This window comes from Alosa sapidissima, chromosome 12, assembly GCF_018492685.1.
Source record: "Alosa sapidissima isolate fAloSap1 chromosome 12, fAloSap1.pri, whole genome shotgun sequence".
Classification (NCBI taxonomy): domain Eukaryota; kingdom Metazoa; phylum Chordata; class Actinopteri; order Clupeiformes; family Clupeidae; genus Alosa; species Alosa sapidissima.
In genome coordinates this window covers 9,718,063-9,942,496 of record NC_055968.1, presented here as the reverse complement: position 1 = coordinate 9,942,496, position 224,434 = coordinate 9,718,063, and the positions used below count along the sequence as shown (strand labels likewise).

The window sequence follows — 224,434 nt, the reverse complement described above, 5'->3', positions numbered from 1 at the left end:
GTGTTGTGCTATAGTCCTTGCTGTAGCCTATTGTAAATAATAATATGTTAGCTTATGCCATAATATGTTAGTTTATGCCATAATGTTATTGTTTATGCTCGGATAGATACGGAACATGGTAGTCCTGTAGTTTTTATTATAGGCTAATATTCCACTATTCCACAAGGATAGGTTGATAAGTTAACAAAAACAGGAAGGAAGAAATAAAGCATTTGAAATGTATCCCACAATTCCACTAAGAGGCATATTGAACTACTGTATTGTTTACATGTTTTTTTCTGCATGGGTCAGCTATCATGTTGTTTTGGTGATTTTGCTCCTTTACTACACCCACTTCTGAGCAAACAAGCCATATAGGTTGATCATGTAGCCTATACTGCTGTCATAGCCTACTGTTCTTTCTTCCATAAAATAACTTTAATTCATATGGTTAACTCTATTATCCTTTCTACTTGTCCCTATAGTCATAGTTAATTTCGGGCTCATCATTTTCAGCGGGGGACTGGCTGATCTGCTGCTCAGGCTACTTTTGTTTTTAGGCCTATAGGCTACTGCATACACAGATCAAGCTTGAGTTTTGTTATCAATATTTGCAAAGTCTATGAATAGCCATATTGGATGATACCAAAATGATAATATTTTAATTAATTTAATATGTTACTTGCGAATAGGTTGACAACGCTACAACGTCCAGTAGGTTATTAGCCCAATTACGTCGTTATAATCATGGCTATCTCTCTTTACCAGTTGCCACTTATGTCTGTCCTCTTCAAAAAAAATTGGAAGCATGGCACATTTGCCAGTATTTCCCACCAATACTTTTCGTCTTTTTATGGCCTTTTCAGTCCCTCATGGCATCTTTCTACCATCCATCCTCCCTGACGCTTATCACTGCGGTAGGGCCGGCCCGGCTGGTATCTGACAAAACTTTTTAGGAAAGACGGGCCAACCAATTAACTCTTCTTGGGAGGGGAGAACAACCCATGCAGAGGCTGCGGTGTTAGGCATAGAATGCGAACGTGTGTAGCCAACTTTAAGAGAAGATAGATTAACGTGACAAATGCCAATATTTTCCCTCGACCGGCCCAAAAGTGAAGCGGCCCACCGGGGATTCTCCCGATTACCCACTCCGGGCCTGCCGCTGGCTGCTCTTATCGCGTATGTTTGGCTCTGTGTACAGCCTTATAGGCTATAGCCCATGTGATTGTGAAACAATGTAAGTTGTTGAGTAATTCTAAGTTGATTCAATTAAACAGTCAAAACATTGGTGGTCAGGGTGCGTGGATTATTTACTATTAAGTTCATTGAAGTTTGCGTAGCCCATTTATGATCCATCGGGGTGTTTCATGTAAATATTGTAAACATATTATGTTTCATGTAAGCAAACATAGACCTATGGCACCACCCGTGTGCAAGGGATTTTCTCTTTATAATAGGCATATACTGTTGCTATTAATGACAGGATCAGCATTTAAACTTTGCCCCCCTCCAAAAAAAAAATATAGGCTATTGCCCGTACCTGCCTCGACTCGCCCGGAGACCGTGGTATAACTCGCACACTGGTTTAAATCAGGGGACTGAGATGGCAATGGCCGAAGCTTGATTTTGCATTCAGTAAACCATATTTGTTTATTTTGCATTCAGTAAACCATATTTGTATCTGGACGTTTGTTGTGGTTCATTGACCTGATGAATGATCCAATCATGTCCAACGTTTTGTATCTTGGCAGAGATTGACAGATTTCCTTTAAAAATGTTTTTCATGTTGTTCGTGATACCATGCACCTAAATTAGATTCCCAAGGCCTTTGGAATAAAAACAGCCCCACAACCATATTTGTTTATTTTGCATTCAGTAAACCATATTTGTTTTCAAGTAGCAGGGAATTCAAGCCAAACCGTTGCAACTCTGCCATCAATCATTATGTTAAGCCCACCAAACGACTCTATACACGATTTCAATGCCTGATTAAGTTTCGATTTCTGGAGCTCACAAGCCAACGGAGAGTTGCTAGACTAGGGGCGCGTCTAGATTTCTAGGCTAGTACCATTCAGTTACTCCTGCCGTTAGTAATTAGTAATTAAATGACTGGACAGGTGTTTACCTAGCATGCCCTCTAAATAAGCTATTAGCAGTGAGGTCACTTTTGAAGATTGTCTGGGAAACTTGGTGGCCCCAAGATGACACCTTTGTCTGTAACTCTCCAATAGTGGTTCTTATGGAATTTTTTGCCTATCTTACCATCCTCCATACTGTACGTGGGGGCGAGATAACCATGGGTCTTTGTCCAAGCATGTTTGTTACATTTCCAGTTGATTAGAACCTTTTAATCATTGTTTTAACTGTAAATATAGGCCTTTTCAACAAAGTACCTCGTTTTTATAGACATTCACTGACTTACAAATGTCAACACACTTTCTTTTTATTTAAATTTAGTGTATTCTCTTGTCTTTCTGATGTTGAAAAATGATAAGAGGATTTAGCCTCTGTGTCACTTTATTCATACCTTAGTGAAAAATAAAGAACTACCTCTGAAACTTCACAGACACTCTGATTAACTTAACAAAGTTGAAATTAGATAGGGAAATGCTTCTGTTAGGTTTTGTATGTAAGATTTTCTAGGGGTGCCAATAATTGTGAGCAACGTGTTTTTGTTAAAAATATTTATTTCTTTATGAGATTTTCTTTTTTCTCAGAATAAATGTTCTTCCCTTCAAGGGTGGATTTTTCCTTGTTGTTTTCATTGTGAGAGTACAATGAATCATCAAACTGAATGAATCATCGAATCATCAAATTATTTTTTATGCCTGTTATTAGTCAACATTACCAAAGGTGCCAAAGTAGTACTTTCTCACAGATTCTGAAAGCAACTACCGGTATATACAGAACATGTTGTCAGGCCTTGTACACATCACAAACATCAAATGTCTCTTCCAAAAAACATTCACTGAAGACATTTCTCCCTCGCTGTCATCAGTATCCTCCACTGAAAGTGTAGCCATCTTCAAATTTGTATTCGCACCAACTTCACCACCACTACTGCAATGGCAGTAGGTGGTGCATGGTAGTCCATCTGACTGACAGCAGCAAGAGGCCCTGGAGCATGCTGGCAAAGCAACAAGCTGTAGAACTGTTTTGGGTGCAATGTCAGTGTTGCCATGAACAGGCACAGGAATTCCATCCTCTATTTTCCAGCCAAACAGGGATACATAATCAGTACACAGGTGTTGGCAGCATCTCTCTATAGAAAGACTTGCAGCTATGCATACTTGATGTGTTCCGCTGCATATTCTGGAAGACTTTTATTTTAGGAGGATCTCTTTTCTTGGTGAATGTATCTCAAGTTACTGAGGCTTTCAACAAACCCATTCCTGCCTTCATGCTCATCAGCTTCTATATCTGTAAAATTCTTCAAATCAAGATTCCTCTTGAGCATCAAATTGATTGCTGAGGTTTTCCCTTTACCATATGGATATGACACACTGTCACAACCGTGTGTATGTGTACTCCTAGTGTGCTCATTGCTCTAGGGTGTGTGTTTGTATTTGAATGGGTGTACACTGTGTGTGTGGGTGTGTTGTACACTACCCCCAAATGGGTAAAATGCAGAGCACAAATTCCTTGTATCGGTGGGGTCAGCCCTATGTTCCCACATTTCTATGGTTAGGGTTAGGCCTGAGGTGTGGGTTAGGGTTAGGGGACATAGGGCTGTGGGAACATAGGCATGCTTCCGTACTGGTATATCTAAGTATACTTGGCCAATAAACCTGATATGGGGCAGCTGTGGCCTACTGGTTAGGGCTTCGGGCTTGAAACCAAAGGGTTGCCGGTTCGATCCCCGACTAGTAGGAGAAATGTTGGGGGGGAAGTGGTTGAAGAGCACTGCTCTCCAATGCCCACAACCACGGTTGAAGTGCCCTTGAGCAAGGCACCTGACCCCTCACTGCTCCCTGAGCGCCACTGTAGCAAGTCAACTCACTGCTCTGGGTTAGCGTACTTCACCTCATGTGTGCTCATTGTGTGCTTCATCTCACTCTGTATTCACTAATTCACAGATGGGATAAATGCAGAGACCAAATTCCTTGTATATGCAAGTATACTTGGGCTATAAACCTGATTTACATTTGTTGTTATATTTGTTGTTGTAATTCCAAATGATACGTGTCATTCCTTGCAATACTGGAAGAAATAATTTTCTTAATTCTACCCTCTCCTCCTGTAATCAACTTTGCAGTTTTCTCTGTAATTAAGGGGGCAAATTCAAGGACTATTATAGTTAATGTGCTGACTAACTGGCAAGTACCTCCTAACTCAGACTAGTTTGTATCAATCCTGGACTGTGGTGTCTGTTTTTAAAGCATTAAAAAAATGTTAGGATGACAAATATTGTTGTCTGTAATTCTGGGGGGAAATCCAAGGACAGTTATAATTAATGTGCTAACTACCTGGGAAGTACCCCACAACATTGCTGTCTGAAATTCAGCGACTGATTCAAGGGAAATAAAGCTAACGTGCTAACTAACCGGCAAATTGATGAACTAGGGTACATCAGACTATAATATTCATATTAAAATGAATTACTATTGAATGATTGTATTCCTGTATGTATTAACCCTCTATACCCCAATAGAATGTTACAACAATGCCTCTGATTCCTGGAAGTTCCAGGAAAAAAAGGCAATTTCAGTAATATTTTAAATAATGCAAAATAACTTAAAAAGTAAGGCAAAGTGTCAAATGCAAGTTACATTCATATTAAAGGTCAGAAACTGCTTTTTAAAATGATATATAATTCATTGCCAATTATGTATGCACAATTTCCATAGACTGCCATTGATCTGAATGAAATGATAGAAATTGTGATATGATGACAACTAAAAGACTAAAAGAGAAGCTTTTCAATCTTAAAATATCATCTAAAAATATATGATAGACCAACTTAAAGGAGAATTCCAGTGTGATATTGACCTAAATTGACCTAAAGGGATCAGATTCCAAAAATAATTCAGTGGAAATGCATGGATTCCAGTTGCTGCTACTGGAAGAAACTGGAATCCATGCATTTCCACTGAATTATTTTTGGAATCTGATCCCTTATCATACCTGTTCATTCTTACTCGTTGCTCGACTTATCGTGACTAAATTCAAGATGGCTGCAAACGCTAAACTTCGTGAAGATACTGTCTGTATAAATCGTCTTGTAAGTAAACTACCAGTGCTTTTTCAAAGTTCTCAATGTCTCGTTTTAAATGTCAGGGCCCTCGGAAGTCTACCAATGAAGTGTGGAGATACATTGAGCCTCGTAAATGGGTGTAAAACAGTGATTTATTTGCATGGCTAGCCCGATGCCGAAGCACCACTATTGAAAAAGCTGTTGGTAGCATCGGCTAACTAGCGCCAGATTTTGGAGTGCAGGGGACAAGCCGAGATGGGCTATGAGACATAAGTTCACACTTGGTATCATGTTTCAATACACTTTAGGTCAATATCACACCGGAATTCTCCTTTAACTATTACATTGCAAAAAATATGAAACTGTTGAGTAGTTCAGGGGTTAATATTTTTTTATCTAGTCTGCAAAGAGCAGCAGATGGAATTTTGTCATTTTCATTTAGCGACTACCATTTCAGAACATTACAGCAGTTAGAATAGGCCATTATTAGTGATGAGACCATTACGTTGATACAACACAATAAAATAATAGTAATATAAATACTACTACTACTACTGCTACTACTACTACTACTACTAATAATAATAATAATAATAATAAAGGTATTGTTATTATAAAAAACAGCAAGAAAGAACTTCCGACTAAAACCTTATTATGTATTTATATATATATTTTTATTATTATAACAACAGTATTATATTAATTAGACCGAAGCAACACAAACCTAACAGATTACATTTCATTGACTATTCAATAAACTATAACATACCATGAAATTCATGAAAACATGGTGGCATTTTGCACAATGGCGCAGAACAGGTTGAGCAGCCAAAAGAAGTTTCAATGCACCGCCCACTATTGGTGCGGCGCCCTGCTCTAATGCAGCTTACACATCCCTTTTTCCTCCCCTCAAAGCGCACAAGTGAGTGGCCTTCTTTTAAATTCCTACTCACTACAAAGTCGATACCCAGGGTATTGATGCCCTGGACACCCCGCTTCCTGCCAAAAAAATCATCACATAGGGCATGCACGATTTTAAGTTTGAAGGCTTTCAGAAGAAAGCTGAGCTGAAGCTGCCACACAATATATGCATTTATAATTGCTATGTCAAACAGTCCCCAGAACAGGTACTTCCACCATTTCTTTCCAGTTCGCCCAACATTGTAATAGCTTCGAAACTGGTCTAGATGGTCAACCCCTCCCATTTTCCTGTTGTAATCAAGGACCGCTTCTGGGCAAGAGATTAGATTAGCATTAAACTTGGATCTTCGCTTCATTTGGTCTCTGCCTGCATGATTGCTTGAAACTATATACACATCCCTTTTGTCCATCCACCTCAATACCATCATCCCATCCCTTCCCACTTTTCTGCTCTCCCCTATCATTAATTTTGGTTCCGTGATTTGCGTTGGAAAGCCTTTGGAGGTCTTTCTGATGGTGCCACAATAGTAGGTGTTATGATCAAGCAAGTCTCTCACCAAGGGAATGGAAGAAAAAAAATCATCTGCATAGACATGATAGTGCTTGTCCAAATATCCTCTAAGCAGATGCATAACTACTCGGTAGGCCAAACCTTTTCCCTGTACATCATCTTTTCCCGTGTAAACATTGAAGGCGAGACAATAACCTGTCAAAAGAGTCACAAAGGCACCATAACTTTATGCCCCATTTCACTGGTTTTTCCGGCATATATTGTTTCCAACGCAGTCTCCCATCAAATTTAATCATCGCTTCGTCCACAGACAGTGCAGACCAGGGCACAAGCAGTTTTGGGAAATTTTCTTGTAGCACTAAATGGCCTAACTTTTGCCAGCTTATCTGTATCCTCTCCTTGTGAACTGCACTGAAAAAATTGGCAAATTAATTCAAAACGGTTGTGAGATATCCGGTCAGCGATATATGGCACTCGGACACATGGATCAGAGTTCCAGAAGTCGGTGAGGCAGGGTAAACGATGGATACCCATGAGGATATTGAAACCAATGAAGGCCCTCATCTCCTCCTCTGTTGTATCGTACCACGTGGCGGGGGGGTTGCTGGATGCAGCATACATATTTGTAAACTGCACTAGATTTGAGATGAATAACACCGCAACCATCTGCCACAAGATATCCAGCACGTTGGTCAAGATACATCTGGGGCCAGGATCAACCATACAAGGCTGGATGGAGGGAACTGGGATAGAGTCAGACCATGGTGGATCGTCGTGTGTTTGTACCCTTCCTCTCTGTCTCTTTCTCCCACTGTTTCTCACTCCCAAGCTTCCTCCTCTTCTTCCTCTCCCTCCTCCTCCTCTTCCTCCTCTCCCTCGACCTCTTCTATACTCTGCCCTGGCTCTCACTCTGGTCTCCACTTCTTCCTCCACTGCTTCACCTGCCTCCTCCGCCTCTTCTCTCTCCATCATCACCTCTTCCTCCTCTCGCATAGCCTCTCCTACTTCATTGTCCTCCTCACCTTGAGAGCTGTGATCTGACACATCCGACAGATTGATCTGACAATGAAAGTTGCACACCAAAAGTCTGTTCGGATTTAATATTAGCCCTATCTACAGTCTGTAATAATAATAATAATAATAATCTATCTATCTATCTATTTATCCATCCATCCAGCTCTCGCAACAAAATCTAGGTCAAAGGTGAACACCCCTGACGTAACCAATTGACATCCATTCAGAAGTTTTGTTGTCACTCGATATGGATTAGCCTACTCTGATGACTGCCATAGTGAGCTAGCTAACAACGTATGGAAGTAATGCCAAATCTATGCCAATGTCTTGTATGGATCTAGCAGATTAGAAGACAGGAATGAAGAAATTTCATGTTTTCTGAATTTTTCGGCAAAAAGGTAAAAGACATCCCAGCGCCGCACTGCACTTGTTGAAGTGCTACCTACACTAACTAGTGTTAGTGTTCAACCAAAGATCCTTGATTACTAGCAAGATAGAGCAACGTAATTCGTTACTATGGGAGCAAAATGGGACAGTTCCGGTCTGCATAAGTGGGAGTGTCACCTTACGTCACTAAATAAACTTTTTCTCTTAATAAGCAATAAGAACAGATAAACATAATTGTGTTCACAATATCATTGTCTATAATCATGTATGATACCAATGAATCATTCTTTAGGACATGATATAAATAATTGAATTAGTCATGTGTACTGAGCTAGCTAGCTACACAAGTGACTAGTAGTTGAAGGACTTCGTTTAAACTTAATATACTGTTCCAAATTCGCTTGAGTATAAACTATCCACTTTAACTAATGTCAGTAATGTTATTCAGCTAGTTGTCATTTCAAAGAAATTACACTTCTCCGTTTAAAATGTTACCTTAGCTAAGAGGCTAGCTAGCATGCTAACAACTGGACAGTAACTGGCAGCAGCATGGTCTGATATTAAGTTATTTTATTACAAATCCGAACACTAAAAAATTACACTTTTAGGCTTGAAATGATCCCAAACAGTTACAGATTATGACAAAATGTTCCAAAAAACCCTCAACAAATCCAGAAAGACATAATGACCAATTTATTGGTAAAATTCCACAAGTCTCCATTGACATTAGTGCAGCGAGGGTTTACTCTGGTCTGCATAAAGGGGGATATCCCCCCCTTCCCCTTGCAATAATCGAACGCGGAAATTGTCGAACGTTTGTGCCTCTCGCTCCGCTTTAACCCTCTCTGGTTCAACGTTAGTGAAAGTTAGCGCTAAACTTAGCAATCAACTTAGCGATCACGGACATATTTTGTTTACGGTCATATTCTTTTATTGCCAACATTACATTTACAACTTACATCAGTGTCATTGCCATCCAATATGAGAAGATCTTCTTCCAGCACCTGAGATGGATCAGTGCACATCAAAACCGTCTCGGCCAGACTAAACCTGCGGTGTTTCGGTGCAGAAGACATTATCTCTTTGCCTGTTACTCTGTCTCGTGATTTCGGAGGCTATAATGTTTAAAATTGCAGGTCCTGACGGCGGGAAAAGAAGTAAATTGTAACAAATCCTATGATTGATGTGACACAGTGACATGAGTGACGATTTGGCAGATAGCATAGGCTACTGTAACTTTGAGACTTGAGTCCTCATTCATATCGGCTGAACTGCTGCGGCCGCACGATATACAGATAGGCACATCTCGTAGCATAAAAGATCAACATATATCAAAGCCTACAAGCAGATTTTTTTTGTTTTGATGGCTGGGGAAAAGAGTAAAATGTTACAAATCCTACGACTGCTGTGCCAAATTGATCATGGCAAGATGAGTGACGTTTGTTAGATATCTTGGACATATGCCCTCATTCATATCAACTGAACCACAGCGGCCACGGAGCAGAAACAGGCACATATCGTAAAAAAACGCAAATATCTATAAATAAATCAATACAAACATATGTGTTTGATTATGACAATACATCGAAGGGGATCTAAAATATTGATCTGTAGTGTACATAAGCTGTAGAAATTAAGTGATCGCCTGTATTCATCCATGAAAAAACAACAGGTTAAGCTACATGGAAGTGCCATAATTTATTACCAAACATGACACGATTTAGAGGTATAAGCTATTATGCGACAAAAAGGAACCTAATTTGACCTTTAAAGGTCACTTTGCAAAAGGTATTTTGTTCTCTGGAGGGACCTAAACTATTTTTTTACTTATGCCCACATTCCACAAAGTTCTACCTGACTAGTACCATAGTTGACACACGTGTCAGTCCGTGTCATGTTTCATTTTGAGTAAGTTGAGTGTTCAACATCAGTGTTCAATATGGATTTAATTTCAATTATAGGCATAATAATATTTAAAAATAATCAGTTGGGGGGGGCACACTGGTCTGTTTGGGCGGGCCTGGCCCCTTAAGGCCCGCCCTTGACGCCGACGCTGTCTACTACTTGACCCTGTAGTCATAGCTAATTTCAGGCGGGGATCTGCTCCTCAGGCTACTTTTCTTTTTTTATCATCATTTCTTTTTCATACACATATCAAGCTTGAGTTTTGTTATCAATATTTGCATAATATTTTCAAAATCTTTGAATTGCTTTATTGGATGATACAAAAAGGCTAATATTTTAATTAATATGTTGCTTGAGAATAGGTTGATAACGCTACAAAGGCCAATATTAGTCTAATTACGCTGCTAATAATCATTGTATAGGCTATCTCTCTTTACCAGTTGCCACTTATGTTTGTCCTCTTAAAAAAAATCTGGAAGCTTGGCACATTTGGCAGAATTTTCTCCAATGTTTTTCTTGTTTTTTTACCTGGCCCTTTTAGTCCCTCCTGGCCTCTTTCTACCATCCATCCTCCCTGACGCTTATCGCTACGGTAGGGTTGGCCCGGCTATGGTATCTGAGAAAACTGTTTTGGAAAAGACGGGCTATATGGACCCAACCAACTCTTCTTGGGAGGGGAGAACTCCCTCACATGGTAGGCTACAATCCATGCAGAGGCTGCGGCATAGAATGTGGAATGTGTGTAGCCTACTTTAAAAGAAGATAGACTAACGTGGCAATTGTCAATATTTTTCCCTCAACTGGCCCAAAAGTAAAGCAGCCCACCGGAATTCTCCTGATTCTCCCGATTACCCATTCCGAGCCTGCCTCCTGTCCAACGATCTTGCAGAGTCCAGTTACAGCTCATGGAGTTTCCTGTGTGTACTGGTCAACAAGCCGGATGGGTCATACAGGTTTTGTACCGACTATCGGCGGCTTAATGCCGTAACCAATACTGATTTGTATCCTCTACCGAGGATTGATGAATGTGTTGATTGTGTTGGGGCTGCCACGTTTGTGGCTGCTTTTGTAACCCCGGATTAATTTTTACAGTATAAAGTTATATGTGGCAGTTGTGGCCTACTGGTTAGGGCTTCGGGCTTGGAACCGAAGGGTTTCCGGTTGGATCCCCGACCAGTGGGAATGGCTGAAGTGCCCTTGACCAAGGCACCTAACCCCTCACTTCTCCCCGAGCACCGCTGTAGCAAGGCAGCTCACTGCTCCGGGTTAGTGTGTGCTTCACCTCACTGTGTGCTCTGTGTGTATTCACTAATTCACGGATGGGATAAATGCACAGACCAAATTCCTTGAATACGCAAGTATACTTGGCCTAGAAACCTGATTTACATTTACAGTTATGCCCTTTGGGGTCCAAAATGCCCCAGCCACTTTTCAACAGCTTGTCAGTCGTGATCCACTGAATGAGCTCTTGTGAGGCCTATTTGGATGATGTGGTCCTCTATAGTTGTTCTTGGCCCGAACATCTAGACCTTTTGCGGGAACTCATTACACGTCTTTAGAAGGCAAATCTTACCATCAACCTCTCCAAATGTGAGTTTGGAAAGGCCTGAGTCACTTACCTTGGGAAAGTGGTTGGAGGTGGACGGGTACATCCAGTGAATGCCAAAGTGGAGGCTGTCTGCATTTTTCCGGTGCCCGCAACACAACGGGAATTGCAACGTTTCTAAGGTACGGCGGGTTATTATATAATAAATAATTTCAAATCGGGTTTTAATGATATGGAAACATGAAATTAAAGGAAATTATTTGTAAACTCTATAGTAGGCTATGTTTTCATTAAAAAATAAGCTACCCACAATGCATGTGATTTCCTGCGGGCACCCAGAATATCAGGCGTGTTAGTTTCGTGGAAGTGTAGGCTAGGTAGAAGGCTACGCAAACATGGAAAACTGGCTAAAAACAGGGACACTGTCCAAAAGGCCTAATTAAGGCGATCGAAGAGGAGAAGCGAGAGAAACAGAGGAGACAGGTAACGATGGAATGGGGGGCAGAATGATGAGAGTGGAGGTGGAGCGCAGGGGGCTAAAAGAAAGGACAAGACAGAAAAGACTGCAAGAAGAAAACAAAAGTATGATGAGGCGTATGCCTAGGCTTCATGTTAATTGGGAGACAGACTGCTAATGTTCTCCACACTGTTTTTTTAGCGTGTGAGCTCATAGACCAGTTGCACATTTTGATTTTGTTATTTGTTATCAAGTAGGGCGGCTAATTAAACATGATGCCTGGAATGAATCAATAGAATGTGTTATTCTTTTATGTGTCGGACGGTGGGGGTACGTACGCGAGATGAGTCAGGATGTAGAAGGTGGTCTGCAGGAAAAATAGTTTGGGAAACGCTGCCTTAGCCCAAAAGTAGCTTTTCAGTGGACTCCTGCCTGTCAGCATACCTTTGATGCTATCAAAGCTTTGTTGGCAGACTGCTCGCTCCTAATTTTGAGAAGCCATTCAGCTTATGGCCTCCTTACACAACTTTGACAAGATTTAGGAAAGATTCTTGTAAGATAGTCTTTTGAGTAAAGCTTAAATGGGGGACATTAGTTAAAAGACTACAATCTTGCAAGAATCCTTTCCAAATCTTGTCAAAGTTGTTTGGTGTAAGGTGGCCAGTAGCTAGTGACGTTGGGGCAGGAGCTGTTATGCAGGTGGGGGAAGATGGGGTAGACTACCCACTCCTACTGTTCAGCATTTTGAGTTTGTTTATACTGACCATAATCCTCTGGTTTTCCTTGATAGGAATTATGCAGTGGTCTTTAATTTTACAACCTTTCAACCTTATTAAACATGTATGTGTCTTGGACAATGTTGTCGCAGATACCTTGTCTAGAGCATTATGGTTTTCCTTCATGAGAATTATGCAGTGGTCTTTAATTTTACAACATTTCAACCTTATTAAACATGTATGTGTCTCGGACAATGTTGTCGCAGATACCTTGTCTAGAGCATTATGGTTTTCCTTCATGAGAATTATGCAGTGGTCTTTAATTTTACAACATTTCAACCTTATTAAACATGTATGTGTCTCGGACAATGTTGTCGCAGATACCTTGTCCAGAGCATTATGGTTTTCCTTCATGAGAATTATGCAGTGGTCTTTAATTTTACAACATTTCAACCGTATTAAACATGTATGTGTCTCGGACAATGTTGTCGCAGATACCTTGTCCAGAGCATTATGGTTTTCCTTCATGAGAATTATGCAGTGGTCTTTCATTTTACAACATTTCAACCTTATTAAACATGTATGTGTCTCGGACAATGTTGTCGCAGATACCTTGTCCAGAGCATTATGGTTTTCCTTCATGAGAATTATGCAGTGGTCTTTAATTTTACAACATTTCAACCTTATTAAACATGTATGTGTCTCGGACAATGTTGTCGCAGATACCTTGTCCAGAGCATTATGGTTTTCCTTCATGAGAATTATGCAGTGGTCTTTAATTTTACAACATTTCAACCGTATTAAACATGTATGTGTCTCAGACAATGTTGTCGCAGATACCTTGTCCAGAGCATTATGGTTTTCCTTCATGAGAATTATGCAGTGGTCTTTAATTTTACAACATTTCAACCGTATTAAACATGTATGTGTCTCAGACAATGTTGTCGCAGATACCTTGTCCAGAGCCATGTAAGTCTGTATTTTTTCCCTCTCCTCCTCTTCCTCTTTCCCTTTATGTACCTGGGGCCCAGGTTGCATGGGAATGAATGGAGTGGATACGGGATGAGTTGGACTCTTGAGAGAGTCTCATCTGGGGAAAGTGTTGGTGTTACATCCCCCTGCGCCCCATCAGCCAGTGGTGGCAGTGACGTGGTTTTTTGTTTGTGTGTGTGTGCGCGTGTGTTGGGGAGTTGACAGTAGATAGGCCTCGTTAGGTTTCACCTGGCGGCAGGTGATGTGGGAATAAAAGTGGCCTGGGGCTCCTCCTTCGTTCTCTCTCATGTCCAGCCTCATTTTTGCCTTTTTCTCACTGAACTACACACGCACCCAGCTCACACACACCTTTCCATTATCTTTTCCCACTAGACAAGATATAGCCTACTTCTTAATTTGGTGTCATCAAATATAGAGGCATACAATTAAATGGTAGCTTAGTGGAGTTTCCATTCAATGTGCACGTCTGCGCAAGTGATACTGCTGATTTTGATTACATTTATAATGAGTAGGCCTATAAGCTACTATATGGTAGGCTATATAAGATTATAGTGTTACATAAAGGCAATCACAAAGAAAATAGGTAGGCTTTCTGCATGACTCATTCCTAATGAATTGTCTTTAATAAATACAACACATTGGGCTTGGCAAGAAATTTGGCAATGCTACTTTCCCACAGGTGATGCCCCCTTCCCCCAACACACACACACACTCCACACCATTACACCATACTCCCCAAACACACACACAATACAACTTTTTAATTACTACTTTTAATTAATTCTAAAGTTGATCTGGCTCTAATTTCATTACTTATGATTAATATTATGATTACATGACAATAAACTACTTGAACTTAATTGCCAAGCAAAACCTATAGAAATCCCTGAACAAATTCACACCTTGAACCTTTGTTTACATGGTGTTACAAGACTCAATATATGGCATGAGCATATAAATGGTCACATACAGTCTATATTACTAGCCTGGTCACACCCTTTCAGGGAGATACAATTCGGGAACACTAGTGTTTCCCCAGGTAGACAGACTACCTGCCCAACCAGCATCGAAAGGGGATGAGGCTATAGATTCGAAACCGAAATGGGCTATAGACCCTCCTGTGGGCTAAAGAGTGTCAACCTCGCATTGTTTGTGGTCGTCCCCTCCAAACACTTTGGAGCTACAGTTTGTCCTCTAACCCTTCACTGTAGTATGTCGCCATCTAGCTAATCAGCGCTATTCCTTCCTACTATTAATATGGTGAGTAATTAATTGTTTCTGTATGCTTCAGCAGGTTGTATGGTGTCGCCATCCTTTGCTTAATGCTGTTTTGCCTCTGTTTGTCTTTCTTCATTGATTTGTTTCATAGTCTAGGCCTACTATTGATTTTGGGCTTCTCAGAGCAATTGTGTTTGTCTGTTATCTATTTGAATTTGTTGTTTTGATGGCCATCCACTCCCTTATTGTGTGAATATGTCTTGTATGTTTTTGATTTAGTCTCTATTTGTATTCATTGTGGTAACGGGAAAATCAGTCAGCTTTATAAGGGTCAGCCTTTGCGTCATCCGGGCCTACTGGTGTGATTACTGTTGTTGTCTGTACTTTTCGTTGCCTGTTGTGGTTTGTTTTGCAGGAGTAGGGGGTGCTGCAGGGGAGGCTGGTCACCTGGTGTTAGTGGGAGTCTCCAGTTTGTAGTGCATGTGTGGGTTCATGTGTGTGTGTTTCCAGTACTGTTCACCTGTGTGGGTTGCGGTGGTTGCTGTTTCCTATATCCACGTGTAATCCTGACATCCCTCTCTTTAGGATAACCTGCCTCCCTATGGTAAGCCCCCCCTTCCTCCTGTCTAATTAATTAATTGTCTTGTCTCATGTTTTGTTACATTCCCACCCTATGGGGCACAAAGTTGTACATTTTAATAATAAATTAATATTTTCTTAGTCTTGTGTTACAGCTCTTTCCTTCCGGTCTAAGTTTCTCTTAATTTGTTCCCCATCCTCTGTGCTTAAATAAAAACATTTCATTTTGTGGAATTCTGTCTCTGTCTCATGCCTGAACCTGTGAGCCTGTCGAGTCTTTTGATTAACAGAAACCTATTCCCTGGTTTTGATACAAGGGCGGCGTAGTCAGCTAATAAATTAAACTTCTTGCCAGTTCTTGGCAACGCCACACAAAGTTAACAGTATGTTTATGACCGTCACCATGCTAGTGTTGTAAACTATCGCTAGTGACCAGACTCTATTCACTTTGTGAATGAGTCTTGCTTGCCAGGCTACTATATTACAGCACACATATACCTAACACAAGATCTCAAACGCATATGGGCCGCTGATTGCATTTATATCCTTGGAAGAATAAGGTTTATTAAGGATGATTAAGGTTTATCACCACAATCCAGGTTTATCACAAATATAACAATACAATAGTTATAATTAACAGTAAACAGTTATAGAAAGTTGGTGAGGCTACATTAAGGATAGTAATACTAACAATAATGCCAATACAATATCAACGATCAATAATGAAAATAAACAGATACCATATACCATTACTCATAAGAACCACTTAATTAAGTGCAAGCTGAACAAATAATGTCTTTAGACCCCTCTTGAAAGACCCAAAACTACCACAGGAATGCAGAGCACTGAGCAACTCTTTCCACCAATGAAGGGAGAGAGTACCACTGAGGGGAAGAGTGTCTTGAATTTGAAGTGTTTATGGCAGGTCGACACAACAGACGCTCACCAGAAAATCACAGTGGGCAATTGGGGATGTAAAGCTGGATCATAGAATTGAAATAGCAGGGAGCAGATCCAGTAAGTGTCCTTGGCTATAGGCCAAAGTGATTGTGTGAGCATTTTATCCTGCCACTAAGAGTTTCTCTTAAAACCTATTCACAAAGCTGCTGAAACCAATTTTTAGTAAGGAAAAATGAAAACTTGGTTGCCATGGTTGACACCATTACTCATGCAGAAGCTTGATTGGAGTGACCATCATAATTGGCTGATGATTATAACGTGAGAATGATGCCAAAACCCTCCCATATGAAGATGAGTGACAGATCTTTGCTGGTGAGAATGTGTGTGCTACACAGGTACTGCGAAGGACGGGAGATAAATGGACCAATCCCACTGTTGCTGCCTGGCCGCCGTTTACCAGAAACAGGTCTGTAGACCCCGGGGAACCAGGAGCATGTTGATGATTTTGACATTCAATCCCCTGTTCCCCCTGAACGTGCCTGCTCTGCTGCATTATCAAACTCTGACCCCCTGAATGTACCCACCCTGGGACATCACAAACCCCTGAGCCTCATGAACGTGCCCGCCCTGGGATATAACCAGACTCCCTTTTCGTTAAGCCTGTGCAGCACCCGGGCCCTGGACGATCACCCCCTGTACACCGTGAATATGGCCACCCTCCTGCAACACCAAACCCTGACCACCCTGAACGTGCCCACCCTGTTGCAACACCAAACCCTGACCACCCTGAACGTGCCCACCCTGCTGTAACACCAAACCCTGACTAACCTGAACATGCCCACCCTGCTGTAACACCAAACCCTGACCACCCTGAACGTGCCCACCCTGTTGTAACACCAAACCCTGACCACCCTGAACGTGCCCACCCTGCTGTAACACCAAACCCTGACCCCCCTGGGCCATCACCAGCCCCTGGGCTCCCTGCACCAGGCCTCCCCCCTGCAGCAGCATCCCTTCTGTGGCTGTCTGACTCCCGTTGACCAGGATCATTCCCTGACCCAGACCCACTTGGGGCCTCTCAGTCAGCAGCACTGTGCTCTGGACCTGCTGCGGCTCCACCATGTAGTACAGGGGCTGCTGCTGCTGCACCAGCACAGTCTGGGTCGGCACGGCAATGGCTTCACACAATTGAATCCTGGGAAGAGTAGAGGAGTTGCTGATGGTACTACAGATCTCTGTGGTTTCAGTGTGGACAGGAGGAGGAGGAGGAGGAGCCTCGGAAACCATCACAGTGCTGACAGACATAGAACTTTCTCGCTCTGTTTTTGCTTGCAGCGACATCTCAATTTGTTCCAGAATCAGTTTTGGTGGCTTGCAGATCTGGGCCAGGCTGGAGAACTCTGACTCCAGATCATCCAGGAACTGAAGGTCATCATCAGACCCCAGGAGGCTGCAGCAGCCCACAGAGCCAGCAGGTGATCCCTGCCCCTCGTAGCCATAATCCAGCAACGTGTCCTTCTGAGGAACCTGCACAGCTGTGTATGCTGACTTCTGTAACACAAACACACACACACACAGATACATTTGTCATGTGTTTCATTTACATAAGAAAGACAAAATAAAAAAGATCTCCTGACCACAGGCTTATTTCAAATAAGCATTAGGCAAATCAGGTATGCTTACTGGTAACCATACCTGAAAATTTCAAGAGTTTTGGAGTTACGGTTTAGGCTGCAGTATGACTTTTACAGAATTACGGTACAGAAACAATAGGGGTCCTGCAGCTATGCTGCTCGGACCCCTAATAATAATAATCCTTTCAAAAACAATAGGGCTTCGCACCTCTCCGTCGGTGCTCGGGCCGTAATTATGTGATCTAATCCAATTTCAGGATCCTTGTTTCTCTTTGAACAACTTTGAACAACAATTTTCAAGATTTGAAATCCGATAGCCGAGATCCGGTAACCGAAATCCAATCACGTTTTTTTGAACAATTGGGCCCAAACAATCGAAACATATGTAAACTAAAAAGCTATGCTACCTCATGTTCATTTTGCTCGGACCCCGTTAAATCACCGCTTGCAGTTATATTTATTATTATTCCGTCATGGAAGTCTATGGCAGCCCATAGAACCGTCTGGTAAAAAGTTGTAAAATTTGGCACACAAATTAGGCACAGTCCCATGATTAATTTCACCAAGTTTCAAGTTGGCACCTCGAGCACTCTAGCGCCACCAACAGGCCAAAGTTGGACGTGCGTTCATACAAGTAACTTTTGACCCGTTGGCTCTATTGTCAAATATGAGGTATCGTTAGAATCCTTGGACCAAGCCGAGTTCAACGCCATGATGGATTTTCCGCCATATTGGATTTAATCAAAAACACCTAAAAGTTTTCACAGGTCACAAAGTTTGTCCGATTGACACCAAACTTGACACGCATAATCTTAAGTTTGATTTGCTAAATGCAAATCATGAAATACAATGAATACATGAAAGACATATCTTCTGATCCTAAAATAATAAGCTTTATAATAATAATAATAATAAGCTTTATTTGTATAGCACCTTTCATACACAGAATGCAGCTCAAAGTGCTTTACATTTGAAGCATGTAACACAATAATAGTCAGTCAGTCATTATCAATCACTTTTCTTCATTGCTGTGGCCGTTTATGATCCAATCGGCAACATATCAAAAATATAGAGAAATATAGCTGCAAGCAGCAATGAGGGGGCCAAGCAGTTGAGCAGAAGTTGGGATTGGACTGGACTGGACTTGACTGTGTTGTGTTACATTGGAATGGATTGGACTTGATTGGATTGGATTGGATTGGACTGGACTGGATTCAAATGTCACCGAATTTATTGTGTGTCCTCAAGATGTACTCCTAAGACCACATACCAAGTTTGGTTTAAATCGGTGAAAGTGTTGATAATTATAGCACCCCTAGTGGTCAAAGGTCACCAAAATAATTGTGCAGTCTTAATATGGGGTCATGACTCCACATACCAAGTTTAGTTTCAATCGGTGAAAGTGTTAATAAATATAGTACCCCTAGTGGTCAAAGCATATCAAATTAATTGTGCATCCTCAGGATGTAATCCCAAGTCCACATACTATAAGTTTGGTTGCGATAGGTGAAAGTGCTAATCATACCACCCCTAGTGGTCAAACGTCATCAAATGTATTGTGGGTCCTTGTGGATGTGTTCACGAATCAACGTACCAAGTTTGGTGTCAATACGAGAAATTCTTCTTAATTATAGCACCCCTAGTGGTCAAAGTACACCAAATGTATTGTGCGTCCTCAGGATCGGGTCCCGAGTCCATATACCAAGTTTGGTTTTGATACGTAAAGGCATTACTGAAATATGAGCTAATTTCCTGTATCTCTAGCGCCCCCCTAGTGGTTGAAGGTCACCAAATGTATTGTGTGTCCTCAGGATCGGGTCCCAAGTCCATATACCAAGTTTGGTTTCCATATGTGAATGCATTGCTGAGATATGAGCCTACTTCATGTGATTATAGCGCCCCCCTAGTGGTCAAAAGACTCCAAATTTATTGTGTGTCCTCAGGATGGGGTCTCAAGTCCATGTACGAAGTTTGGTTTAGATATGTGTAAGCATTGCTGAGATATGAGCCTACTTCCTGTGATTATAGCACCACACAGTGGTCAAAATTTACCAAATTTCGTGAGCCTCCTCCTAATTGGGTCCTGAGCCCATGTAACAAGTTTTGTTTTGATACGTGAAAGCATTGCTGAGATATCCCTTCACTTCCTGTTTGGTGGCTTCGCCGCCAATTTTGATTGGCTGTTACGGGCGAACGGTTTTAGGTTTGAAGACAAAAAGGGATACATTTTTTGAGGCTTGGACTGAAGATTATGTGTGTCAAGTTTGGTGTCAATCGGACAAACTTTGTGACCTGTGAAAACTTTTAGGTGTTTTTGATTAAATCCAATATGGCGGCCAGATCAATTACGTTGACATCACAAATTCACATCTGTCGGACTTACGACCTCCCATAGTATTAACAATCACCATTTGTAAGTTTTAATTCCAAACACAACACCCGTTACAGGCCAAAAGGTAAATTTGCTAATTATAGCGCCACCTATAGGTCAAAAGTCATTATATTTATTGAGCCTCCTCCTTATTTGGTCTTTGCTGAGATATCACTTCACTTCCTGTTTGGTGGCTTCGCCGCCAATTATGATTGGCTGTTACGGGCGAACGGTTTTAGATTTGAAGACAAAAAGGGATAACTTTTTTGAGGCTTGGACTTAAGATTATGTGTGTCAAGTTTGGTGTCAATCGGACAAACTTTGTGACTTGTGAAAACTTTTAGGTGTTTTTGATTAAATCCAATATGGCGGAAAATCCATCATGGCGGAAAATGACGTCATAGGGTGCGTTGAACTCGGCTTGGTCCAAGGATTCTAACGATACCTCATATGTGACAATAGAGCCAACGGGTCAAAAGTTACTTGTATGAACGCACGTCCAACTTTGGCCTGTTGGTGGCGCTAGGGTGCTCGAGGTGCCAACTTGAAACTTGGTGAAATTAATCATGGGTGTGCCTAATTTGTGTGCCAAATTTTACAACTTTTTACCAGACGGTTCTATGGGCTGCCATAGACTTCCATGACGGAATAATAATAAATATAACTGCAAGCGGTGATTTAACGGGGTCCGAGCAAAATGAACATGAGGTAGCATAGCTTTTTAGTTTACATATGTTTTGATTGTTTGGGCCCAATTGTTAAAAAAAAACGTGATTGGATTTTGGTTACCGGATTTCGGCTATCGGATTTCAAATCTTGAAAATTGTTGTTCAAAGTTGTTCAAAGAGAAACAAGGATCCTGAAATTGGATTAGATCACATAATTAGGGCCCGAGCACCGACGGAGAGGTGCGAAGCCCTATTGTTTTTGAAAGGATTATTATTATTAGGGGTCCGAGCAGCATAGCTGCAGGACCCCTATTGTTTCTGTACCGTTCATTTTTTGCCAAAATTCTGTAAAAGTCATACTGCAGCCTAAACCGTAACTCCAAAACTCTTGAAATTTTCAGGTATGGTTACCAGTACCCCCCTCTACCCATAACCCAAAATTTGGGGTACTGCACCCAAAGGTGGCGCTCTTGTCAAAAACGCTTATTTCTCCTTACCAGATTGACCTAGACTCAAAATTCTTATTAATCATATTAATCTCTAAATTCAGATGCATCTTTTTCACCCTGGTCTTATGCTCTAAAAATGTTTACTTTTGCCACAATTTCAGAGAAAAGCCAAACATCATAAAAAGTTTCACAGGCTTCAAAAATGATCAAATCTTCACCAAAATTCTCACAGACAATGTTTAGACAAAGCCTCACAAAAGTTATTAAAATAATTTGGATATGTTGTTCCATTTCAGAGATATAGGCCAATAAAGTTCAACCACTCAGCCCATTTATCCTATATCACCTATATTCCTATACAGTGGGTCCCAGTTAAAAATTGACACTTCATTCACGATCAAGGTGATTCACGCAGCTGGGTGAAATGTAAGTACAACTGCTGCTGCTTGGGGGCAGCATAGTCTGCTGTGGCGTTCCACGGTCGAACCGGACGGCACATTCGACAGCAAGGGCTGTGATTGGCCGAGTTTTCAGCGTTTCTCTGTGTTTTTAGCAGCCCCTGCAACATGCTAGTCCACTGTAGCCTAAGCTTTGTACATAATGTTTAACATAGTTTTGGATTCAGTGGCAAGATTTCTTGATTGTACAGTGCCTGTCTCTCAGTAATGTTTTAAAATGAGAGCTTCGTCAGCTGGCAGTAGGCTACTTTGTCGGTAGTCATGAGAAGTTCGCTTGCTAACAGAACATAAATATGCTGCCCAGAAACCTTGTGAATAGTTCAAATACTACACTAACGAGGTTGAAAGATAGCCTTTGCCTACAGCATCTCCTTAACAGTGATGTTAACAAAATGACAGCATTCATATGACAAAGGAAAACGAATTCGGTCACTCAAGACTGTGCCACAGCAACCAGTGTAGGCTACATTCCTACCCAATAGGCTACTCGAAGCAGATAGCGTTGTCTGACGGTCGAGTGGGTTAATGCACGTATATCCAGAACAGGTCTGCAACTTTCAGGCAGTTCTGAGTTCGAATCTAGGCAGGAGCAGAGCCATATAAAGGCCTAGGCCTATTGTTATCATTTTTTGCAAGGTGTTGCTCCTGGCAATACTTGTTTATAAGACGTTTGGTGATTAATTGATAGCTGTTTTTGGGACACGTTAAACGTTCTTTATAATGAGCGCATACGGGGAGTAAAACGACTGTTACGCGCTGTTACAACTGTAGGCTACAATGATTGCAATACAAAAATATGCGTGTGTTAGTTTAGTTAGTTTTGTGATTTTTTGCACTTTTGCCTCATGTGTTTTCAGGTTTGAGGGCTTTTTTGGCAAGATTGACCTTGGTAGACTCTGCATATGTTATTTCTCCGTATGGAAAATAAAGTCAATTTTCGACACACGTCTGTTATTAGTTCAATAAGAAGTGTTGCTTGTTAAAACATGTGACTAGTGAAACTCAAATGATTTTAGAAATATTTAGCCAAAGCCAAAAAGTGTTAGAGAGAAGGAGAGACGCCGGTGCAGCTCAGATGTCTTCTTAATTTTCTTTATTCTTTAGTAAAAGGTGCAGAACATTATTAAACTTTAAAGACAGAATACGCACGCAGGCACAACTAGGCTACTTGTTTCCTTTTACTCGGCTATCTATATATGGTTATCAGCACACAATGTTGGGCTAGGCCTAATTCACTAGTTATGGATATCACAAGTTTAAACAATGAAAACAGAAAGGATGGAGACAGCAAAGCTAGAGGAGTTATTCCAGATGGGCAAGAACAAGGTAGGCAATTGGTGTGCTTGTCAGAACGTTAGATTACAGATGTTTAAAGCCAGACGTCACGGTACGCTAGAACAAAACTAAAGGTAACTTTAGCTATAGGGCTGTATCAATTTGTCCAAATTAATAGGTCATCGTAGACGTTGTTGTTGTATTATTGCATGTGGATATTGTTATGCTATGTAGCCTACTTTTTTTGCAATGCACGGACCTAAAACCGGGAAACGGACAAATATTGTACACGCGTGAATTTGTTTTTGCGGGGGTGGGGGTGGGTGGGTGTACGTACCATATCTCTCTCTCTCTCTCTCTCTCTCTCTCTCTCTCTCTCTCTCACACACACACACACACACACACACACAGTACCTTTCTTAGCCACAGATAATTTTAGTGGTGATATGTGTTATGGACATTGTTATGCACATTATTGACTGCAGTTTATTCTCATCAATGTCAGTCCATGAATGCATATTGATCAGTTGTTAACTAATACTGTAGGCCTAGAAGTTGCATTTGAAAATGTTACTGTTGTAGGCTGTTTGTTTTTTATTTCAGCCACACTGTTTTAAAGTGGTTAGGACCATTACACACCAATTTTGAATAAGCCATACTGCAATACCGATTTCATGGTTGCACCATGCACATGTTCGCCGATTATGTGGCCCTCAGTAACCTATAAATTCAATGATGTGGCGCTCTATGAAAATGAGTTTGACACCCCTGCTGTCCTGGCCTGGCCTGGTTGCACCGGATTGTGGCCAAACGACAGAAGCGCGGAGAACCCTCCTTTGTCTACCAAAAAGTGTTACTTTGTGCCCCGCGCTTCCCCACTGCTTGTGAAAGAAGGGGGTGGGGGAGGGGGGCTTAACGTGAAAAAGCTTAATGTCCCAAAACGGCAAAGTCATAATGGTAGGCTACAGGAAGTGGGGGGAGGGTATGGGATGACCAGAGCCGTCTTCGCTGTGCTATTCAGAAAGCATCTTATTGTCTTTCCAGGCGCACACAGCTCGTTATAGCCTATCGAGTGCCTTAGCAGATAGGCTCTGCTCTTGGGTTTGGCCTCACAGCGAACTCAACCCTCTTGTTGCTTGCAGTTTGTTAAATAAAGCGATGCAGATTACATCATTTATTTCTGATTAATTGCGTCTTTTTTGCAACATCTGCTTGTTAGGCTGGGCTACTGTCAATGTCCTGTACAGGTATATGTTCAACAATTGCTGGTGTAGGCCTACAGGCTATAATCAATTAGGGACTGTTCGTTATTTATTTAAGGGGCTACCGGAGGAGTTTTGGGAGGTTAGTCAAAAAAGACGTGACCCTCCCTCGCCAGCAAGACATTTTTCTATGACACTCCAAAGTGATTGAGAAAAAACGCATGACCCTCCCCAGTCCCAACAATTTAGGCTATTGATGCCTTCTGTCTACTGGGTCAATGGGAGCTTGCATGCTACGACTCCTTCCTTGAAATGCCTTGAAAAGGCTGTCGTTTGCACAATTTCACAAATAATCACTGGGACCGAAACAAACCTGTCAACTTTTCCCGGGTTTATCGCGTATTTTAACTTTTTCCTCGCTGTCTTAAGAGGAGCTGCAGGGCCGTCGCAAGGGGGTGCGAGGCCCTGTACGAACTTGACAGATGCATGAACTTACGTGCATGAAATCATGCGATAGCTTACTTTACACATAGCCAAGGCTACCGTCGGTGCATTTTAATAGTAGCCTAGTCTAATAAGCTACACCAGCTTGTCTTTAAGAGGGGAAATTGTATAGCCTATAACATTAGCTGAGTATTTGGCCATATGGTGTTTATCATAGGCTACATCATGAAACCAAATAGTGTAACAAAGGCGAACACTTTAAAAGGGGAAATTAATTGGGCATGAATCATTGTGCTGAACGGTATTTGTCAATGCAGAAACACACGACATTCAAACTGTTGATAAGATGTGCACTATGGAAATTGGTCTGTAGGCTAACAATGTACTTGTACAGGTAAATGTTCAACAATTGCTGTACAGGCTATAATCAATTAGCTAAATCATTTGTCAAGCTGTTTAAATTCGTGCTACATTCAAACGCAAAAGGTGCTTTGATATATTTTTCGTTTGAACGGCGGCAAGCAGGCATGCTGCGGTTGCAATGAATGAGGATAATTGGTTTTATCTGCGGATTTATTTTTTGCATTAATTTGAATATGACTCGCTCCAGTCTCAACAGCACTTTCCACACGCATCGAAGTTCTAACACATATCCCCTCTCGCTTTCTCTTTCTCCATCCCTGCACACGGTGCTTTCTTAAAGGAGCTGCACCATCTTACAACAATTGCATCTACATTTTCATATTAGAATGTTTTGTCAAGTGTAAGCTTAAACTACCGTGATCAATTTAAGTTCCCGTGCCCCCGCTGAAAGTCTCATGCGCTTATCGTTACACTATCAAATCTATAAGTAACCGTGACAAATAGGGTATAAGATATATAAACTCACGCTATTGTATTATCATATATGTTTGTTAATGGCTCAGCTTTCTCTGATTGTTCTACTGACTTGGAAAATGCATCATGGAAGCAGTAAGTCAAGTCGTATCAAAAATAGTAGTGGCAGAACTCCAAAGTGACACCTTGTGGTTGTTTGTGTCAACTGCAATTTGTGCCATTTCTGCTGAGAAAATGGGGTGCGTGATTCCTGAAGGAACCCGTCCAAACTTAACGGGGACCCACTGTATGAGTAATTTTTTTTCTTGGATAACAACCATACAACCATCATTAGGTGGATACCATTAACAGTGCACATTTTCAGATCTGTACTCTTTTTTATAAAGCCCTTAATTCTATTGTCAAATGTATGCTAGGAATTTTCTTGATGTTGTGTGTTTGCCGACACACATTTTCACCATGTGAATGTGACTACCCAATATGTAGGATTGTCAGTGGCTCAGTGGGATAATGCCTAGTGCTGGTGTTTGTTAGGTTGAGAGTTCAAATCCTGGTAGAGCTTTAGGCTCAACCTGCATATGCTATTGGTTATTGAAGATTCACACCATTGAACAGCACCTGAATGACATCAGGCAATCAACATACACAGTCATTAGTTGCCAAGAATCAGAATGCCGAGACACTCTGACATTTAGGGGAACTTCTTTGTTTACTATTTTTCCTTCATCATTAAGTCTATCATATTTATATTTCATCCATTAGTGTTCTTCTCTACAAATGTCTAATTGCCCCAGAATTTCAAAAAGTGTTCAGGTGTACTTTCAGGAAAGCCCTTCATTTTATTGTCAAATGTATGCTTGGAGTTTTTCTTGTGTGTTTATCAACACACATTTTCACCATGTGAAAGTGACTGCCCAATGTGTATCATTGTCAGTGGCTCAGTGGGATAATGCCTTGTACTGGTGTTTCTTAGGTTGAGAGTTCAAATCCCTATTACAGCTTTAGGAGCAATGTGCACATCCTATTGGTCATTTAAGATTCACACCATTGAACAGCACCTGAATGACATCAGCCAATCAACATTCACACTCATCAGTTGCCAAGAATCAGAATGCCGGGACTCTCTATTACATTTAGGGGAACTTCTTTGTTTACTATTTTTCCTTCATCATTACGTCTATCATATTTATATTTCATCCATTAGTGTTCTTCTCTACAAATGTCTAATTGCCCCAGAATTTCAACAAGTTTTCAGGTGTACTCTTTCAGGAAAGCCCTTTATTTTATTGTCAAATATATGCTTGGAGTTTTTCTTGATGTTGTGTGTTTACCAAAACACATATTCACCATGTGAATGTGACTGCCCAGTATGTAGGACTGTCAGTGGCTCAGTGGGATAATGCCTTGTACTGTTGTTTCTTAGGTTGAGAGTTCGAATCCCTGCTGGTTATTTAATATTCACATTGAACAGCACCTGAATGACATCAGGCAATCAACATTCACACTCATCAATTTCCAAGAATCAGAATGGCAAGACACTCAATGGCATAAAGGGGAACTTCTTTGTTTACTATTTTTTCTTCATCATTAAGTCTATCTTTTATATGTCATCCATTAGTGTTCTTCTTTACAAATGTCTAATTGCCCCAGAATTTCAAAAAGTTTTCAGGTGTACTCTTTCAGGAAAGCCCTTCATTTTATTGTCAAATGTATGCTTGGAGTTTTTCTTGTGTGTTTACCAACACACATTTTCACCATGTGAATGTGACTGCCCATTATTTAGGATTGTCAGTGGTCCAGTGGGATAATGCCTAGTGCTGGTGTTTGTTAGGTTGAGGGTTCAAATCTCCGGTAGTGCTTTAGGCTCTAGCTCAAATACTATTGGTTATTGAAGATTCACACCATTGAACAGCACCTGAATGACATCAGGCAATCAACATACACAGTCATTAGTTGCCAAGAATCAGAATGCTGAGACACTCTGACATTTAGGGGAACTTCTTTGTTTACCATTTTTCCTTCATCATTAAGTCTATCATATTTATATTTCATCCATTAGTGTTCTTCTCTACAAATGTCTAATTGCCCCAGAATTTCAACAAGTTTTCAGGTGTACTCTTTCAGGAAAGCCCTTCATTTTATTGTCAAATGTATGCTTGGAGTTTTTCTTGTGTGTTTACCAACACACATTTTCCCCATGTGAATGTGACTGCCCAATTTGTATGATTGTCAGTGGCTCAGTGAGATAATGCCTTGTACTGGTGATCCTTACAGTGGGTCCCCGTTAAGTTTGGACGGGTTCCTTCATGAATCACGCACCCCATTTTCTCAGCAGAAATGGCACAAACTGCAGTTGACACAAACAACCACAAGGTGTCACTTGGGTGCCACTACTATTTTTTGATGCGACTGACTTACTGCTTCCATGACGCAGCGGGGGCACGGGAACTTAAATTGATCACGGTAGTTTAAGCTTACACTTGACAAAACATTCTAATATGAAAATGTAGATGCAATTGTAAAATGGTGCAGCTCCTTTAAGAAAGCACCGTGTGCAGGGATGGAGAGAGAGAAAGCGAGAGGGGATAGGCCTACAGTATGTGTGTTAGAACTTAGCGTGTGGAAAAAGTACGTGCTGTTGAGACTGGAGCGAGTCATATTCAAAATAATGCAGAAAAAGCAATTATCCTCATTCACTGCAACCAAAGCATGCCTGCTTGCCGACGTTCAAACGAAAAATATATTAAAACACCTTTTGCGTTTGAATGTAGCACGAAAAAATGTTTAAACAGCTGGACAAATGATTTAGCTAATTGATTATATAACCTGTACACCAGCAATTGTTGAACATTTACCTGTACAAGTACATTGACAGTAGCCCAGCCTAACAGCATGTTGTAGGCCTACTGTAGAAATTTCACTTAAATTGCAACCGCAACATGCCTGCTTGCCAACGTTCAAACGACAACGAAAAAGATAATAAAACAACAAGAGGGTTGAGTCTGAATGACACTGAGTTTTTAGACACTGAGTTTTTGTAGTTAATAAATATTTTCGTATAAAAAAATGGTCATTCTTCAATCTCCTTCACTGACGCCTATGGAAAAGGCTTAACGTCCCAAAACAACGATCAATGATCATCAAATTTCTCTCTCACATTGCTCCTCATAACCATCTATAAAAAAGTGTTTTTTCTTTTCTTTTTGAGCTATGTGTAAAGTAAGCTATCGCATGATTTCATGCACGTAAGTGAAAAGGGCCTTGCATCTGTCAAGTTCGCACAGGGCCTCGCATCCCCTTGCGACGGCCCTGCAGCTCCTCCTAAGACAGCGAGGAAAAAGTTAAAATACGCGATAAACCCGGGAAAAGTTGACAGGTTTGTTTCGGTCCCGGTGATTATTTGTGAAATTGTGCAAACGACAGCCTTTTCAAGGCATTTCAAGGAAGGAGTCGTAGCATGCAAGCTCCCAAATTGACCCAGTAGCCTAAGGCATCAATAAATTGTTGGGACTGGGGAGGGTCATGCGTTTTTTCTCAATCACTTTGGAGGGTCATAGAAAAAATTCTTGCTGGCGAGGGAGGGTCACGTCTTTTTTGACTAACGCTCCCAAAACTCCTCCGGTAGCCCCTTAATTAAATAAATAACGAACAGTACCTAATTGATTAATATAGGCCTACACCAGCAATTGTTGAACATTGACCTGTACATGACATTGACAGTAGCCCAGCCTAACAAGCAAATGTTGCAAAATACATCAAAAGACGCAATTAATCGGAAATAAATAATGTAATCTGCATCGCTTTATTTAACAAACTGCAAGCAACAAGAGCATTGAGTTCGCTGTAAGGCCAAACCCAAGAGCAAAGCCTATCTGTTAAGGCAGTCGATAGGCTATATAACGAGCTGTGTGCCTGGAAAGACGATAGATGACGGCTCTGGTCATCCCATACCCTCCCCCCACTTCCTGTAGCCTACCATTATGAAGGCCTGTAGCCTAAAACGACTCGTTGCCGTTTTGTGACATTAAGCTTTTTCACGTTAAGCCCCCCTCCCCCATCCCCTTCTTTCACAAGCAGTGGGGGAGCGCGGGGCACAAAGTAACACTTTTTGGTAGACAAAGGAGGGTTCTCCGCGCTTCTGTCGTTTGGCCACAATCCGTTGCAACCAGGCCAGGACAGATATTTTAGAGAGGAGAGACGCCGGTGCAGCTCAGATGTCTTCTTAATTTTCTTTATTCTTTAGTAAAAGGTGCAGAACATTATTAAACTTTGACTAACATTTCGATGTGTCGATGTTTTTGACTAACGAACATCGAAACGTTAGTCAAAGTTTAATAATGTTCTGCACCTTTTACTAAAGAATAAAGAAAATTAAGAAGACATCTGAGCTGCACCGGCGTCTCTCCTTCTCTAACACTTTTTGGCTTTGGCTAAATATTTCTAAAATCATTTGAGTTTCACTAGTCACATGTTTTAACAAGCAACACTTGTTATTGAACTAATAACAGACGTGTGTCGAAAATTGACTTTATTTTCCATACGGAGAAATAACATATGCAGAGTCTACCAAGGTCAATCTTGCCAAAAAAGCCCTCAAACCTGAAAACACATGAGGCAAAAGCGCAAAACATCACAAAACTAACTAAACTAACACGCTCATATTTTTGTATTGCAATCATTGTAGCCTACAGTTGTAACAGCGCGTAACAGTCGTTTTACTCCCTGGAGGCGCTCATTATAAAGAACGTTTAACGTGTCCCAAAAACAGCTATCAATTAATCACCAAACGTCTTATAAACAAGTATTGCCAGGAGCAACACCTTGCAAAAAAAGATAACAATAGGCCTAGGCCTTTATATGGCTCTGCTCCTGCCTAGATTCGAACTCAGAACTGCCTGAAAGTTGCAGACCTGTTCTGGAAATACGTGCATTAACGATTAACCCACTCGACCGTCAGACAACGCTATCTGCTTCGAGTAGGCCTATTGGGTAGGACTGTAGCCTACACTGGTTGCTGTGACACAGTCTTGAGTGACCGAATTCGTTTTTCTTTGTCATATGAATGCTGTCATTTTGTTAACATTACTGTTAAGGAGATGCTGTAGGCAAAGTCTATATTTCAACCTCGTTAGTGTAGTAAAAAAAATCAGAACTATTCACAAGGTTTCTGGGCAGCATATTTATGTTCTGTTAGCAAGCGAACTTCTCATGACTACCGACAAAGTAGCCTACTGCCAGCTGACGAAGCTCTCATTTTAAAACATTACTGAGAGACAGACACTGTACAATCAAGAAATCTTGCCACTGAATCCAAAACTATGTTTAACATTATGTACAAGGCTTAGGCTACAGTGGACTAGCATGTTGCAGGGGCTGCTAAAAACACAGAGAAACGCACTGAAAACTCGGCCAATCACAGCCCTTGCTGTCGAATGCGCCGTCTGGTTCGACCGTGGAACTCCACAGCGGACTATGCTGCCCCCAAGCGGCTGCAGTTGTACTTACATTTCACCATTCACCATGATCCTGAATGAAGTGTCAATTTTTAACTGGGACCCACTGTAGGTTGAGGTTCAAATCCCACTTGAAGCATTAGTGTTCGAATGCTGTTGGGTTGTGGAGGTTAGCATATTAGAATAGAATGCTGTTGGGCTCTGGAGGTTAGCACACTATAACATTACAGCTACTTGTCAATGTGGACTTGTAGTGCAAGGCAAGTATAACTGTATAATTATAGGCTGTTTATCTTATTTACTCCGACACAGCTGTAGCCTATAATTATTTGTTATTCTTATAATATTTGTCATTTCTTATACATATTTAGTTGGCTCTTCCACTTGACAGAACAACTCTATATCGGTTAAGGATGTCACGCATGAAACAATGCTGCAGAAACACGAAAATACGACTTTGAGTTTAGTAGGCTATCATTTTCAGTTCCTGTTTATCTATTGCACAATGGGTAATAATTTAAAGGAATCATGTTGCAGTCTTGTAAATAGTGACCCTGCAAGATCCCTAGTCATTGCAAAATCATAGTCTGTGACTTAAAACTCTACTACTTGTCTTTAGATGTGAGAGGGTCTGAGACTGTAGTCTTTCGAAAATCTTTTCCAAATCTTTGCAAATCTTTCCAAAGTATATCAGTGTAAGGAGGGCTTGAGGTGAAAGTGCTGTGGAGAAATTGCAGGATTGTTTGGCTCTGCCACCTAACCACACCCAGTTTACCTGCTGGGAAACCCTGTAGCTCCGGAGCAGGGGCTCAGACCAGGATAAATTGTTTGCTCGCCCTCAGTTCACTCTTTTGTTCATCTCAACCCAGCACTCCAGTGTGTCCTGCTCTGTGTGTGTCTTTGAGTTAACGTAAGTCATCCCTTTAATGACCCTCACTATGACTTTTGTGATGTTTATCAGTTTGTAGAGTAGCTCTGCCATCATGTGTAAAGTTAAGGTCTTTGTTTGTTGGTTTGGTGTGTTGGAGTCCCATGTGAGAGATGATTAGGTGATGTTGGTTGACTTGGGATGTCACGTATTGTTTAGTTGTACCTTATATAGCCATATGATTTCAGTTTATTGTTCAAATGTCAATTGGTTTGTTTGTGAGTTGGGATCTGTACTGATTTACCCCATTTCACTGATTACTCCATTTTCTGTTTGTTTCCTCTTTGATGCAGCACACATACAAGTAAAGAACAAAAGAACAGATGAATTGAAACTCAAATAAAGTTCACTTGTGTTGCACCGAAACCTGCCGTCTCCGTGTCATCACTCCATACCATTGAGCCTTCTGACCGAGGCTCTGCCTGCTCGCCACACACTCACTCTACCTCGACCCACATCGCCCCCTACAGTTCCTTCAGTTGGGTTGTGGAGGTTAGCATACTAGAATAGAATACTGTTAAGAATACTGTTGGGTTGTGGAGGTTAGAACACTATAACGTTACAGCTACTTGTCAGGACTTGTCGTGGCAAGTATAACTGCATAATTATAGGCTGTTCATCTTATTGACTCCAACACAGAACCCACCCCCACCCTCCTTCACCTACCACCACAAATACAGTTCCATTCTGTGGGAAACACTGCCTTCCATTATCAGACCCTTCATCTTATCCATGACAAATGCATAGTCCTGTAGAATAGAGTATTGTTAGAATACTATTGAGTTGTGGAGATTAGCACACTAGAATACTACTGTTAGAATACTGTTGGGTTGTGGAGGTTAGCACACTAGAATAGGGTATTGTTAGAATACTATTAGGTTGTGGAGGTTAGCACACTATAATGTTACAGCACAGGGTAATCCTCATTTTATGCATCAAATTTATTCCAATCCAACTCAGAAGTTTTGAACAACACAAAGTGAAGGTTTTATCCAGATCAAGAATTATGTGATCTAATCCAATTTCAGGATCCTTGTTTCCCTTTGAACAACCCATTTTCAAGATTTGATCCAATCCGATAGCCGAAATCCGGTAACTGAAATCCGATAACCGAAATCCGATCACGTTTCTTTTGAACAATTGGGCCCAAACAATCAAAGCATATGTAAAACTAAAAAGCTATGCTACCTCATGTTCGTTTTTCTCGGACCCCGTAAATCACTGCTTGCGGTTATATTTATTAGGGCCCGAGCACCGAAGGGCGCAAGGCTCTATTGTTTTTGTAAGTATTATTATTATTATTATTAGGGCCCGAGCACCGAAGGGCGTAAGGCCCTATTGTTTTTGTAAGGATTATTATTATTATTATTATCGAGTATTATTATTGTTATTCTACTTTTTTGCTTTCCTGTTTTTGAGGTGGTTAACATGGTCAAAAACTCTTGAAATTTGGCACACACGTCAGGTGTCACACATCGCAGTTAGGTACAAGAGCTTGACCCCGGGCATGGCCCAGGGACTCGCTAGCGCCCCCTTAGGTGACTGATCCCGTTGTTGGCAAATATTTTGAGGTGGTTAACATAATCGAAAAGTCTTGAAATTTGGCACACACATCAGGTGTCGCACAAAGCAGCTAGGTAAAAAAGCTTGGCCCCGGGTATGGCCCAGAGACTCACTAGCGCCCCCTTACGCCCCCTTAGATGACTGATCCCGTGGTGGGCATATACTTTCAGCTACACACACCAAATTTGGTAGGTGTCTGTATCTCCCCAAGATGAACGACTTTCGTATGTACAATGCATTAGCCACGCCCAACAGGAAGTGAGGTATTTGGGATTTTGTGCAGACTAATATGTGATGAAATATGTGATGAATCATGATGCCAAAAGAGGTTCTTCCCATGGGTGAAAACGCATGAAATTTGACACACACATTAAGTGATACAGTGAATAGACAGGGATACAAGCTTGGCACCGGGCATTGCCCAGGAACTCCATAGCGCCCCCTTATGTCACTGTGACTTGTGGTTGGCATATAGTTTTAGATACACACACCAAATTTGGTGGGTGTATGTAACTCCCAAAAACAAACCACTTTTGTATTAACATGCCATCTGAAACTTAAAAATATTGGATATCATTATTGAAATGATATTCACATGTGTAATTCACATGCCTAATATAGCGCCGCCATCTGGCCAAAAAGTGTATCAGAAATGTTCTTTGCTTAAAATGAATAATCTGAAATTTCTCAGGTTAATATATGTTATGATTATGATGACACACAATGGGCCTGCCTTGCATTGCGCCCCTACCTGGCTAATCAAGTAAATGTGCCAGAAAATAACATGCAAAAAAAAATAGCACACACATCAAATATGTACATTTTACAAATGCACCACGTCGGTGCTTTGTTGGATCCTGAAATGTCACGGGTTGCGGCCCGCAGGTGCTCGGGCCCGCCATTGCCGCTTGCGGCTATATTCTATTCTTGGTTTTGATCAGGATAAAACCTCTGTGTTGTTCAAAACTTTTGAGTTGGATTGGAATAAATTTGATCCATAAAATTAGGATTACCCTGTGCTGTAACGTTATAGTGTGCTAACCTCCACAACCCAACAGTATTATAACAGTATTCTATTCTAGTATGCTAACCTCCACAACCAAACTGAAGGAACTGTAGGGGGCGATGTGGGTTGAGGTAGAGTGAGTGTGTGGCGAGCAGGCAGAGCCTCGGTCAGAAGGCTAAATGGTATGGAGTGATGACACGGAGATGGCAGGTTTCGGTGCAACACAAGTGAACTTTATTTGAGTTTCAATTCATCTGTTCTTTTGTTCTTTACTTGTATGTGTGCTGCATCAAAGAGGAAACAAACAGAAAATGGAGTAATCAGTGAAATGGGGTAAATCAGTACAGATCCCAACTCACAACAATAAACTGAAATCATATGGCTATATAAGGTACAACTAAACAATACTTGACATCCCAAGTAAACCAACATCATCTAATCATCTCTCACATGCATCTCTCACATGGGACTCCAACACACCAAACCAACAAACAAAGACCTTAACTTTACACATGATGGCAGAGCTACTCTACAAACTGATAAACATCACAAAAGTCATAGTGAGGGTCATTAAAGTGATGACTTACGTTAACTCAAAGACGCACACAAAGAAGGACACACTGGAGTGCTGGGTTGAGATGAACAAAAGAGTGAACTGAGGGCGAGCAAACAATTTATCCTGGTATGAGCCCCTGCTCCGGAGCTACAGGGTTTCCCAGCAGGTAAACTGGGTGTGGTTAGGTGGCAGAGCCAAACAATCCTGCAATTTCTCCACAGCACTTTCACCTCAAGGACTTTGTGCAGATTTAAGTGTACATTCGAAAATGAGAAAAAATGTAATAATAATAATTATATATATATAATATCTCTACAAACCAATAGTATTCTAACAATACTTGATTCTACAGGACTATTTATTTGTCGTGGATAAGATGAAGGGTTTGACGAGGGAAGGCAGTGTTTCCCAGATAATTAAATTGTATTTGTGGTGGTAGGTGAAGGGGTGGGTGGGTTCTGTGTTGGAGTCAATAAGATAAACAGCCTATAATTATACAGTTATACTTGCCTTGCACTACAAGTCCATATTGACAAGTAGCTGTAATGTTCTAGTGTGCTAACCTCCACAACCCAACAGCATTCGAACACTAATGCTTCAAGTGGGATTTGAACTCTCAACCTAAGGATCACCAGTACAAGGCATTATCCCACTGAGCATAGTTACAGGGTGAATTACAGGGGGTACTGGAGGGTACTATACCCCCCAATGAAGACCCAGTACCCCCCACCCATACAGAAAAATCAAGGGAAAAATATATTCACATATATGCAGCTACATCCAGCTTATATTTAAATAGATGGCTACAATATATTTAATATATATATAGTACAAGAATGTATATGTGGGACCCAGCAATGTAACATATATGTGGATATCGTACATGAACATATATGGTGAATATATTCAATTAACTTATTTGCACACAGGCAGTGATAGGTGGGGTTTACAAAAAACCTTCAACTTCAAAATACGTCACTACCAATGTCCTCTAAGGTCGTTGGAATAACGGTTAAAATGTTTGCAGCTTTTTCACTACATAAGCATAACTAACAGCTACTACTAGTACAAATGTAAAACGTTTGCTCTGGTTAAGTAGATTGGCGGGGAGTATGAGGGCAAAACCAGTATTTTGCTGACTGACTGCATTAGTAGACCTAACGTTAATGAGAAAGACTTTTTCAACGGCTCTGGATGGGACAACATCTTGCTAGAAACAAACATTATGTGGTGGAGGGGAGGAAGGCTCTTGGCCGGTTTTCGAGGCCATGGTGGTCAAAATTGCTTTCATATAACATTTGCAGAAGTTAATGTCCGAATTAACAATGGTATTATTTGTGGAAGCTGGAAGGTAACCTTTGCTACTTTCTGTAACATTAACGTTAGCATAAATTAGCCAGCGCTAGCTTTATTATTTTACACCTGAAAGGGGTTTGAAAAATAAATTCACTGAGAAACGTTTGGACAATTAATGAAAACGACTTGTAATGACCATATTTCGTAGTATATTTGCCTCTGGCATGTAGATTGATAGCTAGGCATAAATAGAAGCTAACTTATGATTTGTCATGCAAGACAGAAAATGTAACGGTTAACATTACTAGAGCTAGCCTAAGGTGTAGACATTCTATTCACTGTGGTTTAGCTAGCTAGCTGCTATTGTTGCATCATGGACAACACTTAGAGCTAACATTAGCTTTTAAAAATATCTTTTTTAGATAGGATGTAATGTGGTATGTGCTGGAGAGTATTAGAGTGGACGTGAATGGAAATGATATTGCAAGTAATGTGTTTTGTTTTTGTGCACTATCAAACTACTTTGTCATGCTTTGTGCACTGACATTCTTGCAAAACCATTCATACCCATGCTAAATTATGGAAATGTAAAAGTTGAATTGTATTGAAAAGGACCATGTATGGTCATGTAGTATATTTGAGCACTGAAACCCCTTTTTTTTTACATTTTAGAGAGGGAGGCAACACTCGAAAGCTACATCAAGGACACCGGAGGAAGGACCAGAAGACCTGAGACCAAGACGACCCAAGCCCAACCCGTAGTATGCTTCACTGACAAATGTTGATGTTGATGCTTCATCATCACATAGACCAAAGGTAATAAAAAATTAATGTTTACTTATGAATATATCTTTTTTGTTAAAGGTCTATTTTCGAATGCAGAACATAACCTTTTGTTTCTGAGAATTTATACATTTGTTTGAGTAGTTTTGATCTTTTGAATAACAAGAAATTAGCTTCAAGCTACTGGGGACACAAAGTGAACTGAAATACCTTTCCAACCATGTCTTTCTATGATGGTTGGTACAGCTTCCCTACAGTCTCAGATAGCAATCTCAGATGGGAGACACTTCATGAGTGGGAATATCCCAGGACATTACATATTACGCGAGTATACCCTTTACCAACGCCACTCTCATTCATGCTGTATATTCTGTTCACTTGCAGGTTTCAGAGAAGGCTGGTAGAGCTCTCTATGAGTGTGAGCTGTGGTGGGAGATAACCCAGAACTGACAACCACCTAAAGAAGAGGTGGCAATAATGGCTCTCCAAGAGGAGGTTGTGAGTCTGAAGGCTTTTATTCAACAAGGTTTGTGTTTTCATACAGATGTGAACTTTTACATTAAAATGTACATGTTTAACTTTAATGAAATAGCAGCTTCTTGGTTGTACAAGTTTAGTAAAAATTTGAGGATGAAACTAACTTTTTCTTTCAGTGTGTATCTGTGTGCTTCTCTCTTCTGTGTATATGATATATTAGTTGTGTTGTCTCATTTAAAAGTGTTGTGTGGCTGTCGGTGTGGACTGCTTCACATTTTCGCCTCACCATCATAGATCTTTTCTGTGTTAGTAAACTGTAACTATTTCAGGTCCTAATTGATTGTGCTATTTTTTAGGAGGCACTTAGAGGGAATGCCTGGACCCTGAGAGGACTAAGACGATAATTGGTGAGTTTATTTTATTTGTATGTCTTTCTCTCCAACTCACTTTGTATTTATCTCCAATTATTGTGATAACACAACAGTGTTTCTGCAATTTAGCATCTGTATTTGTGTCACTAATATTTTGCATGTTCTATTTGTATATGTTCTGTCTTATTCAGGGGCCACCAGAGGCCACCCTGAAGCAGTTCCCAGGCCAGACACTCACTCCAGATTGCTGGGCCAGGCAATAAATGCCAAAGTGACAGAACTGAGGTTCCATAACAAAAACAAAGATTTCCAATAAAATAGAATAAAAGATAACAGAAGTGTTGTGTGTTTCTTCCTCTTTATACTGATACTATGGTTGATTTTGAGTAAACACAATAGTGAAATATTTATTGATCAATGCGGAAAATATCAAACCATAGTAGAATATGAACTATATTAGAGAAATATATGTCTGAAATATATAGATCATGTGATCAGAATCGTCATCAAGGGTCATGTGATCATGCTTCTTAGTGTCATATATTTAAATATATTTATTTATATGCATAAAATATAAGAAAGTGGCCAATATTGAATATTTACTTATATTTTGAAATATATTGATACATACATGGAAATATATGTATTTAACATAGATGTAAATATATTTATTTAACATAGATGTGCTTATACTGGAATATGTTCAAGCTGCATATATGTTAGTGTTGCACGGTGTATTGATACTAAAAAGGTATCACGATGCCTTCACGCAAAAAACGATACGATTTCCAACGTTTTTAGAATCGATACTTTATTAAAATAATAACGTTCTGCGTCTGTGTGAACTGCTGGGTGGAACAGCAGTGCTCAGTATGACTGGATTATGGATCCATTTAATGCAGCATGTTGGTATTTCATTGAATATATTGTACAATGCTGTAAAATATTGGCCTATGCTTCCTAATATGTTGCTGGAAAACAGAAATATGTGTGTTTAATTTACAATGGCACATTATGTATTTATTTATTATTATATCTGCAGCACCAGCTGATTTTAACTCTGTTGAAGAGGATATATTTAGAACTTGCCATTATTTCAATACATTTGACAATTTTAAGCTTGACCTACCACTTTCTTAGAGCGATGAGGGGCAGGTGGGGCTCGAAAAGGCCCCCTTGATCAAAGTGGGGAATGAAAGAAAAAGTTTGAGAACCACTGCCTTAAACTAAGCATTTACATGAAGCACAGTAGCCTATGCCGATTGAAACACATTCCGATCAGGTAGGTGCTACCAGGCTCATATAGGCTATCACTTTTAATTGCAAACAGAAAATGTCTAGCCAACTTAATATCATGACTATTGCTAATATAGTGCCAAATGTGGAGTTTGTGGACTAGCCATAGGCTTATATTTGAATGGAGCTGATCATTATGAGAGTTGTGTAGATGCTCTTAAAGTGACAGCGCACCATTTATAAATGAGTTAAAATGCATCAAATTAGTAGTATTTCTTAAGAAATATTTTAAACTAACAGTTCTGCTTTGGGCACCAAAATAGCCAGCAGCGGCACTGCACACACACAGTTCAAACACATACTCTTCTTGACAATAGAACAGCCTAAATGTGGCATGCAACAGCATTTTCTGTTTTGGTAAATGCATTACTCCTCTCTGCACTGCAACTGTTAAAAGATGTAAATGTTAATAGAGACTTTGGTTTTAATATTTTTTTTTGCTGTATTTTATTTACATCTATTCGAATGAAGGAGTATACACACCAAAAGGTTAAGATTGAAACTAATAAAACCAAGTTTTAAAAAAGCGTATTCAGGTTGTGTATAGCTAGTGTGTTTTTGTAAAGTAACTAAGTAAAGTAATTAGTAAAGTAACTAATTACTTTTGAAAATAAGTAATCAGTAAAGTAACTAGATTACTTTCTTGGATAAGTAATCAGTAATCAGTAACTAATTACTTTTTCCAAGTAACTTGACCAACACTGTCAGGTACACAGAGGTCCTTTGTAAAATATGTTTCAAAGTCATTTATAAGCAGTAGCCTAGGCTGCGCATGGCTAAACACCTCGCAGACATATCCCAACATTTTTAAAGAGTTCAAAGAACGACAGGTCAACGAATATGCTATAGAAAACACGACTACATGGTTAGTGCCAAGTTCTTCTCTTCTGTTTTAGTCTAGCCTATGTGAAACGAGTAGGCCTATGGTTCTCTGGGATAAAGCGAACCTTCCTTCATCAATGAATTTTGACGAGACATAACGAGGTAATCATGTTGACGAGACATAACGAGCTGTAGCCTAATCATAGGGTGCTAACGTGATGAAAGCGCAATGTTCACGCCAGAATATCATTACCATAACTTGTAAACAATCTATTTCATGTTCGGTCAGTACTGGTAATATTTGTCCTGGCATGTAGACTGCAATTTGTTCAATAATTATTGCCCAGATGTTGAATAGGCTACCCGAAATGCGCTAATTAAAGCCCACAGCATATTACCACCAAAGCGTGAGTCCTAATAATAATAGCGGCTTATTGTTACGTGGTAGCAAATCATGTTATCAAAGAAATTGACGTAATGTAGGAATGCACACAGAGATATATTGCAACAGGTAATGGTGTAGGCCTATCTGACGAAGACCTGAGTGGTTGGAACGTCGTACTTTTTTTTTTTAACACATTTTTTCCCGTTGCAACTGTCAAAGAAATCCCATGAACACGGGAAGGCCTAGGGTAGCCTATACTGTACATGGCCTAAAGATTAGGCCCCCCTGCATAGCATTCAGTGATTTGCATGCAGTAGTTTCAACACTGACCTTGATCTAGCCTAGTTGACTATTTAAAGCTACTTTATTGCCAAAACACAACACAATGTAAATTAACTATAACAAACAATAAAGGACTTAATCACACAAAGTAGGCCTACTATTTTACTGACTATAAAAAAAAATAATTATGTAGGAAGTTTAGAACCCAGAATTGAACTGCACACTACAAAAGTGCACCGAATTCAACACAAATGACCCAATACACTTGGAGCAGGTAGGAGTCCTTTTTTTCCCCAGATATCTTAGGATTTCGCCGTAGTATCGTTTCAGTATCGAGCATCGTGATATTTATGGCAGGTATCATATCGAAGTCATAATTTTGGTATCGTGACAACACTAATATATGTGATATATTATTTTTCTGTATGGGCAAAGAGACAGAAATATCAGTTTTGAGGGGGTCAGATATTTTTTCTAATATTGTGAAAAATATCATTACAGTTACAATACAAGTCAACTCCTGTTTTCACTGTAGGAACATTTTTATGTAAAGCGATTTCAGAAACCCCTATTGTGGACCGTACCATTTTTAACCACCGTGGCGCTAGAAGCAACTGAGCAAGTGTTAACATTGAATGACAAAACGCTAGGTAAATTCCTCCATTAGGCTAAATTCGGTTTGCTGCTGACGTGCATGGGTAAATGTAAGTTGCTAACTGACGTCTAGCTTGTTGAAAATGTGTTATTTTACAACCTTCATTTATAAACATGTTTGTTCTTTCATAGCTCATGTCACCTCTTCATACATTGAATTACTGGCTACTTACCTGCTACTTACTTACCCACTGAGGCTAGTAAAGTGTACCGTGGTTAGTTACCAAGGTTAATTAGCAAGGTAATTCTCTATTTAAATAAACTTTTACTGTACATTGTGGTGAGGTAAAATCGATTGCCATTTCCAAGGAGATGAACTCCATAGCCTAGGTATCCATTCTCATTATATCTTGAATAAATTATTGTGCCCTTTTGAAATTAGTTTGGCACAGATCCTGTGTTTTTATATTACCGGTATGCACAAGAGGGTCTGATGTAGCTAAGCCTACATCAGTGAAACCTGTGGAAACATAAAAAGACCCAAGTAGCCTAGGCTAAATATGTGCTAGTATTTGAATTTGTTTTTAATTGGTTGGTATTGTTTTTACATTCTATTATTTCCTATTTTTAGTTTGATAAATGTAGTTTCATCTGAGAACCCTGATACTATCTTAATGAAACTATTTTTTATCTACAAACAATTACATTAAAAGTGTAGGTGCAGTTAGGTTTTATACACTGTTCGTGTCATATGTGTTAAGGACCAGCAGACAGGAGAGGCACAGAATGAAAGCCGTGAGCAGGCCGCAGGGAGACGACAAGATGAGGGCAGAGGGCAGAGTTGATCAAAACAGTTCTCTTTTGGATATACAGTATAAAAACGATGAGATATTCTGTAGCCTACTGATTATCAGTTTGTTGCATGTTTAGACCTTGTATGTGTGTTGCACAACACATGTTGCACTTGGCGATCACGGTGGGGATTAATATGGTAATGGACCATTATGGTCAGAAGAAGTGAAGGAGCAGTACCCCCCAATTATGGTGGGATAATTCGCACTCTGCCACTGAGCCACTGTCAATCATACATGTTGGCCAGTCACATTCACATGGTGAAAATGTGTGTTGGTAAACACACAAGAAAAACTCCAACCATACATTTGACAATAAAATGAAGGGCTTTCCTGAAAGAGTACACCTGAAATCTTTTTGAAATTCTGGGGCAATTAGACATTTGTAGAGAAGAACACTAATGGATGAAATATAAATATGATAGACTTAATGATGAAGGAAAAATAGTAAACAAAGAAGTTCCCCTAAATGTCAGAGTGTCTCGGCATTCTGATTCTTGGCAACTAATGACTGTGTATGTTGATTGCCTGATGTCATTCAGGTGCTGTTCAATGGTGTGAATCTTCAATAACCAACAGTATTCAAGCTAGAGCCTAAAGCACTACCGGGGATTCGAACTCTCAACCTAACAAACACCAGCACTAGGCATTATCCCACTGAGCCACTGACAATCCTACATATTTGGCAGTCACATTCACATGGTGAAAATGTGTGTTGGCAAACACACAACATCAAGAAAATTCCTAGCATACATTTGACAATAGAATTAAGAGCTATATAAAAAAGAGTACAGATCTGAAAATGTGCACTGTTAATGGTATCCACATAATGATGGTTGTATTGTTGTTCTCCAAGGAAAAAAATGTACTCATATAGGAATATAGGTGATATAGGAGAAATGGGCTGAGTGGTCAAACTTTATTGGTCTATATCTCTGAAATGGAACAACATATCCAAATTCTTTTGATAACTTTTGTGAGGCTTTGTCTAAACATTGTCTGTGAGAATTTTGGTGAAGATTTGATAATTTTTGAAGCCTGTGAAACTTTTTATGATGTTTGGCTTTTCTCTGAAATTGTGGCAAAAGTAAACATTTTTAGAGCATAGGACCAGGGTGAAAAAGATGCATCTGAATGTAGAGATTAATATGATGAAAGAATTTTGAGTCTAGGTCAATCTGTTAAGGAGAAATAAGCATTTTTGACAAGAGCGCCACCTTTGGGTGCAGTACCCCAAATTTTGGGTTATGGGTAGTGGGGGGTACTGGTAACAATACTTGAAAATGTGAAGTTTCTAGGATTTACGGTTTATAGGAATATAGGTGATCTAGGAAAAATGGCCTAAGTGGTCTAACTTTATTGGCCTATATCTCTGAAATGGAACAAAATATAAAAATTCTGAGCGATAACTTTTGTGAGGCTTGGTCTAAACATTGTCTGTGAGAATTTTGGTGAAGATTTGATTATTTTTGAAGAGTGTGAAACTTTTTATGTTTGGCTTTTCCATGAAATTGTGTCAAAAGTAAACATTTTTAGACCATAAGACCAGGGCCAAAAATATGCATCTGAGTTTAGAGATTAATATTATGAAAGAATTTTGAATCTAGGTCAATCTGGTAAGGAGAAATTAGCATAATTAACTTTTTTTTCCAATAGCGCCACCTTTGGGTGCAGTACCCCAGATTTTGGGTTATGGGCAGAGGGGGGTACTGGTTAACCTGGCAATAGCCAGATGAATTTCGCTCCGCCTAGCTCCACTCATCCATCTGGAACCGATCCATTGAAGTGTTGCTTCAGAAGGCTGGGCCTAATCAAAAAATGCTTGCATATGATTGAATAAGCCACTTGTCCGTCATCTATTGACGTGCTACTTCAACCACTCACATCGAAGCCAACCCGTGACGCTAATAACAGACTCACAGTCGCTTCTACGCTATGTCACATCTATGAAACTCCCGCCCTGCGTCCTGATTGGCTAAACCATAAAGTTGGTTGGAGAAATCACTCTCAATGGAAGAGGTCCCAGATGGATGTGAGTGAAGCTAGGCGGAGCTAAGCGGAACGACATTCATCTGGCTAGGGTCAGGTTAGGTACTGGTAACCATACCTGAAAATTTGAAGAGTTTTGGAGTTACGGTTTAGGCTGCAGTATGACTTTTACAGAATTTTGGCCAAAAATGAACGGTACAGAAACAATAGGGGTCCTGCAGCTACGCTGCTCGGACCCCTAATAATAGGAAAACGTAGAAACACAATGGGTGCCTTCGCAGCTTCACTGCTTGGCCCCCAATAACATGTCATAAGACTGGCAGCCTTAACCCTTTACCCCCCACAAGCACGCCACATGGCAACTGTGGCAAGGAAAAACTCCCATATTCCAGGAAGAAACCTTGAGCAGAACCTGACTTAATAGAGGGAGCCCATCTGCTTCTGGCTGGCTGCGCCCTCCAATGGCAGCAGATGTAAAATAATCTGAAAAAGTAGTCTACAGGATAGGATGAGTTAACTAAAAGCTTTCCTTATACAGGAATGTTTTCAGATCTTTTTTAAAAATATTTACTGAACTCGCCTGCTTGATGTACAGTGGCAGGGTGTTCCATAGTTTTGGTGCATAATGGATAAAAGCAGCTTCTCCACTTTGCTTGTGGAGCACTTTGGGTACGATTAAAAGATTAGAATTGGATGATCTAAGTTTCCTTTGTGGTTGATAAGATATTAAAAGCTCAGAGATATATGAAGGTGCTATGCCATTCAGAGCTTTGTAAGTAATTAACATAACCTTAAAATCAATTCTATAGGAAATAGGGAGCCAGTGCAGTTCAGCCAACACAGAGGTGATGTGTTCTCTCTAGGGATGCACGATATATCGGCGGCCGATATATTATTAGCAGATAAATGAAAAAATGAAAATATTATTATCGGTCCGATAACAGAATTCTGGCCGATAATTTCCGCCGATATTTTTTAAAGTCCTAATTTAGGCCTATGTAAGGTCCGTCTGGCTACACTGAGCTACTTGAGCTTGGTTGGCTATACTTTTTCCTCAATATAATGTCAGCGGTGTGAATGTATTTCACCACTCTAACAAAATCTGTGGATATGCGTTCATTTGGGAATCTGTGCATCTCAAAATCCTCTCGTGAATGATTCGCCATTTAACCTTACCAGAGCGGAGCTCAGCCCTATCTAGAGCCGTCTTGTGCTGGTGTGTTTGCACTTTACTGCGCTGGTTGGGGAAACAAATAAACAAACTCGTTATGGGACGAGTACATAAGTAGGCCTAGTTCTAAGGTATGTTTTAGTATTATATTTGCATTACTTTAGCTTGGGTTTTGTATTATTACCTAGAAATATGCTAACCATTCGTGCTTCAGTTCCAGACAGGTCATCATAATAAGTTATTAAAACCTTCGGGGCTAACGCCTTTCATTTCTGCTGCAGCAGGTTCTGCGCAACAGAGTAGACGGACATAAGATACAGTATGAGGAGTTGCAGCTTTATTCAGTTACCCGCAGTTGAAACTAAACCTAAGTTTCCCTCACAAACTCTGATTTGGTCGCTATACTGAAGCTTATTCCAAGCTGAGCCGTTTATGAGCGTTTAGTCCTAAATGAAAACGATTCAAACTCTCTAGCCACTCACTCGCAATTTACTGACGTCAGGTTTACTTAAAGGAGCCACACATACTGTAGGGCTAGGCTACTGATATGTTGTTGACTGCCGTACTATTGATGACTATTATGAGTTCTGTCCATCATTTGGTGGTAGGTAAAATTACTGCAATAAAATTATGCTTATTAAATGCTTGCCCCAAATCACTTTTTACATTTTTTTTTCAAGAGTAATATTATCGGTTATCGTATCGGTATCGGCCACACCAAACCAATAAATATCGGTTATCGTTATCGGCCCTAAAATTCCATATCGGTGCATCTCTAGTTCTCTCTTCTTGGTCTTAGTTAAAAGTCTAGCTGCAGAGTTCTGTATGAGTGCCAATTTCTTTAGATGTTTTTTGGGAAGACCAGTGAAAAGTGCATTGCAGTAGTCTAACCTGCTAGTGATAAAGGCATGAATTAGTTTTTCTGCATCTTGTTGAGTTAAAAAGGGCCGCACTTTGGCAATGTTTCTCAGGTGGAAATAGGCTATCTGAGTAGCTTTACTGATATGGGGCTTAAAACTTAACTCTGCATCTAAGATGACACCGAGGCTTGTTACTTTTGGTTTGACCTGGTGCGGCAAGTTCCCCAGATTACTAAGAACAATGTCTCGCTTTAGTTTTGGTCCAACCAAAAGTACCTCTGTTTTGTCATCATTTAGTTTCAACATTTTTTTGCTCATCCACTGATTAATGGAGGTTAGGCATGCAGTGAGGGAGAAAAGGCCATCTGGGTTAGTTGGCTCCAAAGAAATATACAATTGGGTATCATCTGCGTAGCTGTGGAAGTTTACATTATGCTGACTTATGATGTTTCCCAATGGAAGCATATATTGGGAAAATAGCAGAGGACCAAGGCAGCTCCACTGGGTCACACCAAAAGGCAAGTCATGTTTTTCAGACACATGATCTCCTAGACTGATATAAAAATCTCTGCCAGTAATGTAGGTTTGAAACCAGTTTAGAGCATTATCAGAGAGACCCACCCACTTCGCAAGGCGGTGAATTAGGATGCTATGATCAATGGTGTCAAATGCCGCACTCAAATCCAGAAGAATAAGGATTGAGACTTTGTTTGAGTCAGTAGCCAGTCTAAGATCATTGACTATTTTTACTAGAGCCGTTTCTGTGCTGTGATTTTTCAAGAATACTGTTTTCGTTGAGGAAGGTATTTAACTGATTACAAACGACTTTTTCAAGTACTTTGCTCAGGAACGGTAGATTTGATATAGGCCTGTAGTTGCTCAGATTGGTATGGTCAAGATTCGACTTTTTAAGTAAAGGTTTCACAACAGCGGTTTTAAAAGCAGTTGGAAATATACCTGTATCATTTATTACCTTGAGAATAAAGGGAGCTAAGCTATCATATACATTTTTGAGGAATCTAATAGGGATTGGATCCAAAACACATGTTGAGGAGCCGGTTTGAGTTATAATTTTACCAAGCTCAGATTGAGTAATAGTGCTAAAGAACCTTAATTTTGGGGGGCTGTTTTTGGGTGTACTATCAGACATATTACTTGTGTTACCAATAGCCTCCCTTATAGAAATTACTTTGTTTTTGAAGAAGTCTGCAAATTCTTCGCATCTTAGAGAGGATGCCTGACTGAGTGTATCAAAAGGTGTTTGATGCAATAGCCTATCAATGGTGGAGAACAACACCCTAGAGTTTCCACTGTTTTCAGCAATTACCTTAGAGAAGTGATTCCTTCTCTCATTCCGAATAGCTCTAATATAATTTGCTATTTTTTCTTTTAGAATCGCACGGTGAACCTGTAACTTAGTTTTACTCATCCCATGTTCTCTCAGCTTTTCTACATGATCTTTTTAGATCATGGATATTTTCGTTCATACAAGGTGTCAGTTTGCTACGGGGCCTTTTTTTAGTCTTTAAGGGTGCCACTCTGTCAAGCAGAGCGTCTAATTCACGATTGAGAGCCTCTACCATTTGATCAATGGGATGATGTAAAATATCTAAATTTATGGAGTCTATAAGAGCTATGAACTGCTATTCTGCTCTAATGTCCAAGAGTCGCGATTTGATTGCAATTTCGGGATGAATTTTTGGAGTATGTAGTACTATATTAAAAGATACACAATAATGATCAGACATACAGTAATATATATTATTTACTGATAAGTCTGACTTCTATCCCTCTAGAAATGACTAGATCGAGGGTGTTGCCAAGGTTGTGGGTGGGTCCTGTAACATGCTGCTTTAGCTCTAAACTGTCCAAAACATTAAGGAACTTACTGGCTTTAGCATTAGTTGTCTTATTGACATGAATATTAAAGTCGCCATTTACAATTATCCCATCATAGCTAGTGATGATGAGCGACATAAGTTCAGAAAACTGGTCGAGAAAGCCAGTCCATAGTTTAGGAGGGCGGTATAAGGTTAATAGAAGTACAGCTGGGTCAGCCTTCAGAGTGAGGGCAATATACTCAAAAGTTAGCAAATTCGCCAAAGTTGACTCTAGTGCAGCTATATTTGTTTGAGAGAATGGAGGCAATTCCACCACCTCGTTTGCCCTGTCTAATTGAGTGGAAGAAATTATAATTTGGGGGACAGGTTTCAACAAGAACAGCTTCGCTGTCTGAAGTCAGCCAGGTTTCAACAAGAAACAGAAAATCCAATGTTTTTTCACTAATAAAATCATTGATTGCAAAGGTTTTGGTAGTAAGTGCACCTATATTTAGTAAGCCCATGTTAGCTGAAAATGCCTCTGGCTTTTGAGGAATATGCTGAGGTATGGAAAGAATATTTGTTAGGTTTCTAGTTTTAAATTTATCTTTTCTTTTTACCAGGGCTCCGAACCGGTTCAAGGAACGAAAACCGAAAACGAACGTAATTTTACGTAATTTTACGAGGAGCGGAAATGGAAACAAAAACAAAATGGTCTTCAACTGTTCCGGAACAGAAACGTTATTCTGAAATCCACAAAACTGGTTAATAACGTTTTTTTTTTCGTTCTCTATATATTTTATAAAATTTCACAAAAGCATATCATAAGTGTTCTACTCGTTTCATTGTAGGCGAACAGCCTAATAATTTGATTTCTGCAGTTTGAAAAAAAACCCCCGAATAAATGGACATTTGGTCCAAATGTGTATATTTTGTCTTGCTGTTGTAATGTAACCTATCCGTCTGCCACTTCGGATCTTAGGCCAGCTCGTAGCGTAGGCTACTGAAACTGATTTGGAAATTGTTTGTAGCCTATGCGTAATAGCCTATTTTGCCTGTCCACACCTTGTCGTTTTAAAGTCGGGATTTGAAATGTTTGCGCAATTATAGCCTATTCTATGTAGAAGAGTTAAAAATTTGAAAATTTTGAGATAGGAAATTTGAGATAGGCCTTGTCAGCAACAGACAGGTTCGTTTATAAACAGGGTTGGAATTATAGCGCAAGCCTTTGAAGATCTCCATATGGAATATCCATACTGCCGGAACTTTAAGAATGAACGGTATTTTGCGTTCCAAACCGGTTCAGGACCGATATGTTGGTGGCGGAACACATGCAAGAATGAAAACGTTAAACATAGGCCTACCTAAACCGTTTGGAACGGAACGTTTGAAAAATATTTTCGTTTTCAAGCCCTGCTTTTTACTATATGTTGGGTAGAAATCAATGTTGGAATAGAACTATAAGTCATGCTATTGCATGAAGCAGCTTGATCTATGGTAGTAGTATTGTATGTTACCCTGCAGAAAACATTTTCAGACCCATCCACATTTATAATGCCATTCGAATCAATACCTGGGGGGCGTGAATCTGTAATATTTTCTACAGAATGATAATGAAATGAATTGTTTAATTTAACACGGTGGAGAAGGACGCATTTGGCGCTTTAGTGCTGTAGCCTCGCAAAAATAGAATTTGCTAGTCGTAACAATAATAATTCATTAGGACTATTTTCTGCTAGGCTAAAACATTAGGCTACATCTTTTACGTTCAATGTAGGCTATTCTGCGAGACATGTAAAAAAACAATTCACACATTCACGTTCATCAGGAATTATTTGAACAAGAGGGTAGTCTCACATAGACTAATAAGTATTTTATTTTTGCACTGTTTGGCTGACAGCCTCTAAAGTAGGCTACCCTATATATGCATTTAGCCTAACTCCGCCCTCCTACGTACTTCCGCCAGAGACTTTCTAATGAGGAGACACAGCACTCAAAAAATCCTCAATCGAAATGCATGGGGCTACTTTGTAACGCCAATATGGCCGGTGTCTACACATATCACACCCCTTCCTTGGCAAAACGTCGACATGTGAATACATTTAGCGTTGTTCCAAAAAGCGTTGCAATATGACCGCCGAGTGGAGGGACTTGCCTAAAAGGACTTTGCTTCCGCTCAATTTTAATTTCCCTTCAGTACGTCGCCTGGGTCTGCGGTATTTTCACAGGTTTTCTCCAGCAAAAATCTGCAGGTCCAATCAGCGAACAAAGGAGTAGCTGAGAACGATGATGTTTAGGTCGTGCACTAGTTTGAGCCAGACATACGTCACGACCAAACGTTAGCTTGGTTATGGCAGATCCAGAGTGGCTCTGAGCAGATCCAATAGTTTTTTTTTTTTTTTAAGTATATTTTTTGGGCTTTTTTTGCCTTTATTTGGACAGGACAGTAGAGAGTGACAGGAAGCAAGTGGGAGAGAGAGATGGGGTGGGATTGGGAAATGACCGCAGGTCGGATTCGAACCTGGGTCCCCGTGAGCACTCGGACCTGTATATGGTACGGGTGCTGCAGCCTGCTGCGCCACAGCGCCCCCCCCCAGATCCAATAGTTTTAAACTTCAACAGAGTACTCGCCTTGAAGAAGGTTAACGCTTGGCAATGGAAAGTGGCCAGACTCTCTGTACAAATGAAATGTACGTACGTGAGTCTGGATATTTCCTGGCTACATATGCATCAGTTCTAGGCTCAATTTCATTTCCATGGAAAGTTTTTTTTTATGTTTAAGCCTGTTATCCTACAGCAGGAATTAGTGCCTGGTATGTGGGGGCGTGGCATCACGATGGTACCCAAAGCCACTTACAAAAAGGGAATAATCAAGGCACAGTGCCACCAGGACATACAGTATTAGTGCAGCAACTTGCCTACTACCTACTTACAGAAGTACTACATACACACATAACGAGGGGTGAGAACCAGAGGGGCGTAGGTGATATGATCAGCTCTTTTACTGTCAAAACGACAGAATTATTTTAAAAAATGAGTTATTAGTGAAATAATAACTAAGAGAAATAAGAGTTATTAGTGAAAAGGACTGAACACACTGAACCAGTTGGTGAAATGTTGTTGAAAGTTGTTGAAATGTCACTTAAGCCCCTCTGGTTCTTAGGCCTCGTACACTTGTGGACTGTGGCAACCACCTGGCACTGCCATTCTCTGCCTCTCACCTGGGCGAAGTACTCCATCAGAAAATCATCAGGTAGAGCAATATCTTCATAGAGGTCTGCCAAGCCTGCCTGCCTGCTCTCCTGCCGGGTGACGGCGCGGTATGTTGAGCCTCTCTGGTGAGCACTGAGCGTGTTAGCCTGGCCTATGACTGCATACTCCGCCATGCTCCTCATGTCCATCTCCACATGTTGGCTTGGCTGAAACTGGCTCATCTGCATCATCTGGCTGTAGGTGCTGCTGGACATTTGAGTGGTTTGCTGCTCCACTGCAGAACTGAGGGCCACAGGTGCTGCTGCCTTTATCATAGTAACTGGCAGCAGGTAGGTAGGGACCCCCTAAAAGCAAAGAGACAAACAAAACAAATATACTGTATTGCACTCTTGACTTCTTAAAATATATTTACAGTAGTTTCCTGTGCACCACCACAGTGTGTTATGCAAATTAAAAAGAAACTGCATCCGTGTATTAGCCACAGTGCCCAACAGCTCAGTGAATCACAATCAGATTTTATATCAGAATCAGAATCATACAGAAGAATGAAGAAAATAAATGTATTCCCATGTATAGCCCACCCTTGTGTAGTTACCCCATAGCTGAAGAAATTTGCAAAATCAATGTGTAAACCTCAGTTAAAGGAACCATATGTAAGAAAAATATTTTAATTAATCATAAAATGGCCCTGATATGTCACTAGACATTAAGAAATCATGTTCATTTCAAATACTTATATCACTGACAACAGTAGTCCGGCCAGGATATTGTCATTTAAAAAGTGAAGTTGCAGCCCTCAACTGATGTTGATGTTGTGTTTTGTCATGTCATGTTGTGTTTTGGCCTGATGCGCCACCCTCCACCTATCTACTAATCACGAAGTCAGTAGTGTTTCGCCATCAGGTTTGGCAACCTCGAGTCAGGGGGAGGGGGAGGGGATACACCGCTCTTCAGTATTTTGAAAGTGATTGCAGTACCAGTTTTGGCCACAATCTTACATATGGTTCCTTTAATACTTGGGAAATTATGGTAAGCAATATGGTATGAGTGAGAGTGGGGTTGGTAAAGGATATCCCCACGGCTGTGATTTGGCCATACCGTAGGTCTCCTCAAAAAATACAGTAACTAGTGTGAATTTTTGGTGTCTGGCGGTGCCAAACAATGAACATTGTCACTGTAACAAAGTTGGGTGAGAGGCTATTTGTGCACATTCATTAGTACATTCGGCTGTCTTCATGTTATGTTAATCTACTCCATTAACCCTTTTATTCTCATTTGATCTGTTTAATGGAACATTATAAAATTGCAACCTGCTCTCTCGTTCTCGATAAATGGAACATTAAATGTCAGACAATTCATGTGTAATGTATTAACCGTGGAGTGATAACTAAATAAAGTAAAGAAATCTAGGATATCAGCACTCTGGGAATGCAGCTTGTCCAATTAGAAATGAATAAATTGTTCAACTGGACCTAACTGTTGGGGATACATAGATGCATTACCTTGTCTTCACCCTTGCCCTCAGTGTGATATGGCATCAGGTACTCTTTAACATCAAAAGGCAAGTCCATGAAACGGTCAGTCATGCCGGCTACAGATCCACACTGGCAGAACAGCAGCAGTAGGGGGACCACTTAACACACACACAACACCACAACAGCACACGGAAACAGAGAGGACAAAGAGATTTAAAATTTAGTTTGAATACAGTACCGTAATTTTCAGGGTATTCGCCGCAGGACAGTTTTATGCAAGTTAAAAACAAAACCATATTAATACCATATTAACTGCCCCCATGCATTAACCTCATAGCTGAAGAAATTTAGCAAAATCAATGTATAAACCTCGGCTAATAGTTGAGAAATTACGGTAGTAATTTCAAGATTTGCCTAACCATCAGGTTTTGAGTGTCAGAGATATTTTGAGTTTAGAGGTGGCTGAGAAACTTCACTGTCAAACTGCAGCTCCCATGTGCCTAAGTAAAAAAAAAGTGCGTAACTAAGCGCTTTTCAGCCTGCACAAATTCTCCCCTTCACTTAAAGTGTAATTCCAGCGAAAAATTAACACAAGGGTGTTTTTCTGCATTAAAGAACATCAAATAAGCTGTGGAGACAGTCTTTTTCGTTGATCAACCACTACAGAGCTTGGCCTGGTATATGCTAGCCCCAAATCGCAAACAGTGGAGTAGCTATGAGCAGTAAGCTAAACGCTTCCCAAATAGCATTTTTTTAACTAGTAATATTGTTCAAAATGACACCAAACCTCGTCAGTAGCTTGCTTAGGGTCTCTACACATAAAACTAAACACCAACAACCTAGTTAACGAACGCAGTGTTTATTACAGAAGACTTAAAAACATGTGCGCTATTTTAAAAACTTTATCTTGGATTCATCTGCTGAATTTCTCTACATTCAGTGATGTAAGTTATGAACCCATTTTCTACAAGCTACATGTCTTCCTAACATTCCGACATTGACATTGCATTTTCCAACGAAACAAACAAAGAGAAAAAATAACTTTGTTTGTGATCTGTCACCAGGGCCCAGTTCCCCGAAAGCATCTTAAAGGAGAATTCCGGTGTGATATTGACCTAAAGTGTATTGAAACATGATACCGAGTGTGAACGTATGTCTCATAGCCCATCTCGGCTTGTCCCCTGCACTCCAAAATCTGGCGCTAGTTAGCCGATGCTACCAACAGCTTTTTCAATAGTGGTGCTTCGGCATCAGGCTAGCCATGCAAATAAATCACTGTTTTACACCCATTTACGAGGCTCAATGTATCTCCACACTTCATTTGTAGACTTCCGAGGGCCCTGACATTTAAAACGAGACATTGAGAACTTTGGAAAAGCACTGGTAGTTTATTTACAAGACGATTTATACAGACAGTATCTTCACGAAGTTTAGCGTTTGCAGCCATCTTGAATTTAGTCGAGCGACGAGTAAGAATGAACAGGTATGATAAGGGATCAGATTCCAAAAATAATTCAGTGGAAATGCATGGATTCCAGTTAGCAGCAACCATTGTGACTACCATGTGACCTACTATGTGACCATTGTGACCACCATTATGAATTCAGGGGTTGTTTAAGTTCTGATTTCAGTGGACAATTCGGTTTTAACATTTCAATAGTAAATCACCCACACCACCCTAACATATGAAGTATCCTTTTACAGTTATTGCACACCTGAAATCTCTCCATGATCTGACAAAAAAGGTAATGTACAGTCCTGCTCAGTCAAGCATGCCACAACATTTTCAGCGTTATTATACGGCAGTAGCCTACGGAGGAGAAAAGGCCTGTGAGCTAAAGCAATTGTTTTTCAGTCCTTGAACAATCATGCAAGAACCGTATTTGACGAACATAGAATGGCCACAGAACATTTGCAAAGATATGCTTCCATTGGCTACACCAGACAAGCAAGTTTTTTCCCCTTTACTGTGTATGCGTGCGAGCAGCATGTATTCGCTCCACTTCCGTTGTTGTTTAAAGATTGAATAGGGAAACGGATTGGAGCCAAAGGCTAAAATTTAACGCAGCTACAATTTGTAAGATATCACCAATATAAATGTAATGTTACAGATGTATGGCTACATACATTCTTAAAATGGTTCTAGTCTAGACTTAAATATATATTGAAAACTTCACAATGGAGCGTGTTTTTAGAGCGTGATCTGACTGATTGTTTTTTTTTAGAAGGTGCGCTGGGGGCGCCTCATAGCCGTTCCGCGGGCAACCTGGTGCCCGCGGGCACCGTGTTGGAGACCACTGGGCTAGGCTACAGTATGTGCTGACACACCATTGTGCTGAAGGCCTTTTGCTATTCAGTTCACCATGCTTACGTTTTCAAAATCAAAGACTGGTTTGTGTTCTTTCTGGATTTAAATGACATTCAGAAGGTGAATTAGAAAGTCCACGTTCCACATTTTCATATTTACCTAAATTAACAAGGTGGTGGATCAGTCTGATTCTATTTTAAATAAATCACACCTCTTTCATAAGGCCGCCTTGATTTCGAACTTATGCTCTGTGGGTGTGACAGATGCAGGAATGGGAGAATGTGCGTACCTAAAAAAAGTGCGTAACTGAAGCGCATAAAAAGGGCTTATGCGTGATTTACGAACAAATGGGAGAGTTAGCCCCACTGTGCATAGCTAGAGCTCTAACTTTGTGTGGGTTTGTCATAGATATATTAACTAGATGTCGCCTTTGGCTTCTCAACATGCATCTGCAGCCACCATCTTTCATCTGACGGAAGTAGGCTACTTCTATGAATAGCTTTATAGGCCAAAACTCCTGCAGCTTGTCAGTACACTCTATTCTTTTGAGGGTAAGTGTCCCCTGTTCAAATATGGTGGCTGCGTTGACATATTCTGCCTCATAGGCTTTAGCACGCAAGCCGACATCTACCGATATCTTTATGGGTTTGTGCTAAAGGACTGCTACTTGGGTGGAGTGATTTGCGCGCAGCACCTGAAAAGCCCCATTGTTACTTTTGCAAATCCAGTGCTTCAGCTGAATGAGAATTCCAAGTATGTATATGCTTAGCATCAGTCCTAGTGCTACTGGACCTTAGTGCAGCATTTGACACTGTTGATCACAATATTTTACTACACAGACTAGAACACTGGGTTGGATTTACAGGCATAGTTATCAGCTGACTAAAATCATATCTACAAGAAAGGAGCTTCTTTGTTGCCATCGGAAACTGTACCTCAACACCAACGTCCTTGACCTGTGGTGTTCCCCAGGGGTCGATCTTGGGGCCACTATTATTCAACCTCTATATGCTCCCACTTGGACAAATCATTCAAAATAATTTGATTTCATATCATAGCTATGCAGATGACACACAAATTTACTTAGCTCTATCACCAAACGACTATGGTCCTCTTGAATCTATGTGTCAGTGTATAGAACAAATCAACACCTGGATGTCTCAAAATTTTCTTCAGCTGAACAAAGAAAAAACTGAAGTAATTATATTTGGTAAAAATGAGGAAAGACTTAGGGTTGCCACTCTCCTTGACACAAAAGGGTTGAAGGCAAAGGATACTGTTAAAAATCTTGGTGTATTAATTGACAGTGATCTAAATTTCAACAGCCACATGAAAGCGATAACTAAATCAGCTTTTTACCACCTCAAAAATATTGCCAAACTCAGAGGGCTGATGTCAAAACATGACTTAGAAAAACTCATTCATGCATTTATCTCCAGCAGGGTTGATTACTGCAATGGACTGTTCACAGGCCTTCCTAAAAAGACTATTAAACAGCTTCAGGTGATACAAAATGCAGCAGCTAGGACTCTAACAAAAACTAAAAGAACTGACCACATTACTCCAATTCTTAAGTCCTTGCACTGGCTTCCAGTAAGTCACAGAATTGACTTTAAAGCACTATTGCTTGTTTATAAATCAGTAAATGGAGCAGGACCTAAATACTTGTCAGACATGCTTCAGCAGTACACACCTTCTCGTCCTCTCAGGTCCCAGGTGAAAAACCTGCTAGTAAAACCTACAGTTAGAACTAAATATGGTGAAGCAGCTTTTAGCTGCTATGCGGCTCAGCTGTGGAACCAACTTTCGGATGACATTAAAAAGGCCCCAACTGTAGCCAGTTTTAAATCTAGACTTAAGACCAAACTGTTCTCAGATGCTTTCTGCTAACTGTGCCGAGTTACAAATTCTGAATCTGCCTTGATAATTATTCTACTTTGTCTTTTATTACTTTTTTTTACTACTTTTGCCTTTGTTTTTGCTTACTAATTATTCTTTATTTTTAAATGATTTTACCTTGTGTTTTATGTTTTCTTTTTATTATGATCTTTACCTTTTAACTATTCTTTGACTATATTGCCCTTCTATGCTTTTATTTGTTATTATTGTTTGGTTTTGTTTATGTAAAGCACATTGAATGACCTCTGTGTATGAAATGTGCTATATAAATAAACTTGACTTGACTTGACTTGACTTAGAAAATTGCTGTGTCTCATTTTACATAAGTATTTGTACACAGGGCTGTAGTGGAGGCTAAAGAGTTTCTTGAATTTCCCCTGGGGATCAATAAACTATCTATTTATCTATCTATGCAAGTAAACACAGTTTTTTCACCTCTGAAATTTCAGAAATATAGTTTATCCACCTCTTATTACAGTTTATCCGTCTCTCAAAAGAGTTTATTCACCAGTTGCAACTTTTCAACAACATTCAAAATTCCCAATGTATTATCCACATCCACAATATGTACACTCATAAACAATCTAGGAACCATTTAATACCACTGGTATTGTTAGAAACATTGGAAAATAACCTCCACCATCATCAAACATGTTCTCAATGCTTAAAAAAAAAAAAAAGTCTGATACGGGGCAGTCTACCTTACCATGATCACAGAATTCATAGTTTACCCACCTGTAACTTTTGGGAGCTATAGGCTAGTTGGTTCCAACCACCTCAGTGAGCTCGCTGGGCTGACGGTGGGTGCGTCAGACTTTACAGAGTTACTGCATGCACAGACGAGAAGGGTACGTACAGTGTATACGGAAAGTTTTCACAGTCTATGTTCACAGCATGTTACAGCCTATGGTCACAGCATGAGACAGCCTAAAGGATTAAATTATTTTTCCCCTCAAAATTGTACACATAATACCCCATAATGACAACTTTAAAAAAAGTTTGTTTGAGATTTTTGCAAATTTATTAAAAATAAAAAAACAAAGAAATCACTTGTACATAAGTATTCACAGCCTTTGTGATCAAGCAAATTAATCTACAAAATTGAGCTCCAGTGCATTCTGTTTCCACTGATCACCCGTGAGATGTTTCTACAGCTTAATTGGAGTCCACCTGTGGTAAATTCAGTTGAGGTCCCACAGTGTATGTCAGACCACAAAATTGTCTGTAGACCTCCAAGACAGGATTGTCTCGAGGAACAGATCTGGGGAAGAGTACAGAAAAATGTCTGCTGCTTTAAAGGTCCCAATGAGCACAGTGGCTTCCATCATCCATAAATGGAAGAAGTTTGGTACCACCAGGACTCTTCCAAGACCTAGCCGTCCCTCTAAACTGAGTGATCGGAGGAGAAGGGCTTTAGTTAAGCTTCCAGAAGGACGACCATCGCTGCAGCACTCCACCAATCAGGCCTCTATGGTAGAGTTACAAGATGGAAGCCACTCCTTAGTAAAAGGCACATGGCAGCCTGCCTGGAGATGGCCAAAAGGCACCTGAAAGACTCTCAGACCATGAGATACAAAATTCTCTGGTCTGATGAGACAGAGATCGAACTCTTTGGCGACAATGCCAAGTGTTAGGTTTGGAGGACACCAGGCACCGCTCATCACCTGGCCAATACCATCCCTACAGTGAAGCATGGTGGTGGCAGCATCAAGCTGTGGGAATGTTTTTCAGCGGCAGGAACTGGGAGACAAGTCAGGATTGAGGGAAAGATGAATGCAGCAAGGTACAGAGACATCCTGGAAGAAAACCTGCTCCACAGCACTCTTGACATCAGACTGGGGCGACGGTTCATCTTTCAACAGGACAACGACCCTAACCACACAGCCAAGATATCGAAGGAGTGGCTTCAGGCCAACTCCTGTCCTAGAGTGAATGTCCTAGAGTGGCCCAGCCAGAACCCAGACTTCCAATTGAACATCTCTGGAGGGATCTGAAAATGGCAGTGCACTGACGCTCCCCATCCAACCTGATGGAGTTCGAGAGGTTCTGCAAAGAGGAATGGGCGAAACTGGCCAAAGATAGGTGTGCCAGGCTTATGGCTTCATATTCCAAAAGACTTGAGGCTGAAATTGCACTGCCAAAGGTGCCACAAAGTATTGAGCAAAGGCTGTGAATACTTTGGTATGCAGTACATATTATATTTTCGTTTTTTATTTCTAATAAATTTGCAAACATTTTAAAAAAAATTGAAGAAAGAAATTAATTGAATCCCTTTTGGAATAAGGCTGTAAAAAAATAACAAAATGTGGAAAAAGTGAAGCGGTGTGAATACTTTCTGTATGCACTGTATCATCATCTACAGTAACTCTGGGGTAGACGGCGAATAAGCTAATTTCCCAAAATGTTGGCGTGTTCCTTTAACATGTATCTCTGTGTCTCTGTGTTGACTCACCCAATACGACGGACAGTCCTGCCAACAGAAGGCCAAAAAGTGGGGCTCCAAAACTGACAGAACTGAGGGAGGAACCATCTGCACCCACATATCCTCTGAGACTGCAGCCATATCCATCTGTGCAAGTACAGACCTCCAGCTCCAGCGTCTGCTTGTCTGGGCAGGACAGACCCTGAGCATCGGTTACCTCCACTGTGATTGTGTAGACTCCTGGCCACAAGGGCTCCACCGAATGCAGGGCCACTGCTGTGCCTGCCAAATGCCAGGAAATACACAGACATGTCTACAGGTTGGCCATTTTATCACATTTTAAATGCCTAAAAGTAAAGTTTTATTCCCACATGTTCTTCAAATATGTCTTACGGAGGATTAGTAGCTTGCGGAATGTCTGAAATGAGTTGAAATAATTAAATAGCCTATTTTGAGTTCATAGAAAGGCTTACAGATGCAACCCAATTCAGAAGTGGGCATATAGATTACAGTAATAAGGATAATTGAATGTTTAAGTAGCCCCCATTGACTGATTTAGTGTATGCCTAATCCTGTGAACATTTCAGATGCAACACCATTGGCAAACGCACATGGCAGCAGGTGAAAATGAAACACAAAAACATTATTCAGAATAGTAGGTTTATATAGTTATAGCTTGCATTAATATTTCTTAATTATGAAAACATGTAGGCCTAGCTTATAGCCTTCACTTGGCCTCTGTTTTACAGCTAACAAGAAAAAAGTGTCTTTGAACACTGCTGTAGGAGGAAAGGCACCAGAGTGTTTTACAGTAGCAGAGGAGTTGGCCATTGCAAATAATAGTGGAAGGCCGATTATGGAGGGGGTTGAGGGAGGCATTCGGTCGGATTCTGGTGCTGTGGAAATGTGTAGCCTTTATGTGCAGGGTACAGTAATATAACATTCAATTCAACAAGTTTGTTAAAATGGTGATTTTTATTTATTAGGCCTACTGTAGGCTATGTCCGATTTATTTTAGGCTATTCTTGCTCAGATGTTCAGCATACTGTAGGCCTATGTCCGATTTATTTTTGGACATACAGTATTCTTGCATCACCGATGGAATACATGAATGTCCACGTACGGGCATTGCTATGAGACCTTTTCCTAGATCATCTGACAAAGATAACGAATTCCCTCGACAATTCCCCTGACAATCTATATCTTCATAGAGAATATCGTCCGGGTAGGCTATATATATTTTCTGGCGGTCTCTAAAACCCCTCGCCCTGCGAAGAGAGTCCCTCACGATTTGTGCTCCAATGTCGTATGGATCATCCAGGTACGCCGACATGTCTCGGGAGAAATTGTTAGTGGAGGGGTGGTACTTATAAAGGGTGTGGTTAACGGAAACCTCGGGTTAACCAAGAACATAACCTGGTCGGAGCAGGTTTGAGATGCAGCGTAAATTGCCATGGCAGCATACCTCGGTTAAAACCTATCCACCTTTCGTAGTACGGGTTAATTGCGAAGTTACGCCACACGTGATCAAGTTACTCTCGAAGTTACCCAGATAAGCCAGTAACCCCGCTTCGTAGTACAGGCCCCTGAAGTCCTAGGCTAGACGCTGGAAATCCAATTCGCAGAACTCACGGTGGACCTCTGATAGCGACGGTTCCTCCACCCAAATACCACTTACACAAGTTGTAGTGGCAAGAAACCTTGAACTCTGCTCATTAAGTGGGACCTATTTGCCAAAGGCATATTGAGTCAAAAGAAACGTCAAGAGGTGTGGGCTTGTCTTGGTACTTTACTCAGTACTTTATTATTAGAAATTAAGACTCATTGCCTGGCCAACATTGACTTTGTCCCACCTCTGGTAGCCTCTAAAACCTCTGCCTGACCTGCTATGATTTCTCATGACATAATTTGCTTTCGCAGGAAAAGTGTCAACACCACAGATATGCTTTATCAAGATGTAGGCTCCTAAAGGATTTGAAATGCCCCTCACCATTGAGCTTCTCCGTCTCCCATGGTCCTGTGGTCTGCTCTGAAATGATGGAGAAGTGAAATGGTTCTCCATTGGGGCTGAAATCTTCATCAATGGCAGACATGTACACAACTTTAGAATCTGTGCAGATATTCTGGTATGTGCTCGTCAGTTTCGGGCAGTTGTCATTTGAATCCTGTACATTAATGGCAATGGTTCCAGTGGCTGTTCTTCCTGATCCATCTGTGTGAAACATTAACAGTTAGTCATGAAATTGACAGTTGACAAACTCAATAAGCCCATTTCACAGTGTCCAGGTGATGGCCTTGTTGATGTTAATATTACCTTAATTGGCAAGGTAAAACCTATTCCTGTTTCTGTCTTTCCTGTGGACTGCGCTGTTCCAGAGTGAGTTAGTTTACACAGTGGCAACATCTTGTGAAATGGGCTTTTAAAATGAAATTTTACGTGCGTGCAGACATTTGAATAGGCCTAATGTCGGGCAGTAAACGGGTTCGGGCTCGGGCTGATTTCTGTGGGGCTCGGGTCTTGTCGGGCCTAACTTTTAAGGGCCGATTACAGCTCTGCCACTGACCAACTGTGGGTGGAGATCTTTAGATTCAGCAAGTCATTGTTTGAAGAATTATGCCGAATGATAGACCCGGCTGTTGCCCGAGTACTCGTGGTCGGACGCCTATCCCAACAAACAAGCCATCACATCTATCCATAAATTGCAGGAACGTCTGTCTGTCTGTCTGTTGTTCGTCCGTTCGATTTCAAACTTGGCAGGTGTCTTGCTACTGGCATGAGTAAGTGCAGTGCATAGTTTGACATTGTTTGGATAAGAAAAGCAAAACATCGTTATATATATCGGTAAAAGAAGAAAACGTTGGCTTTCTCCGCTCTACCATAGCCACCCCTCTCACACAGCACTGCACAGAGAGAGGATAAGCGGAGATTTGGCAGCACTAAATCACGGTTAAAATGCAAGATGTTTGATTATCACGTCTGACCTCAACAATAAAGACTCCCTGTATGTTTGCTTGCATAAAATGATTACGCGGATTTGCAACAACATGCCAACAAACACGGGTAGGTAGTGGCAATTCAAAATTACATAAAAAGTATGTGCAATAAACTGACGCTTTGAATACCCCAGGCTACATTGGACGTGAGAATTTGAATAAACAAACTACAATTCCGACTGCAAGGTCCCAACAAGCGATAGGCTAATGGTCCCGAATTTAACGTTTCAGAAGACATGCCACATAGCTAAACAACAAGTGGCAGACAGAGCAACTTATGCTACCAAACACTGCTTTTTCGTTGCAAATGTCAAACGATCACAAAATGGCTTGTCTTCACTATCAGGAAAGTTATTCAATAAGCTATAGGCCAAGCCTTAACTCAAAACATTTGTTATGCCATTCTGATCAGAAATGTCACATGCAGTCATGCCTAAATTCTGCTTACTGCACATTAATTATAGGCTAATATATTATGATATTCAGTATTCATTATTGAATGCTTAGCTGGAATGATGTTTTTCCCTATCATCCTATAAATCTGCGGGCGTGTAATAGGCTAATTGGGCTACAGTTTTTCTACAGGAATGGCATGTTTGAACGGGCACTGCACTAGTTGTATAAACTTGCGACGTGTGCCGAATACAGAGTTGTTGGTAACAATTTTAGCGTTAGCAAAACAACTGTGCACCGATGTGTGTATTCAGTTTGTTTTATTCTACGGAAACAAGAAAGAGAGCACATCAAGTTGCCTAATGTTAGGGAAGCTCCAGAGATTGCTGAGATTCTCTGAAGGTTATGTCACACAATGCGAATAAACCGTTTCCATCAACTTTATTCGCATTATACCTTATGCGCATCGATAGTTAATCCACCCCCCTCTAGCGAATCAAATATAGATGCTCATTAGGATTTTTCATGCGCATTTCAAATGTTTCCATCTGGGATTTCTTATTCGAATAGATTAAATGCGCATTAGGAAGTTGGATGGAAACATGCTAACAGTCAAAGGTTTTATTTCATTAAAAGAAAGAACAAATATGTATCTTTATCTGGTATAAATCCCATTAGGATCGTCAAATGCCCACATGGTCATTTGGGGGTCCAAATATGGAGTTCCAAAAGAGTCACATCTGCCAGAGAGGGTTTTTGGACCCCCATGAAACCCACACCAGTGGTACCATAACCTTCAAATTAATTTTGGCAAGAGCAAGGCTCCCACATATAATAAATAATCCTGTTTAGAATAAATATGATCATTAATTGTGGTGCTAGGGCCACCCAAAAAGTGAAAAATCACACATGCTGTTAACATTTTTTAGGACTTTGGTGACCCACCTCTCACCCAAACAGTAAGGAATGTTGATTCTGCCTCCAGAATTGTGTAGTATAGGCTACAATGAACTACCACACCAGTTTCCAGCCTTCTACCACTATTAGAACACGTTATGGGCTTCCAAAAATGCCAAAAGATGAAATGTGAAATTCCAATGTGTCAATTAGGGCCGTGGCACCCGAAATTCAAACGGACGCCACGGGCGAACCGTTTGAGATATTGACCTGAAACTTCAGATTCCCTAGTTTGGTAACATAAGGCATATTTTCACAGCTTTTCAGCTAAATCTGAGAGGTACCATGTACATGATACCCCGGTATTGGCTGTTTTCACATGGAATGACCCAAAAGGAAGTCACCTTGGACTAGACAGAGGACCTCAGCATAGTATGTGCCATTCTTTAGGAATGGAGATTCTCGATCTGGCATCTTGTTCAGTCTGATCTCTGCAGTGTCTTCATCAATAGTCAACCAGTTATCAGGGTCAAATCCTTCAGCATACCTACACATTTAGTCAATTAACAGAGAAAAAGAACACTGTACAGTTAAGAAAGTGACACTGTGAAACATAGAATTAATTTTAAAATTCTGCCTTTTGTCTACAAAGCTTTAAATGGCTTAGCACCCCAATATCTCTGTGATCTTTTAAATCCCTACTGTCCTCCTAGACTTCTTCTATAATCTTCCCAGTGTCTTATTTGTGTTCCTTTTGCTTTCCTTCAATCTAAAGGTGATAGAGCTTTCTCTGTCTATGCTGCCTAGCTCTGGAATAGCCTTCCTGATGATGTCAAATCCTGCCACACTATCAGTAGCTTTAAATCCAACCTAAAGATCTACCTCTTCTCCCTAGCTTTTAACACTTCCTGACCCCTTCACCTCTCCCCCAAATTATTACTATATATTTTTTTTTAATGTTCATTAATATTATTACAAGGGCCATCTGTTGTTATCTTTGAGTTTTTAAGTTTGTTATTTTCCTTACTTAGCCTATTCATATTTTATTATTATCATTATTATTCATTTTATTTATTATAATTATTGTTATTATTACCTATAGACCCCTTCGCAACGGTGGTGAAAACATAAACATTCGGGTGGGCGTGACGTCACTGGAGGCAGAAACAATCGTTTGGATAGTGAGGCGGCTATTTGAATAGTAGGGGAGAGCCGGGACAGTTGAAACACTTTTTAATTAAACATAATTTACAAAGTGATCGTACCACACTGAAAGCTAATATTTGGTCACTAGTAACCTACATATGTACTCTGTCAAATACAGATGCATTTTCAGCTTTGAACAAAAACCGTTCAGGAATTATTACAACAAAAGTGGGACGTGCGTGTTTCATTCGTCCCTCCTGGTCGGGACAGTTGAAACAACATAAGGGGACGAATGAAACATACAGTTTAAGCCATATATATTTTACTACATATCATGAATGTTACTCCCAAAAGGTTTTATTTTAGATAGTTGCAGAGCTATACGTCTTTGTGCATGTCTGTTAACAATGCCATCATCATGAAGCGTGTATGAAGCGTTTTTTGAAATATCATGCCCTGTGGATGATTCTGCCATGTTTATAGCTAGAACGGTAAGCTTTCCCATTTATATAATGTTTATATTGTTGAAAATGTCGTTTCACTAGGTTTTTACGTGGGTTAGGCCAATGCACATCCAAATAAGTAGGCTTAATGACCCACCGGCCGTCAGTCTCCATAGGATAACATGGGAAAACTCAACCCCCCTACCTGGTGGGCCCAAATGTATTTTCATCTTCCTAAAACTGTTTTCCTATGTCTTACCTCCATAAATAATTGTTTAAACACAGCTATTTGTGCATTTAATTAAAATACATGGAGTTACAGCCTGGTCGGGACGATTGAAACACGTGTTTCAATCGTCCCGACACAGACATATGTCACTATAGCTTGTTTTGCTTTCCATGTAAACAAGCATGCGATATGAAAGTCTGGGATTGTGGAGAACACTAAATGGTCTACTGAATAAGCATTAAGTCAAACCTTTAAATGAAAAACACTCATTGATAATCGAAAAAATGTAACCGCTAATGAAGTTTACTTTTGCGCATCAAAACTCGTTTATCGCCAGTAACTCCGTGATAAAATGACATAGCAGGAAGCTATTTGGCTGATAGAGGGAGGTTAACATGCTCTATGTTTTGACCGAAGGACGTCGGTCTATCATCATTAGCCTACACTCGGAGAAAACTGGATTGTTTCATTCGTCCCGTGTCAGCCCCCTTATCAGAAAGTCCTATTGGATTTTGTTTTTTTCCATTACAATCCTATTGGATAGTGGAAATCCTAAAGGATTTATTGTCATACCAACAGGATTCCAATAGAGTGTGCATTGTGATTGTTAAAGTCCCATTGGATTCTAAAGGACTGGAGGGTGGTTCTATGGGATTTGGACTTTCCAATAGGATTTTCATCATGACTTTCCAATAGGATTTTTTTCCCCCCAATGGGTTTATTTGTTTGGCTTATACAGGATTTTAGCCTCTTTAGCTTACTTTGAACTATTATAACTCTTAAAACCTTTTATTGAAACAACTGATCATGGCTATATGATGCAAAGATGAACTGAAAGTACAAGTCTTCATTAATCAGACTTTATTTATCATTTGTGAAGACATACAACAAAAGCCATTGGCCTATACAGCAGCAAGAGAGAGGGAAAAAGGTACACATGAAAGGGGAGTTCATTGCAAAAGATTAATCTATTTCAATGCCATTTGGCTGAAGTGATGCATACATCATTTTCTCAAATTTCATAAATACGACCTTTCTGACTATGTCACTGTATTTCACTGCAACTTTAGCGGGGGTTGCACTAATCAATTTCAAATGCCCCACAGTCTCTGATGCAAAAATTGCATTTTCAGAATGAAAAAGTTGAATAACCAACACAGGCACATTACTTTCTAAGCTGATGATAGATAGTATTTTCCCAATGCTTCCGTTTTTCAGTTCAACTGTATAGCTATTGTGTCTTTGCATGGTTCCATATTTTTCTGTTGTGAAAACTTTGCCGTTCATCACTGCACGATGGTAGTACTGCGCAACAGTTGTGCCTTGAGGTCCCCATATAGGAGCTAGCAAAAACTGCTCCACATTATCAATTTCTTTGTGGTGTGGACATCCAAGTAGTACTATATTTTGTAACTTTAGAGCTTTTGATCTTAAAGGATATCCAGCTATCCAATCATGTACCATCTTATCAATTATATGTGTTAGATTGCTATCACTTTTTGAATTGTCCAATAGAATGGGTAAGGACTGTATCAGAGAAAATCGAAATGCTATCTGCTGCGGTATTGATTGCGTGCCATGGCACAAACGTGTTAGTTTTTGGTTGTGGCCTTCGAAAACAAAGGCTGAATTACACCACAAGGGCACATGTAATTTAACTGAAAATTCAAGGTGGGTCAATTGATGTATGTTGTATGACATGTGGGAGATTCCATATAATTGTTTGACTTGGTTAACAAATTTTTCTATATTCTGGGATGCACAGGCCAAGTCTATTTCTGATACTGTATCTTTAAGAAGGAGGAATATGGAATTGACAAGCCATGACCAATGTTTTAAATATTTGTTGGGCAAGATTAAATTCAAAACAGGCAAACTGTAAAAAAGCAACCAGCTACGGCATTCAGCCGCCTTCCATTTTTGTGCACTCTCCACAGTGCGTGGCACTCTGGGGACATCAGATGGTGGTGTCAGGGATAGCAATTTTTTGTCAATTTTGTTTTTAGCTGTTCCAATGTACCAAGGGCTCTCATGATATTTACTATTAAACCAAAGATCTAAAAAATGTTTAGTGACTCCAAGTAGTACAGCATGCATATAGTCAACGGGAAAACTTTTAACCATGTCAAAGCCAAATCCAGAGCTATGGAGTAATATTAAGGGGGAAACCATTTTAACACCAAGGACATGCTCAACATTGTTCTCAACAGCTTCTTCTCCACAATTAATGATTTGCTCATGAGTTCTTAACTGAGCTGGAACATTGTCATAGACGTGTGTGAATCCACGACCTTTGGCTACAACTAATCCCTCATTAAGACAGCATCCACAGCCATAGGATCCATTGAATTGGTGGATGCCTTGGAGCATACATTTTGCCACTGCATCACATGTACAGGCAATAGGGAAAACCCTTGAAATGTGTCTCAACCCAGTGTGTGGATGCTTCCAGGTTATACCATTTGTATTTGTTGTTTTTATGTCCTGCACAAATTGGTGGAGAAATGTCGACATATTTGGCTTCCCTCGCCCAAACCAAACACCAGCAAGCAGTACATTTTTATACCGGACTTCAGCAGGCAGCTCATTAATCACACAACGAATCGGCCATAGGGAGTTAAATGAAGAATTAAAAATGGGCACACCATCACAGTTCCACAACAAAGAAATGTCCCCGGGTCTGTAATTGGTCTCTCTGAGGATATTGCCTGGTGGTACACAATCGCTAAGACGTTCTCTTTGGAGGATGTCCCTGATTTGGTTTTCTATAGAGAGACTAATGAAGAAATCCCCCTCTTTGACATTGTCCTTGTTTGTGTCATCACCACAGTGTTCACAAAGTGACGTTTCTTTAGCTAAATTTGCACCACAACATTTGCTAAATAAATGGACTCGTATGTCGTCTGATGGGTCTTGAATAAATTTCTTGAATATGTGTAGAGAGTGTGGCAAGATATTGATGGGTGGTAAAATAACATTTAACAATTTTAGTAGATCTTCGATGGCTTTAGATGGCAAACTGTGTCTCAGGGCAAAGGCCAGGATTAAAACTATGCACTGTGCCAATGTTACCTCTGAACCAGGGTGTAATGGGGAATCCATTGGAGATTTGTGTGGGTCTGTGTCTACATTGGGCATATTGAGATCTGGGTTTAGAGATCTAGTTTGAAAATGAATGTCTGAATAATCATCCGAATTTTCTTGGGCTATATCTCCGTCTTCATCAGCTGTGTTGACATTAGCCTCAGTTGATTGGTTGGTCCGCCATTTACTGGTCTTTGGCACCTCACTTAAATAGTCAGGATCTAAAAATCTAAATATAAGGTTGTTGCATTGGTCAATTATAACTTTTTGTGACAAAAATACAGCAGGGCATAGACCTACACAATTACCTATAGGATAGTAATATAATATAGTAAATCCTATAGGATTCTTGTTCCAAAATCTGATAGAAATCCTACAGGATTTCCTCTATTGGAATCCTAAAGGACTTTCTGATAAGGGCCAGCGCCCGCCCATGCCACAAGGCAAAGATGTATTGCAAACGTGCTAATTACCAACCATTTCGTTTGAAAATTCTAAAACAACGTTTTTTAATACTTCAAAATAACATTTGATAAATTAACCTCACATTTTTCAGTAGCCATAGGTGTCTAGATTTGAACAAAATCTAGTTTGTTTCTTACCGGGGCTTTTACTGCCTGAAATATCCAATTTTGTTTACCACGCTCGGAGTTAGTGCTGGGCCTTACACAGTAGTAGCCTAGTAGCTAGTAATCAAGGATTTGGTTTAGCTCTTCGAGTCACAGTAAATCTTTGGTAGGCTACATAGCTTATTTAGATACACTTATGGTGTGGGCGCTTGCGTTTTTTTTCTTTATGAATAAGTGACATAGGCTACATGTAAAGAGGTTGGAAATACAGGAAGATTGGTAGGCTAATATGTGAGGTTCCGATACAAGGCTTGGGTTATCGTGAGTCACACGAACAACTACGTTCTCCCTGGAAACTGTAGCCTAGGCCTACTCATTTCAAATTTAACCAATGACTTTTTCGGTTCTGGCACCCGACAGCACAGCAAGATGAGACCATGATAACCTTTAGCCTCCCGAATATGACTGTCCGTTTAGCTTCCCAGCTGAGGTGATGGTTTGTTTTGCCTCCAGTGAACGTAATGACGTAGGCTCAGAAGGTACCTATTGGGCAATTTCACGGAAAATGGACTTTTTGTCACATCCATAACGCCAGTGAAATGCCTTGGCATTTGTATGATGTGAATGATAACATTTATTTTTTGTACATTTTTTCTCATGTATATTCTTCAGCCAAAAACAGCAAATGCTCAAATTTCATGTAATCATTCACATCATACCATACCATCACATTTTATTGGCGTTATGGATGTTACAAAAAACATAATTTTCCATGGAATTGCCCTATTATTATTATTATTATTATTACTATTTTTTTTTTTTTTTATGCAAAACACTTTGGCGCAATGCTGTTGCTTTTAAATTTGCTATACAAATAAATTGACTTGACTTGACTTGACACTTACTTAACATCATCTAGGTCTTCTCCAGTATCACCATCCACAGCTGGGTACACAGCTATGACTGAGTGAAGTTCAATCTCTTCTGGGTTTTCTGACAGTGGCACGTGTTTTACCTCCGGTTCAAAACTAGGTCCATCAGGCATGTTGTTGACCGCAATTGAAATAGGATAACTTTTACCAGGCTTTTTCCCTGGTTTGGATGGCTTGGGCCCTGGTTTCCCTCCAGGTTTGGTACCTGGCTTCCCTCCAGGTTTGGTACCTGGCTGCCCTCCTGGTTTGGTACCTGGCTTAACAGGTTTACCAGTATCAGGGGAGACATCAACTTTTGGATTTCCACCGCCGCCGCCTCCTCCGCCACCCCCCCCTTCACCTCCGCCACCACCCCCTCCACCTCCGCCACCGCCCCCACCACCCCCTCCACCTCCTCCACCACCCCCTCCACCTCCTCCACCACCTCCGCCACCACCACCACCAAGACCAGGCTTTGCATCTAAGTCCTGATCTGGCCACTCCAATCCAAGAGCCAAGGCTGTGCCATTGACAAATGGAGCGACATTCTCCATCTCCAACTGAAGGTTCAGCTTTTTGGTCTTCTCATAGTCCACATGCTTAACACAAAGTCAAACGTGACATATTGAGAATGTGGGAATAAGGTGAAAAAGATCTGATAATTATAAACATGCAGGTAGCCTACTGAAGTCAACTAAAACAGATGTGTAGAGAACCACTGTAAACCTACCTTAATCAGCTTCAGGATACCTTCATTGGTCTTGGGATCTGTGTGGATTGTGAAGAGATCTTCTTCATTCCCAGAAACAATATTAAAAACAACCAGCCAGTTATCACTGTCCTTTAAATCCACATCGAGAGCTTTGATTCTCATCACCACCACGTCCACAGCTCCTTCGTCCACATTGCCAGCGTACTGGAGAGAGGGGCAATATTGCATGTCTTTAAGCATTTGTCCACAGAGTAATAATATGAAGTGTTGATCAGGACATGTTGTAGCTATCTATGCCTAAATTCTGAACACCTGTGGGGTACCGCCATAAAGGTAAAAAAATATCAGCTCATAAATCTCCCACCTGTATAAGATTTGACTGAAAGTTCGTTTGAAATATCATAGCAGTCATAAACCAACTGTTAAAAGTTGATGATTTTGCCAACAGTGACAGTCTGTTTGTTTTATACACATATTATATGTTCTAATACCCCCGCACCCAATTAAATAGTGTCAGAGATATGCGAGTTCCCACTTCAGTTTCTATATACGGTAGCTATCTCTATTACAGGCCAAAGGGTAACTTTGTCTAATTTTACCACACCTCCTCCTTCTCGAGAGTAGGGACGTTGTCGTTGATATCTTGTACAGTAATCTTCACTGTTCCAACTGCAGTAATTCCATTTGTAGCCCCATCCAAATCCACTCCTTGGACAATCAGTTCATAGAAATCCTGGGTCTAGTGAAGAGAATGTTGGTAACACAATGTTTTTAGCATGTTTTTTTTTAGATAAACTACACAAGAGTTGTCTTGATCAACTACACAAGAGTTTTAATCAACTACACAAGAGTTGTCTTGACTGAAGACTCTGTTTTGACGAGGCTGAAGTTAGCACCACTTTCAGATCGCGGGGGAGTTAATTTTCAATTCCACCTTAAATATTGCAATTTTCTACCACAAGGGGGCAGGGTTGACCGCAAATCCGCGATAACACAGGCATTGTTCACAGACGTTCAAAAGCCTGTATATCTTTTTTCTGTTGACTCCATTGCCGAATGTTTTGATAAATGTTGCCTTTTGTGTTCTATTAAATAATTTGGTAATTTAGAGGGGGGGTGGTATGTAGAGGGTGGCAGATTATGTAGTTTTTTCTTTATTTTCTGTCCTGATTCTTTTGATACATGTTGTGTTATGTTTTCTATTAAATCATTTTGTACATATTGCAGTGTGTGTGTGTGTGGGGGGGGGGGGGGGACTGGTTATGGAGTTGGTAGCAGATTATGTATTTTTTCTTTAGTTTCTGTGCTGGATCTTTTGATACATGTTGTGTTATGTTTTCTATGAAATAATTTTGTTCATTTTGCACTGGGCGGGGGGGGGGGGGGGGGGGGGGGGTTATGTAGTTGGTAGCAGATTTTGAAGTTTTTCTACAGTAAATGTATTCCCTACGGCCTACATGTCATTTTGCATCGGATTTTTCAACACATTCTAAAACCACACTCTCTCCTCATTCCAATGACACCCCACTTGTGAAATTCTATCGTGGAAAATTGCCTTTTTAGCCCTTTGAAAATATAGTATGTATTTGTGAAATTGCAGAATTTCAGCACTTGAACAGCGACAGACATCCCATAATGCATTTTGCAACGGATGTTTCACCACATTCTGAAACTACACCCTCTCCTCTTTCCAATGACACCCCCTATGTGAAATTCTATCGTGAAAAATGGCCCCTGAAAATAAAAATGTATTTGGGAAATTGAAGATTTTCAGCACTAGATTTGGTCTAGACTTCCCATAATGCATTTGTCATGGGAAATTTATTTTGGCCTATTTTTCTGATTACCGGTACTCTATTGGTCTGCATAGTTTTACAGTGAATCCTAAGTAAAGGTTTGAAAGGAACTTCAGCTTCCGACTTTCTCTTGGGAAGCTGTTAGGTCTATCATCTCTAATAGACCATGTCATTGCCTCACACAAGTGGGGGCAGAATTGGAAATGTGTCATAAATCATGTTTATCTCGTAATTACGAGATAATTATCTCGTAATTATGAGATAATATGTCATAATTATGAGATACTATATCATAATTATGAGATAATTATCTCATAATTATGAGATAGGCTACTATCTCGTAATTATGAGATAATTATCTCATAATTACGGGATATCCTGATTTTTTTTTTTTTGTGATGTGAATGCAATGCGCCACCTAGCTGTGCCGAGAGAGAATCGGAATCAAGCGTAGATCTGTAAATAAATAAACCGTTAACCTCAATTGAAATTGAGATGTTTTTTTCCCCCCCATTGCCTGTATAATTAGTTTTTTTCCCCTGTGAATATAGTTATACCTCGTTACCCCAACTTCATTATTTAACTACTTTTCTTTCCCCCGTGAATATAGTTATACCTCGTTACCCCAACTTCATTATTTAATTACTTTTCTTAAAATATCCTAGTTTTTCGTGGATAAATGTTACTTCATATGAATTCACTTGCCACATTCCAAAGTAGGCCTACTGACAATCCATCAAAACGTTGCTGAAATATTCATATATATCAGATGCTTTCATTGACAACAGACTCTTTTGGGGCTTCTCCCTTGACTGTTCACCTCCATGTCCACCCACGATTGCCTCCGAGCTTTTCCTGATTGTATGGTAATTTCTCTACTGCGCAACAGAAAGTTGTGTGACATCATCGTTAGCCTATTTTTACAAAAACAGCTGCTACGGAGCCATAATGTGAGATAAAAGGTATGGAGCCATTCATACACTTGAAACCAAAAGTTTACATACCTTTAGCCTACACATGCTAAAGTTGACTAAAAAGAGGAATAAAAAATCATCTTTTGGAAATTGATCTTAATGCCTTAATTGAAAAAATTAGGAAAAATCCAACCTTTAAGGACACCAATTTTCTTTGTGAATGAATAATGTATCGTAAATAAATAAAGGTACAGGTGTAAAAATACAGGTGCTCATAAGTATACCCCTATGTTAAATTCCCATAGAGGCAGGCAGATTTTTATTTTTAAAGGCCAGTTATTTCATGGATCCAGGATACTATGCATCCTGATGAAGTTCCCTTGGCTTTTGGTATTAAAATAGCCACATATCATCACATACCCTTCACCATACCTAGAGATTGGCATGGTTTTATTTCAGTTAGCCTATTAGCTGGTTTGATTTGCATGCAGAATCTCCCATAGGGGGTACACTTTCCCGATATTCGCTTACCCCCTTGCTCTGAACCAGCCTAGCCAGCCAGTATGACACAGAGCGCATGGTAGGCCTAGGTTATTTTCACTTTCTAGAGTGCACATTCATTATGTGAAAGATGCTTCATACCAAAGCAGCGATCAAACATTATCAAATTTATTTATTTTAACACTCCAATTAGAAAATCAAAACCAAAATCATGTAAGTAAAGACTATGTTAACAGCTTAATTCTCAATACCAATTTCCAGGTTTTGCCTGAAATTGCGCAGCGCCTGCTTCAGAGGCCACTGTTCCCACCTAGTTTGGCCTATAATCAAATGCTTGACCTCTTTGGAAAGCTAAGACAATGTAGTTTCTTGTAACAATCAGAAGAACTGTGTGTACTGACACAGAGTTACAGAGGCTAGAATATTGGGTTTTTTTTTTCTTTCTGCCGGATAACAAGCATCTCTGACTGACCACATTTCAGCCCTCTGTGTCACTTGATATGACTCAGAAACACAACTGAGACCTAGCACCAGGTCTTGTGAAGCTGTGTTCAAAAGTAGATCAATACAGAATGGAAATGGGAGTACTTTAGACCATTATTTGCCAAGGTATGCTCATGCATTTTGTAAAATGCCCTATGGAAACTCCCCATAGGACTTTTGGTTATCCAAAATGCATACTGACAATCAAATGAAAGGTAACACTTTGAAGTTTCATGCTTGCATTTGAATTATACTTCAGGTGTTCTGATGACTACAGTAAATATGGAATAATTACACAAAAAATATAAATCCTTGCCATTTCTATTTCAAATCAATTGGTGTGTATAAGATGGACTATACATCTGCACAACTAATATTTGATAAAATAACATGATTATTAAATTTCTATGGATTCCTATGAATATTTCATAACCCAATATGCGATATCTAGCATATTGCTAAGTGTTGTTATCTCATTGGCGCCGGTATAAGGAAAATGCGATATCGGTTTGTAAAATGTATGCCATCCTTGTGTAACCCAGACTAAAAGGTACAGAGGCACGGATTCACAAGGGGGTTGAGGATTTGATGTGATGTGAGGATGTGATTTTGACTTGATACATTTGCCTAAATAAAAGGCTTTAAATTGGAAGTATTTTAGCTTTGGTTCCCTTTTGACGCTCCAAGGTAGGGAGGATCTTGCCTCAGGGCTGAGGTCAGGGATCTTGAGCTTAAAAAGGTTGGTGACCACTGCGCTAGAGGAAAGCGAGATGGCCATCCACATTCACCCCAGAAAAAGTCATATAACCATTCCAATGACTCCAAAGCTGTTAAGTTAAGGTAAATTAAGCCAATTGAGCCAAAGAAAAACCTTGCTGAGCCAGCCTCACCTCCCGGTCCAGAGTTGGCTCATTCACAAACAGTTGTCCTGTGTCCCTGTCAATGGAGAACAGCATTCCAGAACCTGGAGGCTCTTGCTTAATGATGCTGTAGGCGATTTTTGAATTAACCGTCCCTTTCTGGTCTTCGTCGTGGGCGGTCACGTTCATTATAACAGTTCCTAGTGAAACACAACCGAGTCAACTGAGAAAATGCATCTTGAAACAGAGACTGCTAGCACACAGATTGTTAGAAGAGGACCATTCTGTCAAGTGGAACAGAATGAATTTTACAACAAAAATGTTACATTTTTACATAAACTGTACACATAAAATGGTTTACCATAAAATGGTTAAAGGTGCTATATATTTGAATTTTCCATTAAGAGATTCGAATGTTGACTCAAAATAGCAACTGAATGTTAAGAAATTTCCATTTTGATGTGATGTCATATGCGCCTACGCCCTGTTTTATCCAGGTAGTCAATAAAGCTAGCAGGAGTGCCATATTAGGAATAATGCAGCGTTCCAAAAAACTAAGATTCTACATATTACATCTTTTAGACCAGAGTAGATACTCAAGAGTAGTTGTTTTCAGATAGACCAGACCGTTTCCTTACCGACTGTGCTGCATTCTCTGACAGTGCTGATATGGATGTCGAACTTTGGAGGGTTGTCATTTTGATCAACAACAAAGACAGTAAGCTCAATGGCTTCCTCTGCCTCAGTACCGTCAAGGAACATGGCAATTCCAGTCAACTGTTTGAGGAAACACAGTGTTTCTTGATGATTTTTGTTGATGATTGTTGGTTGCTTTATATCTGTAAAACTCACACAAAATATAAGAACCTTTGTAATCTAAGTTGGAAGGGTTGTCTAGTAGTCCACACAAATGTACACACCATCTCACTCACATTACTCCAATTTGTGCCTCAAGGGGGCAGTAAAGAACTAAAATGTAAATGAAAATGGGTGGGGACCTGTAACCACATGCAGAGTATTGCTGGGTGTTTCTGCAAATAGGGTGTGGAGTAGCAAGCTCATTTGAAAGTGCTTCAGGCTATTACACTGTGTTGTTTTCAAGACTTGGAGAGACACTCACATTATACTGATGGATTTCCTCTCTGTCCAAGATTTTAGTGACCTTGACATAGCCAGTGTCAGGGTCAATGATAAAGCGATTGACAGGATGCTCGTTTGCTCCTGGTCCTATCAGGCTGTATTTCACTTTTTGAACCTCGTCAAAGTCTGAGCGAATCTAATTAATAAAAAAAAAAACAACAGTAAGAATTTAAAGATGCAGGGCTTAGTCGTAATCAATTACACTTCTGTCAAATTAAGGACAACCCATATCTCTCAAGATGTCAGTGTGCGTGTGTGGCATGGACAGAGCCATAAAACTAAGTAAATAAGTTGTTGTTGCCCTTGTGTGAAGCAAGTGGTGTATTTGATTAGATGATGAGCTTAAAGGGAAACTTGGCAGGATTTCCCCCTCTGCTGGAGAAATTGTGAATTATGCTATTTCAAACTGTGGAAAAAGGTAACGATAAAAAGGTAATGATAAAGCACATGGATTTGTTTACAAGCTAGCAAAACGGTTAGCATAAGTTCGGCAGACAATGTGGATGTTACAAGGTAAGAAACACGATATTTAAAACGAGTTTCTTGTTTCTCACTTCTCTTTCCGGGACGGTAGTCTCAATGTTGTAAGGTTGGTTTTCCGCCTGGGGACGCTAGGGGCAGCGGGAAAAGTCACCATTTTCACCGGAACAGGTCATTTAACTATTCACCCCTTGCAGACACGTGACTTAAGTCACGTGACGGCTCCATGCTGGACGGCAAAAAGATGGGAGATGGACGGCAAATTACATTATGTCATAAAGATTATGATAAACTGAACTCCATTACTATAACATCTTTGTAGTTCAATGTATTGCTGTTTGGGGTCTGATAGTCAAAGAAGATGCCAGTGGTGTTGTTAGATGAAATGGGTCATGATCGCAAATGTAAAGTTATTAAAACTGGTGGTAACAGCAAGGGGAGATAACGTTACGTTAGGCTACTGTAATTAACATTATGGTAAATGAACACCCATAAGTATTTCTGGACTAAAATCGATTCAAAGCGATTTGGTTACTTTATTTGTCTTGCTTTTATCAGTTGTAACATAGTCAAAACGTTAAGAATGTCATATCAGAACATGAAATAATAACTAGCTGCCACACTTAGAAGCTAGCTATTCTAGCTAACGTTTATCGTAGCTCATAGTGCTAGGGCTAATGTAACTCGTCAGTTTGTACGTTGCCCAGCGAATAAACTTACTTCTTACATGTCTTAAGTTAAACAATTGAAAGAAATAGGACATTTAAAAAAAAACTTGAACGGTATTATCTGTTTACATTCAGATCTTGCCAAAGACTTTGCCTAAGTGCTATCTGCCATCCTGTTCAGAGTATATGGTTGCTATAGCAACCGCTGCTGTGCTTCATACACTGAGGAGATAAGCATGCAATTGTGGTTGAAATACTCCCGAAACACAAAGAAAACAAACCAAAATATATCTATGCAAGAACATGGGATGTTGTTGTATTCCAAACAATAAGCCAACAGTCGTGGAAGGGCATTACTACGGTTAAATCTCACTATAATCTCCTAGCTGTGCGATATGTCCCATTACAACCCATTGATTTGATTCGTGTTCTTGCCGTCCACTAGGCTATTTTGCTGTGGCGCGAACAAAACGTGACGTCACTTGCAAGGGGTCAATCCAAATGATTTCTAAACGGGTTTATTATGTTGAAATAGTTGCCAAGTTCCCCTTTAAATGTCAGGAACCTTTCAACAGTTAAAAGGACTGCGGATTTTAGTGATTACTGACTGAACAACATACAGTTTAATGAGCAGCAGGACTAGAGGCAAGTTTCATCTCTTCAAATGAATCATGCTAGCTATTTTTGCATTCACAGTCACCACAGAAACCTGTTGAGCCTGTAGGCCTATTTCATATTTGCATAAGCTGAAGAACAACATACGTTTATTGCCATGGGGTCTGTTGAAAGATAATATCATCACCAGTGATAGATGTAGTCGTCGTCAGAAGTAGTCAGACAAGTGCCACAGGTTGTGGAGGACTCAGGTTGTGAGTATATCACATGAAACCAACCTTTGCAATGTACTCTCGTTCGGTGTAGTCAACATTCTCCTCCAGTTTTGCAGGTGGTAGGATCCATTCTCGCTTGCACCGTCTGTGGCTATTTGCTTCAACTGACTTCATACAGACCTTCAAGGATACAATCCATATTAGTTAAATCTAAATGGAGCTGCAATATTATCGACGCAAGAAAACGTTTAGATGTGATCTATCTATCTATCTATCTATCCTATGTGGTCTCCTGCTTTTTCAATTACATGTTTATTTCAGGAACCTTCATAGGCCTTGATTTATATTTCTCAAGGACCTATGGGTACCTTGATTGTTTCTTTTTCCCCTCTCTGATACTGTAATCTTCCCACATTGTAACATGTCAAGAAAGTTGTGCCATCAATAGCCTTGAGCATTTTGTTGTGGGTAAATCCGTCAACACAACTGTGAGCACACTACAGCAGTCCAAGAATTTGCAATATATGGGAGAGGAACCGTCATCAATCATTAATTAGGCTTGACTTGTTACCTGGGATGACATACATTCGTTAAACTCAACCCCAGTCCTAAGGGGTTTGAAATATATACATAAAGTTCTATGTATAAAAACAAACATAGTTTTTACTTAACTTCAGCCAGTGCTCTTGTGTTTTAAATATCATTATGTGGTAAAAACTATGAGGCAAAAAGTATCGCACAAGCAAGCCGACCGTATGGCAGAGTACAAAGCTTTTTTCACGACGCCTGACACAGGTTACAAACACAGAAGCTAGCGAGCATGAGAGCACCACACATTTTGGCTCAAGGGCCACATTGGGTTTTGAAAATGGGCTGGCAGGCCCCCCTCCAAAAAAAAAACAAAACACTGTTTTATATAATTTAATTGAAAATAATAACAAAGTAATTTTGTTTTAAAGGGGTGATAACTGGTTGAACAGAGCATTGTACCTTGTTCTGTGATGTTAACACAGAAGGTATGCAAGTAAGTCCAATAAATGGTCAGATGTCATTTCACAAGCCCAGTTACAACCCTATTTTGGCAGATTTAGCACCCCCTCGTTGTTTTCTGGACATTCTCATTAATAATGAATTGCCTTGCAGCCAATGACTACTCACTTTGCAACATTGCTATCTTGAAATGTATCTTCTTAGATTCCAAAATTAATCTTTACTCACTGAAACAGTGTCACCACATGGTTGTTCTTGCTCTACATTGTTAGTAGGGTAGACTGAGTACAGTTGAGACACTTTTTGCTCACACAAAATCAAACAAAAACTAGATACTGAAAAGAAGTGATTTTCCACATGACATTCCACATTACATTTCCTTAGCTTGTAGACTAAAATACTATCAAACAGTAATACCCGTAAGTAGTTTATATTTTCCACAATTAGCTCATAAACATAAGGTGCATTTTTGTCACCCATATGGAGTACAGTTGAGACAGTAGGGGAGAGTGGGGGCGGTTGCAACACTTTTTATTCAGTTTCACAGTGACAGTTTGTATTAGAAAGACAAACAAATTATTTATTAAACCCATATATGTCACCTAACTGCCCACAAGACATTGCATAGCGTTCTCCCACGCAGGGCTGGACTGAGTGGCGGGCGACGCGCGCCGACGTTATGTGGCTACCTCGTGGTCATTGCCGAGGACGGCAATGGCTTGTTGGGGGAGCTGTGTAACGTCGGCGCACAAGACATTGCATAGCGTTCTCCCACGCAGGGCATGCTGGGATGTGGGAGCGAACATTTGGGGTTTATGTCTTTATTTCTCCTAAGTTATAAGTGTAAAGTTAGCGTCTTTATTGTGACATGTATGTGTAGCGTGTGTGTGTACTTGACCTGCCCCGTGTGTATTGTGTTCTGTGTCTGTGTCTCGGCTCTCGTTCTCAGCTAATAAACTTTTTGATTGGACGACTGTGTGAGTCACTATCAAATCGTTACAATAATATGGAAGTTAATTGTACTTAAATGGACCCTGAAGTATTATGGGGTCACTCATTTGTCACAGCTATTATCTTAGACCAGACAGAGTCCATTGACTTAACACCATGTGGGGACAGTTGCAACATTACGTTACCTGTGTCGTTCAAATTTTCCATGATCAAAGGGGACACTAATACGCATGTGCATAGCAAATATAACAACTTGGGCTTGCTGCACAAAGGCGTCTCAACTGTACACATGTCCCAACTGTACTCAGTCTACCTTATCCAGTTGTTTTGTAGGAATAGTACACTTGTATGACTTATCCATTTCCTTTCTAAAATATTTAGCAAACTCCATCCCCATCAACGCACTTACAATGGCCAATCTTTGAAATTTAACGGTGTCGGGTGGATTTGGACATGCCTCAGACTCATGTGTCCGAGTGTGTCAAAAGTGTCCGAGTTTTGGCCGCCTGACTACAATGGACACGCGCGACGCCAACACAATCCAAATAAAACATTCACAATCGTGAAAGCAAGAAGACAACAAGCTAAATTACTATTACATCCGCTTAGCATCATTAGCATGCTGCACATATTTGTTTAAAACTCTTGCATTCAAGTTGACTGATCATCTCAATACCAATGTTTCCCAAAAGTGGCTGTACCAAGGAGAAACAAGTAGCCTATTACCTTGAAACTTAAACACACATGGGGAAACTGAACAGTCCAATCAGTAAACTATGACAAGCTAGCCAACTATGCTACTTTGTTGACAATATTTCCAGGCTTCAACCAGACAGTTGAGATAAAGAGAGTTGTGCTGTCATAAATATCAGACATTCAGTATTCTCTCTTTTTATATCAGGATATAAAATAATACAGATATATTATATATTATATTGTAATCCTCTGGTGTTCAAGGCTATTGAAATGTTATTTAAAAAATGCGTTTAGGAAAATAGCTCTATTTGATTATCATAAAAATGTGTTTTCTATACAGAGATCGGTAAATATCGGTATCGGCCATAACAGCAATATTAATATCGGTTATCAGTATCGGTCACAATTTTCACATCGGTGCACTACTGCTCATATTATTCATGTGGATTTGTTTTTTCCATCATAATTTTTATGCTGTGTATTTTTTACTTTTTATGCTGTAATGTATGTTGTGTGTGATGTCTTTCAGCTACTGAGAACTTGAATTTCCCCTTAAAATAATAATAAAGTATAAAAAGTATTAAAAGACAATAAAGTATCTATCTATCTGTCAAGGCAAGGGAAACAAATTATTGAAGATTTTTTATCAAATTATTGACCACTTTTTATATTTTTGTCCATTTTCCAAATCACAGTGAGTGCAGCCTATCAAAATGCCTGTTCAAGTTCAACTTAATGGAAATTGAGAGAGAAGCCGAAATTGAGAGAGAAATTATCATTCTTATGTAGCATGCTGGTGCATTGCCATTGTAAACATTCTCTTAAGAAGATTAAAAATCAGTATACTGTAAAGCTCTTTATTGGCTAAATTTTAGTGCCCCCTGTCCCTTGGTGCTCTACGCACAGTGTGTGATGCGCGTGGTGGTAGCGGCGGCACTGAGTGTGTGTGTGTGTGTGTGTGTTTATACTCACCACAGATATGGCCAGTAGAAGCAGGGCACAAACTTTTGAAATGCTCATCCTCACTAGGTCTTCGCTAGGTCTCCTGATGCACACACACTCATACACATACATACACCAAAACACACTCTTGCCCACCCTGTTTCTTCAGTCTTCACACTCTGTCACTACTTGAGACCTTGTCGCGTGTGACTCAGAGTTGCCTGTGCTGCTCCTCCCACTTCATTATGGGTATTGGGTTTGGCAGACGCTTGTCCAAAGTGACTTACAAGTAAAACAATACAATAGTTAAATTAACAGTGAACAGTGTTTCAGAAAGTTGCTAAGACTACATTAAGAATAGCAATAATAAACAATAATGTCAATGCAATCAATAGCTTAATGAAAATAAACAAATACTATAATATACTATAATATACAAACTCATTTCACCAACAAGGAACCACTGAGGAAAAGAGTCTTGAATTTCACCTAGCGTTAATGGCTGGTCGACACAACAATACTTTCCTGCGATCTTTCAGTGCCTACTTTCCTGTCCACATCAATCACTCTTTTCCTTGGTGTCATTTTTCAGAAATACATAGCCTAAGACCTATAAATCAGGTTCTGATGACTGCATACATCAATGCTTCAAGAGTGTATTTATTTGGTTGGTAAGTAATGATGCAAAAATGGGCTAATAATTCTTTGGGTCCAACAGCTTTCAGAGCCGCTTGTTTTTCTCCATAGACAGAAAAATAAATGTTTTCTTTTCCGATTTTGTTTTACCCTTACTAAAACAGAGGTGATGGTGACAAGATTTACAAGTTTTTAAAACTGGCTGGCTGTGCTAGTAAAAGTTTTTGATGAAAAAGCTGTTGGGTCCGTCACCTGCCAATTGGAAGATACTGTGCAGACAGTAAGAGCTCCCACCTCAATACACACATACTGTAGGCATAGACCAACCAAACGTCATACCACCCGCCTTACATGTATCAGAATAATTGCCTTTTTATAAGCAGCCAACATATAGGCCTACCTACATGAACTTACACGTATCCAACATGTGCCCAGAATTGGTGCAACATGTAGCCTAGGTCTACTTATTCAGTTGGAACATGATGGATACCCCCCCAAAAACTGTAGCCTACAATGTTGAAACTTCATTAAATTAACATTTATTAGCCTATTTGTGTCATTATTAGTGACAAGCTATTGCTATTTTTGCTTAAAACTAGTATGCGTAATAACCATCTGCAAAACAGGACTATAACCAATTGTCTGCGAGATATCAGAAATGCCATAGCTGGCCTTACCACATTTTCTCTTTTTTACATCAATATGTTATGGAAGCATATGAGCCCACTTCAAATCATCTCCAAATATGTGATTATGTATCCTAGGCTAAGTTTAACAATGTCTTCTGGACAAATGTATCCCTCAGACTGCAATTTAAATACATTAAATACATATAAATAAATTTTATAGGCTGACACCAGACATAATTTCACTGCATTTCTTACTTCCAGTAACTATATGCATGTGACAATAAACTTCCTTGTATCCTTGTAAATAGATTTTGCTGTGCCGTAGCCTACTGTAAAAGTAGGCCTACAGCCATTTCTTAGAGTGGCTTGAGATTAACATAGCCTAAATACTGTAATGTTGCCACTAATAAAGATACGTTTATTAAGTAGGCTAACAAATGAAAAGTGTTTTGAGCTGAAATGGCATGAAGGCTAGACTATTTTTTGTGGACCGCCTGGACCTTTGAGCAAAACATCAGCAGATGGAGAAGCCCTCAGTGTCTAGCAATGCAGAGTGCTCGGGGGAACCTGCTTATCCAACTGTGGGTCGCCAGTCGAACTGAATTCGCATTTATTTCAATTTGGCTATAGGGCTATAGGCTACGATTGAAGTTCCTATGGTTCACAACTACTCGCAATATGCTATCGACACTAGTTTGTAGCCCTATTGGTCATGTTAAGCGTTACTTGAAATGTGAAACTAAAATCTAAGATAGTAGAAAATTATGTTTAAAGACAAACAAACAGACAAAATGCACCAAAAATAAAATCTCCGGAGAGGTAGACTACACATTTGTGTTGCATGATAAAGCAATGAACGTGCTGGTAGGCGTTTGACATGACGTTTGATGGATCCACCGGTTGGTAGGAAGGGAGGTTTTTGGCATCATTCTGACACGCTTTGCTCTTGTTTCTGTGCATGTGAAACAGCAGCAGATTCCACCCGCTGTCTCGCTGTCAAGAACCTGTCAAGAACCACAGGAATACATGAACAGTGTTTGTAAGGCTATGTCTTTAGGCTACGAAACCAAACTTGTGTGCACGCACAGAGGTGAAAGCGGTTAAAAGTGCTGTACCCACATAGCAGTGGCGGAACAAGTCAGAGCCGGGCCGGGGGCGGGGCACATGACCGGGCCCTTTATTAAACTCATCATAACATAATTTTACAACATAGGCTACACATGCCCGCAACAGCGGGTCTTATAAGCGTCAGCGCCACGGAGAGCAACTATGTAATTTTGAAGTCCATCGAACGTACATGAAGTGTAACCAAGAGAACAACAACAAAAACATTAGGCTACGTGACCCCTAATAATAAAACAACAATAATACGCAGCACTATTTGAAGGGCATACAGTACGACGAGCCTTGCGCTCCGCGAACTCGTCCACGATGCTCTGTGTATGTCCATTTTCTTTGCTCTCTCATTCTCTATGGTGGTTTTTAATGATCTTTAACTTGGAGAATGAGCGCTCAGAGGTTGCAACAGTGACAGGAAGAGTCAAAAATAAAATTAGGGCGGTGCAAATCACTGAATGCAGAAGTTACTGCTGGGTGGTTGCATTGGCGGAGCGAGGGGGTGGTTTCGGCTCAAGCCCCGAATCTCTTTTCAAAAGCCCCGGATCTTTTTTTGTATGTGTTTTCAATTTCCATAGATTCTAATTTCTAATTTAACTTCCCCTCGGTTTCTCTGTAAATGTTACAAAATGTAGCCTACTATTACTGAGCAAATATATCCCTTAGGCTACTTTCAAAGCCCAATATTGACAGATAATCTGATTTTCCACACGATGAGTTTAGGCAATGCCAGATCCGAGATGCGGTTTACGTCATAAACCTGGCAGGAAAGTTCAGAGCAGCGCAGCCAGTTTAAACAGCAAGCCGGTAAGAAAAACTATTGTCAAGACATTATGCAATTAGGCTACTGTACCCCGGAATACAAAAATAAACTTCAGAAAGACAGAACGTTTGTTGTACTGTATTCTGTAGTCTCAATGACCGAATCAGTAGATATACCTGTTGTCAGTTGAGTTCGTTCAATTTATTGTAGGCTAGTAGTACACTCAGGAAAAAAAGGTTCAATTTGGCACCAAAAAGGGTTCTTCAGTGTGATGCCATAGAGGAACCTTTTTGTGAAGCTTGAAGAACCCTTTTTTAATGGTTCTTTTAAGAACCATTTTATATAAAGGTTCTTTAATGAACCTCTAAATGTGCTTTGAAGAACCATCATTACTTTGGTGAAAATGGTTTTTCAAGGCCTTATTTTGGGTTCCACAAAGAACCTTTTAGACAAAGGGTTCTGTAAAGAACCTTTTTGAAAACGGTTCTTTGAAGACTAGGGGTGTGACTTTTGAAACCGACGTCTCGAATCAGTGTCGAGGCTTCGAAGCACAAGTGTTTCGAAACACTTCGAAACCTTCGGTGCATTTCACCGGTGTCGGCAGGCGTGCCCGCGCGTTCAATTAACAGTGTAGCTTTTTCTTAAGCAATAACCATGATGGTGTAGTGGTAGTGAGGGTGTTTTTTGCACGATAGCCCAGGCTGCTCAAATGTGGTTCGATCCCCGTTTGATTTGTAAGGTATTGTTTCAGATCGTATCTGTTTATGTTTTCTTACTTCACCATTAATCATACAATTTCAACTAAACTCTCAGAATGGTCAAAAATCGAGAGGTTTTATGAGAAGAAAGTGATTTAGAGAACACATAGTGGCAACAATAAGACTCCCTTTATTGTGACTTCATGTGGTCTCCCATCCAGTAATTGACCAAGGGCATGCTGCTTAGCTTTTGACAAAGACTGAACACAGGTAACACAGCAAGCCACGAACTTTAAAGACTGCATCTCTAATACGAAGCATTTGACAGATTTGTTTCACCCTAAACAGCTCTGAGGTGTCAGAATTGTTTCAAAGCTTCGGAACAATTCGGCACAATTGCTTCGAACGTTTCAGTGTTTCATAAAGCCTCGCTTTGCCCATCCCTATTGAAGACCCATATAGATCTTTGAAGAACCTTATGATATGGTTCTTCAAGGCACCTTTCAGGGTTCCGTGAATAACCTTTCAGAAAAAGGGTTCTTTGAAGAACTTTTCATTAAAAGGTTCTTTATAGACCCTTATGGTTCTCTATAGAACCTTATTTTAAAGATTCTTCACTCATGACTGGTTCTTTAATGTATTATTGGTTCTTTGAATGGTTCTTTGAAAAGTGATTTTAAGCACATCAATAAAAACAAAGAAAATACCATTTTAACTTTTTAATTAATACTTGTAGAAAAGCAATGAGCATGCTTTACAAACTTAACAATAAAGACATAGCATTTGAACAAAAACATATTTTACAGGCCTGAGACGGTGCAGCAACAACCTTATCTGATTTGACACGGAATGACCCAGGGGGTAAAGAGTTCAGTGTGTGTAAGTGCAGTATGGCAAGTCCATGTACAGTAATGTAGTTTAAAGAGTTATGTGTGCTCAGGATGTGAATGGCTTGAGGAAAGAAACTCCTTCTCGGTCTTTCTGTTTTAGACATTTGGGAACAGACGTCAGACGTTTGCTTTACCTCAATGGTTTAAACAGTCCATGGTCAGGGTGTGAAATGTCCTTTAAAATATTTTGGGCCTCTGTCCATCCTCTTCTGGTATAGATGTCCTGCAGGGTAGGGTGAATCTGATGGTGTCTGTAAAAGAGAAAGAAATCATATACAGTATTACAATTGGCCCCGTCCATGAATATAATTAATACAAACAACTCAAACTGCTCATCTTGTATGACAAATAAAAGCAAACCCATACTAGCAAGTCAGATGCAATAGTTAGAAGTAACACAGATGTGTACTATATACACTATAATTATACAGTTTGGAATCACTTAGAAATGTCCGGTGCTTTTCTTTTGTTAAAGAGGAAAGAGGACATTTCAAAGTGACCCTACACTTTTGAGCAGTAGTATATCTGCGTGATATCATACCTAAACGCAACACTGTCTGCAGCAGCTCCTGCCTTCGTGCGTACACCACCTTTCTGATGCCTAACATATGTAGCAGGTAGACCTTCTCTGCTTGCTATTTCCCCATAGCACCTGCAAGTACTAATGAAGGGGGCGGGGCATAGGCATTTAATCAATCTGGCACCAGTGGAGTGCTACTTAAGAGGGGCAGTAGCCAGTAGTAATGTAGACTCCACTGGTGTAACCCCTGTCAGGTATGCTGTCGCCCCATAAACATTTGTGGTTTTATGTTATGTATATTGTGGTGTTTTCATTGTTTAATATTCTGTGTTCTGTTCTTTTAGGCAGCACAGTCATGCTGATGGGGAACATGGGTCGTGCTGCTGTCTTGTCTTGGTTTTGCTTTGGTTATTTTATGTTTGGTTTTTGTGTTGCCTGTCTTGTCCTTCTGTTTAACTTTTATGTTTTTAGTAGGGAGGTGGCTCTGAGGGGGGGCTAGTCTAAGCATACGTGTGGTGTGGTTTTGTGTATTGCTTATCGCTTTGCGGTGTGCCTTTGCTGTGTAACAGGTGAGCTTTTCTTTATGCTTGCATGTAAAATATTTGTGTGGACGTCCATAACTGCCACCCTCAGATCTCCACTTCCCAACCTTTTGTCTTAATAAATATTGTTTTTCTGGAATTCATGTCTCCACCGTGTAGTTATGAACCTGAAAGCGGTACAAGCTCTTAAAGATTCCCTGACGCATTAGGCTTTAGGGTGGCGTAGTCAGGCTACTGTGATTGGCCCCTTGGCCCTTCCTATGTATCACCTTGTTACACATAGATAATCTCCCATCTGACCTGCAATAGCAGCCTTTGGCTCCACACTGAGACTGTTGGATGGCACCAAAAAAAAATAAAACCGCAATTGCCATACATCTTGTCATTGTTGAGTGTGATAAAAAAAAAAAAAAGAGCATTAAAAAATAAGTAAGGTAAGTCAATCAGGTGTACAAACAAATATTATAATTCCATTGTGAAGGCACCCTTGCCACCATCATCTACTGTATGCTAATTCCTGATATCAGTTTATTTGTGAGGGCTCTGTTAATAAAAGATTGAATTTATACATTTGAAATAATGATTGATTAGTTTGGCAGATATTCACAACACTGCTCACATTGCCACCAACACAATGGTAAACATGGCTATATTGCAAAATCAAGACTATTTTCAGTAGCTGCAATAATCATGATTAATTTCTGTATTAATGCATTACATTGCACATATGTCAAACAAATTAGAGCATTCATAACATAGTCATACCCTCACCATGATACAAATAAATACATTCAAAACACACAAACACTTACGCCACGTTGAGAGCACCAGCCATGGCTTCTAGACGTCATCAATTAGCAGGTAGTGCAATCAGGACAGACTGACTTTGCCCCGGATGGTTGATGGAGCCCACTACACAATCATATCAACAGACACATAAAAAGAGGGGATAAACTAGTCACAGTTAAAGACACAAATATATGCACACATATCATAATGCTATATGTGATTCTACTTGTGCGTTTTCTATAGGTGTATGTGTGCAGGGTCGGTCCTACGCTTTTCTTGGCAGGGGAGCAACATCAAGCACACGCATTTTGAACAGAGGGAGACTTAGATTAATAACTTGCAAAACACACAGAACATAAAAAGACCATCACTGAAGCACTACTACACTCATATGCATCTTAAATAAACACATAGTTCATCGTAATTCAGGTACATCAAACAAGGGGCAAATAAGGGCTATGAAATAAATAACATGTAGCCATAGCCAAACACTATACTGCCCTTCACAACCTTCACAAGTGCATCATACCCCAATTCCCCAAATGCATAATTGCCCTCTTTCACATCCATTATATGACAAGTCTGTTAATGACAATGGCTATACTAAACTGCAGTTCCTTAAATCAGGGTGCAGGATAACTTACATATCTATTACTACATTCATTTGTTTTACTGGTCCTCTTTCCATTTATATCAACACTACATGCATATTAAATGTAAATAATGTTATCTACCTAGCTAGCAGCTAGGCCACTAACAACTCTCATCTGCAGGGATGCAAACAGAGGTATGGTGAAAAAGGAGTGAGATTATCGAAGCCCACGCCCCCACAGGAAATCATATAAAATCATATAATTACATTTTGCCACCACCTCTGCAGGGGCGGACTCAGAGGGGTGGCTCCAGGTGGCACAGGCCACCCTTGAGATTCGATTGGCCACCCCCAAATCTTAGTCTACAATTGGCCATTAACATGGTCTAAGGCAGGACCTTTCTTGATGCACTTGCAGCAGTTTGAAGTATCAGACGTCAGAAATGTACTGTAAGTGGCAAACACGCTTGCCTTTATTGGCCTACAGACTACTGCTTGTGCTAACACGCAAAGATATCTATTTACCTATTGCATCTGCCAGTGCCTATTTATCTAATCACACACTTAAGTCGCCGACATTTGATAGGTCATTAAGTGTTAACTGTAGGCTAGGCCTATACTGTAAAAGTGTTTAATGGTAATAATGTCCTAATGTAATGTTAAGAAAACTTTTCATTTATGGTTCATCAAGCTTAGGCCTACTCATTAAACACTCGTCGCATCTAGGCTACAGGTAGCGATATTCTGATGACATGTATGACCATTCAACCAGTCAAGCATTTGTTGTAAAATATTGAAATTATTGGAAGTTTACATAGCTTAGGCTAAACTGTATGCTTATTTCGTCCCCAATACCTGTTTTATTGGTTTTGTGGTTGCCCTGCAACAAGTTACCCCACGTGAAAATGTAATTAATAATTTGCCCACAATTGTTGTGATCATAATATTGAGATTTAGGAAGATGAAATTGCTCACATACACAATACACTCCTTCATACCACCCTCAAGTTTCTTGAGAACTTAAAGAAAATCTTATTTAAAGAAAATAAACAAATAGACAAAAAGGCAGGTCAAATTATTTTAACAGCTACAAAAATAGATGCACATAGATATAAGTTATTGTGGGGGGAAAATGTATTGGATGAGTATATTTGTATATCTTCATTTAATAGAATAGAATAAAATGGATTATATTTTTTAATGTCCCCATGATGGAATTTGTTTTAGCACAGCATAGCCCAGGGACAGACAACTTAGATAATTAACTTTAATATGTTTGTATTATTTTATTCAAATACAAAGACATTTTATGTGAGAGTAAGATATTTGTGGGTTTTTTTTCTTTCAATTTATGAGTATGGCGTTTGTGTCTGGTTTCCCTAATGTATTTGTGCTAATTTCACATCTTGAGCCTGTTTCTGTTTATCTGGTTGTTTTGCCTCATGCCACCCTTGAATTAATCAGTGCCTCACCAGTGCCACCCTTGTTAAAAATCGCCACTGCACCTCTGCCATCCAGGGCTCACCCTATTCACACAAAAATGTTCTTTATATAAAAATACACTGTCCCAGTTCCTTCCCTTATTCTGTCTGCTGGGGCCTGACTTTGGCTGGTAGCTGGCTTGTCTTGACAGAGGAGCTGGGCCACACTGGGTAGATATGATGGTAGCCACTCTCTCTGTGTGTATAGCACTCTGGAAGTGATTCAACAGAGCATGCACTCCCTTGTTAGCATAATTAATCTCTTTCATGCAGAAAGTACATTTGGCATGTCCCTTTTTTTTCAATTTTTTTAAAAAAGTCTGACATTTTGAATTTGTGTTTGGCTGTCTTGACCTCAATCTCCGTTTCAACCTGTAACCAAGACCAGTTCCAATTTGTTTTACAACCCTCATCCACTTTCTTAACTGTTAGTGCCTCACTCTCATCAAATTCTCTCATTCTGTAAATGAAAAGTTGCATATTAGCCATAGTGTTACCCTAGACCTGACAGTATCATAACAGAGTGCAAAATAGTTCACTTCACTTTGCCCCCTTTCTCAATGCGCCCCAAAATAACGTTATTCTGCACGAAAATGTACAGTTAAAATGTATCAACAGTAGTGCGGTCTGTCTGTTAGGATAAGCCCACACATCAGTTTCTCGCCCTTATGTGGTAGGTGTCATTGAAAATAAGTCAGTTCGTCACTTGTCACTTCGGCTTGCATTTACGAAAAAGCCTAGACCAGCGGCTCATTAGGCTACTAGACGTCAACAAGCTGCTAGCCTAAACAAGTACTGTACGTTACCATTAGGCTACACGTTGGAAAGAGGGTAGAGTTGGATATAACGTTAGGCTGCTACTAAAATATTACAGGACAAAATACTGCTAGTCTGTCCGGAACTGAACTAAACTGACTGACGCAACAAACAAGGTTAAAAAACTGTATTTTTGCTAGTCATGTAAAATGTAGCGCTAGTGTGCTACTTAAGCAATATAGCACGAGTGAGAGTGGGGTTGGTTGGTCATGGATATTCCCACGGGTGTTGTTCGGCCGTAGCCACAAGGCCGGAGGCCGAGTGGCGCAGGCAACAACAGGTAAATTATTATACAACAATTCTACAACAAACTAAATAATCTGAAAACACCCCATTATTGTTTAAAAATGTTAATTTCGACATCGTTCTTACGCATCAAAAAATAGTTCCCTTTTCAATAGACAGCATCTTGGTTGCTAGGTAACCAACATTCCAGATCCCTCGTTACGGGTCTTGGTGGTTTACATGTCTTCTTGAAAGAAAATTTTGAAAGTCGGGCTGAAATCACATTCATATCTAGGTTTGCTGAATGCATGTTACAAGGACAATGGGCCATGTCATGTAAGGGACATGGAATTGCAAAAAAACGGAAACATTGTCTACATTGCAGAACCACTCAACTTTACTAATTTATGGTGAATAAATGTTATATTACTGTGCACAGCCTGATGTGACGATGCTAGCACGTTAGCAGCGGTTAGCTAATTATGCTAACGTTAGTCTCCTCCAAGTGACAATCATATTATACACAATGCTGGCAATGCTAAGAACAATTAGCATCCTTGTTTATCTTACTTACATTGAGTTGACTGTGTGGCTTAATCCACAGATGTGGTGAAGCACTGTTTCGTTATGGTTTGCTAAGGAGTAACCCATTGCTTGAAATAGTGGAGAGCTGGGATGAGAAAATTGTGTCAAATCTTCGCATTTTATCGCGGAGTGATTTATTATTAGCTGTGCAAGGTCTGAGTTGAAATGTCCAGGGATATTCCAACTCATGGAACGTCTCTCGGCCAATCAGAAACAAATAAATAGTTCCATAGAACCCAATTGTTGTATAACTAGCACTAACCTGGCATAGTTATTGTAAAGACTGTAATGACACATTAGGACAACCTAAACATTACACAATGCAAATGGTAGAAATTATGTGATTAGAAGACATCAAATATGGTTAACCTTACCTTTCTTGCAAAAAAGACCAGGCGCGACACAAAATTACTGGATCCCGGACTGATAGCTAACGTTGTAACGTGACTAAAACCGGGCTGAAAAAAAGGCCTTCAATCACGCCAGCTTACTTTTGTGTGTGCGTGTGAATGTATGTGCGTGGGTGCGTGTATGCAAAGAAAAGAGACGAAAGTTCGGCAATTTCTTATCAGTTCGTAATCAGTGTATTGAGCAAGGAAAAAGCAGAAAGGTTCTGTTGGTAATTTCAAGTTTCCTTCAAACAAAAAGCTTCAACCAGAAAGAATAAAGGGCGCAGCCAGAGCCCACAGCACACATCTCCACCAACGGTGAATGCAACAGAAATAAAATAAACAATGTTAATTTAGAGCCTTGCACTAAATGTTCGTTAATATTGGTAATACCCAACACTTCAGCAACAGAAAACAGAATAAGTTTCAGTCAAAAGTCGACGAAACAAGGAAAAGGAAATTTCACTGCATTCATGTGTCAACCAGCAAGCGCGCAGCAGCGCATAGACTTTTAGGCTTTCAAAGTCAGTCACAAATACGAAGAAATGGTGAAAGGGGAAAATTGAGAAAAAGGAAAAAGGTTTAGAAACGGAAAATAGAGTTGTGGTTGGCCGGGGGGAGGAAGTTAGGGATTTGGAGGTGGTTGCGTTTTAGGTGAAACAGGGAGACCGGGTTTTCAATGAACATTTCATTGAACAGGCATTTTTGGTCATGACAAGGGCAAACTTTCAAACCCGCCAGTTCCTGCGCTGTCTGTTCCTCTCTGGAAGTGATAGATTCCATACAGCTCCGTCAAAACAACGTTGGACTCCTCTTTTGAGAAGTGTCAGGCAACGCGGTCCGGGTAAATCCATTAGGGGATCTTCAGACGTGAAGACGGGGCTATTTTTAAGACGTGCAATCACTCCAAAAACTTTTAAATAACGAAAACATCTCCCGTGTATCATCCACCGCCATTGACTTCTCTCTCTCCACTACCGCTTGGCCATTCATAAAAATACTTCCCTGTGCGCGTCACTGCACAGGTAACCAGAGAGAGGCGGGCACCAGAAGCGCACAGTTCTGGGAGATGTATGCATAAGTGACGGCAGGCACGGAGAACAAGGGGAAGGGGTTTTAATTCTTATTGGTTTTAATGGGTTTTTAAATGTTTTTAATTGTTAATTTATAAAATACTGTTTTAATAAAAAAAAGTGCAGAGAAAAAGTAGTTCTGCTACACTAGCGCGACTGATGGGTTTGTAGTCGTTGGAATTACGATCTTTTACAATGTTGTAATTCAATAGTTACGAAACAAACTGCAAATGTCTTTACATGAAAAATTGTCTTTAAAATCGACAAACATCATATGGGTAATTCAAGGCACAAGTCAACCGGGACCAGAAAATAATTTCTTTTTCGCCATAGACTGCGTTCAAATTTTTTTGAAAGATAGGTCCCATGAAGGCAAACGGAAGGGGCGGGACTTCACCACTCTATAGCCATGCAGGCTAACATAAAAATGTGAGAAAATCCCGCCAGTGTCTAACTCTAATTCTAATGACAGCCGCGAGTGGCAGCCAGTGACAGCTATAACGCTCTATTTCTGTTTCCATGCGAACGAACACCGTGTCATGCGGAAGTTAATCTAAACTGGGTTGGAAAAACGATAGACGCCGTGGGGAGTTTATTGTGGCGTTATTGTGGCGTTCTATACATTATCCCTTACTCAGAGCCATATATGGCTCTGCCCTTACTTAGCGGTTGATGCTAGAATGGATCAGCAGGACGGACAGGGGCGGTCGTTCCGAACGTTCGATGCAGATGCCGATTGTTGCGTTGTTAAGCAACCGATGACGCTCCAGCTTCGCCTCAGCTGACGTTCTAGTCGTAGCTGTCACTTCAGTTTTTAAAACACTAGCGCGGCAAATCAGCAAAATGACGACTTTTGAAAATCTCTCCGACTTAAATACTTTCGTACAGGGAGTGGAGGACGAGTCGAGATCAAAGTTCATAACCCTTTCTGTTGACTGTAACTTCAATAACAAAGGTAAAGCTACATAGTTTGTTTGAGAAACGATGTACAAGTAGGCTACGGGTTTTTAATAACACCGCCGGTGCTTGTCAACACAGAATGGGCACCTTCGCACGTCAGCCGTGTATACTGTGAGTGGACAGGGGGATCGGGTATGCCAGCCATTCCTTACACCGGAATCCCATTCATGTTTGTTGGGTCGAAAAGGCTGGTCTGTCATCAAGGCAAAGACCTCGCTATTGCCCAAAAGAAGAAATATTCAGAGGAGAAGACTAGAAAGACGGTAAGTGCCAAGTCACTCGTGAAGAGACGACACGCACGAGAGCTACTTCGACCCGCTAAAAGTCGTCTGTCAGGCCGATCTGTCGCCTCCATAGACTGTATATATAGAACTGGACAGTGTGCCGTCTGTTAAGAGTGATGCGAGCGTTAGTCCAGAGCCCCCTGGTGGCTGGCTGCAGTACAATGTGTAACTCCGCCCATCCCCATGTATTTCAATGGCCAAGTAGCCAACTTTCCGTGTCACTTTTCTCACCTAAAACTATTTTTGTATCAACAACTTTTTATTCGAAAAAATAGTTTTCAAGATGCTTCAATACACACAATTTTTCTTTTCTCGCTGAAATTATTTTTTTTAATGTTATATTAACAAATCTAAAAAGGGCGTGTTTACACCCATGATTGACAGCTGGCTGGCTGCAGACACGACGCTTTGTCCATTATGTTTTACCAAAGATTCTATAGTTAACTAAGATGAATCATAAGACGATTCATCAATGGAACGAAATGGCACTAGTTCCGGACTCCTAAATAGGCGTGTCAAAACATAAACTTTTCTCTGAATAAGCAATAATAACATATACATATAATTTTGTATACTATTTTACAGTCATTGTTTGTGTGTGATGCCAATGAAACACTCTTTCGGACACGCAATGAATAATTTCATTTTGCCCCGTTAACCGAGCTAGCTAGCTAGCTAGCTAACGTTAGCATAGTAAACGGAAAGTGAATGGGAATGTTCGCTAGCTAGCTAGCAGCTAAGAACTTTGGTTAAACTTATATATTGTTGCAAACAAACCTGAAATAACATATGTTCAGCAACTTTGTGGTAGTCTACTAGTTCTAGCAAAAAATATGTTAGGTTAGTTTATCAACCATCTCTGAGTCTAGAGCCTCTGAGAACAGGTGGCTGTGCACCAGGGGCCTCATTACAGAAATAATCCTAACTGCTCATCCTAATTTAAGTTAGGAAACCAAAGATAGGAAAAATCCTAACTTCCTATTACAGAAGCAGTGCCTAACCTAATGTCCGTTTCCTATCTTATCTGTGGCTTCCTATCTTATCTTTATTTAGGAAAATCCTAAATGTTCTATCAATCTGATTTTTCGACGGCTATCAACAGTTTATGTCTTTTTCTGCACTTGGAATGTGCACGACACTGATAGAACGCATAACTGTAACGACAAATGAGCTTAAAAGTTAATGTTAAAGCCTAACGAAAGCCTAAACGAAACAGCAAGCTACGGTCATGGCAGGTCCAGCTGATAAGAAGAGGAGGGCTTTTAATTTCAGCCAAGACGAGTTGGAGGCATTAGTTCAGGCGGTGGAAGACAGGAAACATTTATTGTTCGGTAAATTTTCAATGACCGTAACGTCGCAGTCTAAAGATAGACACTGGAAAGAGGTGGCGGACTCTGTCTCAGCGGTTTGTGGGATGCTGAGGACGGTGGAGAGTACAAAGAAAAAGTGGTCCTCTCTAGCAAGTGATGCTAAGATCAGGGGGGTCTTACAAAGGAGGGACCAAGCAAAGACGGGGGCTGGTTTGCCCGAAGTGAAGCCCCTAACCTCACAGGAGGAGAAGATCCTGGCCGTCATGGGTCAATTTACACCAAAGGTAAGTTGATTTCAGCACTAGCTTCCATCGCAAATTAGCCAGCTGCTAGCTTGGCAATCGCAACTAATGTTATTAAAGTTTGTCTTCAGTAAGACATATCATGTCTAAACGACAAGAACGCTAGCGCTAAGTTTAGGTTGGGCATATACCTAAAGAGTGGACCTCATAATTGGTATGAACTAATGTCAACTAGTGTCAGTGTGTCTACATTTTGGGGGCGGTGTAGCAGGCTACAGACGTCAGCTAGCTAGTGCTACGATGTAACGTTAACGATGATAATCTAAAATGTAGCAGCGTAACGGCTACCTGGAGGAGTGGCTACATAGTAACCCTAGAATAGGGCCAACAGAAGCTACATGTTACTTGTGTCGAACCAGACAAAATACAGTCTATGTAGGCCTAGAGCTATGTAGACAGCAAAAGAAAAGCCAACGCTGACAACTCCCTAACGTGAAATCATTTGTGTATCATAGGCATTGCAACCGGCACGGAGGTGGGACTGGATGAGCTGTGTGAGCAGAGAAGTGGCTAGGTGTGTCAGTCGACATCGTCTGACCCTGAATCGAGAAGGGTCATATTAACGCTGATGGATTCAGAGTGTGACACTATGAATCTGCCACCAGCAATTGTCATCCCATCACCTGGTAAGTCAAATTCAACGTTGATGGTAATTTAAAATAAATAGGCTATGAGGTGCATTTTTACAATGATGCTGTCTCAACTGTATGCTACTCCATATGAACAGTTAAGGTATGTACTGTAATGTCCCGTTTAGTCTATGCTGTTCAAGGAAAGGTGCCTAGATTCTGAATCTAAGATTCACAGTTTTTAATTCTTCCCTACAGCTAAAAAGAAGAAGCACATAGGCCTACAAGAGGAGCTTCTGGAGTTGGAGAAGGAGAAGCTGCTGGTAATGAGAGAAAAAGTAAATATTGATAAGGAGAGACTGCAATTGGAAAAAGAAAAATTCGAATTTATGAAGGAGTATTTAAAAAATCGAGGGAACAACATTGTCGATCTCTCTGAACTATAAAAAAAAATGCACACTTATTTAAATGTATTTATTTAATATTGTCATATATAAATATTTTAAATCAAACTGCAATGTTTTGTCTTTAATTATCTTGTAAAATAATGTGCAATTAAGTTGTTTCTGGCAGTTCTGTAGGCCTATGCCATCATGGCCTTCCTCCACATCTTCAACCGGGATGTTTTCAGGGTCCGGGAGATTAGCCATCCTGCATATGTTGTGCAGCACAGCAGTGGCCTTCACAAACATCACCACTCTCTCAGGGGAATACTGAAGATATCCCCCACTCTTATCATGGCATCTCCATCTACAACAACATAAATTAACCAGCACTGCACCAATTAACCAGTTAGTTTGTATTGCCATCATGGTAACAGGCTTTAATTTTTGGTATGATGTTATAGTCCATATTAATATTAAATCATATTAAACTTATACATTTGCTACATTGCTTTTGAAGTGTATGGTTTAACACTAGCTTCTTCTTCAGGGTTACTACACACTCCTTATCTACACTATTGAATGCATCAAAGCAGTATGTCTCACCTTCCTTTCCATATACCATAAAGCCTCTCCTGACGGCTACGGCACCTTTTGTGTGCCACATTATACTTCCTCTCGGCCTCTGTCTGCTCATTCATGACTGGTGTCATTAGGTAGGGTTTCAAGGGGTATCCCGAGTCTCCCAAAAGCCATCCACTTGCCCTGCCCTCACCCAGGTAAGCATTGATATCACTGTAAATGGGCACATTTCATATTTTAAATAGTATTTGAGTGAAGCCTATAATGAAGTCTGTAAAACAAAAATTTATGTTAGTGTCAAGGACCTACCTGGTGTTGAATATGAATGAATCGTGGATGGATCCAGGCCACTTTGCCAACAAATGCCGTATAACCATATTTTGGTCCCCTATGGCCTGAACGTTAATGGCATGGTATCCTTTACAGCACACGTATGCCGGCTCACTTGGGCCACTTGGAGCTTTGATTGGAAAAAGTGACCCATCAATAAGCCCAACTACCCCTGGCATTCCACTCAGTTGTAAAAACTCCTCCTTTATCCGCAGAAGCTCTTCTCCACGCGGAAACTGAATATAATTTGGTGCCAGATTGCAGATGGCTTTGGTGACTTCCATGAGGTTGCGTGAAATACACGGCTGTGACACTGAAGACAGGCTTGCAACCTCAGTCTGGAAGTCACCCTTGGCAAAAAAACGCAGAGCATTTGTTACCTGCACAAGCACTGGCATGTCTCCTTGTAGGCCTCTCCAGAACTGGACGTAGTTCTTCCACCAAATTCAAAATTAAATGTCTTGGCAGACGATAAAATGAAATTAAAACACGGTCTGGAAAATGTAACACATCATTATGCGGTCTAAGTAGCCTTTCTGCCATTACATTTCTGTTAATGTGTTCATCTTCATTGTCAAAGATACCTACAAGCAGTGCTGCTGCCATATTTTTTTCAGTTAGTGACAGTTATTTTGATTTAGGACAGGGTGAATGGCAACCTAATTTAGGCATCCTAAGTTAGGAATTTCCTAACTTAGGATGATTCTGTAATGGCTAAATTCCTATCTTAAGATAAGATAGGACCTCATCCTAAGTTAAGTTAGGAAACCTGCTTCTGTAATACCAAAACCCCTAAATGCCTTCCTAACTTAAGTTAGGATAGGATTTCAGAGTTAGGACGTTTCTGTAATGAGGCCCCAGAGCTTTGAGGAGACAGTGACAGATCACGAACAAAGCTATTTTTGTCTTTATTTGTTTCGTTGGAAAATACAATTTCAATGTCGGAATGTTAGGGAGACATGTGGCTTCTAGAAAATGGGTTCAAAACTTACATCGCTGAATGTAGGGCTAAGGGATTGGTCATATTCCGTGAAAATGTTCATTTCTGCCATAGGAATACATAGACACTGGACCTACCGCTAGACTCCTAAATGGGCGTGACTGCTTCGAACCCCACGTCACAACGTGCCAGAATTTACCCTCTTATGAATCGTCTCGCTTTATCAACCGTCTCTGGTTTTACCGTCTAGGCTGCAGACACTACCACGTCATCGCTCACTTATTTTAACAACACCTGATTTCGACACATAATCTAACCTAAATAAGTGTTGCTGTTATTATCATTAGGCTATATCTTATCACAGTCTGACTAAATACATATTGATAGTCATACATTGTGTAGTTGTTTGTAAGAGACATCGTTGTGAGTTGTTACAGATTCTTTGTGAAAAAAGATATGTGCTGTTCTTTCGTAGATGCTAAGTATATTAGCTCATAGCATGCTACATCATGCTAGCATTAGCCAGTTGATAGGTAAAGTAAAGGGCTCTGCTATATTGATCCAAAGTGACGTTAGCCATAGTCACCATCATTTACAGTCCTACTTGTTTAAAATGGTTTAACGTAACCAGTGATCATCGTTGCAACCTCATTTGAATACACTTTGTCACTGGAGAAGGCGATGTTAAGTTTCATTAATGTTAACTCCTGCTTAGTTTTGCGAATGGCAATAAACGCCACCTAGCCTGCTAGGTCGACAACCTCGGTATGCCCATTTATGAATCAGCCCGACAAATAACTTTACTTGTGTTTTAGTGAACACATTATTGGAACGTAGCTTAACGTGAGGAGGGATTCAAAGTTACAAATGGCCAATTTGCTTAGTATGCTCAGAACAGCGGTATCTGAAAATGCGTTAAGGTATCGTTGTTACCTGCGATTGCACTGCTGGAGAAGCATTTTGCATTCGTATGATTTGATCAGGTCTTGCCAGTGATGTGTAAATCCTCCCGTAGACGTAGGCCTACATCATTTCAAAATAATACGTCTAAATTGAAAACTGTGACAACTCATTGATAGGCTCTCTCAATGTCTGTAATCGTATGCCTCTACCACAGGCTTGCAAGTCTTTCACCAGAGAGGGTGCTCCATTATAAATGAAAAATGTAATACTGCAGCCTTCATGTCAGCTGTAAAAATATGAGAACATGGACCTACTACATACTCTGTAAACATTTTACACATAATCAGGAAGCTACTTTTCTGTTCAGTGTGTGATGTGTTTAAAGTGGTACTACGTTTAAAGAAACATTTTTATTCTTTGTTTCAAGTGCATAAGAAAATACCACATTATGATGATGATGGTTATGGTTACCATTAACAAATACAAAACAATATACTTAAAACAGGGATCAATCAATAGTATCACGAGTATCTCAACTCTTGTAACGAACATTTGAAATTTACTTTGGAATATGATAAACATTCAGGTATACAAAGAAGGTACGACTCTGAAAACCGATCTGTTTCTCAAGCCTACGGATCGCAATACTATTTTGCATGGGGATAGTTTTCATCATAGGCCGCTGGTCAAAAGTCTTCCGATCAGTCAGTTCCACCGTGTGCGCAGAATATGCAGCGATAATACTTTGCGCATGGCTGCAGACTTGACTAAAAGATTCCTCAATAGAGGTTATAAACAGGACTGGGTTGATTCGGCCAAAATACGTTTTGATCACACAACACAAGAGGAGTGTCTTCGATCAAAAAAGCGCACCAAAGATCCAAGTCCCATATGTTGCATAAAATATTCTCCGCTTGTGTCAGAATTCAGAAAAGCTGTCTACAAACACTGGCATATTATTGATTCGGACCCTAAACTTATGAGTTTTTCCAGAAAAACCTAAGCTGGTTTTTAAGCGTGCTCCTAAATTAAGAGACCGCCTAGTCAAAAATGATACGTCCGCAACCCACGACGTCCTTTCTGAGTATGTCTGATGGTAACTATAAATGTCCCAGATAGCAGACGGGCATTGAAACTATGTAGAATCAACATTACATTGTCAACCATAAATCATTGAATCAATGTCGGATTTCGATGTTGATTTAACATCAGTTTGCACCCTCAGTTAATATTGAAACAATGTTGATTTATTAACTATAGACCAGCGGAATTTCAATTGTATTTCAATTAAAATAAATATTGAAACAATGTTGAAATTACAACCAAACTAAAGATCAATGCGATTTCAATGGTATTTCAATTCATATTAAACCGCAGTAAACCACTATAAATCTGGCAAAATATTGGGAAATTCATACCCTGCTTTATCTACAGCCAGGATATATTTGGCTAGGCCTAGGTATGTCTGGTTTAGGCTACACAAGCTTGCATAAATAACCATTGACAACTTGTTATCAGTTTGAAAAGCAAGTGCATTTATTCACTCTTCTTCATTTATAAATTCCCGTGTGCTGTGCTTCCCTGCCATCTATTCAGTAGGCCTACGGTTGCAGTCAGCCTGACCATCCAGTTGAGTGAAGCAGCACCTAACAGAAATAGAAGAAAGATATACAGTGTTAGATAAATATGTTAAACTGAAGGCTACTTACAAGTGAAACTTTAGAATAATCATATTCCGTCTATGTACATCGTAGCCTAACTTACAAACTCATTCATGCTTGAGCAGGGTCGGACTGGGAACAAAATTCGGCCCTGGCAATTTTCTCCTGGACCGGCCCACTACTGGACCGACGACCCCCCCCCCAACCACACACAAGCCCACCGATACCAAAATCCCCCCCTGATTCCCCCCCATAAATAACAAACACACAGTATCATGCTGTAGCAACACTTCATAAACTGAACCCAAACATTTAGATTTGGACCTATAGGTTATTATATAATCAGTATCGTAATTTCTGTCAACTATGACGATCTCCATGCATGTTCAGTAGCCTATATTTTTCATTTAGTCAAGCAGTGACATGTGGTTTAATCAGTGTTGGGCAAGTTACTTCAAAATCGTAATATATTATGTATTACTTATTCAAAGTAATTCATTACATTATAATATTACTGTCTCTGAATTGTAAGGCATTACACTACTATTGTATTACTTTCAAGTTACTTTTACCAAAATATCTGGAAATATGGATTTGGAATTCTAAATGCAGTTTATCATGCTCAATGCAGCTCATTGCACTTCTAATGGAGGGTGGTGGTACAACATAATGACTGAGCTAGGCTTAATGCTACAGTAGAATGCAATAGGTGCAGTGATGGCTCATGATGCAATACAAGGAACAATCATAGCCAGAATTTTGTTAAAAGAAGACAAAAGGTCAAAGTCTGGTCAATTGTGATAGAAATGCTGTAACTTTAGGCTTAGGCCTACTCATTAAAATCAACAGAGAGCCCACTACCTGTATATTGTAACCCAAAACTTAAAGACATGTCAAGATAGGCTACACAGTGCAGCTACTGGCCATTTTTGTGCCCTAACTGGTGAAATACAGTATTAACCTAAGTATGTCATTATATGGCCAACTATAAAGATGTAATCTGCCTGTTCCCAGGGATGGGTAGTATTTCTGAAACATGTAATATGTGTTTCAAATGCAAAATAGTAATTTTGTAATTTTAAAAATACTGCAAAATACAATATGTGAAAAACACAAAAAAGTAGATACTACAGACAGGTGTAATGAATAATTGGTAATTAGGCAACAATGGTTTATGTTTATCGCAATAAGCTAATGTGAGAACAGCTGTGTTCAACAACACTTACAGCTTTTCAGTGACGGCTATTGCTGAAGCATCAGCTCTGGTCTGAAGCACTGGTGTGAAGTGGTACGCAAGTAAAGATGAGCAAGTTGACCTGTGCAAGTTCACATAAGGACACTGACAAAGGCAACCATGTCCCATTGTATCCATGCCAATCTTTAACAGAAAAATGTCAGATATCTCGACCACAATGACATCAATATATGGTAAGGTGTTGAGTGTGTTTGAATTCCCTCCCGCGATCGTAACACACACTGAACCTGACATGAAGAGGCCAAAATGATTGACCCGTCACCCCCCAATCCAAATGGATGCAACTGCATTTATAGGCTAAGCCTAGGTCTACATGACGGGCCGCAAATAGGCTAAATAACTTAAAAAAAAAAAATCCCGGAGGTCACGGCCCACCGGTTGTACAGATTACCAGTCCGAGCCTGTGCTTGAGTCAATTTAGGCTAGCTAGCTGGTAAGTAATGGTTCACGTTAGCCAGCAGCACATCATCTTAAGCCTATCATTTTGACAGTAAAAGTTTAAACTCAACAAACATTTTATGTAAATCATATGAATATAATAAACTCTAACTTACTGACAACTAACGTTAAGGAAGGCCTAATTATAAATCAGACTGCCGAGTAACGTTAACGTTAACATAACATTATGATGAACTGCTAACGTTAACGTAAAACATTAATTTGACCAGCAACGATAACGTAGCTAGCCTAAGTTGACTCAAGCATGAATGAGTTTGTAAGTTAGACAGTAGGCTACGATGTACATAGACTGTAAACATGCCCGAATTTAAAGGGAAACTTGGCAGGATTTCCCCCTCTGCTGGAGAAATTGTGCATTATGCTATTTCAAACTGTGGAAAAAGGTAACGATAAAGCACATGGATTTGTTTACAAGCTAGCAAAGCGGTTAGCATAAGTTCGGCAGACAATGTGGATGTTACAAGGTAAGAAACACGATTTAAAACGAGTTTCTTGTTTCTCACTTCTCTTTCCGGGACGGTAGTCTCAGTGTTGCAAGGTTGGTTTTCCGCCTGGGGACGCTAGGGGCAGCGGGAAAAGTCACAATTTTCACCAGAACAGGTCATTTAACCATCCAAATGATTTCTAAACGGGTTTATTACGTTGAAATAGTTGCCAAGTTCCCCTTTAATGTAATACAATTTCACATTGAAACATTATCGTTAGATAAATAAATGCTTGCTTACCATTCGCCCATGTCTCACTTTAACGTTCTGAAGCGAAAACGAGGCTAACGGAACGAACGAACACAACGAAATTTCGCGTCGCTCTCATTGAGGTTGAATGGAGACGAAATTCGCCCTAGTTGGGCGAAATGAAAGCGAATCGCCGAGGCAGGCGAAACAAAGTTGGCCAAAGATTAACTTTATTTAAATGAGGACCATTCGAGAACCAATCAGGTCCGCGTCTTTGTGTTTGGAGGCGGGAGTTACAAAAAAGTCTGACCAAGATGGCGGAGACTACCTGAGCTGTAACACAAACATTTGTATGTGATTAAAATGTTTCTACATGAACATTGGCACTTGTATCAACACGAATCGTGGTTTATATGCCACACGAACTTAGTCAGAGCACATACACCACTAAATAGACCACTATATATGTTAGTTTAAGCACTCGATCTTTTTAGCTAGCTGACAGGCGAAATGCTAGTATTGCATTGTAAACCTAGCTAGACAGCTAGGCTACATGCTGCAACACAGGTATGAAATATATTATGTCTTATTGACCTTGTTGTTTCTATGAACATGAATTGTTGTTTATAGGCAACATAGTCTTAGTCGAGTCATAAAGACCCCTGGATATCTTCATTGTTAAGTTTGAATTAGCTGATTAGCCTAATTAGCTCGCTTGCCACCACTGGCTAGACACTGCAGTCAAAAGGTTAGCGGTTTCGCCGTCACGCCCCCGAAAATCGCGAGGTGTTTCGCTGTGTGGAAACACACCGTAAGGTTGTAATCGCTGTTGCACTACATTCTGTTACACTGTAAGCTACCACGCACTGTATCGTTACAGTAACGTGAACAGTTACAATTTGTCGAAGAGAAAAATGGCTTGGACTTGTTGTCTTGCCTTGACTCCTTATCAGCATTTACGATGATGGATGTTGAAAAGTGGGCTGATGAGGGGAATCGGATCCCAAGATCAGTGCTTTTAAAAGGATATAGCAATTGGATAGAGGGCTACATCACCGATATTCAAGGTAAGTGAATGATTGGTGTGCTATCAGCTAACGTCAACATTTAGCAACGTGAACGCTAACATTAACTTCGTAATTGATGTTATTTTGATTTTCTATGTTATAGGGTACATTACGTTACTAAAGTAGCCTATTGTAAAGGCACTAAATACTATGTTTTATATAAGGCAAAATGACATTCTGCGTTGAAGTATTTGTGACAAGGTTACTATAGCTAAGCCAAGCTTTTTTTCAGTCAGGAGAGACGAGGCAGGCAGTGTTGTGAGGGCCAAGTCATTTCGTTCAATGAGAAAAAACGAACCCCCATACAATATACAGGTATTTGGGTAGAAGACAAATAAGTGTTCAAGTTCACGTTCATGTAATCAGTGATCAATGCATCATGGAGAATCATTAGGGTAGCCTAATGTTAATATTATCCAAGAGTTTCAAAGGATTACCAGTCTAGTTGTAAAGATATCATAATAATTATTTTGGTAGCCTAGCTTCAAGGCATAGTCTAACCACAGCTCTGGACTATTTGATTAAATTGAATAGTTTTACTTGTAATTATGGTTGGCAGAGTCTTTAATTGTAATGTTGTTTAACTTGTTTCTTTTCTGCTCCTGTAGATTGATTTTCCATCTGAAGGTCCATTTATTGGACAGTCAGTGTGTAACTGCAAAGCTGGCCAGGGACACTGTAACCATCAAGTTGGACTGCTGTACACACTGGCACATCTTCTAAAGCTACAGTGCAAATCTGTCCCCCCTACAATTAGTAAAACCTCACTCCCACAGAAATGGCATGTTCCTCCACGCACATTTGGCCTGACCCCAAAAGCAATTAACACTATGAAAATATCCAAATTAAAGCCACCCACAGTTTGCCCACCCCCAAAGAAATACAAAAGATGTGATGGTATCCTACCCAATCTATATTGCCCAGTTCCAGTCCCCCTACCAAGTGACCAGTTTGCCAAAGACCTTAAAAGCAACTTAGCTGCCATTGGAAGCAACAGCCAAATGTATAGCCTACTGTTAGCCGCTGAAAGACATCCAGTGGATAAGGTTGCCACAGAACTTGGAGACGTACCCCTTGGTTCAGTCCTGTCATACCAAGCCCTTGCCTGTCCCACCTCCACTACCAATGTCCATCACCCACCCTTTCCTCTGCCGCCACAGTCATGTCACTACGTCACTGCTCTCACTGAAAATGAGAGCAGATTCTACAGTGGAATGACTGTCACACTCTCTGATGCAGAGACTCTTGAGATGGAGACAAGGGGACAGAGCACAAATAACACCTGGCACCGCGTCCGATCTCAGCGTCTCACATCCTCCATATTTAAGAGGATTGTGTCGAGGGTTGCCGACTTCGACACCTTAGCGGCACACCTGAACAAGCAGAAGAGGGCGGTGCAGACGCAAGCTATGAAAAGGGGATTGGAGTTGGAGCCTGTGGCTGCGGCGCTATACGAAAAGGTCACAGGTAATATGACATTACCTTGTGGCTTTGTCCTAAATCCACATGCCCCCCATTTAGGTGCCTCACCAGATCGCAAGGTGGTCGACAGGTCTGGGCTCCTTCAGGGGCTTCTGGAGATAAAGTGTCCAGATGTGGATAGTTTTGTTGAGTGTAGATACCTATGCTCAGGATCAGAAGGTTTTACCCTTAAACACAACCATGAATACTACCATCAGGTAATGGGACAAATGGGCATCACTGGGATGACCTGGTGTGATTTTTTTTGTCTATTGCACCAAAGACTACCACCTGGAGAGAATCCATTTTGATGCAGGCAAATGGGAGCAGATGAAGACAAAGTTGGACATTTTTTTCTTTGAGCATTTTCTGCATGCCCTGTGTAAATAAAAGCTTCTACGTTTGTGTTAACCCCAAAACAAATAGTTGACAATGTTTTAAAATGGTTAATACACTGTTTATTAGTGTAATTGTTCAGTACACAAATTATTTTAGTTATATGTTCATATTTTATGATAGAAAATTCAGTATTGAGATACATTCAGTGTTGAGACACATTCTAGTGTAAAAATACACATTCTAGTATGAAAAGATCCAGTATGAAAACATCCAGTATGAACAAATCTTCCAGTGTGTAAAGAGACATTCCAGCATGAAAAAACATTTCACTATGAGAACTCTTCATTTAACCCTCTATTCAATCTATCAATCAATCGGTCATTTTTCTAATGTGGGTGAGTGTGTGTGTATGTGCGTGCGTGCAAGATGTCTGACAGGGTGTTGTAAATGCATGTTAAACAGGATTAAAAGATAGGTCCCTGAAAGTTAGTAAGTAGAGCACAAACAGTCCATAACTGGTTAACTGAACCACACAGTGAAAGGGGCATGACGCCATCAAATATATGATACTCTTTAATACGCCTGATTGCCCTCTCTACGTGAATCCTCAAGCGGGCAATCTCTTGTGTGTGTGTAATATCTTCTTTGGAGAACTGCCCACTTGGCCCCAAGAATGTTGGAATTATAAGTTTTACATTTATGACAGCAAGGAGGTCTTTGATAAGAAATCCCTTATCTGCCATGACTTCGTCTCCTGGCTGTAAGAGGTTGAGAATGCCAGACTCTTTGGTGATTTCTTTATCTGAGATGGAACCTGCATATAGATTGCTGACTAGGCTAATAGTACCAAAAGGAGTAATGCCAATCAATGACTTTAGTGTTGTGGTACCCTTGTAATGGGAGTATGTGACCGAATTCAGAACCTTTGAGCTTGCCGTTTGAATATGGATCTCGGTACAGTCTAGCACTACCCGTGTGTTGGGGAATGTCCTTTTAAAGGATGGTGGCATCATTTCATTAATAGCCTCTCTACTTGGCCATATTGGCAGTGTGCTTAGCATGAAGAACAAGTAGTTCCCCCATGTTATGCAGGTCCTACTGACTGTCGTTGGTGATACGCTAAACCGCACAGCTAAATCAACAGCAAAAAAACCTTGCCGCACATGACAAAGGAAAAGAAAAAACTGGTCAAAGAGACATAGGTGCTGGGCATGGAACCCCGGTTTCACAATGTGGTCTTCATTGTGATTTAACCTTTGCATTTGACTCCATCTAATCATTGATTCAATACATTGAACAAGAAAGGGTTAATATACAAAATTGACCAAGGGATATCACTGGGCACCCTCCTAAATCTTAAAGAGATACCCCTGGTCTACAAGATTCTGCAAAAAATAAAACTTTAACCGACAAAACCAGGTCTGACCCCATGGCTGCCGGACTAACAGGACAGTCCTCCACTGCAATCCTGCTCCTCATTGCCTTGATCAATCAAACACCAATATTTAACTGAGAACTTGCAAAATAGATTTTATCTGAAAATTTACAGACAGGTTTAGACCTAAGCCCTGGTGTCACATCTACAACCCCCACCCCCACAACCACAATTTTGAAAGAAAATGCTGAATGTTAGGAATGAGTACCTCTTCCCTAAAATGCTGTCACATGAGAACATTTGTTTACTGTAAAAAATGTGTGGGTCATCCTACCCGTCCTCAACTTACCCCATTCTCATTTTTTATTATTTTTTTTATTGTGGTGGTGCATCGCTTCATAGGCTTGGTATGGAAAAAAACTGAACTGAAAATCGTGTTTAGGCATGTGGAGTAATTACAGTAAATTATGGCAGTTTGATAGATATTATGGTTATGGGATTTGGCAGACGCTTAGTTAAATTAACAGTGAACAGTTTTAAAAAGTTGGCAAGACTTCATTAAAGAGAATAGCAATAATAAACAATAATGTTGATGCAATCAATAGCCTAATGAAAATAAACAATGAAAATAAACAAATACTATGACATACTTTAATATAATATACAAACCATAAATCATAAGAAATGTTTAATTAACAGTGCACGATAAACAGATATGCCTTTAGGCCCCTCTTAAAAAACCCAAAACTATCACAGGAGCGGAGAGCACTGGGCAACTCATTCCACCAACAATGTAACATAAAATTTACATTTAATGGAGTTTTAGCAAGCCAGAAAAACCTTGTTTCATACAGAACTAAGTTACTCACCAGCGTCAAACTTTACCACCGCCGTGTCGATGCTCGTCAGTAAAGAAATTCGGCTCTGATGTATGTGGCAAGTGATAGCACACTCATGTCAGCGTCTATTTGCGAAGCGGCTAATTGCTAAGCAAACCCCATAAAAAACCCTGAGCAAAATTTACATATTGAGCCTTTGTTTAAAAGACGTTACAAGAGTCAATATATGACATGAGCATATCAATGGTCACATACAGTCTATACTACAGCACACATATACCTACCACATTAAACCAAGGAGAATATCTCACACTAAACTCATATGCCCCGCTGACAATCAGCATTTATAATGATCTTTTTTAAAAATACATTTTTTGGGGGCTTTTATGCCTTTAATCTGACAGGATGGTGGAGAGTGACAGGAAGCGGGTGGGATAGATATGGGAACAGGAAATGACCCGGGCTGGATTTGAACCCAAGATGGTATGGGCGAGAGACCAAATATGATACAGGGGCTGTAACCAGTTGCGCCACAGTTCCCTTCGCATAATAGTAATTTATTATTATTATTATTATAACCTTTATTTAACCAGGTTAGTCTTATTGAGATATAACATCTCTTTTTCACGAGCAGCACTAAAGAAGATTTGCTCCCAGGGTCCCTCAGAGTTGAGAAGTGTAGTGATAAATGAACTTGTTAATATAATAAATGTGTGTCTTTGTAAACCCCTTTAGGGCTGGTTTAAGTACTGTGGTGAAAGATCCTTTGACGCTCTTATTCACACTCCTTCCCAGGAGTTCTGAATGAGCTTGGAGCAGCACCCTCCTCACATGCCTCCAACTCCCACTCCTTCCCTGAGGGGTAAAACCTGAAGCTTTTGATGCAGTGCCCTCTGTCGCACTAACACCAGCACTGCATGGAGCTATTCATGAGGGTGGCTCATCTCCCTGCAGAGTTGGACATTGAGGGTAAGGTCTGGGCTTCTGCAAAAAAACGCTGTTTTTGTTGCATCGGGGAGAGGGGATCCAGGGCTAAATGGTCTTCCGTCCATCAGAAACATGCCCGGAGACCCAGGTCTGCACTAGTCCATCTCCTTAATGGACCAATCCCACAGTGTCTGCCTGGCCGCCGTTTACCAGAAACAGGCCTGTAGACCCCGGGGAACCAGGAGCATGTTGATGATTTTGAAATTGAATCCCCTGTTCCCCCTGAATGTGCCCGCCCTGCTGCATTATCAAACTCTGACCCCCCTGAATGTACCCACCCTGGGACATCACAAACCCCTGAGCCTCCTGAACGTGCCCGCCCTGGGGTATAAGCAGACTCCCTTTTCGTTTAGTCTGCGCAGCACCCGAGCCCTGGACGATCACCCCCTGTACTCCCTGAATATGGCCACCCTGCTGTAACACCAAACCCTGCCCACCCTGCTGTAACACCAAACCTTGACCACCCTGAATATGGCCACCCTCCTGCAACACCAAACCCTGACCACCCTGAACGTGCCCACCCTGCTGTAACACCAATCCCTGACCCCCCTGAATATGGCCACCCTCCTGCAACACCAAACCCTGACCACCCTGCTGTAACACCAAACCCTGACCACCCTGCTGTAACACCAAACCCTGACCCCCCTGAATATGGCCACCCTCCTGCAACACCAAACCCTGACCACCCTGCTGTAACACCAAACCCTGACCACCCTGCTGTAACACCAAACCCTGACCACCCTGAATATGGCCACCCTCCTGCAACACCAAACCTTGACCACCCTGAATATTGCCACCCTCCTGCAACACCAAACCCTGACCACCCTGAACGTGCCCACCCTGCTGTAACACCAAACCTTGACCACCCTGAATATGGCCACCCTCCTGCAACACCAAACCCTGACCACCCTGCTGTAACACCAAACCCTGACCACCCTGCTGTAACACCAAACCTTGACCACCCTGAATATGGCCACCCTCCTGCAACACCAAACCCTGACCACCCTGCTGTAACACCAAACCTTGACCACCCTGAATATGGCCACCCTCCTGCAACACCAAACCCTGACCACCCTGAACGTGCCCACCCTGCTGTAACACCAAACCTTGACCACCCTGAATATGGCCACCCTCCTGCAACACCAAACCCTGACCACCCTGAACGTGCCCACCCTGCTGTAACACCAATCCCTGACCCCCCTGGGCCATCACCAGCCCCTGGGCTCCCTGCACCAGGCCTCCCCCCTGCAGCAGCGTCCCCTCTGTGACTGTCTGACTCCCGTTGACCAGGATCATTCCCCGACCCAGACCCACTTGGGGCCTCTCAGTCAGCAGCACTGTGCTCTGGACCTGCTGCGGCTCCACCATGTAGTACAGGGGCTGCTGCTGCTGCACCAGCACAGTCTGGGTCGGCACGGCAACGGTCTCGCGTAGGTGCATGCTGGGAAGTGGGGGTGGAATGTGTTTCTCCACGAAGCTGATGCTCCTCTGTTGTTTAACGTTGGTTGCCATGGTGACACTGTTGTCCACCTCTGTCGTGGGAGGTGTGATCTCTTGGGTCACTTTTGGGCTTGTTTCTCTGGAGTATCCACAGATCTCGGCGAGGTAGGTGAACTTTGAACCCAGGTCGTCGAGGAACTGGAGGTCGTCGTCAGCCCCGAGGAGGCTGCAGCTACCCACAGAGCCAGTGGGAGATCCATGTCCCTCATAGCAGTACTCCAGCAAAGTGTCCTTCTGATAAGAACCCACCGCTGTAAACTCGGCTTTCTGTTAAACAAAAAGAACATGTTATCGCAGTGTTACTGAATCCTCAAGAGACACAATGTTATGCCCCTCTGGGTTTGCAGTGGCAGTGCAACAGCCTTTGGGTGGTGCATGGGCAGAATCAGCTTCAATTGTCCACACCTGAGAAGCATAAAAAGGCCATGTCTTTGCCTTCATAAAAGGCTTCAGTTTGACAAGTATGCTTTGGGCTTGTTTTTGCATGAAGTCACTTGGAAATAGTTGTAGTCGCGGGTTGCAAGTTTTTGGACGTGTTTTTTGGTGCGGTCGCTTCTTTTGGGCTTGCTCTTGCTAATGAAAGGGGGATGCAGGGTGCACATGTAGGACAGTCCATCTCTGACTAAATAAGACAACAGCCAATCAGATTGCATACGTAATGCTTGTTTTTTTTTTTTTTTGCTTTGGTCATGGGTCGCTTGTTTTAGGCTTGCTTCAGAGACCTCGTTGCTTGTTTTTCGTCATGTGACCTGGCAACACTGAAATGCTTACAATAATATTCTCTATTTGTGATAAACTGTGTAGTCTATTTCCATTTTATGTTGCGGCTTCTGAGCTGACCGTAACACTCATGAAATCTCTCTCTCTCTCGCTCTCACACACACACACCTGTGAGAAGTAGTTGTCCAGAAGTGAGTCTGGTAGTGCTGTGAATGTGAGCTGGTCCTCCTCTCTCATCTCCCTCATCTCCTGCAAATATGACAGCACCTCCCCATGGGCACTGTAGTCCATGTCCACCATGTCTTGCTGATCATAGTGATTGTAGACGCTCTCCTGCATCTGCACCGGGCTGCTCGTCACAGTTGGCATGTTTCTGAAGACTGAAACATCTTTGGAGATCTGTACCGGAATACTCGCCAGAGGAACCTCCTGCTCAAAGAACGGAACCAGAGAGACAGAGACACAAAATTGTGAATGGTTCAGTTGACTTTTCTGACACAATAGAACCTGATACTAAAAGATACTAGGACTAGGACATTTAGGGTGTTTTCACAAATAGTCCCTTTTAAAAGAACCAAACTCAGTCCACTAATAGGGGACCAGAAAGTGGACTAAATCAAAAGGGACTTATTTTGTATTCACATTGTGAGTTCATTTGGCAGAGGACTTGGATCTCTTTCTGGTGCACTTCAGCTCTGATGGGGCTTCAGTTTCCTTCCTGTTCACACTATACCTTCTCTGGGGGTCTCAGACTTTAGGCTGTTGCTTTGGGTTATGGGCTATGTAGTTGCTCATTTCCATCATCATTCATTATCAGGTTGAAATAATTATCATAACCCATAATTGGTGTGGTGATTTGATTAATGTGGTCTGAAATAGTGCTGCCGCGATTAGTCGACTTAGTCGACCTAATCGACCATGAAAATTAGTCGACGGCAATTTCTTTAGTCGAAGAGTCGTTTTACTATTGACCGCCTATTTATTTTGGTCTCAAATGGCTCTATTTATTTTGGCTCTGTAATGTTATATTAATTAACTCTATGTTATTAACTCTTGAAACGTACAATGACTGTCTTTGGATGTCAAACAGGCTAAGACTTTGGCAGTCATGTTTTAAACCCCGCTATGCACTGCACTCAAACTGTACGCCAGCAGCAAAGCTGCGTGCCTGCCTGCTTTCAGCCCAATTCATTATTAGGCAGAGCTAAGTAGGGGGTGCTAAGCTAGTAGGTTACGCTAGTCCAGACTCTGACTAATATAGTATTGTGGAAATTGAAATAAATGGAGTGTCTCACGTTGACAACGCAACGGCGTGTCATTACTGTAATTCATTCATACCAAAAAACGTTACAACGAACATGCCGCCGCCCGTGATATCAACAATCAAGGTGCGCGTCATTTCCCATGGTCAATAAGTCACGAGGCATATTCTGGGGCAGCCGTGGCCTACTGGTTAGCACTTCGGACTTGTAACCGGAGGGTTGCCGGTTCGAACCCCGACCAGTAGGCACGGCTGAAGTGCCCTTGAGCAAGGCACTTAACCCCTCACTGCTCCCCGAGCGCCGCTGTTGTTGCAGGCAGCTCACTGCGCCGGGATTAGTGTGTGCTTCACCTCACTGTGTGTTCACCTGTGTGCTGAGTGTGTTTCACTAATTCACGGAGTTCAAGCCAACTGATAAAGTGAGGTAACCTATGTGGTAAGACACGCAAAGTGCCTGTAGCCTACTTGCTTTGAACATGCTGATGCAAAGTCCTCAACTCCTGTCGCCTTTCAAAGTCCAGCGTTTCTCAAACTATGGGCCGCGCGGACCAGCACCGGCCGTAACGTGGACACTGCTGGTCCAGAGCCGCGGAGTGAAATTATTCCCGGGGCTTCATCTGATAATTTGCTGCGCAATTGATCAAGGAACCGCGGACCGACAGAAAAAGAAAACAAACGTTTCTGCAATCAGTAGGAAATACTTGCTAATTTGGTATCATCAAACATAGAGGCATACAATTAAATGGTGGTGAGCGTTCATTCAATGCGCGAGAGAAACTGAAACCACTTGATAACGTTGGTAGCAAAGCTCCAATTCAACCTATTGGAAGGCTATTATGAAACTACATTTAATAGAACAATGTGGATTTATGCAACTTCCATAAAAACAGAGCACATAGTATAATACACTATCTAGAGTATTGTATAGTCAAATTTGAATAAATGTGGCCAAAAGCTTGTGGCATAATTAAATATGTCAATATTCTTTCCATTTGCCTACCAGTGTATGATGCTTGCATGAGGGAAACATCCCAAAACGATGACACCCATATAATTGCTGTTGTTTTGATAAGTATTTATCATGCAACCATGCAAGCAATGAAACTATTGTAATTATATTTTACATTAGTAAAGCAGTCCTCTGATGTGCATGTTTTCACAAAGTTTTTGTGAACAATGTTAGCACTTTAAACACTGGCTGCTTTGAAGTGCACGTATAACAATATAGCATAACAATAATAATTGTGATGTGATATAAGGATAATTTGATGGGGGGTGGGTTCATGTAGGTGGGCCCTATGACCCCAAAGTATGCCATGACCGGGCCTCAGGTCAAAGAAGTTGTCTATGTCCATGGCAACACTGGCATACAAATAAAGTCTATTAAAGGTCTGACATTAGATCTGAAGGTAGCATTTTAAATGGGTGTTTTTTTTAATACATAATGTTTTTTAACAGTTTACTTACAGTAATACAGCTTCTAACAAAAGTGATATATATATATATATATATTATGTTTTCCCTTTAGTTGAGTTCAAAATAAAACGGACACAACAAAATAACAAACACTTGATTTTTAAATTTGATTTGATTTTTAAAAAAAATTAGTCGAAAGATTAGTCGTTAGAAAATAAGTCGTTAGTGGCAGCACTAGTCTGAAATACTTACTTATATATATTGTGATATATTTCCAGAATTAATTCTGATCTGAAGTTATTTCAAATATCCTCTTGAACTCAGTGGTAGGCCTGCCTCACCTGGTTACTGTTGCTATGTCCAACTTTAGCTCACGTTCAAAATGACAAGTGAACAGCAGCCCGTTAACTGCGCTGCCCAATGTCTCGTAGCCTATGTTTCCACGTGCAAGAAGACTTCGACAGATAATAGCTTAGCAGATCATGAAAAATGGTGAGCAATGTAATTAAAAATTCACTAATTTCTATATTGATAATTAGGCTACGAATAGCTTGGATGAAAGGATATTCAGCCTACTGTAATGTTAATGTTAGAAGTACACACCATGGCCTATCGTGAGCCTAATAATAATAAACAACATGCCTTCTCTTTTGGCAATGGCAAGTCAAGTAGGACAAAATAGGCTAGCCTACAATGCAAAATGTGAAAGAGAACCCAGGGCGATAGTTGTTCACAATGCACAGATTGTGAACCGTGCCGCGGACTTCAAAGCAAACCTTGCCGAGACTACCTCCCGAAGGGGTCTCAGTTCGGTTTGCGGTAGAGGGGTCCCAGTTCGGTTGGAGTGTTCACATATGCATACAAAATACTGAGTCATCGATCTGAGTTAATTTAGAAGCCTGAAAGGGACAAAGTGTGTCTGCATTGGAGGACTTATGTGAATGTGCCATTGCCATCTAGTGATGTGCCATCTCCACTGTTTTCTCTCTCCAGTCAGACTGTGTGTGTAACATTTTTTAGTATGTAATTACCCTGTCCTCTCCCTTTCCCTCCGTGTGGTACGATATGAGATGAGTCTTGGCATCGAAGGGCAGCTCAGTGAAGCCTGTGGCTCCAGCGCAGGTACAGTACAGAGCCAATAGTGGGATCACTAATAGTACACACACACAGACACACACACACACACACACACACACACAGGTATTAGGTGGCAGCCAAATGTAGATATGCACAAATAACTGTATCACATTAACATTTTACCATCTCTAAAAACTGGGGAAAAAACAGGTTTACTACAATGTGTCGAGTCCCCCATCCACATGTGTTTCAAAGACAACATTTTCTATGTCTATGCAGTTTTTCTCTTAAACTATCTTTCCATGTATTTGATTTGAGCAGTTAGTTTTTACCCAATGCTGATATCGACACATTATTTACTTTCCTCCAGGAATTCAACCCCCCACCCCCTTTGTCAGTTTGTCTCTGTTCATTCTGTCTGAGGCCTTTCTTTTAGTAAGTAAGTAAGTACATTTGTAAGTTTGTAGCTGTAGAATCACAATAAAGTGTGTTTTTCTAAACTTCTAAAATTTCATGTAACTTAAGTTTACAACTAAAGTTTCTTGTTAAATTTAAAGATTCTACCATTCATGTCCTTTTTTTGCTGTTGGTTGTACTAATAGATTTAACATGTTTATCAGTGAACTGATAATTTCCTCAGATGGAGAAACATCAGCATGATGAAGATGACACTGTAACTTACTTGTCAGACACTGAGACATTTTTTTCAACAATGACAGCATAATTTGTGTCTCACACAGACACAGACACACCAACATGAGGTGATGTTTACTCACACAGTAGTGTAAGGACGCCAAAGAGTAGTGCTCCCATTGCAGCTCCCCCCAGTTGGGATGACTTTCTGATGGACGCCCCTCCTAACTGCTCCTGCTTAATTCTTGGATTACAGGAAGTCACACCTCCTTCGCAGGTGCACACCTCCAAGTGGAGGACTTGTGTTTTAGGACAGGCCAATCCCTGTTGGTCTCGTATCTCGAATTTGACGTCATAGTACCCAGGCCAAATGCCATCTTCACCCCAGAGAGATATTGAATCATCTACACACACGACCACACAGAAACCACAAATGATTACATCACCCTATATTTCATACTAATATTTCACACATCTCACTGGTTTTAGAAAACATCTACTGTACACTTTTGTCCATTAACACCCACCCAAAGTCATCACAATCACTAGACAAAAAGTTTCAAAAGATGAAACCCCCATGTACACACACATAATACATAAAACTAAACTGGACTGGGAGCCATCACAAAAACAAAATCTGTGCTAAACAATTGCTTATGTAACTTATATTTGTGCCATTATGATAGAGCACGCCCTTACTCACTTCCAGTCCTCTCAAGCCTCCATTGCACCCCCACGCCCTTATCCAGCAACGTGAACGTCAACGGAGGGCCGTAAGGGTGTCCATCCAGATCCTCTGCTGTCACGTTCACCACCTTCACAATAACATTTCAGTTACTATCAAATAGTTAAAGGCACCCTTAAGGAGGTTCCAAGATTTGCTCTCGGGGTCCCCCTCTGGTTGAGAAGCACAATAATAAACAAACTAAATATGCGTCTTTTGCAACAAATTATGAACATAACTCTGATATAATATCGAGGGAATGCACCAGCAGCAGTCTGTATAAAAAGAATCAGCAGCGGAACCCAGGGAAGGACCGGAGCATACAAATAGCTTTTACAGACTTTAATGGTGCAAATGACTAACATTTCGACGCACAGCATCTTCCTTTGAGTGAAATGGGTAAGTGGTTGCCAGAGAGGACTGAGGAGGCTCACTGAACAAGTGGCATTGTTTAATTGTTTCATATATTTTAAATCTTAATGATAATACCTCCTGTGTCAAAACTAGACCCTTTCAATCTGTTTCTTTCTGGTTGAAATGTTTAAAACCAACATAGATATTTTAAAAAGAAAATGCCTTAGGAACACACATGGTCCTGATGTGCAGTTTGGCGCCTTGCATGACCGCTTCTGTCATCTGTGTATCTGAGTGTGTGTATGTGAGGCATTAATTGTAAAGCGCTTTGAGTGCTCAGAGTAGTGGGAAATGCTGAATAAATGCAGTCAATTTACCACTTTGACTGTCAACATCAGATTAAGGCACTTTCTTATTAAAGGTGCTCTAAGCGATGTTAGGCGGTTTCTAAGCTAAAACATTTTTTGTCACATACAGCAAACATCAACTCACCAACCGCTAGCTGCCTGTCCCCTGAATACACTGTAAAAACAAGCAGTCTCTGTGAACAGCCCAGGCTCCAAAAGCGCCAACAAAAACAGCCTAGTCCAGCCTGGACCATAAAACATAACTGTTCCAGCCAATAACCGACAGGAGAGTTTCAGTTGCAGTTCTCACGCACACACAGACAAAAAAAACAGGGAAGTATCCCACTGTGGTGGACAGGAGTGTAGGCGGGCCCTTACCTTGGTGTCACTGCACAGGAACTGCACGTTGCTCTTGAGTCTGGGGCAGTTGTCATTTACGTCCTCCACATGCACTTCAATGGTACCAGTGGCTGTCTGGGTTGGCATTTCTGGAAAGTACAAAAGAAAAAGAGAAAGAGAAAGTACAAAAGAGACAAAAGAAACATTCATGTGAGACACACACTAACACTTAATAACAACAATAGCATGGGCAGCATACAGTAGTCCAAGTTTGCATTCAGAAATGTAGGCACAGAGATGAGCTCAAATTTAGTGCTGTAGTGTTACAATCATGTTACAAGCTGTAGTGGCACCTCTGGTAAAGATGAGTAAAAAGTATTTATTGTCTTTTTATCTCTATTACACATGATAAAACAATGAGTTAATCCGTCCAGTTAGTCAGATACTGTAACACAATTTCCTTATTTTCCGTATGTTTTTAATGACTTCTTTTAGAAATCTGCGTATAGACCTGCTACGTTTATATACATGTTTTTCTTTTTTTAATGAACTCTAGTACAACATGAAGACAAGCAGCTCTGGAAACCAGCGAGGCACTGGCTAGCTAACTGAGCCAATGAGGTAGGCCTTTATACCCACCATTTGTCAAGCAAAGAATCTTGGCTATGTAGACCCCATTCACCACATGTGGAGACTCCCGGTCTGGAGTCTTAATGAGGGTGACCTCAGCTGTCTCCTCATCAATGGAGAACCAGTTTCCCGGGTCGTAACCTTTTGCATATCTGTCACAGGAGAAAAATTCAAGCGAAATTCATCTCACATCAGCCTGTAACTTTCAAGCAAGAGCAATTGAATTGGACTTATGAAGACTGGGCTAATGGCGTGGACTCTGTCCCATATTAACAGGATCGGGTGGAATCGTTAGGTTGGCCGAATTCACCTTTCTGAAGATGACGTACTGTATACGGTCAATATAAAACAGGGTGTTAAGATGAAAACAGCGTGGGGAAGCTCCTGACCTGACATTCGTGGCATGCTCTCCTGTATCTCCATCCGAGGCAGGAAAAGTGGCAACGATCTTGGGGCTGGGGAGCTTTTTGTTGCCCTCTGGTAAGGAAATGGGCTTGGTGCTTGGTCGGTAGACTGGCCCATCGGGTTTGTTTTTCACATTGATCTTCACTGGGTATTGTTTATACTTTGAAATATTGATCCAAGACGGCAATTGTCTTCCAGGCTTTCCAGGGGCCCCTGGAACCCCTCCAGGTCTTCCTCCTCCTCCGCCACCACCACCAGGCCCTCCAGGTACACCACCAGGCCCTCCTGGACTTCCTCCTCCACCTGTGCCACCAGGCCCCCCTCCTCCACCTGTGCCACCAGGCCCTCCACCTCCACCTGTGCCACCAGGCCCTCCACCTCCACCTGTGCCACCAGGCCCCCCTCCTCCACCTGTGCCACCAGGCCCTCCACCTCCACCTGTGCCACCAGGCCCCCCTGCTCCACCTGTGCCACCAGGCCCCCCTCCTCCACCTGTGCCACCAGGCCCTCCACCTCCACCTGTGCCCCAAGGCCCTCCTCCTGCACCACCACCTCCTCCACCTCCTGCTCCACCACCACCTCCTCCTCCACCTCCTCCTCCTCCACCACCACCTCCTCCTCCACCACCTCCTCCTTGAGCATTAATTGGTATCCTGGCTCCTTCGCGTGCTTTATTCACCACCACAAGCCCCAGGTTCATGTTTGGTACTTCCTCAAAGTCAACAGGCTGCAAGATTGAAATCCTCACATCAGAGTCACCAATCACACAGTCATCTTGAAGAACAGTATGTGGGGTATTATCATCTTCTTCACCTACATTTCTCTACCTCAAAATGTTGCAAGAAGATGGTTCCCCTCTATTACAGAAGGAAACTGCAACTGCAAGACCAACATACCTTGTTGAGCATCAGCACACCCTCGTTGGTCCTGGGATTGGTGTGAATGCTGAAGTAATCGTCCTCATTTCCAGACACAATGTAAAACTCAGCATTCCAATTATCTGAGGCTACCAGGTCATCGTCAAAGGATTTAATGAGCATTACCTCAACGCCGTCCACATTTTCATCAATACTTACTGAAAACTAAAATAACAAGAGATGCAAGAAAGGAAAATAATAAATATTCTGTCCATGTTTACTAAAATGCATTATTTTCCAGCTAAGGAAGTTCTTCTATTCACTCTTATTTGAGTATGTGCTTAATATCTTAATATCTGAACACCTGTTCTGATTATTTATTCTGTATTCTATTTTCTACATGTAACAGGAAAAATAGTTGTTTAAGGTGTTTCTATACACTTGTATGTATTAAAAATTAAGTTTTAGGCAATCTATTAACAACAATGTAATTTATGTTTTAAGAATTAATACATTGTTGTGTTTTCATTAGCTTAGAATGAGCCATACAGAGTCAGTACCCCTCCATGGAGTCTGCCAACTTGCTCCAAAGATAAAACTAAGACATTTCTGACTTGGTGGCCACCATTTCTCCCACATGCAGTTGGCTGCAGTTCAACATTCTCACCACCAGGTGTTTGTACATACTGTAGCTTTACGTAAGCTGTCTGATGAGAGCGCTCTCACCTCATCCTTTTCTAGTGTGGGGACGTTGTCATTGACATCCAGAATGTGGACCCTTATGGTGGCTGTTCCTGACAGACCGCCTGGCTCACCTCCCATGTCTGTAGCCTGCACAGTGAGGACGTAGGAACTGACTGTCTGTGGAGAAGAGAGAGTAGGCATTCTAGAAAATACTTTGGTAATCCACATAGTGTATGTATCCAGGTTCATGTTAAATTTTGCCTGGATTCTATGTTTTTTTTTTTTTTTGTCCTGTTCCAAGGGGCTTTACAAACAAACTATGATAGAATCCTAATTAGAATCTAGTTAAAGATGACATAGAATGGATAAACATGTATTTTACGTTATTCTCTGATGTTAATATAGAAGGTATGCAACTTTGGTCTGTTGAAAACCCGGTCCCATTTACAGCCTTATAATAAAGTTGGGGAATATAATGGCCCATTTTAGCAGATATCTACACCCCCTTATGCTTATCTTGCACCCACATAAACTCACCTTATCCATGAAACCCTACTTCTGTCTGGTATTCACCTTCTATCCATTCTGTTTACATAATAATACTTTGTGCAGTCTCAGCAGGCTAACTATTCTTCAACTTATATTTCTTTCAAAATGTAGATAATTCTGCACTCAATATGGATATTTTATATATGTATGTTTTTTAGTTCACATTAGCTTTGTGGCCAATCACCGAACCTCTGCTATCAAAGCCAAAGTAAAAATGGTTTTCCATTCTGTCACCTTGAAAAAAATGAGAAGGAACAACACTATCCCTCTGTCTTCCTTTCAACAGAATTAAAATTGTGTTGGAATGATCAATTGTGGCGTTCTCAGTATAAAGCACAACCACACACACACACACAAACACAAACACAGACAGAGAGTACCTCTCTGTCAAGTTCAGATTTGACGTAAATCTTGCCACTGGTTTTGTCTGCATGGAAATGGATTCCGCCATCGTCTGGTTCCTGCTTCACCACACTGTAGGCAATAGAGGTGTGGGGTGTTCCTGGCTCATCCCCATCTGTTGCGTGCATTTGTGTCACAAATGATCCTACAGTGAGGAATAAACCATGCAAAACATGAGCGTGAGAAAACCAGGGAGCTACAGAACTCAGAAAGAAAGCTCACAACTTTCTTTTTCAAGCACAACCCATAGAGTGGCTTGATTTGTTTTACGCTGAGTCTACTCTGATAAAATATATATATATTAACAAATCCAAACAACAAAATAGATTAAAGCAATACCAAAGAACTTTCCCTCTGTCGCACACACGCTATTTATTTATCCAGCACTTTGCAAATAACGATGTCCACAGACAAGGTAGAATATTTTGCATGACTTATAAAAGTACGATGTATTGCGACATCAGATGCAAGTCAAATTTGTAGTTTCTTATGTCTCATTCCATCGAACTACAGATCCGCTATCCGATCTGGCAAACTTACATAGTGCAGTTATAGCCGATAGAGGGCCGCGAAGGGAATGCAGAATTGCCGTTCACCCTGTTACGAGTTGATGAACCACTGAAACGATTTTGGAAACATTATTTTAAGGTACAAAAAAACTCTTTGGTGTTGCTTTAAGAAATAAATCAATAATCATTCAAAGTAAATACTTCTATAATAGAGTGAATTCTTAAAGACTGGAATTGTGTATGTGAGAAAGCTTTAACAGTACTGTTGTGTACCAGTAATAGAGAACAGTTAGATTTAAACATCTAGAGAACAGTAGGCCTATCCATTTGGTAGGAGGTCCAGGCCCAAACCAACAATTCCAGAGACAGTTTTTACCCACAAGCCATCAGGCTACAGAACTGATGGCTACACTAACCCTTTCACAAACATACATCATACAATGTTCTGTGTTTCTAACTAGCCAGCAAATAAATGGGCAAACTGAAACGGCTTCAAACAAGGATTCTTTTTACTTGCAGAAATCACGCGTGAAACAGGCATAGCATCTCTCATAACACTCCCTCATGTCATTCACGTCTAACGTAACCCGCTCCATTATGGGTAATGTAGTATTACTGTGTAACTCAAATACAACTTCAAACGTAAAGTGTTCAACAACAATAAACATTAAGTTGCAACATACCAACATGCTACTAACACAATGACATACATCTATGGCTAGAGCAGTGTTTTTCAACCTTTTTTGAGTACATTTTTACATTTAAAAAATCCCGCGGCACGCCACCAAGCAAAAATATAGCCTAACAAAATTACACACTGTAGCCTAATACAGCAAAATTTAGTCTCTCCATTTGTTTATAGTTCAGTTCAGAGTCTACATTTTTTCCCTTTTCAAGTAGGCTAGGCCTTTTTATCTATCGCTGTTTTACATCTTTTCACCCATAGATATTAGAAAATTAGATGCCGCATTAGTGGCATCGTGAAGGCTACGTGAATGCGGCCGTCATATTGCTGGTGGCAAACACCTATGGGCAACACTTGTCGACAATCAGAGACACTGTCTGATTTCCAATCAAAAACACCTGTTTCTCCATTGGCCTCCAGTGATTGTTTTCCCCAATGCCATATCATAATCGCCACTTCTCATGCCCATCACTTAATTAACAAGGTCTTTATTGAGCTACATAGTGCCACCCACTGACATGAAAGAGTATTTATTTATTTAGCAAGTCACTACATTGCAGGCACAGATGCTCAACAATGGCATAGCCTAGCCTAGCCTACTATTTGCAACAACACACAATAATACATGTTTCTGGACTGATTAAGTGAAATTGGACAATTTCCCTGTGGTTGAAAATCACTGGGCTAGAGCCCTAACTCACCTCTTTTACAGTTTATGCTGTTTTTATTTTTACATTGTTTATCACTTTATTTTGCCCCCTGTATTATATCCGTATCTCTTCTTTTCACTTCAGACTTTCAATAGCCTTTCATTTGTAATTCATTTGCATTATTATTATCAAGTATATGAGAGTGTTTGGAGTGTAGTGATGGTTAAGGAGGTGACTCACCTACTGGGCTATCCTCATAGATGTTGACAGGTTGCAGTGGTTCAAATACTGGAGCGTTGTCATTCTTGTCCAGCACCTTTACTGTTACGGCAATGGGGGCCTCAGCCAGAGAATCATTCTTTTTGAAGGCTGCATAACCAGTCATCTGTACCACACACACACACACCAACAAACCAACAAAGTAAGAAGCATGTAATTTATAATCCTGTTCAGGAGTACCATGGACCTTGCAAAACAAGTTTATTTATTTTTTTCTCGTACCAACAGTAGGCTACTCAGTGACTTTGAAGAATAGAGATCTATGTGAAAAATGACCAAACTTGACTTTGGGTGGGCAAGACACAATGCTTGGGAGGGCTCAGCGCACCCTGGCCCCTGCCTAGAGCCATCCCTGTTGGGTCGACACACATAGCAATAAATCATTATATGGACACTCCAAAATGGCACGTTGACAAGATATAACCTCATTAGGGTAGAGAACATGACGGCCGGCAGCGAGTGAGATATGTGGGTCCGACTCTCGTGGGGAGAAAATGTTCTTACACTCTTAATCAACTTTTTTGTGATGGAATAACTACTCTTTATTTGATATAGTTGACGTTAAAACGCTGCCCGCCCTTTGGGACTTTTAGGCAAAACTCTAGCGAGTTAACCTAAACAAACAAACATTTCCACCTGTTCGTGTATGTCGCCTAAGACCCGCTCCAAACCAGGGATGGAGAAAATCCAAGCAACGTTAGACACGCTGGTGGCATCTAACGCCAATCTCACCAGTAAATTGGATAAACTAGACGCTCTTTCTAAAAAGATGGACAAATTAAACGCGTCTGTGGACTCGATCGGTGCGCGGCTGGACTCAACTGAGGCCAACTTGTTTGAGCAAACCAACAAAGTGGCAGCGCAAGAGTTGACAATTAAAGCCCTGGAACATAAACTAGAGGAAGCTATGAACGCAATTGATAACCTTGAAAATCGATCCAGGAGAAGAAACCTCCGTTTGCTGCACCTGCCGGAAAACAGTGAGGCAGGCTATAGTATGGAGGCCTACCTGGCGAAGACCCTCTCTGCTCTTCTTTCCATTCCATTGGAAAGGCACGACATTGAAATCGCTCACAGAATCGGTCCATTTGTCGTGAATTCCAGGCCCCGTACCGTCTAGCCTATTTATATCTCTATTTTCCTTTTTCTTTTACTTCGTGGCCTGGGCATTTGGGACTTAAAAATAGAGCTTATTGTTTACTGCTGTTCAAAGACTCTTAATAATTTTTTGTTTATGGAACCCAGTGTTGTGAAGCCCTATGGAAATGAATGGTAGGCCTAGACTAAACCTACGGATGGCTTGCTTGTCTGTTTATCTGTTTTGTTTTGCCCTTGTATCTTGGCTAAGGTCTTGGCGAACGGGGGGTTCGCTTGCTGCTGTGCGGGATGTGTGTTGTGTGTGTGTGTGTGTGGCTACGTTTCTGGCTGGGGGAGTTTGTGTGTGTGGGGTCGTCTGGTGTGTCTGTGTTTGCTACGTTGGTGTGTGTGTGTGCATGTGTTTGTTGGGGGTGGGGGGACGGATCTTGCGCTACCTGCTCATTTTTCCCATGTTACTCACAGCTCATTATTTGTCTTTGGTACCATGATATAAATGACTAAACTTGTGGCCTGAATTTGCCCTTTAAACACATACGTTTTCTGGAGGTACTTAGAAGGGAGGGAGTGGACATAGCCATGGTCAGCGAATCCCACCTGCTTCAGAAGGATGTCCATAAACTGCAGAATAAACATTACTGTGTAAAGGCAAACTCTTCAGCCCTTAATAAAACTAAAGGAGTATTAATTGTTGTCCGCCGCAACTTTCAGTTCACCAACTTAGGTGTGGGTAGTGACTTAGATGGCGAAAACCATTATAGAAAATAAGAAAATTGCCTTCTTGTCCGTTTACGCCCCTAACAGTTCTGAATTCTATACACGATTGTCTAACACCATGCATGATCTGCCAGATTACCGGTTAATTATTGGAGCAGACTTTAACGCAGTCTGGGACCACTCCATAGACAGGACGACTGTAGTTGAGGGCAGGGATCAGAGATCAGCGTCTGGTGCATTAAGAAAATGGGCTCAGGATTTTTCGGTAATTGATATATGGCGTGCTACCAATCATAATCGACAAGACTTCTCGTTCTTTTCAGCAAGACATCAATCATTTTCTAGAATAGACTTCATTTTTACATCCAAGGATCTCTTTGAAAAGGTAAGTACGGACATGCTCTCCCTGGCCTTTTCAGACCATAAGGCTGTCATTTGTAAAGCTAACCTTTCTGTATCGCATGACCGCGCTCCACGCTGGCGTCTTAACACCTCTTTATTGCGCAATGAGAGCTTTGTGAATCAACTTGATTCTGGCCTAACAGAATTCATATCATTTAACGAGCATTCAGTCGTATATTAGAAGTAATTGTGTATCGTTTGCGTCCAACTTAAACAAGACTCGTCAACGCAGGGTTCTTGAATTCGAACGCGAGCTTGGGCAATTGGAATGTGCCATGCACAACAACGTTTCCCCAGATTCAATCACCCAACGTAAAAAAATAAAAGACGAGTTGAATTCATTATTCCGACAGCGTGCTGAATTTCTTATCCACCGCACACGTCAAAACCATTACTTGCCACTCAAAGCCGCTCACTTGCCATAAGCCTGCGTGCCAGTGAAAACTTTGCGCATATACCTGCCATTAAAACATCAGATTTTTTAAGGATTTAAAGCTTACAAAATTATTGCCCCATGAGGCAGCATCCCTAGATAATTCTTTTACAATAACCGAATTGGAGATGGCTTTACGTAGCCTTAACAAAGGGAAATCGCCTGGGTTTGACGGAATTCCTCCTGAACTGTATTTGCAATTTTGGTCACAGCTTGGCCCTCTGTTGCTGAACATGTTCAACCATGCCATTTCAATTGGCTCTTTTTCGAGAGATGTTAACACCGCTACGATTACTTTACTTCATAAAAAAGGAAAAGACCCAAATGAATGTGCAAATTATCGTCCTTTATCTCTTTTGAATGCGGACATAAAGCTCTTCGCTAAAGTGCTCACATTAAGGCTTGAGCCCCTTATGAATAAGCTCATCCACCCTGACCAAACTGGTTTCGTAAAATCTCGCCTATCTTCAGACAATGTTCGCAGACTACTGCATATAGTAGAAGCTTCTGCTGAGGTTCAAACTCCTTGTGCTGTGTTATCTCTGGATGCGGAGAAAGCTTTTGATCGCCTTGAATGGCATTACTTATGGGCTGTTCTTCACCATAAGGGGTTTGGTACGAATTTCATCAACATGATAAAAACACTTTATGCTTCTCCTTCTGCCATGGTAATGACGGGCAATATTTGTTCGTTGTTATTTCCTGTGGGCCGTAGCTCCAGACAAGGCTGCGTTCTTTCTCCATTTTTGTTCATTCTATCTCTGGAACCCTTGGCCCAGACGGTGCGTCAGTCAACCCACACTCCTATTACGGTTCATGGAACGGATCATTTCATCTCTCTTTATTGTGATGACATTTTACTAGATCTTGGGGATGCAATTAATTCCACTCCACATATTTTGTCCATATTTAATATATTCGGGAGTATATCGGGGTACAATATAAATTGGTCCAAGTCGGCTCTCCTTCCTCTCAACGATACTATGAGGCAAGCTTCTTTACCAAGCGATATTCCAGTGGTTGATCATTTTAAATACCTAGGCTTATCAATTTTTCCCTCGATTCAATCAACCGTCTCTTTTAATTTCAACTGGACTCTCAGGCAGGTGGAATCTGATTTGGAGCGCTGGTCATCCATTCCCAATTCTTTTCGAGCAAGAGCTGCCATCATCAAGATGAACATCTTACCACGGGTCAATTTCTGTAGTTCAATGTTGCCCTTAGCACCCCCTGCTGGACATTGGGAGAAACTTCATAAATTAGTGTCTAGGTATGTCTAGAAAGGGAAACGCCCACGGATCAAAATGTCCATTTTGCAGAGGCAAAAACTATCGGGAGGTCTTGGGTTCCCAAACTTCCAGTTTTATTTCTGGTCCTTAACACTTCGTCCTCTTCATACCTGGTTAAACCCGGATGCACAAGTAGCTTGGCGTTCTTTAGAAGAAAACCTAGTAAGACCACATAGGCTTCAGGATTTAATCTACTCTAACATCCCTCTTAAAACCTGTAAATCCAAATTTGGTTCATTAATCTCACATCTTCTTTCCACATGGAGAAACATGGAACCACAATCTGAAAATCTTTCAAAATTCCATCCTCACCTTCCTTTATTTAATAATTATGCCCTTCGCTTGGGTGGTCATCAGATTTCCTTCCATCAGTGGAGCGATAAAGGGATCAATACCCTTTCCGACATTACATCAGGTAATGTACTCAGATCTTTTCAAGACCTGAAGTCACATTACAACTTACCTGGTACCTCTTTTTTCTTCTACCTGCAACTCCGCAGTGCCTTACGGGCATATGGAGTCCCTTGGGGAGAACATTTGGAACCTCATCCAATTCATAGAATTTGTGGTATTGCATCTACCCGAGGCTTGGTCTCCTCTCTTTACACATACATCACCAAACATGCAGAAAAAACGCTGCAGGTTGATAGTCACTGGAGCCAAGATCTCTCAATTGCACCTCAACACAATCAATTGGTCTACAGTCTGGTCAAGGATAGTCCTATCATCGCGTAATCCCAACCATCAGATTATTCATTATAATTTCATACACAGACTCTACTGCACTCCCCGTAAATTATTTTTAATGAAATTAAACCTATCTCCCAACTGCCAGCTATGTTCTTCAGGTACAACAGGAACTTTTGTTCATATGGTCTGGGACTGCCCTGGTGTGAGAGATTTTTGGAGTATGGTCTCCAGTAAGATGTCCATAGTACTTGAGCGTACCATCCCTTGTTCCCCAACTATCTTATTGCTTAGTGATTTTACTGGTCTAGACCTGTCTTTGATGCACCAACGCTGGTTCCTGGTAGGCCTAACTGCTGCCAAGAAGCTTATAGCTCAGAGATGGAAAGCACCTCATGATGATTTGGCATACTAATTTTGTCAACTTTGTTGAGCTGTATCAGATAACCGAATCTCTTTCTTTTTGGGCGGGGGCGGGAGGAGCAAGACCTGGGGATGGGGGGAGTGAATGTGGTTGAATGCTGTATGTTGTTTTATTTGATGTGTGTTGTCTTATTTGTTGTCTTAGATGTATTTCAGTTTTTGTATGTGTTTGTTGTATGAAGCAAAATACAATAAAAAATTGATCACAAAAAAAAGATATAACCTCATTCACATGTCTACCATCCAGTTAAGACAATGAGGATGCGACATACTGGTATACACACACTTGATGGTCTTTTGGGCCCCCACCGTCAACTTCAAGGCAGCGCTGCCTCCGTCGACTGAAGGCACCTAACCCTAACCCTTGCCTAACCATAGCGCCTTCCAGGCAGCACTGCCTTGAAGTCGACGGTGGGGGCCCAAAAGACCATATAACTATTACACACATCATATTTTAATATAAATCACAAAAAAACAAGACGAATTGTCCAATTCCTTATTTAAACCATTGGGATGTAGCCTAATGTATTATGGTAAAAAATGGTTGAAATAAAGGTTTATTACAGAGGTCTCTCTATATCAAGAAAATATGCCCTTATCTTACAAAATTATGTGCTCATTTTACTAAATTGTGCTCTAATTCTAAAAACAAGTCTTTCACCAACACCTCTAAAGTGACATAGACCAGAAAAAAACAGAAAAACTCCTCTGTCTGATTATATAGCCAGTTCCTTGGAGTTAGATGCATTTGCACAAGGGATGATGATTTCCACACAAACTCTTTGATGTGTTTTTGAAGAGGGGTCCATGAGAGGTCTAAGATCAGGTATTTGCAAAGACCCATGGGAAGTATAGACCCTCTCCAACTATGCAACCAATCATGTCTGTAGGACTGCAACGATTAACCGATTAGTTGTTAACTATTAAATGAATTGCCAACTATTTTGATAATTGATTAATCAGTTTGTGTCATTCTTTAAGGAAAATACATAAAAATTCTCTGACTGAAGCTTCTAACTTGAATATTTTTAGCTTTACTTTCTCCTCTATTACAGTGACCTAAATAACTTTGGTGTGTAGACAAAACAAGACATTTTAAGACATAATCTTGAGCTTTGGAAAACCATTTTCACTATTCTCTGGCATTTTATCAATCAAACAACTAAGAAAATAATCGTCAGATTAATCGACTATGAAAATAATCGTTAGTTTCAGCCCTTCATGTCTGTACCCAAAGCATTTCTTGTAGCATGGAAAACAACACTGAGCTAAGGGTAACTCAAGGGTAAACAAGAAGAGAAAAAATATGTTCTCTTTCAAACATTCATTTCGGTATCTCACAATGGGAACGCCTCTTGTGTGCCAATCAACGGAAGCCACAATAGCATCACGTCTGCCAATGGCAGACCCAGTCGGGATAACCCTATAAATCCCGCACCAGACTTGTATCCAACATTCTTGTTCTCTTCCCGTGAACAACGCGAAGCTCAACTGCGCAGCTCATGGCACCGACAGGCTACTACACCAGCTTCTGGGCTGCATCGACTCTTGTTCACAGCGAACCGCAAGGCCCTCCCGCTGAACGTCCAGCAGCGCCGGAATTCTGAGGCAACGGTGCTACGAGCTGACCGCGGTATCACTTCTAAAGTTGACTGACTCGTGGTTATCAAATTGTCAATCGAAGGCCAATTGATTCACAAACTGTATATATATATCTCCACTTTTAGTAGAGGCAAGCTCTTTCCCCCTTCAGCGGTCACTCGCGAAGTGGTTTCATTCCTTCCGATGGAAAAGCCATCTACCTCGAAGGCTTTAACCGGGGTCGACTGGGGAGACATGGGGCCTCATTTATAAAAGGGTTGCGTAGAAACCATCCTTCATTTGATCTAAGATCATTTCTGAAATGATCGTATGTGTAATTCAGAGAAAACAAACGTACGCACAAAAAAACGTGCATACGCCACCCTTCCAGATGTGCCCATTATAAATCACAAATGAATGTCAACTTGTGCGCAGCCAGATAGTTTTAGGTCTCCGCCTTGTAAACACCCCCTCATCAATATCATTAGCATATGTTTTAATGAAATCAATGGCCTAAAAGCTGTAGCTTATGTAAAATTATATATTGAAAACATTGTATAGGCCTAGCCTATGCCATCTGATGTTAACTAGCCTATATGCGTCAGTTCGAATAGCTTACCTAATTATGTTTTTTCCAGCAAAGCTTTCTGGAAAGAGATCGTATGCATCCATGTCCATTGTCCTCTGCTCGCTTTCATTCCTTTTGCTTGCAGTAATGTGAATAATCAACATTTCGTATGTTTAGGCCTACTTTGTAGAAAAAAAAATGGGTAGGCCTAGCTTATGAAGGAAAGACCTCTAGGCCTATATAATCCTGTACGTTATGGTACAGTAGGCTACTGTATGTTTCCAATAAGACCCAGGGTAATATGCTGATTTAACCTACAAAACAGAGGACTAAATTATAAGCGTGATATGTCATGTAGGCTTAACGTTTCTTTTAGGGTAGGCTATGTTTTTTCTGAAAAAGTAGCCTAGTTCGCCGGTCATTTTTCATTCATTCTGCATATATTTGCTATCATTTTCTTTCAATAATGTCCAATGGCTTAAACATTGTCCTTTATTGTTTGCTTTAGGCTTACCTTTATATTTTATCTGAAGCACTTCCCTGAAGCAAGCCATCGTCCCATCATGTTTCAAAGCTGCCACCATCATACCTGTGCCGAAGAAAACTGCTCCATCCTGCTTCAATGACTACCGCCCTGTGGCACTGACACCCATCATCATGAAGTGCTTTGAGCGGCTTGTCATGTCACATATCAAAGCCATTCTCCCCCCCACCCTGGACCCCTTCCAGTTTGCATACCGAGCCAAGCGGTCTACAGAGGATGCAATCTGCTCTGCCCTCCACCCAGCCCTCACCCACCTGGAAAAAAGAGACTCATATGTGAGATTGCTGTTTATAGACTTCAGTTCTGCATTCAACACCATAATACCACAACAACTCATCTGCAAACTTGACAAACTGGGACTCAGTACCTACCTCTGCAACTGGCTACTGGACTTCCTCTGTCAGAGGCCCCAAGTAGTACGTGTTGGCAACAATACCTCAAGCAGCATCACACTGAGCACAGGGGCCCCCCAAGGCTGCGTGCTCAGTCCGCTGCTCTTCACCCTGCTGACGCATGACTGCACTGCAACCTACAGCAACAATCACATAGTGAAATTTGCTGACGACACAACTCTGGTGGGTCTCATCACCAAGGGCGACGAGACTCAATACAGGTTGGAGGTCGACCATCTGACCACGTGGTGCAGGGACAACAACCTCCTGCTGAACGTCAGCAAGACCAAAGAGATTGTTGTTGACTTCCGGAGAGGTCACACCCAACACCTGCCACTGACCATCGACGGTGCTGTGGTGGAGAGAGCGAGCAGCACCAAATTCCTGGGGGTGCACATCAGTGAAGACCTCTCCTGGACCACCAACACTGCATCACTGGCGAAGAGAGCTCAGCGCCGCCTGTACTTCCTGCGGAAACTCAGGCGAGCAAGTGCTCCACCAGCCATCATGACCACATTCTACCGAGGCACCATCGAGAGCATCCTCTCCAGCTGTATCGCTGTGTGGGGCGGAAGCTGCACTGAATACAACAGGAAAGCCCTGCAGCGCATAGTGAACACAGCTGGAAGGATTATTGGTGCTTCACTCCCCTCCCTGAAGGACATTTACCTCACCCGCAAGGCGACCAAAATTGTGAGTGATGCAAGTCACCCCGCTCACAATCTGTTTGATCTACTGCCCTCTGGGAAGAGGTACAGAAGCCTGCGCTCCCGCACTACCAGACTCACCAACAGCTTCATACACCAAGCCGTAAGGATGCTGAACTCTCTCCCTCCTCTCCCCCCTCCACCCTCAGCTACATAACATCCTGGACATTGGACCCAAAATGGCCGCCTGCACTACTCCACTTGCACACTTGCACACTTTACAACTGGTGTTGTTGTCCTGAAAACACAACACTTCTGCTGCTCTTACATAACTTGCACCACTATGCCACTTTCTTCTTACTTAGGTCAAACAGAACTACCCAAGCCTTTTATTGGCCTGAATTTGCACTAGTATTTTTATTGACTGTCTATGCACAATTTCAACCACATTTTGCTGCTCTTATTTTTTCATTATTATATGTGCCCTCTTATTTACTTACTTTTTTGTTTACTTGAATGTTATGTTTGTCTGTGGACCTAAATTGGTAAAATATGTCTTGTCTTCACCGTGGGATAGTGAGAAACGTAATTTCGATCTCTTTGTATGTCTGGAACATGTGAAGAAATTGACAATAAAGCTGACTTTGACTTTGACTTTATCCTACATTATTCAACTCACGTATTTTCATCTGATCTTGGGCACTGCCAGTCAAAAAAAGCAAACAGGTGCGCGCACCTCTTTACGCAACTCCGACGCAACACTAAATATGACGATGCCCTGCTTTCAGAGGATAACTTTCGTCCCTTGGTTGTGTAGGCTATATATGATATAAAATATCTATAGCCTACATTGTATAGCTTACAGTCAAATATTACCTTTCTGTTACGAAGCTGGGAATAGGCCTATGAGCGCAAATTAGGATGTAGTGGAGGCTAAACGCGAGTAAACGCAGTTTATCCACCTTTCAGAAATGGAGTTTAGGCCTACCCACCTCTTATTAGAGTTTATCCACCTCTCAAAAAAGTTTATTCACTTTTAACATTCAAAACTGTATGATCAAATACTATCCTATATTCCCAATACTGTACAATAACCTCCAACATTATCAAACTGTTCGAATGCCTTTTTAAAAAATCCGATACCGCATGGCGCAGTCCACCTCACCGAGATTGCAGAATTCATAGTTCACCCACCTCTTATTTTAGCACTACATCCCTGGAAACAAATGTACTTTTCCTCTCCTAAACGAGGGCAATTGGACATTTTATGGTAAATATTAGATTGGTGAGAACACTAAATATACTAGATCACCTGTAAGAATGTTTCAATCATTCTATCGTAGGGCTTGGTGTTTTTTTTTTTTAGATATTATTAAATAAGTAGGCCTAAGCTATAGGTTTTTTCACTTTCTTAAGTGGGCTATAGTTCTCATTAGCAGTTTTATGCTAAACCATGAAACATTAAGCTGTGTCCAAAAACGTCTTTAAAAATCTTCTGATATTGATCATGCATATGGCAAAGAAAGACATGAGATCGTTGGTCTTGGAATTTTGATCGCACTTAGACCTCAGATTACTTGCAGTACCCCGGCATTACCACAAGGAAATGGTCGTACGTCAAGTTTGAACCTGACGTGGAGATAAGCACTTTTCCACGTCAAAGACGGTTTTTATAAATCTGAGCGTTGGCATGGATTTGAGCGTACGCACGGTCTAAGATCAAATCTGTGCGTAAGAACGCTTTATAAATGGGTCATTCCGTGTGAAATCACCCAATTTCAGCGCAATTTGGCAGGTGACCCTCTCCGAAAAAATCTGAAAAAAAGGTGTTTGTAGACCAAATCCATGCATAGATCTTAAATAGTATATCTGTATAACTAATCGTTGCAAAACTACAGCCCTTTGAAACTTCAAGTCATTTTAAGCATTGTGGTGAACAATCCTTTTTGTTCAACTTCCAGCATTATTGACTCTTTTGGTATTTCACATACATTAGTGAAACTATGTGAATAGAAGTACATTTTCCTGTTGAATTAATAAATTCCAATCGGATCAGACGTATCTTGTGTACTTTCCCCTCTGGAAAGCTCTGAAAATGGCTATAAATTCATAATGTGAAAAGACATCATCACCTTTGAGGGCTTCTCACAAATTCATCATATTCATATATTGTTTACTTGAATGTTATGTTTGTCTGTGGACCTAATTGGTAAAATATGTCTTGTCTCCACCGTGGGATAGTAGGAAACGCAATTTCGATCTCTTTGTATGTCTTGACATGTGAAGAAATTGACAATAAAGCAGACTTTGACTTTGACTTATTCTTCCATTGACTTCCATTGTATTAAAAGAGCACCACATGTGGTGCAAAGTGGTACTGCAGATCCAATACAAATTCAGTGGATTTATAGACAATATTTTTAAAAAATCTTCTCAATGAAGAAACTCAGCAACAAGCCCAAATTTTGGGCAGATGATCCTCGCATACAGAATGATATATGGTAAAATTTAAAAAAATCCAGTTAACTGTCCACGTGGTGAAATGAGAAGATGAAAACGGGCTTTTTGAAAATCAAGCCCAATTTAATAAAAATGCTCTGACAATATGATAATGTTAACAACCAAAATGAATGCATGGACATGACCTTATAATCCATACATGAGTGGGAAAAAAATCTGATGAATTTGTGTCACATACTTTTTGAATGACAAGCCCTCAAAGGTGGTGATGTTTTTTCACATAATGAATTTATAGCCATTTTCAGAGCTTACAAGATACACCTGATTTGATTGGATTGTTTAATTCAACAGGAAAATGTACTTCTATTCACATAGTTTCACTAATGTGTGTGAAATACCAAAAGAGCCAATAATGTTGGAAGTTGAACAAAAAGGATTGTTCACCACGATGCTTAAAATGACTTGAAACTTCAAAGGGCTGTAGTTTTGGAACCATTAGTGATACAGATATACGCATAGGTTTGGTCTACAAACACCTGTGATTTTTTTTCAGATTTTTTGGGAGAGGGTGACCTGCCAGCCACTGGGTGATTTGACACGGAATGACCCAAATGAGGCCCATGGTCTCGAATGAGACTAGGGTTGGGCACCGAAACACGGTTCTAATATGGCACCGGTGCCGACGCAAACGGTAGTAACTGCATCGAATAACAACGTGGATTTCGTGCCTCATTTCGGTGCTTAAATAGCGTTTTATTTTTTTTATACATCACTGCATGTCATGTGCCATCTCTAACGTCTTGCTCTGATAGCAACACATCCAGATACAGTTAGCTAACATAAACACTGGATGTATGAGGGTGCACCACACCACATAGGCCAGTGGACAGTGTTTGACAGCTTGCGTGAGCCCAAGTAGCTTGCTTTAAAGCGATATCGCGAGCTCCTGTCAAAATCTAGCAGTGGGCCTAACTACACACAAGCAAAAGGCTATGAAACAACATCAACAGTAGCCTATAGGTTACACAATATTCTTGCTAATGTGCTAACTGGCATTTATTTGAAATGTTATCAGCAAAGTTGTAAGGTGAAAACTTTATTTCACGGTGTGTTCTAAACAACATAATGGCATGATATTAATCTTTCATGTGCATGAGGCCCATATAGCATCACAATGAATATTAAGATCAGGTTAAAAGTTAGCTGGCAAAAACATAAATATGTAGGTTACATACCTGATGTCACTGAGCTGTCAAAGAGGCTATGAAACCATCTCCATATGTTATCGCTAATTAAACTCAGCTGACTGGTGTTAGCGCATAGCCATGCTGTTAAAATGCCTACTAGGCTAGCGCTGGGAATCTAAACACTTCAACAACGTCATGTAGCCTAACATGTTCAAAACTATTGCGTGTTATGGGTTAAGACATGAAATTTCTTGAAGCATTTGGGAACACACTGAATTAACTGGAAAGTAGAGTCCCTGTTAGATAACCTTGCTTGCAAATGCCGTCAGGGCCATAGACAGTAAAGGTCAGGGCTCTCAAGTTTTGAAGTTCTTCTTCTTCTTTGAATTTTAACGGCAGCTTGCATCCAACTAGTTGCATGACTGCCATCTACAGGACTTTTAATTCATTACACTATATTCTGATAAATAAACCAGTATCCATTAAAAACGTAAAGAAAATTCTTTTCCCCCTCCCACTTGACCCTATTTCTAAAATACCTTTTAGAGATAGATCTTCTACTCCAATCTCTCAAAATTAATAAATGCTCTTGATAATTGTCTTGTACATGACACTGAAATACATGCACCAAATCCATCTCAGGATTTTCAGACTTAAACTTTGGGCTAGTCCACACGTACGAAACCGATCTTTTTTTCCTCCGTCTTCCCTGAAACCGCATCAAGAATATTTGCGTCCAAACGGATCCATCTCAACACGACTCAACACGTTACTTCATACCCCAGGCCTATAGGTGGCACTGTTTCTTTACAGAAATTGACCAAATTTTGTGCTTTACAAACAGACAGAATAGGCTATGACGAAATGGCTAGTGTGAGGACACCAGAATTGTTTGTGTGGACTGATGGTGAACTGTCAACTGTAGTCAACTGTAAAATTAATAAACTTTATTTTACGGTTTGTGAAGGGTGCAATCCCGTCCTTTATTTGGCTAACGCAGGTAGGCCTACTAATCACCTTTACTTTCTTTGGTTGTAGGATAGTCCGTGATTCACATTAGTTTTGGCTATCACCGCAATTAGGCTACTAAACGCAAGGCTTACCCAAGTTCTAGGCTATTCTGTCGCCACATTTATAATATTGCTATAAAACCTTCGTTAGTAACAGTCAATACGTTTGCCTGCATCAAATCAAATCGCGCATTTGCATTCAGTGTGTTACCAGCTTAACGTGAGTTCTAAGCGTCTTTGTATGCTTATATCTGATTTCACTCGACTGTGAATGCATGTATATATGTTGTAAGACATGTAAAATAAATGAATGACACTGGCACTACGAACAAATTAATGTAGCCTAAACTTACACCGCACTTTCCTAATAACTTAAGTTCTCTCGCGTCACTGACAGTAGCTAGAATGCATTAAAAAACACCGGGGAAAAACAGTGTTCAGTCCACCAAGTCATAAGCTATCGGCGCTGCGCAGCACCAGTTGTGATATTTATCTTACGGAGTGTAATCGTAGGTAATGTCATGTATGAAAACTAGTATTGTTAGGCAATACTATAAGTGCAAGTCCAGGGCAGCTGAGGTGTGGCGATGACATCATCGATACGCAAGCAGGATGTGCGGTTTCGCTGTCTAAACGAATTCAAACGGGCTACGGTTTCAGATTTCTCCACTCTGGGACCAGGTTTCAGAAAAGTGCGGTTTTGGGCAGTGCGTTTACAGGATTCGTTTGGACGCTCGGCCAAGACGAAGCAAAACCTCTGCGTTTAACCTAAAAAGCGTCTCCGTGTGGACGGGCCCTTAAGCAGCTCTAAATCTTTCTAGTTGCCATAATGGAATTGAAGGCCACATTACTCCTGAACAGAAGCTCTTATCTAGAATAGACAGTTCTTGTGCCACAGTCTCCCCTGTCCATCCAAAACATGACAGATTTGCCACTTCTCTCTCGCAGCTTGGTTGAATAGCAACTTTAACTGGGTGATCACACCCTTGACCCATTAAATTGACCCAGTAGTTTGCCTGAAGCCGTTTTCTTCGCAAGTATAATGGCATCTCTCCTGTTTCTATCTGTAAAGAACACACTGGTGAAGAGCGCACGGCTCCTGTACAAATTCTTAGCACTTTTGCTTACATCTAGTCCAGCTAAAACTGACTTGGCTGCAGATCCATATGCCAGACACCCATAATCAATTCTAGCTCTAATTAAATAAATATAAATCTGTTTCAGAGAAGCTATGTCTGCCCCCCCAGTCCATTCCACTAAGACACCTCATTAAATTCATAACTCTTTTACACTTGTCAATAACCTTAGAAACATGCTCCCTCCATGTAAGTCTAGAGTCAAAAAAGACACCAGGAAATGTAAAACTTTCAACCCTTTTCAAGTCCCTGCCATACATCTTTAGTTTAAGACTTTCATCAATTTTCTTTCTAGCAAAAAACATCATTTTAGTCTTCTCGATAGAGAATCTAAAACCCCACCTCTTTCCCCACTAGGGTTAAAGTTTCCTGTATTTTCTTCAGAGTGTACTGCACATGTTTCCCCCTTCTCCATAAGCTACCATCATCTGCATAATGACCTTCCAATACCTGGATCAACATTAGAAAAAATATCATTAATCATTATATTAAATAACAATGGACTTGACGCTTCCTTGAGGAGTTCCATTTTCAACTACCCACCTTCTGGACATATCTTTTCCTATTTTTACCTGAATACTTCTATTACTCCAAAAATCCATAACCCAGTTAAACATGTTTCCACCAATACCTAAAAGTTTTGAAGTTTGCAAGGAGTGAGACATTAGGCGAGTTCGACTTGCGGCAGATCTGTGCAGATCTGACTAGATGTGATGCATGCTGGGTTGAACACAATGCATACTGGGATGGACGCAATGCTTGCTGGTCTGAAATTCTGTCCGACTTCTGTCAGCCGGGGAGGGACTTACCACCGTGACACCATGTCACATGGCCTTAAAATATCGCGGGAGTCTTAGCCTGCAGACAGATCTTGCAGTTGCCTTCCACGAGCTGCACGAGCTGAAACACGCCCTCATGACGTCAGTTCAAAGACGTGATGGGGCCATTTGGGAGGAATGTCCTGATGACGATTATGACGGGAGGCTCATGCTGCTTCCTTATGTTGGAATATGCGAAAATAAACAGAAATCGAAGGGATACCTTCTTATATGTGATTTCTGCAACAATGGTAGGCTAGCCTACTGAAAACGTTTGGATATTCTGTTATTTTCTGCTGTTGGCTAAATAGATAGACACACATATAGGGGAAACACTTGATATTGAATTTATGTGCTACAATGCAGGCCTGTTAACTGTATGACAGCAGTGGTTTATTTAAACTACATCATAAGAATTTATTTCGTCAGTCATCATGCTCATTTTAATGAGTAAGAATGAAAGTTCTGCTGTGTTTATTGCAAACAAAATTCCGCGATATCTCCCGCGATGTCTCCCGCGAGTCACGTCAGGCAGACTGTAGCCTGCCTGTCCGGGATGAGCTGCCCTCTGTTGTAGCTCCTCCCGGCTAGCCTCTGAAGATCACGTTTATGTAGAAAGCCAGACCAAGTCAGACTCAGCCGAAGTCGAACTCGCCTTTTGTTTCTCAGAGGGGAGGGGGCGTGGCATTGGCACAGTGTCACGCCCCCTCCCCCCTGATCGAAGTACATGAAAGTCCTACGTCTGCTTGAACTACTCGTGGCGCCACACCCCCTCCCCCCGATCAACAGACCCACCCTCCCCATGTCCCATCAGAGAGCACAAATTCCATTATTTCAAACACACTGTTTATTTATTCTAGAACCCTATAGTAAATAATAATAAATAATAATAACATAAATTATAATAATAATTTCACCCAAATGGGCCCTTTGAACAACAGTGGCTCATTCTGCTCTAAATAAACAAATGAGAAAAAGCACATTTAGCCCCAAAATGGTCTCTTGAACAGTGGTGGTCCTGTCCGTGTGTGTGTGTGTGTGTGTGTGTGTGTTTGTTTGTGAGTGATGTTGTGTGTTGTAAGTCTTTGTGGCAGATTTTGATGCCTTGATGACTGATACTGGGGGCTCCCATTTAAAGCACTGTGGTTCAATGTCAGCCATTTTCACAGTCATGAGGCCATCCTTAAAAATATTCTTGTTTGCAGTAACAGCCAAAAAAATAAAAATCGGTAGGTAGGTCAATATTTTTTTTTCAAGATTCAAAGTAAAAAAAAAGTACAATTTTGGTCATGGTGATTACGTAGGTATGAATTTAAACAAATGTGCATATTGTGACGTAACTGACTGGGTCCTCAACCCGTGCCTTCAGGCGCAACCTCAATCTGATGCAAATGTAAACCAGCCTTTCTCAAACTTCTTTGACCTGAGGCCCAGACATCACCCTACACGTACCCAACACCCCCAAATTGTCATTATCATTATCACAATCATTATTATGCCTATATTGTTATACATGCACTTTCACTTAAATGTTTTGTGACATGCACATCAGAGGACTGCTTTACTAATGTAAGATATAGGGCTGTATTTTGGGCACCTGCGCATGGCGTAAAGTTCGTTTTTCACCCGCGCAAAGTTGAATTCGGTATTTTGCACGTTTATTTTTTAAACATCGCGCCCAGGGGTGTGGCAATTAACAACCTAGGGAGGAGCCTGGCGCGTTGTCTAAAAATTGCTATCATACACCACCTAAACCTGGTCAGAAGTCAATGGCGAGTTGTTCATATGCTATTTTAAGAGCGCATGTCAACAGTCATATTGGCAGGTGCACGCACCATCCTTCTAACATTCATGAACGCACACCAGTGCACGTCCATGCAAAGCATTACAAATTGCACGATTTTTTCCAACCTATGTTTTTGGTGGTAACCCATTGTCAGTCAATAGTGAAAGTAACTGCATATAACTGTCTTGTCGTTGACTGACTCCTTGGTGAAGTTAGTTTCACTTTGCCAATGAGTTCAAATAATAAACGAGTGCATGCATGAAGGCTATGCTAGGTTTTAGTAAAGCATGGTTTGAGAATGACTATTACATACGGTCTCGCAAGCAGCCTCCTTCAAATGCGCCGTTGAATGCCAAAATACCGATGCATTTATTTGACATATCGCGCTTTGCACCGTTAAAGGGAATGACAGATGTCATTCTCATTGGTTTGAAATGATGTTACGCCCCAAACACACCCATATGACTGATTAAAAAACCTAGGAACACCTTGTTGCGCCATGCGCTCCACTTTTGATAATGAAACCCCTCTTAATGTGAACTGGACATCCTACTAAATTTGAATAGACCTTTGACCAGTGACTTAGAATGTCATCATAGGGCCCATTATTAGTTGCATTGCTTTTGCTGCATGATGCTTGCATAAGAAAAGAAATACTTCTCAAAACAGCAACAATTATATGGGTGCTATTGTTTTGGGATGTTTCCCTCATGCAAGCATCATACATTGGTAGGAAATGGAGAAAAAAAATACATGTTTTTTAATGAAGTTTAATTTGAATGCCTGAATGTAAGGATTCAGGAAACACAATAGCAGCCTTTTTGGCGAGCAGATAGGCGTAAATCACTGAGCTGTTGATCTTTAACAGATAGAAAGAAGGCTACAATAGCTTTTGGCCACATTATATTCAAATTTGACTATACAATACTCAGTGCTATACAGTGTATTATACAGTCTCTGCTCTGTTTCTATGGAAGTTCCACAAATCAACGTTGTTCTATTAAGTGTCGTTAAACAATTAAATAGCATTCAACAGGTTGAAGCGGAGCTTTGATACCAACGTTATCGATTAGTTTCAGTTTCTCTCGCGCAGATGCCTGCATTGAATGAACGCTCATACCACCACTTTATTGTATGGCTCCATGTTTAATGACATCGATAGCAGAAACGTTTGTTCTCTTTTTTTGTTGGTCCGCGGTATCTTGATCAACTGCGCAGCAAATTATCAGACGAAGCACCGGGCCTAATTTCACTCCACGACTCCGCGGACCAGCAGTCTCCACGTTGCGGACCCACATCAAAACAAAACTATTTCCTGATTGGTTGAGAAATCCTATTTTCTGATTGGCCGATAGGTTAGTAACTGAACAGCAGCTCTCTGAGCTGAATGAGCGCAAAGACAGCAACGTTGTGTGACACGTTTGTAAAATATAGCCCTTAGAAATTTGAAGTGAGAAATGCCATGTGTGGCGTGTGAGCGTGTGAAGTCATTGAATGTTTTAACATAGGCTACCTTATGGCAAACCGCCTACACTGGGTAAACTTGAAAGCAGAGCTTACCATTGTGTGTGTGCATGCATGGCAAGCTGTTTTAACATTTAAATGTATTATTCGTAGGAGCAATGAGATATTGATAGTAAATTGAATATAACAGTTCAATTTCATGTTCAAATTTGTCTTATCAATAATAAAAAAAAGCAATTCATGCTTTAGACCATTTTAATTTAAAACATTGTAAAAACAAAGTACCGGTTCGGGCACCGTTTCGGCACCGGCACCATTTTAAAAGTATCGATTTAGTACCGGTATCGTATAAACGATAACCAACCCTAAACGAGACCGACCCCCCCCCCCCCCCTTGTTCGGTCAAGATTTCCTGGCAGGAGAGAGGAGTAAAATGAACATTGACGACGACGAGGACGATAGCGCATCGGAACTTCTAGCTCTCCAGGCTTCATCGGATGAGGAGGATGCCTCCCGGCCACACAGCCTCAGGCCGCCCTGGGTCCGACTGGAGAGGCTCCAACAGGGGGGACTCCTACCCCTCCATCCGTTAACCTGTATGAGGTGTACAAGCGGGCAGCTGACCGGCTGGGTATCCCCTGGCCGGCGTCTCAGGATACAGACGGGGCGACTAGGGACATCTATGACGGTAAACGTCTCCCTGTCCATCAGGCCCCCACTAAGCAGTTCCTCCCCATGGTTCCTGCTTGCCTTAAGAATATGAAACTGTATTGGGACAAGCCGTTCTCCCACCGAGTGCCCGTCATGGGTTACTCCGGTTTGGACATGCACAACATGGAGGAGCTCGGACTGGCAGGACGACCGCCTGTCGAACCCTCCGTGGCATACCACCTCCACCCGAACTAGAGACCCGCTATGGCGTCCGCTACCCCATCTCTACCCAGTAAGATGGAGCGCTTCACAGCGTCAGATGGTGAGGGCATTGAACGTGACTACGTTGCTGATGGCCTATCAAGCAGAAATATTGGAGGAGATGGGGTGCCAGCTCGATGGCGGTGCACCAAGCCCAGGCTTATGGGAGGAGATATGCCACCTGACCGATCTCTCTCTTCGCACATGCCGCGTGGCCGCACCATGGGGCTGAATTTGTCCAGTCTATCGGACAGGGACAAGACGGCTATTTTGGATGCACCTGTTGACCCTAAAGGTCTGTTTGACCCTGCGCTTGCGACAATGCAAGAACAATGTGATGACAAAAAGGGCTCGGGCTATGTCTGCCACATAAAGTAGTGCCCCACGCACCCCCACCAAGGCGTTCGACACTGGTGAATTCTCAGCCAAGCTACAGAGGACCACGGCCGCAGCCAGCCAACTCAAGCGTCCAGGGAAATGAGCAACACCCGCCGCCTAAGGCCACTAATCCCAGGCCTTGGCCGAAGCAGTCTTTCGCTGCAGTAGCAGTGAGAAGCAACACCCAGGAAGGCAAGAGAAAGCGGCAGACCTGGGAACGGTGGTCTGATGCTCAAGAGACATGGACAGCACCTCAAGGTCCCTGTTTCCAAGTCTCTGGGGATAATCGAAGCTGGCCCCTCCCCTCCGAGGGTCCTAGGTCAGTTCCACGACATGTTCATGTTCATGCCCACAAAGGTTATGGAGCGGTCACACATGTTCCCCCTGTGTCCTCTAACATGCCACAGTTTTCCTCCTCGGAGGTGAGGGATGTTCAATAGAATATTGGGCAACAGGTCGTGCGTGCACCTTTTCACAGTCTGCACTACACCATACCTTTTTCAATAAAGTTTATGAAGCAAAAGAAAAAGACAAAAAACATTAAACATTTTCATTCTTGTCTGATCTCGGCACAGAGCGAAAGTGGCCCGGGCGGATTGCACAATTCCCTCTTTCTCCACCGGAGGACACTCGTACCCTTCCAGTGGAGAACAGAGATGTTTGTTCAGTGGGCCCTCTCACCAACCTAAACTACTGGCGCGAGTGCAACTCCCACCCGTGGGTTTTGCTCACAGTGAAGCGGGGCTATCGCTTACAATTTCGAACGGAACCACCTCCTTTCAATCAAATTGTGCTGTCAGAGGCAAATGGCGACTCATCTCGCTTTCCGGAGGAGGAAATATCCTCTCTGCTACACATGACCGCAATACAGTTAGTGCCAAAGGAAAAAAATCAGCAGCTTTTACTCCCTGTACTTTGTAATTCCAAAGAAAGGCGGAGGCCTCCGTCCTATTCTAGATTTACGACAATTGAACAAGCATCTACGCAAATATCCATTCAAAATGCTGTCTCACAAGACACTCGTGCAGTCTATTCGTCCAAACGACTGTTCGCGATTTGACAGACGCTTACTACCACATACGGATCTTCCCGCCCCACAGGAAGTATCTGAGATTTGCATTCCGCAAAAAAGTTTACCATTTGGCCTTTCACTTGAGCCGAGGCTTTTTTCGAAGTGTGCAGAGGCAGCTCTTTACCCTCTCCGGGAAAGGGGAATTAGAATTCTTACTTTTCTGGAAGATTAGCTTTTTCTGGACGATTAGGTTTTTCCTGTGCGCAAGCAGCGCACAGGAAGCGGCGCACAACATGGCTGCGCTGACAGCGCACCTGACAGCATTGGGGTTTTCCATAAACAAACAAAAGAGCAGCCTGGAGCCTGCCCAGCACGTAAAGTTTCTGGGGCTCCAACTCAACTCAGTCTCTTATCAAGCCATGTTGTCTCCGGACCGGGTCACTGCGTTCCACCAGTGCCTCGCTTTATTTCAGAGAGGCAGCCGCTTGCGTTACCACACATGCTTGCGTCTGTTGGGTCTGATTGCCTCAACTATCGCAGTAGTTCCCCTGGGACTATTACAGATGAGAGCTTTTCAGCGCTAGGTGTCCGCCCTACAGTTATGCCCAAAGTGACATCTCAATCGCCTTGTTCTAATCGACGCGGCGCGCGTAAAGTCACTCAGGTGTTGGAGGGATGCGTCCCTTTTTGCACAGGGCACACCCCTGGGAACGACAGCGGCCAGGAAAGTAATTTCCACAGATGTGTCCTTAGCGGGCTGAGGAGCGACGCATAAGGCAGATGGCCTCCTCACCTTCAGGATGCTCACATAAATTACTTAGAGCTAATGGCAGTCCAGCTTGCTCTAAAACACTTCCTCCCACTCACTCGAGGTCAGCATGTCCTATTGTCCGAGTGAGATCAGACAACACTACAACAGTGGCTTACATAAATCAGCAAGGGGGAACTCGCTATCTATGCTCACACAGGCTAGCCCACAAGTTACTGACGTGGAGTGCCTCACTGTTCCTGTCATTACGCGCAACACATATTCCGGGAACGCTGAACTCGGGAGCGGATCTACTCTCCCGGGGAATCCTCTCTACGGAGAGTGGACACTCCACCCCCAGATCTCTGCCATAGATCTCTTCACATCGCGAGAAAACTGTCTATTGTTCTTTTCCCTCACGGACGACAACGCACCGTTGAGTGTGCATACATTAGCATACCAGTGGCCAAACGTGCTGCTTTATGCGTTTCCACCAATAAGCCTGATAATTCCAATGCTGAGCAGAGTGAGGGAGAAGGGTCTGAGCATGATACTTATAGCACCACGATGGCCCAGCAGACAGTGGATAAAGGAGATAACTCTCCTGTTATTCGACCAGCCATGGCCCCTACCGTTGCGCAGGGACTTGTTATCTCAAGCGCGCGGACATATTTACCACCCTCGCCCCGAGATGGTGGCACTTTGGACTTGGCCTGTGAGAGGCAAGTTGGTTGGTCTTCCGCTGAATGTTGTTGTGAGTGTTCGAGCAGTGGTGTGACCCACACATATATTACCGTTTCAGTGCTCTGTGGTACAGATACTGTGTTTCTTACAGGATTTGTTGGATAAAGGTAAAGCTTGCTCCACGATTAAAGTTTGTTGGCGTCGGCAGCTCCCCTGTGGGTCAGCACCCCCTGATAAGTCGCTTCATGAAGGGTGTGCGACGCTTAAGGCCATGATTACGTCATGGGATCTGGCCATGGCGCTGGAAGTATTGGCCCAGAAGTCTTTTGAACCCTTGGACAGGGCCGACGCACTTTTTGTGCCGAATCGCCGATGTAGGCTAATTATCATTTAGGCTATATTTATTTTATTTATTTTTTTCTGACAGCACCTGCTGACAGCAGCCCACTGGTTAATTTTCCATACCGACATTGACATCGTCCAATCAAGTCTCTTACTTTTTTTTGTGGCCGCGCCGGTCTTTATAGAGTTCATTTGCCATAGGCCTACTAACGCAAAATTGACATAAACAAGATGCAAGATGATTTAGGTTGCCCACACACACACACCAACCTCAAGTTTCTTGAGAACTTTAATTACCCAAGTTGAACACATGGAACCAGTTATGTGGTTGCCCTGCATCAAGTTGCCCCATGTACTTTAGTATCGGCGATAGGGTGCACACACACACCAACCTCAAGTTTCTTGAGAACTTCAATCATTAGTTTCTTGACAGCCTCCAGCTGGTCTGAGAACGCATTCAACCAGAGGTATATCTACATCCTGGGTCTTTTTCAAAGGCATCTCAGTGAAAGACTTGTGTCGGCAGCCTGCTGGATCACTCCCTTAATGTTAACACATTTTTTCCGCTTGGATGTTACTGCTCCTTCGGTAGCGCATACAGTTCTAATTGTGACCTCTGAGCCTGAGGACCCATGCCGGTAGTACCATATCGGTGGGTTCGCTGAGGGCAGTTCCGCATTCGGGAGTTGTAAACATCACTTTCCCATTGTGAGATATTGAAACGAATGTTTGAAAGAGAACTTTAGGTTACTTAACGTAACCCCGGTTCTCTGATAACATGAGTGAGGTATCTCACTGACCTCCCCTCATTTTGCGGGGGGATTCTGTGCCATTGACCTGATCAAACCTCTAACCGACCGTATTGTCATTTCATACTCATTGACTAAACTGGATGGTAGACATGTGAATGATCTCATTAACATGTCCTTTTGCAGCGCCACTCAATAAAATCAATTGTTCATCCAATATCAGTTAAAAATGTCAGTGCTAATGTGCATGGCAAGTAACAGCACACTCATGTTGGCACTTACATGAGGAGCACTAAGGCACCTTAATGGCATGCACTACCTTTACTTCACGTGGACTGAAACCTCTGTACTGCACTGCATTCTTTGCAGATTTTTCTGTACAGCCCTGCTACACATACAGACATGACGTAACAGACATGTCTGGCCAGCTTTTTTGTCTGTCTGTGTCCGAGTCCTCTTCTTAACTCATACTTTGACTGCAGCACCAGAAAAGACCAATTAGGACTAAAAGCAAGGCTCAGCTCAATTTTTTGTATACACACTCACTGTGACAGTGAACTTTGTTTTTAAATTTGCCCTGATGTACTCACGTTGTATTCCGCCTGCACTTCGCGGTCCAGAATCCCCGTGATCTTGACCAGGCCATCATTGGTGACCATAAATAGGTTTATTGGGTTCTGATCAGCGCCAGGCCCTTTCAGGTAGTAGTATACAGGGAGGCCGTCGTCTCGGTCTGATCGGATCTGTTTGGATAACCAACCAACAACATTATGCAACCAGGACTGTGCTGTCTTAAATGTTAGCACATGGGGCCTAAACTATATTACCTTACATATTATGTTAGCACATAAACTAAAAGGTCCTACATATTATATTAGCACATGATTACAGAATGTCCATGACATACCATTTTATCACCATTTTATGATGATGCTTTTGGATTATTCCTATTCTTTCAATTTCTTACTTTGGCCACAAATGGCAAGTCTCTGTGATCCTCATTCTCAGTCAGAGTCTTAGGTGCGATGACCCACTCTCTCTTATGCCTCCTTTGTTTGTAGTGTGGTCTATGTCCTTTCCCTTCAGACAAAACCTGCACACACACACACACACACACACACACTGACATGTGAGACCAACACAGCATACAGTTACAGTAACACAATACGCCAGCAGAAGACAGAAGGAAATGGTGAAGGAGCAGATAAATTAAGAAAATACAGAATTATTTCCTAAAACCCTTAATAAACACTTCAGCATCAGTGGTGTAGTTGAACCTGAAGCTATAAATGTCAACAATGCATTACATTTGAGCTTTGGTGTCCCGTACTGCAAATCAAGAGGCTTTCAGTTCGAGGGTTGTTGTCTCTTACTCATTATCTGTTCTGAGTGATAACACAAAGCATCCATCTGTCCTGCTTTGAACTTACCAGCCATTTCCCTGAACAGGTGTGGTATAGGCCTACAGTACTCCCCGTTTATCAGATATAGATCCCTTGACAGGTCCCTCATATAGTGAGAATGCATTTGAGTAGTTTACAATACTGTTGTAGTAACAGCTTGTTATGACCTAGGGGTAAGGCCACAACAAAAGAGGGAGTCGAGAGGTTGGATCTTTAACTAAAATGTGGATGTATTAACCAAATTAACCAAATAACAAACAAACAAACTGTGTGAGGTGGGTCAAAGTCAGTCATACAAGTAAAGTAATGCATGGATGTTGTGTGTTTGTAATGTGTCTGAGTGCAGTGTTGCATGTCCAAAACCCAAAGTAAGAATGGCCCTCCTGAAGGGGAGAGGCAGCAGCCCTTATAACTGGACACCTGCCCTCAGGTGCAGCTTATCAGCTCATCAGCTCTTGAAGCACCTGAAGACAAGCAGACAAAACAAGTAGAGGGCCTAGTGGCCCGTCACACAGCTTAAATGCTATTCTATTGCTGTAACTAGCTCTATAGCTTAAATGTTTAATGCCCTTACAAGCCCGACCGTTCTAATTTCGTTAAAATTTTAACGATGACCAATCATCTAATATCTCAGCTGTCCAATGACTGATTTTATTTCTGAAATCTTCCCCGTAATGCTGACAACATAAGCTTCAATTTGATATGTTTGGTTAAGGGGTTCATGGCGCGAAATGTTTTGGATACTTGAAGGATGAGTCGTGAAAAAAACTTTTCACTTCAGTCGTACATTTTAACATGGACCGCCAGATGCCACCTGCACTTCGTTGGAGTTTACCTCGACTGGAAACCACATAGCTGGAGAAACTGAGGTAATCTATATTTTTCATCGTTTCTAGTTATGGTTAATCTTCATTTGTAGTCATAAAATCATGTTATTTGACAGTAATATGCTTTCTCATCAGCGTCAACATTATGGCATAGGGGGGGCTAAGTGCATCGTCATGTAACTTTAGCTAGCTGCATTACTCTGAACTGCTTGCAGTATTCTCGTTTGCTTTTGATATCAGTTATTTTCATTTGAAAACCTGTTAGTATATATAACCTGTAAGTTTGTTTTCTAGTACCAATTTGCTTGTTAGGTAAGCATTATATTGGCAAGTCAGTATAGCATACCAAAGCTGAATAAATCAATGGGCGCCGCGTTTCTAAGTTGCGTTCTCTTACGTGAAATAAGTTGAGCGATATTTTTACTCCTCTCAATATGTAGTTGTAGAAAACAAGATGTGAAATCACGGATTCTGTCAGAAATGTAGTGCTAATTAAGTGTGCTTGCAAAGCAGCACACTTATTGTTCTTCTTAAGTTTTATTATTATTATTTTTCCCGTCTCCCTAATTTTTTGTCAGCCCTAGCGCCTAGGCCCTTTGAGACAGAGACACCGTTCCAACTTTAAAACGTCCGGTCAGTACCGGTGTAAGTTGGTCGCGAAGATGACGTCAGGTGGGCGTGCCGTTCGTCCGCCATATTGGATTGAACAGAAAGCGAAACTAAATTTTCACAGGTCACAACTTTGGTCCGAACGCCACGAAACTTGACGTACATTATCCTTGGACCAAGCCTCACACATGTTAGCGGAAGGATTTTTGATTTTCGAAAGCGTTTGCCCGTCACAGCCAAACGAAATCGGCGGCGAAGCTCCGAAACAGGAAGTCGTCCATATCTCAGGAACACTGTCACATATCGATACCAAATTTTGTATATGAACTGGGGACTCCAGTGTGAGGGTGCATAGGCAAAAAAAAAGAAATATTCCAAAAGTTTCCATCATTTGGCAAACCACCCACAGGTTTTTGGTAACTCACACCATTCACCTTTTCACCATTCACCTTCTATCACAATGCCTTCCATGTATGCACAATGTCTCCAGGCAACCTTGCCCAATCATGAAATCCTTGCTCTGCCATGGGATAGTATGGACTTACGAACTGAAATAGCAAGGAGAACAGTAGCTATATATAGCTTACATAATAGAGTTGTTTTCACATTGACGGTATTCAAATTAAATTTTTCATTATTGTTACATATCATGATGGGAGAGTATTATTAAAAATGTTACAAGTATGCAAATGCATATGTTTACGGGCATTTAGGTTTTACTGTGTTGTTTTGTTGTAAAGACATGCAAGGCATTCTGGGCCATGTAATGAACAGTGGTCGGCAGCACTCCATAGGCTACGTATTAATATGAATAGGTGTTTCTGTAAACCTAGGGACAATAAACAGCTATCTCTGTTACAAAAACGAGCTGGTAATCGCTCATTGAAGAGGGAACTATGATAAAAATATTGTTTTCCTAAAAGCATGGTGTTGACAAAAGAATAAGCAGGAAATGCCACGTTCATCTTAAATAGCCTATAGCCTCTGAACGCTAGGTGGCAACGTTGTATTACATTTCACTAAATGCGGTGGAATTAGTGTGAGATTCACAAGGAAGGAAGGTGCAAATATTATGTAATTTATCATGGGAAATTATTGGAAATGTTATTTCTTGTTTATTCTAATTGCAAACCACACACATCCATTCGTAATCACACATGTACACATTTAATACTGGAAGACTGTCATTTTGTTTATTTGATGTTGCTTAGCAACGGGGACAGACTTCAGAGCAAAGATTCTAGAACAGAGCTTCAGAGAGACACGTTTTAAGTTCGTGGCCAAGTAGGCTACCTAGAATATCGGTTTCCATGTGTATGTGCTGGATGTGCTTCCTTTATGAAAGTAAGTGTTTTATACAGTTAACGTTACAGACATAATGAGTCATGTTGTAGTGGTCCACATAAATATGCCCCTTCTGTTATTAGAATGCTAAGCGGAGATTTTAACATCATTCATTTCTTGTGTGGCTAGAAGCTAGCTAGGTCATAGGGAGGAGATGTTGCTGTAACGTTATGAGATTTATGTTGCTTAGCGTAATGCCATGGTCATTTGAAATTAGATGCTTGTACTCGTAACTTCGTCACTCGTAACTTTGGGACTCCTATTTTTTTTTACTAAGAGTAATTCAGGAAGCATTTTAGCCCTAAAAGTAGCGCCTGAGTCTGTGACAGCTTAAGCGAGGACTCCTAATAAGACCGATTCACAAACAATGTTTTGTGGTGGCATTTCACGTCGCGATGTTTTGAAATGCGTCTAACAATCACGAGGGAACAATTTTGCATTGTAGGCATAACTAAGGGATGCAGTAACACCACCAACAACAACCAAAACTAGCCTACTCATTGTTTACATGTACATTAAATGTAACGTTTCATTGTGAATCAAATTAAAAGATTCTCCTCTTTGCAAACGTTGGCATAGGCATATGGTGACAGATTAATTTAATAATGTTGCTGCGTGAATCACGGTAAGCGCGAATGAAGTGGCCACTTCTTAATAGGAGTCACTGTATGGAAATAGGCTAAGTAAAATAGAGATGTTTAAAATAAGATAAAGTTAGGATATGCCCGCTTGACAACGGCAGAGATAACTGGCCTTTGGCCATAGCAACCATCCATTTAGAACAACTGGCCTTCATAGCAACCAAGGATCTTAGCTGTGATTCATGTAGCTACAGTATGCATGCAATGTGATGCAAAGTATAGAAAGGTGATGAAATATACAGAGACAGGTCAAGAAATATAGTGCAATGTAGACAGTAGTATACAGTTGATTTACAGAAGGTGGTTTAGAGTAATATGAATTAAATATAAATATGTGCAGTGTATTAGCAGTTATCTCATACAATAAGTAGAATAATGTATGTAGTAGTAACATTATAATAGTAGAAATAATAATATAGATATATGCAGTGTATTAACAGAATATAATAAAACTGAATAAATATGGATATTCAATATGACAAATATACAACAGATATGTACATAACATACAGCTATGTGCAGTGTGGAAACAGTGTCATTGTAGTGCAGAAACAACATTATAAGAGTAGTAAGAATAAGTCTATGTGCAGGATGAATAGTATAAAGATCAGTAGAATAACTAGTATAGTTAATGTAAATTAATTTTATTTAATCGTAAAAGTAAATTGCATTCAATTAAATTGCAATTAAAAATCTTTCCAGTAGGCTTTATATGGGGGTTTTTTCCTGCCATTAATAAAATTAAAATGAAAACAGTGAAATTAAAATGAAAAACTCGTTTTGCCATTTAATTTTCAAAGTGTCAGTGCAATTATCCTGCCAAATTTAAAAATAAAATGAAATATATACATTTGGCTTTTAATTTTCCTGATAAACACGATACATTTGTGACAAAAATAAAAATAAATTGAAAACGTCTATTTGTCATTTCATTTTCATTACCATCCTGGTATATTACTGCCAAAAATGAAAATGCAAACTTCACTTTGACTTTGCCTTTTCCTGACAATGCGCACAATGTATGCCAAAATGATAAATAAAATGAAAACTGACACCTGCTTGCGATTTATTTTCCATTTCTCGATTTTCATTTTCATTTTCATTTTCAAGTTCACAACATGCAAATGAGCTGCATTGTTAATGAGATGTATGTGGGTGGTGCTCTGGTGACGACAAATTAAATGCGCCTACCATGATCATGATTTTTTCATTTTAATTTCACTGTTTTCATTTTACTTTTATTAATGGCAGGAAAAACCCCCCATAGGCTTTAATGTCACGCAAAAAGTACAACCAAAGCTGAGCTTGATCAACTAGAACGTCTAAAGAACCAGAACTTGAGTGTAGTTTTTTGCTGGGTCCCAGGCCATGTTGGTCTGAGGGGAAATGAGAAAGCGGACAGTGCTGCTAAGCAAGCCCTCAATGAAGAAGTCACAGAATGTCAAATCCCTGCCCCAGACCTTAAACCTATACTGAACTCTTACATCTCAGATAAGTGGCAATCTGAATGGGATTAATGTACCAACAACAAGCAAGGAATGTGAATTTTAGCACATTTTCATGATCCACTGGGTCGTTATGGGCCACACAAAATACGGTGTTGCTAAAATTACTCCTATTGTGGCTATCAGAGACATGCATTCATTAGTATCCAGCTACATTCAATGAGTTAAGTAAAATACATTCACACACAAAAAAAACCCATCACTAATGTTGTGGACATTCCTTTATTCTGAGATACATCAATAGGCTCTCAAAACAATCCCAAACAGACATAAGGTCTTTATAGAGCAAATCCATATAGATTATTTGTCAAATAAACCAGTAAAACAGAATTAGGGGATGGAATATATAACATTCACACTCATAGCTCATATTTCTAAAATAAATCAGTGAAAAAGTATCCTGACAAACAAGCAGCATTTTAATGCCTTAGTCATATTTCATAATTTCACATTTTTCTCTAGGTTACCTGATAGCCCAGTTTGAGAGGTGCAAGACGTGTGACATTATTTATTTTTGCAGCCAATCACTGCTGTTGTTTTATTTTATTGATTTGATTTTAGTCATAGAAGCTAAATTCAAAGGCAGGCCACAGGTAAAAGCCAACGAACCGCATTCACCCTGCAAGGCAATAGTTGAATAGAGCTTTTGGTAGGCAATTGCCACTGCTCCAACACTGAAAGGCACTGTTAGAATGCTTGGATCAAGCCAGGTTCAGCGTATAGCGTATGTCACTGTCTGCTCACGTTGGTGACCGGACCAGGGCAAGCACACTTTCGCAGTTCCCGCCGGAAATGCAGTCTAGTTAACGTATTGCCTCTCCTCGGGTTGTTACCTCGCTAGGCAGTTTGTAGTGAACTGTTTTACCTTGCTAACTTATAAATGACAAACATCAGACGTGCTTGTCTCAACATTTTCTAAGATGGCATGACTTGATATTCTACTCTTCTCAATATGTAGTTTTATAGAAAACATGATGTGAAATCACATATGTCAGAAATGTCATTATTGCATTTAAGCAGTTAGTTACTAGGTGAAATGTCTATCTTAATGCCAGCCAGGTTTAGGGTAGCTAAACCCATGTGTAATAAAATCACTTTTCATACTTCTAAATATTTTTGAGTTACTCAAAAATGCAGGGGCATGGGACGAAGAGACCCCAGAAGAGTTTCACAGTTTTCTGGGATTGGACATTGACATGGGACTTCACTTCCCTCCCTAATATCCATTGCTACTGGGGAACCAAGTCTCTGAAGGGATCAGGGAGCGTTGACCAAATGAGAAATACATATTGTGTACACTTTTTCTCCATTGACATTGCTGTTTCAGTAGTTTCTTATTATTTCAAGTTTGGCAATGCAGAATCTGGTGTTGAACCTAGGTTTGGTAGCTACAGCCAGAAAGACTTTGGCGAAAATCTATCACAACAGCTGGCAGGCATTTCCGTCAACATTTAAGCCTCGCCTTCAGCTGCTCCAACTACTACTCTGTCGTCTTTTCATCAAGTACATATTCCTGTACAGCAGGAGCCAAAGAAAAATTGTTGGCTTTGTTATAAAAACAATACATAATGACACTAAAGTAGCTTGTATGGCCTGGAGTTTAGCGGTAGGTGACTGCTTTTTTGGTAAACAAAATTGCTGTCAGATTTGGCATTCTACAGAAGGGGATGCGTTTCGTTATGAGTCATAGGTCTTCGGTTTTTAACCTTCAGGTTCCCCACCCCACCTTTCCCTATCCTCTGTGTGTGTGTGTGTGTGTGTGTGTATGTGTATATATATATATATATATATATATATATATATATATATATATATATATATATATATATATATATATATATGTGTATATGTATGTGTGTGTGTGTTTATTCTCAACAGGCTTGTTCTATGTAATCCACTTACTCAAATGTTTAGACACATTGATTTTTGAGTGATGTTGAAGTTGATTGTATTCCTAGCTTTTCATAAATAATACATTTTATAGATGTATATCATTTTCATATTACACTAATTTATATAAGGAAGTTGTATCTGTTGAATCAAATGTATTCTATGTCTCTATTCAGAATTGATCTTCAATAAATATACAGTATACTTCCTGTATTACTGGTAAGGTACATGTTTTTCTTTTATATATCATTATTGTTGACTGTAGCATTTGCTTATATACAAATAAATGGTTTATTCTTATGGACCAAATAAATCTAAACCACTGTGTCTGACTTCATTATTAGTTTTTATGCATACTTTTATGTTTTTGGTGAGAAAGAGAATGTGAATTCTGTCAACATTCTAAATCCCGTTTCCTGCATTTTTTTTACACTTATCACTTAATTTATCATAACTTTTGAAAGGTTAATGATATTCCAATTCAGTCTTTTTTGTTAAATAGCCCACAACTTGCTGAACATGTCATACACTATATTTTTCTCTCTCGTATAGAAATAAGATGAAAATTCAATTTTATGCGAATGAAATTAAATTTTAACGAATTTCGGTATACATTTGGAGAGGATTTTCAAAGACTGTTCATTACTATATCAACATTACCATATGTATTTTACATCATTTGATAGAACTGACCCTTCTGATTACAATGGTATGTATATCCCATTGATGGTATGTATAATACTCAAGAAATAAGGTTTTTTGTGTAAGGTCATCCAGCACCAAAAATGGAATGTTCGGCACGGGCACGAAAGGGTTATTATGGTAATAGTTTAAAATGTTTTTTTCTATTGCTGTAAGTCGCTTTGGATAAAGGTGTCTGCCACATGAATAGATGTAAATGTAAATGCTTAGTGGAATAACAATGTCTCACTCACAGTTAGTTCATATAAAGGCCTTCCTGTAGGCTATAGGCCTATTTCATATTTCCCACACTTTTCTCTCTCGCAGCAGACTATTTCCTATATGGTTATTGAGTGTTGTTCAGGCTACTCGTGTCTTCAGAACTTAATCTGACAGACAGCAGCTCAAGTTTTGGAGGTACCAGGAAGCAGGTGCATTGTACCGCAGCCCGTCTAGAGCCTGTTCACTTCCTATTAAGTCCATAGACTAGATTAAGCCCCATTGTACTGAATTTGGTTGTAGTTTGTCATTGATTGTGGTTGAAAAATCACAGATCTTACTGTAGTTTTTGCAAGTTCAATATGGATTATAGGTCAAAAGTTGAATTAACTAGTACTTATAATATCCTTTCGATTTCTTACAGGTTGGGTCATCGTTGCCCATAACATGCTAGCATTCTGCTAATGAATGATGTTACTGACATTTTTGAAAGGCTTTTTAGAACAAATAAGCGACTTTAAAAAATATATAGGTTGATCTTTGACTTGTCTGTTAATAGTGGTTTCCGCTGAAAAATGTATTCCCTTTCACTATAATCTTAAAAGGGTGTTTTCTCAAAATAAGGTTTCTGTACACTGTGGAGGAGAAATATCCACTTCAGTAACACATACATACATAAACATAAACATACATATTCATTACATATTTCTTCATATCTATATTTTGTGTTTGATTAGTGGGGAGTTATGTTGATATATTTTCAATAGCCTGATATTTTCTACATTTTATACCAAAATATCTGACTATAAATAGTATTTTCTAATGTATAGATGGATGATAATGGATAATGGATTTTGAACATCTGTAAGAAGAGTCCATCTTGGCACCCTGATTGACGTGACTGAATCCCAGCTGGAAGCCTGCCAAGAGGGGAAACACTGTTGCACTGCACACCCTGCATGCAGTGAAGACATTCTGACCAGGTGAAAGCAAAAAATCTTTACTCCTTTATGCGGGAAAAAGAATCAAAGTAAAGCTAATTTATTAGATAAATTAGAAATTAAAAGCTGCACATTAATGAGAGTATTGAAGTTTGTGTCATTAAGTGTTTTGACAAGTAACGTACCTATATCAATGATTGATGAGCTCTAGATGTTATTTGATATAAGAAGTTTTCTGGAAAAAAGTAAAAGGTCAAAGTGTACACATATTTTGGCTAATTGGATAGATTCGTGAACGAATTAAAAGAAGTAATCGATTAACTACGGACAAGCTTGGGGGATTAAATCTTTTCTTTTTCTGTACTGCCATTACATGTTAAGTTGTGTAAGTTTTATTAAATGAATGCTGTGCGTGTGCCAATGAGAAAATAGGAGTTGCTACAGTCATTATTTTGCTGAGTGAACTGGTTGTTTCTCAACGGTCTTTGTTTAGTTTAATGGCCTAGGACTAAACTTAGTGCTACAGTGATACGGAAAGGAGACGAAATCACCAGAGTGGGGTGTTTTGGTTGTGCAGTATTTGAAAAGTGGGATAGGGTTTCCACCTATGTTTTTTTGTTGACTTGGTCAACTGGGAATTTAACGAAAGATCGTTAAAAGTGTGAGTGAGACATTAATTTGTATCATTGTCCAGCCGTTTTGGGAGAAAAGAAACAGTCTGAGTTAAGTGGAACTGACACTGGTGAAATTTATTGTTGTGGCATCATGCTGTGAGTAAAATAACTTAGCAAGTGTCAGTTTACGGAGCGAGAGAGATAGAGAGAGAGTGTTTCCTTTTCCCTGGCGGGAGCGTGTGTGTGTGGGTGTGAGTGTGAGTGTGAAAAAAAAAAATAAGAGATAGACAACTTGTGAACAATTGAGAGGCGAACAAATTACTAACCAAATTTTCAAAGTGCAAAGTTGTCACTATATCACTACCACATCACGGGAAAATATAAAAAAATATATTTAAAAGTATCACGTCACTGCATGAAACACATAGTACAATTTAATATTTAATGATTTGATATTAGCACAATCCAGATATGGTTCTTGGTAGGAAAACTAAGTTACAGGCCTTAGCTGAGATACAAGACTATGTGTCAGATTGGATGGCAGTGAAATTACAATTGGGCAAATTTGAGAAAAAATGACAAAAAAAAATAGAGAAGTTGGAATTAGAGATCCGAGACAGGATTTGCAGACATGAGACTGAGAGACGTGATTTGGAGGAACAACTCATGGAAGCGGATGTGTTGCCAGAACAGAGTGGAATGAGGCGAAGAGGAGTAGTCTCAGAGGCCCACTCAACGGGGAGGAGCCGACTCCTCCCATACACACCGGCACCTAGTGGGGGCGGGGGTCGCAACCATGGTCGCAACAGACAACCAAGCACCTGCCTCAATCCGACTCTGCCTGACTTGGACTCAACAGCGCCATATGCCATGGTGGAGACATCTACAAGTGCAGTGGACATTGATAAAGACAGCTTCATTGGACAGAATGCTGCTGTTATGGGGACCCCACATGGGCCAAGAAACAGCACCCCACCTGACCAACAGCCAGCAGGTGACACAAAACTAATCATTCTGGCCCCATCAACAGCCACTGCTTTCTACAATCCACAAAGACAAGGAACAACGTCTGCAACCAACCATCATCAAACTGCTCCACTCCAGTATGGCTATCCACAGCCACTAGCCATAGCTTCAGTACCTCCTCCTCCCCCATTGTTGTTACCAATGCCACTGGCTACAAGCCCTTACCCACCTCACCCACCTGTCAACTCTTTCCCTACCCCACCACCACCACCACCCCCACCCCCACCTGTCAACTCTTTACCTCAACCACCCCCACCTCCCTCACCCCCACCTGCACCAGGGAATGATGGGGCATCTACATCCAATGCTGCCCAGGGAGCGACTGCTCCGGTAACAAGGCCAAAGACAAAGAAAACCAGGCCAGCGATGGAGGACTGGGATGCCTGGGATGAGTCAGCTGACGAGGCACTCATATGCCCTGTGCGCACAGTAGCCACCACTGACGGTGTGTCTGTGCTTTACCAACCAGCTAAAACTGACAACACCCTCTATGCTACTGCCTTGCTTGAAGAACACATCAAAATTGAATTCTTGATTGATACTGGTGCTGAACTTACAGTCTTTTCATCGGACCTATTGAAGAAACACGAAATACCTCTGTCAGGCATCATCAATACAGCTGGTGGACCAACCGGAAAAAAAATCAGTCTGAAGCAGACAGCCCCAGTCACCATAGCCATTGGAGAAGGAGATGGAGAAGTCTTGTGGAACCTGAGAAGGCTAAAAAGAGAGGATCTCGTGGAACATCCTGCATGGGCTAAGGGAAGGAATGACTGTGGACTGTTGGAAATGGAACCTGTCAGACTGACTGGAAAACCACCTCCATGTGTGAAACAATGTCCCATCAAGAACGGACAGATTGTGGCAGAATTGTTGGATGCAATGCAGCTGCCAAAGGAACTGGCAGTGATCAAAGTAAAGGCACATACAAGGCAAGACACCATTGAAGCAAGAGGCAATGCAATGGCGGATGCGGTGTCAAGAACAGCCGCAAGAAAAAGAGAGGGAGGAGATAACGAAACAACTAACGAGAATGGACACGGAAATGGAAACACGGACAGATCTAACGGTAACAGGAACATTTTTGAAAATGACAACGAGAAATGCATGATGAGAGTGACAAAGAAGGTCAAAGAAACATCTGAAGAGGGAAAACGGGAAAGTTTGGCCAACATCATAGACATGCAGAACAGCTCGAGCCGAGAAGAAAAATGGACTTGGATTGAAAATGCGGCGAAGCTCCATGATGACAACTTGTGGAGGTTTGGAACACGAACTGTGGCTCCAGAAAGTCTTCTACCATATCTGACGGCGCAAATTAATTCGCTTGGACACGTGGGAGTGGAGAAGATGAGGAACAGATTCATACCGGTCTGGTGGTCACCGAAGTTCACAGCAACGGCCACAGACATCGTCAAGTGGTGTGTCACCTGTCGGCAAAACAATCACGACAAGAAGGTTAAGTTGCCAATGCTGAAGACACCAGCTCCACCAGGACTATTCAGAGTTCTCCAGATAGATTACATCACTCTTCCCAAGTGCAAAGGCTACCGAGATGTTCTGGTTGTCCTGTGCAAGTTCTCCAGGTGGATTGAGGCATTCCCTGCACAATCTGGAACTGCACTACACACTGCCAAAGTCCTTGTGAAAGACATCATTCCCCGATGTGGATTGCCATAACATAGTCGGCAGTGAAGGTCCAGGGTGAGAGAAAAGTGGATACGTGCGAGCCATTGCAAACTAATAGAACCGCCTGAAACATGACGCGCTTGGGTAGGGTACGAATTCTATCTGAGTTTCCGCCGATCTTCTTTTAGGGGTGAGGTGTGAACTAGAGGGGGGAAGATTCACGGGAGACTTTCATTTTGACGGGGAATTTATTACGTCAGGAGAAATGAAAGGTTAGGGATCCGAGAGTAGAATCTTTCTTTGAGAACCCGAGCATGCTCAGAGTGCTGTGGTAGTGGACTCTTCTTGACACAAACTCATGTTATGAAAAATGATAGACTTAGATAAGTCTTAATTGATTTTGATATGTGTGATTACTGATATATGAAATGTTTAATCTGAGGATACAATTACAATTGCCGATTTTTGAGAATGATTACAGTTAAGCTAGATCAAGAGGGGGGAGTAATCCTGTAGTCCTGGTTCTAAAGGTGGGTTTCTGGGGACACCCGTAAGGGAGCTGAACACGCAGCAACGGGTTAACCGGGGACTCACTGGGGGACCAGGATTGGGAGGATGCTACACCCCTATAATAGATTATTATATATATACTGTTGTTTTCATGACTATCCTTCAACTGATACTGCTCTTTCTTTTCACTCCACATGTACCTATGAGGTTGCCGGGAGCCACAGACAACATCTGGGACAGAGACTTTGCCTTTGAACTGAACTGTTGCTGGCCGGTTTCCTGAACTTCCAAAAGACTTTGTTTTCCTTTTCTTTTAACTCTTAGAATGTGAGATAATCATCAGCAACATAATCAGTTTTTAAGTTTTCTTTCAAGGTGCCTGCACTTCTTTTCTTTTCCTTAAAGTGCCTGAGAGGTAATGCTTGGTTTGTTATCTGTTCTTTAGACCACATCAGACTCCTGTTTATTTGTTTTGTATGATCTATAAAAATCTGTGTTTTTGATTGATCAAGAGGGGGGACTGTAGAATTCTGGGGTATTCTTACTGTATTCTGATGTGTTCATATGTTACATCTGTGTGTAGTATACAACAGGGAGAGGTCCATATTATTGTACATAACTGTGCCTTAGGCCTGTGTACCAGCAGGAAGGTCATACAGGCCGATGTTTAGGAACATCCGAGGAACATCGGTGATAACATGGGCCGAGGGAGACAGCATGTCTGCCTATTCGGGCTAGTATCTCCATCTGGCCAGGGCCGGGTTTTGTACACTGGTTGGCACCTGCCACGTTGGCATGATTGACGTTTGTATGTTTTAGTATAACAGGCTTTGTCTTAGGTTTTGACAGGGAGACGGATCGAGGAAGCAACCCAAGGAGCATCTTCTGTCGGAAGGCTCAGCAGCCGCTTCTAATAACAACCACAACTGTTAGACTCTGCACAGTTTTACTGTTTGAGACTTAGCCTGTGTTCTGTTATTCATTGTTGTACCATCTACAATAAATCATCATCTAATCGCCGATCCTGATCCAGCCGTCAAAGCTTTATTGACCATCTTCAATACAGACATTAGAACTAAAACACAATGCAACAACCAGAGAATCCAACAGGATGGTAGAGAAACATAACCACAGTCCCTTATTTAATTTTGTCTATCTGTATAGTCTCAACATAATGAAACAATACATTTTTAACCTGGCTTCATCCAATTTTCCAATTGTGTGATTTGTAATATGCAAATTATGGTACATTTTATGAATAAATGCCTAATTTGCATATATAAACATAAAATCTCAAACACTTGTAATGCATTTTTTCTTTGGTATAATGCCACTAATCAACTGGAGAAGTTTAATAGTGATAGCTATTAATTGAAAATGTTCCCCTATTCTACTCAATTTAGAGTGCATGTTGGGCACAACTTTGGCCTTTAGTCTGTAAAAACAATATGCACTCCACTTGTTTGTGCTGACTTTGTAAAGTGACCTTGAGTCTGAGAAAGGCGCTATATAAATAAAACGTATTATTATTATTATTATTATTATTATTATTATTATTATCTATGGCAGTAGACTTTAGTGTATGATTCAGGAGGGTATTAGGACCAATAAAAACTGAGACATTTCATTAGGATGGACTTCAAATTCGTCAAATGAAATCAGCCCATTTCAGAACCATGTTTTAGTACTTTTAGCAATATTTGATATTTAGCTTAAAAACAAAATGTTGGCATCTTAGCCAAAAACACAACAGATGATGAGGTGTCATGCAGGTCAGACATCAAAAACCAATGGCGAGTGACCTTAACCGTGACATTAGACTTCAGCATTGTTACCTGTCCAGGCCCAATAAGCCATGTTGAAGACGCTATGTACAGAATGACAGAGGCACAGACACAAATGACACTCCAGAGAACAAAAATACACAGACACAGAGCAAAGTGGATAAAGAAGGCATTGTGAGAAATAAATGAAAATGAAAATGAAAATTAAGAATTATACTACCAACCATTATTCTACCAAATCAAATTGCCCATTAGAGTTGAGAGAGCTCAAGAGTCTGTGTATTCCCCTGTGTGTGTATTCACACCAAGTTGGCCTACCATAACTTCACAACTCTGCACAGTATTCCATTAACTGCATGACAGTAGGCTATTCACATTTTTCTGTAAAGTAAACACCTAATTAAAATCGACTTAAAATCAACTATACTCATGCACACCTTTTGTTTGAGCAGGAGAGAGAATGACAGCGCACACACAGTGTTACCATCACACCAGATGGGTGTGCGTACCATAAATTCCTGCAGGCGCCCGTCTCTGGATAGAGAAACAGTGACAGGCACGTACACCCCAATAGCCAATTTGGATACAAGAGATAACAAAATCAAAAAGTTCCAACATGGTCAACAGATAGAGGCTAGACACCAGGAGAAATTATCCGTGTTCATCAGTGTTTACTAAATCTACTCTAAACAAACACTGGAGGCTAGGGAAACCACTTGTATGTGTTCCTCAGTAGGAGGAATGAGGTGAATTTACCAAGAACTCTCTTATTTACTGCAGTTCAAGATAAATTCTTGTGAATTCACTCTTGGGAGTTCCAGGTAAATTTACAAATGATTGGTCTAATGCTATGATTATAGTGGTTAGGGTTAGAGCTATTATGTTTATTGGTGTTCCTCAACTTGTTCTAACATAAAGTTGAATATCTTCCAACACAGTCAGGTATATCCAAAGTCTGGCCCGGATGCAGTGTTTTGATTTGGTACAATTTACAGTATATGTCTAGTAGTAATCTAGTAGTACAGTCTAGTAATTATGGGATTTAAATACATGAGTTACTGTATCAATCTGAGGTAAATGAATTTAATGTAGAACTAGTGGATCATACTGTAGCTGATGCAGATGAGTTATTTTGCAAGCAAATTCACAGCTTAAATTTACTATTTAAGATTATTTGCTGTGTATCTTAAGCACATTGCGTTGCCTCTGTGTATAAAATGAGCAATATAAATAAACTTGCCGTGCCTTGCCTAATCCAACACCCATTAAAAAAAAGATTGGATGCCTCTATTCTACCAGGATACACGTGCCTATAGGCCATTTTTAGGCACAGCTACTCACCAAAAAAGCTAGTCCAGACAGTACGAGTAGACTCCTCATGGCCTCTCCAGGGTGTTGAGCAGGAAGCCCAGAGTAGTGGCAGATGAGATGGGTGAGATATTTCTTTTCAGACAAGTCCCTCGTCATGGATCAGAGTCTCTCTTTCTTGTTTTCTTTATATATTCACGTATGATGTATACATAGCCATCACATTGTCTGTAGAGTCAGATTTCTCCAAACAACTGTTTTCTGTTGCACTTCTGCCGTTTACCTCCTGAGCACTGTATCCTCTGAAATGTGATGAGCCTGTTTTTCCAGGTCTTCTGTCCTCCCACCTCTATCTTTCTGTCTGACTCCGTGTCAATCTGACTCCTTCCTTTTATCTCCCAGTGCTGCGATAGCAACACTCTACTTGCCCCTCCCCCTTAACAGGGCTGGCCACATACTATCATTTACATCCATTTATATTTATTCATTTAACAGACACTTTTATCCAATGTGACTTACAAAAAAAGAGTAACATTCAAGCTACAATACTGACCAGATACTGTAATGGAATGGAATCATGTGACAAACCTATATACAAGGATGGCATGGCGGTGGTGATAGTTATGTCCACACACAAGTGTTCTTTGTAGTGCATTGAGTTATTGTTCAGTGATGCACTGAGCTGTTGCATTGAGTTGTTCTATTGTGTTGAAAGCATCATGTAAACCCTTAAGGCAGTGCTAGCGTTGAACAAGCTGAGTGTTGAACTTGGTTCAACCTTCAAAGCGCAACATGAGCATATTCATAGTCAGTTTAGGCTAACCGTTTGTGTTACTTAGGAACGAGATAGAACGTATTATATTCTGAGCGTTGCGTTACGCTTACCTCTGGCCAATGTGATCCCCGCCTAAAGGTATACCGTCACACAGTGGTGATAGGAATGTTAGAAAATAAATGTAAGGAATATCTGGGTTCATTGAATTCAATATAGAACTTTAGGACTTTGTTACGGAATTGTCACAGAACGGAATCTACTGTATGTTGGAATGTTCAAAAACCCACACCTTTAACCCTTAAAGGTGTACAGGAATGTGGAAAATGAACATTATAAAGACTATCTGGGTTCACTGAATTCAACATAAAATTTTACAACCTTGAATTGTTGTGGAACAGAATCTTATGAGAATGTTCAAAAACCCACACCTTTAAGGGTTAAGCCTGACTGATGAATGATTGACTACTTGGGTCTGTTGGTGAGGAGATCAAAATTAAAATGGTAGATGAGTTAACGCTACCGCCTGCGTCTGTGTGATCCTTATTGAATATAGATAGATAGATAGATAGATAGATAGATACTTTATTGATCCCCAGGGGAAATTCAAGGTCTCAGCAGCATACATACAACACATTCTTTAACAGCAGAAAGAGTAATTAAAGTATATAATATAAAAACACAACTAAGCAGTAAGGACAGTAGAAGATAAAGAATATGCTATGTGAAAAGCGAAGGTCTCGCTTTCACGGGTCCCACCGTTAGTAAGCCTTAATTCCCTACACGTAGCTCCCACATAGCATTTACACTGATAAACGCATACAGTTCCCGACGTGCATCACCTACACGACCCGCGGCCTCCATCTGAAACAACAGCGAAATCATACAAATACCTTTATTAATGTAAAAAATAAAATCACAAAACTACAGATTTGTGCATGTATGCACACAAAAGAAGAGGTAGCCTAAACTATTGAAGCATCCTCAGAATTAGGGATGTTAACCGGTAGCCGTTTAACCGGTGGTTGACCGGTTAAAATTTTCTGCCGCCGGTAAAAAACAAAAACAAAAAAAAAACACTATTTTTAAAGCTCCCGAATGCCAGCCAGCGTCTGTTATTACACTGCGCACACACGTGTTATTGGTGTTGTATTGTATGGGGCGATATGATCACTCAATATCTAAAAATGATAAATGTGAGCATGAGCCGTCCCACGGCGGAATTTATTAAGCGCAACCACAGCACAGAGCCATGGCTCTGCCGCAGCATAGCTCATGTAGCCATTCCGAAAACAGTTTATACCTGTTACTATAGTGACTATTTGTACGCCTTACCGTGCTTTCTATTTGTCTCGTAAATCCGCCGCCCGAGTTAGAAACTGTAAATTACCCAGCTTTCTTGCGGCATTTTGGGCAGGCACGCCCACTTTACCTCGGAGTACTTGAGGGTACCCCAAGGTGGACGTATGACCTTACAACAAACATGGCTGCGCCCATAGTTGAGATGAGATGACATGTATTTTTTTGCATATGTACTGTGTTGGTCATGTTAATATTGATGTAATGCTCTGACACACTAGATTACATTGCTGCTTCAATCCGGTCGCCAATTCATGCATTGCACGGTTTTGCTGTGCCTGCAATACAATGTAACAATTTGTTTTCCAGCCGTTTAGCTAGAGGCTAAATGTAGCACAAAACAATAACAATGACTAGCCTCCTGCTAATGCCCCTTGTGGCTCGAGAGAAACGCGTTCCTATAGCCACTCATTCGTACATGTTGTACGAGTGGGTGTACGATGATTTACAAGACAAATAGAAAGCACCATTACATGACAGGTCCTGTCTGCGCAGCTAAAAACAAAATCGCCACTATTAACCTAAATAAGGCTTATGTGAAGCATGTTACCCATTATGTAAACAGTTAGAACATATAGGCCTAAAAACTTTTATTGTTATAAAAAAATGAAACTACACAAATTGTTACAAATACAGACAAATGGATAAAATTTACCTTTGATGGGCTATTTGGCGCCAGCTTAGAATGTTTACTTAGAACGTAGCCTATTCAAAAAGCACAAAGCGGACGTGAGGTAACTCACCCATTCTCACAATCATTTTGACCTGAGAAGTTAAGTGTTGCGTGTAGCATATTGCAATCCTGACTGCAATATTGTGACAAACTTCACTGCTTGTTAGTGTTAGTGGCTGCGTGTTGACTATGGCATGATGATAATTGTAACAATGTAATGGCAAACGAAGACACGAAAGACTAACTTAGCATACGCCTACTTGTTGTGTTTTATTATTCATCTGTACTTAAATGGCATGACGACAGCTTCCTAGGAACTTATTGCAAAGGATTTTGTGCAGCACGCTACAGACAAAGATGGTTGATTACGAAGATACTTCATGAGAGGCCATTTCCTGTCCCTGGAAATGTATGCAAATAGGGTAGCAGTACACGCCCCCGCACATTTATGCAGTGATCGGCTCTCTTTTTAACATTGAGGTCTATGGCAGAATCCAAGAATTTCCCAGAATTTGTCAAAGCCTTATTTTTCTGAGCAATGGATGCACATTTCGGACACGGTATCATGATCTCCAAACCCTCCTCCCTATTTCAGTAGAATGTCGTGATAGTATGACCCTCCAGTCGGGAAAAAAATCAACATTAATGAAGGTGTACACCAAGTTTATTTTGTACTCCGGCTTGTCTGGCGTGGAACCGAGGCGTTCAAACGTAAGTCATACGTCAGTGACACGCCCCTGTGCAGGCGGGAACTGAACCAGAGCCCGTCTCTGACTGAACTCCACTTTGCCCTTATAGACATGAACTAGGACGACCCATCTTGCTACGCATTCATTATATTTGCTACAGAGGCTGTTTTTTTTAAAAAAGTTTTTTTACGAAGACGTTGGTTAATATATTTTCCTGTAACACCACCAAATGTAGCGTTCTCTGTTTGTGACTTTGTAACGTGAGCTTTTTATAGCCCGAGCTCGGTGCCGCGTTGCATGGAAGGTCAATGTTGTGCGTAATGTGTGCCTGTGCGTGGGTGCGCAGGGAAAGCAATTATTTTTCTCCCCAAAACAAAACCCTTATTCCTCCACAAGTAGTGGACAATGATTGGGGAAAATGTATAATACAAAGGGCACGAACTAACATTGTGTGACGGGAGCCTAACCATTCTAAAATGGGGGGATAATCACGGGCAGAGAAAGACGCCCGACAGGACACGGGTATCATAAATGGCAGTTATAGAATTTTCGGTGACCGACTTTTAATGAGGCTCAGTGGCCGGTTAAGATTTTTTTTTTAATTTCGCCATCCCTACTCAGAATATACTCGAAATATTTCTAAGTATGAAAAGTCATTTTATTACACATGGGTTTAGCTACCCTAAATCTGATTTCCTGGTTGGCCCATTACCATATCAATCCCCACCGTGATTGCCAAGTGCAACATGTGTTGTGCAACACACATACAAGGTCTAAACATGCGACAAACTGATAATCAGTAGGCTACAGAATATCTCATCGTTTTTATACTGGATATCCAAAAGAGAACTGTTTTGATCAACTCTGCCCTCTGCCCTCATCTTGTCGTCTCCCTGCGGCCTGCTCACGGCTTTTGTCCTGTGCCTCTCCTGTCTGCTGGTCCTTAACACATGACACGAACAGTGTATAAAACCTAACTGCACCTACACTTTTAATGTAATTGTTTGTAGATAAAAAATAGTTTCATTAAGATAGTATCAGGGTTCTCAGATGAAACTACATTTCAAACTAAAAATAGGAAATAATAGAATGTAAAAACAATACCAAACCAATTAAAAACAAATTCAAATACTAGCACATATTTACCCTAGGCTACTTGGGTCTTTTAATGTTTCCACAGGTTTCACTGATGTAGGCTTAGCTACATCAGACCCTCTTGTGCATACCGGTAATATAAAAACAAAGGATCTGTGCCAAACTAATTTCAAAAGGGCACAATAATTTATTCAAGATATAATGAGAATGGATACCTAGGCTATGGAGTTCATCTCCTTGGAAATGACAATCGATTTTACCTCACCACAATGTAAAAGTTTATTTAAATAGAGAATTACATTGCTAACTAACCTTGGTAACTAACCAAGGTACACTTTACTAGCCTCAGTGGGTAAGTTAAGTAGCAGGTAAGTAGCCAGTAATTCAATGTATGAAGAGGTGACATGAGCTATGAAAGAAGAACAAACACGTTTATAAAATATAGCTGCAAGCAGCAATGAGCAGAATAGGCCGGAGTAGCCACGGCGACAAGATAGAACTCAGCAGACACCCGCGATCAACACTTTCAACAAATGTCACATCAAAACATAGCTGATTTTGTAGGGCTGAAACAGGGCTGAGTATTGCCACCGCCTCCGCCAGCCAGCCCCCCCCCCACCTAATCACCCCTGCCCTTCCCTACCCATCCCGTCCCGCCCCTGCGCGCACGCATTAGAATTAACTGGATGGAACATGTTGTCATCAGTTTCACATCAAAAAATAAAAGATTGATAGAACACATCAGCAACTACACATCAAAATGCAATATTGCTAATTGCAGCACCCCCTACAGGTCAAAGGTCACCAAATTTTTTGAGCATCCTCCTAATGGGGCCATGAATCTATATACTAAGTTTGGTTATGATACATGACAGGGTTGCTGAGATATGAGCTCACTTCCTGTTTGGCAGCTTCGCCACCAATTTCAATTGGCTGTTACAGCCGAATGCTTCTGTCAGTTGTTCCAGAAAGCAATGCACTGATAAGGCATGGTCTGAAGATGGTCTCTGCCAATTTTGGTGAGGATCCGCTGAAATTTGTGACCTACGAAAACTTGTACGTGTTTTTGATTAAATCCAATATGGCGGCCGAATCAATTACGATGACATCACAAGTTGGCTTGGGTCGGCCTAAGGACTACCAACAGTATTACCAGACACCACTAGTGCGTTTTAATTCTAAGCAAAACAGCAGCTACAGGCCAAAAGGCATGTTTCTTAATTACAGCGCCCCCTAGAGGTCAAAGGTCACCAGATTTCTTGAGCGTCCCCCTGATTGTGTCCTGAGTCCATGCACCAAGTTTGGCTTTTATACATGCAAGGGTTGCTGAGATATGAGCTCACTTCCTGTTTGGCGGCTTCGCCGCATATTTCGATTGGCTGTTACGGACGACCGGTTTTAGTTCCGAAGACGAAAAGGAGTATCTTTTGTGAGGCTTGGTCTGAAGATCATGTGTGTCAGATTTGGTGTCGATCGGACAAAATTTGTGACCTGTGAAAACTTTTTAGTGTTTTTGATTAAATCCAAAATGGCGGAAAATCCATCATGGCGGAAATTGACGTCATAGGGGGGACTCGGATTGGCCCAAGGATTCCAACGATACCTCATTTTTGACAATTGGGCCTACGGGTCAAAAGTTTCGTGTGTGAACGCATGTCCAACTTTGGCCTGTTGGTGGCGCTAGAGCGCTCGAGGTGCCGGCATGAAACTTGGTGACATTAATCATGGGACTGTCCCTAATCAGTGTGCCAAATTTCACAACTTTTCACCAGACGGTTCTATGGGCTGCCATTGACTTCAATGACGGAAGCGTAATAATAATAAATATAACCGCAAGCGGTGATTTACGGGGTCCGAGCAAAACGAACATGAGGTAGCATAGCTTTTTAGTTTTACATATGCTTTGATTGTTTGGGCCCAATTGTTCAAAAGAAACGTGATTGGATTTCGGTTATCGGATTTCAGTTACCGGATTTCGGCTATCAGATTGGATCAAATCTTGAAAACTGCTTGTTCAAAGGGAAACAAGGATCCTGAAAATGGATTAGATCACAATCTATTCTTGGTTTTGATCTGGATAAAACCTTCACTTTGTGTTGTTCAAAACTTTTGAGTTGGATTGGAATAAATTTGATGCATAAAATTAGGATTACCCTGTGCTGTAACGTTATAGTGTGCTAACCTCCACAACCTAATAGTATTCTAACAATACCCTATTCTAGTGTGCTAACCTCCACAACCCAACAGTATTCTAACAGTAGTATTCTAGTGCGCTAATCTCCACAACTCAATAGTATTCTAACAATACTCTATTCTACAGGACTGCATTTGTCATGGATAAGATGAAGCGTCTGTTAATGGAAGGCAGTGTTTCCCACAGAATGGAATTGTATTTGTGGTGGTAGGTGAAGGGGGGTGGGGGTGGGTTCTGTGTTGGAGTCAATAAGATGAACAGCCTATAATTATGCAGTTATACTTGCCTTGCACGACAAGTCCTGACAAGTAGCTGTAACGTTATAGTGTGCTAACCTCCACAACCCAACAGTATTCTTAACAGTATTCTATTCTAGTATGCTAACCTCCACAACCCAGCTGAAGGAACTGTAAGGGGCGATGTGGGTGTGTGGCGAGCAGGCAGAGCCTCGGTCAGAAGGCTCAATGGTATGAAGTGATGACACGGAGATGGCAGGTTTCGGTGCAACACAAGTGAACTTTATTTGAGTTTCAATTCATCTGTTCTTTTGTTCTTTACTTGTATGTGTGCTGCATCAAAGAGGAAACAAACAGAAAATGGAGTAATCAGTGAAATGGGGTAAATCAGTACAGATCCCAACTCACAAACAAACCAATTGACATTTGAACAATAAACTGAAATCATATGGCTATATAAGGTACAACTAAACAATACTTGACATCCCAAGTCAACCAACATCACCTAATCATCTCTCACATGGGACTCCAACACATCAAACCAACAAACAAAGACCTTAACTTTACACATGATGGCAGAGCTACTCTACAAACTGATAAACATCACAAAAGTCATAGTGAGGGTCATTAAAGTGATGACTTACGTTAACTCAAAGACGCACACAAAGCAGGACACACTGGAGTGCTGGGTTGAGATGAACAAAATAGTGAACTGAGGGCGAGCAAACAATTTATCCTGGTCTGAGCCCCTGCTCCGGAGCTACAGGGTTTCCCAGCAGGTAAACTGGGTGTGGTTAGGTGGCAGAGCCAAACAATCATGCAATTTCTCCACAGCACGTTCACCTCAAGCCCTCCTTACACTGACAGACTTTGGAAAGATTTGCAAAGATTTGGAAAAGATTTTTGAAAGACTAGAGTCTCAGACCCTCTCACATCTAAAGACAAGTAGTAGAGTTTTAAGTCACAGACTATGATTTTGCAATGACTAGGGATCTTGCAGGGTCACTATTTACAAGACTGCAACACGATTCCTTTAAATCATTACCCATCGTGCAATAGATAAACTGGAACTGAAAATGATAGCCTACTAAACTCAAAGTCATATTTTCGTGTTTCTGCAGCATTGTTTCATGCATGACATCCTTATGACATATAGAGTTGTTCTGTCAAGTGGAAGAGCCGACTAAATATGTATAAGAAATGACAAATATTATAAGAATAACAAATAATTATAGGCTACAGCTGTGTCGGAGTCAATAAGATAAACAGCCTATAATCATACAGTTATACTTGCCTTGCATTACAAGTCCATATTGACAAGTAGCTATAATGTTATAGTGTGCTAACCTGCACAACCATACAGAATTCTATTGTAGTATGCTAACATCCACAACCCAACAGTATTCTAACACTATTGCTTCAAGTGGGATTTGAACTCTCAACCTGAGGATCACCAGTACAAGGCATTATCCCACTGAGCCACTGTCAATCCTACATGTTGGCCAGTCACATTCACATGGTGAAAATGTGTATTGGTAAACACACAACAAGAAAAACTCTAAGCATGGAGGGGAAATTAGACATTTGTAGAGATGAACACTAATAGATGAAATATAAATTTGATAGACTTAATGATGAAGGAAAAATAGTAAACAAAGAAGTTCCCCTGAATGTCATAGAGTGTCTCGGCATTCTGATTCTGATGAGTGTGAATGTTGATTGGCTGATGTCATTCAGGTGCTGTTCAATGGTGTGAATCTTAAATGACCAATAGCATGTGCAGCTTGATCCTAAAGTTCTAACAGGGATTTGAACACTCAACCTAAGAAACACCAGTACAAGGCATTATCCCACTGAGCCACTAACAATCATACACATTGGGTAGTCACATTCACATGGTGAAAATGTGTGTTGGTAAACACACAAGAAAAACTCCAAGCATACATTTGACAATAAAATAAAGGGCTTTCCTGAAAGAGTACACCTGAAATCTTTTTGAAATTCTGGGGCAATTAGACATTTGTAGAGAAGAACACTAATGGATGAAATATAAATATGATAGACTTAATGATGAAGGAAAAATAGTAAACAAAGAAGTTCCCCTAAATGTCAGAGTGTCTCGGCATTCTGATTCTTGGCAACTAATGACTGTGTATGTTGATTGCCTAATGTCATTCAGGTGCTGTTCAATGGTGTGAATCTTCAATAACCAATAGTATTCGAGCTAGAGCCTAAAGCACTACCGGGGATTCGAACTCTCAACCTAACAAACAACAGCACTAGACATTATCCCACTGAGCCACTGACAATCCTACACATTTGGCACATTCACATGGTGAAAATGTGTGTTGGCAAACACACAACATCAAGAAAATTCCTAGCATGCATTTGACAATAGAATTAAGGGCTTTATAAAAAAGAGTACAGATCTGAAAATGTGCACTGTTAATGGTATCCACATAATTATGGTTGTATGGTTGTTCTCCACGAAAAAAAATTACTCATATAGGAATATAGGTGATATAGGAGAAATGGGCTGAGTGGTCAAACTTTATTGGTCTATATCTCTGAAATGGAACAACCTATCCAAATTCTTTTGATAACTTTTGTGAGGCTTTGTCTAAACATTGTCTGTGAGAATTTTGGTGAAGATTGGATAATTTTTGAAGCCTGTGAAACTTTTTATGATGTTTAGCTTTTCTCTGAAATTGTGGCAAAAGTAAACATTTTTAGAGCATAAGACCAGGGTGAAAAAGATGCATCTGAGTTTAGAGATTAATATTATGAAAGCTACTGTACGCTGCTCGGACCCCTAATAATAATAAAACTTAAGAAGAACAATAAGTGTGCTGCTTTGCAGCAAGCACACTTAATAAGAAAACATAGAAACACAATGGGTGCCTTCACAGCTTCGCTGCTTGGCCCCCAATGAAGGTTGTAAAATAACACATTTTCAACAAGCTAGACGTCAGTTAGCAACTTACATTTACCCATGCACGTCAGCAGCAAACCGAATTTAGCCTACTGGAGGAATTTACCTAGCGTTTTGTCATTCAATGTTGACACTTGCTCAGTTGCTTCTAGCGCCGGTGATTAAAAATGGTACGGTCCACAATAGGGGTTTCTGAAATCGCTTTACATAAAAATGTTCCTACAGTGAAAACAGGAGTTGACTTGTATTGTAACCTTAATGATATTTTTCACAATATTAGAAAAATGATCTGACCCCCCCAAAACTGATATTTCTGTCTCTTTGGGGGTAATGTAATTCGAACTATGATTTCACATCTTATTTTCTACAACTAGATATTGAGAGGAGTAAAAATATTGCTCAACTTATTTCATGTCAGAACGTAACAACTTGAAACGCAGCGCCCATTGATTTATTCAGCTTTGGTTTGCTATACTGTCTTGCCAATATAATGCTTACCTAACAAGCAAATTGGTACTAGAAAACAAACTTACCTACAGGTTATATACTAACAGGTTTTTAAATGAAACTGTCAAATTAAAATAACTGACATCAAAAGCAAACGAGAATATTGCAAGCAGTTCAGAATTAACATTATACAGCTAGCTAAAGTTACGTGATGATGCACTAGCTCCCCCGCTAAGCCATAATGTTGACGCTGATGAGAAAGCATATTACTGTCAAATAACAGGATTTAAGGATTTCAAATTAAGATAAACCATAACTAGAACTGATGTAAAAACAATATTACCTCAGTTTATCCAGCTGTGTGGTTTCCAGTCGAGGTAAATTCCAACTTGGTGGCATCCGGCTGTCCACTTCAAATGCACCGACTCAAGTGAAAATATTTTTCAAGACTCATCTTCAGGTATCCAAAACATTTCGCGCCATAAACCCCTTAACCAATCATATCAAATTGAAGCTTATGTTGTCAGCATTACGGGGAAGATTTCAGAAATAAAATCAGTCATTGGACAGCTAAGATATTAGAAGATTGGTCATCTTTACTTTTGTAACGAAATTTAGAACGGTCGGGCTCGTAAGGGTTAAAGGACCAGTATGTAGGAAATAATGGAAAATAAACTGTAACCATTCCAAAAATGATCACCATATGTTGTCAGAGAGTAAGGAAACACGATGAATTGAAGTAATGGCTTATTTGACAACATTACTCTAACCTGTAAACCGCCGTAAAACCAATGAAAAAAAATGAGTTACGGGGCGGAATATCTTGGAATTTTCGTTTATGTTTTGAACGATTCATTCTATTCATTCTGGGCTAGCGCGTCCTCCTATTTGGGTTGCCAAATTAGCAAAGGCCAACTGTCAACAGCTGTCAGTTGTAGCCATGAACGCCTACGAGAGCCTGGCAGGCCATCCTATATCATTGAAATGTATAGTCTGGAATCGAACCATTTACCTCGCTTAATCCAAGGGGCGGGCAGAGAATTGTCTTTCAAACTGCCTAGGCATGCAATAGGCCAGCGCTACGACCATATCCGTATCCGGTCGGCAAAACGGCAAATACATCCTTCTTCAAAAGGAATTACTTAAGTGCATTGTGTTGCTCAACTTTCAAAGAAAAGCACAAGTCCAACTCCTCCAAAGTTGACGCCAACGCCGATTCAAACAACCGCTCTTCGTTAGCCATAGCCACCTTCCTTGTTGTTCACCGTCACAGGATTGTCGTTATCCTGTTAAGCCCGCCTTAAGACTCTCTAACAAAATAGAGCGCTGTGATTGGATGAAGTCCACGGCGTCAGCCAATAGAAATCCCTATGGTTTGATACTAGACGTACAGGCTGAGCAAATTAATTTGCCGCCGCTAGGGTGCGTCTAGATTTCTAGGCTACCTACAAGAGGCAGGCAAATTTCCAAAATTAAAACAAGAAACAAATTAAGTGGACATCGGAGGAGCTTCCTGAGATGATGACGTCTTCGTGAAACGAAGAATATCAAGTCTGACGCAGAGCTGGCCATATTTCTCCACAGGTAGACTTCATCTGCATCGCTAACTTCAGCTAAATATGTTACGTTGGTTAGAGAGGTATTTTTTGTTTCCACTGTTTCCGTAATGTGTAGCTGGGTCATGGTTGGAGAAACGTTAAAGCAGCTGCAGGTCAACTAACGTGAGCTAAGTCTTCATTACATCTGGCAACCCAGAAGAGGCTCGCGTCTGGTAGTCTTGAGAACGTTCACCAGTGTTTTGATTTTGGCCTACAGAACGTTCGGTAACAATCCTACAAATCGCACCTTTAAGGTACTGTCTGTATAAATCGTCTTGTAAATAAACTACCAGTGCTTTCACAAAGTTCTCCATGTCTCGTTTTAAATGTTAAGGCCCTCGGAAGTCTACCAATCAAGTATGGAGCTACTTTGAGCCTCGTAAATGGTGTAAAACAGTGATTTATATAGTGCCCGAGGCACCACAACGAAACACTGTTGGTAGCATTGGCTAACTAGCGCCAGATTTCTGAGTGCAGGGGACAAGCCAAGGTGAGCTATGAGACATACGTTCACACTCGGTATCATGTTTCAACACACTTTAGGTCAAAATCACACCGGAATTATCTTTTAATTCTATTTTTAGGATCTTTCTGACAAAGCAAAAATTATTTTAAAAATGATGATAGTGAATGATTAATTTTGAGTATATCTAATGTTGATTTTTTGTTATAAAACGTCTCTTCACTCTGTGTTAGATATGTCCCTTGTCCATTATGCATGTCACTATAAAACTCAACCAGGCTTTTTTGTTTTTGGTGTGAAGCACTCTGAACATCACACTTACTGGACTACATTCATATTTGGCCAGGTCAGTTGTCATTTTTGCATCAGCCTTGCTTTTAAGTGTAATAAGGCCAGTGGGCAATGCTATCCTTTCTGGTCTCTACATATGGGAGTGACTCCCTCTTATTTGTTGGTGCCAGTGAAGAGCTCCATTTGCTCCTCTACACAGTTCAGATAATATAACTTGCCATCATGCTACTCATGGGTGTGACTGTGGTATTGCTTCCTTTATTTCCTTGTAGCAACACATGTTGTAAACATATTGAATAACCTCTGTTATTCAATATAACCTTGGATATCATGCAATACATTTTAGGGATAATATAATGGACAGGTACAGCTTGTTAGTTTCCGTTGAACCTGCCGCTATTGTTGGTATTGTACAACCCCAAATCAGAAAAAGTTGGGACGTTGTGTAAAATACGAATAAAAACAGAATGTAATAATCTGCAAATCTCTTAAAGTCAGATTTAATTGCAAAAAGGACACAGACAACATATCAAATGTTAAAAATGACAAATTTGACTATTTATTATATTATGGAAAATATATGTTCATTTTGAATTTGACCATGCTGGTATCAAATTCAATACCAGCATGATACAGGTTTAAAAAAAGGTTGGGACGGGGGTAACAAAATGCTGGAAAAGTTGTGTAGTAATAAAGAAAACAAAAGGAGGAATGTTTCACAACTAATTAAGGTAATTGGCAACACAATTGGGTATGAAAAAGAGCATCCCAGAGAGCCAGGGTCTCTTAGAAGTAAAGATGGGTATTCATCACTCTATGTAAACCTGTGTGCACAAATGATGAAACACTGCCATTTTAATGCTTCTTAACATGAAATTGTGAAGCATTTGGGAAGCTCATCATCCACAGGACATAATATAATTAAAACATTTATAGAAATCTTTGCAAATAGGGGATAGAGCTGAAAAAAAATGTTTTTCAAAAATTGTGTTTTTTATAGTCTAGTGGTTATCACGTTCGCCTAACACGCGAAAGGTCCCCAGTTCGAAACTGGGTGGAAACAAATTCTTGAGGCAGCCGTGACCTACTGGTTAGCACTTTGGACCTGTAACCGGAGGGTTGCCGGTTCGAACCTCGACCAGTAGGCACGGCTGAAGTGCCCTTGAGCAAGGCACCTAACCCTCACTGCTCCCCGAGCGCTGAAGGCAGCTCACTGCGCCGGGATTAGTGTGTGCTTCACCTCTGTGTGTGTACTGTGTACACTGTGTGTGTTTCACTAATTCACGGATTGGGATAAATGCAGAGACCAAATTTCCCTCACGGGATCAAAAAAGTATATATACTATACTATACTATACTATACACATACTGTACTCAAGGGCGTAGGTTTGGTCTCAGCTTTGGTGGGGACACATCGCCAACTCCTGTTGTCACGATATCAACATTATTGTTTCAATACCAATAGCAAGTGAAAAATCTCGATTTTCGATACTTTAACAATTTTTTTACAATTTTTAAAAAAAATATTTGGTTTGGGGGCCCCCACCACCTTTGACGCCATCAGTAGCCTAATATTGAATATTGTGTGATCATTTACATCAGTGGCAATCATAGAATTTGATTGACCCTCCACACACACACAGAAAGTGATGGTTTAGGTCACTTACAGTCATAGGTTTTCATATTTTGGAATTCATATTTCAGTTTTTTGTTTAGTAATTTGAATACATCATATTGATATTTAAATTGTAACTTTTCTTAATATCATCACATGTGGTCTGTAAGTCTAATTGAGTGCCTGTCACTTTAAGAGGAACATCTCACGGTTTTAGGCTAGTGGAAAATAGTTTCGCATAGTGCAAGGATATGTGGATTCAATTCATCATGTTTGCTGTGTCATTAGATAAAATTAATGTTCAAATAAACTAACAAGTCAAAGAAAATCTTTCTGGGATGAGATCATAGAACAGTGGTCCCCAAACTTTTTCTTCCGAGGGCCAGCTTACTATGCCTGGCTGTAAGAGAGGGCCAGAGACTCGGAGTTTATCACTAACCATAAATAGCTTAGTGCTGTGAACAACAGCAGTCTACCTTAGTTGAATATTCCATTACATTTAATCTATAGGCTATTGCAATTTAATACCATTGTTAGCTGTGTTTATATTGCCGTCATGCCATATCAGTGTAAAATGTAACTCAAATTAAATAATACTAATAAAAAGACTTTTGCATTCCCAAAAGTATTAGCAGGTAGTCCCAAAAGTATATTTAATTAAAAATGTGTGAACTCTGAATTTTATGAAGTGCTGAAGTGGTCTGAAATGACCACCATTCTAACTTTCACTCACCTGAACTTGTGAACATTGTATGAACATTTGAACCAATAAAAATAATTATCCCAGAAAGTCCCAGAAAAATGACTTGAATATAAGTTAGTTAGTTATTAACAATTCATTGATAAACTTTTCAAATACTTTGAGCACTGATGCAGTCAGCATAGGCCTCTTACATTGTTTGCAGATAGGCCTACACTTCATTCCGTTTTTGATGGCAAACGCGAAACAGCGCCAAAACAACCACCAGTGGACAAAAATAGTATTACATGTGTACTCGCCATAGAGAATGAATGGGGGAAATTGCGGAGGTTATAGTTTGACGATGTCGTACTCCTGTGCGGGCCGGTTGCTATATACCACGGACATGTTTTGGGGGGCCACCCAAAATGAGGTGGCGGGCCGTGTCCGGCCCGCGGGCCGTAGTTTGGGGACCACTGTCATAGAAGATAAGTGTCTCGCAATGTTAATTTCTATGAGTATGGAAATGTAGGCTACCATAGTTTATGTTTTATTTCCAGTGTTGGGAGTAATGCGTTACAAAAGTAATGTAATTACTGTAATATATTGCTGTTTGCGGTAACGCGGTAATGTAAGGCATTACAAAAAAAATGGGTAATATTTTACTCGGTACAAACTTCAGTAACACACGTTACAATGCATTTTAACCAAAAATTAAGCAGTGTTTTGTTTTGATACATATTCGCAAACACCACCGCGAGAACAACAGAGGAGAAAAAATCCGCGCAAAATAGTAGAACGTTATCTCCTGATACTGGTTGAAGATGACTGTGGCTGCAGCGGACTCTATTTGCGGGATGGACATAAGCCTACGCTCAGAGACAAGGATATGAAGAACATAATAGTTAGTGCACTTTGTGCGAAACCGAAAGATCTCACTATGCCTCGCGAAATAGCACAAGTCATTTAATGAAACATCTAAAGTGGTGCCACGCTAATCTTTTTGATTCTTGATTAAACACAAACTTCTAGGGCATGTCAGCTTTGAGCTGTGAACTTGAATTCACAATTGAACTTAAAGAGAATAAAGGGATAGAAATGCAGAAAAAAGATTGTGTAGCCTGTGCCGCTCCCACCACGCGCATCACACACTTTGCGTAGGGCATCAAAGGACAGAGGGGGCACCCACATGTAACCAATGAATAGTAGCTTTACTGCAAACTGCATTTCACTCTTCATCAATAGCGTTTACAATGTCACAATGCACTAACACCATGGTACATGCAAGTTTGATACTTTTTGGGTTCTCTCAATCTCCACCACATAGTGCTAGCCTGGCTAGCGCCACCACTTCTCAATGAGAGTGGTCTGGGAACCAAACATTAATTTTCTCGTATTTGAAAAAAATGCCCAGATCCGTTTATTGGGTGCCACGGATGTCTATCAAATGCGTCTGTGCATAGCTCATCATTGTCTTGCTTTCCCCCTTGTTCTGTGATTGGTCCCCTATCTCAGGCGAAAATTTGCTCCATGGTCTCCAGGCTGCCTTAGCAGCGTGAATCAAATCGCGCGAAGGCAGCATGGGAACACCCAGGCTAACGTTGTGCTAGAATGGAATTGGTGGGTCTTCAATAATTCGTTTTCCAAGCATTTACATGAAACACATGATATGCCGAGTTGACAAAAAAATAATCCATTCAGATAGCTAGGTGGATACCAGGCTCATAATTCACTTTTATTTGCAAAACGAAATGTGAAGCAACATGTTATTGCATACTTTCCAAAGCAATGAAGGCTGCTTAAAACAACTTAACATTGTGCATATTATTGTTAATATTGTGCTATCAATGTAACTCAACAAACAAGGCTTGTAAACAAGAGCTGGCAAAAAGGCATTATGAGAACGTAAAGATCAATGCTCTTAAAGTGACAGTGCACCATTTATAAGAAAATAGCATGAATGTTTAAAAACACACAGTAATGGTCTGTAAATAATATACCTTTTATTTTACTTTAGGTTTTTGAGTTGTCATTTAAATGTCACTCACTCAAAACCACTCACTTAGGGCACCAAAATGGTCAGTAGGCCACCATTTTGACATGTCTTTATTAAAGGAACCGTATGTAAGAAATGTATTTCAATGAATCATAAATGGCCCTGATATGTCACTAGACATTAGGAAATCATGTTATTTCAAATACTTATATCACTGACAACAGTAGTCTGGCCAAGATATTGTCATTTAAAAAGTGTCATTTAAAAAGTTGCAGCCCTCAACTGATATTGATGTTGTCATGTTGTGTTTTGGCCTGATGCGCCACCCTCCACCTATCACTAATCACAAAGTCAGTAGTGTTTCGGCATCCGTGTTGCCAGCTCTGCCAGTCAGAGGGGAGGGGAAGGGGATACATCGCTCTACAGTAGTTTGAAAGGGATTGCAGTACCAGTTTTGGCCACAATCTTACATACAGTTTCTTTAAGCTTTGATTTACAATATAGTATGCTCTCTATTGATTTTAATGAGCAGGCTTAGGCCTTAGAGTTACAGTATTTATATCACAATTTACCAGACTTTGACCTTTTGTCGGTTTTTAACAAAATTCTGACTATGATTGAGCGTAATAAACTGCATTTCGAATGGCAAATCCATATTTTCAGATATTTTGGTGAAAGTAACTTAAAAGTAATGCAATAGTAGTGTAATGCCTTACAATTCAGAGACAGTAATATTATAATGTAACAAATTACTTTGAAATGACAGTAATAAGTAATGCTTAATACATTTCGATTTTGCAGTAACTTGCCCAACACTGTTTATTTCTTTGCATTGTGCAGGCTACATTCACAAATACATTAGCCTACATAAACAGAATATAGGAACAGGAAAATGTCTCGGATCCATTGACCATTGTTTGTTGCAGAGGAGGCTTCTATAAGACTACAGGTGAAGCAGTGCTTCACCAAAAAAAAGTAACAAACAAAACACAAAAAAAAAAAAATATATATATAGCTGCAAGCAGCAATGAGGGGGCCAAGCAGATAGGCCGGAGTAACCATGGCAACGAAATGCTGTTAGCTCAATGCTGCAATCAGACGTATGGCCATAAGCTGTCAAAGCAAGTTTCACGTCTAGCACGTCAAAAGTTACAAGGCAAAATGCATTTTCGCTAATTGCAGTGACCCTAGCGGTCAAAGGTCACAAAATTTCTTCGGCATTCACCTGATGGGGTCATGAGTCCATGTACCAAGTTTGGTTTTTATACATGCAACGATTGCTGAGATATGAGCTCACTTCCTGTTTAGGCTTCGCCACAAATTTTGATTGGATGTGACGGGCGAACGCTTCTATCAATTGTTACAGAAATAAATGAAGTGACAAGGCATGGTCTGAAGATGGTCTGTGCCAATTTTGGTGAAGATCAGATGAAAATGTGACCTGTGCGAAATTGTTGGTGTTTTTGATCAAATCAAATATGGCGGCCGAATAAATTATATTGATGTGACAAGTTGCCCTCAGTTGACCTAAGGACCTTTCACAGTATACCAGACACCACTAGTACAATTTAATTCTAAGCACAGCAGCAGCTACAGGCCAAAAGGCATGTTTGTGAATTACAGCGCCCCCTAGAGGAAGCAAATTTTGATTGGCTTTTACGGGCGAACGGTAATACTTCCGAAGACAAAAAGTGATAACTTTTGTGAGGCTTGGTCTGAAGATGATCTGTGTCAAATTTGGTGGGAATCAGAGAAAGTATGTGACCCCTGATACATTTTACAGTGTTTTTGATGAAATCCAAAATGGCGGAAAATCCATCATGGCAGAAAATGACGTCATAGGGTGCGTTGAACTCGGCTTGGTCCAAGGATTCCACAATACCTGACTTTTGAAGGATTCCAACAATACCTGACTTTTTTCAACTTTGGCCTGTTGGTGGCGCTAGAGGGTTCGAGTTGCCGACATGAAACTTGGTGACATGAATCATGGGACCGTCCCCAATCAGTGTGCCAAATTTCCCAACTTTTTACCATACGGTTCTATGGGCTGCCATAGACTCCCATTGCATATAATAATAATAATAATAGGAAAACGTAGAAACACAATGAGGTCCTCGCAGCTTCGCTGCTTGGCCCCCAATAATCCCAATTTTACTCCTTTGAAACCGAAATACAGTCACTAACACGAGCTGTTTTCCTGCTAGCAGTCTCAGTCAGCTAACGCAACTTACAGGATTCTTTAGTTTTTTTAAATGGGGACCTATGAGTGAATGCAGAGGGGAGACCAAGAGACTTCCTGTGAAATTAACACAGTTCATGGGTGCTACGGTAAGGATAAACTTGTTCCATGTAGGCTAACGTTATGCATTAGAAAGTGCAGCTTCTCAACGTAGCCGTCCTGTAAGTTCACTGATGTGTTATGATAACATTAGCCTGCCTATGTTATGGATGTGTTATAACGTCTTGGCTTCTAGATTGAGGCTACATTTATACGGTGACAATGAAAAGAGAAGACGCAGAAGTAGCGTCTCGTCTTAATTTTTTTATTCGCGTTTAGACGAGCATTCTCAGGGGGAAATCTTTGTTTATATGAAGACGCAAGAGTATGTGATATTCGATTGGATATGCATTCCAGACCGCTGGGTGGTGGTGTGATAGAACCCCGGTACGTCACGCGCAGACATTCTAATTTAACAGTTTAGCCAGAGAGGTAATCAAGGATCTTTGGTTTAGCCGTTTAGACGGAGACGCAACCCGGGTCGTCTTCAAAACTCTACACTTTGGAAGGAGTCTTCAGATTTTTGCGTCTTCAAGCCCCGATGCCGGGGTCGCCGTGTAAACGAACGGCACTTAATGATAAAATATTTTGTCGTCTTCCTTCGCAATCGTTCTCGTATAAACGGCCCCTAATTCTAGAATAGCGTATTAATAATGGGATGGCGCATCCTCCTATTTGGGTTGCCAAATTAGCAAAGGACAACTGTCAGCAGCTGTCAGTTGTAGGCATAAACGAGTAACCTACGAGAGGCAGGCAAATTTCCAAAATTAAAACAAGAAACAAATTAAGTGGACATCGGAGGAGCTTCTTGAGATGGCGACATCTTCGTCAAACGAGAATATCAAGTCTGAGACAGAGCTGGCCATATCTCCACAACAGGTAGCCTAGGCTAAACTTCATCTGCATCGCTAACTTCAGCTAAATATGTTACGTTGGTTAGGTATTTTTTGTTTTCACTGTTTCCGTAATGTGTAGCTGGGTCATGGTTGGAGAAACGTTAAAGCAGCTGCAGGTCAACTAACGTTAGCTAAGTTTTCATCTGGCAACCCAGAAGAGGCTCGTCTGGTAGTCTTGAGAACGTTCACCAGTGTTTTTATTTTGGCCTACAGAACGTTCGGTAACAATCCTACAAATCGCACCTTTAATACACTGCAAAAACTGCTTATCTAATACAGTCTAACCAAGTGTTATTCATCTTATATCAAGATCAGATCAATGCTCTTTTTTGGGGGCATGACCATAGACCATAGTCTTTGCAAGCAATATGTCTAACACAAATATGCAAACTTATAATAATAATAATACATAAACCTTCTTTACTGCCTTGTCCAGTCTGAGGCCTACTACACCCCATTTGTGGCCTGTACTTGGAGATTGTGGTAAACAGGTCTTGATTTCTCAACAAATTACTCTGAGCTCTCTGACTGATCAAACAACATAGCTTTTGTTTATGCCATTGCAGACAGTTCAATGTCATCATGTGTCTCATACATTCAACCGGTGTTGGCTGGTGTGTTAGGCGGATTGTTCGTTTCCAGGGGGGGGGGGGGGGGGTAACTTTTATTCTGTGCTTTATGCAAATGTCCTGCAGCACACCCTTATTCAACATGACTCCTAACCTTAGTTGAACGATTACAGAAGCTAGGTTTAGCTGTGACAATATCCTGGGTAATATCCTAACAGTTAATGCTATTTTCCCCAGTAAAATCCGCATTTGAAAGCCTGGTCACCAGTTGCCAGTTTGTATGGCTAGTTACTTTGTCTATTAGACTCTGCATAATGAAAAAGCTTCGAATGTTTCTTCTTTGGTGGCATAGCTGATCTACAAAGCACCAAATGGGGCAAAATGTGCATGCTAAAGGGCAAAGGGAATATTAAAAATCTTTCACACTGGTCTTTTTGGGTTATGTATTGGTAGACATCCCTGATAACTTATACCGACACACCCCTGTTTCAGCCAATCAAATGACAGTGTTTCTTTTACTGTCGTCCTGGCCGTCGGAATAGCACAAAGGACTTCGTTAAAATATTGGTGGGGACATTTTTGTCATCTCAAAATACTGATTAGGACTAGTCCCTAGCGTCCCACCCTAAACTACGCCCATGACTGTACTTGCACGAAAGGCTCTCAATGTGGCTTTTTTCCGGTGTGGCGTTAACTGTGTTGTAAAGGCATCTATGGTTATTCTGCTCCTTACATCTTCACTCCGACACTGAATGTGTTGTTTGTCCAATAATATCAATTTTAACACTTGCATAAATCCTTCTTTATCGTAATGTGTTAATTCACTAGATGCAACACCCAACCGATTCCATGTAGACACTAATTACATTAACAATAGCGGCAGGTTCAAATACACCTGGCTCCACCGGAAAAAAAGTGGCCGCATTGTGAGCCTTTCGTGCAGGTAGCCTATTGTTGATGGGACCATCAATGTTGTTACATCATACTTCACTTCTCTTTCACATGGACATGGTTGAAATGGTAACAACAAAAACACACAACTTGGTAAAACAGGTTTTGCTCTTTCCAGGTAATATTTGGCTTGAATAGGAACAACCCCCATGGCCACACACACACACACACACACACACACAAACATACACACACAGCCTTGTACAGACTAGCGTGTTGGCATTTCTGAAGAAAACAACACAAAACCTGAGAAAGCCCTATGTTGCCTTTTGAGGTTTAAAGAGACAAACGCTGTCTTATCAGTGGCTCACCATCTTTGTCATGAGCATGCTTTAGTAACTTCCATTGTTGGCAACCATTCTAAAAGAATAAATATATTTCTTAGCAGAAGGATGATTATGATGGTGGGCAGCCGTGGCCCACTGGTTAGCACTCTGGACTTGTAACCGGAGGGTTGCCGGTTCGAGCCCCGACCAGTGGGCCACAGCTGAAGTGCCCTTGAGCAAGGCACCTAACCCCTCACTGCTCCCTGAGCGCCGCTGTGGTTGCAGGCAGCTCACTGCGCCGGGATTAGTGTGTGCTTCACCTCTCTGTGTGCTGTATTTCACTAATTCACAGATTGGGTTAAATGCAGAGACCAAATTTCCCTCACGGGATCAAAAGAGTATATATACTATACTACTATACTATCTACAAATAAATTGTTAAATGTCTTGTTACTGTGCCTTTATTTTATGAAATCTTGTCAGGAATATGTCCTAACCATTTTAGAAAAGCAATAAGCCACATTTGGATACGTTAAAACAATTGGAACTCCCTCCCGAACACATCAAGCAGTCAAGCACCTTACCATCCTTCAAACAGGCCCTCAAAACTCACCTCCTTGAACTTGCTTTTTCCTGGTGACAGACTTCCCCAGTTTTCCCCTCCTTTTCATTAGCCACCTTTGTCTGTTATGTAACCTTAAAAAATATGAATCTTTGAGTGTCAACAAAAGCGCTATAAAAAATAAATGTATTATTATTATTATTATTATTATTATTATTAATAAACATACACAACGAAACTGAATCTATTTTCACAACCTTTCGTGTTTCACAACATCGGTTTGCCTGAAGAAAGAATGAGATCTAGCTGGCCACAGTGTCAAATAAGATGAAAATGCCTTCCAGTAATTAATAAAAGATTACAGGCTCTGCCTTTGCATTTGATGAAAATACATTTTAAGTCAATCTTATTTTAAAATACTTAAGGTGCACTTTAAGTGCACATTGGAAAAATGTTTCACTATGCGGATTCCGGACAATGCAACATAAAAAATGAATGTGGCAGCTCTTTCAAAGGCATGAAGGGGTCATATAGGTTCATCATGAATGGTGTCATGTGTCATCTGGTTCTGAGGAAAAGCCTCAAAGGCAAACTCCCTTCTCTATAAACCACACCTTCATAACACTTACAAAGGCAAACATAGGCTGCTTTAGTTGGTTAATGTTTTGAGCCTAATTAAAGGCTTAAAAAACTATTTGTTTTGATGTAGCAAAGTTGCCCCCAAAGGCTTTCTTAGATGTGTTTCAGTTGTAATACTTGATCTTACTCAAAACTGCACAATAGACCATAGGTTGTTGTTATTTTCCCTTTAAATATGAAAATGAAACCAACAAATTCCAACAAACACAGAACAAAATTGGACACTGAACAAAAAAACATTTTATTTCAATCCACTGGATGACATGTGACTACATAAGTAATTTTAAATTCCAGGACCAAGAAAACTGGCATCAGATGAAAACAATACCTTTGAAGACAAAATTACATTTTACATTGAAATACTTAATAGTGCATAACAAAAAACGAATGGAAAAAAAGATTGCGGTGACAGTGGAATTAAGTCGGAACCAAAGTAAACATAGAATACCCATATATATGTATGTATTCTATGTATTCTATATATATGGCAAACCATAAACCAACAAAAGCCCTTAATTGAACATACACAAAAATCTTGACCTTTGCAAACACATTCCTGCAAACTCCTATGGTGCACCCAAACAAGGCGAGAAGGAAGTTTACAGGTAAAACAGGCCTGTAAGAAAAACTTAGTCTGAGCAGGTGGCTGTGTACAGGTATGTGTGTGTGTGTGTGTGTTTGTTTGATTGTGTGTGGATAGATGAGTCACTACACTTCTGCAGCCCTCTGGGCCTAAACAGACCGAAACAGTAGGCGTAAGGTCTCAGATACATTTGTCCCATTTATAAACTCATCTATATTCTATAATAATAAGGGATGTGGCTATGCAATGCAATGTTTTGTTAATTTCATTGCCATTTAAAAAAATTGTTTTGCCACAAAGGTGCATTTTACATTCATATAAAATTACTTTGTATAAAAATGTATGTTATACACTGATATTGCATCAAAAATTGGCTTACTGAATTTCAAAAATTCAATTGTTGCCAGAGATTTTTATGAAAAATCTTTCGCAGCTTATAGCTGTGGTTTTCTGCTACTCTGATCAGTGACCACTTTCCTCTCCTGAACGATCACTTTGCGTGAAGGCTGCAGTGAAGATGCTCCGTGTGAACCTGCAGTCTCGTTCACTGACGTTGTGCTTGTGGTCACTACATTGCGCAAGCCCTTGCTGACCCCTGACCCTTGACCTGATTGTTCAACGAATATTACCTCAGAGCCCCCCATGCTCCCTCTAGGGAGAGTTGATCCTCCTTGGAGGATTTGCGCTCTCTGTAAAATCTGCCCTCCCTGTAAGATCTGCCCCCCTTGTTGCCCCCCCGCTGCCCCATCCAGCAGCACCATTTGGGAGCCGGAGAGACTGGATGTTTGCAGGAGGCCAGAGGTCAGTGCAGTGCCCCCTGCTCCTCCGCTTCGCTCCAGCAGCACCAGGTTCTCTCCTCGTCCCAGGTCAGTCTGCACATTGCCCGAGCCCTGGAAGATCACACCCTGACCACCCTGAACATGGCCTCCCTGCTGAAGCACGAAACCCTGACCACCCTGAACGTGCCCACCCTGCTGCAACACCAAACCCTGACCCCCCTGAACGTGCCCACCCTGCTGTAACACCAATCCCTGACCCCCCTGAACGTGCCCGTCCTGCTGTAACACCAATCCCTGACCCCCCTGGGCCATCACCAGCCCCTGGGCTCCCTGCACCAGGCCTCCCCCCTGCAGCAGCATCCCCTCTGTGGCTGTCTGACTCCCGTTGACCAGGATCATTCCCCGACCCAGACCCACTTGGGGCCTCTCAGTCAGCAGCACTGTGCTCTGGACCTGCTGCGGCTCCACCATGTAGTACAGGGGCTGCTGCTGCTGCACCAGCACAGTCTGGGTCGGCACGGCAACAGTCTCGCGTAGGTGCATGCTGGGAAGTGGGGCAGGAAGCTGCTGCTGCACGCTGGTGACGGTCCTCTCCACCCGGGTGGACGATGCCATGTCGTTCCTAACCTCCATGTTGACAGAGCCAAAGTCAACCTCTGATGAGATGGCGGCAGACTGCGGTGGAGGAGCGGAGATGGCTGTCACAGTCTTGGCCTTGGAGCCTCCGCAGACAGAGGCCAGGGTGTTGAATTTTGGCCCCAGGTCATTGAGGAAGGCGAGGTCGTTGTCGGATTCGAGGAGGCTGCAGCAGCCCACGGAGCCAGCCGGAGATCCCTGCCCCTCATAGTCGTACACCAACAGATTGTCCTTCTGAGCGCCACCCAGTGCCACACATTCTGATTTCTGCAATATACACAAGTAAGCAGACATTCATTTATTAACAACATCAGTAGCAAGTGAAGTACACAAAGTTCCTCATTAGAGATGTTGAATAGTCTGTATGATTGGATATAGTCCAGCAGCATCTTGCACAAAATAAAGTATTAAAATAAAAGAATTTTGGTATGAAAGCAAGCCACCATAGCCTAGAAATCTACACGCATCCTAGTGGCAGCAAATGTATTTGCAGCCAGGGTAGTCTAAGGGCCTGTCCACACGTAGACGCTTTTTAGGTTAAACGCAGAGGTTTTGCTTCGTCTTGGCCGAGCGTCCAAACAAATCCTGTAAACGCACTGCCCGAAACCGCATTTTTCTGAAACCTGGTCCCAGAGTGGAAAAATCTGAAACCGTAGCCCGTTTGAATTCGTTTAGACAGCGAAACCGCACATCCTGCTTGCGTATCGATGATGTCATCGCCACACATCAGCTGCCCTGGACTTGCACTTATAGTATTGCCTAACAATACTAGTTTTCATACATTACCTACGATTACACTCCGTAAGATAAAGATCACTGGTGCTGCGCAGCGCCGATAGCTTATGACTTGGTGGACTGAACACTGTTTTTCCCGGTGTTTTTTTTATGCATTCTAGCTACTGTCAGTGACGCGAGAGAACTTAAGTTATTAGGAAAGTGCGGTGTAAGTTTAGGCTACATTAATTTGTTCGTAGTGCCAGTGTCATTCATTTATTTTACATGTCTTACAACATATATACATGCATTCACAGTCGAGTGAAATCAGATATAAGCATACAAAGACGCTTAGGACTCACGTTAAGCCGGTGGTAGCACACTGAATGCAAATGCGCGATTTGGTGCAGGCAAACGTATTGACTGTTACTAACGAAGGTTTTATAGCAATATTATAAATGTGGCGACAGAATAGCCTAGAACTTGGGTAAGCCTTGCGTTTAGTAGCCTAATTGCGGTGATAGCCAAAACTAATGTGAATCACGGACTATCCTACAACCAAAGAAAGTAAAGGTGATTAAGAGGCCTACCTGCGCCAAATAAAGGACGCACCCTTCACAAACCGTAAACAAACTGTACCCTTCTGCACCCTTCACAAACCGTAAAATAAAGTTTATTAGTTTTACAGTTGACAGTTCACCATCAGTCTACACAAACAATTCTGGTTTCCTTGCACTAGCCATTTCGGGCATTATCGGACAGCTATTTTCCTATTCAAGTGAATGGGGAGGCATACAGGAAGGGGCGGGATATGTGTAGACTAGTGCCATATTGGCGTTACAAACTAACCCCGTGCATTTCTGTGGAGGATTATTTGTGCTGTGTCTCCTCAGTAGAACGTTTCTGTTAGCAGTCACAGTTTAGCAATTGAGATGGGCAGGCATAGGCAAACCTGGATGCCTAAAGAAAACAGGCTGTGCTTGTGTCTTCACTAGCTTCACCTCTTCACTAGCTGTCCAAATTACACAGAAATTTGCTCCAACTTCTAGAATTCAAGCTATATATCCATAGGATGTCTACTAGCTACACATTATGCAACTGGGCCAAACAGAGTGATCACACAGTGGCACTCGTATGAATGTACACACATTAATTCACATACTGCAACACTCTACATCCACACACACACACACACACACACATGCGCACACACACACACACACTACACTGAGTAGCAACTAACAATGTTTAGAGGTGATTTTATATACAAAAATATATTTTTTCCATTGTTCCTGTGAATGCTTTGGAATTGCAACATATCATTTCTTATGTCAATAAAGCATATTGAATTGAAGTGGAAAAGGGAAGCAAAGAAGTAGAGAACGAGAGAGAAAGGAAGAGAGAGAGAGAGATGGCATATCCAATAATCCAGCAAAGACAGTTGCAGTATTTGTGCTGGCAGAAACCAGTGGCAACAAGCCTTTGAAGCTTTTCCCTGATGACTCAAATATTGGAATGGATTAATATATGCAAATATTCCATGGGTGCATAATAAACAAAGGTGTGTCTGTAGCCAAAACTAATGTGAATCACGGACTATCCTACAACCAAAGAAAGTAAAGGTGATTAAGAGGCCTACCCGTGCCAAATAAAGGACGGGACTGCACCCTTCACAAACCGTAAAATAAAGTTTATTAGTTTTACAGTTGACAGTTCACCATCAGTCTACACAAACAATTCTGGTTTCCTTGCACTAGCCATTTCGTCATAGCCTATTGTGTCTGTTTGTAAAGCACAAACTTTGGTCAATTTCTGTAAAGAAACAGTGCCACCTATAGGCCTGGGGTATGAAGTAACGTGTTAAGTCGTGTTGAGATGGATCCGTTTGGACGCAAATATTCTTGATACGGTTCCAGGGAAGACGGAGGAAAAAAAGATCGGTTTGGTACGTGTGGACTAGGCCTAAAATACAACTCATGGAGTTGTATCTTATAGTGCTCTGACTTTAGACGGCATTGTTGGTGGCCTTATCTACGGCTAAACGCCTAAGCGATAGTGGCAGCAAATGCAATTTGCAGCCAGGGTAGTCTAACATCTCTCATTTTGCTTGCGAGCTGGAAAAATTACTGTAAACTTCGATCAGGCCAATCACATTGTGTATAGAGTCGGTGGGCGGGCTTAACATAATGATGGCAGAGTTGCGACGGTTTCGCATGAATTCCCTGCTACTTGAAAACAAAGAAGATGGATGCTCCTACTGTGTGATCTTCTAAATGTGTAAGTGATATTCACACCGTATCCATGAATCCAGCCTGTATGCAATTTTTCCCAGGTGACATGAGGGTTGTATTAAAACCCAACCTTTCGCCTCCCTGGAGTAGGAGCGGCTGAATGCGCTCCGTCAGGTCAGAGCACTGCGCTTGTACAGTATGTGGACAAAACAGCGGAGTTAAGGAAAACAAAACAGCCGTTTTGTTTCATCAAAGTCACATCTGGGTAGACCACTCACTAAGCAGCGGCTATCACAATAAATTGTGGTGGCTATTAGCCTGGCCTATACCACCAAGGGGTTACAACCCCCAGCTGTTTTACGAGCTCATTCCACCCGAGGAATGTCGACTTTGTGGGCTTTATTTCAGGGCTTCCCCATAAAGTCACAATATCCCATAGTGAGATACCAAAAGAATGCTTGAAAGAGAACTTAAGGTTACGCATGAGTAAGGTATCTCACCAGACCACCCTCCTTGCCGGTGACAAGAAGAGGTTGGTTAGCTAGACTGAAGTAATGATGTTGCGCCATGGATAATAAAGAAGAAGGAAGTACCTCCCCCGCTTTGCATATGTCAGTCGTCCTACCGTAATGAAATATGGTTTCTAGGGAATCCGCAAAGGGCCGTTTAACCACATATCAAACTTGTTTTAATAATATGCCCAGACAACACTTCTCAGAACCATTGCCAAGCAACATGGTGCAACAAGTTCCCAGCTTAGAACAGAGAGAATAGACTGACAAAAAAACAATGGACAGAGACATACAGAAAAGAATGCGAGACAGGCGATTGCACTGTAGACAAGAATGCAAGACAGGCGATTAAAAAACAAGACACCACAGGAATAAGAGAAGATGTGGCCGGGTGCCCACCTGGGTGTAGTAGTCCGCCAAGAAGGCATCAGGGAGTGCCAGCTGGTCGTAGGCACCACCTCCCTCTCGGTACTCTGACATGAAGCCGCTTGCCTGGCCTCCTCCAGCCATGCGGCTCATCGTCTGGTCCATGTAGTTCATCTCCATGTTAGACTCGTGGAAGCCGCCGCCCATGGTGGACCTGGAGTTAAAGAGGGCAGCCGTGACACCACCGAGAGCAGGGCCGGCTGTGGCTACGCCCCCTTTGCTGACCGCCTGCATCATGCCGCCCCCATCCACCGCCGGAACTGCCATGAGGGGAACCTCCTGAGAGAGGAACGAAGGACAGAATGAGAGAAAAGAACAAAAGACAAAAAAAAAAAATTGACCATGGGTAAATGACATTATGTTAAGACATTCAAGGACAAAGTACAGGCAAAGTCCTTTAAGGCAAGTCCCCCCACTCTGCGCCCATCTTGGTAACGCACTTTGGGCAGTTATCGGGCAGCTATTTTCCTATTCAAGTGAATGGGGAGGCATACAGGAAGGGGCGGGATATGTGTAGACTAGTGCCATATTGGCGTTACAAACTAACCCCGTTCATTTCTGTGGAGGATTATTTGTGCTGTGTCTCCTCATTAGAACGTTTCTGTTAGCAGTCACAGTTTAGCAATTGAGATGGGCAGGCATAGGCAAACCTGGATGCCTAAAGAAAACAGGCTGTGCTTGTGTCTTCACTAGCTTCACCTCTTCACTAGCTGTCCAAATTACACAGAAATTTGCTCCAACTTCTAGAATTCAAGCTATATATCCATAGGATGTCTACTAGCTACACATTATGCAACTGGGCCAAACAGAGTGATCACACAGTGGCACTCGTATGAATGTGCACACATTAATTCACATACTGCAACACTCTACATCCACACACACACACACACACATGCACACACACACACACACACACACACACACACACACACTACACTGAGTAGCAACTAACAATGTTTAGAGGTGATTTTATATACAAAAATATATTTTTTCCATTGTTCCTGTGAATGCTTTGGAATTGCATATCATTTCTTATGTCAATAAAGCATATTGAATTGAAGTGGAAAAGGGAAGCAAAGAAGTAGAGAACGAGAGAGAAAGGAAGAGAGAGAGAGAGATGGCATATCCAATAATCCAGCAAAGACAGTTGCAGTATTTGTGCTGGCAGAAACCAGTGGCAACAAGCCTTTGAAGCTTTTCCCTGATGACTCAAATATTGGAATGGATTAATATATGCAAATATTCCATGGGTGCATAATAAACAAAGGTGTGTCTGTGATGAGACACAAACCAAATCATAGGTTGAAACACGTGTATGAAACGTATTAAATATGCAAACACAGATCCGGCATAAACACTGACACCCCCCCAGGGTCGGACTGGGAACAAAATTCGGCCCTGGCAATTTTCTCCTGGACCGGCCCACTACTGGACCGACGACCCCCCCCCCCCCACACACACACACACAAGCCCACCGATACCAAAATCCCCCCCTGATTCCCCCCCCATAAATAACAAACACACAGTATCATGCTGTAGCAACACTTCATAAACTGAACCCAAACATTTAGATTTTGACCTATAGGTTATTATATAATCAGTATCGTAATTTCTGTCAACTATGACAATCTCCATGCATGTTCAGTAGCCTAAATTTTTCCTTTAGTCAAGCAGTGACATGTGGTTTAATCAGTGTTGGGCAAGTTACTTCAAAATTGTAATATATTATGTACTTATTACTGTCATTTCAAAGTAATTCATTACATTATAATATTACTGTCTCTGAATTGTAAGGCATTACACTACTATTGTATTACTTTTAAGTTACTTTTACCAAAATATCTGGAAATATGGATTTGGAATTCTAAATGCAGTTTATTATGCTCAATGCAGCTCATTGCACTTCTAATGGAGGGTGATGTGGTACAACATAATGACATGATGAGCTAGGCTTAAGGCTACAGTAGAATGCAATAGGTGCAGTGATGGGGCAGGGGGGCGCGATCGTAACACACACTGAACCTGTCATGAAGAGGCCAAAATGATTGACCTGTCATCCCCCAATCCAAATGGATGCAACTGCATTTATAGGCTAAACCTAGGTCTACATGACGGGCCGCAAATAGGCTAAATAACTTTAAAAAAAAAAAATCCCGGAGGTCACCGGCCCACATGTGGACCGGCCCTGTACAGATTAGGCTACCAGTCCGAGCCTGCACCCCCCCTCAAAAAAGAAATCTCCCGTTTTTGGAAAGCTAAATGTTGACAGGTATGGTCGCCAGCCGATTTTATCGGGGCTTCAGTCCGGGGTAAATTGAGCTCAGCCCAGCCAGCCAAAACATTTTTATTTAACTTTTTTATTTCGTTGTGCATTCTATCCCTCGTAGCCTGTTAGAACCGGGCGGGGCTGGGCTGGGGGTGGGTGGAGAGCGGCAGAGGGTCGCTTCGCGGTCTGGTCTGAGATCAGTGGATCTGTGCTCTCAACTACTGCTGTCAACTCACTGGGTGGTTCAGCGTCATAGGTTGCAGTCATGGGCGTAGATTTAGGGTGGGACGCTAAGGACTAGTCCTAATCAAAATTTTAAGATGACAAAATTGTCCCCACCAATATTTTAGCGAACTTATTTGTACTGCTGATCATTCCGACAGCCAGCACGACAATACAAGAAACGTCAGGGTTATCTGACACGCAGGCTACACGCATGGAGAATGCCAATGCACAGGCTACTTTGCAGTGGCAGTCAAGCGAGCAGTTGTGTCAACGACAACGGTAAGTTACCAGGGCTGTCTGCCAATACATACCCCATAAAAGGCCAAAGTAAAACATTTTGATATTGAATTTGACCGACAGAGCTTTCAATTCGGCAGCCGTGGCCTAGGCTATACTGGTTAGCGCTTTGGACTTGTAACCGGAGGGTTGCCGATTCGAACCCCGACCCCTCATTGCTACCCAAGCGCTGCTGTTGTTGCAGGCAGCTCACTGCGCCGGGATTAGTGTGTGCTTCACCTCACTGTGTGCTGAGTGTTTCACTAATTCACGGATTGGGATAAATGCAGAGATTAAAATATACTTATACTTACAATTAACCACATTATAATCAATAGGCCAAAATCATAATTGTGTATCTGTGCCGAATTTCGTAATTCAAGTCCAGTGTAGAACTGAATAAGAAAATCATAAGGCTGTATAACTTGAACTTCCAGTTATGTGAGAAACTTGACTTGCCTTAATATCTCCAACCTCAAGTATGCAGCTAATAAGGAAATATAATTGTTATTTAATTAAACAAGGTGAACTTCTCCCACTGTGCACACACTCAACACCTTACCATCTATGTCATTGTGGTTCACTGAGATATCTGACATTTTTTCTGTTAATTGGCTTGGATACAAAAGGACATTGTTGCCTTTGTCGGTGTCCTTATGTGAACTTGCACAGGTAACCTTGCTCATCTTTACTTGCGTACGACTTCACACCAGTGCTTCAGGGCAGCCGTGGCCTACTGGTTAGCGCTTCGGACTTGTGACCGGAGGGTTGCCGGTTCAAACCCCGATCAGTAGGCGCGGCTGAAGTGCCCTTGAGCAAGGCACCTAATCCCTCACTGCTCCCTGAGCGCCGCTGTTGTTGCAGGCAGCTTACTGTGCCGTGATTAGTGGGTACCTCACTGTGTGTTCACTGTGTGCTGAGTGTGTTTCACTAATTCACAGATTGGGATAAATGCAGAGACCAAATTTCCCTCACGGGATCAAAAGAGTATTTATACTTATACTTATACTTCAGACCAGAGCTGATGCTTAAGCAAAGGCCGTCACTGAAAAGCTGTGAATGTCGTTGAACACAGCTGTTCTCACATTAGCTGATTGCGATAAACATTAACCATTGTTGCCTAATTACCAATTATTCATCAAGTAGTAACTTTTTTTAGTGTTTTTCACATAGTATTTTGCAGTATTTTTAAAATACAAAAATACACACCAATAAAGTATTTTGATACAAAATACAGAGCCATTTCCTTCAACCCAATAAAATAAAAATTACAAAATACTATTTTGTATTTGAAATACATATTACATGTGTCAGAAATCTTGACATGTCTAAGTTTTGGGTTGCAATATACAGGTAGTGGGCTCTCTGTTAATTTTAATGAGTAGGCCTAAGCCTAAAGTTACAGCATTTCTATCACAATTGACCAGACTTTGACCTTTGGTCTGCTTTTAACAAAATTCTGGCTATGATTGTTCCTTGTATTGCATCATGAGCCATCACTGTGCCTATTGCATTCTAGCTCAGTCATTATGTTATACCACATCACCCTCCATTAGAAGTGCAATGAGCTGCATTGAGCATAATAAACTGCATTTAGAATTCCAAATTCATATTTCTAGATATTTTGGTGAAAGTAACTCAAAAGTAATACAATAGTAGTGTAATGCCTTACAATTCAGATACATATTATAATGTAACAAATTATTTTGAAATGACAGTAATGAGTAATACATAATACGATTTTGAAGTAACTTGCCCAACACTGATGACAACCATCACTTTCTATGTATGTCTGTGTTTGTGTGTGTGTGTGTGTGTGTGTGTGTGTGTGTGTGTGTGTGTGGAGGGTCAATCAAATTCTATGATTGCCACTGATGTGAATGATCTCACAAATCACACAAACCAAATCAAGTTTTAAAAAAATCGCAAAAGTATCGAAATTGAGATTCTTCACTTAGTATTGGTATTGAAACACTAATGTTGGTATTGTGACAACAGGAGTTGGGGATGTGTCCCCACCAAAGCTGAGACCAAACCTACGCCCTTGGTTGCAGTACATAAGAAGACGTGACATGGCCAGCAAAAAAAAATTTGAAACTGTTTGGCTTTTTCAAACGAAAGGCAAAGGGTAAGAATTCATGTTTGCATACTGAAATATAGCCTAACTGAAATATAGCCTAAGCTTAGTCCTGTCCGACCAGCTCTTAGTGTTGGTGTTGTTTGTTTACCTATCCTATCGCTAGCTGGCTAGCAAGCTATCATTAGTAACATGGAGGTATTATATATAACTGGAGAGAGTGACTAAGTCCCGCCCTCCATACAAATGAATGGTGTAGGCTAGGCTAGTAAATCCGGCCAATTCATAGTCAACGCCATCTTGAACACTGGGGTTCGGATCAGAGAAAGTCTAATAAGGGGAGAACTGCCACTCTCGGAAAACTTCCGGTTTCTGAACTGGTTGCAGTTCCTGCTGTGGTTCCACATGAGGGCGCTCGTCCACGGGTGCAGAATGCATGGAGGTCTATGGAGCTGTACCCCTCAAAATCCACTTTTCTCGGGATATATTTTTTTTTCAAGTAATTTGAGTATTGTATTCGAAAGGGGAGGCAAAGAAAATACACTTGGTTGAGTATTATATTTTTTAAAGTCACTTAATTGTTCTAAAAAGCCTTTAAAATGTGTCAATGACGTCATTCATTAGCACAATGCTAGCGTGTTATGTGCAACAACGACCCAACCTGTAAGAAATCAAAAGGACATAAGTACTCGTTCATTAAACTTTTGACCTATAACCCATGTTGAAGTTATACAAACTACAATCAAATCTGAGATTTGTGAACGACAATCAGGTGAAAGAGACAAATTTAGCCGTCTAGCTCCATTGACTCCCATTCATTCTGCACTCATGGCGATCGCCCCCAGTGAAACTCTGGTGGAACTGCATCCAAAATTCGGTACAATGGGACTTAATACGGAGTGGCAAGGCTCTCCGTAGACGGGCTCTGGTTCGGATCCAGCGCCAGTCGGCTCTGAGCATGCGCCAAGTTACAAAGCTGGAAATGACGCATGGACCAACGTCGATTTTTATTGGATATTCTGTAAAAAGAGAGTCGTCCTCCAGTAAGAGGGTGGCGATAATGCACATAAAGTCCTTGCCTCATAACAAGAATTAAAAGTTGCTCGGGAACGCGCATGGAGTCCGAGTGAAGTCGCCCTGAAGCGCAACTTAATTTCATTGGATAACAGTGGCTCTAACTAAGAGCGGTCTGCCTGCTGTCCTGCTACAAATATGCATTCGAACATGACGTGAAATATCCGTAGTCGAACTATAAATAAACTATTCGGTTAGTGCCAAGTGTAGCACATTTTTACAGTCTATGATTGGTTTGTTTTTTATTTTATTTTTTGTTTGCCATCTCATAGCGGGTGCTCTAAATGTATTCTAGCGTTGGCCCATGACCAAATCAAGCCAATAATAGCCAGTAGCCACAATAATGACTGGAGCCAGAGCCCTCAATAGCCACCCTGTTTTGAAAATAATATTGAAGATATTCAATATTATTAAAAATAGTATTGAAGATAACGCACAGAACGGTCAGCCTGAGCGGACAATTACGTCCCCAACTCATCTAAAATGTGGTGTCTTTACTTTGAGTTGTACACCGCAGATGGTGAAGACAAGTAACCGTTAAAGAGAATGTTGTCTGCGGACTCAGCAAAAAAACGCATCCACGACATCCAATCTTCGCGCTCACCTGTGGAGTTACCATCCAAATGAGGCAGCGATGTCAGAGGCACAGTAGACGGCCAGAGCATCGCCAGGCGTCCAACATCGTATGATGGCATACTTTCCGTAAATCCTAAATTATGTCCGGCGTCTGCTATTTACTTAGGCTGCGCAATTAAGCACAGGTATTTATTTGAGGTAGGCTTATTCGAGGCAGACCTTTTCTACGTTATTGTGAGACATGCGTTTTGTTTGGAGCGGCATACCAGGCTATTAAACGCAGACGATTTTCGGTTTTGGTATGAGATTTAATTTACTTTTTGACTTTTATTATATAGTTAAATGTTGAGACTGATGGGCATTTAGATCTAGAGGGTATTGATCAGGGAGGATGATCACTGTTTCGTGTAGTTGAAAAAGTGTTGGAATTTCCAGCTGTTTATTGCGAGACAAGGCAATTTCCTTCATTCATTGAATGTGCGCTGTGCTCTAATGGAAACCTTATTGCATAGCGAAGTAGCCTAAATTGAGGTTTTTTTTTAAATTATGCATGGTTTACTTTTTTATTAAATTCGTAGGCTGGAATGCCTCGCGGCAATAATTGTGTTTAAATGTAGTAGCCTAGTGCTTCAGCCTCTGGCGAGCTCCAAAGGGGGCGGCTATAGGTTGAGAGCAACGTGTTGGAGACCCATGGTGTAACGAGACAAGGTCTTTATGCCGCTGTTGTGTAATTTATTGTCTTTAATCATGTTTAGGCTATGTTTGTTCGGGACAAACAACAACGAAACAAGATCAATACAATTTTCTTTATTTGTCATATGATGGATAAACAACCACAATATGCACGTCTTCTCATAGGCTCCTCAAGAAATACGCACTGAATAACGTTTGGCTGTAGCCGCCGGATAGGTACCCGCCCACCAACATGTACGCGCATAGATTTTCGTGCATGGAGCTGGTTCCAAATTAGAGTGCGGATCGGGCCACAAATTTCTGTCTGAACCCGGCCCGCGTCCGACAGAGTTGGGTCCGAACCCGACCCGAACCGGACAGGCATTTTCATTTTTATGTCCGAACCCGACCTGAGCCCGACGCAGATGATGCCTCATTTATTCCCATGCTAGTGATTAAACGTTCACGTTAGCCCATTAAACAGAACACACATAGCCTAGAAATCTAGACGCGCCCCTAGCGGCAGCGAATTACATTTGCTGCCAGGGCTAGTCTAGCAACTCTCCGTTGGCTTGTGAGCTCCAGAAATCGAAACTTAACCTTCGGCAGGGGAGTTTTGAACATTCTAACAGAAGATTCTGTTCCACAACAAGATCAATCACAGGCGGTAGCACCATTATACTGTCCTGGAATGACTCATAAGGATGTTGAGACTTGTCTGTTCAATCACATTAATGAGGAATGGTTACCTTGTCCTCCCCCTGCCCTTCCGTGTGGTAAGAGATCAGGTGCTCCTTTGCACCGAAGGGAATTTCGGCAAAACCTGCTCCACCCATGCCTGCTGCACCACACTGGCAGAACAGCAACAACAGTGGAATGACTGTTGAGAGAGAGAGAGAGAGAGAGAGAGAGAGAGACACACACGCTTAATGCTTGCACAGTGTGGTTGATTGTATAACTACATTTTTTCTACATCATTGGTCTGACAACAGTTAATGCAATAAGAGGAATCCAGAAGAACAAGGGATGACGAATGGAATAAGGGGAGAAAAGAGAGACAGAGTGAAATAAGGATGAGAGGAAAGGGGGCCTTGAGGGTTGGAATAAAGAATAAGTGAACAAGAGTGTGTGTGTGTGTGTGTGTGTGAGAGAGAGAGATATGCAAATGTGGTGTGTGTATGTCTGTGTGTGTGTGAAAGAGAGAGAAAGTGAGAGACAGAAAAAGAGAGAGAGTGTGTGTGAGAGATACAGAGAATAAGTGAGTGAAAGAGAAAGAGAGAGAAAGACTCACGCAGGAGGAGGAGTGCGCCCAGGAAGCCCAGGCCGATGGCCGCAGGGCCGAGGCTAGCCCCAGGCTTCCCGTCAGGCCCCACCCCACGCCGGCTGCAGGTGCCCGTGTCGTCGCACGTGCACACCTCCACCTTTAGCTCCTGCAGGTCTGGGCAGGCCTGGCCCTGCTGATCCTGGATCTTCAAGGTCACCTTGTTCTGTCCTGGCCATAGAGGCTCATGGGTACGCAAGAGGGCCGTGGTATCTGTACGCAAAAGCAACCAAAAAAAAGACTAAGTACTTATAGAAATACACCAGGAAATTAGGGGTTAGACTAGTAAGCCTATAGCTAGCCTGGGTTATTGTATAGCATCGGAAAAAGAAGGGTATATTATCATCTTATCTAACTTCGGGATAGACAGCAAATAAGCTTGTTTCCCAAGTTTGTATGTTCCTTTAAATCCCATGTGTGGGATTGTGTTGTGCGTCACTTGTCCTGCCCGGGACTTTTTCACTTTACCACATGGGTATCTGGGCATTTACGACCACATTTTCTCCACAATTATTCCTTTGTGTTATCGATAACAGGGCCCCTTTACGAAAATAATAATAATAATTTTGCTTCAATTAGTTTACACAAGGGTGTTCTGTGAGTGTTAAAGGAAGTCTTGACCTTCTAGAGCAGTGTTTTTTAACTGGTGGGTCGGGACCCAAAAGTGGGTTGCGGAACCATTCTGGGTGGGTCGCAAAACTTGTGGGTAAAAACAAAATATAATCTCCATTAAAAGATTCTATGATTCTATGGCTCCAATTATTTTGATGACAACAAGGGACAGAAACCCCAGAGTGTGGCATACAATGAATTGCTGGCACATGAGAGCATGAAGTGAATCTGAGGAAGACTGCAAGGTCGAAGCGTCATCTCCCAAATAATGAGAAAAAAAACTCAAAAAAGAGTACCAAGGAGTGTGCAAACTTTTTTCTTAAAAAACTTGACTTTTTTGTTCAGCACCTGGGATGTTCAGCACCTGGGATGTGCAAGTCAACTTGTACATGAGAGCATGAAACCATCAAAACGAACTACTTTGAAAGTGACACAGGAGTTGAGGACTTTGCAAATGTGCCTAACATCAGCATGTTCCAAACAAGTACATGCACTCCACGCGTCCCACCTCGCGGCTCACTATACTGTCACTATATGTCAACATAACTAACATATGGGTCGCAACTTAATGACCATGGGAAATCGAGGGATTGAAAATGTTCTCTTTTATTGTGTGGTGAGAACAGGCTACAATGCCCTGCAGGTGAATGAGCCAGTTCAGCAACTGTATTACTGTAATTACAGCCAAAATGATTGTGGTTCAAGTTACACCCATTTGTATCACCTTGTTTATTAAACTGTGTGTCTTTGCTTGTGTCTCCAGTTACTTAGTACATTATGAGTAATGATGATAGTGACAAGCTGACATTTATATGAAAATGTTTTTTCCACTACACATTTCCCTGTTGCATTTGCCTCGGTGAAAGGCCTATTTAATCTGTTTTGCTGTGCCAAACTTTCTTCGTCTTCGTCTTTTATTGCAACGTAAAAAAGAAAGAAAAATCCCTCCAGAATACTGTAGTAGATCAATAACAACATGCTCCCGTCATTTTGGTGTGCTTAATTGTTTCTGACATTGTACCAGTATGCATTGACAATCTTATTAACCCTTTAGAGACATTTTTATTTACACAAATGTAAATGTCTATTTGTGTTATACATGCACTGCTGGGGGAGGCGGCTAAACGACTGACCGTTGAAATGCTCCACACTCCACTTGCCCTTGGTGCCCTCAGGGATGAGAGTGAACTTGAAAGGGGCGCCGTTGGGCTTGATGTCGGGGTCCACAGCTGTGATGTAGATCACCTCCTCCGCCGTGCACATGGGGACCAGGCGGGAGGTCAGTTCCGGGCAATGGTCATTGAAGTCCTCCACTTGGATGGCGATGGTGCCTGTGGCCGTCTTGGCGGGCATGTCTGCAGACAGGGAGGATAGGGAGAGGGGAGTGAAGACTAGTGCAGCTAAACAGTTCTGTTTGTCCCACGCTGTTCCTTGTTAATGTGTAGATGTATGTGTATACATACTTTCATCTAATTACATTTATTTAATTAGCATACACTTATATCCAAAGCGACTTGGATATGTCATTAATATCACAATATATGACATTTATATTACAATATATTCCCTGGAGCAACTTGAGGTTAAATGTCTTGTTAGGCTTCACAGGCTACTGCATGCTAGTCCAGCTCCTTAACCGCTGCACTACTGCATGCTAGCCCAGCTCCTTAACCACTAGGACACGCCCGTTTGTTTGTAATCATTGCAGTGCAGCACTTTGGTAAGCGTATAAGCTGTGTATAAATGTGCTCTAGAAATCCATTTTACTTACTTGCTTACTAAACAACAGTTTACACTTGAAATACAGAGAGGTAGCAAAAGGCACCCAAACTTCAACTCCTATAAGCTACTCTATTTATTATTTCTGTATCTGATTAATTTATTTTCAGAGGGACAACTACGTTCCAATGCCTAATTGGACAGTGAATATTATAATCTTATTCAAAGGAGTTCCTATGAAAGGTGTTCAGACTCCTGTGAATGGACTATATGCCACAGAATTCACTGATTCTGCCAGCACATTTATTTCCAGTGGAGCGTCAGCATTAGGATCTTCTGTTATATTCTGCTACTTTCGTGTTCACTTCTATACTAAACATCCTCTTTATGCCCAACATGTCTTTATTCAACCTCGACACACGTGTACATCTTTGAGAATTTTACTGTAACATGCTCATTCACTAGGTGTAACACCCTGGTGGTGCTGGCTGAAAAGCCTCCCAGGAAGTGTGTGCCATATAGTTGCAGATTGGGTTCACATGTGCCTTTGCCTTCCTCAAACAAAAACATGCTACTCCCTCTAGTGGCACAAAAAGTTCATTCCACCTACATTTGGCAGTTGTGCTTGGGCTGCTTGTTCTCAAGTGAGTATAAAAAAGATATGCTGCTATTGCCCCCTCTAGTGGCAAAAATACTTCTTTTCACCCACTGAGTGTTACACAGTTGTAAATGAGGTTATTTACAACTTGCAATCCTTGAGCCAGACCTCATAATTTTGGTCAATCATTCAAGGGGAATAAGTCTCATAGTGATTTTTGACAAGGTATACCACCCTAGAATTAGAAAATATGTGATATCATTGCATTTGGGGTAGCTTTTTGTGTTTTATCAGCTGGTTTATGTCCATGGAGGAATATCTTACAGGTGAATGGGCAATAACTTTTAACTAATAGACATTTCCACAGCTGATTATGTACATTAAGTCAATATTTTGTTGTATTGCAATTTTTCTGAAATTGTATGTATAAGTATGTAAAATATATATGCAATAATTTGCATACATTGTATGTACAGAAACCTTAACACTGGATAAAGTCTGGCTCAAAGTTTTTCTTTTTGTTTTTCATTTTGGACATATAAGAGTGGGTATTTTGGAAAGATAAAAATACTGCCAATAGCCACTAAAGAAAATCTATTATTGCCATATTCACAACCAGATATACTCCTATATACTGGAGGATTTTATAGAAGAGGTTGTTCATATATGATTTGTGACCTATAGTATTTAAAGTAAATAAATGTTATAAAGTAGGCCTATATCATGGGTTTTCAGCAAATGTATGAAGACATTCTCAGTATTTCATGAATTCCAGGAATAACATTTCACTCAAATATGTCACCAGAACAAAAAGGAGAATTTTGAACCTGACTTTATCCAATGTTAGGATTTCTGTACTTAAAATGTATGCAAATTATTGCATGTTTCATCGGATAATGGCTCATTTACATATGTATAGGCTACATAATATTTCAGAAAACTTTCAATACAAAAAAATATTGAAATATTGACATAATGTAAATAATCAGCTGCGGAAGTTTTGTGGGGATATATAGGTTGATAACACACAAGAAGCTACCATTTTCTAACTGTAGGGTGGAATAGCTTGCCATAAATCACTATGAGACATATTCCCCTCAGAAGGTACCGACTACTGGAGGCAGTAAGGAATTATGTGCTTGGCATTCCAGGCAGTCCTGGTTCTGCTTTATCTGACTTCTGGCAGCTGTATTCCTGAACTGTGGCTCTGCCTGATCTCTTTACGCTCACCTCAGTCATTAAGGCTGGCTCCCAGACTCAGAGCATGTTTCATGTAGGCTGTACTCTCTGATATATCCAATTAGTTTACCCTGATAAAACGGCACACTGAGCATTTAAAGCATGAACGCAATGTGATGGATACATTACAATACAGACACACACTCACACACACACACACACACACAATGTATAACTATTGACATAAGAAGTCTATTATATGACATGTCATAAAACAGTGAAACTGGAGGAAGCACTCTGACACAGTGTGTGTGTGTGTGTGGACAGTATGTATGTGAGGAACATACCTTGGGTCAGACAGAGGACCTCTGCCAGGTATGTGCCGTTCTTCAGATACGGCGACTCTCTGTCTGGCAACTTGTTGAGCCTGATCTCCGCTGTTTCAGGGTCGATGGTGAACCAGTTATCAGGGTCATTTCCTTTCAAATACCTAAGGTGGACAGACAGCATGCCAATTAGAGAACCAAACTCAACTAAACCGCTGACTGAAAGTTACACTCTTATGACAATGCTGTCATTAACACTGATGTGGAGTTCTGAAGAATTCTGAAGGGCTATTTCCTCTGAGTCGACTCCCTTGAACATGTTGAAGCATTTGCAAAAATGCTACTGATGGCGGAACAGAATCTGATGTGTTTTAGATTATTTAAAGATAAAATCATGCAATTTTTCACATTGACCTTCGTCTCTCGAGGCCACGAGTACTGTCGATAAAAAAAAAACGAAAAACAATCAGTTTTACCTTGCTCGAGTTGCTGCAGCCAACAGCTAAAGCAGTCAGGCAGCTACAATGCTACGCTCTGGGGGCATGAACATGGGGGCTCAAGAACATGCCACCAAATTGTAGCACCGTAGCTGTCTGGAAGCTCTAACGCTGCAGCAGCAAGAGGTTTTTTTTCTTCGTTTTGACAGTACTCGATGACCTTGAGAAATGAAGATCTATGTGAAAAATCGCCGGATTTCTCCTTTAAGGCCCATGGCACAGGGCAAAGATAGCCTTCCTCCCATAGGACTCATAAACAGACAGGAGTAGACTTAATCCAGACTCTCTCCCTTGTGCTGATGGTGGTCATTAAGGGGACTATTTTAATGAGGAATTTGGCCTTCAAGGGTAATACCAAGTGATAGCAAATCTATGTTGGACCACACACATAAACAAAACACACAGGCATTCACACACACTGACCTGACATTCTGCGCTGGCAGTCCCGTGTCTTCATCCACAGCAGTGTATGTGGCAATTACATCCTGGATGCTGACCGTCGTGTCATCCTCTGAGATGGGGATGGCCTTAATCTTGGGGTCAAACTTGGGCCCCTCAGGTTGGTTCAGCACGTTGATCTTCAGAGGGTAGGTTTTGCCAGTCCAGGACACTGGAGTCCAAGTGGTGGAAGTTGAACCTCCAGCTCCACCGCCCGTACCAGTTCCAGTCCCACCTCCACCTCCTCCTGTTCCACCTCCAGTCCCACCTCCACCTCCTCCTGTTCCACCTCCAGTCCCACCTCCACCTCCTCCTGTTCCACCTCCAGTCCCACCTCCACCTCCTCCTGTTCCACCTCCACCTCCTCCTGCTCCACCTCCTCCACCTCCAGCACCTCCTCCGCCGCCTCCTGCTCCTCCACCTCCGAGGTTGATGGTTTCTATACTTCCTCCACTCACACTCACATGGTACGGTTCTATGTTCCTCACCCCGACTCCCAGTTTCAGGTCTTTCACATCCTCAAAGTTGACTTCCTACACACACAACATGGTGGAAGACACTCAATCAGGCACTATTGTAAAGGTGATGACACACCGGGCAACCTTTTGAGCAGTGTTTCCCTGGAGAATGGGAGAAATGTTCAGCAGGCAACTTGTTGCAGTCATCCAAACAGAACATACAGTAGGATGTGGAAACCAGTCCTGTTTTTGACTGGCAACTCTGTTCAAAACAATGGCCTGTGTAACACGACTTCAAGCACTCATAGTGAAATGTGCTTGTTGCTCATATTTACATTTGTTATGTATTTATTTAGCACATGTGCTTATCTATATCAGTGCAGCACAGACAGACATTTGCATTAGAATGAGTTTTTCCCAGCCATCAAACTGCTCTACCCCTTGACCTACAGGAAACAGACAAGGAAGGGGTTTGGTCTCACATGATGACTTGCAAGAAACGAGTAGAGCATGGTTAGGTGCTGTGTATAAAGTGTGTGTGTGTGAGTGTGTGTGTGTGTGTGTGTGTGTGTGTGTAGGTGCTATGGTAAGGTTCAGTGGTAGCGTAGTGGATAAGGAGCTGGGCTAGATACCACCTTTGAGCAAGACACGATAATTATAATATGTAAGTCGCTTTGGATAAAAGCATTTCCCAAATGAATAAGTAAGACTCACTTTATCGAGCATCAGAATGCCCTCGTTTGTGTGAGGGTCCTTTACCAAGCTGAAGTAGCCTGCCTCATTTCCTGTGACGATGACATACTCAAATTCCCGATTTACAGCGTCAACGTCCAGGTCCTTAGCCTTGATCCTCATAACCTCCACATTCTTGGTGTTCTCTTCAATATTGCCCTCATACTGCAGAACACACACACGGTCAGTACTATATGGACACTCTTCACAGTTAGAGACACCATGCAGCTAATATATATATATATACACACACACAACATATATTGACCAAATACATATGGAAGGCCTTTTTAACTACAAATGGGATCAATTATTTAATCCCACACAGTTCACAAATGACATGAGCATACCTTGGGTCAATTTATTTTATGAAACTAAGTTTATTAGGATAAACCCCTTGAGATGGGCCATCTCATTTTTGAGGGTGTCCTCTGTACACACACACAATGAAAAACGATACAGTATACAAGACAAGTCACAGATACACTCAATATACATATTGAGACAGTGAAATATGCAAATGATTTTATGAAAGATGCAAATATTATAGCTGGGTTCCCCTTGACTTCACTGGCTAAAGTGCTTCCTATACCCATTACTGAGACACCTATGATAAAAGTCAATTTGAATTTGAATAACAGTGACAGAGTCGCTCAATATTGCTCCAAAATAAACATATTATGCCAGCATATGACATGAATACTCCAATTATTCTCTCTCAACAAGTTGTCTCTCTCTCTGTCCCTCTCTCTCTCTCTCTCTTTCTGTGACAATATAAACAATTATGTTAACACACGTTGAGTGTGCAGTGTCTTCTGTGTGCAGTGTCATGATCTGCTTAGAGAGTGAAAGTATGGCAGAAACCCAAGTTGCCGTACTGCAATGGGACACTCTGTAACCCAAAGCCCCCACCCCCCACCATCCACACTCAGGAGAGTACCTGATACAGCTAAGCAGCTGATCAATTGAAAACTGAGATCAGCTGATCTAATTAGTTGCTTTGCCGCTTTGTGAACAAAATAAAAAATGCGAGCCATTTTGAGCCTTACCATAATAACAAATGCGAGCCATTTTGAGCCTTACTTTCAGTATACTACATAATATAGCTTAGCACAGGTAGTTTTTGAATTATTGAATACTTGTATTCTTGAATAAATAAATAACAAAATAAGTAATAAAAAATATATTTCCTCCACGCCTCTGCATTTTGGCCTGTGGTTTGTTTTTCTTTACCTCGTCTAGTTCCAGGGTTGGCACATTGTCATTTACGTCGACGAGATTCACTGTGACCATCCCCGTGCCAGTGTTTCCTCCAGGGGCTCCGTAGAGATCAGCGCCCTCTATAGTCAGAACGTAGGAAGCGATCAGCTGAGAGGGGAAAAAGAGGAAAGCATTGGTACCGGCCTCACTGAGCAAAGGCTGTTATGCAAAGGCTCTATGTTTGCATGTGTGCCTTCTGGGAAAAAAAACAAAGAAAGGATTTGCTGTTTGCTCCTGCACTAACAATGTACTGAATGACAACACGAGCCAATTTGTGACTCTGTGAAGCCATATTTATATATGCCATATATTTCCTGTGTGTGTGTGTGTGTGTGTGTGTGTGTGTGTGTGTGTGTGTGTGTAGGAGGGGGGTGTAGGCCAACCTCTCTGTCCAGATCAGGCTCTTTGACACGCAGCTCTCCATCGGAAGTGATCGAGAACATCATTTTTTTCCCCGCAGGCTCCTGCTTGGTTAGGGTGTACTTGATCCTAGAGTTGAGGTTGTTCGGCTCGTCTTTGTCTTCAGCCCTAATCTGCATGATGGACATACCTGTGGTGGGAGCAGGACGAGCAGGGTGTCACAAACACTAACATAACTGACCTTACTGACCCATAATTTCTCCATGATTGACCTATAATTTCCACAATTCATCTAATGAATCCTTTAAATTAATCATTGCAGGCGTGGCTTCAGCAGGGGAGTCTTGAACATTCTAAAATAATATTCTGTTCCGCAACAATGTAAGGTTCTAAAATTCCATGTTAAATTCAATGAACCCAGCGCCGTCTAGATTCATTTGAAATTAATTTGGTTCTGTCTATGTAGTTCTTGCCACAGGGTGTTGAGGCTTAAACCCAAAAGAGCAAAACTTAGATTGACCAGGAAAAATCAAGCCTCTACAAAAGAGGGTAGCTTCAGCAGTTTCATCATGTAAGAAGGGTGACTCTACAAAAGAGAGAAGCTTCAGCAGTTTCATCATGTAAGAAGGGTGACTCTACAAAAGTGAGCAGACCCAGTGGACACACCACACCGCAGAAACACATACACACGCACGGACACACACACACACACATAAACAACCCCCCCCCCCCCCCCCCCAGTATAGTAAATATAGTATAGCATAGTGAATAACTGTGGTGAAAGGGTGCTGCTCACCTCTGGGACTGAGCTCCTCCACTGAGGCAGGCGGAATGGAGGAAAACACAGGGCCATTGTCATTGATATCCTTCACCTTAATCTTGAGCTTGAGGTCGCTCTCTGCGATTGAGCCATCCGTAAAGTAAGCTATTCCAGTGAGCTAGAGGACCAAGCATAAGAAGGTTTACTGTCTGATCGTTGTGTAAAGACATATACAGTACAAAGCAAAGTGTGTTCACAAGAAACACAGCATATTGTTTTACTATGCCATACTGTCCTTGCATAAGACAGTACAGGACAGAGGGTTTTTTAGATTTGGTCATTTAGGCCCCGTTCACACAAGAACTTCAAAAAGTTCCGCATCACATGGCATCGTTTTTTTTGGCAGAAATTACCACGTTCACATGAAAACTCTAAAATTAGTGAAAACACTATAGGCAGTGTAGAGGTTTCACACAAATTTATGAAGAATATACACAACAACATCCGGAGCATTTTTGAGACAAGCATTATTCCTACGTAAATTAAATTAAATTCAAGAACAAAGACGATTTTACACTCACATTGTACTCGTGGATGTCCTCCCGGTCCAGTATGCGGGTGACCCTGACCTTTCCAGTGGTCTTATCCACCACAAACACATTGACAGGGTCCTGGTCAGCCCCAATACCCTTCAGGCTATAGACGACCGGCTTGTTGAATACACCTTCCTGATCTGAGCGGATCTGATATAACAAAGAAAGAAACAAACAATCCATTAATAAAACAAACACACACAAAAACAAGGAAGCAAAAACAAACTATCTTCGTGACACATTTTATTTCTATGTTTTTTTTTCTCAATGGAGTGGCAAATCATTCAAACAGTAATTACATTGGTTACATGTTTATACTGACATAGTTGTTTGTGTCTGTTATTACCAACACATAATTTAAACTTGGGTTTATAGTGTATTTAACTAGGGGAATGTGAATATATTGATCAGTATGTGTGCGTGTGTGTGTGTGTGTGTTTGTGTGTGTGTGTGTGTGTGTGTGTGTGTATGTGTGTGTGTGTGTGTGTGTGTGTGGGGGGGGGGGGGGGGGGGGGGGGTTGCAAGAGTGAACAGTATGTGTGTGTGTGTGCCTGCAGAGAGAAAAAGACAGAGATAGACACACCTTGGAGATGTAGTCATCTTTGGTGTAGTCCTGGCCTTCAGTCAGCACCTTTGGGGGAATAATCCATTCAGCCACAACCACCTGTTTCAGACCACATACACAAAGGCACACATTAAACAAATACATACAGTTCACACTAAGTCTAAGACAACATTCTCACACTCGCTTTACAAACACAATTCACAGTATCCAGGGCAAACTCATAATAGGAGACTGGAGAGAATATTGACATATTTGCGGTGAGAATTTACTGACATTTCTGTATTATGATATACCACACACACAGAGACGTTACAACTACACTGGTCTCGGTCTCACTGCCTTGATAAAACATATTATAGCAACCTGACTAACATCAATGACAGACTACACACTACAAGCGCTATGTGAAGCTTACAGTAAACATAACGGTAATTCTATTGTCATTTGTGTTACATGTTTATTGTAATCAGGGATTAGAAACGGTTCAATGAATGAAAACGGGACGGACAACATGTTTGGATGGACGTATCTGAAAACTGGAACAAACCAATTTCATTTGTTCCAGAGTGAAAGCTATTTTCAATTTTAGATAACCGGTTAACTACGGTATTGATCGTTCCAATTAACCTTTCTGTGAATATTATGCAAAAGTCCAAAGGCTTGGAAAGTCACCTGCCCACACAACGTTCCCCAGACCCCTTATAGGATTAATACAGGACACATTTAATGAATTGTTGTCTCCCCTGTATAATAAGATAAGCCTACTAGGAGTTGATAAAATGCATTTTATCCGGTTACCAGTAAGAGGAGGAACACTGGAATGGGAATGGAAAAATAATGTTTTTGCTCAGAACGAACCAAAATGAAAATCATTTGGTTTTCAGTCCCGAATTGTAAATCTATTATTAAATAAGTGTACACTGTACAGGATTTCAGATTATTCTTTATACATCAGCACATCTACCTAAATCTCTTCCAAGCAAAAATACAGACATAGGCTATACATATGCACATGCAAACACAAGTGCAGTGACACACAACAACTGTGATTCAACCCAAGTGCTGTGACAAACAAAAGATGCTTTTAACATTTTTTAAATATTTGGACAACATATTTTAACATTATCAGCAATGTTAAAGTCTCCAATGGCCCTTGTGAAATATAATCGATATATGTAATTCTTTATGTACTATAATTGATATATGTAAGTCTTTATGTACTATAATTCTATAATTTATATATGTAAGTCTTTATGCACTATTACCTTCTTTTTTATTCTTTACTTTTTAAACTATTCTTTGACTATTGCCCTTCTATGATTTTATTAGCTATTACTGTTTGCTTTTGTTCATGTAAAGCACATTGAATGACCTCTGTGTATGAAATGCACTATATAAATAAACTTGACTTGACTAAGTAGCTTCAGATAAAAGTGTCTGCTAAATTAATAATTAAATGAATGTCATCGAAACATTCATTGATTGAATCCTTGACAGATTGGTCCAATCTTAAGTTGCTTAACCAAATCCTGGGCGAAGAACCAAGTTCAAGCATCAGGTTTTGCTCATACTAAATGGGTCTAACAACAATAGTGGACTCCAGAAAGAATGCCTATTGGTACCTGTTAGATGATTCCAGGTAGTTTCTCCATAGCCAAACAAAACAACTAAACGTCAGAACTTGTCCTCCATACTCTAATGACTCATTTGTTATACAACCTGCTATTGTTTCGTGAAACTGTGCTTAGGGTTTTGTATAAGGCCATGCAAGTAACACAAGGTGAATTATACTGTATATCTGTACACATTAATATACAATGTGTATAGTGCCATAACTAAGTTGCTGGGATAGTGTTCGGTAATATCTGTGCCGAGTATAACTGTGCCTGAAGTCAAAAGGTCAAAATGGGATACACCCCCGAAAGTGGAGAATGACCTAGCTAAGACCCTGTGGGACTTCAAGATAAAGACTGACAAGTTGGTAATGGCTAACAGCAGAAAATAATAGTGCAAGACAGACAAGAGAAGAAGGCTGTGGTGATCGATGTGGCAATACCAAATGACAGCACCATCAGACAGAAGGAACACAAGAAACTTGAGAAAATACCAAGGACTGAAAGAAGAGCTGGACAAGATGTGGAATGTGAATGTAGCTGGCTGTGACCCCCAAAACTGAGTGCCTCCAGCAGATTCCAGAAACAACATCTGAGATCTCGATCCAGAAGAGTGCAGTCCAAAGAACAGCTAAGATACGGCATAGAACCCTAAAGCTCCCAGGCCTCTGAGCTTAGAGGACCAAACTTGGAGGAAGAACGACCGCCCACAATATATAATTTGCTCATATAATTTATAAGCACGTTTTGAATGTGTAAAGGTTTTAAGTGTCTTAAGGACTAGACTTATTATGCATTAGAACGTTTCAATATTTAAATAAGCTCTCTCTCCCTCATCCACTATCTCTCATACACACACACACACACACACAAGAGAGAGACCCTTGCCACAGAGAAGTCAGCCTATTTCCCACAGAAGTTAACAAAGGCATCTCACACACCCTCACTCTTCCACTTAGGACAGGCTACACCTGGTTGTCATAGCAACTGAGTGCACAAAACAAACAGGCTCTGTGTAGTCAGATCACCTGGATTAGAGAGACATCCCTCCTACACCGGTGGAACTGGCCTTACCGGTGCGTGTCCGGCTCTGCTGACCTCTCCCGCACCCACCGAAAAAGTTAATCAATCTGTATTTTTCCACCAAAACGCTATTAGGCCTACTGCAATCCGCATAGCGTAGGCCTAATTAGTGTCGTAAAACAGAATAGCCTCTTTCCGCTCATTCTTCCTATCCTAGATAGCTTACAGACCTATTCTGCACCAACAAAGATTCCCCGTTGATAGATAGCCTTCAGGCACGTCTCCTATGCTACTTTTGGACTGTGTTTAGACTAGCCTGTAAGTCAACTGCTAGTTTGACATAACAATACAGCGAAGGCAGGAAGCATATCTGAAATATAGGCATTTTAAAAGACCATATCAGTAACATTAGCCCATAGGCTAGCTTACTTACCGACAAGGTGAAAAATAGAATAAACACGGTGACGGGTGCTGATGCCCGTGCCATTGCCACGGGAAATTTATTTTCTGAAATCATATACCAGTTCCTGTGGCTGTTCTTCACTCTTAGTCCGTTTCATGTAAACTGACGAGACGAGATGTTCACACAAAATTAAAGGATGCTGTAAAAGGTGTGTGCACAAAAGGCGTCTGCAACAGCGTACACACCCCTACAGGGTTTGGCGGAATTTGCGTCACTGAAAGTTGGTGAACCAGGTGAGTGTAGCCTACTACGTGTGTATGTGTGTGTGTGTGTGTGTGAGAGTGAGAGAGAGAGAGAGAGAGAGAGAGAGAGGGAATGTGTGTGTGTGTGTGTGTGTAAAAGAGAGAGACGTCACTGAATGCCATAAGGCAAGGGGCAGTTGTTAAATAAATAAATAAATAAATACATACATACTACTTCTGTATCTATATCATAGAGAGAGAGAGAGAGATACTATAGTGAGTCTGAAGATGACTCTGTATCAAAACAGTGAAACTGGATGAAGCAATACCTTGACACACCCTAGCTGCATTGGTACTGTTGTGTGTATATGTGGGCATGTGTGTGTGTGTGTGTGTGTGTGTGTGTGTGTGTGTAAATGCAAACATGCTTGTGAGTGTTTTTTTGAAAACTAGGTGTGGCATAGCAAATCAGATTGGCATGGAAACACTCACTCTGCAAACTTTAAAGCAACACAATGTGTTTTTTTTTTACCTTAAAAACTTCAAAACACATTTTGACAATGCACTGTGTCGTTGCTGATGCACACTCAGATTAACTAGTTTTGATGAACAGATGATTAACTGTTTTGATTAACTAGTGATTAATTTGACTAGTTATTTTCAAAGCCAATTTGGTGATAATTTTTAAATAAAATTAAAATCAATTTATTGTTATTTAAAGTGCAGCATCATCATCGACACAGGTCTCGTTACACTCAAACACTTGTGGGCAACCATGGCTTACTGGTTAGCGCTTCAGACTTCGAGCCCCGACCAGTAAGCACGGCTGAAGTGCCCTTGAGCAAGGCACCGAACCCCTCACTGCTCCCTGAGTGCCGCTGTTGTGTGCAGGCAGCTCACTGCGCCAGGATAAGTGTGTGCTTCACCTCACTGTGTGTTCACTGTGTGCTGAGCGTGTTTCACTAATTCACGGATTGGGATAAATGCAGAGACCAAAATTCCCTCACGGGATCAAAACAGTATATGAATTAAACTTACAGTATACACAATTATTGGCACCCAGATTACTTTTTAATAATCTGGCACACAAATTATTGGCACACAGATTAGCAGAGGTGCCAATAATTCTGGAGTGTATTGTATTACATTGCTGAACTTCCCTCACATAGCCACATAACCACAAGCTCCTTCAGGTAGCCTGCATCTCTGGTTTTTCAGACTTTCTGATTTGATCCAATTTTTTTTTATGTTTATAGTTTCACTGAGTGCCTTTGAGTAGATAGCTGTAATAATGGTCCTGAACAACAGTATTGTATTACATTGCTGAACTTCCCTCACATAGCCACATAACCACAAGCTCCTTCAGGTAGCCTGCATCTCTGGTTTCTCAGACTTCCTGATTTGATCCAATTTCTTTTTATGTTTATAGTTTCACTGAATGCCTTTGAGTACATAGCTGTAATAATGGTCCTGAACAACATTAGCATTACACGTGGTGTGACCATGAGACCTGTTGGGTTTTGATGCTTGACAAAGTTTTGTTGTGTGAAAAACGTCCTTGTCTGTGTGACTAAACGCTACAATACACTATGCAGCAGTGGTGCTTAAGATCATGTTGGCTTCTGTTGCATGCCATTCTCTAGGCCTGACAACAGGGTGGAGCAGGCTTGTGCTCGGTTATATAAGTTATTTTAGATAGTTAATTTGAAGGGTCCAGATGCAAAAGCCTCTAAATGCCACCTATGTCAAAAATGAGATAAAGATGGTGAGGGGATGCTCTTCACACATAGTATACGCTAATCAAATAATTTAACTTCTAAACCCACTAAATACTACTATCTTCCTGGTCTGAAATATCGATTTATAGGCAAAAACCTATAGGAGCCTGAATTTAAATGCTCATTTAAAAGAAAAGTGGTCAGACGGATTTAGAGGGTTTTGCATCTGAACTCTTCATTTGTTTCCTTGTTATTGTGTGTTAGACAGACAGAACAGACAGATAGACAAGATAATGATAGAGAAGGGGGTTTAAGAAGTATGCACTGTGCTTGTTGGATAATTGTTGTTGTAAAAATAGAAGCAGGTAGGCTACACATGTCACTGAGGCCTGGGTAGAAGGGTCCAGTTCTCTACCAAACCCTGGACACAATCAACTGATTCAGAGTGAATCAGACTCTACACATCAACAGACACAAAGATAGACTTGAGAAAGTCAGATCACTCATCACTTCAAATTGGAGTGAATTAAAACATGGTCTCCTCTCACACATGGCATCTTTTAAAGCAACACCAAAGCACTTTTCCTCTGTTGCACGCATGCTATTTGTTTATCCAGCACTGGCTTTGGAAATAACAGTGTCCACAGACAAGGTAGAGAATGTTGCATGATTTTATGAAAGTACTATACGACATCAGAAGCAAGTCAAATTTGTAGTTTCTTATGTTTCATTCCATCAAACTACAGATCCGCTACCCGATCTGGAAAACTTGCATAGTGCGGTTATAGCCGATAGAGGGGTGATGAACCACTGAAGTTGATGAACCACTGAAACGATTTTGGAAACAACAAGGTACAAAAAACTCTTTGGTGTTGCTTTAAGTATGGGCGGAATAAAATGGCCTCTGACCTGGTTTTGAATTTAAAAAAAGGAAATGTGTTATTATGCATGCATAAACTTCCATTTTTGTGCACATGTATGCACATGTTTATGTTAACCGGTGGCTGCCATTAATTTCCTTTGCCTTTGGACAGCCTATGTAGACATGGGGTGTGGCATGAAGCTGAGGTGTGTCCTGGAGCGACTGAGGGTGAGAAAAAAAGAGAAAGAGAAAAAGTGAGGGAGGGAGGGTGAGAAACAGAGGGAGAGAGAGAAAGATGGCTGTGGAGCTCTTTGCGAGGGATAGACTGAAAGAATGCAAGTGTGGGCTAGAAAAGAGGAAAGCAAGCATGAGTCACGCCCTGCCTGCCACGCCCGCCCCACCTTCCCCTCCCTCCCCTCGGACTTTTCCCGTCTTCTTGGCTACGTTCCGCACAGCAGCATGTCTGACCTTGTCCTGGCAGAGGAGATACAGGGAGGGGTGAACACAGTGATGACATACTGAGGAATAAATAACCAGAAGGTAAAATAGAGGATGTTTTAAACGTACATGGAAAAAAAAAAGAATAAAAAATAAAGCCGTGACAGCCCCCCCCCCCCCCCCCCCCAAAATAATACTTTCTTAAAAAAGAACATAGTTTACTTCTTCATGTTAGACTTTATATTCCTCACTGAAAAAGACCAGAGGTGATCAGGGAGGTGCTGGGATAGCCAACTGGTCTGGTGGAAGACCAACGGTATTTATATTGAAGTATAAATCCTGTTTTATCACATACTCCTCCACTTCTACTAAGCCTTTTATGTTTACGGTAATACAGTAGTCTTTGCACAAAGGAGAAACCTGAACATAGGGTGTTTAGATGACATGGGCTGCTGTAAAAGGTTGTTATATAAAAATGAAATCTATGATGTCTGAGGATCACAACCTGGGTGGACAACCCGGTCAACAAGCTGCTGGAAACTTGCAATTAGGGTCAAAACAATGCTACCTCAAATTCTGCTTTAACTCCCCGGAATCACCCAATCATGCTAAAAAGGTTTAATTATATCCATGAATCCTGGGCCATATCTCCCTGATACTTTATGCTAGAAACAAACTGAGCACACCTTTCAAAAGAGTGGAAGATAGGCTTTCATCTGAAGCCTTGATTGTACATGTAATTAGAATGTAAGAGTTAACAATGCCTCTTAATTCATAGGTATACAAAGATATTTATAAATATTTAAAGAACATTCCATTATATTCGGTAGCATTCTTTTCCCTTTGTTGTTAAAATAAACAAAATACCATGTGAAGTTAACTTTTACAGATGAAATAATATTTTGATCATTTTACTAACCAGACTTCAGACCCATTAACACATTTAGAGGGAATTCAATTTCAAGCCTATGATTGCCTATCAAGTCAAACAAGATCCAAGAAAGGTTTACTGTTAATCTGTTAACTGATGTGAATTGTAGTACAGCTCTGTTTCTATACAGTAGGCCTACATAGTTTGCATATTTATGCAAGATCTGTTATTTGTATTATAATGTCTAGTATTTCTAATATTCTTTCACAAGTGGGATAGCTTTATTTATTCTATCGAAATTAAAAAAAAGGATTTCAGGATTTGGGGTTAGGCGGGTTATTCTGGAGTTCAATCCAGGTGTTTGGAGTGTAAGATAGACAACTAAATGTTGAAAGACTAAAACACACAGGAGTCATGTGTGGAGTAGTTTTTTAAAAAAAAATACTGATTAAAACAATTACATTAAGCAGCAATTTGTAAAACAAAACAAAAAACAATTAATGAAACAGGCAAACAGATTACAATTCAGGGTGATAACTAATTTCTGTAATAATGTTTTTACCATTTGTTTAGCTGTTTTCAGAGTCACTGCTGCTGTTGCTGCTCTCTAGTGTTTCAGCAGATAGATAGATAGATAGATAGATCCCCAGGGGAAATTCAAGGTCTCAGTAGCATACAGACATCACACACACATTCACTAACAGCAGAAAAAAGAAATTAATGGTATATAATATAAAAAAACAACTAAGCAATAAGGACAGTAGAAGATAAAGAATATACTAAAATACAAATTATACTTAATAACAGTTAATCTAAATCAATTCTAAAAACAGTGATTTATCAACAGGCGCTTGCAATGACTGAGGCAGGGACTGAGCCTGTGATTCTCTGTGCATAGAAAGGTAAGGTGCTCTGTGTGAGTGAGTGTCATGGTGATGGTGCAAATGAATAAGTCCAACAGTGCAACAGTGCAAGAATAAAGTCTAGAGACCAGCATAAAATAAGTATGGACATATCAGCGAGTATAGGCAAGGCAATATAAAAAACTATAGAAAAAACTATATCTATCTATCTATCTATATTAGGACTTGAGAAATGAAGTGATGTCTTGATGTCTTTCACAGTGTTGGAACTTGTCCGAGGCGTAGACTCAAGTTAAAGATGTGCTTCAGTGGCTTCCCCAGTTCAGCAGCACAGGCCTTGAGTAGCCTTGGACACAGTCTGTCAGGCCTTCTTGGGGTTTCTTTAGTTGAACTCTTACTTGATCTGGTGTGATGATGGGGGGTGTGGGGAGGGGGAGGGGTGCATCTGGGATCTGTGTGCGATTGCTGTTGACTGAAGTCATTGTCACCTCATTGTTCGTGATCGCTATGTGGGGGAGGGGTGCAATATCCAGTGATGGTGGGGGTACGATAGCCTGTGATGTGGAGGTGAGTGTTGCACTGGTATTGAGGGGGTGTGGGGGTGCATGGGGGCTGGGGAATGACCACCTCCTTGATGTCCCTGTCAAGGATGCCAGAGTCGTGGACACCTCAACAGGCACAGGCAAGGAGGCGTCAGATGGGGGCAGGGTGTGAGGTGATGGTGGCTTAGGTTGTTGGGTGTCACTGGGATGCAGAGCTGGAGAGACTGGGAGGTGGGGGTAGGGCAGGCACGCAAACAAGAGCAATGTCTGAGTCAGCAGGGGGTGGTGGACAGACCACTGCCATTGTAGCTGGAGCAGGGCAGTCAAACCTGTTGTAGAAGTGGTTCAGCTGGTTCACCCTGTCCAGGTCCCCCTCAACAGAGCTGTTGCTCTTCTTCAGGCCCCTGGCAAAGGCATCCTATGTAGCATGGAATTGCCCTCTTTGCACAGGAGCAGCTCTTCTGACAACCCTTAACACAACCACATGATATTGCCATGGCCATTGACACAGGCCAGGCAGGCTGTGTAGATGGAATTGAAAATGCTTGGCCCTCATCCAGAGACCATCCAAAATTTCTGATTTTTTATTATACATATTTTTTATTACACATATAAATACAACCCCCAAACAGAAAAAGTTGGGACGTTGTGCAAAATGCAAATAAAAACTAAATGTGATAATATACAAGTCTCGTAAACCCATATTTAGCAGCAAAAAGGACACACACAACATAATGTTGAAAATGAAAATTTGGACTATTTCATGGAAAATATATGTTCATTTTGATGCCAGCAACATGTTTCAAAAAAAGTTGGGACGGGAGCATGTTTATCACTGTACTGCTTCACCTCTTCATCTAACAAAATTCTGTAAATGTTTAGGAACTGAGGAGACTATTTGCTAGAGTTTTGAGAATGAACTCTAGCAAATAGTCATTACTACACGATTTCAGTTGCTCAACAGTATGGGGTATTCTTAGTCATGCTTTCCATTCCATTATGCACCTAATTTGACAAATCTGAACTGCAGACAGGCCATTTTAGCACCTGGACTCTTTCTAAATACTATTTAAATATGTGCAGAATTCATTTGGCCATTGTTTTCCTGAAATATTCAAGATCTTCTCTAGAATAGATATGGCAGTATATGTTGCTCAAAACCTGTATACATCTTTCAGAATTGATTGTGCTTTGCCAAATGTGCAAGATGCCCATGCTGTAGGCACTAATGCTCCTCCACACAGTCATAGATGTTGGGTTTCGAACTGAGCACTAAAACAAGTTGGATAGGTTGGATACATGGATAGGCCCTCTCCTCTTTAGCCCAGATGAGTCCATGATTTCCAAAAACAATGGCAAATGTTGATTGGTCTAACCACAGGACCTTTTTCCATGTTACCTCAGTTCATTTTAAACAAGCTTTTGGTTGTTAGAATTTTACAATGACAGGTGTAGAAACAGGTCTGGTGTTGATGCAGTGCCATCTGAGGTCCAGAAGACCACGACCATCCAATGTGTTTTTCAGCTCCTTCCCTTGTCCTGTAGATGATGGACCCCCCAAATACTTCACAATTTCATCTTAAGAAGCATTAAAATGGCATTGTTTCATCATTTGTGTGATGAATACCCGTACATCTTTACTTCTAAGAGACCCTGCTGGGATGCTCTTTTTCATACCCAATCATGTTGCCAGTTACCCTAATTAGTTTTCTTTATCATTACACACCTTTTCCAGCATTTCGTTATCCCTGTCCCAACTTTTTTTGAAACATGTTGCTGGTATCAAATTCAAAATTAAAATATATATTTCATGAAATAGTCAAATTTGTCATTTTCAACATTTGATATGCTGTCTGTGTCCTTTTTTCAAGTAAATATGAGTTTAAGAGATGTGCAGATTATTACATTCTGTTTTTATTCACATTTTACACAACATCAAGGTTTTCTGTTTTGGGTTGTAATTGTTTTATAATGAAAATTGAAAAGCACTTAGGCTACCATGAAATTTCTCAACCTTGATTTCGCCAGCTTCTCGATATTTTATCGCTGCCGATGTCTTTGCAGTCCACAGCAGCAATAAGTGGTTATTTATTGCCTTCTAGTGGTGAAATGAAAATCCAAGTAGCCTAGCCTATTTTACATGGGATTTTCAACAATACAGGAAGTAGCGTTAACATAATCGTGCACCACTGCAGAAAAAGACCTTGTGTTTTTGACGTGTTTGTGGACTAAGTTTGTGCATAGTAAAAGTGCAAGAATACAAAGACAGAACCGACTGATATCTTATTTATGGACTGTTTTACAAGATCACCTTTTCGGTAAGTAGTATACTAAAACTATTTGATCAATCAAAACTATTTTCTTTGCAGCAGGCTAAGCTAGAACTAGTGCTAGTGGAGAAACATGGATAATTAGCAACAGAAGTTCAAAGTCTTTCAATGTAACGTTACATAATCACAACTATATTTCATACTGCTTGTACAATCAAGATATCGTTTGAAAGCTGTATTCCCGTTGTGTTGGTAGGGCTGTAGATTTCACAACTAAAATGATATATAGCAGAGATATGAAAGCAGTTATGGATGATGGCATTTGATCGCGGCTGCTAGCTGCCATAGGGAACTGCAAAGAGCTTCAAAAGCGTATTTTTTTGCGGGGGGACATGCATACTTTGAACACATCCTACAAGTTTCCAGCAGCTTGTTGACCGGGTTGTCCACCTAGGTTGTGATCCTCAGACATCATAGATTTCATTTTTATATGACAACCTTTTACAGCAGCCCATGTCTGATTTCGTAAAAAACGGGTGTTTTGCCCCCTGGGTAACATGGTCATTTTCATTTGGCTTAGACTAAATTCAGATTGCACCATTATGCAAGTGGTTTGTGCTAAGCAGTTTCCATACAGGCACACGCTGACAAACACATGGACTCACTCTCACATATATATCCAAATACACACCCAAACCACACACACACACACACACATACACAGTTTGTCTTCCCCACAATTTTGGATTTTGGAGAGAACCACGAAGGAAGGCTAGACACACTAAATAACTGTGTTGCTTCGTTGCTTCTCATGCTGAGAGTCATGCCAGGTTGGAGACAAAGATGAGTGTTTTAGGTGTTACAGGTGTGTTGGATACCTCGCCCAGACACGCCCTGTGTTCTGTCCCTTTGCTAAGGGATAAAAACAATCATGACTCATCCTGACAGTCCTTGGCGTTGATGTTTCTGCACCG

General features: G+C 41.0%; 4 protein-coding genes and 3 long non-coding RNA genes across 9 annotated transcripts; 4 read left to right on the top strand and 3 right to left on the bottom strand.

The window, feature by feature from the left end:
- Nucleotides 1-15,972: 15,972 nt before the first annotated feature.
- LOC121677898 (desmoglein-2-like) lies at nucleotides 15,973-165,325 on the bottom strand. The gene is made up of 19 exons (XM_042057026.1): nucleotides 164,981-165,325; nucleotides 148,984-149,109; nucleotides 148,607-148,759; nucleotides 124,514-124,658; nucleotides 122,408-122,574; nucleotides 121,521-121,655; nucleotides 120,834-121,019; nucleotides 119,922-120,664; nucleotides 119,542-119,684; nucleotides 118,942-119,051; nucleotides 117,842-117,953; nucleotides 117,282-117,542; nucleotides 116,460-116,578; nucleotides 112,920-113,180; nucleotides 111,363-112,298; nucleotides 111,119-111,263; nucleotides 110,853-111,034; nucleotides 17,055-17,190; nucleotides 15,973-16,701 (listed from the first exon to the last, which is right to left on the bottom strand). Exons 1-19 carry the CDS (start codon nucleotides 165,104-165,106, stop codon nucleotides 16,583-16,585), a joined length of 4,305 nt encoding a protein of 1,434 aa, XP_041912960.1. The 5' UTR covers nucleotides 165,107-165,325; the 3' UTR covers nucleotides 15,973-16,582.
- On the top strand, nucleotides 17,994-38,397 carry LOC121677674. Of its 2 annotated transcripts, XR_006021063.1 has the most exons (5): nucleotides 17,994-18,005; nucleotides 37,195-37,276; nucleotides 37,628-37,769; nucleotides 38,077-38,127; nucleotides 38,293-38,397. It is a non-coding gene; the product is annotated as an uncharacterized LOC121677674 (long non-coding RNA). The 2 variants fall into 2 exon arrangements; XR_006021062.1 differs by lacking the exon at nucleotides 17,994-18,005 and having other exon boundaries at nucleotides 36,672-37,276.
- Nucleotides 86,656-93,542, bottom strand: LOC121677680. Of its 2 annotated transcripts, XR_006021071.1 has the most exons (3): nucleotides 92,764-93,542; nucleotides 88,714-88,813; nucleotides 86,656-87,090 (listed from the first exon to the last, which is right to left on the bottom strand). It is a non-coding gene; the product is annotated as an uncharacterized LOC121677680 (long non-coding RNA). The 2 variants fall into 2 exon arrangements; XR_006021070.1 differs by lacking the exons at nucleotides 88,714-88,813; nucleotides 92,764-93,542 and adding an exon at nucleotides 87,381-87,688.
- On the top strand, nucleotides 95,997-97,333 carry LOC121677670 (nuclear apoptosis-inducing factor 1-like). Its single transcript, XM_042056567.1, has 2 exons — nucleotides 95,997-96,689; nucleotides 97,163-97,333. The coding sequence occupies exons 1-2, from the start codon at nucleotides 96,324-96,326 to the stop codon at nucleotides 97,268-97,270; spliced, it is 474 nt and encodes a 157-aa protein (XP_041912501.1). The 5' UTR covers nucleotides 95,997-96,323; the 3' UTR covers nucleotides 97,271-97,333.
- Nucleotides 105,204-107,400, top strand: LOC121677667. Its single transcript, XM_042056564.1, has 3 exons — nucleotides 105,204-105,530; nucleotides 105,763-105,845; nucleotides 106,139-107,400. The coding sequence occupies exons 1-3, from the start codon at nucleotides 105,425-105,427 to the stop codon at nucleotides 107,300-107,302; spliced, it is 1,353 nt and encodes a 450-aa protein (XP_041912498.1). The 5' UTR covers nucleotides 105,204-105,424; the 3' UTR covers nucleotides 107,303-107,400.
- Nucleotides 165,326-182,724: 17,399 nt separating the features above from the next.
- Nucleotides 182,725-206,193, top strand: LOC121677683. Its single transcript, XR_006021074.1, has 3 exons — nucleotides 182,725-182,803; nucleotides 191,833-191,835; nucleotides 206,183-206,193. It is a non-coding gene; the product is annotated as an uncharacterized LOC121677683 (long non-coding RNA).
- dsg2.1 (desmoglein 2, tandem duplicate 1) lies at nucleotides 188,362-215,892 on the bottom strand. The gene is made up of 14 exons (XM_042056557.1): nucleotides 215,685-215,892; nucleotides 212,634-212,714; nucleotides 212,039-212,200; nucleotides 211,494-211,635; nucleotides 210,721-210,887; nucleotides 210,311-210,445; nucleotides 209,060-209,242; nucleotides 207,873-208,420; nucleotides 206,974-207,116; nucleotides 204,264-204,485; nucleotides 202,489-202,731; nucleotides 201,947-202,077; nucleotides 194,002-194,307; nucleotides 188,362-190,412 (listed from the first exon to the last, which is right to left on the bottom strand). The coding sequence occupies exons 1-14, from the start codon at nucleotides 215,766-215,768 to the stop codon at nucleotides 189,165-189,167; spliced, it is 3,795 nt and encodes a 1,264-aa protein (XP_041912491.1). The 5' UTR covers nucleotides 215,769-215,892; the 3' UTR covers nucleotides 188,362-189,164.
- Between the last annotated feature and the right edge of the window lie 8,542 nt (nucleotides 215,893-224,434).

Excerpts from the sequence above, each read along its gene's own strand:
- LOC121677670 (XM_042056567.1), top strand. The coding sequence starts at position 96,324 with ATGGCAGGTCCAGCTGATAAGAAGAGGAGGGCTTTTAATTTCAGCCAA. Across the intron at positions 96,690-97,162 it reads TGGGTCAATTTACACCAAAG|GCATTGCAACCGGCACGGAG; the intron begins GTAAGTTGATTT and ends TGTGTATCATAG.
- LOC121677667 (XM_042056564.1), top strand. The coding sequence starts at position 105,425 with ATGATGGATGTTGAAAAGTGGGCTGATGAGGGGAATCGGATCCCAAGA. Across the intron at positions 105,531-105,762 it reads CTACATCACCGATATTCAAG|TCAGGAGAGACGAGGCAGGC; the intron begins GTAAGTGAATGA and ends GCTTTTTTTCAG. Across the intron at positions 105,846-106,138 it reads AACCCCCATACAATATACAG|ATTGATTTTCCATCTGAAGG; the intron begins GTATTTGGGTAG and ends CTGCTCCTGTAG.
- LOC121677898 (XM_042057026.1), bottom strand. The coding sequence starts at position 165,106 with ATGACGAGGGACTTGTCTGAAAAGAAATATCTCACCCATCTCATCTGC. Across the intron at positions 149,110-164,980 it reads TGTCTGGACTAGCTTTTTTG|GTTTTGTCTGAAGGGAAAGG; the intron begins GTGAGTAGCTGT and ends GTGTGTGTGCAG. Across the intron at positions 112,299-112,919 it reads TGGACAACTACTTCTCACAG|AAAGCCGAGTTTACAGCGGT; the intron begins GTGTGTGTGTGT and ends TTTGTTTAACAG.
- dsg2.1 (XM_042056557.1), bottom strand. The coding sequence starts at position 215,768 with ATGATTTCAGAAAATAAATTTCCCGTGGCAATGGCACGGGCATCAGCA. Across the intron at positions 212,201-212,633 it reads AAGATGACTACATCTCCAAG|ATCCGCTCAGATCAGGAAGG; the intron begins GTGTGTCTATCT and ends TTGTTATATCAG. Across the intron at positions 208,421-209,059 it reads GCATTCTGATGCTCGATAAA|GAAGTCAACTTTGAGGATGT; the intron begins GTGAGTCTTACT and ends TTGTGTGTGTAG.